This window comes from Rhinoderma darwinii, chromosome 3, assembly GCF_050947455.1.
Source record: "Rhinoderma darwinii isolate aRhiDar2 chromosome 3, aRhiDar2.hap1, whole genome shotgun sequence".
In the NCBI taxonomy this organism is placed as follows: Eukaryota; Metazoa; Chordata; class Amphibia; order Anura; family Rhinodermatidae; genus Rhinoderma; species Rhinoderma darwinii.
This window is the reverse complement of record NC_134689.1, coordinates 256,302,992-256,570,102: the sequence shown is the minus strand read 5'-3', so window position 1 is coordinate 256,570,102 and position 267,111 is coordinate 256,302,992. Positions and strand designations below refer to the sequence as shown.

Sequence of the window (267,111 nt, the reverse complement as noted above, 5' to 3'; positions counted from 1 at the left end):
TCCTTTAAAAAAAAAAAAAAGATTGTACTTACCTTGCCCCGTTCCCACGACACACTGCCTCTACGGCAGGACGCATGCGCAGACTGGCGTGATATGATGTCATCATGCCAGCCTGCGTGACTCCCAGCACCTTATAGGCTGCAGGCTTAACGTGGCCTGCAGCCTAAAGTATTCATTTGTATGTGCGTCTAGAGGACACACATACAAGTGAATGTGGCTGTCGCTAGCACCGGAACCCCCTTCGGCGCTAGCAATGCCAATGTGCGGGCTTGAAACTTTAGTTAGTGGGCAGACTGTGGAAGGTGCGCAGCCACGCACCTCATAGGGAACACTGTCCCTAACATTGTTGCATGCATAAATGCATTAAGAAGCGTTTCTTATTACTAAGTAAACTACCATGTTACCCATAAATGTATCTTCCTCTTTGAAACAGTCCATTTCTACTCTGTTTCCCTTTAGCTGGTCTGATGGAAACAAACCCTATTTAGGTATTAAAGAGGCTCTGTCACCACATTATAAGTGGCCTATCTTGTACATATTGTGATCAGCGCTGTAATGTAGATTACAGCAGTGTTTTTTTATTTAGAAAAACGATCATTTTTAACGGAGTTACGACCTATTTTAGCTTTATGCTAATTACTTTCTTAATGGACAACTGGGCTTGTTTTACTTTTTGACCAAGTGGGCATTGTGAAGAGAAGTGTATGACGCTGACCAATCAGTGACCAATCAGCATCATACACTTCTCTCCATTCATTTACACAGCAATAGTGATCTAGCTAGATCACTATGTGCAGCCACATACACACACACACACACACACACACACACATTAACGTTACTCAAGTGTCCTGACAGTGAATAGGTAAAAAGTAAAACACGCCCAGTTGTCCATTAAGAAAGTCATTAGCATAAAGCTAAAATAGGTCATAACTCCGTCAAAAATGATTGTTTTTCTAAATAAAAACTACTGTTATAATCTACATTACAGCACCGATCATATTATGTACAATATAGGCCACTTATAATGTGGTGACAGAGCCTCTTTAAATTGACGGCGGATCCGTCTCAAACTGTCAGTTTGAACTTTAAGGAATTAGTATCCACTCTCAAGGCTCAGATAATACAAGTTGGAGATGCTATAATCTCTTGGATCGGCAGGATTAATTTAACCAAAATGTGGCTCATGCCCAAAATACTTTAATATCTACGCACTATTCCTTTACAAGTGCCATTGGCAACTATAACGGACATCCTTCTACATTGAAAAGGGTGACATTCGCAGTAAACATCAAGAACAGAATGCATGCTCTAATCCGCTGCAGTCTTTCTGCAAGGAAAAAATCGGACATATTTCTGTCCCCCGTGAATTCAGCAGAAGTGGTGCTTCTCTGTGTACTTGCTTCTGTGTTCTGCTATCTCAGTATTATCATATGGACTCCATTGCTGTATGATAACTGACTGCAGCATGAGAGCTGTATGCAATAGAAGACTATACACAGTTAGGTCCAGAATTATTTGAACAGTGACACAAGTTTTGGGATTTTAGCGGTTTACCAAAACATATTGAATATACAGTTATATAATCAATATGGGCTTAAAGTGCAGACTCTCAGCTTTAGGCCGGATTCACACGAGCGTGTGCGTTTTGCGCGCGCAAAAGGCACTTAACAGCTCCGTGTGTCATCAGCATATGATGCGCGGTTTCATGATTTTCGTGCAGCCGCCATCATTATGACACTCTGTTTGTATGTTTGTAAACAGAAAACCACGTGGTGCTTTTCCGTTTTCAATCATACTTTTTACTGCTGTGCGCGAATCACGCGCGTCACACGGAAGTGCTTCCATGTGGGGAGCGTGATTTTCACGCACCCATTGACTTCAATGGGTGCATGATGCGCGAAAAATGCACAAATATAGGATATGTCGTGAGTTTTATGCAGCGGACTCACGCTGCTCAAAAATCACTGACTGTCTGCACAGCCCCATAGACTAACATAGGTCCGTGCGAGGCGCGTGAAAACCACGCGCGTTGCACGGACGTATATCACGTTTGTCTGAATAAGCCCTTAATTTGAGGTTATTCACATCCTAGTTTGAGGAAGGATTTAGGAATTACAGCTCTTTAATATGTAGCTGCCTCTTTTTCAAGGGACCAAAAAGGTAATTGGACAATTATCTCAAAAACAATTTAATGGAATGCATGGGCTCTTCCCTCGTTAATCCATCATCAATTAAGCAGGTAAAAGGTCTAGAGTTGATTCCAGGTGTGGCATTTGCATTTGGAAGCTGTTGTGGTGAACCCACAACATGAGTTCAAAGGAGCTTTCAATGCAAGTGAAACAGACCATCGTTAGACTGAAAAAAAAAATGAAGAAATCCATCAGAGAGATAGCACAAATGTTAGGAGTGGCCACATCAACAGTTTGGTACATTCGTTAAAAACAAAAAAGCGCACTGGTGATCTCATGAACTTCAAAAGGCCTGGACGTCCACAGAAGACAACAGTGGTGGATGATCGCAGAATCCTTTCCATGATGAAGAAAAAAAACATTCACAACAGCTACCCAAATGAAGAACTCTCTCCTAGAAGTAGGTGTATCAGTATCTAAGTCTTCCATAAAGAGAAGACTTCATGAGAGCAAATACTGAGGGTTGACGACAATGTGCAAACCATTAATCATCCTCAAAAACAGAAAGGCCAGATTAGACTTTGACAAACAACATGTAAAGAAGCCGCCCAGTTCTGGAACAGCATTCTTTGGACAGATGAAACGAAGATCAACCTTATCAGAATGATGGGAGGAAGAAAGTATGGAGAAGGCTTGGAACTGCTCATGCTCCAAAGCACACCACATCCTCTGTAAAACATGGTAGGGGCAGTGTGATGGCATGGGCATGCATGGCTGCCAAAGGCACTGGGTCACTAGTGTTTATTGATGACTGAAGACAGAAGCAGCCGGATGAATTCTGAAGTGTTGAGGAATATACTTTCTACTCAGATTCAACCAAATGCAGCAAGGTTGATTGGACGTCGCTTCACAGTACAGATGGACAATGACCCAAAACATGCTGCGAAAGCAACCCAGGAGTGTAAGGCAAACAAGTGGAATATTCTGCAATGGCCAAGTCAATCACCAGATCTCAACCCGATCGAGCTGCATTTCACTTGCTTAAGAGAAAACTTAAGGCAGAAAGACCCACAAACAAGCAACAACTGAAGACGCTGCAGTAAAGGCCTGGCAAAGCATCACAAAGGAGGAAACCCAGCGTTTGGGGATGTCTATGGGTTCCAGACTTCAGGCAGTCATTGCCTGCAAAGGATTCTCTACAAAGTATTAAAAATACATTTTATTTCTGGTAATGTTAATTTGTCCAATTACTTTTGAGCCCCTGAAATGAGGAGGCTGTGTAGAAAAATGGTTGCAATTCCTAAACATTTCACAGGATATTTTTGTTCAACCCCTTGAGTTAAAGAGGCTCTGTCACCAGATTATAAGTGCCGTATCTCCTACATAATCTGATTGGCGCTGTAATGTAGAGAACAGCAGTGGTTTTTATTTTGAAAAACGATCATTTTTGACCAAGTTATAAACAATTTTAGATTTATGCTAAGAACTTTCCTAATAGACAACTGGGCGTGTTTTTACTTTTTACCAACTGGGCGTTGTGGAGAGAAGTGTATGACGCTGACCAATCAGCGTCATACACTTCTCATTGTTCCAGCCCATTGTTAGGGCTGATTCAGACAAACGTGACATTTTTGTGCGTCCAAAATACGCTGCGTTTTGCTCGCTCAAAAGGCACTTGACAGCTCCGTGTGCCCTGTTCATATGGATGCGCGGCTGCGTGCTTTTCGGGCAGACGCCATCATTAGGACACTGCGTTTGGATGTTTGTAAACAGAAAAGCACGTGGTGTTGCGCGAATAACACTTCCGTGCTTCCGTGGGGCATGCGTGATTTTCACACACCCATTGACTTCAATGGGTGCCTGATGCGCGAAAAACTCAGAAATATAAATCATGTCGCGAGTTTTACGCAGCAGACTCACGCTGCGCAAAACTAACGGACAGTCTGCACTGCCCCATAGACTTGCATAGGTCCGTGCGACCCGCGTGAAAACCATGCGGGCTGCACAGACGCAAATCACGTTCGTGTGTATCCGCCCTTACAGTGTGATTGTGCAGTGAAAGAAGCGGGGCTGGAAAAATGAGAAGTGTATGACGCCGATTGGTCAGTGTCATACATTTCTCTCCACAACGCCCAGTTGGTAAAATGTAAAAACACGCCCAGTTGTCCATTAGGAAATTAAATTAGCATAAATCTAAAATTGTTTATAACTTGGTCAAAAATGATCGTTTTTCAAAATAAAAACCACTGTTGTTATCTACATTACAGCGCCGATCAGATTATGTTGGAGACAGGGCATTTATAATCTGGTGACAGAGCCTCTTTAAACCTGAAAGTCTACACTTCAATTGCATCTCAGTTTCATTTCAAATCCAATGTGGCGGCATGCGGAGCCCAAATCATGAAGATTGTGTCACCGTCCAAATAATTCTGTACCTACCTGTATAGGAGAGAAATAAATGCACCTTTTGGGGCCTGAAAATTCCAGTTTCCACATGAACACCAGGGTCACACAGTGAAGTGGGTTTATTTTGTTCTTCCGCCTAGGCTGGATTCACACGTGGTGTATTTTTACGACACGGATTTAGCCTGCAGCAGAGGTCATGCAGATTTTGTTGCGCGTTTGCTGTGGAGTTCACCCTTTGCATTTTGAGAAATAAGCACTAGTCAGTAGAAGGGTATGTTCGTTCACACCGCTTATTTTCTGGCATATTTTGGAGCATAAAAAGCTTGTATTGTGCTCCAAAATACGCATGAAATATTCCTGCAAACATTCCTATTCATTTCCATGGGTAATAAACTGTGTGGTTCATATGAGGCATATTTTTACGCTGCTGAATTAAAAAAAAATAAAAAAATAAAAAGCCTTGTAAAATAAAAGTGACATGTCACTTCTTGAAGCGTTTTACAAGCTGATTTTTCTATTGACCCTACAAAAGCCACTTTGAGAATACGCCTCAAAATATGCCTGGATTCACAGGCCTTTTTATCTTGAAATTAGCCTAGTACTTCTCTGGCTCAAACATATGCCATGCGAACATAGCCTTACATACACTGTGTATTACGTGCAGATTTTCCAACAGCAAATTCGCTGCGTAATACAGTACCAGAAAACGAAATGAGATGTCAAGTTATCTTATCTAAAGGACCACCAAAAGCCATAGCAGAAAATGTGCACCTGTTTCTGCATAAAAAAAAAAATCAATACAACATTGAAGAGGAACTATCAAGTTGAACTGATCTGAATAGCGCGGTCTCCCTGATACCAGTGTTTTGTTCAACTAGACCCCCCCCATTCCAGAGGTATTGCCCGCTGTTGTGTTGGCTCCCTATATGTTAATTTGCTGTATAGCCAATGGGGTGGAGCTAGCTTCCCTGCCTCTGATGTTGACCAATCAGCACAATGCAGCTTGAGGGCTGTTCACGCCCTGTACAGCAAATTAGTATATAGGGAGCCAACACAACAGTGAGCTATATCTCTGGAACTGGGAATTATTGATCAGCTAGTAGCTTTGATAACTTGATTTCGCCATTACATAATTTACAAGTACACACAGTATGCTTTGTTCTAAAGAACACACATATATATATATATATATATATATATATACACACACATACATACATACATACATACACACACACACACACATATTTTTTTTACAGAGTGTGAGGAGAACCTATTTTAATGAAAGCACAAAGTACATAAAACAAAGTGTTTATTAAAGATACAATCTCCGAAAACATTGAGCTGAAAATAACTATTAGCGTGGTTTGAGAATGGTGTCCTTTCGGCCAGGATCACACACACAGTTTTGATGCAGTTTTTGCTGTAGTTTATAGGGCGATTTTTTTATTTTTTAAATCAAACACAGAAGTGAACACAAAAGAAAGGAGATGCATCAGTCTTTTCTTTATACCTTTCCTTCCTTTTGGATCCAGTTTTGGCTTTGACAAAAAAACAGTGTGAGTGTAAGTGTGTGTGTATGTGTATGTGTATGTGTATGTGTATGTGTATGTGTATGTGTGTGTGTGTGTGTTTTTTCCTGGCCTAAATGATAGTTCTTGCTTGTTTTGCGGAGTACTTTTGCCAAACACAGATGAAAGTAACACTTCTGAGTATTACATTAAAAGCTTGTTTCAGTTTTACGGAAGTGTCATTTTGCATTATGTAAACATTTGCATCCACCCCACTTGCATTTTCTCAATATAATGTGATGTGGACATTTCCTAAACCTGTTTAAGAAGGAACCTCAGAAAGATGAGGCTGGCTGGCGTCAATTCCCTCACTGTCCATATTCAGTAACTCCGTTGTATTGACCAGTTTTGTTATGTAAAATCTCTACAATGTAACAGTGGAGTTCCAGGTAACAGGACAGAAGAATATTAGTAGTGGAGTTACATGGTAACGGACATAGCCTGCAGCCATACAAATTGATCCAACAGAATACAAGATGAAATTTGTCAGTAAAGGGAGTAATGCGGATATCCTGTGTCTTTGGAATCCGTTCTAGCAGGCTTTCTTCTGATGGACCGGCGTGCCATCCTAAAAGCACCATAGGTGACGTCTTTAGAAATGATTGTCATGTCACAAGGAAAATAGCAGTTTCTTCAATTTCACTTCAAGCTGGAGCCTCTGGCCATATATACATAAAGTGAATGTAACAAAGCCAGGCTTCATCCTGCCATACATCTCTCGAATGCCGCATGTAGATCATCTATCCACACAAGCCAGTTCTATAGCTCCTCTGATCAGTGACCTCCTAGGATCAGAAAAAGCAGAGGTGGCAACTAGTAGATGACAGTAGGGACAATGCATACATTTTCCCATAACTGATCACTGGATGCAGCACGACCAGGATTCCCCCAAACAGCATGGAAAGTAGAAAGACCGTATAGGCTTGGGGGGAATCAAGTCTAGATCCTCATCGTCTGGAATCTCATCTAAATGGTAGCCATCCTGGAGAAGTTGCCTGTTAAGGTCTTGTGAGACTTGCTATAAAAAAACAAACAAAATTATAACCTAGATCAAAATGTATTTCTATTTCCGAAACGAAAGACCGTAATCCTTATTAGCAAATCATCATTATATCTAAAAGTCAGTCAGCACAAGTCGAAGGGTTCTGATGGAAGACCCGGGAAGCCACGGTGAAATCAACTTCCCCCTGGCTTCCCTGCCAGTCTGATGGTTGTACAACAGAATCCATGACAGATTCACAGGGCTCTGTGGCGATTTCAACCACTGGAATATATGTGAAGGAATTGCAGATAATGCAATGCCCCAATATAGAAGCATGGGTTCACCCAGTCTGTTATAATATGTAGGTAAAATAATGCAGAAAACCCCATTGTGGATTTCAATTTGGGCAGTAAACAGATAAAAATAGAATGCCCCGACTACTCTTTTGGGTACACTGGCTGATAAGATTTGTGGTGCAGTTGTCAGAAATATATCATTTTTCCAGCTTATTGAAATTAAAGTGAAGCTCCGCCTGTAATGAATATTGGCCATCTGTTAGAATATATCTGCTTTACCCTTTTTGCCATTTTTACTTATTATTCAGCTCATATTTATTCTGTGCAGTGTGGAAAGAATCCATTGCTTCCTGCAAACTGTTAATCTAAGGTGGAGCTTCAGTTTAAGACACAAAATATTAAAGAGATGGTTTTTCATACCTCTGCCGATGAATATCCAGAGGAGCATCTAGATTCCAGCTCCACATCACTACAACAGGAAGCAGGAAGGAAATCAGGCCAGGAAGCAGCAGTCAAAGTCAACAGGGCGGTGAGCGCAAGAGAAAAGAAAAATACATTTGGTTTAGTGGTCTCTCCATGTCAAACATACCATGAACTGTTGCACAGAATAAGATAAACTCACAACAAATGGGTGTAAGGTTCGGCAAATGGAAATTTCAGAGAAGCTCAGTGGCTAGTGCGGTCATTTCAGCACGAGCCAGAGGTCACTTCTGCATGGCATGGGCTATTCCTAAGTACTTTGGTTCCTGCCCACACTCCAAAAACAAGTTGATAGGTTAATTGGCTTTCTATGACGTGGCCATGCTTTCTATGTGTGTGCTTGATATAAGGAAATGTAGTTTTAAGCTACACTGGGGACAGGAAGAATAAAAGTCATTACCGTAGGTGTCCAGCTCTGTGGAATATGTTGGCGCTAAACTACACTGTACATTGTACGGACAGATGTTATTTTAACCCCTTCCCGCCACTGCCATTTTTCAGATTTTAATTTTTTTCCTCCCCACCTTCCAAAAGGAAAAAAAAATAATTAAGATTTCCGTCTATATAGCAGCATGAGGACTTGATTTTTGCGGGACAAATGTTTGTTTTTCATGGCACCCTTTAATGTACTGGGAAACTGTAGAAAAATTATTTGCGGGGTAGAATAGGAAGGAAGAAAAATAAAAAAATAAATAAAAAAAAGGATTCCTCGTTTTGGGGGTGGCGATTTCATTTTTATACAGCGTTCAGCAAAAACGACATGTTAACTTTATTCTGCGGGTCAATATAATTACGGCGATACCAAAATTAACGAATTGTTAAAAATAAAATTTGTTCTATGTCGCCATATTATGAGAGCCATTTCTTTTCTATTTTTCCGGCGATTGAGTGGTTTGAAGGCCTGTTTTTTGCAGGGCGAGCTGTAGTTTTGGGGTACATGAGAGTTTTTGATCACTTTTTATTCCATTTTTTTGTGGGAGATGGTGACCAAAAAACAGTTCACAGCAAAAATGCATTTTTACCACAACGTGTGAACACAGCCTAAAGGACAGATGCCACTTCTCTCCTTATTTGAATTCACTCCTGGCTTTAGCTGCAAAAACTGTATGAAAAAACCTAAATCAAAACCGGTTAAAAAAACAAAAACCTGCACATGTGAATACACCCTTTATTCAAAACACAATACAGTCCAGCACTAGCATTTTGTAAATCTCAACTGTACTAAAGGTCTTAGGCCTCATGCACACTTCCGTGTGCCGTTGTACGGCCGTTAATGACGGTCCCGTCACACGGATGGCTTCCGTGTGCAGCCCTTTGTTTCACGGACCAAATTCAATGCAAAGGCCGAGACTGTTCCGTCAAAAACGGGCAGGAGTAGTACCTGCACAACTTTTGACGGAACGGCCGCACGTTTCCGTTAAAACAACGGAAGTGTGCATGGCCGCATTGAGATGTATGGGTTCAGGGTGCTATCCGTGACAACGGATAGCACCCTGAAGGAAAAAACTGAAGTGGGAATGAGACCTTAAGCCAAAAAAACAAGTGCAACCGTAAGCAAATGAAAGCTTTAAAGAGGCTCTGTCACCAGATTATCAAACCCCTATCTCCTATTGAATGTGATCGGCGCTGCAATGTAGATTACAGTAACGTTTTGTTTTTTTTGAAAAACGATCTTTTGCCCAAGTTATGAGCAATTTTATATTTATGCAAATGAGCTTTTCAATGGACAACTGGGCGTGTATTGTGTTTTTAGCAAACTCCCTAGAGACGAGCATATTAACCTTTTGGACGCCTGCAGCCGATGTATCTTCTTTGTCCGACGACAAGGTTGAAGGACCTGTGGGTGATGTCACGCTGTGTCTGCTGTGAAAGAAGCTGGGTGGGAACGATGAGAAGTGCATGACGCGGATTTGTCAGCGTCATACATTTTTATTCACAACGCCCAGTTGGTAAAAACACAATACACGCCCAGTTGTCCATTGAAAAGCTCATTTGCATAAATATAAAATTGCTCATAACTTGGGCAAAAATGATCGTTTTTCAAAAAAATCAAAACTTTGCTGTTATCTACATTGCAGTGCCGATCACATTCAATAGGCATTTGATAATCTGGTGACAGAGCCTCTTTAAATAAACAAACTTTTTTTTAACTTTCCCTAACTCACCCCACCCTGCAATGTTTGTCTACAATCAATCATTGACAGGATTACAAGGAACCCCTGTACAGAACGCAATATCTTATAGATCATCTCGCATATCAAAATTCCATCGAAAACTAAAAACTAGATTAACAAGTGAAACTACTTTTTAACCACTTCCTGGCCAGGCTCATTTTCACATTTTAGCCATGTGCCAATTTAAAATAAGATTGTTCTTCTAATTACTCTTTCAACCTACATGTATTTGGTCTTGTTTTTTCTCTCATATTGGGCTTCCATATTCTTTAAAAAAATAATAATAAATAACTGATTTAACACTTTATTTTTTGAGGAGGGAAGGGGGATCACTTCAAACACTTCAAACAGCCATATCTCTGGCTAATCTTTCAATTAACGACACATACAGAGATGGAATACGGCACATACATCCCCATAGAGAATGCGAACGGGAGCCGTTCCATTCACTATAGCGTACGCAGTCTGTGTGGGAACGGCGCATGCGCTGCTCCCACACAGACCAAAAGGAAGGTCTTCGGCAGAGCGAAATCCAGGGCCATTTTCATGTGGACCGGAAGCCGCGGCCGGACAGTAAGAGGACGACTTTCAGTCATATGTTCAAGGAAGCGAAGACGCAAGGAATAGGAGCGGAGGCGGCAGGTAAGTTATGTTTGTGTATGTGATGTGTTTTACGTTCGTGTATGTTTGTGTTATACTGTCTGATTACCACTGTATCTAATCCTCCTACACTGTGCATTCGCTCAGAAAATGGCGGCACACAGTGTAGGAGGTTTGAACATTCAACCCCCTCCTTCTCCTGGCACTAGCCAGGATAAGGAAGGGGGGATTGTGTGAGGACACTAGAGCGAGTGTGTCTACCCCAAATTTGCAGCATAAAGCAATGAGGTTGCTTTACCACATTGCCAATGCTGTAATTTTGGGAATTGCTCCCTCTAGTGACCAGCACATGGAAATGTTATAAATTAGAATGTAATTTATAATATTTCCTGACTTGTGAAAAAATTAAAACAATGTCTAATCACTTATATACTAACTGAAAAAAAATTAAACATTTTCTAGCGACACATTCCCTTTAAAGAGTGTTCAAAAAATGATGCCAATCTAAAGTAGACATATGGGAAATGTAAACTAGTAACTATTTTGGGTGGTATAACCATCTCTTTTACAAGAATAAACACTGAATATATCGACCAAATTTTACCACGAACATAAAGCCCAATGTGTCACGAGAAAACAATCTCCTAATCGCTTGGATAGGTTTAAGCATTCCGACGTTATTACCACATAAAGTGAAATATGTCAGATTTGAAAAATGGGCTCTGAGCCTTAAGGCCCAAACTAGGCTGCGTACTTAAAGAGGCTCTGTCACCACATTATAAGTGCCCGATCTCCTACATAAGGAGATCGGCACTATAATGTAGGTGACAGTAATGCTTTTTATTTAAAAAAAACGATCTATTTTCACCACTTCATTAGCGATTTTAGATTTATGCTAATGAGTTTCTTAATGCCCAAGTGGGCGTATTTTTACTTTAGACCAAGTGGGCATTGTACAGGGGAGTGTATGACGCTGACCAATCAGCGTCATACACTTCTCTCCATTCATTTCTTCAGCTCATAGGGATCCTGTCTTATACTAACACATTAACAATACTGAAGTGTTTCGACAGTGAATAGACATTCCACAGGATGCCTATTCACAATCCCTGCACTTAGTTACGGTTTCTATGGTAGTTACAGCAGAGCAAGCGTAATCTCTCGAGATTACAACGAGATTACGCTTGCTCTGCTGTAACTACCACAGAAACAGTAACGAAGTGCAGGGATTGTGAATAGACATCCCGTGGAATGTCTGTTCACTGTCTAAACACTTCAGTATAAGACAGCACATAAGGATCTAGCAGGATCCCTATGCGCTGTGTAAATGAATGGAGAGGAGTGCATGACGCTGATTGGTCAGCATCATACACTCCTCTGTACAACGCCCACTTGGTCTAAAGTAAAAACACGCCCACTTGGGCATTAAGAAACTCATTAGCATAAATCTAAAATCGCTAATAAAGTGGTGAAAATAGATCGTTTTTTTAAATAAAAAGCATTACTGTCACCTACATTATAGCGCCGATCTTATGTAGGAGATAGGGCACTTATAATGTGGTGACAGAGCCTCTTTAAGTACGCAGCCTAGTTTGGGCCTTAAGTCTCAGAGCCCATTTTTCACTTTATGTGGTAATAACGTCGGAATGCTTAAACCTATCCAAGCGATTCTGAGATTGTTTTCTCGTGACACATTGGGCTTTATGTTAGTGGTAAAATTTGGTCTATATATTCAGTGTTTATTCTTAATTTAAATGCATCGGCTTGTAAAACAGATGGTTATACCACCCAAAATAGTTACTAGTTCACATTTCCCATATGTCTACTTTAGATTGGCATCATTTTTTGAACACTCTTATTTTTCTTGGACGTTATAAGACTTAGAACATAAACAGCAATTTCTCATATTAAGACAAATTTCAAAAGCCTGTTCAGTTCTGAAGTGGCTTTGAGGGGCCTATGTATTAGAAAACCCCATAAAACACCCCATTTTAAAAACTAGACCCCTCAAAGTAGCAGCATTTAGAAGTTTTTTTTAACCCTTTAGGCATTTCACAGGAATTTCAGCAAAGTGGAGGTGACATTTGCAAATTTCATTTTTCTTGCTGAATTTAAATTTTATTAAAAAATTTTCTGTAACACAGAAGGTTTTACCAGAGAAACACTACTAAATATGTATTGTCCAGATTCTGAAGTTTTTAGAAATGTCCCACATGTGGCTCTAGTGCGCTCATGGACAAAAACACAAGCCCCAGTAGTAGAGAAGCACCTAGTGCATTTTGGGGCCCCTTTTTTATTAGAATATATTTTAGGCAGCATGCCAGGTTTGAAGAGGTGCCAAAACAGTAGGAATCCCCCAAAAGTGACCCTATTTTGGAAACTGCACCTCTCAAGGAATTCATTTATGGGTGTTGTGACTATTTAGAATCCAAAGTTTTTTCACAGAATTTATTTGAATTTGGCTGTGAATTTAAAAAAAATGAAATTTTTTCCAATAAGATGTAGTTTTGGCTCAAAATGTCTTATTTTCACAAGGAATAAAATACCCGATTTTGTTGCCAAATTTGTCCTGAGTGCGGCAATACCCCATTTGTGGTGATAAACTGCCGTTTGGGCCCATGATAGGGCTCAGAAGGAAAGGACCACCATCTGGCCTACTGGGGATTTTCTGGTGCCAAGTCATGTATGCAGAAGCCCCTGAGGTACCAGTACAGTTGAAACCCCCGAGAAGTGACCCCGTTTTAAAAACTACACCCCTTAAGGCATTCATCTAGAGGTGTAGTGAGCATTTTGACCCCACAGGTATTGTGTAAAAGATAATGCACAGCAGATGGTGCAGAGTGAGATTTGCAATTTTCTATACATATATGCCATTTCATTGTCCGATATATTGTGCCCTGCATGCGCCACCGGAGATATACACTCCATTAACTGTAATGTGGGTTCTCCCGGGTACAGCAATACCCTAGATGTGGCTGTTAGCTGCCTGGGCACACAGCAGGGCCCAGAGGGGAAAGATGAGGGGGATAAGCTGTGCGGAGTGCATCAGGGCAAGTAAAACTGGGGTAGATTGAAAATCAAGGGATGTAGGATACATTTTAAAACACTCTTTCATACAGAGCCCTGGTTTTTTGGGACACGTTTCACATTGATACATTGTGTCATCCCTTATCGCCCTCTTATAGCAGACTTTGCACCTCTTTTGACTTTTTCCCTTCTTGCAGGTTTGGGGAACTTCTCCTGGAAAGTGTTGCCCTTGTACGATACGTGTGGCCTCACTTCCAGAAGTACTGGGTGCCCCCCCTTCTTGGTCCCTAAAAATTAGGTTCTTGATAACCACTTCTTGAAATTCCAGGAAAGTTTCCCTCTGGCCTGTACATCGATGTAAAACGTACACATTGTACAATGCCATCTGTATGATGTGCACGGCCAGCTGCTTATACCACACCGCATGGCGCTGTAGGGCTTCAGGACTTGATCTGACAAGTCCACCCCTCCCATGTACCTATTGTAGTCTGGTTTGGGGGGCTCTGTACTGGTACAGGTACATGGGTACTGGTTTGGCCATGTATTGTTGTAAATACAAGGACATCTCTCTTGTCCTTGTACTTGACACACAATATGTTGCTGCTAGATTGTGCCCTGCTCTCACCCCTACTGAGTGTTTGCCCAAGCAGAGTCTTAGGGAGGCCTCTCAGATTTCTGCTAGCAGTGCCGCATGACTTCTGGAAGCGAGGCAGTTGAAGAGTGGGACGCTGGTATAAAAATTATCCAGGTAGAGGTGGTGACCCTGGTCCAGCAGTGGGTGCACCAAATCCCACACAATTTTTGCATTATCTCCAGTAAGGGTGGGCATTCTGGGGGCTGAATACTGGTGTCCTTCGCTTCATATATCCTAAATTTGTAGGTATACCCGGATGCACTCTCGCACAGCTTATACATCTTCACGCCATACCTTGCCCTCTTACTCGGCAGGTACTGGCGGAATTGAACCCTCCCTTTAAAATGTACCAGGGACTCATCTATAGAAATACACTTCTCGGGGAGGGGGGGAAAGCTTTGGAAACCCGGGCACTGAAATGGTCCAACAGGGGTCTCAGTTTATACAAATGGTCAAAACTAGGGTCATCTCGGGGTGGGCACTGCTCATTATCAGTATAATGTAAGAAGTGAAGTATTGCCTCATTTTTTTTTTTTTTTAGGTTCCAGTTCAGTTCTGAAGTAGCTTTGAGGGACCTATATATTAGAAACACCTACCAAAAAACACCCCGTTTTAGAAACTAGGCCCCTCAAAGTATTCACAACAGCATTTAGAAAGTTTATTAACCCTTTAGGTGCTTCACAGGAATTTAAAGCAAAGTAGATGTGAAATTTACATATTTAATTTTTTTTGTCAGAAAATCCTTTTAATTCAATTTTTTTTCTGTAAAACAGAAGGTTTTAACCGAGAAACGCAACTTAATACTTATTGCCCAGATTATGCAGTTTTGAGAAATATCCCACATGTGGCCCTAGTGCGGTAATGGACTGAAGCACCGGCCTCCGAAGCAAAGGAGCACCTAGTGGATTATGAGGGCTCTTTTTTATTAGGCACCATGTCCGGTTTGAAGAGGTCTTGTGGTGCCAAAACAGTGGAAACACCCAAAAAGTGATCCCATTTTGGAAACTAGACCCCTTGAGGAATTCATTGTAGTTTTCATGGGGTGCATGTGACTTTTTGTTCAATTTTTAGGAGGCTGGGAGACTAAAAGACAGCAATCCTACTATTGTTTTTTATTCAATTTTTTTTACAGCGTTCACCGTGCGCTATAAATGACATTCAGTTTATTCTGCGGGGCGATACGATTACATATGTTTATAGTTGTTTTTTTTATGGCGTTTGCACAATAAAATACTTTTTATTAAAAATAATTTACTTTTTGTGTTGCCATAATCTAGGAGCCATAACGTTTGTTTCTTTTTCCATGCCGTGCAAGGACTGTTTTTTTGCGTAACGAACTGTAGTTTCGATCAGAACCCTTTTTAGATGCATCCAACTTTTTGATCTCTTTTTATTCCATTTTTTGGGAAGTGAAGTGACCAAAAAAAAAATAATTGAGATTCTAGTATGGTTTATTATTATTTTCTCTTACGGTGTTCACCGCGCGGGATAAATAACAAAATAGTTTTGTAGATCAGGCCGTTAAGGACGCGGTGATACCAATTACGTATAGTTTGTTTATTTATTTTTATTAATAATAAAAGCACGGATAAAGGGAAAAAGGGGGACTTTTTATTTTTTGTTACTTTTAATTTTCTTATTTTTACACAACATTTTTTTAACTTTATTACTTTGTCCCACTAGGGGACTTGAGGGCAGGAGGCCCTGATCGCTATTCTAATACACTACACGCGTAGTGCAGTGTATTAGAGCTGTCAGCAAGAATAGTGGCTCCTGACTTAGTCAGGACCCACTAGGCTTCCGTAGATGGCATAGCTCGACGCCATTGTTAGGCGTCCGGTTGCCATAGTCACCATCGCCGGCCGCTATCATGTAGCGGGCTGACGATGGTAGCTTAGCCCTTAAGAAGCCGCTATTGAACGCGGCTTCCAAGGGGTTAATCAGCGGGGACACAGCGATCGGTCCCCGCTGAAGGAGCTGCGGCAACTGCTGTTCGAGACAGCAGCTCTCACAGCTCCTGTATGTGTCAGGAAAACGGCCGAAATGGCCGTTCCTCCCGCGACGTACTATTCCGGCGCGGAGCGCGAACGATGCACTTAGCACAACGGAATAGTACGTCCAGGAGCGGGAAGGGGTTTAAAGATTTGCTAAAAATATCCAAGTTGTAAAACTTTGTCCCAATTCTAGTAAGGGTTTTTATATGTTTTCTCGTGAGAATTCTCACCTGTAACAAGGTCACTGCTGTCTCTCCTAGGTTTCTAAATACTAAAAATCAGGAAGAATGTGCATTACAACAATCTAGGAATGCACTAAGTGACAACTGAAGATCTACATAACCCTGTGTGTTCTGCTTCGGTTACTGACTTCAGGCTGCTTACTGGATGATGTATGACTATTGCCAACCAGACATCTCTGCCCCTCTGTGCAGTGGGCTGGTATTTGTACACTTACAGTGACATGCTGCTTGCTGCTGCACAGAATACAGTCAGCAGCCTCTCCTGTGCCTTAGACCTGATTCTGGGGCTCTCCAGCATCCGGTTCATCTATGATCCACATACAGTGAAGGAAATAAGTATTTGATCCCTCGCTGATTTTGTAAGTTTGCCCACTGTCAAAGTCATGAACAGTCTAGAATTTTTAGGCTAGGTTAATTTTACCAGTGAGAGATAGATTATATAAAAAAAAAACAGAAAATCACATTGTCAAAATTATATATATTTATTTGCATTGTGCACAGAGAAATAAGTATTTGATCCCCTACCAACCATTAAGAGTTCAGCCTCCTCCAGACCAGTTACACGCTCCAAATCAACTTGGTGCCTGCATTAAAGACAGCTGTCTTACATGGTCACCTGTATAAAAGACTCCTGTCCACAGACTCAATTAATCAGTCGGACTCTAACCTCTACAACATGGGCAAGGCCAAAGAGCTTTCTAAGGATGTCAGGGACATCGATCTGGGGCTCCATGCAAAATCTCACCTCGTGGGGTATCCTTGATCCTGAGGAAGGTGGGAGCTCAGCCGAAAACTACACAGGGGGGAACTTGTTCATGATCTCAAGGCAGCTGGGACCACAGTCACCAAGAAACCATTGGTAACACATTACGCCGTAATGGATTAAAATCCTGCAGTGCCCGCAAGGTCCCCCTGCTCAAGAAGGCACATGTACAGGCCCGTCTGAAGTTTGCAAATGAACATCTGGATGATTCTGAGAGTGATTGGGAGAAGGTGCTATGGTCAGATGAGACTGAAATTGAGCTCTTTGGCATTAACTCAACTCGCCATGTTTGGAGGAAGAGAAATGCTGCCTATGACCCAAAGAACACCGTCCCCACTGTCAAGCATGGAGGTGGAAACATTATGTTTTGGGGGTGTTTCTCTGCTAAGGCCACAGGACTACTTCACCGCATCAATGGGAGAATGGATGGAGCCATGTACCGTCAAATCCTGAGTGACAACCTCCTTCCCTCCACCAGGACATTAAAAATGGCTCGTGGCTGGGTCTTCCAGCACGACAATGACCAGAAACATATAGCCAAGGCAACAAAGGAGTGGCTCAAAAAGAAGCACATTAAGGTCATGGAGTGGCCTAGCCAGTCTCCAGACCTTAATCCCATTGAAAACTTATGGAGGGAGCTGAAGATCCGAGTTGCCAAGCGACAGCCTCGAAATCTTAATGATTTACAGATGATCTGCAAAGAGGAGTGGGCCAAAATTCCATCTAACATGTGTGCAAACCTCATCATCAACTACAAAAAACGTCTGACTGCTGTGCTTGCCAACAAAGGTTTTGCCACCAAGTATTAAGTCTTGTTTGCCAAAGGGATCAAATACTTATTTCTCTGTGCAAAATGCAAATAAATATATATAATTTTGACAATGTGATTTTCTGTTTTTTTTTTTATGCAATCTATTTCTCACTGGTAAAATTTACCTAGCCTAAAAATTCTAGACTGTTCATGTCTTTGACAGTGGGCAAACTTACAAAATCAACAAGGGGTCAAATACTTATTTCCTTCACTGTAAGTTCACTCGTAGAATAAATACTGCAGAAATTTCTCAGAGTATTACAGCTGCAGCAAAGTGGAGATTTGAACAAAACTCGTCAACACACTGCAGAAATAAATAAATCACACGAAAGACGTACCGATCCTGACCTGCGGTGTGGATTCTTTATCTGCAGAATGTAAATTTCTATTGCGAAAATGCTGCAGAAACGCTGAACGGAAATTCCTCAGTATTTACCCTAAGTGTTAATTTGGCTTAAAGGGGTTTTCCGAGTTAAAATGGCTATGTGTTAATGCTTGTAATTTATTAATGTGAATACATTTGTAATAGACTTACATTTGGCCCGTTTCCAGATGCTGCCGTGGGGTACTTGATGGGTGATGTCACTCTCGGGCCTCTGGGTTGATCTTTAATTCTCTTCCGGGTAAACGACACGTCACTTGTGACTTGCCGTGCATGGGCTGTTCTGTTGTAACGCGCATGCGCGGTCCCTGCTGTTCTCGAGATAACAGCAGGGACCGCGCATGAGCGTTACGGGCTGTACAACAGAACAGCCCATAAACGGCACAAGCGATGTGTCCTTTACCCGGAAGAGAATTGAAGATCAACACAGCGGCCAGAGAGTATCACCCGTCAAGTACCCCACGGCAGCATCTGGAAATGGGGCTAATTCGGAAAATGTAAGTCTATTACAAATGTATTTACATTAATAAATTACAAACATTAACAGTCATTTTAACTCGGAAAACCCCTTTAACTGTAGCTTCTGCTAGATGTAATTTGGCTGCACCTTCCTTTGCGATGTCTGGACAACGCATGAGACATGCAATTACCAGAATTTCTGCCTGCAGACAGCGATGTGTACAATTAGAACAGGGGACAGAAGGTGGAATATTGTCTTTCAAAACGCAAGTCAAAGGTTGATTGGGAAAAAAATACAAGAACACGGTTATAATATGGGTTAGGCGGTAGCTGAAATTATTTCACTTCTCTGCTGGAATTGTTCTTTAATTCTGCCTTTTAGCGTGTTTAAAGTGGAGTCACCTGTCAGAATCCAGGTACACTAGGGCTTCGTCAGATGCCTGGGTGAGGGCTGCATATCCCTTGTTAAACTTTACTGACCTACAATAAGGAAGAGATATTATTACACATATAAATGACAGACAGAGCTCTATGTACTAACTTATTGTCCACCAAGCCCTACCTTTTAGGTGCAGCCTTTATTTTCCCTGTTCCTCCAAGTATTCCTTTTTTCCTGAGAGCTGCCCGTGCCAAGTCTCGCTGCCTTTCTGAAAGGAGAGAAGCTTGGTTTTAGGTCCTGCATACAAGTAGTTCCTGTAATGCCCATTCAATCCTAAAATATAACGTCTGCTCTTTTGCTTTGAGCCCTCTCCTTGCATAAGAGCAACCAGCCTAAGGCTGCCAAAGTGTAATCCCTGAAAGACCAGTTCCTATAACCTGTCTGACAGTCAGGGCTAGAAAAAAAGAACAACCCTTAGCATTCTCATATGGGTGTTAAGATTAGGTGCTATGGAAACCCAAGTTCCATGTCCTTACTACAAGCACATGATCCCAAACCCATGTAATATTGCAGGTTTCTAAACCAGGGAGTTGTCAGCTGATAAGCTAATGTTTATGGGGATTGGAAGAGCAGGACATATGTATTTACATGGGGATCATGGCTGATGGCTGTCAGTATATCACCAGCTTTAGAGTTATATTTCACTACAGCAGGATGAAGCATTAGCAACGGACACGCTCATTTCACTATTACCAATATATGGTCGCTTAACATTGTAATGGAAACGTATGATGTCCTTTGCCCATATACAGGGCATTCGGAAAGACTTGAGAACTTTAACACATTTTGTTATGTTGAGGCCTTGTGGGAAAATAAAAATTAAGTTTTTCCCCAATCATTCTGCACTCAATACCCCATAATGAAAAAATTAAAACAGCATTAGAAATTTTTGCAAAATGTATTAAAAACTCACATTTCGCATGGACATAAGCATTCCGACCCTTTGAAATGACACTTGAAATTTTTCTACACCTTGATGACAATGCATATCAGAGCCAAAACTAAGCCATGAAGAGGAAATAGCTGCACTGAAAGTTCCCAAGAGCACAGTGGCCTCCATAATTCTTAAATGGAAGACGTTTGGCAGCTCCAGGAATCTTCCTAGAGCTGGCCATCCCTTCAAACTAGGTAATCAGGGTAGAAGGGCCTTGGTAAGAAAGGGGACAAGAACCCAATGGTCACTCTGGCTGAGCGCCAAAGATCATGTGTGCAGATGGGAGAAGCTTCCAGAAGGTCAACCATCACTGCAGCACTCCACCAATCTGGGCTTTATGGCAGAGTGGCCAGAAAGAAACCTCTCCTCAGTTAACGACACATGAAAGCCCTTCTGGAGTTTGCAAAAAAAAAACAGAAAACAACGCCTAAAGGACTCTCAGACTGTGAGAAACAAGATTCTGTGGTCTGATGGAACCAAGATTAAACTTTTTGGCCCCAATTCTAAGGGTTATGTTTGGGGGAAACCAGACACTGCACATCACCTGCCCAATACCACCCCCACATTGAAGAATGGGGTGGCAGCATCATGTGTTGGGGTGTTTTTCAAATTCCAACAAGACAATGACCCTAAGCACACAGCCAAGACAACACTACCACCTTGAGACTGCGTCTCCTTTCCATTTTAATATGATTCTTCTATCAATAAAAGTGGGAACGTAGTATCCCTTTTACCCTGACACAGCGCTGGATCATTCCTCTCTTCTCTTCAACATAGGAGTGACTTAGGGACAACTCTGTGAATGTCCTTGAGTGGCCCAGCCAGAGCCCTGACTCGAACCCAATTGAACATCTCTGGAGAGACCTGAAAACGTCTGTCCACCGACAGTCCCCACCCAACCTGACAGAGCTCGAGAGGATCTGCAGAGAAGAATGGCAGGAAATCCCCAAACACTGTGGCATCATACCCAGGAAGACTGGAGGCTGTTATCACTGCCAAAGGGGCTTCCACTAAGTTTAGAGGGTCTGAATACTTATGTCAATGCAATATTTTAATTTTTCCTTTCTAATAAATTAGCAGAGATTACTAACATTCTGTTTTCACTTTGTCATTATGGGGTAGAGAGCAGAATGATGGGGAAAAACTTGTTTTATTTATTTTAGCACAAGTCCTCAACATAACAAAATGTGGAAAAATGCAAAGGGTCTGAAGACTTTCCGAATGCTTTGAAAATGTGCCCTTGCAGTGTCATTAATATCTCTTGAGGAATGCACGCTACGCACAGGGTGCAGTGTGTAAGGGAGAGGCACCTGCCTGCTAGACATTGGGATTACAAATACACACAAGGTTACAGCCATTTGAATACATACATTTAACAACCCGTTTTACATTATAGGTGAGCACAATGTAGAAATACTTATACAATATAAAGTAAAATGTTTGAACATTGACAAGTTTTTCAATAGAACATTCACAAAAAAAAAAATGGACCATACTGTAAACCATGAATAGTGACCAGCAGTGTTTGCACCTCTTGGGCCTAGTTCACATCGCGTTTTAGCCCTACAACTAGCGTGTATAGCGTGTACGATGGGAAAGCTTGCGACGTACACTATAAACATAGGGCTCCATTAGCCTGATGGGAGACCAAAAGAGTATTCCTTTGGCCTTGTCGGGCTAGTATACATCGGTAAACCTTTTTTATGGAGGATGAAATATCATAGTAGACTACGCTATTCCATCCTGAGGGATCCTGCAAAAAAAACAAAAAACTTCTACTGCACACGTTATTTTTTCCCCAAGGAAGTCTATGTGTGACGGTTTGGCATCGGTTAGATGTATTCATTAAATGTCAGCTCGGAGAGCTCACCCAGGGCCGGAGTCCACGGGAAGGGCATCAGGTCACACTCAGCCCGGGGATTACGGACCTGGGGAAGTCCCTGACAAAACTTTCTATAGATCAACAGTGACGTCAAGGGCATTCTAATATACAGCATCCCTGGTCACAGCATCGGAAGCTCAACTATGGATCTGGAGAAGCCCCTGTGGATGTCGCTGTCCACATATGGACAATGATATCTGGGGCTTTCAACTACGGTGTCCCCAGCCAGGGCATCGGAATTGCTAGCTAACAATAACGTTCTATAGTTATTTATTAATGTCTATGGGAGCCGGCTTCAGCCTAACCAGGAGCGCGGATCACAGCGCTCAGCTAAATGCTTTTACCCCTTCGTTTCAGCAATGGTGGGGGTCTAAGCATCTGGACTCCACCAATCAAAACTTCTGATGTGTCTCTAGGACATATCAAAAGTTTTGTGAAGGTGCAGTAACTATTTAAAGAGGCTCTGTCACCAGATTTTGCAACCCCTATCTGCTATTGCAGCAGATCGGCACTGCAATGTAGATTACAGTAACGTTTTGATTTTTTAAAAACGAGCATTTTTGGCCAAGTTATGACCATTTTTGTATTTATGCAAATGAGGCTTGCAAAAGTCCAAGTGGGCGTGTATTATGTGCGTACATCGGGGCGTGTATTATGTGCGTACATCGGGGCGTTTTTACTACTTTTACTAGCTGGGCGTTCTGACGAGAAGTATCATCCACTTCTCTTCAGAACGCCCAGCTTCTGGCAGTGCAGACACAGCGTGTTCTCGAGAGATCACGCTGTGACGTCACTCACTTCCTGCCCCAGGTCCTGCATCGTGTCGGCCACATCGGCACCAGAGGCTACAGTTGATTCTGCAGCAGCATCAGCGTTTGCAGGTAAGTAGCTACATCGACTTACCTGCAAACGCTGATGCTGCAGCAGAATCAACTGTAGCCTCTGGTGCCGATGTGTCCTCGCTCGTCCGACACGATGCAGGACCTGGGGCAGGAAGTGAGTGACGTCACAGCGTGATCTCTCGAGAACACGCTGTGTCTGCACTGCCCGAAGCTGGGCGTTCTGAAGAGAAGTGGATGATACTTCTATACACAACGCCCAGCTAGTAAAAGAAGTAAAAACGCCCCGATGTACGCACATAATACACGCCCACTTGGACTTTTACTTTAAACACGCCCACTTGGACTTTTGCAAGCCTCATTTGCATAACTACAAAAATGGTCATAACTTGGCCAAAAATGCTTGTTTTTAAAAAATAAAAACGTTACTGTAATCTACATTGCAGCGCCTATCTGCTGCAATAGTAGATAGGGGTTGCAAAATCTGGTGACAGAGCCTCTTTAAAGGAAATCTGTCAGCAGTTTTGAGGCCCCAGAACTGCTGACAGCGCTATCTATATAGGGGGGTGCATTCTAACGATATCCGTTGTCTTGGTCATACAAGTTGTGTGACCAAGAAGTTTACTTTTAAGTCCCCCGGCACCACAGTAGCAAGTGCCACTATCTGCTCTAAATTATGATTCTAGCGTCCAATCAGGAGACAGCTAGAGCCCTCAGAGCAGTGGGGAGGGGCTGACAGCAAATTCTAATGAGAAGATTCAGGTTTGCAACATGCCCACAAAGCGACATCTTGTTTTCATGTATAGAGGTATATTCAGACACTGCGGTCATATCATGATTAATTACAGCAAAACGCTGCGATTTTTTGGGAGAAAATGTGGCATATTGACACAATTTCATGCCAATAAACCGTGTTGTGACCGCACCATCTAATTATACCCTATTTGTAAATCCTACCAGTCACACAAGTGCCAAATTGTTATTTGTGGGAAACGCTTTCAGTCCATCAGTACTCGCCGTGAATACTTACGTAACTTGGCTTGGATTGTAGGACCCTTGCTCATCAGATATGGTCCTTTTTTTTCCACACCAGATCCCTTGGACTCCATAGTCCATCCCTGTCACGTGGATAAAGAGGATTATTACAATGTAATGACTTAATCTTATTAGTAGTACGTAACGCACAAAAGAGTAGAGACAAACGTTTCTTTTACAAAACTAAGAGTCGGACATGAAAAATCCCTAGTAAAAAGTAAATACAATGCAGTTGTATATTGTATGTAAATCTATTAGCTTTTGTATTCAGTTATAAGCCACTTTAGGACCCCTGCAGGCTGCGAATACACCATTTGTCAGGGAACCTGATATGCAACAGGTAAAGTCATCTCTATGATAACCAAGTCTCTCCACTGGTGATAAGATACAGGGAGATCACCATGAAGAACGACATACAGGGAAAGAATGACTTTTCTAATTTAATACTTGCATCGCCTAAATGGCAAAATTCTCAGACAACCACGACTGTAGTCATTAAACTAGTGACAATCAATAGTGGATCCTTGCTTCAACATTAGTCACATCTGCCATAATTGGCGCATCTATAGTCTCCATTGGAGAGCGTAGTTTTCCTGCTGACCCCATTAAAAAAATAATAATAAAACAGTCCTTGAATGGTTCTCCATCACCCCATACAGAAGTGACAGCTTACAGCTCATATAGGGGGGGGGGGGGGGGGGGGGAATTTACCATTCAGAAGACTGGAAAAGCTGGGTGATCACCCTTGTAAGAGCTGTAATGGCAGCTGGTGAATTATAGATATAATTAGAAGATACAGAGTAGAATTTACCACCCGAATAGCTGAAGAACTTATATTTACTGTTGATTATTGTAATGCATATACAAAATATCTCCTCTCAGGTGAAAGGGTCATTACAGCAGGTGGAGGAAAAGAAACAAGAACATTCAGTGCTAACGTAACAAGAATAGATCGTGTAAATAACAAGAGGCAGAGGAAGTGACTCAGACAGAACTGACAGCCCTGCCATGAAATGGACCGAATTCTATCCGCCGGGTCTTGATGCCAAAGATGTACACCGGGCAGTGGCAGATCCACAGGAGATACACCTCAGAACAGGGTACCGGGTGCTGTACATCAGTTCACACCCAATATACAAGAGCGGCTCTGACATTAGTCACTAGAGCTCAGCAGACACCCGCCGTACAGCTCCTAACGTAATATTTACCGGTACCAGACCCATTCCCGGTGTTACCTGCGCGCTGTCCCCAGCAGAGGAGCGGTGTCCGGTGACACTCCGACTACCAGGCTCCATCTGACTGTCTCAGGCCGGCGGCTTACACCACCCAAGGCTCAACACTTCTGGACCAACGGAAACCAGCGGCTCTGATCACATGACTTGTAGCTCCGCCTTCTGAAGATGACAGTAGTAGACATTTTGGAAGCTGTTAGCGGGTCACGTGTCGTTCTGCGCTGATTCTGAGTTTGTTACACTAGGGAAGGTAGCTATAGTGATAACTTGTACTGCCGCGTACTCCGGGGTAATGGCGACAACAGGGTCAGACTGGGACTAGAAATCTGCCCTGGCACACACACCGCACCAGCCCACGTACAATATCGCACCCTAAATATCGCAGAAAAATACCAGAGTATTGCGGAAAGATTTGCGTTACTTGGTCGTTCTCCTCACCACGGTACGTCCACACATGAACGGATTTGTCATGCGGAAATTCTGCAACGTTTTCGCAATAGAACCTGACATGCTTTATATTGAGAATCTGCACCCCAATCAATTTCCGTGCTTTTCTGCGTATTTTTTTTTTTTGCAGCCATCCGAAAATTACGCACCGCAGGTCAATTTTTGCACAGAATTTTTACACAGCGTGTGGATGAGATTTCTTAAATCTAATCAACTATGCTGCTACTGTATTCTGCTGCGTATTTTCTATCCACAATTCTGCAGCGTGTGGACGAGCATTAATCCGTTTCAGAAAACCCGCAACTGATCCACCCCTGTGTGCGCATACCCTAAGGCCTTATGCACATGACAGTGAAAAACGGGTGTTCTTTTAACGGCCGTTTTCAGAACAATGATATTCTATGGGTGTATTCACACGGCCGTTTTTTTAACGACCCATGAATAATGGCCGTAAAAAAATAGGACATGTCCTATTTTTGGCAGTTTTCACGGCCTGACGGCCCCCATAGAAGTCATTGGATCCGTTTTTAACAACTGTCAATACATGTAACAACCGTTAAAAACGGATCTGTGACATGGGGATTGGCAAGGGAACTACTAGTTCCCTTGCTGGCTATCGGCGGCTCGATGACACTCACCAACGCAGCGCCGACCTCTTCACGTGTGGTCTCTCGTCTTCACGGGTTCTGCGATGGCGACGCGATTACATCATCGCGCCGCCTTTGCAGAACCTGTGAAGACGAGAGACCGCGCGTGAAGACGAGAGACGACACGTGAAGACGAGCTGCATCGGTGAGTGTCATCGCGTCGCCGCAGATCCCGTGAAGACGAGAGACCTTACCTGAAGACAGAGCTGCATCGGTGAGTATGTAGGGTATTCATGTCGGGCTGTGTGGCATCATATACAGGGAGGCTGTGTGACATACAGGGAGGTGTGCGGCATATACAGGGAGGTTGTGTGACATATACAGGGAGGTTGTGTGACATATACAGGGAGGCTGTGTGGCATATACAGGGAGGCTGTGTGGTATATACAGGGAGGCTGTGTGACATATACAGGGAGGCTGTGTGACATATACAGGGAGGCTGTGTGGAATATACAGGGATGCTGTTTGGCATCATATACAGGGGAGTGTGGCATCATATACACGGAGGTGTGTGGCATCATATACAGGGAGGTGTGTGGCATGATATACCGGGAGGTGTGTGGCATCATATACAGGAGGTGTGTGGCATCATATACAGGGAGGTGTGTGGCATCATATACCGGGAGGTGTGTGGCATCATATACCGGGAGGTGTGTGGCATCATATACAGGAGGTGTGTGGCATCATATACAGGGAGGTGTGTGGCATCATATACAGGAGGTGTGTGGCATCATATACAGGGAGGTGTGTGGCATCATATACAGGAGGTGTGTGGCATCATATACAGGAGGTGTGTGGCATCATATACCGGGAGGTGTGTGGCATGATATACCGGGAGGTGTGTGGCATCATATACAGGAGGTGTGTGGCATCATATACCGGGAGGTGTGTGGCATCATATACAGGGAGGTGTGTGGCATCATATACAAGGAGGTGTGTGTGGCATCATATACAGGAGGTGTGTGGCATCATATACCGGGAGGTGTGTGGCATCATATACCGGGAGGTGTGTGGCATCATATACCGGGAGGTGTGTGGCATCATATACCGGGAGGTGTGTGTCATCATATACCGGGAGGTGTGTGTCATCATATACCGGGAGGTGTGTGGCATCATATACAGGGAGGTGTGTGGCATCATATACAGGAGGTGTGTGGCATCATATACCGGGAGGTGTGTGGCATCATATACCGGGAGGTGTGTGGCATCATATACCGGGAGGTGTGTGTCATCATATACCGGGAGGTGTGTGTCATCATATACCGGGAGGTGTGTGGCATCATATACAGGGAGGTGTGTGGCATCATATACAGGGAGGTGTGTGGCATCATATACCGGGAGGTGTGTGGCATCATATACCGGGAGGTGTGTGGCATCATATACAGGGAGGTGTGTGGCATCATATACCGGGAGGTGTGTGGCATCATATACAGGAGGTGTGTGGCATCATATACAGGGAGGTGTGTGGCATCATATACAGGAGGTGTGTGGCATCATATACAGGAGGTGTGTGGCATCATATACCGGGAGGTGTGTGGCATGATATACCGGGAGGTGTGTGGCATCATATACAGGAGGTGTGTGGCATCATATACAGGGAGGTGTGTGGCATCATATACAAGGAGGTGTGTGTGGCATCATATACAGGAGGTGTGTGGCATCATATACCGGGAGGTGTGTGGCATCATATACCGGGAGGTGTGTAGCATCATATACCGGGAGGTGTGTGTCATCATATACCGGGAGGTGTGTGGCATCATATACAGGGAGGTGTGTGGCATCATATACAGGGAGGTGTGTGGCATCATATACCGGGAGGTGTGTGGCATCATATACCGGGAGGTGTGTGGCATCATATACAGGGAGGTGTGTGGCATCATATACAGGGAGGTGTGTGGCATGATATACCGGGAGGTGTGTGGCATCATATACAGGAGGTGTGTGGCATCATATACAGGGAGGTGTGTGGCATCATATACAGGAGGTGTGTGGCATCATATACAGGAGGTGTGTGGCATCATATACCGGGAGGTGTGTGGCATGATATACCGGGAGGTGTGTGGCATCATATACAGGAGGTGTGTGGCATCATATACCGGGAGGTGTGTGGCATCATATACAGGGAGGTGTGTGGCATCATATACAAGGAGGTGTGTGTGGCATCATATACAGGAGTTGTGTGGCATCATATACCGGGAGGTGTGTGGCATCATATACCGGGAGGTGTGTGGCATCATATACCGGGAGGTGTGTGTCATCATATACCGGGAGGTGTGTGTCATCATATACCGGGAGGTGTGTGGCATCATATACAGGGAGGTGTGTGGCATCATATACAGGGAGGTGTGTGGCATCATATACCGGGAGGTGTGTGGCATCATATACCGGGAGGTGTGTGGCATCATATACCGGGAGGTGTGTGGCATCATATACAGGGAGGTGTGTGGCATCATATACCGGGAGGTGTGTGGCATATACCGGGAGGTGTGTGGCATCATATACAGGGAGGTGTGTGGCATCATATACAGGGAGGTGTGTGGCATCATATACAGGGAGGTGTGTGGCATCATATACAGGGAGGTGTGTGGCATCATATACAGGGAGGTGTGTGGCATCATATACAGGGAGGTGTGTGGCATCATATACAGGGAGGCTGTAAATCGTGTCTAGGTGAACATGTGACCTTCCTTTGAGTGTTTTCAGGGGGCTGGGACAAAAAAAAGCCTGACCAATGAAATTCATCAGTTTTTTTAACGGCCATGAAAAACTGATGCAAAACGGATGTCAAACGGCCATTAAAGAGGCTCTGTCACCAGATTTTGCAGCCCCTATCTGCTATTGCAGCAGATAGGCGCTGCAATGTAGATTACAGTAACGTTTTTATTTTTAAAAAACGAGCATTTTTGGCCAAGTTATGACCATTTTTGTATTTATGCAAATGAGGCTTGCAAAAGTACAACTGGGCGTGTTGAAAAGTAAAAGTACAACTGGGCGTGTATTATGTGCGTACATCGGGGCGTTTTTACTTCTTTTACTAGCTGGGCGTTCTGACGAGAAGTATCATCCACTTCTCTTCAGAACGCCCAGCTTCTGCCAGATCACGCTGTGACGTCGCTCACAGGTCCTGCATCGTGTCAGACGAGCGAGGACACATCGGCACCAGAGGCTACAGTTGATTCTGCAGCAGCATCAGCGTTTGCAGGTAAGTAGCTACATCGACTTACCTGCAAACGCCGATGCTGCTGCAGAATCATCTGTAGCCTCTGGTGCCGATGTGTCCTCGCTCGTCCGACACGATGCAGGACCTGGGGAAGGAAGTGAGTGACGACACAGCGTGATCTCTCGAGAACATGCTGTGGCTGCACTGCCAGAAGCTGGGCGTTGTGAAGAGAAGTGGATGATACTTCTTGTCAGAACGCCCAGCTAGTAAAAGAAGTAAAAACGCCCCAATGTACGCACATAATACACGCCCACTTGTACTTTTACTTTTCAACACGCCCAGTTGTACTTTTACTGTTAAACACGCCCATTTGTACTTTTGCAAGCCTCATTTGCATAAATACAAAAATGGTCATAACTTGGCCAAAAATGCTCGTTTTTTTAAAATAAAAACGTTAATGTAATCTACATTGCAGCGCCGATCTGCTGCAATAGCAGATAGGGGTTGCAAAATCTGGTGACAGAGCCTCTTTAAATAAGGACTGGAGATGTATGAAAATTTAGAGACACACTCATGCAAAACGGCCATGAAAAACTGACAGTTGATGAGTTTTTAATGGGCATTTTTTTTTCATTGTCGTGTGAACATAGCCTGAATATGTAAACTGCATCACCCGTACAAGAAGGAAAATTTAAGTGGAAGATAGAAACACCAGATCAATGGTCAGGAACAGGCGTCGCTTCTTCAACAGTACGCTACTACTATGCAAGCACCAAAATAACCACTTAGGGGACAAACATAGGTGACGTCTTCTCTCTGGTCGTATATTTAATTTTCTTCTCCATCCGGCCCAGACCACCATGAACGCTTCTTCCATCTCATCTCTGCAGAGTTTACTGCTGAGACAACGTTGGACCCTCAATTCTGCAACCATCCCCAGCGTCTGTAAGCACCACAAATAAAATTCAGACCCAAAAAGTTATCTAAAATAAATAATAGTGCACAACACAGTAAAAGGTGCATCTCTTCTACCCCGATACAGCAAGGGCTCATGCAAACAAAAGTTAAATTCTTCAGTGTGGTATAGGTGTTTGCTGATATGTCTTGCCCATTCTAGTGAATGGTCCGTTAAAAAAACGTCTGTGTAAAAGGACAAGGATGTGTTCATGAGCCCTAATACTGATCTCGTCAGTTCCCCCAAACAATAATATTGCTTAATTTAGACCCAAAACTGTAATAGTGTTTCTGTTAGTGCCCCCTTTGTGCTCCCACACAGCAGTAATGACCCTTTTGTGCCCCCACATACTAATGCCTGTGTCACGATGCGGAGTGTGGACCCATGTAGCGGGATGGCAGCTGGCCAAACAGGTAAAGTACAGAGTCTATAGTCCAGAGAGGATACCTGAGGCAATGTAGACAGTAGCCAGGCTAGGACCAGGCGGCAGGTAGACGTCAGGCGTGGCGTAGCAGAACAGGCGTGGAATGCAGCACAACACGACAACAGCTCAGCACGTCACTAGATATGGATAGTACGGGAACAGGATACAGGAACAGGGAACACTAGGAAACTGGAAGACACTAGGGGACCATTAGCAAGACAAACTTTGGGCAACGAACAACACTCAGGCAAAGAACAAGAGGGCAGAGCCCCTTTTATAGCCCAGAGCATTCGGGACTAGATTACAGACTTCCTGCAATTACGTGCGCACTGGTCCTTTAAGACCGTACACGCGCGGGCGCGCTCACCCTCAGGAGACAGTCTCGACACCCGGAAGTGAGTGCCAGCGCCTCACAGGAGGATGACGCTGCAAGGAACTCGGATGTCCATGGCCACGGCCGTCGAGGGCTAAGTCAGAACGACGGGCCGTAGCCATAGACGTTACAGCCTGTAATGTGCTCTCTAGACAGTAATAATTTCCCTTTCCTGCCTATACACATTAATAATGCCCCCATTTGTTCCCACCACAGTAAAAATGCCCCATTTGTGCCCCTGGAAAGTAAAAATGTCCCATGTTTGCCCCATAGAAGTAATAATGCCCCCTGTGTGCCCCTAAAAAGTAATAATTCCCCTTAAAAAGTAATAACGTCCCTTGTATGCCCCTTTAGAATAATAATAATGACCCCTGTGTGCCCCAAAACAGTAATGTGTGCCACATAATAAAAATTACAACCTCTATACCCACTCATAGTGTCACCTTCCCCAGAAAAAAAATAAAACTCATACTCACCCAACACGGCTGATCCCACGATGACTTGAACGGGTGAGACCTCTTCCGCCGTCGACACCTGTGCGAGGTTCTGGCGAATTGTAGGACACAGGCCTACAGCAGCCTAGGGCCTACAAGACCGCAAATGGCAGCCCGTGCTACCATGCCTCTGTGCCGTCTAGAGTTGAAGTCGAGCAGTGTCTTCCGCTGCATCTGCTGTGTTACACCCACCGGGTGCTTGTCTGCTGCCGGAGCCTTATCTTAAGCCTGAATCACCGCTACTGTCTACATTGCCACAGGTACCCTTTCTGGACTATAGACTTTGTCTTGTACCTGGTTGGCCAGCTGCCTATCCACTATGCGGTACGGCCCAGTGGGTCCACACCCCGCACCGTGACAGTCGGGCACTGAGGCAGCCGCAGGCTGGTATTATGAGGCTGGAAAGGGCCAAAAACCATGGCCCTTCCCACCCTGATAATGCTAGCCTGCTTCTATGTTTTATCTGGCTGGTTATGAAAATGGGGGGACCAAACGTCGTTTTTTGTTTTTTTTTAAATGACATGAGTCCCCCCAATTTTTTATAACCAGCCAGATACAACACAGCAGCAGCAGGCTAGGATTACCAGGGTGAAGTGAATAGCATTGATTATCTTGTTACAATGGAGACTGTCAAGGGGTGGGGATATATTAGGCAGCAAGTGAACAGTCAGTTCTTGAAGTTGATGTGTTGGATGCAGGAAAAATGTGTGTAAGGATCTGAGTGACATTGACAAGGGCCCAAATTGTAATGGCCAGAGCATCTTCAAAACGGTAGGTCTTGTGGGGTCAGTACCTACTAAATGGGTCCAAGAAAGAACAATTGGTTAACCAGCGACAGGGTCATGGGGGCCCAAGGCTCATTGATGCGCGTGAGAAGCAAAGGGTAGCCCGTCTGGTCTGATCGCGCAGAAGAGCTACTGTTTCACAAATTTATTGTTAATTTTATATATTTGTATAGCGCTAAATTATTCCACAATGCCGCATAAAGATTGTCATCACTTACCTCTGTCTCTTTCCTTATTGGGGCTCCCAATCTATATTCCAAGTGAACCTGTCAGTGTGTTTTTTGGAGTATGAGAGGAAATCGAAGTACAAAAACGGGGAGAACATACGAACTCCATGCAGATCTAGTCCTTATTCAGATTCAAAGTCAGTGCTGCAAGGAAACAGTTCTTACTGAAAAAAGTTATTGCTGGCTATGATAGAAAGGTGTGAGAACACACAGTGCATCGCAGCTTGCTGCACCAGGAATGGTTTGAGGAACATGACAATGAGTTCAAGATGTTGACTTGGCCTCCAAATTCGAAGATACATGGAGGCCCCACCTCTGAACTTTCCCTGATCTTCTGCTAACATCTTGGTTCCAGATGCCACAGGACTCCTTAAGTGGTGTAATCCATGACTCGACGGGTTACAGCTGTACAGGTGGTACAAAGGGAGAAGTTCACAAAATTAGACAGGTGGTTTTAATGTTATTGCTAATGGTGTATGTATGTATGTATGTATATATATACATATATATATATATATATATATATATATACAGTTAGGTCCAGAATATTTTGGACAGTGACACAAGTTTTGGCATTTTAGCTGTTTACCAAAACATATTGAATTTACAGTTATATAATCAATATGGGCTTAAAGAGCAGACTCTCCGCTTTAATTTGAGGGTATTCACATCCGAATTTGAGGAAGGATTTAGGAATTACAGCTCTTTAATATGTAGCTACCTCTTTTTCAAGGGACCAAAGTTAATTGGACAACTATCTCAAAAGCTATTTAATGGGCTGCATGGGCTATTCCCTCATTAATCCATCATCAATTAAGCAGGTAAAATGTCTGGAGTTGATTCCAGGTGTGGCATTTGCATTTGGAAGCTGTTGCTGTGAACCCACAACATGAGGTCAAGGAGCTTTCAATGCAAGTGAAACAGACCATCGAAGGCTGAAAAAAATTAAGAAATCCATCAGAGAGAAAGCACAAAAGTTAGGAGTGGCCAAATCAAACGTTTGGTATAGTCTTGAAAAAAAAGAGCGCACTGGTGATCTCCTGAACTCCAAAAGGCCTGGACATCCACGGAAGACAACAGTGGTGGATGATCGCAGAATCCTTCCCATGGTGAAGAAAAACCCCTTCACAACATCTACCCAAGTGAAGAACACTCCCCTTGAAGTAGGTGTATCAGTATCTAAGTCTACCATAAAGAGAAGACTTCATGAGAGCAAATACAGAGGGTTGACCACAATGTGCAAACCATTAATCAGCCTCAAAAATAGAAAGGCCAGATTAGACATTGCCAAACAACATCTAAAAAAGCCAGCCCAAATTTTGTTGTGGAAACCCACTCCAGATTTTACCCCTAAGAAGCATTGTCTACCCACCTTGCTGATTACAGCGGCTAAATTGCTCATACCAGCGTTGTGGAGATCCACAGTAAGTCCACAAATGCTTCAGTGGGAGTCTAAAGTATCGGAACTGGGTCGGTTAGAGGAATTGGCGCATTGGGAATTGTTGACTAGGCAAAAATATCTTCGGATATGGTTTCCATGGATGGAACATGATCTTCAACATTCTACTCCAGTTGTCTTACTTTAGGTTTTCATTATGCTCATATGTTGCATCATTCAGTGATGTTCGCAGTTGCAAATCTCAGCGGATACCACTTGACTGAGATTTGCACTTTTGCCACGATCAATGTGGAGATGTAATTTGTTGAGTGCCTACTATTGTACTTGGAGTATTTTGCGCACTATTGCAATGTTTACAATATGTTTGTACTTATTATAACCAGATGTATTGGTAACTAGCTGACCAGACTCTAGAACCTACTACCTTCCCTTCCTTACTTTTCCTTACCCATGTACCTTGTTCCCCATTTGAACAAAGAAGTTATGTAAATTTGTGCTTGTTCCAAATTCTTTACTTACCATAATGATCATTGATTTATGTAATTCTTCTTTACGCTTTCTCGCCTTGACTTCAGGTTTGGAGAATGTATTGATGTAACATCTATTCATTTATACGATGTATGACCTTTATGTAACATGTAGCATATGTTTGGCATGTATTTATATGCTTTTGGAAAATCTTTAATAAAAACAAATTTGAAATAAAGAAGCCAGCCCAGTTCTGGAACAGCATTCTTTGGACAGATGAAACGAAGATCAACCTGTACCAGAATGATGGGAGGAAGAAAGTATGGAGAGGGCTTGGAACGGCTCATGATCCAAAGCACACCACATCCTCTGTAAAACATGGTGGAGGCAGTGTGATGGCATGGGCATGCATGACTGCCAAAGGCACTGGGTCACTAGTGTTTATTGATATGACTGAAGTCAGAAGCAGCCGGATTAATTCTGAAGTGTTCAGATTTAACCAAATGCAGCAAGGTTGATTGGACGTTGCTTCACAGTACAGATGGACAATGACCCAAAACATACTGCGAAAGCAAACCCAGGAGTTTTTTAACCCCTATCCGCACGAGTAAGTAACTGTATGTCGTTGAGGGAGGTTACTTCCCGCACGAGGACATACAGTTACTGAGTTTTTAACGGTGCACACTGTCGGCGACAGTGTGCACCAGGAACAGGGAGGTCAGCTGTTGCCGACAGCTGACACTCCACTCTTGCCGGCCAGCGGTCCTTTGCCGCTGATTTAGACGAATTAACCCCTTAAATTCAGCGATCGGTTGCAATCTACAAATTTTAGGGGTTTCTAGCATATCGGCAGACCCCGGTCCGAAATCGCAGGGTTTGACGATAGTATGGCAAACGGAAGCCAAACAATAGCTTCCGGGTCTGCCATGGACGGAAGCCCATCAGGACCAACCTTCGGCTGGTCCTGATAGGCTTCCTGTCAGAGTGACAGGAAGTCACTGTGTTGTTCCCGATGCACACTGTCGGCGACAAGGTGTGCATCGGGAACTGGGAGATCAGCTGTCCCCGGCAGCTGACACTCCAGTGTTGCCGATCAGCGGCTCATCGCCGCTGATTTCGGCAATTAACCCATTACATGCGGGGCTCGATTTCGATCTCCGCATGTAGGGGGTTTGTAGCACATCAGCAGCCCCCATGGGGGCTGATGATGCTTGTGATGGCATCTGGAGGCCAGGCAACGACCTCCGGGTCTGCCATGTATGGAAGCCTATGAGGACCAGCCTCTGGCTGATCCTCGTAGACTAACTGTCAGAGTGACTGTGACGTCACACTGACAGTTGGATTACGTTACACTACCGATGTAGTGTGATGTCTTCTAGCAGCGATCAGAGCTGCAGGTCAAAAAAAGAAAGTGTAAAAAGTAAAAAAAAAGTTAATAGAAAGGTTTTATAAAAGTGTAAAAATAAAAGTTTTTGTTTTCCTATAAGTCATTTATTATAGGGAAAAAATTAAACCGTTAAAAAAAAGTACACATATTTGGTATCACCGTGTTCGTAACGACCCAAACTATGAAACTATACTGTTAATTTTTCCGCACGGTGAACGCCACAAACAAAATAAACTTAAAACTATGTTAGCATCGCTATTTTTTGGTCACCACCCCTCCCAAGATATAGAATAAAAAGTGATCAAAAAGTCGCATTTACCCCAAAATAGTACCAATAAAAACTACAACCTGTCCCGCAAAAAACAAGACCTCCCATAGCTTTTTTGACGAAAAAATAAAAAAGTTACGGCTCAGAATGTGGGGTCTCAGAAAATAAATTATTTTATAGAAACGTAATTTTTGTTGTGCAAACGCTGCAAAACGTAAAAAAAACTATACACATATGGTATCGCTGTAATCGTACCGACCCGCAGAATAAAGTAAAACGTAATTTATTGCGCACGGTGAACGCTGTAAGAAATAAAGAATTTAAAGCGCCAAAATCGCTGTTTTTTTGGTCACCTTAGCTCTAAAAAAGATCCTGTGGGGTCAAAATGCTCACTATACCCCTAGAAAAATTCCTTGAGAGGTGCAGTTTCCAAAATGGGGTCACTTTTGTGGGGTTTCCACTGTTTTGGTCCCTCTGGGGCGTTGCAAACCCGACATGGCACTGAAAACCAATCCAGCAAAATCTGCGCTCCAAAATCCAAAAGGCGCTCCTTCCCTCCTGAGCCCTGCTGTGGGTCCAAACATACGTTTTTGACCACATGTGGGGTATTGACGTAATCGGGTGAAATTGCTTTACAAATGTTGGGGTGCTTTTTCTCCTTTATTCCTTGTAAAAATGAAAACATTCTATGTTTCCACAGAAAAAAAGGTGTTTTTCATCTTCACAGACCTAAACCCCAAAGAATCTATGGGATATTGTCAAGAGGAAGATGACACCAGACCCAACAATGCAGATGAGCTGAAGGCCGCTATCAAAGCAACCTGGGCTTCCATAACACCTCAGCAGTGCCACAGGCTGATCGCTTCCATGCCACGCTGCATTGGATGCAGTAACTCATGCAAAAGGAGCCCGACCAAGTATTGAGTGCACATATTGGACATAGTTTTCAGTAGACCAACATTTCCGTATTAAAAATCATTTTTGAAATTGTGCTTATTTCATATTCTAATTTTCTGAGATACTAAATTTTGGGTTTTTATTAACAGTTAACCATGTTAATGGTCTAAATTACCCCACAAAAGAGATTTCTCGCATGGAAAGAGGCAATAAAGGCAGAATGTGACATCGCTCTTTCAAGAAACACCTTCTGAAAAAGACAACTTTAGATTTGCTCATAATAGCTATTCTATTATATATTTTGCAAATGCCGAAGGGATAAATGCTGGGGTGGCATTTGCATTTAGGTACAACCTTCAAATTAACCCCTTCACGACCACCCCACGTAGATTAACGGGTTGCAAAGCTGGTCGTTGTGCCTGCAGCCCGTTAATCCACGTGTGCTCCTAACAGAGCACACAGACGCTCCCCGCAGCCCGGCATCTCCCAGTACAGGCTGCTACTAGCAGCCTTAGTACTGGGGGAAAACATCGGGTCGGATCACAGCGGTGATCCGAACCGATTAACCCCTTAATTGCGGCAGTCAATAGTGACCGCCGCATTTAAGTTCTTATAGCAACATCGGCACCCCGCTACGCGATTGCGGGGGCCGATTGTTGCGGGGGGGCGATTGCTATGGCAAATGGAAGCCTAACAAAGGCTTCCTATCTGCCATTACGTTAGCCGATTAGGCCCCGCCTGGAGGCGGAGCCTAATCGGCTTGCTGTCAGTGAACAACTGACAGTTCTAATACATTGCACTACATGGGTAGTGCAATGTATTAGAACATCAAACAAACAGTTGGACCTTCAAGTCCCCTAGTGGGACTAAAGAAAATTGTAAAAAAAAAGTGTAAAAAAAGTTAAAATAAAAGTTGTAAAAATACAATAAAAGTTTCAAATAATAACACAAAACACAATCGCCCTTTTTCCTTTATCAAGTCATTTATTATTGAAAAAAATAATAAAGCCATACATATTTGGTATCGCTGCGACCGTAACGACCGTAACTATAAAAATATAATGTTATTTATTCCGCACAGTGAACGCCGTAAAAAAAAAAACTAAAAAATACTGACATAATTGCTATTTTTTGGTCACTTTGTCTTCCAAAAATTGAAATAAAAAGTGATCAAAAAGTCGCATGTACCCAAAAATGGTACCTATAAAAACTATAACTCGTCTCGCTAAAAATAAGCCCTCATACAGCTCGGTCAACGAAAAAATTAAAACCGTTATGGCTCTCACAACTTGGCGACAGAAAAAATCCATTCTCTTTACAAAGGTTATTTTATTGTGCAAAAAGTTGTAAAACATAAAAAAGTTCTATAAATTAGGTATCACCGGAATCGGACTGACCATCAGAATAAAGGTAACATGTAATTTATAACGCATGGTGAACGCTGTATAAAAAGAATTAAAAAAATAATGTCAGAATTGCTGTTTTTTGGTCACCTTGCCTCCCAAAAAAAAAGGATAACATGTGATCAAAAAGTTGCATGTACCCCAAAATGGTACCAATAAAAGCTACAGCTCGTCCCGCAAAAAAAAACAGCCCTCATACCACTACGTCTATGAAAAAATAAAATTAGTTAAGGCTCCAATAAGCCAGGAAATAAAAATATGCAGTTGTGCCGGCCCGAGAGAAACATTTCTTCTGTTTCAAGTGGCGATTTATCAAGGCCCCTAAAATTAGGGAACCAGGAAGGGGAGGGCCCAAACATATCTGCTGAAAGCGAGGGTGCCCGTATTATACCAGGACAACACTTCTCAGCAAAATTCCTCAAACTGCAAAGATCCCGAGTGTGGACCAAAAGGGGAATAAGTAAAGACCATTTATTAGTGCGACACCGGCCTGTGCAGAAAGGATTGTGTCACAGCGTAACACACATCTATGGATTATTTTATTGTTTTTGTTTACCCCATTATTATACCACCTGACTATGCCCCTTATATACTCCGCCCGGCTTACATGTACCCCCACATTATAAACGGAAACACCAGTAAGACTCAATACAAGACTACTACAAGCAAAATCCACACTCCAAAAGCCAAATGGCGCTACCTCCCTTCTGAACCCTACAGTGTGCCCAAACAGCAGTTTGCTTCCACATATATGGCATCGCCATACCCGGGAGAACCCTTTTAACAATTTTTGGGGTGTGTGTCTCCAGTGGCACAAGCTGGGCTCCACATATTGGCATATCTATAGAAAAAAATCCCATTTTCACTCTGCAACATCGAGTGCACACCAGTTTCTGCCAATCACCTGTGGTGTTAATATGCTCACTACACCCCTAAGTGAATACCTTGAGGGGTGTAGTTTCCAAAATGCGGTCACTTCTGGGGGGGATCCACTGTTTTGGTCCCACAGGGACTTTGCAAATGCGACATAGCGCCCAGAAACCAATCCAGCAAAATCTGTACTCCAAAAGCCAAATGGCGCTCCTTCCCTTCTGAGCCCTACTGTGTGCCCAAACAGCAGTTTATGACCACATATGTGGTATTGCCGTACACAGGAGAAGTTGCTTTACAAGTGTTGTGGTGCTTTTTTTCATTTATTTGTTGAGAAAATGAAACATTTTCAGCTAAAACTACGTCTTATTGAAGAAAAAGGTTTTTTTTTAATTTTTACTGCCCAATTCTAATAAAATCTATGAAACACCTGTGGGGTCAAAATGCTCACTACACCCCTAGATGAATTCCTCAAGGGGTGTAGTTTTGTGAATGGAATCACTTTTGGGGAGTTTTCACTGTACTGACACCTTAGGAGCTTTGCAATAGTGACATGGTGTCAAGAAACCAATCCAGCAAAATCTGTGCTCCAAAAGCCGAATGGCGCTCCTTCTCTTCAGATCCTTGCCATGTGCCCAAACAGCAGTTTATGACCACAAATGGGGTATTGCCGTACTCCAGAGAAGTTGCTTTACAAATGTTGTTTTTTTTAAATTCCTTTATTTGTTGAGAAAATGAAAAATTTTGAGCTAAAGCTACGCCTTATTGGAAAAAAAGTTTTTTTTTTATCTTCACTGCCCAATTCTAATAAAATCTATGAAACCCCTGTGGGTTCAAAATGCTCACTATACCCCTAGATGGATTCTTCAAGGGGTGTAGTTTCCTAAATGGAGTCACTTTTTTGGTGTTTTCACTGTTTTGGTCCCTTAGGGGCTTTGCAAATGTGACGTGGTCTCCGCAAACCATTCCTGCTAAATTTGAGCTGCAAAAACCAAATGTCACTCTTTCCCTTCTAAGTCCTGCCGTGTGTCCAAACAACCGTTTATTACCACATGTGGGGTATTGTTTTACTCGGGAGAAATTGCTTTACAAATGTAGTGGTGCATTTTCTCCTTTTAGCCCTTGTGGAAATTAGAAAAAATTAGCTAAACCTACATTTTCTTTGAAAGAATGGAGATTTTCATTTTCACGGCCTACTTCCAATAATTTCTCCAAAAAACCTGCGGGGTCAAAATGCACACTATACCCCTAGATAATTTCCTCAAGGGGTATAGTTTCCAAAATGGGGTCACTTTTGGGGGATTTCCCCTGTTTTGGCGCCGCAAGAGCCTTTCAGACCCGACATGGTGCCTAAAATATTTTCTAATAAAAAAGGAGGCCCCAAAATCCTCTAGGTGCTCCTTTGCTTCTGAGGCTGGTGCTGCAGTCAATAAGTGCACTAGGGCCACATGTGGGGTACTTCTAAAAACTTCAGAATCTGGGCAATAGATATTGAGTTGCATTTCTCTGGTAAAACTTTCTGTTACAAAAAAAATAGATGAAAAATTAATTTCTTCAAAAAAAAAAAGAAATTTGAAAATTTCACATCTACTTTGCCTTAATTCCTGTGAAACATCTAAAGGGTTAAGAAACTTTCTAAATGCTGTTTTGAATACTTTGAGGGGTGAAGTTTTTAAAATGGGGTGACTTATCGAGGGTTTCTAATATATAAGGCCCTAAAATCCACTTCACAACTGAACTGGCCCCTGTAAAAATAGCCTTTTGAAATTTTCTTGAAAATGTGAGAAATTGCTGCTTAAGTTCTATGCCTTGTGATGTCATAGAAAAATAAAAGGATGTTCAAAAAACAATGCCAATCTAAAGTAGACATGTGGGGGATGTTAATTAGCAACAATTTTGTGTGGTATTACCATCTGTCTTACAAGCAGATACATATAAATTTAGAAAAATGCTAATTTTTGCAATTTTTCGCTAAATTTTGGTGTTTTTCACAATTAAATACTTAATGTATCGAGCAAATTTTGCCAGTAACATAAAGTCGAATGTGTCACGAGAAAACAATCTCAGAATCGCTTGGATAGGTAAAAGCATTCCGAAGTTATTACCACATAAAGTGAAACATGTCAGATTTGAAAAAATTGGCTGCGTCCTGAAGGCCAAAACAGGCTGCGTCCTGAAGGGGTTAAAGGAAAGGTGTCACGATTTTTTTATATATATAAATCAGCTTTTAGTACGTTATTAAAATAAATTTTATTTATTTGTGTTTTTGTGTTCTACTTTCTTTTTTATTACTTTTACTTCACTTTGGGGGCTGCCATTTTTTTCATCTCTATGTGTCGATTAACGACACATACAGAGATGGTATACGGCACATACATCCCCATAGAGAATGAGAACGGGAGCCGTTCCATTCACTATAGCGTACACCGTCGGTGTGGGAACGGCGCATGCGCCGCTCCCACACAGTCCAAAAGGAAGGTCTTCGGCCGAGCGACATCCATCGCCATTTTCTTGTGGACCGGGAGCCGCGGCCAGACAGTAAGATGACTACTTCCGGTCGCGGCTTCCGGACTTATGTACCAGGCAGCAAAGACGCGAGGAGTAGGATCAGAGGCAACAGCGGCGGAGGGAGCAGGTAAGTTATGTTTGTGTATGTGGTGTGTGTATTATGTTTGTGTTATACTGTCTGATTACCACTGTATGTAATCCTCCTACACTGTGTGCCGCCATTTTCTGATCGAATGCACTGTGTAGGAGTATTAGAAGATTCAACCACCTCCTTCTCCTGGCACTAGCCAGGATAAGGGAGGGGGGATTCTGTGAGCTCACTAGAGGGTGTGTGTCTACACCAAATTTGCAGCATAAAGCAATGAGGTTGATTTACCACATTGCAACGCTGCAATTTTGGGAATTGCTCCCTCTAGTGACCAGCACATGAAAATGTTATAAAAATTAGAATGTAATATATGTAATGTAATATTTCCTGACTTGTGAAAAAATTAAAACAATGTTTAATCACTTAAATACGAACGGTTTAACTGAAAAAAAAAAAAGAAAATAAATTTCTAGCGACACATTCCCTTTAACAGCCAGCAGGTCATTACAGACCCTAAAGAAAAATATATACTCATTAAATGCGTGATAGAACAACAAACATATTAAATTCTTTAAAAATATATTAAAACTATTGGGGGATAGGTTTACAACCAGTCTCATTATTGCAGGGGATTTCAATATGATTATCGATGCTAAATTAGATCACTCAAGAGTAGTACATACACGTAAATAGTTGAAACACCTTGCTAGGAGCCACAATTTACATGATAAATGGAGATACGGGCATGGTTCTGAAAGGGATTACACTTTCTACTCAGGACGGCATAGCACGCACTCACAAATAGATTATTTTCTTATAAATTCTGTATTGTTGCATAGTAATTGTAACTCACAGATACTGAACAAGGTGTGGTCAGACAATGCGCCAATAATTCGGACATGGGAGAGTGGTATGAGGGTCAATCCTAGATCACAATGGAGAATGAAATTTGACTTGCTAGCCCAAGAGGCGGTCCAGGAAAGTGTTGATAAATGCCTGCAGGAGTATTTTAATATTAACGATAGGGAAGAGACATCAGAACATATTTTGTGGTGTGCACACAAAACAGTAATCAGAGGGCATTGTATTGGTCTTGCTCATCAGCTTAGGAAAAAAAAAAGACAGGCAAAATTTAAGGAGTTAAGTGTTGAACTGTAGAAACTGGAAAAAAACTGAGAACTCTCAGCCAGATATTCAAATGGATATTATTATTTTTACAAGAATATAACTTTGCTCCTTAGACGGATCTGGTTAAAATGTACCACATGCAAGACAAAGTGGGGAAAGTCCTGAGTAACAATTGAAACTTGAGGAATAGGATAGACAAGGGGTCTCAAACTCGGCAGGGTAAGTGGGCCGCATATAGAAAGAATGGGAAGATGACAGACCGCATTACTTTCAAATTTGCTACAATACAAAATTATTGTTAATAAATTACTTATTTGAACTACTATAACACTATATTACTATAATACTACATTACTATAAAATTAATACTACATTACTATAATAATAGCGCTAGGTTTAAAATTAGATATTTCTCCACATGATTATTTCAACAATCCAGTTTTCCAGTTTAAGTGTCGCTAAATGCAGTCCGGCGGCTCAGTAAGCAGCGTTTGGCAGACACACATGTCAAGATTGGGCAGCCCCTCCGCAGATGCTGCCGCAGAGTCCCCCGCAGTGATGTCAGGGGCTTGCCCAGTGCTGGAGCCCCAGAGCAGAGCCGCTTCTGACATCACTGTCCATATATGGGCAGAGATGTCAGGGGCAACCCCAGAGCTGGAGTCCGGGCAGAGCGCTAGTAGGCTCTTCCTGGGACTCCAGCTGTGGTCCTGACATCACTGGGACTCCTGCTCTGGGGAAGCCCCTGACATCATTGTCGATGTATGGACAGTGATATCAAGGTATTCCACAGAGTCCCAGAGTAGAACCTATACAAGCGCTCTGCCCGAGACTCTGCCCTGGGGAAGACCCTGCACACTGCCCATATATGGACAGCCATGTCAGGGATTTCCAGAGAGTCCCGGAGCAGAGCCTGTACTAGCGCTCTGCTCGAGACTCCGCTCTGGGGAAGACCCTGACACACTGTCCATATATGAACAGCGATGTTAGGGAATTCCACAGAGTCCCGGAGCAGAGCCGATACTAGCGCTCTGCACGTGACTCCGTCTCTGGGGAAGCCCCAGACATCGCTGTTCACATGTGGACAGCGATGTCGGGGAATTCCAAAGTCTCGGAGCAGAGCCGATACTAGCGGCTCTGTGTCCCGCGGGCCGCAGGCTTGAGACCCCTGGGATAGACTATGTCGAAGATCCTAATGGAGGAAAAAAAAATATCTCTCCACAAAATATTGCAGACACCCTCCCGGCATATTATCAAAGGTTGTATAACCGGAGTGGAGATGAAACCGTGATTAAAGAGGCTCTGTCACCACATTATAAGTGTCCTATCTCCTATATAAGGAGATGGGCGCTATAATGTAGGTGACAGTAATGCTTTTTATTTAAAAAAACGATTTTCACAACATTAGGAGCGATTTTGGTTTATGCTAATGAGTTGCTTAATGCCCAAGTGGGCGTATTTGTACTTTCGACCAAGTGGGCATTGTACAGGGGAGTGTATGACGCTGACCAATCGGCATCATGCACTCCTCTCCATTCATTTAGACAGCAGAATCGCGTTCTTACTAGAACATGATCTGCAGCCACATACACAGCGATTCTGCTTGATTAACATTAATCCAGTGTCCTGATAATGAATACACATGATCATCCAGCCTGGAAGTCTTGTATATTCAGAATCCTGACACTTCTGAATCTTTTCTGTGAGCTTTACAGCAAGGGAAACGAAATCTCGTTTAACTCCGTAATCTCACGAGATTTCGTATCCGTGGCTGGAATCTCACAGAAAAGATTCAGAAGTGTCAGGATTCTGAATACACATGACGTCCAGGCTGGATGGTCATGTATATTCATTATCAGGACACTGGATTAATGTTAATCAAGCAGAATCGCTGTGTATGTGGCTGCAGATCATGTTCTAGTAAGAACGCGATTCTGCTGTCTAAATGAATGGAGAGGAGTGCATGATGCCGATTGGTCAGCGTCATACACTCCCCTGTACAACGCCCACTTGGTCGAAAGTAAAAATACGCCCACTTGGGCATTAAGCAACTCATTAGCATAAACCAAAATCGCTCCTAACGTTGTGAAAATAGATTGTTTTTTTTAAATAAAAAGCATTACTGTCACCTACATTATAGCGCCCATCTCCTTATGTAGGAGATAGGACACTTATAATGTGGTGACAGAGCCTCTTTAATCCTTCGGAAGAGGAGATAAATATATTCTAAGACTGTTGTACTTAAACGTCTGACACAAGAAGAGTTAAACATTTGAGCCTGCCAATCCCTTTGGAAGAGGTCAAAAAGGGTATTACTACCTTAAAAAGGGGCAAAGCGCCAGGCCCTGAAGAGTTGATTTGTGTAAAAAAAAAATTATATATATATATATATATATATATATATATATGCCATATTTACTTAAAGTATACAACATAGTTGGCAACCAGACCCCAATTTCCAAATGATATGTTGGAGGGCTCAATTGTGACGATACAAAAAGTCGGAAAAAAGGCAACCATCCAGGTGATTTTAGGCCCATATGACTGTTTAATAGCGACTTGAAAATATTTTCTAATATTTTAGCCGGATGATTGAGGAAAGTAGTCTGCACATAGGTATCAATACATCAGATAAGGCTTCATTCCAGGCAGGCAAACAAGAGACGCTATCCGAAGGGTGAATAGGGTGATCCAGATTGTAAAGCAGAGGGGCTGCCCCAGTGCACTACCGTCACTTGATGCAGAGAAAGCGTTAGACAGGCTGCACTGGGATTTTCTCAAAGCTGTTCTGAGAAAATTGGTATTTTTCAGGTATGTCCCACAGAAACTTTACCGAAGTGTCGGAAGTGTGAATAGACATCACATCCTGGCTGGAGGCGATGTCTATTCACTTTCAAGACACTTCGGTAAAGTTACCGGGGGAGTAGGTGACAACACAGCTAAACATGAATGAAGAGAAGTGTATGATGCGGATTGGTCAGCGTCATACACTTCTCTTTACAACGCTCAGTTGGTCATTAAGAAACAAATTAGAAATCTAAAATTGTTCATAACTTGCTCAAAAATTATCGCTTTTTAAAATAAAAACCACATCTCATTACAGCGCCGATCAGAGTAGCTAGGAGATAGAGCCTCTTTAAGGCTCCCTCCCAAACCATCAAATATATGAGAGAAACAAGAAAGGTTTGTCCCCGATTTATAGAAGATCTCATCTCTTCAAGAGACAGAGGTAAAATTAAAACACATGCCAGAGTGGGGAAAAAGATCTTGAACCCAAATTTTCGATGGCTCAGTGGGAAAAGGCAATAAAATGGCCTTTAATACAGGATGAGCGTTCAGGCTACAATTCCATCCAAAGATAGCAGAAGTAGAGTAGAAACGTTTTTTGTAAAAAAATTCCCAATTTTTGGCAGTTAATACATAAACGAAAACAATCGGCGAGTTATCCTCAGATAAAGTGAAATACCAGATTTAAAAAATCTGGCTTCATCCTAAAGCTCTAAAATGGCTGAGTCCTAAAGAGGCTCAGGGTAAAATTGTAATGACTGCTTTGCTGAGCTATTAGACTAAACAAAAATATCACATAACTTGGGTAATAGCAGCTAGGAATACAGAGAACAAGCTTAGGATTTTAGCATGTCTAGTCATATCTCCCAGGGAGCAAAACGACCCAGTAATGCCTTGTACAAGCTCATCCCGTTCTCCCTATGGCAACACATGCACCCTCAGCTGATCCAAACACGCATGTATATTGGAGAGTTGATAGAAGATAACTGATTGTAGGAGTAAAAAAAATATATATTTTTTTAATAAAATCTAAATATGCATGTTTTTATAACCACCGTTACCAGAACAAAAACAAATTGTCGCAAAAAGAAACCAGTAACTCAACAATGAGATCAAACAACATCGGTTTATTAGGTCCAACATAATATTACACAGATTGGGACTCAAAAAAACAGTGTTGCATTTTTCCCAAATAAAAAGTAATATGTTAACATCTTTGTATTTCTGGATGGCTGTGTACAATCAAGTAGCATTGATAAAATATCTGGATGGATAATCTGTGGGGAAAAAAAGAAAAATATTATTTTCTACAATTTTATCATTCAAACCAAATGCAGTGACAAAACTGATGAATTTCAGAGAATAACTTCTATATCAAACGCCACAAAGCTAACATAGGTGCAAAGCTGAATGATGACGTTTCCTAACATACATAGGCCATATGCTGACACTTTCCATGTTGGAATCTGCACTAAACGCCTCTAGTTTGCCACCTATAGTATGGAATGGGAATCAGCACTGTCGTTGATACAAGATTTTTTTTTTAGTGCGCTGAAACTAAATCAGCTGTGCTTGAAAAAGTGCTGATTTTAATGTTCAAAGTCAAAACATCCAGTGAGCGTTTTTAAAAAAAAAAAAAAATCCCTGCTGAAAACTAGTTTAAAAAAACCAAAAAACAACTTTACATTTTTAAATCAGCAGGCAAAATCAGCCTGGAAAATGCACTGATTTTGGAGGCTCTGTGTGATTTTTCAGCCTCCATTTAATACGGTGTGAACTTAAAGGGGTAGTCTAGTCACAATGAATATACCTCACATGCTTCCTCACGGTCCCATAATAATTTAATAATAGACAATGGATTATGGATAATCTTTTGTTTGCATTTGTTGCTATTTGAGCCATCCACCAGTGGTGAAGAGAGAAGGACACAGCCATCCTGCTACAGGTCCTCTCTGAATTGCAGTACAGCCGTGCTGCAGCGATTATGATGTGCACAATAACCTGCATTCCTGGTGCCTTATCAGTAGCCCCTCTCTATCAGCACTTGCCACTAGTAAGGCTTTTCGTTCACATCTGCGCTATGGCTAGCCCTGACAGACACCATAGGTTTCCGTTGCCATTGATTTCAATGGTGACGGATCCGGTGCCAATGGTTTCCGTTTGTCTCCGTTGTGCAAGGGTTCCATCGTTTTGAAAGGAATCAATAGCGTAGTAGACAACAGTATTGATTCTGTCAAAACTACTGAACCCTTGCACAACAGAGACAAACAGAAACCATTGGCACCGGATCCATCGCCATTGAAATCAATCCGACAAAGCTCAGACAGAACGGAGCCCTAGCGCAGAAGTGAACGAAGCCTAAGATAGTTGGAATTGCCTAGCAGCGCAGAGACCTTATTTCAGAGATCTTTTGTTTCCCCTAATGTAAGTTATGTTTTATTATCTATTTTTAACATTCGCTGAGGACCTACCAGTGGTCACATGGGGTATAGCATTAACCCACCCCCAAACCAGGAAGTCTAACAGAGCGCATCAGGATTTTGAGGGAGGAAACTACTAAACTAAACTTTTTTACCCATTACTTTTTTTAAAGGCTGCTGGCAAAAAAAATAAAAAATAAAAATAGTTATTTTGGCATGGTAGTCACAGCTGATGTGACATTTAGGTCTTCAGACCAGATTTATGCTGCAACAGTTGTGTAGAAAAAGCTGGTTACAGAGAAGGATTGCCATCTGTTGCAAAGTTGGTTGTACCCAGTCTAGTGTAACTGGCTTGAAACAAGTGATTTTTAATTTGGGGGACATACAATGCATTTGGAAAGTCTTCAGACCCTTTACATTTTTTCACATTTGGTTATGTTGAGGCCTTGTGCTAAAAATAAACAAAACAAGTTCTTCCCCATCATTCTGCATTCAATACCCCATGATGACAAAAGTAAAAACAATGTTAATCTTTGCAAATTTATTGAAAAGGAAAAACTATTGCATTGACATAAGTATTCAGACCATTTACTCTGTACTTTGTTGAAGCCCCTTTGGCAGTGATAACAGCCTCCAGTCTTCTTGGGTATGATGCCACAGTGTTTGGGGATTTCCTGCCATTCTTCTCTGCAGATCCTCTCGAGCTCTGTCAGCTTGGATGGGGACCGTCGGTGGACAGACATTTTCAGGTCTCTCCAGAGATGTTCGATTGGGATCAAGTCAGGGCTCTGGCTGGGCAACTCAAGGACATTCAGAGTTGTCCCTAAGCCACTCCTGTGTTGTCTTGGCTGTGTGCTTATGGTCATTGTCTTGTTGGAAGGTAAACATCTCTGTACATTGCTCCATTCATCTTTCCCTCAACCCTGACCAGTGTCCCTGTCTCAGCCACTGAAAAACACCCCCAGATCATGATGGTGCCACCACCATGCTTCACCATAGGGATGGTATTGGGCAGGTGATGAGCAGTGCCTGGTTTCCTCCAGACATGACACTTAGAATTGAGGCCAAAAAGCTCAATCTTGGTTTCATCAGACCACAGAACCTTATTTCTCGGTCTGAGTCCTTTAGATGCTTTTTTGTAAACTCCAGGCGGCTTTCATGTGTTTTTTTTTTTTTTTTTAACTGGAGGAGAGGATTCTTTCTGGCCACTCTGCCAAAAATCCCAGATTGGTGGAGTGCTGCAGTAATGGTTGACCTTCTAGAAGTTTCTCCCATCTGCACACTGGCTGAGCTCCAAAGACCCTGAGTGACTATTGGGTTCTTCGTCACCTCTCTTACCAAGGCCCCTCTCCCCCGATTACTTAGTTTGGTGGGGCAACCAGCTCTAGGAAGAGTCCTGCTTGTTCCAAACTTTTTCAATTTAAGAATTATGGAGGCCATGGTCTCTTGGGAACTTTCAGTGCAGTAGTTTTTTTTTGTACCCTTCTCCAAATCTGTGCCTCCACACAATCCTGTGTCTGAGCTCTACAAGCAGTTCTTTCCTCCTCATGGCTTAGTTTTGGCTCTGATATGCATTGTCAGCCATGAGACCTTATACAGACAGGGGTGTGTCTTTGGGAATCCTGTCCAATCAAATGAATTTACCACAGGTGGACTCCAATCAAGGTGTACAAACATTTCAAAAATGTTCTAGAGAAACGGGATAACCATCTGAATACTTATGTCCATGTGAAATTTGAGTTTTTCATTGTTTTCTCAAAATTTGCAAAAATTGTTTTCACTTTGTCATTATGGGTTATGGAGTGCAGAATAAGGAAAAACTGTTTTTTGTTTTAGCACAAGGCCTCATAATAACAGTGTGAAAAAAAGTGAAAGGATCTGAAGACTTTACAAACGCACTGTAAATATAATTTGGCTCCTAAATTTTCAAACTTGTGACAAAGGCACCCAAATTTTTTGTAATTTTTATCCTGGAGCCCTGACTGGATATATTTATAAGTTACCTCAAATTGTAAGCATAGAACAGCTCTACAGTACAGAGTTTGCTACTTTCTAGAACTATGTATGGCAGATTTCACCCTCCAGAAAGGAAAAGTTGGATTCTGGTTATTTTAAAGGTTGCCTGTAAAAACTCCTGTTGGAAGGGTACAGTCAGGAGCAGACATACCACATGTGCAAACCATGCAGCTGCATAGGGGCCCAGTACATTGCATGTAAGAGACAGTGGCTCAGTGTTACTGGCGTATTGTTGGAGAGAGACAATAGGGTGTGCCATAATACACTATTGGAGAGCATGTGGGCCCATATACAGTGAAGGAAATAAGTATTTGATCCCTTGCTGATTTTGTAAGTTTGCCCACTGTCAAAGACATGAACAGTCTAGAATTTTTAGGCTAGGTTCATTTTACCGGTGAGAGATAGATTATATTTAAAAAAAAAACAGAAAATCACATTGTCAAAATTATATATATTTATTTGCATTGTGCACAGAGAAATAAGTATTTGATCCCTTTGGCAAACAAGGCTTAATACTTGGTGGCAAAACCCTTGTTGGCAAGCACAGCAGACAGACATTTTTTGTAGTTGATGATGAGGTTTGCTAGTTAGATGGAATTTTGGCCCACTCCTCTTTGCAGATGATCTGTAAATCATTAAGATTTCGAGGCTGTCGCTTGGCAACTCGGATCTTCAGCTCCCTCCATAAGTTCTCGATGGGATTAAGGTCTGGAGACTGGCTAGGCCACTCCATGACCTTAATGTGCTTCTTTTTGAGCCACTCCTTTGTTGCCTTGGCTGTATGTTTCGGGTCATTGTCGTGCTGGAAGACCCAGCCACGAGCCATTATTAATGTCCTGGTGGAGGGAAGGAGGTTGTCACTCAGGATTTGACGCTACATGGCTCCATCCATTCTCCCATTGATGCGGTGAAGTAGTCCAGTGCCCTTAGCAGAGAAACACCCCCAAAACATAATGTTTCCACCTCCATGCTTGACAGTGGGGACGGTGTTCTTTGGGTCATAGGCAGCATTTTTCTTCCTCCAAAACACAGAGAGTTGAGTTAATGCCAAAGAGCTAAATTTTAGTCTCATCTGACCACAGCACCTTCTCCCAATCACTCTTAGAATCATCCAGATGTTCATTTGCAAACTTCAGACGGGCCTGTACATGTGCCTTCTTGAGCAGGGGGACCTTACGGGCACTGCAGGATTTTAATCCATTACGGCGTAATGTGTTACCAATGGTTTTCTTGGTGACTGTGGTCCCAGCTGCCTTGAGATCATTAACAAGTTCCCCCCGTGTAGTTTTCGGTTGAGCTCTCACCTTCCTCAGGATCAAGAATACCCCACGAGGTGAGATTTTGCATAGAGCCCCAGATCGATGTCGATTGACATTCATTTTGTATGTCTTCCATTTTCTTACTATTGCACCAACAGTTGTCTCCTTCTCACCCAGCGTCTTACTTATGGTTTTGTAGCCCATTCCAGCCTTGTGCAGGTCTATGATCTTGTCCCTGACATTCTTAGAAAGCTCTTTGGTCTTGCCCATGTTGTAGAGGTTAGAGTCAGACTGATTAATTGAGTCTGTGGACAGGAGTCTTTTATACAGGTGACCATGTCAGACAGCTGTCTTTAATGCAGGCACCAAGTTGATTTGGAGCGTGTAACTGGTCTGGAGGCTGAACTCTTAATGGTTGGTAGGGGGATCAAATACTTATTTCTCTGTGCACAATGCAAATAAATATATATAATTTTGACAGATTTTCTTTTTTTTATATAATCTATCTCTCACTGGTAAAATGAACCTAGCCTAAAAATTCTAGACTGTTCATGACTTTGACAGTGGGCAAGCTTACAAAATCAGGAAGGGATCAAATACTTATTTCCTTCACTGTATCCCTCTTGAGCAGGGGCTCTCCACCGTCTGTGTCCGCTCCTGGGTACAATAGACCAATACGATGCAACTGGGCCGAACTAAAATGTGCATTTTGCAAAACCTCATTTCCTGATGGTTAACAGGACACTGCCAAAATGACTCATTTATAGGGACGATTCACATTTAACTGGTGGTAGGAATGAATGTGTCTCAGGGCACAGATTCAGAGACCATCCACTCTGCTCCTCATGTGCAACGCTTCTTTAGAAAGCAGCCCACATTTGATCTCTGTTGAGCCGATAGATTGCTATGTGCAAAAAGGCTGCTTCTAAGAGAATTTTGATGTAAGGCTCAACTGGGCAGATGCTAGACACTTCTCTTCCCTATACTAACTCTTGGTTGGCTTAGTTTACACTAGTTTTCTGCCCTAAAATGTGTGCACGCACGGTGGTTCATTTTAAGCCATACACCTTTTTGAGTGAAGCGCAAAAATGTACGCTAGAATTATGGCACATTTTTAATAGTAAATCTGTCCCATTGTGTTGCAACTTGCCTTTTCATGCTTTATCCAAGCCCAGCTCTTCTGGGGTGGAAATACCAAGCTCATCTAAGGTCGGTCTGAGTTCCTGAATAACGTAGGGATAGATTTCCTTATGGGGTCCAGCTTTATCCTGGAAAAAAAAAAAAAAGCAAAATCACAAAAGCCATCTTCGCCTATAGTTCAAGAATGAAGCGGAGATCATAACAATCATAGTTATGTGGAAAGTACTATGTTAGCACTCACATTACCAACTGGTTTCTTTTTTTTTTAAACTTCTTTTTATTGAACATTTTTTCCAAACAATTAAGTTTGTGGGGAAAACAGAAGGAAAGAAGGGAGGGAGGGGGAACAATGTAATACAATCAGCAGTCCAGAGGATGTTAGATTTCTAGTAAGCACAAATTACACATCAAGAAATTGACGTAACTGACCAATCAGGATAAATAGAGAGAGTGTGTGCGTGGGGGGGGAATGGGCGGGGAAGGGAAAGAAAGGAAAACAAAATAACTTTCAATTTTTTACCTCGCTGTGCTTCTGAAGGAAACAATGCAGATGCAACACTCACATTTGCTGTAAGCTGTAAGCAATTCCCCACCCCAATGAACCCGAAAAAGACAAACATAAATCAGGGATGGAGGCGTCCGCGGGAACGAGCTCACCGCACACATCCACCCCAACAGAACCCATCATATCTATGCGGGGACAGGGGAGTAATAGTAAGGACATGGAGCACGGCTCTCGTCCACACCAGAAAACCACATCTTACACGGGTGCATTCCCCAGGAGCACCTGTTCGTGGAACCAGACCGTTGGTTCAAAGCATTTCCGTATTTGTATTTTAACCGCTTCCCGACCGCCCACTGTATATTCACGTCGGCACTTGCTGGGCTCTGTGCAGTGCCGACGTGAATTCACGGTGGGTGTTAAAAGCACGATCCGGGTGTCTCAGAGTAGCGCTGACACCCGGATCGCGCTGTTATCACCTGCCTCTGGTCCCGGAGATATGATCGGGACCTGATTAGTTCAGGTCCCGGTCATGTGATCGCAGGGAAAGTGTGTTGTAGCAACGAACTGGAAAGTTTGTTGCTATAACAAACTGGAAAGTTTGTTGCTGCAACAAACTTTCCCGGGGACCAATTGCTGGTGCTGCAGTCGGTTAGAAGGCAGAACCGGGGGCCATATAACAGCCCCCGGGTCTGCCATGCACAGCAGCCTATAAGAACCAGCCGGAGGCAGGTCCTCATAAGCTTCCTGTCAGTGTGACTCTCAGAGTCACACTGACAGTTTATAATACGTTACACTACCTAGGTTGTGTAATGTATTATAGCAGCGATCAGTGCTGCCAGGCTTCAAGTAAAAAGTAAAGTAAAAGTGTAAAAACAAGTTATAAAAGTTACAAAAAAAAATAATGCTTTTTTTCCTATAATAAGTCTTTTATTATAGGAAAAAAATTAAAATGTTAAAAAAAGTACACATATTTGGTATCACCGCGTTCGTAACGACCCAAACTATAAAACTATAATATTTTTCCCGCACGGTGAACACCGCAAAAAAACAATGTCAGAATCACTTTTTTTTGGTCATCAACCCTCCCAAAATATAGAATAAAAAGTGATCAAAAAGTCGCATGTACCCCAAAATAATACCAATAAAAACTACAACCCGTCCCACAAAAAACAAGCCCTTACACCGCTTTTTTGACGGAAAAATATAAAATTATGACTCTCAGAATATGGTGACACAAAAAAATAATTTTATCAAAGTGATTTTATTGCGCAATCGCCACAAAACATAAAAAAACCTATATACATATGGTATCGCCGTAATCGTACCGACCCGCAGAATAAGGTAAAATGTAATTTATAGCCCACGGAGAAAAGTGTAAAAATAAAATACAAAAAACATTGTCAGAATTTATGTTTCTTTGTCACTTTGCTTCCAAAAAAATCTAATAAAAAGTGATAAAAAAAAAAATAAAAAAAAAAAAAAAAAAAAAAAAAAAAATCACATGTACCCTAAAATGGTACCAATGAAAAGTACAGATTGTCCCGCAACAAATAAGCCCTCACACGGCTCCGTTGGAGAAAAAATAAAAAAGTTCTGGCTCTCAGAATATGGCGATGCAAAATTTGCAGAGTGTTCCAAAAGCAGATGAGATCGGGCGACCATTTATCAGTGCGACACCTGCCACATATCTGCGGATTATTATTTATGTACCCCATTATTATACCCTCTTATTATATCCTGATGTTCTCCGCACAGGTTACATACACCCCCACATTATAAACTGAAATACCAGCAAAACCCCAAACAGAACTACTACCAAGCAAAATGTGCGCTCCAAAAGCCAAATGGCGTTCCCTCTCTTCTGAGCCCCACAGCGTGCCCAAACACCAGCTTACGTCCACATATATGATATTTTATATCCGGGAGAACCCAACATTGTATGAGGTATTTGTCTTTAGTGGCACAAACTGGGCACAACGTATTGTGCATTAAAATGGCATATCAGTGGAAAATTTTAATTTTCAATTTGCACCATCCGCTGCGCATTAACGCCTTCGCGCACCACGACTTAATAGCATGTCGTGGTGCGAGGGGTTATATATGGAGCGGACTCACACGCTGCGCCCGCTCCATATTCTGCAGGTGTCAGCTGTGTATTACAGCTGACACCCGGGACTAACGGACAGGAACAGCGATCGCGCTGTTACAGGAGCCTGTAAAATGACATTATACTGCAATACATTAGTATTGCAGTGCATTGTACCAGCGACCTAATGATGGCTCGTTCCAGTCCCCTAAAGGGACTTTTGGGAGGTTTCCACTGTTTTGGTACCTCAGGGGCTTTGCAAATGCGACATGACACCCGAAAACCATTCCAGCTAAATTTGAGCTCCAAAAACCAAATATTGTTCCTTCCCTTCTGAGTCCTGCCGTGTGTCCAAACAGCAGTTTATTACCACATATGGTGTATTGCTGAAAATCAGGACAAATTGCTTTACAAATTTTGGGGTGATTTTTCTACTTTATTCATTGTAAAAATTAAACATTTCTATGTTTTTTTCAGAAAAAAGTAGATTTTCATTTTCATGGCCTAATTCCACTAAATTCAGCAAAAAACCTGTGGGGTCAAAATGCTAACTATATCCCTAGAAAAATTCCTTGAGGGGTGTAGTCTTCAAAAGAGGGTCAGTTTTGGGGGGATTCCACCGTTTTGCTCCCTCCAGGGCGTTGCAAACGCGACATGGCACTGAAAACCAATCCAGCAAAATCTGCACTTCAAAATCCAAATGGCGCTCCTTCCCTTCTGAGCTCTGCTGTGGGTCCAAACAGCAGTTTAGTACCACATATGGGGTATTGGCGTAATCGGGAGAAGTAGCTTTACAAGTTTTGGGGTGCTTTTTAATCTTTATTCCTTGCAAATATTTTTTTTATATTTTTTCAGAAAGAAAAGTATATTTTCACTTTCAGACTTACTCCAATAAATATAGCAAAAGAACTGTGGGGTCAAGATGCTAACTATACCCCTGGATAAATTCCTTGAGCTGTGTAGTTTCCAAAACCGTCTCACTTTTGGGGGATTTCCACTGTTTTGGCACCACAAGACCTCTTCAAACCGGACATGGTGCCTAAAATATATTCTAAAAAAAGGAGGCCCCAAAATCCACTAGGTGCTCCTTTGCTTCTGAGGCCGGTGTTTCAGTAAATTAGCGCACTACGGCCACATGTGGGATATTTCTAAAAACTGCAGAATCTGGGCAATAAATATTGAGTTGCATTTCTCGGGTAAAACCTTCTGTGTCACAGAAAAAAATCTATTACAAATGAATTTCAGCAAAAAAAATAACATTTGTAAATTTCACCTGTACTTTTGCTTTAATTCCTGTGAAGCGCCTAAAGGGTTAAGAAACTTTCTGAATGCTGTTTTGAATACTTTGAGGGGTGCAGTTTTTAATATGGGGTGATTTATGGGGTCTATCTAGTACATAAGGCCCTCAAAGCCACTTCAGAACTGAACTGGCCCCTGTAAAAATAGCCTTTTGAAATTTTCTTGAAAATGTGAGAAATTGCTGCTAAAGTACTAAGCCGTGTAACGTCCTAGAAAAATAAAATAATGTTCAAAAAACAATGAAAATATAAAGTAGACATATGGAATATGTAAAATAGTAACTATTTTGTGTGGTATTACTATCTGTTTTACAAGCAGATACATTTAAAATAAGAAAAATCATAATTTCTGCAAATTCTCTCAAAATTTTGGTGTTTTTCACAAATAAGCAATGAATTTATTGATCACATTTTTCCACTAACATAAAGTACAATATGTCAAAAAAACAATCTCAGAATCGCTTGGATAGGCAAAAGCATGCCAGAGTTATTAACACATAAATGGACACGTCAGATTTGAGAAAATGGGGCTGGTCATGAAGGTCAAAATGAGCTCGGTCTTGAAAGGGTTAATGTTTTGTTGGAGTAATGCAATGAATGTTTCCCATGTTTCAAAAAAACTGTTGGGCCTACAATTCCTTATGAAGAGAGGCCTCTACCCAGTCCATTTTCAAGAGATAGGATAATTTATCCAAGAATAATTTGAAAGGTGGGGGCTGATTAGCAAGCCAAGTTTGTAATATGGCTTTCGTCCCCGCCGCCGCCATGTAGTGCAACAATTTGTGTGCCCCGGGGGAACACCTGTGAACTTCAGGGTCCGTGTACCCAAACACCACCCACATTATCGTATCAGGGACAAAATTGGTGAGGTGGGTAGTAGTGAATGTTCGTATGCGAGACCAAAATGTACGAATGTGCGGGCACGACCACAAACAATGGTAGAGATTGGCTGCAGGTGCCTGACATTTGAAGCAACACGATGGTGTAGATACCAATCTTGTACCCCACACTTGGAGTCAAATACGATCTATTGGCAATCTTAAAATCGCATTTCCAGAAAACGAGCAGAGGGAAGAAGTTTATGTGCCTGCTCTACAGCCGCCAGTATCATGGTAGGAGTTAGAGTTTGATCGTCACCCCGCCATTTAGTTAGAGTCTGGGATTGTGAGTAATCAAGGGGAACATGCAGGAATTGGTAGTTTCTAGCTATGTGGCCCTTCGGGGAGTTGGGACTGGAGAATTTTAGAAGCAAATATGGATTCCATTCCAAGTCTGGCAGTTGCGGTAAAACCTTTTTTATATAACTGTCAACTTGAAGAAAACTAAAGTGATCTACGGGTAACTCGGGATATTTAGAGCGGAGTTCTAAAAGTGTAAGCCCTACGTTCGTCCTTATGTACAAGCTGTTTTAGGGAGGTGATTCCTAACATGTGCCACGTGTGGAAAATTGCCCGCGGATTACCATCCTGAAAATGATTATTGCAGATTAGTGGCAAGTGGAGAGATAACAGAGGAGAAAGCTGGTGATGTCGACAGATTTTCTGCCATGCTTTCCAAGTGGCAAAATGTAGCGGGTTAGCTCTCGTCTCTACAGATAATCCCTCATATGGGAGGCGCAGGAGTCCCGACAAAGCCCGTCCAGAAAATAATCTGGAATCCAGATTGTACGAAGTATAATGAGAGGTGCTCCCAAGCCACTCCGAGACATAAACCAACTGTTTTTATATATGGCTACTTCTTTGTAAAATCAACAATGCTTAAATATTGATTGTTTTCACGTTACAAAACGTACCAGCCGTATCTAAACATGCCATTACCAGTTAGCCACATTAGTGGCAAAAGGAAATCAGCAGGAAAGAACGCAATAACTTTTATTAACCATACACCGCATGCAAGCCATTTCCCTTAAAGAAACATTTATGCCGTTTTATGCCTGGTGCAGGGGGAACACAGGGCACAGGAATTCAAAGAATGCCAGTCAACACGTCAGGTGCTTTCCCCTAAGGTCCAGCAGTAGGCATAATAGCATATTAGTTTTGCATTAAGCAGTTGCAGACCACCCAATACACTAAACATCCAGGCGGTCCACGCTTAAAACTGCAAGGGCATTCCAGAACGTGCTGCAGTTAGGTGGTAGGCCGTTACAGAACGTGCTGCAGTTAGGTGGTAGGCCGTTCCCCAGCTGCATTTAGCTCTGTGATCACGGAGATTCAACCGGAGACCACTCAGTGTGCTCTCCAGTCATGGGATCTTTGTAACAACGATTACATTGCTCCTCACAGTGGCGCTTATGCGTCAACAGAAGCTCCGTAATACAGGTAGAGACAGACATCCGTATCACGGATCAACAGTTGCATCATCCTCTGGGGCAGGCTGCCAGAGAGGGAGAAGTTGTTTAAAAAAAAAAAAAAAAAGAAAAAAAAATGTTGTTTTTTTTTCCGATAAAGATATTTTTTCTATATATTGATCTGTCTATATCTGATGCATGGTGAATTTGGACGCACGCAACACAGGTCGCCCGACCAAAGAACGCTACACGTCCAGTAGCCTACATTGCAAGTAATAAAGGTCAATGTGGTTGTGTCGCATCACGCAAGTTGTCGCAATATCACGGTTGCAAGAAATCCAAACTGTCGCGCCGCAGATTACAGTGTAGACTATGGGACATAGCGATCTTTGGCTGTGCAATCTGTGTTTTGGCCAAAGTCACCACGTAGACCTTGGGGTGATTTTACGTGTGGCGGAGTCTATGCAGATTTTACCTGGGGATTTGCGCAGGTAAAGTCTGCAGAGGATTACAGTACAAGGCAAATAGATGAGATTTTACAAATCTCATCCACATGCTGCACATTTTACCCGGCAGACTTTCAAATATATGATATGTCGTTAAAAGAATACCTTGTGGGGGAGCAGTTAAATTCCATAAGAGTCTTTTTGGGGGGTCTTAAAGAGGCTTTCAGTCCCCAAAAGTTGATGGCCTATCCTCAGGTTAGGCCATCAATATCTGAACGTTAAGGGCCCGAATCCTGGCACTCACGCTGAACTTTTTTGTAGGGACCGCAGCACTTGTACGAGCACTGGCTTCCTCTTCATTTCCATTGCTGCTCACACTGTGAATCGTCGACCCACTTGTAGCAGAAGTTCACAGTATTACAGTCTGTCCACTTCAATGGGAGAAGGCTGTAATACTTTGAACCGCCGCTACAAGTGTGTCTACAATTTACAGTGTGAGCAGTAAAGGAAATGGAGGCAAAGCAGCGCTCGTATGAGCAATGAAGCCCCTTTTAAACAGCGGATTGGCAGGGGTGCTGGGTGTTTACCCAGTGGCATGTACCAGATGGAAAAAAAATAAATAAGCTTTCCGTCGGAACAGAGCCCCGTAGTAGACTACGTTATTGATTCAGTCAAAACGATGGAACCCTTACACAACAAGAGACAGACAGAAACCATTGGCACCGGATCGGTCACCACTGAAATCAATGGTGATGGAAACTGAAACCTTTGGCTTCCATTTGTGTCACTCAGTGTCCCATTCGACGGAAAGCTCAGATGGAACGGGACCCTGGCGCAGACGTGAACGAAGCCTAATAGGACAATTAGCTTTTAAATTAGCACATGGCTAAAACTTAAAAATAGGCCTGGTCAGGAAGGGGGGGGGGGGGGGGGTAAAGCTTCTGGTCAGGAAGTGGTTAAGAATTTCTTTAACTACCACATGCATGCAAAAAAAATTGCCTTTCCATTCTAATAGCTTCCACAACATGTAAAAAGCAATACATTTACACATTAAACATTACATATGACCTTATAAGAAAAGGAAACACTCAATCCAAGCATAAGCACCCACATGATAATATGAGGTTATCCCACTCACCTTCACCGCTTCCAAAATGCGGACAGTACTTGCAAAGTCATTTAACCGTCTGCAAGCACGCAAGGCAGCATCGAGGATTTTTGGTTCTGGAACTAAATCATAACCGATGAGAGTGTTCACACCTGGTTAAAAAAGAAGGGAAAGAAAAATCTTAAAATATGCAAGACTAATGACAATTTTTAAATGCCATAATAGTGTAAAACCAGGGGGTCCACAACCTTTAAATATATCATTATAGAGATAGATATATATATATATTCAGCGAGTATTACCTTAGTTATTCCTTTCTACCTGAATTCTCCTCTTCAGTTGGGTCATGTGACCTCGGTCTGACCTGATAAAATCTACAGCAGTTAATGTAATTGGGTATCGGCCTCTTCACGTCCGATTTATGGACTGTACCAAACAGATTCGCCACAGAGGGGATACAGAAATGACGGTCACTAAGGCCCCATGTGCATGACCGTAAAACCGCAGACCGTAGTATGGTCCACGGTTTTACAGACCCATTCGGTTCTATTGGCCGTGGACAGCTTTCCGTAGCGCTGCGGATGGGTGTCCGTGCCGTAGAACCGTGCCTGGAATTACGGAGCAGGTCCTATTTTTCGTATTGTACGGGATGTGCTCCCATACTTTGTATGGGAGCACTGCTCAAAAATGCGGGCGGCCGTGCCCGCAATCGCAGGCTGTGACTATGCGCACGGCTGTGTGCATGGGGCCCAAATACTAATGAGCAGACACATAACTATCATACAGTTATAAAGAAGGAGGTCGCAGCTCAACCTCCTGACTTATACAATGTGACCGTTATGTGTCTGGTCATTAGAAGTTAGTGTCATTAGTTTCTGTATCCCCTCTGTGGCGAACTGGTTTGGTATAGTCCATAAATCAGGAAATGAAGAGGATGACTCAATTACATTAACTGCTGTAGATTTCATCATGCCAGAGTGAGGTTACATGACCCAGGTGAAGAGAAGAAATCAGATCGAAATAACTAAATAAGGACCCACTCGCTGGAGATTATATATATATATATATATATATATATATAATCGAATAGGGAAAAAAACAAAAAACTGGAGTACATCTTTAACTTGTAAGCTACATTGTTAGGAACTTTAAATAGATTTTAATTAAAAAAGCCTGGTCATTTACGAGTTCTAAACCTACTAATCACCATGGCCCCACTCTCGGAAGTCTCCGGTCAATCATACATTCCTCCTGCCAAAGATGGTACGTGGGGGAGTTTCTTCTCTGAGCAGCGTCCTCCAGTGCTTCGCGCATGCTCAGACTGCAGTTTTAGGACTAATCATCGAGATGTCCGCTTACTGCGCATGCTCGGCAGCAGCCATACTTTTATAGGCTCCACTAAATTCAACAGAGTCCATAGAAGTCTATGGATGCAGCAGATCATGCACAGTAAGAATGAGCACATCTTGACAAATAGTCCTTAAACTGCAGTGTGAGCATGCGCAAAGCGCTGCTCAGAGAAGGAGAGGGAAACTCTGTATATTCGGCCATGTATCATCTTTGGCATATCGAAATTATGATTGTCAAGCCACTTCCGAGAGTAGGGCAACGGGAGAGAAGTAGGTGAATAACTCAAATGGCCAGGCTTTTTTAATTAAAATATATTAGAAAGTAACCTGGATTTTAATATAGCGTTTTAGGAGTGGCAAATTGCTTTATGGGAAAGCTCCTTTGATGCCCACATTAGAATACAGGGTGAGCAACCTCCATCTTGATTTTAGTAGGGCATAGCGAGTTCTGGTAACAGAAACTCTTTAATACCTGCTTACTTAAATGTTCTATTTAGATAACAGAGCAATTTAACCCCAATGATCTCCCCGTTAAAGAATTACAATATTTCGGTTTAACATTCCTCTTAGAATTTCAAAAAGATCTAAAGGTAAAATGCAGGTAGCAGGCGTTAGCTGGAGGAGCCATAGTGAATACATTTCACAGGCCTAACAGAGGTCAGTAGTAGTAAATACTTGCATTCCCAATAAACAATTATTGAGGATCTTTTCTTAGAACTCTGTTGTGCCATTCCGGTTATTCTGCCTGGAAATATATGAATAAATTGACAACTAAGTGTTAGAATTTTCCTCATAATAAAGGTGTATCGATACAGTCAAAGTACGTGTGTAGAGAGATGCCCCACTGACATGCATACGTTTCCAGGAGAAATAACTGAGGAATGGCAGAACACAAATTTTAAGAGAAGATGCTCAAACATGTTATGGGGAATACAAGCATTTACTCATACCTTCCGTGATTATATCAAATGGAGCATTTACCTTTTCGCAGCTCCCAGGCATCAATATCTGGCTTGTTGAAATAAGTCACCCAACGAGCATCAAACTCTTCATCTGACTCATGTTTGGCATGAGAATAGCAGCGGACAGCAACTGCAACTATAAGAATGAGAACATTTAAAAAAATAAAAATAAATACACAAGTCCAATTTTATTTTTTTATAGATACATAGTTACATAGTTAGTACGGCTGAAAAGAGACACATGTCCATCAAGTTCAACCAAGGGATGAGAAAAGGGAAGGGAAACATTTCTACACATAAGAGCTAATATTTTTTTGTTCTAGGAAATTATCTAAGCCTTTTTTAAAGCCATCTACTGTCCCTGCTGTGACCAGCTCCTGCGGTAGGCTATTCCATAGATTCACAGTTCTCACAGTAAAGAAGCCTTGTCGCCTCTGCAGGTTGAACCTTTTTTTCTCCAGACGGAGGGAGTGCCCCCTTGTTTTTTGAGGGGGTTTTACAAGGAACAGGATTTCACCATATTTTTTGTATGTGCCATTAATATATTTATATAAGTTAATCATGTCCCCCCTTAGTCGTCTTTTTTCAAGGCTAAATAGGTTTAATTCTTTCAATCTTTACCTTGATTTACTAATGTCATCTAGTACCAAAATATTGAAGCGTACCTCCAATTATACCGACATTTGGAAAACGGATTATAATGCAGGAGTGTGCAGAACCGTTTCTCTAAATAATAGCTCCGATATCCAAAATGGCCGCCAGCGCTATAGAATGCAATGTGATCTTACAACGCTGGAGGCCGTTCAGGAGATGGGAGCCTATACACAGCTATTTTGCTTCTAGCAGCAGCACGGACTAAAACAAGTGATTTAGAAAAACGATTCCTGTACTATAAATTGGTTTTCTAAATAATGTCTGTATAATAGGAAGGCATACTTTAAATGTCCATGCCAGATATTTCCCCTGACCGTGAGACATTGCCTGTGCATGGAATTGCATAATTTTTGTAACAGTATACAGGACTACAATAAAAGGGTAAAATAGATTAAACTTAGGACCCCTGCGCCCCCTATTTATGCCCTACGTTTAGCGTGTGCATCAGGAAAGCTCCAGTCATACGCGTTTAAAGAGGCTCTGTCACCACATTATAAGTGCCCTATCTCCTATATAAAGGAGATCGGCGCTGTAATGTAGGTGACAGTAATGCTTTTTATTTAGAAAAACGATCTATTTTTACCACATTGAGCGATTTTTTGCATTATGCTAATGAGTTTCTTAATGCCCAAGTGGGCGTGTTTTTACTTTAGACCAAGTGGGCGTTGTACAGAGGAGTGTATGATGCTGACCAATCAGTGACCAATCAGCGTCATGCACTTCTCTGCATTCGTTTACACTGCACTAGCGATATAGTTATATCGTTATGTGCAGCTACATACACAAACACTAACATTACTGTAAATGAATGGAGAGAAGTGTATGACGCTGATTGGTCAGCATCATACACTCCTCTATACAACGCCCACTTGGTCTAAAGTAAAAACACGCCCACTTGGGCATTAAGCAACTCATTAGCATAAAGCTAAAAATCGCTCGTAAAGTGGTAAAAATAGATTGTTTTTCTAAATAAAAAGCATTACTGTCACCTACATTATAGCGCCGATCTCCTTATATAGGAAATAGGGCACTTATGTTGTGACAGAGCCTCTTTAACATGTCCATAGAGCTCCATTACCCGGAGGCAAAAATAGCATCCCTTTGGCCTCCGTCAGTATAACCTTTTTTCTTGAAGGATGGAATAGTATAGTAAAAACTGAACAGAAAGAAAATCAACATCTACAAAAGTTACCTTGATCATCCCCATCACAAATAAAGAGTACGAAATACTACTGCAAGTTATCCAAAGAAAAATCCTGTGTATATCCGCAATATGAATATGACAGTAAGCAAGCTTCTATTAGATGCATTAAGACTTCATATGGGATCTGTATGATAGTTCCTGAATAAGGTCACATGCATGAAACCTTAATGTCAAAATGGAATTAATGGACAGACAGGCTGGATCCAGAGTGAGATTCACGCTTTGTAAGCAGTTTTCTGTTCTTAGACCCCCCCCCCACGACATATGGAAAGGGGTTTTCTTCATGAGACGTCACTAAACACCCTAAGGGCCCCTTTACATGGGCAGATTTTCTGTTTGGTAAACAAGTGCTAAACGACAATACAGCATGTGAACTAGCGCTCGATCGCTCTATTTAAACAGAGCAATGATCGGAACGTTTGGGGATGATCGATAGTCCCCAAAAATTAGCGTCTTGTTGGCAGCACATCCCCTATTTATACAGAGACAAGCAACCATTTTTTGGGCCGCATAAAATTTCTTGGCAGCCACAAACAAGTTTCTGCTCGGTTACCGGCAGATAGCTACCGGCGTTCGTCCGATCATTAGTCCATGTAAAACGGCCTTTAAGGCACCATGACTTATATGTACATCATGGAAATTGAAAAGGTACAGGAGATGTGGCTGTGCAATCAACACCAAAGAGCTGGTTGCTTATCAACAGCACATCTCACTGTGTAAAAAGGAGGTGTGCTTCTGAAAAAAATGCATATAATTAAGAGCCCTGTGGGCGGTCTTACTTGACAGCTTTCACTGTATGTTCGTAAATACAGAGATAGCGGTCAGGGGTTAGGACCGCCCACTGAACTCCAGAATGAGTAGAAGTGTAAATGAAGAAATTACAAGTTATACTAAAAATTATCGCACAAAACTATATATCAAACTGCTCAGCTCCTCCTGTCCTACAACATGCAGCCTGCAGATTGGACTCAATTTTCAACGAGAGGTTCCATTTAAGGAGTTAATGAATATGTAAACAGAGGAAAGCATAAGGTTGTTTATAGTGTCTGGTTATAGAATATACATTAAAACCAAAGATGTCATGGTATCTAGCTTACTAGGTCATTAGCTACAAGGCTGCATGTGCTGGAGTTTGTTGGTTAAACTAAAAGATTTATGAGAAACCCCATCCCCCAAAACAATGTCATTTTTAGTTTGTACCTAGGTAAATCAAAAGATCAATGCCAATAATCAATCATCAGCTACATATACATTTCCACAAGGTTTAATGATGTGCCAGAACACAGCTAGACGCTAGCTTCCTTTCACTGAGGTTTTAAGGGCCACTAAACAAAGCTCGCTCGTATGGGAATGTTCCTAGCAAACCTTAAAAACACAGATGTAAGGCTAGATTCACACGAGCGTGCAGAAACTCCGACGAGAAGAAGGTGACGTTTTTCACGTCCGAGGTGCCCCTGTGAAAAACTTGAGCCTATGGAGGGATCCATGAAAACAGAAGACAACAGGACAGGTTCTATTTTTCAACACACCTTTCACACGGTCCGATGAAACAGCCATGTGAACGGCCCCCTTGAAATACATGCATACGGACGTATTTAACGCTCGTGTAAATAAGGCCTAAACGTCTCAAGAACTCAGATTGTGGGGAAAACAATTCCATGTGGACAACAGACTTCCTGTTCATGAGTCTTACTAAAGGGAACAGCAATCAGGCCCCTTGCCAGTATGAAAATAGGGGGCAACTAATGTTAATATGGCAGTTAAATGGCAAGGGAAAACAAAAAGTGAACGTACATCACTGATGGAAGAGAAGACTATCAACATGTGTGAGCGCAAACGTGCAAGCCAATATACAACCTGACACCATACAAGTAAAGAGAGGATCAGGTAGGAGTGTCAGTGAGATATATATATATATATAAATCAGTTATGAAGTCTGCTTTTATTGCTGCACATAAATGTCATCTCAATAAGGAGATCTGGGAAATAATCCAAAAAAATTGATCATCCTGGGCACCAGCTTCTTTGTTGGCTTCAGACAGGGCTTGCCTGTGCAGGACCTTGTCATACCCTGGGTCCATGTGAAGATTCAGTGGTGGTCCAGCCAGATCTTGTTCACACTACAGAAAATCTGCAGCAGATAATGAAATGAATACAAGTTCCTGAATGAGGGCGATCACCGTCAGCGCTGCCTCCATACACACAAGTCAATGTGACCTTCCTTCCGGGATGTACGGGCCCATCAGCTGCTCTCCTGCGCTCACGTCCCAATGTGTGAAGGGGAAATAAACTAGTTCCGGTTACACACAATACACATCACGGTGACACCGACTAGACATGGACTTTCCATTATCAGGACAATTACTATAATACAGGATCGTTTCATGTAACTGCACACGACTTGATCTACTGAAATTCCACGATCTGTATTTAAAGCGTTTACATATGATAAAGCATGGCAATGACAAGACCTTTCCGCCCTGCAGGACATTTGGAGATGAATGGGGCCTCAATGAGTTCGATCAGTACAGACAGATCGGTATTGGAGGTGACCTTATGCAGCGCATAAAACAGGCCCCTGCGCCAGTTCTGCCGGGAGACAGTGCTTCTTCTTTTCTAAGTCCACCGCAGATAGCAGGCCTATGCCGGGTCATCACAAGGGCATAACCCCGGGCACCAGCGACAAGGACAGCGAGTTGCCATAGCGGCGATACAGAGCTGGGTCACCTGGTACAAAAACAGCTCATTCCAACCCGGCGTTACACCATGCCGCATAGAGCCCCCCCTAGCAGGAAACTCACAAGGAGCCGGCTATGACAGTAGACTCACCGCTCCTGTCCCGCTATCTCACACGTCAAGGACACAATGGCGAGACGTTTGAAACCTCACCTTGGGAGCAGGCTGGTTGAGGCTGTGGGCGGCAGCGAGGAAGACTGCGAAGGCCAGAAGACAAGCAGCGCCGGAGAGCAGTTCCCAACATGGCGGCAACCGAGCGGTGCGTGTGAGGAGACGGGCAAAGTGGTGGCGGCCGATCCGAACCGGAAGAAAGAGGCACGCGCACACGACACGCTCAATCAGGGGCCGGCACAAGTAGTACGGACACACAAGGGTAAAAGGGGGCGTGTTCTGAAACGTCACCATACCATAGAGATGCAATTGTGAGGTAAACCGAGCGCCCCCGCTTGATGAGAATCCACATGTACATTTTATATTATCGTTATGTAAGCGCTCTGCCCTTATACAGACAACATGGAAGCGTTTATGTATGGGAATGACGCGTACTGACTGCTTGTATCTGTGCAGTCTTGTGTCTTGGGTTTTAGAGTGCCCTATGCAGAGTTGTATTTTTTCCACCACCATAAATGTATATATATATATATTTTTAATATAAGTTGTAGTACTGCATATATTTTACCACAAATTGTCAACGTTTTGCATTGCGTTTATTGGCTGCATTGTTTTGACAGGTAGAACACATTTTTAAATATGTTTGACCTGTAACGCACGGCCAATTACTGCATTGCAAAACTGCAGTAATTTACGGTAAAACGTAAGCAGTTTTGCAGTGCGGTTTTTGGCTTTTCGGCACACTACCGCAATGTGTAAACAAAGCCTAAAACCACTGACAGGTGAAGTTAACCCCTTCAGGACCCAGCCTGTTTTGGCCTTCAGGACGCAGCCGATTTTATCAAATCTGACGTGTTACTTTATTTGGTAATAACTCCGGAATGCTTTTACCTATCCAAGCGATTCTGAGATTTGTTTTCTCGTGACATGTTTTACTTTATGTTAGTGAAAAAATTTGGTCGATAAATTCAGTATTTATTTTTGAAAAACACCAAAATTTGGAGAAAATTTGCAAAAATTTGCATTTTCTAAATTTAAACATATCTGTTTGTAAAACAGATAGTAATACCACACAAAATATTAACTTGTTAACATTTCCCATACGTCTACTTTACATTTGCATCGTTTTTTGAACATCCTTTTATTTTTCTAGGACGTTACAAGGCTTAGAACTTTAGCAACAATTTCTCATTTTAAAGAAAATTTCAAAACGCTATTTTTTCAGGGACCAGTTCAGTTCTGAAGTGGCTTTGAGGGCCTTATATATTAGAATCCCCCATAAATCACCCCATTTTGAAAACTGCACCCCTCAAGGTATTCGAATCAGCATTCACAAAGTGTTTGAACCCTTTAGGCGTTTCACAGGAATTACAGCAAAGTAGAGGTCAAATTTATAAATGTTATTTTTTTTGCCAAAATTCATTTTTAATACATTTTTTTTTTGTAACACAGAAGGTTTTACCCAAGAAATGAAACTCAATATTTATTGTCCAGATTCTACAGTTTTTAGAAATATCCCACATGTGGCCCTAGTGTGATAATGGACTGAAGCACCAGCCTCAGAAGCAAAGGAGCACCCAGTGGATTTTGGGCCCCTTTTTTTTTAGAATATATTTTAGGCACTTTGTCAGGGTTGAAGAGGTCTTGTGGTACCAATACAGTGGAAACACCCCAAAAGTGACCCCATTTTGGAAACTACACCCCTCAAGGAATTTATCTAGGGGTATAGTTAGCATTTTGACCACACAGGTTTTTCGCTAAAAATATTGGAATTAGGCTGGATTCACACGAACGCGGCGTTTTGCGCGTGCAAAAACCACTTGACAGCTCCGTGTGTCATCAGTGTATGATGCGCGGCTGCGTGATTTTCGCGCAGCCGCCATCATAGAGATGAGGCTAGTCGACGTCAGTAAATAGTCACTGTCCAGGGTGCTGAAAGAGTTAACTGATTGGCAGTAACTCTTTCAGCACCCTCGACAGTGAATTCCGATCACAATATCGAGCAACCTGTTAAAAAAAAAAAGACGTTCGTACTTACCGAGAACTTCCCTCCCGGCCGTTGCCTTGGTGACGCGTCCCTCTCTTGACATCCGGCTCCACCTCCCTGGATGACGCGGCAGTCCATGTGACCGCTGCAGCCTGTGCTTGGCCTGTGATTGGCTGGAGCTGTCACTTGGACTGAATTGTCATCCCGGGAGGTCAGACTGGAGGAAGAAGCCGGGAGTTATCGGTAAGTCAGAACTTCTTTTTTTTTTACACGTTCATGTATATTGTGATCGGAAGTCACTGTCCAGGGTGCTGAAACAGTTTCACTCTTTCAGCACCCTGGACAGTGACTATCTCCTGACGTCGTGTACCGGAATTTTTTTTGCCGGGTTTGGTCAAAACGAGTTCGGCCAAACCCGGTGAAGTTCGGTTCGGTTGTCCGGGTTCGCTCATCTCAAAGACACTCCGTTTGGATGTTTGTAAACAGAAAAGCACGTGGTGCTTTTCTGTTTACATTCAAAGTTTGACAGCTCTTGCGCGAATCACGCAGTTCGCACGGAAATGCTTCCGTGTGGCATGCGTGGTTTTCACGCACCCATTGACCTCAATGGGTGCGTGATGCGCGAAAAACGCAGAAAGAACGGACATGTCGTGACTTTTTTTCAGCGGACTCACGCTGAGGAAAAATCACGGACATGTCAGCACGGCCCCATAGACAAATATAGGTCCGCGCAACGCGCGTGCAAATCACGCGCATTGCACGGACGTTTTTCACGTTCGTCTGAATAAAGCCTTAGTCTGTAAAAATGAAAATCTACTTTTTTTCTGAAAAAAAGGAATAAAGGAAAAAAAAGAACCACAACATTTATAAAGCATCTTCTCCCGATTACAGAAATACCCCATATGTGGTAATAAACTGCTGATTGGACCCACAGCAGGGCTCAGAAGGGAAGGAGCGCCATTTGAATTTTGGAGCACAGATTTTGCTGGATTGGTTTTCGGTGCCATGTCGCGTTTGCAATGCACTGGAGGGACCAAAACGCCCCAAAAGTGACCCCATTTTGGAAAAACCCTCAAGGAATTTTTTTCTAGGGGTATAGTGAGCATTTAGACCCCATGGGTCTTTTGGAGAAATTATTAGAATTAGGCCACGAAAATGAATATCAAAATTTTTTCCACTAAAATGTTGCATTTTCTCATTTTCACAGGGAGTAAAAGGAGAAAAAAAACAAGCATTTTTTATAAAACAATTTCTCCCGAGTACGGAAATACCCCACATGTGGTCATACATTTTTTTCATTAGAAATGAATTAAGCCTGAACTGAATTAAGCCAGAACTGATCCATGTTTTGCTTTCTTATTTTCGTTTTTCACTCCCCGCCTTCCAAGAGCCATAACTTTTATATTTTTCCGTCAGTAGAGTGGTGCGAGGGCTTATTTCTTGCAGGAGGAGCTGTAGCTTCTATTGACGCCATTTAAAGTGCCATAAAATGTACTGGGAAACTGAAAAAAAATTATTTGCGGGTTGAAATTGGAAAAGAATCTGATTCAATTTAGTGGGGGTTTAATTTTGATAGCTTTCGCCGTGCGATAAAAACGAAAACTTTACTTTATTCTGCGGCTCAATACAATTACGGTGATACCAAATTGATATAGTTTTTTTTTATATTTTACTACTTTTACAAAGAAAAATCTATTAGTTAAAATAAAAATAGTTTTGTTTCACCACACCCTGAGAGCCGTAACTTTTTTATTTTTCGGTTGATTGAGCGGTGGGAGGTCTTATTTTTTGTGGGACGAGCTATAGTTTTTATTGGTACCGTTTTTTGGTACATAAAAAGTGATTAAAAAGTTGTATTCATTTTTTTTTGAGAGCTAAGGGGACAAAAAAATTAAATTATTAAATGTTTTTATGGTGTTCACCGTGAAAATTACACAATGGTATATTGAAATAGTTCGGACTTTTACGGACGTAGCGATACCGCTTTTGTTCCTTTTTTTTAAAATTACTTTAGAAGAAAAATGAGAAAAGTTTTTTTTTCTTCTAACTTTGAATTTTTTTTTTCTCACTACTAATAACTTTAATTCTTCTACACGTTTTATTAGTCCCCTTAGGGAACTTGAACCAACGATCATTGAATACAATATACTGCAATACTAATGTGAGCTGGCACAATACATCAACCTCCGCACCATGACGTGCTATTAAGTCATAGTGTGCAAAGGGGTTAATGCACAGCGGATGGTTCAAAGTGAAAATTAAAATTTTCCACTGATATGAAATTTTAGTGCATAATATGTTGCGCCCAGTTTGTGCCACTGAAGACAAATACCTCATAAAACGTTAAGAGGGTTCTCCCCGGTATGGCGATGCCATATATGTGGGTGCAAACTGCCGTTTGGGCACGCTGCAGGGCTCAGAAGGGAGGGAGCTGCATTTTGCTTTTGGAGCGTAGATTTTGCTTTGTAGTAGTTCTGTTTGGGGTATTGCTGGTATTTCAGTTTATAATGTGGGGGCGTATGTAAGCTGGGCAGAGTACATCAGGGCATAATAAGGGGGTATAATCATGCGGTAAATAGATAATAATTCATAGATATGTGGCCGGTGTCACACTAATAAATGGAGCTTTTCGAACACTGCACATTTTGCATCGCCATATTCTGAAAGCCAGAACTTTTTTATTTTTTCACCACCGGAGCTGGGTGAGGGCTTATTTGTTGCGGGTCAATCTGTAGTTTTCATTGGTACCATTTTGGGATACATGCGATTTTTTTGATCACTTTTTATTCCATTTTTTTGCAATCCTGATCAAAAACCAGGAATTCTGATAATGTTTTTAAATAAATGTTTTTGCGGCGATCACCGTACGCTATAAATTACATTGTTACTTTATTCTGCGGGTCGGTACGATTACGGCGATACCACATGTATAAACGTTTTTTTATGTTTTGCAGCGTTTGCACAATAAAATCACTTATTTATAAAAAAATATATTTTCTGTGTTGCCATATTCTGAGAGTCGTAACTTTTTCATTTTTTAGTCAAAAAAGCTGTGTAAGGGCTTGTTTTTTGCGGGACGGATTTTAGTTTTTATTGGTACTATTTTTGGGTACATGTGACTTTTTGATCACTTTTTATTTATTTTGGGAGGGGTGGTGATCAAAAAATAGCGATTCTGGCGTAGTCTTTGATTTTAATTTTTTTTCGGGTGTTCATCATGCAGGAAAAATAACATTATAGTTTTATAGTTTGGTTCGTTACGAACCCGGCGATACCAAATATGTGTACTTTTTTTAACCTGTTCATTTTTTTCCTATAATAAAAGTCTTATTATAGGGAAAAAAAAGCATTTTTTGTTTATGTAACTTCTAACTTATTTTTACACTTTTTTGAAAACATTTTTATTACCCTTTTTTTTTTTTACTTTCTTTACTTGTCCCACTAGGGGACTATAGGACTTGCAGCTTTGATCGCTGCTAGAGTACATTACACTACCTACGTAGTGTAATGTATTCTAACGGTCATTGTGACGTGACAGTCACACTGACAGGAAGCCTCGGAGGACCAGCCTCCGGCTGCTCCTACTAGGCTTCTGTACATGGCAACCCGGAGGCCATTTGTGGCCTCCGATTGCCACAACAAGCATCGGCAGCCCCCACAATCACTTAGTGGGGGCTGCCGATGTGCTTCAAACCCATTAAATGGGTTTGCAATCACAATCGTTCGCCGCATTTAAGGGGTTAATTGCCGAAAGCATCGGCGATGGTCCGCTGACCGGCAAGACTGTTGACTGTTGACACAAGACTGTCTGGGACAGCTGGCAGCGTGGTCTTATCACAGAGTGACAGTTTGAAATAGTGACGAAAATGAACGTCCTGGTGCGGGAACTAATACCCGATCATGACGTTCATTTTCGTCATAGGTCGGGAAAGGGTTAAAGGACTTGTCCGGTCCCAAAAAATATTATGTAAACCGGTTTATATGTTCATTGTGACTGTGGTTTTACTTAAAGAGAACATTCCACCTCCCCATACATGTGCAGCATGTAATGGGGAGGGCTGCACAAACTCTGGGGCACTTTACATATTTTTTCCTACCTCCCTCCATTATTTAGATATTGGTGCCATTATATTTGGCGCCCGATATTTAAATAACCCTGTGAACAGTCAACGGGGCGTGTACTGTCAAGGGGGCATCTTACTATGGTTATGACACTGTCCAATAAGATATGGACAGTGTTACATCAAAAGCGTGGAGAGTGTGCGCACACGCTCTCTCACTCTTCAGCTTTGAAGATCAGTCTTCTGCCAAACTGGCAAGGGGGCGTGTCACTGCTACGGACACTGTAAAGAGCTGTGGGAGCTCTTACACTGTCCGTAGCAGAGACACGCCCCCTTGCCAGTTCGGCAGAAGACTGATCTTCAAAGCTGAAGAGTGGGAGAGCGTGCGCGCGGGTGCGCACACTCTCTCTCTCCTCGCTGTTGATGTAACACTGTCCATATCTGATTGGACAGTGTCACAGCCATAGTAACACGCCCCCTTGCCAGTACACGCCCCGTTGACTGTTTTCTTTTTTTTTTCTTATTTTCGATGGAATTGATGCGTAAATCATGCACAGGACACGGATGTGCATCCGTGTCCTGTGCGTGATTTTCACGCACCCATCGACTTCAATGGGCGATAGGTGCGTGAAAAATGCACCAATATAGGACATGCAGTGAGTTTTACGCAACGGACACGCTGCGTGAAAACTGCATGTGTGAATGGCCCCATTGAAATCAATGTGTCAGTGTGCTGTGCGTGATTTTCACGCACAGCATACGGACGAGTTTTACGCTCGTCTGAATGTGCCCTTAGGCCATGTTCACAGAGGGTGGATACGCTGCGTAACAGCACACCCGTAAGGAATTCCCCCTGAAAAACAGCTTTGGAAAACAATGGTTGAAAAAAAAAGTTTATATTTATCACGGTCTCACAGTCTTTACTCTGTTCTCGTCTAGGCCACTGTAACGTCTGTGGTCGAAGACCACGAACTCCTTCCATCCAGTCGACGCCCTACTCTCCAGAGATGTCTGCACATCCGGCCGTCCTGTACCACAGTGACCACCAGGGTGCGCTCGCGAGCTCAATTCAGCCTTGAAGGGAATGTGTCATAATATTTTTTTTTTTATCATATTGCTTTTAATATATTCTTAACATAAATGTTATTTATTTGTGTTCTCGTGTTCTACTTTTTACTTTGTTCTTACTTTTACTTCTCTATGTTGGCTGCCATTTTTTTTCATCTCTGTATGTGTCGATTAACGACACAGAGATGGAATATGGCACATACAACCCCATAGAGAATGCGAACGGGAGCCGTTCCATTCTCTGCAGCGTACGCCGTCTGTGTGGGAACGGCGCATGCGCCGCTCCCACACAGACCAAAACGAAGCTCGTTCGCAGAGCGAAATCCGGCACCGTTTTCATGTGGACCGGAAGCCGCTGCTGGACAGTAAGATGACGACTTCCGGCCGCAGCTTCCGGACATATGTTCAAAGAAGCGAAGGCACAAGGAATAGGAGCGGAGGCGGCAGCGGCGACAGTGGCGGCAGGAGCAGTTAATTTATGTTCATGTATGTGATGTGTGTATTATGTTCGTGTATGTTTGTGTTATACTGTCTGCTGAGCACTGCTCAGAAAATGACGGCACACAGTGTAGGAGGTTTGAAGATTCAAACCCCTCCTTCTCCTGGCTCTAGTGTGAGGACACTAGAGAGAGTGTGTCTACCCCAAATTTGCAGCATAAAGCAATGAGGTTGCTTTACCACATTGACCATGCTGCAATTTTGGGAACTGCTCCCTCTAGTGGCCAGCACATGGAAATGTTATAAATTATAATCTAATTTATAATATTTCCTGACTTGTGAAAAAATTAAAAAAATGTGTAATCGCTTAAATAATAATTGTTTAACTAAAAAAAATAAAAAAATTCTAATGACACATTCCCTTTAAGGAGCCAGAGTGCACACATGTGTGAGTTAAGTGCCAAATTAGCCCATGAGCACCTTGGACTATAAGTAGGGCCCAGCCCCTTCCTGCCTTGCCTGAGCTTTGTTCTCGTAACCTTAGTTTGTCTCTGCAAATGGTCCCCTAGTGTCTTCCAGTTCCCAGTGTTTCCCGTTTCTGCTACCTTTATCCTGTATCCCGTGCTATCCTGGTCAAGTGCCGCATCGAGTTGGAGTTGTTCTGCGCCATATACCACGCCTGTCCTGTTACACCACGCCTGCTGGCAAAGTCCCTTCCGATCCTGCCTTGACACTGTCCGAAGCTACCTCAGGTCAGGGGCGTAGCTAGGGGGGGCAGGCGGGGCATGTGCCTTGGGCGCAACTAAGAGAGAAGGCGGGGGGGGGGGGGGGGCGCTGGGCCAGGTGCACATACCACGTGTCAGGTTGAGCTGCTGGCTTCAGGCGGCAGCTTTCAGCATTGTGTGGGGGCAGCAAACGAGAGGCCACCACACAGATGCTGTAAACATTGGACCAGTGTGCTGGTTAAAACCTCTCGTTACGCAGGACTTGTTTCTCCACCCTGCAGGTCCCTTCTCTGCTCCAGCTGTTCTATCATTAGCTGTCAGCAGTCGGGAACGAGCAGGAGAGAGGGGGAGGAAGTCTGCAGGGACAGTACAGGCAGAGAGCAGGTCACAGAAGTCCACATAAGGCTCTCCTCATATCGGACCTAAGCAGTGATAACAGCTGGAAGCTAATAACAGAGCCTGGTGTGCACTCTTCCTGACCTCTAGGGGCAGCACTGGAGGCTCTCTTCCCCTCCTCCTCCTGACCACTGAACTCCAGGCAACCATCACTGCTGACCTATTAAGAGGCTCCAAGTTGTTGACCAGACTGCATGTGAAAAGTCCAGCTACCTACAAAAGGTAAGTGTAATTGTGTGTGTGTATTCTATCTATCTATCTATCTATCTATCTATCTATCTATCTATCTATCCATCTATCCATCTATCCATCCATCCATCCATCCATCCATCCATCCATCCATCCATCCATCCATCCATCCATCTAGAAGTAAAAAAATGCGCAGCAACTCCAATGGTAAGGGTGAAAAAGGTGGGTACTTTTATTGCCCGTGCAACGTTTCAGCTCCGTTCACTGGAGCCTTTCTCAAGCAAATGACAGTGTAGGATCACACAATATAACAGGAGGCTAATCAAGCAGTGATATGGAGATCCTTTCGTTACAAAACATCAGTGTAAATAAAAAGGCCCAATTAATGTCAAATCACATTTCTGATAATAAAAGTGAAAAACTGACAGGCAAGTTAAAGTGTATGTTCACAAATGGCAGAAGTCTAGCAAGCAAAATGGGGGAGCTGGAGGCCTTGATACTGGAAGAAAATATAGATATAGTTGGTGTTGCTGAAACATGGCTGGACTCTTCACATGACTGGGCTGTAAGGGTATGTGCACACACACTAATTACGTCCGTAATTTACGGACGTATTTCGGCCGCAAGTTCCGGACCGAACTCAGTGCAGGGAGCCGGGCTCCTAGCATCATAGTTATGTACGATGCTAGGAGTCCCTGCCTCTCCGTGGAACTACTGTCCCGTACTGAAAACATGATTACAGTACGGGTCAGTTGTCCTGCAGCGAGGCAGGGACTCCTAGCATCGTACATAAGTATGATGCTAGGAGCCCGGCTCCCTGCACTGTGTTCGGTCCGGTACTTGCGGCCGAAATACGTCCGTCAAATACGGACGTAATTAGTGTGTGTGCACATACCCTGAATCTACAGGGTTTTACACTTTTTCGGAAAGACAGGACAAATAGGAAAGGTGGTGGTGTATGTCTGTATGTGAGAAATGATATGAAGGCGAGTCTGAAAGAGACAATAGTGGGTGAATACTGTGAGGAGGTTGAAACCTTGTGGGTGGAACTAGAAAGGGAGGTAAACACTGAAAAAATTACTTTTGGTGTAATCTATAGACCCCCCAATATAACTGAGGAGATGGAAGTTCAGCTATATAAACAGATGGAGCGGGCTGCACAGGCGGGTACTGTAGTGATAATGGGAGATTTTAATTTCCGGGATATTAATTGGTGTCATGGTTCAGCTTCAACTGCAAAGGGTAGAGATTTCCTCAACCTGTTGCAGGAAAATTTTATGGGCCAGTTTGTGCAAGACCCGACTAGAGGTGAAGCTCTGTTGGATCTGGTCATTTCTAATAATGCAGATCTTGTTGGGAATGTCAATGTTCGTGAAAACCTCGGTAACAGTGATCATAATATAGTTACATTTTACCTATACTGTAAAAAACAAACGCAGGCTGGGAGGGCAAAAACATTTAATTTTAAGAAAGCCAATTTCCCCAGGATGAGGGCTGCAATTCAGGATATGGACTGGGAAGAACTAATGTCAAATCTACTTTGAGTTATTATAGTGCAAAATTTATTCCTATAGGTAACAAGTATAAACGACTCAAATTAAACCCCACATGGCTTACACCTTCTGTGAAAGGGGCAATACACGACAAAAAAAGGGCATTTAAAAAATACAAATCTGAGGGTACATCTGCAGCCTTTGTAAAATATAAAGAGCTTAATAAAATCTGTAAAAATGTAATAAAATTAGCAAAAATACAAAATGAAAGGCAGGTGGCCAAGGATAGTAAAACAAATCCCCAAAAATTCTTCAAGTATATAAATGCTAAAAAGCCAAGGTCTGAACATGTAGGACCCCTAGATAATGGTAATGGAGAGTTGATCACAGGGGATCAAGAGAAGGCAGAGTTACTAAATGGGTTCTTTAGCTCTGTATATACAACAGAAGAAAGAGCAGCTGATGTAGCCGGTGCCAGTGCTGTTAATATATCAGTTGATATACTGAATTGGATGAATGTAGATATGGTCCAAGTTAAATTAAATAAAATACATGTGCACAAGGCCCCGGGACCAGATGGGTCACACCCTAGAATTCTTAAAGAGCTTAGTTCAGTTATTTCTGTCCCCCTTTTCATAATATTCAGAGAATCTCTAGTGACTGGTATAGTGCCAAGGGACTGGCGCAGCGCAAATGTGGTGCCTATTTTCAAAAAGGGCTCTAGGTCTTCCCCGGGTAATTATAGACCAGTAAGCTTAACATCCATCGTGGGGAAAATGTTTGAGGGGCTATTGAGGGACTATATACAGGATTATGTGACAATAAATAGCATTATAAGTGACAGCCAGCACGGTTTTACTAAGGACAGAAGTTGTCAAACTAACCTAATCTGTTTTTATGAAGAGGTGAGCAGAAGTCTAGACAGAGGGGGCCGCTGTGGATTTAGTGTTTTTGGACTTTGCAAAGGCATTTGACACTGTCCCCCATAGACGCCTAATGGGTAAATTAAGGACTATAGGTTTAGAAAATATAGTGGGTAATTGGATTGAGAATTGGCTCAAGGACCGTATCCAGAGAGTTGTGGTCAATGATTCCTACTCTGAATGGTCCCCGGTAATAAGTGGTGTACCCCAGGGTTCAGTGCTGGGACCACTATTATTCAACTTATTTATTAATGATATAGAAGTTGGGATTAATAGCACTATTTCTATTTTTGCAGATGACACCAAGCTATGTAATATAGTTCAGTCTATGGAAGATGTTCATGAATTGCAGGCAGATTTAAACAAACTAAGTGTTTGGGCGTCCACTTGGCAGATGAAGTTTAATGTAGATAAATGTAAAGTTATGCATCTGGGTACCAATAATCTGCATGCATCATATGTCCTAGGGGGAGCTACACTGGCGGATTCACTTGTTGAGAAGGATCTGGGTGTTCTTGTAAATCATAAACTAAATAACTGCTTGCAATGTCAAACAGCTGCTTCTAAGGCCAGCAAGATATTGTCGTGTATTAAAAGAGGCATGGACTCGCGGGACAGGGATGTAATATTACCACCTTACAAAGCATTAGTGAGGCCTCATCTAGAATATGCAGTTCAGTTCTGGGCTCCAGTTCATAGAAAGGATGCCCTGGAGTTGGAAAAAATACAAAGAAGAGCAACAAAGCTAATAAGGGGCGTGGAGAATCTAAGTTATGAGGAAAGATTAAAATAATAAAACCTATTTAGCCTTGAAAAAAGACAACTTAAGGGGGGACATGATTAATTTATATAAATATATTAATGGCACATACAAAAAATATGGTGAAATCCTGTTCCATGTAAAACCCCCTCAAAAACAAGGGGGCACTCCCTCCGTCTGGAGAAAAAAAGGTTCAACCTGCAGAGGCGACAAGGCTTCTTTATCGTGAGAACTGTGAATCTATGGAATAGCCTACCGCAGGAGCCGTCACAGCAGGGACAGTAGATGGCTTTATAAAAGGGTTAGATCATTTCCTAGAACAAAAAAATATAAGCTCTTATGTGTAGAAATTTCTACCTTCCCTTTTCCCGTCCCTTGGTTGAACTTGATGGACATGTGTATTTTTTCAGCCGTACTAACTATGTAACTATGTAACGCCAGGCCGCATGTTGCTCATGCTACTGTGAGCAGCCTGTGTGACCTAAATGTGCTACCATGGCCTGCAGCATCTCCGGACGTGTCGCCCATCGAGCACATCTGGGACGTCATTGGTCGGCAATTGGAAAGGGAGCTGCCAGCAGCCAATTTGAATGATTTGCGTGCCCAAGTGCATTCAGCGTGGCATAACATTCCTTAGACAGCGATTAATACCCTCATTGATAGAATGCCAAGGCATGTAAGTGCGTGTAGTTCTGTGCATGGTGCTCATACTCTATACTGAATAAATCAAGATGTTTGGAATATTTTGTTTCCATTTCTTTTATCATTTGCATATCATTAACATCTCTATCAAACCTGTGATTTCCACTATTCCAAAACTTTTCCTTCATGGTGTTTCAATTTCAATGTTAAGAAGTGTATAAGAGGGGTAGAAAAAATAAAAAGCCTGGAAAACCCCTTTCATTTTAATACAAGATCACTAATATTATCCAAGAATTCTGACAATAAAAAGGGTTAATTTGATCCTTAAGCATTCTGCCTACAATTATTGGAAGTTCTGAAGGAATTCCAATATAATCTGTGTTATGCAGCTTCTTCTATCTTCATTCTTCTAAACCATTGAGGTATTGTATGCCGGCAATGTCCTTCGGGGCTTGGCACACAATAAAACGCAGGGGCTGATCAGGAATCGGATTAAAATCTCTATCCTCCTATCTCTGTATTGCAGCTGTGAACTGGGAAACCTTCTCCAATAGGCAATTGTCTTGTGGTGTAATAGTCAGACTTGCTGCATCCGGTCCTTGTAATCTCTTATCTTTATTTCCTGAAAAATGCACTTCTTACAGTTTTATGACAGAAGAAGGAAAAAAAAAAGAATGATTTTGCAGTAAAGCTACACAGAGGTGGGATTCACGAAACATGGTGTATTTAATATGGATGGCTCTTATCTTTTTCTACAATCTCAGTCCATGTCTACATATTCAGTCTTTCAGTCACCGTAAACCGGTATTTGAATAATTGGAAGATGACGGAACGGTGATTGTTCTTTTGTTTTCATATGCACTGAATCAGCTAAAGCAAAAATAACTTGGAGAATAAACACTTTCCGTCGTGCCATCTTCTAGCTTTCATTACATAGGCAAATACTGACATTTAAAATGCTTGAACGGATTTCTGTCTATAAAGGACAATAACTTCCACTTAGAGGTTATTTGCTTATTAAAAAACAGCATGTATTAACCCTAAGGGCCTCTTGCTCAATTCATGTCTTCTCAGGTACAAGTTTAATGGCTACACGGCATACACTCCAGCTTTTACAATGGAGTTTAACCCCTTAAGGACATGACTACTTTTGGCATTCAGAATGCAGTGGATTTGCCTCACCACATTAAGGCTATGTTCAGCCATGGCGATTTTTTTACAGATTTTGGCGCAGATTTTGAAGTACAAAACCAAAGCCAGAAGTGGTTTAAAAGGAATGGTAAATATAAAGGAAGAATTTATACTGCTCCTTCCTCCTGGATCGACTTCTGGCTTTGGCTCAAAAAGCTGCAACAAAGTCTGCAACAAATTGCAATGTGTAAACATAGCCTCTGAGAGCCATAACTTTTTATCGATGTAGGTGTGCATTTATGGTGCAGAGTGGGGAGATGTTAAATAACGTAATGAAAAACTCACGAGTGTGAACCTACCCTGAGCTATGTGCAGGACTCTGGATAATGGCACACCATGTTCCTGCAGCTCTGTAGTACAAAGATGTAGGGACTCTGTGTGCCTCCATTTGGGACTCTGTGCGGTGCCGTACTACAGAGATATTCTCAAATAGAAGCAATAGTTCTAGGGGATAAAAATTCTGTGTTACGCATTCAATGGAGCATGCCAATTTTTCTTTTCTGTTGGATTCATACAGAATCAGATGAAATAAAACCTCTGTATGCCTCTGTGTATAATCGGAGGCATACAGAGGCACAGTAAGTCCCTTACAGTAATAGGTGCCCTGAGATCTTCTATAAAGATGAAAACCACTATCTACGCACATGCGACAACTATATTTGAATTAACTCCTTACAATCTGGTGCACTCCATATTTGCTTTCAGTATAGACACATCTCTGAGAACTGCACCATTTCCATTGCCAAATTCATAGCAGCAAACCAATTTTCCATTGTGGCTTTTCTGAAACTATTGTAAATAAGTCTGCTTCATTTATAAGAAATGATTTATGAACCTGTTTACACACAAAGCCCAAGTACGAGGGTTAACCATAAATGTAGTTGGTGGCCAGAGGGCAAGTTTAGCGAGAAAATCTGCGAGACAGAGCTCAACTAACACTACCATCAATAACGCTGACAGAAGCTCTGTCACTATGCTGGAAGTCACAGCTTCAGTAATAAAGTACTGCAGGCCACAGGCTCTTAGTGAACTCAAGCGTCTAATTCCTTGCACAGTTGTAATGATTGTAGCCTGAAAAGTACTTTTCCACTCTGAAATAAACCTTTCCAGCAACTGAAAAAGGTCAAGCTCGAATAGGATTCTGACAGTTATAGTAGTCTCTCAATTTATTCTTGTTCCTATCCACTCAATGTCCAAGATATTTAGTGGTGTTTCATTCAGGTAAATTGACTGAAAAGGGTTTTCCCATCCGATAAATTGTTAAGATGTCATCACTTTTTGATCAAAAGGGGTGTCGACTGCTGGGACCTCCACGATTCTGATAAATCAAGGGGTCGCAGCACTGCGCCATTTCAGTGTTTTCTCCTACACCGTGGCGCTCCAGGCCACCCACTGTGCCGGGAAATTCAGCATAGCTTCATGCACTTGAATTGAGCTGTGTTGCAGTTCACTGCACAACAGGTGGTCGGGAGCACCGCGGTGCAGGGAAAAACAGTGAAGGGACCGCAGTGCTAAACTAGCACGGCAGCCCCTTCATCCTCAGGATTTGTGGTGGTACTGCCTGTTGGACCCCTACCGATCAGAAAGTGATGTCATATCTTAGCAATATGCCATCACTTCATGGAATGGGAAAACCCCTTTAAAGTGTACCTATTGTTACAGATAAAATTCACAATCACTTGTTATACAGTTGTGTATTACTTGTCGTGCAGTCAGAAATGCTTGGTCTAGCCTGTATATTTTGGGGCTTTTCTGTCCCTTCTGCATCATTTCAGTAGATTTTTCATTTTCTCTCTATAACTGTTCTGAGTGAGAGGTTCTTCATGGTGTGGCGCTGTGTGTTCTTACCAATCAGATGTATGTACTCTGCTGCCTCCCCTCCTATAAACAGGCTTAGGCACAGACACTGCAGTATCACCCCCTTCCTCCCTCTCCTCTAATCTGCATTTTCAGTTACTGAGGTACTGAAGACATATTTTTTAGCGATTGAGGAGGTTTTGATAATTTACAGATAGGTAAAGGGGGAATACAGATTGTGTCACTTTCCACGATAAGAAGTATCACAAAGTTTCATACATTCACATGTACTACTGATTAATGACAAAAACAGTACATTTATATTAGAGTACAAAATGTACTTTCCAAGTGGATTCTCTATATTAACCACCTTTCTAAAGTTTACAAGAGTTCTTATCATCTGTACAAGCTAAAATGTATCATTACCAATACTGATTTATTTCTGGTTGTACAATTCAGTAAATATGTAACCTAGCCTAAAAATTCTAGACTGTTCATGTCTTTGACAGTGGGCAAAGTTAGAAAATCAGCAAGGGATCAAATACTTATTTCCTTCACTGTATATATATATATATGTATATATATATATGTATATATATATATATAAAATGAGTAGTGCCAGTAGGTTGACCTGCAAAATCTAGGACTATGCTCACAAGGCTAAAGTGGCATTTTAGTTTACACATTGGCACAGTATGAATATGGCCCCTATTCTGCATGTCTACTTTCTTTACAGTCCTTAGTGGGCAAGTTGGTTGTTATGTGGGTGACTAAGAGTCTGGCAAAGATGTTTGTTCCATCCTCCTACCCGTTTGGTGCTCAGCAAATTTAAGAATATTTAAGGCAACTATTTTGAGGTGGCCTGTAAGTATTCCTACGGGTTTTTTTTTACTATAGTTAATATAGTTAAAAATGTTGTTAACCAACATTTGGCCCTTCAGGTCCTTTCTATATAGCTAACTAGCAGTTGACAGCTGGGGCACCAGGGATGTCATGACGTTGTTGAATCCTTGGTAAATGTAGCTATCTGAATTTTTTCAGTAGTCATGTTGATGCAGTCGCCATGGACAAGGAGCCTCAGAGTTTATTTCTCATACTACACTAGTTTGGGTATAATACCATTAGATAATCTATCTTGCAGTATTGTGTTCTACATACTGTACTATTGCATGCATAGTTAGGTTGATGTAAATAGCAGACTATACATTGTATTTCATATTTACAACATGTCATATTATATTTTATTAAAATAAGGGATTACGTTTCTACAATTGCAATTTGCCAATCTGCAAATTTATTTCAGAGATCTTTAATGAATGTAAATTATAATTTACGGTTATTTAGTATTGTCAACAATAACATTCTAGGTAGGATTGCAATGTAATCTAGATTAAGATTGGTATTTTGTAACAATTGCAGAGTAAAATCTAGAATGACATCAAGCAATAAAAATAACCATGGTGGATACCAGAGAAGTTACCAAAGTTTTTTTGTTTCTAGGACCATTGCATTGCATATAACCCAGTATTGTTTGTTGTAAAATGTAATAGTCGCTGAGACAGCTCAGAACAGTCCATTCTTTCAATGCAGTTCAATCTGTATATGCAGCATAGAACCTGCAAGTTTCATCAACTTTCACATTCAGTGTTCTCATGTCTTTCTTTTTTTTGGATCTGATGAACTGTGTGATTCAAGTGTCCTCTTTCCAATTTCTCCTATAGGAAGAGTCTGAGGTGGTTGGTAACCATCTTCTTGTGGATCCAAGGGATACTTGGACAGTAGTATATAGATGGAAGGGCAATTTTTGTAAACAGTGAAACATGGAACTGGGTTCTTAATGACTGGTCCTTTCTGCTCCCACACTTCCTGCAAGGTTTTGTACTGTATTTTGGTAATTTGGTGTAGACCACCTACTTGCCTCTTCAGTATTTCTGCACAGGTAATGGCTTTAGTAACAGCCCGACCATAGGCTCCAAAGATTATCTGTACAGTTCCCTCTGACTCCATATAAGATAATGCATATCCAACTAAATTACGGATTTTACTGCCCTCTTTTACTTTCATGTGTGCCACATGTGGATGGAGGTCCTTGAATGGTAGAGATTTCCCTTCATCTTCAACCATAATTCGCACCCGGTGTAAGTTTTCCATTCTAAACAAAGTGACAGGATACATTCTATAAATCATTCCTGGACACAGAAATAATTTGCTTTAAAACAAAGAGGTCACCTTTTTACTAAATAGCTACCTCAGCTGGAGGATGAATGACAGCTGATAAGAAAGCTCAGTGGGAATGTGAACCTTTATCTACGAATGACAACACATGAATGCTAACCATTTTAGGCAGATATATGCATCATGTTCGAATAGACAACACAACACATGTCCAGCCAAGTAAAAGATGACTATTAAGAACATGCACAAATGCAAAACCAAGACAAGTGGATGTTGTATAGTACTAATAATAATGATCATAATAACTATCAAGAGCATGCACATGCAGAACTAAGACAAAGGGATATTATATAGTGATAATAATAATGATCATAATAACTATCAAGAGCATGCACATGCAACACTAAGACAAAGGGATATTATATAGTGATAATTTTAATAATGATTCGAGCGGAAATAAGATGAATAAATGGATTTCCATAACCACCACTTATATTTCTATATTCAGTGTTTAACTTTGACATGCCCTATTTCTACATGGATTCATGAAAAAATATGAATATGATGCAGGTTCATCTTCAAAACAAAATGTGTTCTTGTGGTGTGTTTGTTATTACCAGATTAAATTACTTCTAGACCATCAATATATAGGAAGTTATTTATGGTATATTTCTATATGATTGGTGGCTGAGTGGTTAATACTGTCACTATGCAGCACTGGGGTTCTGGGTTGGAATCTGACGAGGGCAACAGCTTCATGGAGTGCCCGTGTTTGCATGGGTTTTCTCTAGTTTCTTCTTCCGCTCCAAAAATATACTGATTTGGCTTCCTATGAAATTGACACTAGTGTGTGTATGGTAGCTTTTCTTGTGTCCCACCGGGGAAATGTACTGATGTGAGTGCATTCTCTGTACAGCACTGCAGAATATCTACAATGGATGATTAATAATAAAATAAGAACTTACTCTGCTCTTTTGGCTCCTTACGTTCCTCAGAAAAGATCTCCTAAAATGCCTCTTTCTGTGAATTTCTGGCTGACAGGAGAATGTGGAGGGATAAACGACTTTTCAGAAAGTTGCCTGGAGCTGTTCGAGTATTCAGAGCATTTTAGCCCTTTAGTTTCTTAACTTCTGTTTTTCCTTAATGACTTCTCTGTGCATCCCCTTACCATTTTCTATTGTCTAGCCCCTACTGAGCTGAGGGATTTGTGGTCTTTCTACTATCCTCTAGCATTATCAGCAAATGGGAGGTGTTGAGCTCCTGTCACTTCTCCCTCTGTGCTCCTCGCTCTGTGAACCACACTGCTGTGTCTGGTGCACTTAGTGAGACCCTCCTCCCTCTTCTTTCCTATACTGTTCTCTACAATAGTAGCCGTGAGGGGAAGAAACATCAGGGCTGTTACTTCAATTCAACCACTTTGCTAGTGGAATGGAAGAGCATCGAGATTATTATCTTTAATTATACCCCTAGTAAGCTTAGCCAAGCTGTATAATCATCTTGTCTAAGTTGCATTTTCACTCTCTTACCTTCTTTTCAACATCGCTGCTTGCCTATTTTATATTCTCAAACCTGCCTGTTCTTAAATCCGCTCTTCCATCTAATAGCTAAATGACTCTCCTCTAAAGCTTCCTTCGACATAAATAAATATATATATATATATATATATATATATGACTTTCATCACTTTCTTGCCCATATCGCCCACTGTTCTATTCCTTCTATATAATGTATTTTCTCTTTCTTATTTCTATTTTCATTATAGTAAACATAAAACTTTATATTTGTAGCTTAACACTTACATGTTATTTCTGACAGATTACTGGAGACGTATTTGTTATTATTTTTCTGCCTAGCTAGGGCTCATTCGCATATCCCTAATACTCCGGCTAAGTCCCCTTGATCAGTTGTTTTCAATTGGAATCAGTTGTGCCCTCTTTTACCAAAAAAGTGTCAGGTATCAAAACCACCCAGTCAGCCTGAAAGAAACATTGCATGCTATATTCCTATCAGGTGGGCCATTAGGCCATTGGTTTTAATCTCCTGCTGGACAGGAACGATGGGTACCACACAACGTTTTGTTGTGAAAATCCCTACCAAGGCGTAGGGAAATTATCCCCCACCTTAAATATATATGAATGTGCTCTTACTGGAAAGTAATATTGCTACCACTGCAGGTTGCATGAGGGTGCATGAGAGAAGTTGAAGACAAAAAGAGCAAGAAATGCAGAGGGTCTTTGATAGGGATTTAATAAGGGCCATTTTTTATTTTACTCAATCTCACATTTAAATTCTATATAAACCTTTGTATACTTTTTTATGAAATGTATGTGTTTATATAAATTTTTAAAATGTACATTTATTAAAAATGTTATTTATTTTTCGCACTGCAGCTTCTATGTATGCTCTATACACAGAAGCTGCACACCGCCGCTGTAAGATGAATCCGTCAGCCTGCTGGACTGGCAGCTCGGCTGATAGTGGCTCCTGTGTCCTTGAAGTTAAATGTGATCGGTATTAGGGTGATCCTGTGTGTTAGAGGCACATATGAGCTGCTGATGAATACCTATACGAGTATAGACCATTGGCATACGCCAAACAATAATGCGTCCACACAAATCATAAAGCAAATATCAATACCTATACCAGACTGTGAAGACTACTAGTATATCCAGAAAATGAAACACATATAGCACAAGTCATGTACCATGACAATATAAAATAAACTTTATTGAAATATACATAACATATTGGCCATCAAAATATAAAAACAATATAGCACACAGTTAAAAAGGAGAGTATGGAGGAGCTGCATGAATAATCCAATATATATGCTACCATACTATAAACATCCTGTGATGTGGTAACAAATGCAGATATCTATAGAAAAGATGATCATATAGATCAAGTATTTGGACAACAGAAGCACATAAATATATTTAGCACCTGACAGAAGAGCACACAATTGTGCATGCATATAAAAGTATACAGCTAGAGCTCCAAGTTGCACCCAAAACAAAGACCATGCTTTATAAATAAAGGATATTGCACAAACCCATGGACTGCATGATAGGAAGCACGCAGGAACACTCCACACTGACCGCCCCCGACGCACGTTTCGCCGTCAGCTTTCTCAAGGGGTACTGACTGATGGGATAGTGGTTGTTTTAAATATAAAATGCAGAGGGAGGGGACTACACGAATAGCCAAACACTAAGCAGTGTTCACAGCATATGGAGATCTGCAATCACAGATCAAATTACACCTACCATGCTGCAGGCACCATTAGGCTATGTTCACACAGGGCACTTTGCAGGAGGAACATCCGCCTCAAAATTCTGTTTGGAAGTCCGAGGCAGATATTCCTCTCCCTGCACGCCGATTTACGCTGCAATTCTCGCGCCGCTCTGCGCCCATTGAGCGCCGCGGGCAAAAAACAGCGCGAGACACGCTTTCTCCTGCCTCCCATTGAAGTCAATGGGAGGTCAGAGGCGGAAGCGCCCGAGGATAGGGCATGTCGCTTCCACTTCCCGCGAGGCAGTTTCACTGCTCGCGGGAAAAAGACCCCGACGCCTCCCATTGAAATAAATGGGAGGCGTTTTCGGGCCGTTTTTGCCGAGTCTTGCGACGCGGTTTCCGCGTCAAAAGAACTCGCCAAAATACTCTGTGCGAATACAGCCTCAATGTGCACGGACGACGGAAGCCACATTCGTCTCTGCGGACGCCATCATACCTGCTTGGCGCATGCGCACCGGCACTGATCCGGATGTCGGAAACTGTGCCATGGACTTAAACTACAAACTGCGCATGCACACTGCAAAAAGACTAAAGGGAGGGGCTGGCATTATACAGGGAAGGGTTAGTGGCCATTTAAGAGCCTGGCAGTTAAGCCAGAAACCCAAACACGAGATAAAGGTCATATACTGACCAGGAGTGCCGTATATAGCACTAAAACAATCTACCCCGGGAAAACATATAAATAGTGAAAGCATAGTTAATACATTAGTCGGTACTTCCGAGTACCTGGGTATCTCACAAGGTAGTTGAGACATTATCACTGGACAGCTGGAGCACGCACATAAAAATCCCATATAGATAGACGTGAATGAATATACATGCATACATAAATACACAACAATATCAATATTCTACACATATTAGTACATCACTGTAAATAGCACCATACAATTAAAAATTCCACTTTATTTTACAATAAATACCATCGTAAAAAAAAAATGAATAATTTTTAGACATATATAAATATACAATGTACCCCCATATAAACAAATAATAGTAAATAGTGTAAATAAAGTGCAAGGGGAGTGAGGAGAGGTGAGTGAACACACGTGCTCGTGATAGTGAAAAGAAGTGAGGAAAATAAATAAATAAAATAGTTAGATTATGTGAAGGAGTAAAAAAAGGGGACTGCACCTGAAAAATATATAGCCATTATTAAACATGCAGAAATATAAACATATTCAATATGAATCATTATATAATGTATTGTATAAATGACAAAAATATGAAAACCTATATAAAAATATGAAAATGATGCGACTCAATATGAGCGTGTTAGAGACCATAAAAATAATCAATGCATCATGACTGAAAGTCATCAAAATGTAAGTGATCTAATAAATATAACTGAACACATGTATACAATTAAAATCCATACATGTGCAAAAAATATATATATATTCAAAAAAATGTGTAGTGAGTATACGTGGATATAATATAATGGATAAGAAACATGAAACAATATATATAGATTCATGCATGATATATAAAAAGTGATAACGTGTATAGACTTAGGTATATAAATATGTTAATTAATTAGTGTATATAAAGTAGTAAAAATATACAAATATATAAAGTTGGTACACTAAAAGTGTATACATAATATGTGCATGTAGTAAACATGATATCATACAAGAAATACAATAACAACAATATGTAAATTCATATAAACATGTGTCAGTAAGAGAGAGAAATATGGATAAGGTACGTGTACCAGTACCAATACCTACCCCTTGAGAAAGCTGAGAACATCCCAAAATACCAAACATATACAAAAAAGGGTATAAATGTACAGCAATGTATACATGAAATGACATTCCCATGCATACACTAAGCCCACATATGATAATAGCACGCAGAAGAAAGCGGGAACGGGCACAATTTGGGCATCATAAAGCACCTCCGCTAAGTGTGGAGTGTTCCTGCGTGCTTCCTATCATGCAGTCCATGGGTTTGTGCAATATCCTTTATTTATAAAGCATGGTCTTTGTTTTGGGTGCAACTTGGAGCTCTAGCTGTATACTTTTATATGCATGCACAATTGTGTGCTCTTCTGTCAGGTGCTAAATATATTTATGTGCTTCTGTTGTCCAAATACTTGATCTATATGATCATCTTTTCTATAGATATCTGCATTTGTTACCACATCACAGGATGTTTATAGTATGGTAGCATATATATTGGATTATTCATGCAGCTCCTCCATACTCTCCTTTTTAACTGTGTGCTATATTGTTTTTATATTTTGATGGCCAATATGTTATGTATATTTCAATAAAGTTTATTTTATATTTTCATGGTACATGACTTGTGCTATATGTGTTTCATTTTCTGGATATACTAGTAGTCTTCACAGTCTGGTATAGGTATTGACATATGAGCTGCTGTCAGCTGAGCCGTCAGTCTAGCTGACTGAAAGTTTCTGCTTACAGCAGTGCTATGCAGCTTCTATGTATAATGAATACATAGTTGCTGCAGTGCAAAAAGTAAATATTTTTTTTTCATAAATGTCAATTTAAGATATGTATATAAACACATACATTTCATTTAAAAAAAAAAAGGCTGCAAATGTTTACATGGCCTTTAATGTTTTTGAGAATCTATTGAAATTGTCCATAAACTCATTGGTTATTTTCTGTTGCACAACTTTCTGTGACACGAATGTTGTTTTTCAATTCTGCTATGCTGTGTTGCTATACACATCTCCATCTGTATAGAGTTGCCTCAAATATATATATACTAGACCCATGGGGTTGGATGATAAAGGAACAGCACTATTTCAAGCGGGTCCAAAACGCAGACACAGTATTAGTCTCCAACTCTGTCTCTTTCCTCCTCTTGCATTCACTCAAGGACACCCACTTTCTATTAAGCCTGCTGTATCAGCACAGCTATCTGACACAGCCCAGTAATTCTGCCTGTCCTGGCCCAGCAGAAGGCAATTTATTATACTGTCAGAACTCCTCCAAGCCTCTGTACACAGATTGTCACATATCCTAGTCTTGAGATGACACAATGTATTTTGTTGTTCGTTTTTCTAACATCCAATATGTAGGTGAAATATTCCATTATTTTATACAAATTAACCAATTCAAAAAACATCAAGTGGGGAGCGGGGTAAACCCCAGGATTTAAACTCACATCATGTAAATTAGTAAAATTCCCAGATACAAAACAATGGGCTGGTTCCCGTTATTCCTTCCAGTTTTTCAAATTGTATTACTATAAGGAAGGAATAATTATAAAATGTAGCCTTTAATCAGCTGATAAAACGTGGATACAGACATCTACTTAATTTTTTTTTTTTAAACAGACATACATAACATAAATGTATTTTTTGATCAATGAAATATAGTTCCCTTAGATAAACTGCTGATTATAGGATCAGTATATGATCAGCAAATTCTATGAGGATCGCACAGTGGTGCTATATCTGTCTCCTATAACTAAACGGAACTAGCCCTGTATTGGGTAATACTGCTGGGCACTCGTTCTGAAAAGAACAACCCTATTAGCGCCGGAACCTGTCCCTTACGTCTTCTTCTATTGTTTCCCTAACACTGTGACTCTTGCTACTACACGTTTCACCAATATATTTTGGCTCATCAGGGAGACATGCCAAATTACGGTTTAACAATTTTAGTGTTTGGCAGTGGCAGTGAGTGCAAAAATCTTGCATATTTTGTATGCCTCAAGAACCCACCCATTCCGGGGGCTCGACCATGCCAATCAGCGGAGAGGCATGTATGAGTCATCCTCCCGCCGTCATTTACAGTCCTTCATTGGGCTGAGTCTTCAATTATCATGGGGATTTTTTGTGTATTCCCTATTGGCTCATTCTTCTGTCACTCACAGTGATCCGAAATTACAGTTATCCTGAGTATCGTAACAGTTCTTTTCTTATCTCAAAGATTGTTTCCTTTTATTTGCGTCCCAATAGTTATTGTTTCTAACGTGTTCATTTATCCCTTGGCAACATAATTTATACAGGGATATCTTCAAGTAGTCACTTAAGTGCGGTTGATTGTCATGGAGTATTGCATTGCTATTTACAGTGGTCACTGGAGGGGTGCGGGGTTTTATTCATATTATTCTGGTTTGCTTTTAGTTAAGAAATCCCTTTGGGCACAATTTTTCCTTACATCACATATCTGTATTGTGTTTAAATTATATACATTATCAGTATACAGTGAGTTGACTGTTCTCTCACTGCAATATATTAACCAGAAATAAATGACAATTTATTAACTTGGATAAAATTGGAGATTATATTACAAAAGATTTTTAATACTCTACTAGACAAAAAATAAAATTGCAACGTTCAGTGTCAAGAGCAAATTATACCCATCAGGGCGGATTTACACGAGCGTGTGCGTTTTTGCGCACGCAAAAAACGCTGCGTTTTGTGTGTGCAAAAGGCACTTAACAGCTCCGTGAGTCATCACATAGAATGCGCGGCTGCGTGATTTTCGCGCAGCCGCCATCATTATGACACGATGTTTGTAAACAGAAAAGCACGTGGTGCTTTTCTGTTTGCAAACATACTTTTGACTGCTGTTGCGCGAATCACGCGCGTCCCACGGAAGTGCTTCCGTGTGGTGCGCGTGATTTTCACGCACCCATTGACTTCAATGGGTGCGTGATGCGCGAAAAACGTAGAAATATAGGACCTGTCGTGAGTTTTACGCAGCGGACACACGCTGCGCAAAAATCACTGACAGTCTGCACTGCCCCATAGACTAGCATAGGTCCATGCGACGCGCGTGAAAAACACGCGCGTTGCACAGACGTATTACACGTTCGTGTAAATCCGCCCTTATGCTGTGAGAGGGGCAGAGTTGCAAATGTAATATTTAACTCAATTCCGAGAATGATTGAATAAATGTTATATTTTTTAAATGCAGCTATAAAAGGACACTATAAACAGATGTGTCCACCCTTAAGTTTTCTTGAATTGCGTTAAGAAATACCATTTGTCATGATACTGTTCAACACAATCTCGCGTTATCCAGTGAAAAAATGATACGTTAAATGGACACGGACTGTTCAAAGAACTTATACTAATATAGAGGTATACCTGATAGATATAAACGTTATTATTTACTTACTGTTAAAATGTTGTTGTTTTATCCATGCAAATTCTGTGGGAAGTTACTGCCGCTGGGTGTCTCAATTCCTGTAATCTGCTGTCAACCCTCTGTTGTCAAGCAAAATCTGTCCCTAGTTACAGAGCAGAGGAGATGAACTGCAGGAAGTGGGGATGTGTCTCTTCACTGCCTGCCAATAGACGTCTATGGAGAGGGAAGGGGGAGAAGAGTGAGAAAGACAGACATGCTGACCATAGAAGTCTATGGAAAGGGGATGGGGAGCAAAGTGCAAAAGAAATACACAGATGTGCAGCAGTTTCTGCTAAGTGTTATTACACTAGTGCTAGATTCTCAGCTGCCCACATATACATACACTGCCGGTAAAAAAAATTTAGGACACCTCAATTTTTCCAGTAATTTTTGACATTATCACAGTTCTAGTACAGCAAATAAAGTGAAATGGTTCAAAAGTAAGTTGAAAACAGAAAAATAATATTAATTTTTAACCTCAAACAAAACAGTCCGAATTTCTGATTTTAACCCCTTAATGACCAGGCCTTTTTGCACGTTAATGACCAAGGTTTCTTTGTTGTTTTTTCATTGTTGCATTCCAAGAGCCGCAACTTTTTTTTAAAATTCTGTTGACATAGCCATATAAGGGCTTGTTTTTTGAGGGACGAGTTGTATTTTTCAATTGCACCATTTTTGGATGCATATAAAATATTTGATAAACTTTTATAAACTTTAATTTAGGAGAGAATTGAAAATAAACAGCTATTTCAGTATTGATTTTTGCGTTATAAATTTATGCCGTTCACTATGCGACATAAATAACATGTTACCTTTATTCTATAGGTCGACACGTGGAAACCGCACCGCAAAACTCGTCAAAAACGGCCCAAAAATACCTCCCATTGATTTCAATGTTTTCAATGGGAGGCGGAGACGTCGGCGTCTTTTTCCCGCGAGCGTCGAAACCGTCTCGCGGGAGAAAGAAGGGACATGCCCTATCTTCACGCGTTTACGCCTCTGACCTCCCATTGACATCAATGGGAGGCAGAGAAAGCGTATTTCGCGGCGTTTTATGCCCGCGGCGCTCAATGGCTGCGGGCGAAAATTGGCGTGCAGGGAGAGGAAAATCTGCCTCAAACTCCCAAACGGAATTTTGAGGCAGAAATTCCGCTTACAAAAAACTCTGTGTGAACATAGCCTTAAGGCGATACCAAATATATAAAGGTTTTATGTTTTCCTACGTTTGCAAAATAAAAACCCTTTTTTTTAAACAAAACAAAAAACAACAACTTGTTTTTGCATTGCCGCAATCCAAGATTCATAACTTTTCTATATTTTTCCGTTGATGTAGCCATATGTGAGATTGTTTTTTGCAGGACAAGGTATAGCTTTAATTGGTAGTATTTTGGGGTACATTGGACTTATTGATTAAATTGTATTTTAATTTTTAATGAGTGGAATGGGAGAAAAAAAATGAATTTTGCCGTTGTTTTTTGCATTTTTTTTGGACGCTGTTTACCTAGCGGTTTAATTAATGTGTTAACTTTATTGTTTATATCATTATGATTGCGGCGATACCATATATGTGTGTGTTTTTTTATTTTGTTTTGACACTTTTACTGCGGAAAAAAATTATTTAATTTTTACTGTAATCTTTATTTTTTATTTTTTCCATAAACTTTATCTAACTTTTTTTTTTTGTCCCACTAGGGGACTTCACTTTGCGATCTTCTGATCACAGATATAATGCTTTGTATACTTAGTATACCAAACAGGGCCGGCTCCAGGTTTATGTGGGGCCTTGCGCGACACAGACTTGGTAGGCCACTTTGCGGGGGAACTCACGGCGGCAATAAAATGGCAGAAAACGTCACTTTTTGCCCCCATATAGACGTTTGGCCCTGTTTATGCCCCCATATAGAAGATAGGCCCCCAGTTTGTACCCCCATAAATTTGGTACCCTCTGTAGATAGTGCCACACAGCCCTCCCAGGTAATGCCACACAGCCCCCCCTTCCTGGTAGCGCCACACAGCCCCCCTCCCTGGTAGTGCCACACAGCCCCTGTCCCTGGTAGTGCCACAAAGCCCCTGTCCCTGGTAGTGCCACGCAGCCCCCTTCCCTGGTAGTGCCACATGGCCCCTCTCCCTGTAGGTGGTGCCTTTGTAGTTCCCTCTGGAAGTGGAATCCCCAGCCAGAGCATTGCCAACGCTCTGGCTGGGGATTCCGCTTCAGGGGAAGCCCCCCGACGTTACTGTCCATATATGGACAGTGTTATCAGTGGCAGCTACAGAGCCATAGTCCCGGGAAGAGTGCTACTAGCACTGCCTGGGACCAGGGGAGTAGCTAAAGGCTCATGGGCCCTGGTGCAAGAATTCAACTAAGGCCCCCTACCCTCCCCAACACCACCAGAAACCTGTTCACGCCTATGACAGACCCCATGAATGCCCCCTATAGTATAATGCCCCCATAGCTGCCCCCACAGTATAATTCCACTATACCGTATAATGCCCCCCATAGCTGCCCCACACAGTATAATGCCCCCATAGCTGACCACAACACAGTATAATGCCCCCATAGCTGACCAACACAGTATAATGCCTACATAGCTGCCCCCCACAGTATAATCCCCCCATAGCTGCCCCCACAGTATAATGCCCCCATAGCTGCCCCCACAGTATAATTCCCCCTAGCTGCCCCCCCAAAGAATAATGCCCCTATAGCTGCCCCCCACAGTATATTGCCACCTATAGCTGCCACATACAGTATAATGCGCCATACAGTATAATGCCCCCAATGGCTGCCCCATATAGTATAATGCCCCGCATAGCTGCCCCATACAGTATAATGCCCCACACAGTATAATGCCCCCCATAGCTGCCCCATACAGTATGCCACCATACAGTATAATGACCCCATAGCTGCCCCATACAGTATAATGCCCTCCATAGCTGCCCCATACAGTATAATGCTCCCCATCGCTGCCACATACAGCGTAATGCCCCCCATACAGTATAATGAACCCATAGCTGCCGCATATAGTATAATGCCCCACGCAGTATAATGCCCCCCATACAGCATAATGCCCTCCATAGCTGCCATATACAGTATAATGCCCCCCATATCTGCACCATACAGTATAACGCCCCATGCAGTATAAGGCCCCCTTAGCTGCCCCATACAGTATAATGCCACCATACAGTATAATGCCCCCCATAGCTGCCACATACAGTATAATGCCCCACACAGTATAATGCCCCCATATCTGCCCCATACAGCATAATGCCCGCATACAGTATAATGCTCCCCATAGCTGCCCCATACAGTATAATGCCCCCATACAGTATTATGCCCCCATATCTGTCCCATACAGTATAATGCCCCCATACAGTATAATACCCCCTCAACAGCTACCATATGAGCCCCCCATCCCATACCCAGTATAATGCCCCCATATGTATGTACCTAATAGAAAAATAATAACATAATTACTTACCTATCCGCGTTCCCACGACAGGTGGAGGAGATCCTTCTCCTCCTCTGCACTGTGCTGTGAGTGACTCGGCGAAGACAGGCGCGATGACGTCACTATATACAATATAGTGGAATGGATATTGTGGGCTTGGGAACTGTCCTCTCTTAGGTCTTACATTCCCCTGTGGATTATATTTGGCGCATATTAGACAGGTTAAACACATTTTTTAGAGTAGTTAGTAAAGCCATATGCCGTGAACACTTTAGATATGATTTCTACCATCCCCCCTGTTGAGACATGGCTTGTCCCATGGCTCAATATGACTGCATATCTGAATAAGTTGCTGGGTAGGATTTATTTGTTCTCTGTGTATATATATATAGCCCATTTTGAATGGTGGCTCTTTTACTTGTCCATTTATTTTGTTCTGACTTAGGTGAGGACTGTTGCATGTTTTGTAGTATTTGGAGATCTATAATTTGGTGTGGCTGTTGTATGAGTAGATGATCTTGTCCTGTAGCTACATGTTTTGCTGCTATTTCAGCTTTTTCATTTCCTTTTGAAATGGGGTCATCTTTCCTTGTGTGTGTGCACTACATTTACATATTGCCACCGCTTTTGGTAGCTGAACAGCCTCCAAGATTTGCAATATAAAATCTTTGTGATTAATATCTTTACCTGTAGACGTTACCATGCCTCTATTTTTCCATTGTTGGGCAAACACATGGATAATTGTAAATGCATATTGACGATCAGTATAGACCAGGGGTCTCAAGCACGCGGCCCGCGGGCCGCATGCGGCCCCTGGGGCTGTCATCTGCGGCCCGCGGGACACAGAGCCGCTAGTATTGGCTCTGCTCCGAGACTCTGGAATTCCCTGACATCGCTGTCCACATATGAACAGCGATGTCTGGGGCTTCCCCAGAGCCGGAGTCCCGAACAGAGCGCTGGTGTCGGCTCTGCTCCTGGACTCTGTGGAATTCCCTGACATCGCTGTCCACATATGAACAGCGATGTCTGGGGCTTCCCCAGAGCCGGAGTCCCGAGCAGAGCGCTGGTGTCGGCTCTGCTCCGGAACTCTGTGGAATTCCCTGACATCGCTGTCCACATATGAACAGCGATGTCTGGGGCTTCCCCAGAGCCGGAGTCCTGAGCAGAGCGCTGGTGTCGGCTCTGCTCCGGGACTCTGTGGAATTCCCTGACATCGCTGCCCATATATGGACAGTGTGTCAGGGTCTTGCCCAGAGCGGAGCAGAGCGCTGGTGTCGGCTCTGCTCCTGGACTCTGTGGAATTCCCTGACATCGCTGTCCACATATGAACAGCGATGTCTGGGGCTTCCCCAGAGCTGGAGTCCCGAGCAGAGCGCTGGTGTCGGCTCTGCTCCGGGACTCTGTGGAATTCCCTGACATCGCTGCCCATATATGGACAATGTGTCAGGGTCTTCCCCAGAGCGGAGTCCCGGGCAGAGCGCTATTATCGGCTCTGCTCCGGGACTCTGGGGAAGCCTCTGACATCGCTGTCCATACATCGACAATGATGTCAGGGGCTTCCCCAGAGCAGGAGTCCCAGTGATGTCAGGAGCACAGCTGGAGTCCCAGGAAGAGCCTACTAGCGCTCTGCCTGGGACTCCAGCTCTGGGCAAGCCCCTGACATCACTGGGGCAGCCTCTACAGAGGGCACTGGGGCAGCCTCTACAGAGGGCACTGGGGCAGCCTCTACAGAGGGCACTGTGGCAGCCTCTACAGAGGGCACTGTGGCAGCCTCTACAGAGGGCACTGTGGCAGCCTCTACAGAGGGCACTGTGGCAGCCTCTACAGAGGGCACTGTGGCAGCCTCTACAGAGGGCACTGTGGCGTTATCTACAAGTGGGTGTGTGACAGTATCTGAAGAGGACACTGGCATTATCTAGGGGTGTGTTGCATTATCTACAGAGGGCACCGTGGCCTTATCTACAGAGGGCATCGTGGCCTTATCTACAGAGGGCACCGTGGCCTTATCTACAGAGGGCACTGTGGCCTTATCTAGGGGTGTGTTGCATTATCCACAGAGGGCACTGCGGCAGCATCCACAGAGGGCACTGCGGCAGCATCCACAGAGGGCACTGCGGCAGCATCCACAGAGGGCACTGCGGCACTATCTAAAAAGGGGCTGCCCAATCTTGACATGTGTGCTAACTGAGCCGCTGGACTGCATTTAGCGACACTTAAACTGGAAAGCTGGATTGTTGAAATAAGCACGTGCAGAAATATCTCAAATTTTAAACCTAGCGCTATTATTATAGTAATGTAGTATTATTATTCTAGTAATATAGTGTTATAGTAGTTCAAATAACTAATTGATTAACAATAATTTTGTATTGCATCAAATTTGAAAGTAATGCAGCCCGTCAACTTCCCATTTTTTCTATATGCGGCCCACTTACCCGGCCGAGTTTGAGACCCCTGGTATAGACCGTCAACGTTTTACCTTTTGCAATTTTACATGCTTCAGTTAATGCTATTAATTCAGCTGCTTGTGCTGACGAGTGTTTAGGTAAAGCCTTAGCTAGTAATGTTTCCTATTGTGTGACCACTGCAAACCCTGTGGCATTTGTTGCCATCCTGATTTTTCTTACAAGATCCATCTACAAACAGTATGAGATCACTATTTCGTAGTGGAGTATCTTTGAAATCTGATCTGGTTCCACTCTTTCTGCTATGGAGGATAGGCAATCATGTGGTTCACCATCCTCAGCAGTAAGCATCAAGGTTGAAGGATTTAAAGTGGTACATCTTTCTATCATCAAATGTGGTTGTGAAAGTAACAATGTCATGCATGACGTGTCTTACAGCTACTGCGTGTCGTACTTTAAGAGTTAATGGATGAAATAACACTAATGTAGCGGAAGCTCCTATAGCTTTTGCGGTGGCTACAACTGATTGAATACAGGGAGGTAAGGCTCTTGCTACTGGGTCAAGTTTTGATGAGTAGTAAGCTAGAGGTCTATCCTTTCCCCCATACTCCTATGTTAACACTGAAGTCATGTATCGATTTTTACAACCTACAGTTTGAATAAAGGGTTTTGAATAATCAGGTAGTCCAAGCACTGAAGATCCTACAAGAACCTGTTTTATCTGAAAAAAATGTCTCTTCAGCTTCAGGAGTCCATTTAATGGAATCCTGGGCTGCAAGGGGTTCCTCATAAATCAAAGACATTAATGGTCCTGTAATAGCAGCATAATTGGCTATCCAACTTCTGCAGAAGTTAGTCATACCAAAAAGGACATCATTTGTCTTTTTGTCAGAGGTTTCGGTGCTTGGAGCATTACTGACTTTCTTCCTTCATCTAGATGTTTACCGTCTTGGGCAATATGGTGTATGGAATGCCGAGGCTAGAAAGTATATGCCCTAGTACTTCCCCTGGGAAGTGGGTTCCTCTATCACTCTCAATTACTTTAGGGACCCCATATCGGCATACTACTTAAAGGAACAGTGTCATCACAAATATTTTATTAATATGTTAAAGATGTTAGTGCCTTAATATAAACGTTTATTTTCATTTGTGTGTTTGTGTTTTACTGTTTCTTTTTTTCACACTTTTTTTTCCCTATGGGGGCTGCCATTTTTTGTTCCATTTCTGTGTGTGTCGATTAACGACACACACAGACATGGAATACGGCAGCCACAGTCCCATAGGGACTGCGAACGGCTCCCGTCCCATTGACTGCCGTGTACGGCGTCTGTGTGGGAACTGCGCATGCGCCGCTCCCACACAGTCCTATTCGAAATTGGCGCCGTCCGGCGCCATTTTCCTGTGGACCGGAAGTCGCGGCCGGACAGTAATATTACTACTTCCGGTCGCGGCTTCCGGACAAGTGCACATGGAACAGCGGCAGCAAAGGGAGCGGACGGGCCGCGGCGGCAGGAGCAGGTAAGCGATTTCAATGTATGTTAGTGTTTGTGTGTGTTTACTACTGCATGTAAACCTACTACACTGTGGGTTACCTCAAAAAATGGCGACGCACAGTGTAGCAGGTTAAACCTTTCAAACCCCTCGTTTATCCCGGCACTAGCCAGGATAAAGGAGGGGGGGATGCTGAGCGCTCACTAGAGCGATAGCTTTTAACCCAATGTTGCAATGCTGCAATTTTGGGAACTAGCTCCAAACAGCTCCATCTAGTGACCAAAAATGGGTAGTATTATAAATTTGAAAAAATTTATAATATTTCCTGACTCGCGAAAAAAATAAAAAAAATTTGAACAATGTTTTATCACCCACACACTAAATGTTTAAATTTAAAAAAAAAAACATGTTTTTGGGGCGACACCATGCCTTTAACTGAGTATTTTCCTAGCAGTGTTTTTAGCTGTGGCTTTGGTTACTGGCCATGCCTCAGGCCAGTTTGAAAACAAGTCTGCACATACGAGGACATATTCATATACACCTACCTTGGGTAGCTGTATGTAGTCCACCTGCAGTCACTGGAAGGGGTAATCAGGGCGAGGCATGTGCTTACCGGGTGCTTTTGTTATTTGACCGGGGTTGTGTCAGGCAACCCTCTACATGTCGAGCAGCTGCGTTCTGAAATACAGGCACAAACCAGTGATGTAACACTGTGCTACTCATGGCTCCTTTTGAGTTGTAAACTGGGGAATGCGCTATGACGCACATCATTGAGAAAAGACTACGTGGTAAGCACGTTTTACCCTTTACACGCCATGGCTCTCCTTCGCCTCTGACAGCTCCTACCTCCTGCCACAATTTCTGTTCAGGGGGCGGCGCTTGGGTCTGGAAGGCACACAGCAATTCCTTCGTGACTGGGCCCACTTCTTGGACTACCAACACAGGGAGGGTTGCAGCTGCTTTTGCTGCTTGGTTAGCCCGTGCATTCCCTTCCGCTTCAGGGGTGTATAGTCTTGTGTGCGGTTGCACTTTAATTATGGCTACTTTTGCTGCTTGGTTAGCCGGTGCATTCCCTTCCGCTTCAGGGGTGTCTAGTCTTGTGTGTGATTGCACTTTAATTATGGCTACTTCTGTAAGTAATGCTAAAGCCTCAAATAGTTATTGTACTGCATCAGCATTTTCGATTGGTTTGCCTTCTGAAATCAGAAAGCCTCCTGCTCGCCATATTGTGCCATAATTGTGTGCAACTCCAAAGGTGTACCTTGAGTCTGTATAGACATTCACCCTTTTACCTGTGCCCAACTTACATGCTTCTGCGAGTGCCATGAGTTCTGCCTCTTGGGCAGAGCTGCTGGAGGGCAGTGACTTTTGCTGCACGGTCTTACCTTTCTGGACTACTGCATACCCGGTGGTGAAATGTCCTGTCTGCTCATTCCAGTATCTAGATCAGTCTACAAAATACTGAACATCATAGTTAGTCAAAGGTACATCAGTGACACCTGGTAACCCTTGGGCTCGAAGTTGCATTACACTGGGACAATCAGGCTCATGTTCCATATCAAACAAGACATTGTCATTTGCAAGTTCGTACATTAAGGGCCTGGCATCTCCCCCTTCCCCTCCTTTCTCTACAACCATAGGCATAGTGATGGTTGTGTGGGACTGGGTGGTCTTCGATAGCAGTAAACCTATATGGGAAAATTACAACAATAATTAGACTGTTTCCTGAGCACATATATCAACAGAGATAAAACACAAAATTAGCAACATATTGCAATAGACAAGTGGTGGAGTGTTTGGGGGACCACTTATCCAACAGCTCTTTGATTGCACGGATGACAATATCAGGGGAATTTGCTGCACCCTGGGGAAACACCATCCAGGCATACTGTTTGCCTTTGTGTGTAAAGGCAAAATATTAGTAATAATTTGGAGACAGAAGGATAGAGAAAAACTCGGTAATATGGGGAGACACAATGGGAGTTATCAGTTTATTACCTGATAACTTAGCAATCTATCATTTATGCAGACCGTGCTTGATAAATATTTCAATAGAGAGAGAGAGAGCAGCAGTATTTTACATTCCTTCTAACATGCTCATACACTGCATTCAGCTGCGGCCCCCACCCTTTTCATTTAGCACTATAAACTTCAGCGGGCCAAAATGCTTAAAGGAAACTAAATTTTTGCTATATTCATAACTCTAAAACCTGACTGTACACAGATAACTTTAATTATTTAAACCTTATAGATATGGTACATAAAAAACAACAACAAAACAGTCTTTTTACACAACCTTATACTTCAGTTTATTAGCCATATTAACAAATGAAAACCTATATAGCCAAGTATGCAAAACAAAATAATTTGGAACACAGTTTGAAGTATACTCATCAGCCATCTTGCTATTCCCTTAAATCAATTAGCTGGGTTTAAGAAAGAAAAGGTATTATCCCACCATGAGTCTTTGTTAACCTCTTGTTCTTGTAGGTACTTTTCTCTGAAATCAGCTATTTTTGTTAGACTAGCTTTAACACGTAGGTTACCCACAGGATGAATATAATGGCAACAGTTTATTATTATTATTATTTTTATTATTATTATTCCCTTTCTCTTTGTTTCTTCAACTCCAAAAATTTTGTACAAGTTCAAGGCTTTCTATAATCACCTAGACTTAATCACATTGGAGATATATACATTAGTGTAACCATCAGTCATCAAACCTTCTTTTGCTTGCTGTAACTCACTAACTATATTCCCCTGTTCTAGGCTTTGGCATTCTGCTTATCATGGTTAATAGATCATCATCATCATCATTATCATCATCATCATGTTAGGTGACATACAATACATTGTTGAAGCATGTGGGGTTATAATTGCTGTAAGAGCATCACTCCAATAGTAGAAAATGCTTATAACCCCGACAGAAAAGATGCATAACTTATATATAAAAAAAAGTGATACATACACTTCTATCTTACTTTTCTCAATTGTTAACTCGCTAATTCACTCCTGACCATGTGGGCAATAATAGTCACAACGTGGACATGCAAGAGTGCTATCCAGATTCGCGGACGGGAGTGGTTACCCGCCACTTCACACACGGATTTTATAATAAAGTGTCTCAACTTAGACCCAGATTGTGGTGGATAAGTCTATAAAACACAGAGGGACTATACCCAGTGGCAGATTATCATTAGGGCGGTTCGGGCGGCCCCCCGGGGCCCAAGGCTCCCGGGGGGACCATGGCCGGCCGATCCGCACAAGATTGCATGGGCCCCATCATGCCCGGTGGTGTTGCTAGCACTGGAGGGGACCCCGGTGCTAGCGGCAGCCACATTAATTTGTATCTGAGTCCTCAGGACTTAAATACAATTGAATACTATAGACTGCAGCCGGTCACGTTCGGCTTGCAGCCTATAAGGCGCTGGGAAGACTCCCTGCGCAGGTATCACGCCGGTCTGCGCATGCGTCTAGTCCGGAGAATCCACACACGCCCAGCTGGAGCGGCCGCCATGGGGTAAGGTAAGTAAACTGTATATATTTTTTTAGGTGGGGACTATCGCTGTGTATATATTCAAGGAGGAGGGATTGCTCTGTTACACTATATACAAGGGGCTGTGCTGGGTGGCACTATATACAAGGGGGAGGGTAGCGCTTTGTGGACCTGTATACGAAGGGGGGGGGGGCTCTGTGTCACTATATACAAGGGGGGGTGCTATGTGGCCCTATATGCAAGGGGGAGCGCTATGTGGCCCTATATACAAAGGGGGAGCGCTGTGTGACACTATATACAAAGGGGTGAGCGCTGTGTGACACTATTTACAAGGGGGAGCACTGTGTGACACTATGTACAAAGGGGGAGGGCTGTGTAGCACTGTATACAAGGGGGGCTGTGTGGCGCTATCCACAGCGGTATGTGTGTGGCGCTCTTTATAAGGGGGGCTTTTTGGTGCTATTTACAAGAGGGGAGGGCTATGTGGCGCTCTCTACAGGGGGGCTATATGTCACGATCTATAGGGGGCTGTGTGTAACGCTCTCTACGGGGGGATGTGTGATATCTACAGGGGGCTGTGTGTGGCGCTATCTATGGGGGTGTGTAAGATCTACAAGGGCTGAGTGTAATGCTCTCTATGGGGGGATGTGTGATATCTACAGAGGGCTGTGTGTGGCGCTATCTATTGGGGTGTGTAATATCTACAGGGGGCTGTGTGTGGCACTACGTACAGGGGGCTGTGTGTGGCACTATGTACAGGGGGCTGTGTGTATGTGGTGTTTTACAGTGTGTGGTATTATTATATTCAGGCGCGCAGTGTTTGGTGCTATTATATTTAGGGGCACAGTATGTGGCACCATGATAACTTTATTTTCGTTTATAGGTGTGAAAATGTTGGAAAAGTGAGGAGCCGAAGACATCGGAGTGGCAAATTCTGCAGAAATGAGTCATGGCCGGGAGAAGTCATCATGAGCTCTGGACCGGATGGAGGAGAAAAGAGGAAAAAAAAGTACTAGAATCTGAGACGTAGTCACCTGTGAGTCACTAGATTTATAGAGAATCTGTCACCTCTCCTGACATGTTTATTGTAGGAAATCCTTGTATTTCACAAAAAGTCTTTCTGCAGTCCAGGACGGATAGACAATTCCCCTTGTCAGGAGGACGTGTCCGTGCACAGTGTGATACTGTCAGTATGTAGGGACACAGCCCTGTGACAAGGGGAATCGTAACACCCATTTGTTAATGCTTGCCCAAAAAGGTAGTGCTAAAAATAGTTACGGCGCGGCAGGGCGGTGCTGCGGAAGGCGGGCCCAAGTTTGGGTAACAGCCCAGGGCTCATGGTCTACTTAATCCGCCACTGACTATACCATATACTTCTGTTCGATCAAACAGCAAACATACAGTAAGTATAACATATTTTACAATATTACACATATTCTGCAATCTATAATATAAACCAAAATCTTCCTATGGAGATTGGACATCAAATCATTAAATACAGCAGTTTATATAGCCAATGTGACGCATGCACACCAGGAGATAGAGAGTGCTAGTGTACAATACCATTGGCACATGTCTATACAATATAATGCGGTAAAGATAATGGTTAATTTATACAATGGTTAGTTGAACAGATGAAATTCCTGTGACTCCCTGTCTGGTAACTCACAAAATAGAATCAGTACAACTTCTGTTCTCCCACAAGACACGTCATTATTCTTCATGTTAATACATTAGTAAAAAGTTTAATTTCTTATTTTTTTTCTATCACACTCACACCAATATTTACAAGTATTATGCTGATCAGTCATATACTTAATGTACCTGGGTGTTTTAACATTATTTTTTTCTACGAATTTATCCTGGTAACAATTTTACCTAGGACCATACCTAATTGGACTCCCTTATACACCCAGGGTTTTATTTATTTAACCCCCATACATTCATTCTTCACAATCAAGGAGTCTCATATATGATTCATATCATACATTTACAGAAGCATAAACCTATACACATAATTACCTTACACAGCACAATTCAGACACTTACAAAGGCAAACAGCTGTTCCCCTCATATCTCAATCATTTAATGCTTTTAACCACAATATTGAACTTTAAACAACAAATAATCCTAATACTCTATAATCCTTAAAGGGAATGTGTTGCCAGAAAAACATGTTTTTTTTTTAAAAATTAAACATTTAGTGTGTGGGTGATTAAACATTGTTCAAATTTTTTTTATTTTTTTGCACGAGTCCAGGAAATATTATAAATTATTTCTAATTTATAATGCTACTTTTGGTCACTAGATGGAGCTGTTCCCAAAATTGCAGCATTGCAACATTGGGTTAAAAGCCCTCGCTCTAGTGAGCTCTCAGCATCCCCCCCTCCTTTATCCTGGCTAGTGCCGGGATAAACGAGGGGTTTGAACGATGTAACCTCCTACACTGTGTGTCGCCATTTTTTGAGCTAACCCACAGTGTAGTAGGTTTACATACAGTAGTAAACACACACAAACACGAACATACATTGAAATCTCTTACCTGCTCCTGCCGCCGCGGCTCCCTCCGGCCCGTCCGCTCCGTTTGCTGCCGCTGGTGCAAGTGCACAAATCCGGAAGCCGCGACCGGAAGTAGTAATATTACTGTCCGGCCGCGACTTCCGGTCCACAGGAAAATGGCGCCGGACGGCGCCAATTTCGAATAGGACTGTGTGGGAGCGGCGCATGCGCAGTTCCCACACAGACGCCGTACACTGCAGTCAATGGGACGGGAGCCGTTCGCAGTCCCTATGGGACTGTGGCTGCCGTATTCCATGTCTGTATGTGTCGTTAATCGACACACACAGAAATGGAACAAAAAATGGCAGTCCCCATAGGGAAGAAAAAGTGTAAAAATAAGAAAAAGTAAAACACAAACACACAAATGAATATAAACGTTTTTAATAAAGCACTAACATCTTTAACATATAAAAAAATAATTTGTGATGACACTGTTCCTTTAATCTATAGGAGATCCTCCAAATCTCCAAGTACTTTATCTTTAACATGCTGTACTGAGTTATTTATTACCTGTAGCCTTCTCACACAGGCTATGGACTTCTAACCTCGAGAATCGTTATTCCCTGGTTTTTATATTAAGACCTGTGCTTAATATAACTAAGACTCAGTCTTAGTTCCTAAGATCCAACTTAGGTTTTTATCACATAACTTTATAACATCTAAATATGAAAAATAATAAAAACATATGTATACAAAATTATATTACCTTTATCCAGATGAAAACGTAAATACTTAATTCTTCTCTATACGCTCTTTTAGAATCCTTCACCCTACCCCGTCCGTCCCATCAGACTGGCCTCTGTTTGACAGCAATTCAGCTGGAGGTCTTTAGATTTAGTGAGTTCATTGAATAACTGACCCGTGCACAGTATACAGTCCTCGGGTGGACGAGGGGTCAGGAGATGTTGGATTCCTGGCTCAAAAGGACCAATTGTTAGAAGAATTGGTGCGCTTATCAAAGAGATTCAAGGAGTCACCCAAATAAATTTAAATATTGCGGCCTTTTATTCTCGTTAACGAGGAGACAAAACAACAGCAGATTAAGTCATCTTTCAGCTTTTGTCTGCGGCTACCTTGAGTATCATGGCTTTTATACATGGGATAAACCTAGTTCAAACCAGTTCTTAAACAGCTTTGTTATTTCTTTACTTGACCTTGAAACTTGAATGCTTCAATTCTCCCTATAAAGGAATTCAGCTGCCCACCCCCTCACACTTGATAGCATATTTAACACTTTGTCAGCCAAAAACCTTTGCAGAGAAACGTCTATATCTTCTATACCTTAGTTTCCGATACATAAATTTAAAACAAAACTTTCCTAACAGGGCCATACAGCGCATTCAGCACTTCTCCTCACTGACATCTCCTATCTCTAAGCTCACCAAGAAGGGCATGAACACCAAGGTGTGGACTCCTGTGGCAGAGTCCGCATTCAATAGCCTGAAGAGTGCCTTCACGTCAGCCTCTATCCTCCATCATCCAGATGTTTCTCTACAGTTCTCATTGGAGGTGGACGTCTCCTCTGTCCGTGCTGGTGCACTCCTGTTCCAGAGAGGTTCCAAGGGCAAGTCAATGGTATGTGGATATTTCTCTATGCTCTTCTCTTCCGCAGAACGCAACTATTCGAATGGGGATCGGGAGTTGCTGGCAATCAAATTGGCTCTGGAGGAGTGGAGACATCCCATCCTCATTTTTACGGACCACAAGAATCTCACCTATCTCCATACGGTCCAATGGCTGAATTCTCGTCAGGCTAGGTGGTCGCTGTTCTTTACTGGGTTCCAGTTTGAGCTCCATTATAGCCCGGCTGACAAAAATGTGAGGGCCGATGCCTTGTCCAGGTCTTTCGAGACAGAAGGCACCATGGACTTTATCACTGACCTGCCTCTCTCTGCTGGATGCAGTACGGTCTGGGTGGTGGTGGATCGATTTTCGATCACCTCGAAGTTCTGGAGAGCCCTCTGCGGACTCCTAGGTGTAAAGTTGGACTTTTCCCCAGCCTACCATCCTCAGTTCAATGGTCAGGTCGAGAGGATCAATCAGATCTTGGAGAACTACCTACGCCACTTGATCTCCAAGCAGCATGATGACTGGGTGCAGTTGCTCCCATGGGCTGAATTCTCATACAATAATCACACCAGCGAGTCCACAAGGAATACACCGTTCTTTATTGTCTATGGCCAACACCCACAAGTTCCTCTCCCGGTGCCTGATACATCCGAGGTACCAGCTGCTGACACTGCTTTTAGGGACTTTCTGCAGATCTGGCAGCAGACTCAATCCTCCATCCTGCTGGCAGTCGACCGCATGAAATGGAAGGCGGACACAAGGAGAAAGGAACCTCCTCATTTTCTTCCTGGCACTAAGGTCTTGCTGTCCTCCAGGAATATTCGACTGAGGGTGCCATCATACAAATTTGCTCCCAGGTTCCTCGGACCCTTCGAGATTCTAGAGCAGATCAACCCTGTCGCCTACAAGCTTCGGCTGCCTCCTACCCTCAACTCCTTCCATGTCTCCCTCCTGAAACCGGTGGTTCTCAACCGCTTTACCAAGACTCCTAGCCCTGCGGTTGCCTCCAGCGGTCCTTCAAACACCTTCAAGGTTAAGGAGCTCTTGGACACCAAGAAAGTAAGAGGAAATACTTTTTATTTGGTGGATTGGAGGGGGTTTGGTCCTGAAGAGAGGTCCTGGGAGCCAGAGGAGAACCTCAATGCTTCTACCCTTCTGAAGAAGTTACTCTTTCGCTCTGGCCCCAAGAAGAGGGGGCGTAAGAGGGGGATATTGTCATGTCCATGGTCGCGGGCCGACAGGCTCACTCACCTCCCGATGGCCGCAGCCATTGTTCTGCGAGCGCTGGCCCCAGTCTCCTCCTCAGGAGAAGCAAGCGCTTGCTTCTGCTCACCTCGGCCGGGTCCCGTAGGGTGCGCGCGCACACGCTTGTGCCCGCTCTCAAATGGCAACCGGACATTAATGTAAAAGTAGCCCATGAGTACCCTGGACTATAAGAAGGGCCCAACCCCTTCCTCCCATGCCTGAGCGTTGTTGTCGTACCCAAAGTTTGTTTATGCAAATGGTCTCCTAGTGTTTTCCACACTCTGCCTGCTGCCTTGTCCCAGCCGAGTCTGCCTTGCTACTGTCCGAGCTGCCACAGGTACACTATACGAACTATAGACTGTTACCTGCACCTTGTTGGCCAGCTGCCATACCGTCAAGGCGGTATGGCCCAGTGGGTCCATGAACCCAACGTGACTATTTGCACTTACCTCCTCATAGAAACCGAGCATGTAAGTTAGGCACGACCTGTTTTACAAGAATCCATGCTCGTTAGCATTTATTAGACTTTTCTACGCTGTATACTTTTGCAGTTACATAGTTAGTACAGCTGAAAAAAGACATATGTCCATCAAGTTCAACCAAGGGATGGGAAAAAGCGAAGGAATGAAACAAAAATTCTACACATTGACGTAGGAGCTGATATTTTTTCGTACTAGAAAATTATCTAAGCCTTTTTTAAAAGTCATCTACTGTATCTACTGTGACCAGCTCCTGCGGTAGGCTATACCACAGATTCCCAGTTCTCACAGTAAAGAAATCTTGTCGCCTCTGGAGATTGAACCTTTATTTCTCCAGATGGAGGGAGTGCCCCCTTGCATTTTGAGGAGGTTTTACATGGAACAGGTTTTCACTATATTTCTTGTATGTGCCATTCATATATTTATATAAGTTAATCATGTCCCTCCTTAGTCCCCCCATTTTCAAGGCTAAATAGGTTTAATTATTTTAATCCTTCCTCATAACTTATATTCTCCATGCCCCTTATTAGTTTAGTTGCTGTTCTTTGTATTTTTTCCAACTCCAGGGCATCCTTTCTATGAACTGGGGCCCAGAACTGAAATGCATATTCTAGATGAGGCCGCACTAATGCTTTGTAAAGTGGTAATATTATATCCCTGTCCCGTGACTCCATGCCTCTTTTAATACACAACAATACACAGCCGTTTTTTTTAACGGCCCATGAAAACTGTTTGTCAAAAAATAGGACATGTCCTATTTTTGACCGTTTTCACGGCTAGACAGCCCCCATAAAACTCAATGGATCACTTTTTAACTGCCGTTTTTCAGGAATCAATGCTTGTGACGACCATTAAAACCTGATCCAGGCCAAGAGGACTCCTAGGGCAGAACGCTACTTTAAGCGCTGAATCCGAGGAAGATCTTGACGTCACTGACGGAATTCCCGGCCAGGGTGTCGGCAATGCTCTGGCTACGGATTGCGCTCCTAGAGAGAGCCCCTCACGTCACTGACCCTATATTGACAGTGACGTCATCGGATCTTCCTGGAGCGGAATCCCTGGCCGGAGCATTGCCAATGCTCTGGCCGGGGATTCCGCTCTTGGAGGAGCCCCTGGGTTCACTATGCATATATGGACAGTGATGTCAGGAGATCCTCCTGGAGCGGAATTCCTGGTCAGAGCATTGCTTACGCTCTGTCCAGGGATTTCGCTCCTCTAGAGAGCCTGTCACATCATTTTCCCTATATTGACAGTGACATCAGGGGATCTTCCTGGAGCAGAATCCCCAGCCAGAGCTTTGCCAATGCTCTGGCTATGTGATTCCACTCCTACAGAGAGACCCTCACATTATAGTTCCTATATAGGCAGTGACATCAGAGATATAGATAGCACCAAACACCCCTCCTGTAGATAGCGCCAGACACCCCCCCACCATTGGGGCTACCTCTAGGAGCGGAATCCCGAGTCAATCTGGCTGGGGATGCCACTTCTGGATGAGCCCCTGGCGTCACTATCCATATATGGACAGTGAGGTCAGGGGATCCTTGTGAAGCTGAATCCCCGGCCAAAGCGGTGCCAACTCTCTGGCTGGGGATTCCGCTCCTAGAGCGAGCCCCAATGGTGGGGTGGGGGGTGTCTGGCGCTATCTTTAGGGGGGTGTCTAGCGCTATATACAGGGGGGTGTTTGGCACTATCTACAGGGGGGTGTCTGGCGCTATCTACAAGGGGGGGATTCTGGCGCTATCTACAAGGGGTATCTGGTGCTATCTACTAGTGGGTGTCTGGGGTTATATACAAGGGGGTGTCGTGTGGCGCTATAAATGGGGGGCGTCGTGTGGCGCTATCTACAGGGGGTGTCATGTGGGGCTATATACAGGGGGTGTCATGTGGCGCTATCTATGGGGTGTGTTGTGTGGTGCTATCTACAGAGGGTGTGTGGCACTATCTTCAAGGGTGTGTGGCACAATCTACATGGGCACTGTGGCACTATATGGGCACGATCTGGAGGGAACACTGGTGCTATCTACATGGGCACATTGTGTGGCACTATCTACATGGGCACTGCGACACTATCTATGTGCATACTATGGCACTATCTGCAGTGGGCACTGGCACTATCTACAGTGGGCACTGTATCGCTATCTATAGTGGGCAATGTGGCACTATGTGAGCACTGGCACTATGTGGACACTATCTACAGTGGGCACTGAGACCCTATCAACAGGGGCATTGCAGCAATATCTACATGGGCATTCTGGTGTTTTATGGGAGTTTAGACAAAAAAAAAATCCCTGACAAATTAAATCCATCAGTTTTTTAACGGCCATGAAAAACGGATGGCAAATGGATGACAAACGGCCATTAAAAATGGACAAACGGACTGGAAATGAATGAAAATTTGGCACGCTGATGCAAAACGGCCATGTAAAACTGAAATTTGATCAGGTTTTAATGGCCATTTTTTTCCCCACTGTCGTGTGAATGTATCCTATACTTTTTTGTCTTTTTTGACACTAAAGTATTTAACATTGTATATGCATGGAAATTATTGTAAGAAAGTGTGTATGGCAAAAGTTTATGGTGTTACATATGTTTAATGATTTCAGACAATAGAATGCATATAATGGGTTATGGCTATAAACACTCAAACATCTGGCTCATGTATAGAAACAGACCATGCAAAGTTAGTTGTTAAATGAACATAAAGTACAAACCATAATGTGTCCCTAAGATTAAATTTGGAAAGAAACGTGTTGTGTCTCACTAGCTATATCAACCAGCAAATAAACAGCTATTGAATACCACTGAGAGAGCAAACCTGTGCAGCATGTAACATTGATTTGATGTCAAGAGTGTCAGTTTTATGCAGTGTCAATGAGAAAAACTTAATAGGGTCCTATGCAACAAAGCTATATCGCTGTCATTATGACACTTACAATATTGGCACTATTAGGCACTGTTGTAGTTTTAACCATTTTCTCCATTCGCCTTAAAGATCACCAGCCTGACGGTCTCTGCCTGGTCCGTTCCTTGCTAGCATTATTGAAGTATGTACACTACCGTTCAAAAGTTTAGGGTCACTTAGAAATTTCCTTATTTTTGAAAGAAAAGCACAGTTTTTTTCAATGAAGATAACATTAAATGAATCAGAAATACTCTCTATACATTGTTAATGTGCTATATGACTATTCTAGCTGCAAACGTCTGGTTTTTAATGCAATATCTACATAGGTGTATAGAGACCCATTTCCAGCAACCATCACTCCAGTGTTCTAATGGTACATTGTGTTTGCTAACTGTGTTAGAAGGCTAATGGATGATTAGAAAACACTTGAAAACCCTTGTGCAATTATGTTAGCACGGCTGTAAACAGTTTTGCTGTTTAGAGGAGCTATAAAACTGACTTTCCTACTACTTGGCAGGCCAATTAAGATATATTAAGGCATGGGTGGCTGAGGAACCAATGCCTAATGCAGAACTCCACTTGGCCCACTTTCTTAGGATCCCCTCTTTGTGGCCCATACTTGAGCCACATGGATATAGCCCTAGGCATTCCTTGCCAATACTTAAACTAGCCAGGCAGGTCTGGTCACATATTAAGAAAGTTCTGGAATGGGAGGACATAGTTGCAGAGCTGCCACTTTGGTCTCATCAGGGTCTGTCTCATTTTAGGGGGATGCAGGATTCTGAATTTTGGATTGAAGTAGGTATAACGCAGGTGCAAAACCTGATAGATGACGGGGGACATATGATATCCGCCAGAGAGATACAGGATACATTGCGGGTACCTGAGAGAGATGCATTCCGTTGTGTGCAGATTAGGCATGCTTTACAATCCCAGTTCAGGGAAGATCAGAGATCCATTTCTTCACTTCCACTCATTGGTATTCTGAGAACACAGGGCCCAAGGGGGATGGTATCTTCCCTTTATACTTACCTTCTGTCGCAGAGGGTCGCTCACGCTGAGATGTCGGTTGAGGTTGGATGGAGGGGTCTTATTCCCACACTATCCAGTGAGGACTGGGGAGAGGCCATGGGGTCAAATCTCTTGGTCTCACCTGCAGCGAACAATAAATTGACGCAACTGTACATCATACACAGATGTTATATCACCCCTATCAGATTATATCGGATGGGAAGGGTGCCTAGCACACGATGCCCTAGATGCTCTCAAGACCAGGCTGGCTTTGATCACATGATGTGGTTATGTCCAGTCATAGCCAACTTCTGGAAAGAAGTGACGCAAATACTATCCTCAATTATGACCAACCCAATTCCATGTGAACCAGGTCTCTGCTTATTGGGGCTGTTGGGAGAGAGTACGCGGACACACTACGAGGGTATCTTCCTGCGAGAAGCCCTGTTCTTAGCCAGGAAAGCGATTGCCATCCGATGTATGGGGGACACTTTTCCGGATACTTCACAATGGAAAAGCCTGGTCAATGCTATTCTCCCATATGAAAATATAGTATATAAACATAGAGGATGTCAGTATAAATTCTTGAAAATCTGGGGAGAGTGGTGCTCCTCACCTCTTGCCTCCTTCAGCGTGGGCGACCTTAGAGAATCCTTACCACTTCACGTAGGAAGGATTTGAGATCTACTTGACCAGGTATTAAATACCCTAGGTGTGAGAATGGAGCATGGATCTGGTAAATAACTGCGACCTGTATGTCTGCAGAATCACAAATAAGTGGGACACTGACCTGCCTGCGTGCAGTGAGTCTCCTGTGACTCACCGTCATGTATAAATGTTAATTGCAAACTCTTGTTTCTAATGTGTATTCATGGTATGCAGGAACGTTAATGTTAATGTTACTATTTTGTTTTCAATTGCTGATGATTCTTGTATGTACTTTTACAATAAACCGAGTTAAAAAATAACAAACTGACTTTCCTTTGAGCTAGTTGGGAATCTGGAGCATTACATTTGTGGGTTCGATTAAACTCTCAAAATGGCTAGAAAAAGAGAGCTTTCATGTGAAACTCGACAGTCTATTCTTGTTCTTAGAAATGAAGGCTATTCCATGCGAGAAGTTGCCAAGAAACTGAAGATTTCCTACAACGGTGTGTACTACTCCCTTCAGAAGACAGCACACACAGGCTCTAACCAGAGTAGAAAGAGAAGTGGGAGGCCCCGCTGCACAACTGAGCAACAAGACAAGTACATTAGAGTCTCTAGTTTGAGAAATAGACGCCTCATAGGTCCTCAACTGGGAGCTTCATTAAATAGTACCCGCAAAACGCCAGTGTCAACGTCTACAGTGAAGAGGCGACTCCGGGATGCTGGCCTTCAGGGCAGAGTGGCAAAGAAAAAGCCATATCTGAGACTGGCTAATAAAAGGAAAAGATTAATATGGGAAAAAGCACACAGACATTGGACAGAGGAAGATTGGAAAAAAGTGTTATGGACAGACGAAACAAAGTTTGAGGTGTTTGGATCACACAGAAGAACATTTGTGAGACGCAGAACAACTGAAAAGATGCTGGAAGAGTGCCTGATGCCATCTGTCAAGCATGGCGGAGGTAATGTAATGGTCTGGGGTTGCTTTGGTGCTGGTAAAGTGGGAGATTTGTACAAGGTAAAAGGGATTTTGAATAAGGAAGGCCATCACTCCATTTTGCAACGCCATGCCATACCCTGTGGACAGCGCTTGATTGGAGCCAATTTCATCCTACAACAGGACAATGACCCAAAGCACACCTCCAAATTATGCAAGAACTATTTAGGGAAGAAGCAGGCAGCTGGTATTCTATCTGTAATGGAGTGGCCAGTGCAGCCACCAGATCTCAACCCCATAGAGCTGTTGTGGGAGCAGCTTGACTGTATGGTACGCAAGAAGTGCCCATCAAGCCAATCCAACTTGTGGGAGGGGCTTCTGGAAGCATTGGGTGAAATTTCTCCCGATTACCTCAGCAAATTAACAGCTAGAATGCCAAAGGTCTGCAATGCCGTAATTGCTGCAAATGGAGCATTCTTTGACGAAAGCAAAGTTTGAAGGAGAAAATTATTATTTGAAATAAAAATCATTATTTCTAACCTTGTCAATGTCTTGACTATATTTTCTAGTCATTTTGCAACTCATTTGATAAATATTAGTGTGAGTTTTCATGGAAAACACAAAATTGTCAGGGTGACCCCAAACTTTTGAACGGTAGTGTATGTGTATATATGGTTAGTATATTGTGGTGGCTACTACCACTCGTAGCATTCCATACATTAGAGATGCCGTCCATAATCCTGTACTGTATTATAAATGAATATTCACTGTAAATACTAATGTCACGTTCCGTTTAATTATAGTCGTATAACCTATCACAGCATGATAGAACGATTAAAATATACCTTTATTGAATTATTGATACTAAAACAGGCTTATTAGCCAAAGAAACCAAAAACCTACACAGGCATAGGCAGGAGATCAGAAAGGGGAGATGCGTCTTAGGGTAATAGGAAATGCATCCACCCGCAGACTACAGTCTCACCTGGTTATATTATACTACTCTGAGCACCTGACACAATTAGGTAACCCTATGCATTTCAGTACCCCCTATATTGTGGGATACATAATTAGGGGTCACAATATCATTCAGCCGGTTAGCACTGTTTTTGTGCTCAGTGGTCTCCCGGCGTGTGCACGACTCTAATGCATTGGCCGCACATGCGCCGTGGAGACGCCGGATATTTAAATACTAAAGCCCTCCTACCAGTTGACGTCATTCTCGCAGTACACCTATCCGAGTACAGATCGTCATTATTGATGTCCCGGAAGGTGGCGAGCCTCCGTTTTGACAGCCAATCCAGGCTTCATGACGACAAAATGTCCCTAGTATCCTGGGGAGCTCCAGCCTCCAGATGGTTTATAAATAACGCATCATTGTTAACATAGCAGTGGAAACAAACTATGCAATCGATTCATTTAACCCTTGACACGGGAGATATACAGCATTAACCATAAAACATAAGAATTAAAGAGCACATATAGTCACTAGGGAGAATAGTGTGCAAGGTGAGGGAACCAAATCGTGATCCCCCAACCACACTATAGTGGATACCCATGTAGATATAAATTCTAAAGGGAAAACAAAGAAATATAAAAGTAGGGGGAGAATATACCATATGGTGTAGGTCACCTATCACACCCATGTACGGTGGTCAGATATCGTGAGGGATTATAAAAAGCAAGTCTAAGATAATTGTTAACCAAAGGAACAGTGTCACGAACAATTTTTTTTTTACATCAGTTTGATTTTAGTGTTTTATTAAAAATGTTTATATTTGGGGGGCGTGGCCAGCTACTGATGTGAGAGGACGTGTGTGGCGATAGCTCCGGGCCGGCATCCTGCATTATATCCTCCTGACGGTACTGTAATCCGTGAAAGTTGCCAAAATTCCTTACCAGCTACGTCGGAAGGGAAGGACATCTCCCAAAAAAAAGATGAGCCCGCCTAAAGCGATGGATGCGGCGGAAAAACTGAAATCCTATGCCCGCGTGGTGATCCAAGATGGCGCTGGCGGGTGCTCTGCTGGGCAGGCCGCGGCAATGGCAGGGACATCCACATTAGCTCCCCCGGAACAGGATGCGGGACTCACGTTGCAGGAGGCATCGGATAAGCTGCTGACAGCCATCCTTGAGACACGTACGACACTCACGGCCAAGATAGATGAGGTGAGAGTGGACGTGGGCCTATTGAGGCAAGACCTGCAGAATGTGCGGGAAAGAGTGACGGAGACGGAGGGCAGGATTTCGGCCTTGGAAGATCTCACTGCTAATATGCCTGCGGCTATACAAGACCTGCACCGTAAAGTGGATTTGTGGCGCCAGAAAGCCGACGATCTGGAAAATAGATCGCGCCGTAATAATCTCCGCATTGTGGGGCTGCCAGAGAGGGCAGAGGGGCAGAGATCGGGAGAGTTTGTGGAGAAATGGCTGAAGGAGACCTTCCCAGATGCGCCATTCTCGTTGGCGTATGCGGTAGAAAGGGCGCACAGGGTTCCAGCACGATTACCGCCTCCGGGTGCTCCCCCAAGACCTCTGCTTGCTCGGATGCTGAACTGCAAAGATCGGGATACGGTTCTGCTGGAAGCTCGGAAAGCCGGAGGGATTCGATTTGGGAATGCTTCTGTGTCCATATATCCGGATTTTTCTCCTGATTTGCAGAGACAAAGGGCGTCTTATGTCCCTATCAAGCGCCGACTACGGGACCTGCAGATTCCTTATTCGATGGCATATCCGGCTAGATTGCGGGTTGTGGATGGAGACAGAGCCATATTCTTTACGAATCCAACTGAGGCGGAAGAATGGATTACAAGAAAGCATAGGCAATCTCCCCGAAGATGAGAGCTGTGGTTATGCAGGATGGAAGTTATATCTGACATATGGAACTCATGGATACCCCATATTGCTTATAGCACGGACGTTCCAGCTTAAAGTATCCTTCTAAGATAATGATGTGATGATGTACCGTATTATCTGCAACTTGTTATGGGGGGCATGAGGCCCATGTTATAAGGTGGGCAGTTTAAGGCCCATAGTAACATCCTTATATGTTCTAAATTGAAGGTATGGGGGACCGATATTATACGTCAGGTATTAAAATGTCTTTAAAAGGGCCTGGGGATGCTGGCTCGGGGGTGTGCTACACTTATACAGACAGTGTATTTACGTCAGAAGCATGCTAGCCGTAGAAACTACCCCCTAGAGCAGGGGTCAGGAACCTTTTTGGCTAAGAGAGCCGTAAACGCCACATATTTTGAAATATAATTCCGCGAGAGCCGTACAATATGTTTAAAGGGCCATTGACAGATCAATCGCTCCAATGTTCACTTAGTACAGCAAGGAATGCTCCTCCCTGCTGTATAAAGCCACAACTGGACTGAAACAATGGTAATTAGCAGTAAAAAAATTAAATAAATAACTTACATTGTGAGCTTGCGATGCATGACATCAGTCCAGCAGTCTGGCTTCTTCTTTTTCCTGCGCATGACTGGAAGCTGGCATTCTTCCCACCTGATGTTGATAGAATGCCAGCTTTGAGGCATTCGCAGAAGAAAGAATGCCGCTTCACTAGGGGACGCAGGTGCGTGCTTGCAGACGGCGCGGCTATGCAGGGAGTTATGGGAAATGTAGTCCATGCTCCCTGCCGCTCACCACTGCCGCCAATGCTTATCAGGCCATCAAAGAACTACCAATATCAGCGTGCACTGCGGCCTGATGGAGCGCGGTGCACGGGCTGATGGAGCGCGGTGCATGCATCCTTCCCATAGACAGGTAGGAGCAGTGGCGGATTAAGTAGACCATGGGCCCTGGGCTGTTACCCAAACTTGGGCCCCCCTTCCTCACCGTAACTATTTTTAACACTACCTTTTTGGGCAAGCATTAACAGTGTTACGATTCCCCTTGTCACAGCGCGGTGTCCCTACATACTGACAGGATCACACTGTGCAGGGACACAACCTCCTGACAAGGGGAATTGTCTATCAGTCCTGGACCGCAGAAAGACTTTTTGTGAAATACAAGGATTTCCTATAATAAACATGCCAGGAGAGGTGACAGATTCTCTATAAATCTAGTGACTCACAGGTGACGACGTCTCAGATTCTAGTAGTTTTTTTCCTCTTTTCTTCTCCATCCGGTCCAGCGCTCATGACGACTTCTCCCGGCCATGACTCATTTCTGCAGAATTTGCCACTTAGACGTCTCCTCACTTTTCCAACATTTCCACACCTATAAACGAAAATAAAGTTATCATGGTGCCACATAGTGTACCCCTAAATATAATAGCACCAAACACTGCGCGCCTGAATATAATACCACACACTGTAAAACACCATACACACAGCCCCCTGTACATAGTGCCACACACAGCCCCTGTAGATATTACACACCCCCATAGATATCGCCATACACAGCCCCCTCTATATATCACACATCCCCCTCGTAGAGAGCGTTACACACAGCCCCCTATAGATAGTGCCATACAGCCCCCCTGTAGAGAGCGCCACACAGCCCTCCCCCTCTTGTAAATAGCACCAAAAAGCCCCCCCTATAAAGAGCGCCACACACATACCACGGTGGATAGCACTACACAGCCCCCCCTTGCCTCACAGCGCTCCCCCTTGTATATAGTGCCTCACAGCGCTCCCCCTTGTATATAGTGCCTCACAGCGCTCCCCCTTGTATATAGTGCCTCACAGCGCTCCCCCTTGTATATAGTGCCTCACAGCGCTCCCCCTTGTATATAGTGCCTCACAGCGCTCCCCCTTGTATATAGTGCCACACAGAGCTCCCCCTTGTATATAGTGCCACACAGCGCTCCCCCTTGTATATAGTGCCTCACAGCGCTCCCCCTTGTATATAGTGCCTCACAGCGCTCCCCCTTGTATATAGTGCCTCACAGCGCTCCCCCTTGTATATAGTGTCACACAGCGCTCCCCCTTGTATATAGTGCCACACAGAGCTCCCCCTTGTATATAGTGCCACACAGCGCTCCCCCTTGTATTTTTTTTTGGTAATAACATTGTTTTACCCTAAAATAGACCTTTTATTTGTGATCGTCATTGTCTACCGTAAATTTTAATATATTACATGTCTATATTAGGGTAATTGGGTCAGCGCTAGCGTTACAACAATGATTGGCGGGGGGAACGTTTTTTTTGGGGTGGGTATTTTATGTGTATTTATTATTATATTTTTTTTTTGCACTTTACTATTTTTTATTACTATGTTCTGATCCTCAAAGGTCAAAAAAGACCTTTGGGGAACTTTATATCTACTTTCTCTTTGTTTTACACCATGTTTTTCCACTGTAACTGGAGCTGCACAGCAGCCCCAGTTACAGGGCAAATCAGCCCTCTCACAGTGACGATTGTCACTAATAGGGCTGTGCTGGGTCTAGTAAGACCCAGCAACAGTCTGCCACTAACGGCACCCGGCGATCATGTGACCTGTCACATGATCACCGGGAGGAATAGAGACAGCGCCGCTGCTGCTGTCTCTATTCCTGTACACAGCGTTCATTGAACGCTGTGTAAGAAGACATCGGAGAAGAAAGAAGCAGCGAAAGCTGCTTCTGTCTTCTCCTCAGGGTCCCCGGCAGTCACTGACAGCCGGAGACCCGACATTCAGCTGCCCGATCGCGCGGGCAGCAAGTTAAAACCCGAGCCGTAGAAAGTCTATGGCTCGGGTTTTAAGCACCCGTCCCTGACCGCTGGCCGTAAAAATACAGCCAGCGGTCGGGAACCAGTTGGGCAGGAGGATAATCCTGTACGGACCTCAGCGCCGGTGACCGCCCGCCGGCTCTTCTCTTGCTGCTTTGGAGTAACAGAACAGCCGTCCGTCGCTGTTCTGTTACTCAATGGCGGCGGCCCGCACTGTCAGGGAGGCGTGTCCTACCCCTGGATACCGGCGAATTCCCTGCTCCTCCCCATCTTCGGCCGTTAGCAGCGCTAGCGCGCTGAATAGATTTAGGAGATAATGTGCGTTTCGGGCTGCCGTGGGCCCCCTGGGAGCCTCGGGCGGCCGCCCGAAACGCCCATATGATAATCCGCCACTGGGTAGGAGCCCTGTCTGCGAGCCAGATACGGCCATCAAAAGAGCCATATCTGGCTCGCGAGCCATAGGTTCCCGACCCCAGCCCTAGAGTATAGGCTACAAAGGTTAGCTCCTGTTGAGCAATGTTGGTTTTTGAAGTTGTTATGAAGGATATTGAGTCAATTCACATTACAGCAGAACACGGCTTAGATATTGCATACCTACGAGTCATGGAGGGCAATGCATATGGGAATGGGATAATTGTTACTCAGGGGCTGGGGGATAGGTTTCAGGGCAGTGGTGCTCCAATGTGTGTTAACAGTATGAAATGGCAGGATTACGGTTAATGTCCTGGAATGTCCGGGGAATGGGGTCTCCTGAAAAGAGGCATATGATATTTGCTACTGTGCGGGGACAGCGTCCACATATAACGTGTCTACAAGAAACACACATGACACCGGACACTGTGTCGATTCTGAATAAGCCCTGGGTACAGTGGGTGGGACATGCTTCGCACACTTCGTACTCCAGAGGGGTGGCCATGTTAGTACACGCAGAGCTTCGTTGGAAATTGCTACAATCTAGTGTAGACCCGGAGGGGCGGTACATTTTTTTACACGCGGTTCTAGATGATTGCCCATATGTGATCATGGGGGTGTATAATCCTCCACCAGCCTCATTGGCAGTAATTCAGGAAGCCGTCCGATTTGTGGCAGCATACCCCGGGGTTCGAGTGATCATGATGGGGGATCTCATCTTGGTTATGAACCCAGGTATGGATAGACTGCCGGGGAATGGGAGTAGAGGCCCTGGTAGTCCCACTCAGTTGAGCATGTTGGTAAAGGAAATGGGATGGATAGATTTTTGGAGGGTGATACATGAAGGGATCAGAGAATTTACATGTCACACCTTGCAGTACAACGCGCTGTCCAGAATTGATTATATATTTGGATCACATGCGGTTTTCCAGGAGATAGAATCAGTGGATCATTTACCGAGGGGGATCTCGGATCATAGCCCGATATTATTGACATTAAAAAGGCCACAGGTAGGCAGAAGGGGGATGGGTAAAATACATCCGTTTTGGCTTCAGCTCATCCAACAGAACGATCGCATACCGGATCAGTTGTCAATTTTTATAGAAGCGCATGCTCAGATGGAAAATCGGTCACTGGTGTGGGATACCCTCAAGGCCTATTTAAGGGGGTGTCTCCGATCCTCCATATCCTATGTAAAACGAGCATCCGCCCTGCAGGAGGAGGACATAGCATATCAATGTTCACAGGCGGAAGGGGCATTTGTTCAAGATCCCACACCAGTTAACCGGAATGCATGGCTGGATTTGGGTAGACAGTATTTGCAGATCCTGAGGGATAAGACATCGCGTAGCTTATTCTTTAGCAAACAATCCCATTTTGAACTGGGCAACCAATCGGGTAAAATTCTGGCACAAATGGTACGGAACAGCTCTAGATCCCCCCCGGTGATGGGCATAGCGGGGCCTGGAGATGAGATCTACACCTCCCCGGGAGAGATTCTCGAGCAATTTACACAGTTTTATGATCAGCTGTATGCATCAAAAGTTGATTATAGGATGGAGGAGATGGAGAGCTACTTGGATGGAATATCGTTTCCTTCGTTGACAGCGGAGGGGGTGGCATCGCTTGAGGCTCCATTTACGCTAGATGAGGTTTTGGAGGGAATGGCGTCATTGGCTAAGGGGAAGGCTTCAGGGCCGGATGGTATTCCTCTGGAGGTATATTTACAATATGGAGAGCTGCTGGCCCCCCAATTGCTGGCCCTGTTTGAACACAGCTATCGGAATTCCGCTCTTCCGGAATCCATGTGTGAAGCCACCATAATTGTGTTGCTGAAGCCAGACAAAAAACCAGAAGAATGTGGTTCATATAGACCGATCTCATTGCTGACAGTGGATTACAAAATCTTGACTAAGATGTTAGCTAGTAGGCTCTGCAGAGTAATAAAAGAGATCATCCATTCAGACCAATGTGGCTTTATACCTGGCAAGTCCACCTCAGAAAATATTAGGCGGGTACAGGTGGTGACACAGATCGGATGGGAGGAGCAGCAGGACTGGGCAGTGGCATCTTTGGACGCGGCAAAGGCATTTGACTCGGTAGAATGGCCTTATCTGCTGGCAGTACTGCGAAGATTTGGGTTTGGGGAGAGATTTATCAATTGGGTTTCCTTGTTATATAAATCTCCACGAGCGCAGGTGTTGGTGAATGGGGCCCTGTCCCCTTCCTTTGGCCTCCATAGGGGCACGAGGCAGGGGTGCCCTCTTTCGCCACTTCTCTTCGCTTTAGCCATTGAACCACTGGCTCTTAAAATTAGGAAGGATCCTGCATATATGGGAATTAGAATAGGAGACAGAGAGGACCGGATAGGATTATATGCGGACGACATGGCGTTGTTTATGGCGAACCCCAATGCCACCCTCCCCAGAGCTATTTCCCTTATTAACGATTTTGGAAGATACTCAGGGTTACTAATTAATTGGTCTAAATCGTATCTGATGCCGTTGAGACAAGATAATTGTGGATGGGGCACCCAGTTTAGCGGACTGCCGGTAAGATCAGAGTTCAAGTACCTGGGGATTAATATTGCTAGGGATAGCACTAGATCGTATGGGTTAAATGTAGCGCCCTTGGTCACGTATCTAAGGGACAAAATACAGGTGTGGAAGGGCCTGCCTTTGTCAGTAGCAGGACGTGTCAATCTATTAAAAATGATAGTAATGCCAAAGTTCTTGTATGTGTTGGAGCACATGGATGTGTTGGTGCCTAAAAGGTTCTTTAAAATAATAAACTCGTTGTTCGCGCCGTTTGTGTGGGGGGGGGAGATCTAAACTCAAGTTGTCGATTCTACAAAGACCTAAAGATGAGGCTGGGGCTGCGTTACCGGATGTTTTTCTATATTATTTGGCGGGGCAGCTAAGGTACTTGATTTCTTGGGTCTCCCCCCCCCTAAAGACTAATGCTGAGAATCATCTAGCCCGAGTACTGGGCTTAAAAACTCTATGACCGATACTGGAGCCGCATGATTTTAGACACCGCTCCCTGTTACCCTTACATAAGCTGGCGAGACGAGTCTGGCAACAGGCTAAAGATGTACTGGGATGTGTGGGGGTGGTGGCGGAGAGTCCGCTGTGGGATAACCCGAGCTTTTCTCATTTGCATGGGTTGGTGGGGAAACGTTACTGGTCATCTAGAGAGGTAGTTACTGTATCACAACTGCTAACGGAAGAAGGGTCGGTGATGACGGTGAGCGAGATTCGGGCAGCATTCAATATACCGCCAGGGGATGAATTATATTGCATACAGCTTCATCATGCTCTAGTAGCACAATTCCCATTGAACTCCGTGACATATTCTAGCTGTGACTTGGTGGTGAGGCTGTGCACGCCGTTTACAAGGGGTGCTATCTCCCAAATTTATTCTTATCTAATGGAGGCTAAAATGCAAATGGAGCCCCTGGGAGTGGAGGATAGGTGGCGTGCATTAATCCCACAACTCACAGCAGAGGAATGGAGGGAGGCACAGGGCTCCCATCTGCTGGTTTCACCAGCTGCAAATAATAAACTTGTGCAACTGTTCATCATCCACCAATGTTATTTAACGCCCGTAAAGTTACATCGTATGGGAAGATTGGAGTCCTCACAATGTCATAGGTGTGGAGAGATGAGGGCAGACTTTATACACCTAATGTGGGGTTGTCACCGGATTCTTCGTTTTTGGGAGGAGGTGGTTGCATTATTAACGGCAGTGATGGGGAGGACGATAACTTGCAGGCCGGAGGTGTGTTTATTGGGACTGCTAAATGAGGAGCAATGGTCAGTATATGAGAAGATCTTTCTCAGAGAAACACTGTTTATGGCAAGAAAGGCGGTGGCCATGAGATGGATGGCGGATAGGACCCCGACAGTAGCGCAATGGCGCAAAATGGTCAATGACATGCTTCCATTTGAGAAAATAGTGTATAAACACCGGGGAAAGCCAGCTAAATTTGATCTGATCTGGGATGGGTGGTGCTCATCGAGCCTTACTCATTGTACAGTCCAAGGGCTGACAGCTGCTCTGGCGCAAGCTGGGGGTGGGAGAGGGTAAAAGACTAGGGAGGATGACATGTCCAGGTGCTCCAGGGTATGATGTACAAGAGGATTGGGGCGGGGTGATAGAATATTGAAATGTGGGAGTATTCCTATTCTCATGATGTAATGTAATAAAAGTCGGGGTGGAATGCATTGAGAATCCTGTATTATGTGTGTGTGGTCTGCGAACCACAGGTTATTATGATGGATATCTGCGAGTAACCCCTTTGTATATATTGCATCTTCTGACATATGCACTATTGAATGTATAATGTCCTCCTGATGTATGTGATGGATTGACTCTGACAGTTACTTTTAATAAAACGAGTTTAAAAAAAAAAAAATGTTTATATTTATTTGGGTTTGTGTTTTACTTTTTTTATTTTTGAACTTTTTCTTCCCTATGGGGGCTGCCATTTTTTTTTCCATTTCTGTATGTGTCGATTAACGACACATACAGACATGGAATACGGCAGCTACAGTCCCATAGTGAATGCGAACGGGGCCCGTTCCATTCACTATGCTGTACGCCGTCTGTGTGGGAACGGCGCATGCGCCGCTCCCACACAGTCCAAGTTGAACTGTGCGCCGTCCGGCGCCATTTTCCTGTAGACTGGAAGTCGCGGCCGGACAGTAAGATTACTACTTTCGGTCGCGGCTTCCGGACTTGTGCACTTGGAGCGGCGGTAGCAGACGGAGCGGACGGACCGGAGGGAGCGGCGGCGACTGGAGCAGGTAAGTTATTTCTATGTATGTTCGTGTTTTACTGTGTGTTTACTAGTGTATGTTAACCTACTACACTGTGTGTTAGCTCAAAAAATGGCGACACACAGTGTAGGAGGTTTGACCGTTCAATCCCCTCGTTTCTCCCGGCACTAGCCAGGATAAAGGAGGGGGGGATTCTGAGAGCTCACTAGAGCGAGTGAGTTTTCCCAAATTTTGCAGCATAAAGCAATGTGGTTGCTTTACCACATGCAATGCTGCAATTTTGGGAATTGCTCCATCTAGTGACCAGCACTGGGAAGTGTTATAAATTAGAATCTAATTTATAATATTTCCTGACTAGTGAAAAAAGTAAATAATTAGAACAATGTTTAATCATTTTTACACTAACTGTTCAATTTAAAAAAAAAAAAAAACTCGTAACACATTCCCTTTAAGGCCAGGTCGATTAATAGTCCGCATGCGAAAAATTGATTGCGCTTCTTCCTGCCAGATTATCTTGTCCAGATTTCCACCTCTCACTGATGATCTAATTTGCTCAATCCCTTAAAATTTGAGGGTCGTTGCATCCCCCCTGTCGCATTCCCATACGTGACGTGACACCGGGATGTCATCTTTTCTCCTGACATCTCCTATATGGTTCAGAATTCTTCTCCTGAATTCACTACTTGTCTTCCCAATGTATTGTAGCTGACATCCACATGTAATCAAGTACACAATTCCCTTTGTTTTACAGTTAATGTATGGCCTGTTGTTAACGGTCTCACCAGTACTATTACTCTTGAAATTTTTGGTACACAAAATGGAGTCGCAGGCTCTGCAGGAGCCGCATCTGAAAGTACGTATACATCCACTATTTAATCAAGTGGTAGATTTGGTCTGTGGATTAACCCTTTCAGGACCGAGCTCATTTTGAACTTCAGGACCAGACCCATTTTTTCAAATCTGACATGTGTCAATTTATGCGGTAATAACTCTGGAATGCTTTTGCCTATCCAAGCGATTCCGAGATTGTTTTCTCGTGACATATTGTACTTTATGTTAGGGGAAAATTTGGTCAATAAATTCATTGCTTATTTGTGAAAAACACCAAAATTTTGAGAAAATTTGCAAAAAGTATGATTTTTCTAATTTTAAATGTATCTGCTTGTAAAACAGATAGTAATACCACACAAAATAGTTACTATTTAACATATTCCATATGTCTACTTTATATTTGCATTGTTTTTTGAACATTATTTTATTTTTCTAGAATGTTACAAGGCTTAGAACTTTAGCAGCAATTTCTCACATTTTCAAGAAAATTTCAAAAGGCTATTTTTCAAGGACCAGTTCAGTTCTGAAGTGGCTTTGAGGGCCTTATGTACTAGATAGACCCCTTAAATCATCCCATATTAAAAACTGCACCCCTCAATGTATTCACAACAGCATTTAGAAAGTTTCTTAACCCTTTAGGCGCTACACAGGAATTAAAGCAAAGTAGAGGGGAAATTTACATATTTTTTTTGCTGAAATTCATTTGTAATACATTTTCTTCTATAACACAGAAGGTTTTTACCAGAGAAACGCAACTCAATATTTATTGCTCAGATTCTGCAGTTTTTAGAAATATCTCACATGTGGCTCTAGTGTGGTAATGGACTGAAACATAGGCCTCAAATGCAAAGGAGTACCTAGTGGATTTTGGGGCCTCCTTTATTTTAGAATATATTTTAGGCACCATGTCAGGTTTGAAGAGGTCTTGTGGGGCCAAAACAGTGGAAATCCCCCAAAAATGACACAGTTTTGGAAACGACATACCTCAAGGAATTTATCTAGGGGTATAGTTAGCATCTTGACCCCACAGGTCTTTTGCTATATTTATTGGAGTTTGTCTGTGAAACTGAAAATCTACTTTTTTTCTGAAAAAAAATAAAAATAATAATATTTGCAAGGAATAAAGAATAAAAAGCACCCCAAAACTTGTAAAGCTACTTCTTCCGACTATGGCAATATGTGGTACTAAACTGCTGTTTGGACCCACGGCAGAGCTCAGAAGGGAAGGAGCACCATTTGGATTTTGGAGCGTAGATTTTGCTGGATTGGTTTTCAGTGCCATGTCGCGTTTGCAACACCCTGGAGGGACCAAAACAGTGGAAACCCCCTTAAAGTGACCCCATTTTTGAGACTACACCCCTAAATAAATTTTTCTAGGGGTATAGTTAGCATATTGACTCCAGTTTTATTGCTGAATTTAGTGGAATTAGACAGTGAAAATAAAAATCGACTTTTTTCTGAAAAAACATAGAACTGTTTAATTTTTACAATGAATAACGGAGAAAAATCACCCCAACATTTGTAAAGCAATTTCTCCTGATTACAGCAATACCCCATATGTGGTAATAAACGGATGTTTGGACCCACGGCAGGACTCAGAACGGAAGCAACAATATTTGGCTTTTGGAGCTCAAATTTAGCTGGAATGGCTTTCAGGTGTCATGTCGCATTTGCAAAGCCCATGAGGTACCAAAACAGTGGAAACACCCCAAAACTGACCCCATTTGGCAAACTACACCCCTTAAGGAATCTATCTAGGGGTATAGTGAGCATTTAGACCCCACAGGTCTTTTGCAAAATTAATTAGAATTAGACCGTGAAAATGAATATCAACATTTTTTCCACAAAAATGTTGAATTTTTTCATTTTCACAATGGATAAAGGAGAAAAAGCACCCCAATATTTGTAAAGCAATTTCTCCCAAGTACGGCAATACCCCACGTGGTCATAAATGCTTTTTCTGTACATATTAATTAACCCTTTCAGGAGTAATCCATTTTTTGCTTTTACATTTTAGTTTTTCCCTCCTCGCTTTCCAAGAGCCATAACTTTTTTATTTTTCCATCAATAGAGTTGTGTGAGGGCTTATTTTTTGCAAGAGGAGTTGTAGATTCTAGTGACATCATTTAAAGTACCATTTAATGTACTGGGAAACTGAAAACCAAAACTATTTGCAGGCTGAAATTGTTTTTTGGGTTTTGTTTTTACGGCTTTCACCGTGCGGTAAAAACAACAACTTACATTTTTTCTGAGACTAAGGCCTTATTCACACGAACGTGTTTTACGTCCGTGATACGCGCGTGAAAATCACGCGTGTCGCACGGACCTATGTTAATGAATGGGGCCGTTCAGACAGTACGTGATTTTCACGCAGCGTATGTCCGCTGCATAAAACTAACGACATGTCCTATACTTGGCGGTTTTTCGCGCATCACGCACCCATTGAAGCCAATGGGTGCATGAAAATCGCACACGACACACGGAAGAACTTCCATGTGACGCACGTGATTCGCGCAACAGTAGATAAAGAAATGAAGGAAAAAATAAAAGCACTTCCTTCATTTCATTTCTTTTTCTAAACTTCAAAACCGCGTGTCATAAGCATGCCATATGCGTGAAAATCACGCAACCACCTGCACATACCGATGACACACGCAACTGCAACGCGCAAAAAACGCCGATTTTTTTGCGCGCGCAAAACGCACACGTTCGTGTGAATAAGGCTTTAATACAATTACGGTGATACCAAATTTATACAGTTTTTTTTATATTTTACTACTTTTACAAAGTATAAACTGTTAGTTAAAAAAACTAAACGTTTTTTTTTTTATCTTTAAGTTTTTTATTGAATTTTTTTTTTTACGTTACAAATACCAGACAGAGTTCTGTCAACCAAGGAGAACTACAAATAGCAAACAGATATTGCATCAGAACAATATAAACAACACCTCACATTACGGAGAATACAATAATAAGAAATACCTTCACATGAAATACGTAGAAGAGATCCAAGTGGACAACAGCTTTCTAGTGCGATCTTGAGATTTAATATCAAAGATCAAGGAGGATTCATGAGAGCTTTGACAATTAACCCTTCTTGTAATGTCAGATAAGGAAGGAGATATGGGAGACTTCCATGACTGCGCAATAGTTAGTCTAGTAGCAAGTAAAATGTGGTGTATAATAACTCTGGAGGATGAAGGGATCTGGTCTAAGCATATATCTAAAATTGCAAGAGCAGGATGTCTGTCTAAAGGCTCGTTGGAAAATTCAGACATTAAAGCATACACATCTTCCCATAACTTAGTTATCAACGGACATGACCACCACATATGTAAGGTAGAACCTATTCGGCCGCACCCTCTCCAACAAGAATTAGAATCTTTTGCAAACATATGTGCTATTCTGGATGGAGTTACATACCATCTAAGATAAATTTTCCGCATTAATTCTATGTGATTCACACATTTAGAGTGTTTAGAAGGCCAATTAGAGGCCAGTAGCCACTGCTCCTCTGAATAGGATACTCCCATCTCTCCCTCTCACCTTTCCATATATTTGGCTCTTCCTCTCATATCTGCATCAAGTATCAAATCATAACTACAAGCTAGGCTTTTTCTATGACCCTGCCAATTACCAATAAATTTATGAAAAGTGGTAAAGCAATCTGGAGCTGCTGGAAAGTTTATCTTCTGCAGTAAATGCCTCACCTGAAGAAATTGTAAGAATAGCTTGTTCGAAATACCAAATAAATGTGTGAGATTTGCAAAGGACTGAAATGTGTCGTTTACATAAAAATCAGAAATAATTTTAATACCTGCATCAAGCCAAGGTGTTATTCAAATATGGGGAATAAGAATTCCTATGACTTGTATCGGAATAAGATTCAGAGAAATGTGGATCTAATTATATTTGCAAATATATAATTTCCAAACCTTCATGGAATCAGACATCGACCGCAGAGGCACAACTGGTATTTTCGCACCAAGATACTCCGCTGCAAGAAAATGTCTAAACAAAAATCCAGGAACTATATCATCCTCTATTTGTGCCCATAAAGTCGATCCTGTAGAGGACCAACTTGAATGCATTTGATCCATGATCGCCGCTATATTGTAAGCTGCTAAATTTGGGACCCCCAGGCCTCCGTTTTTAAGTCTGCGAAATAAAAGGTGTTTAGATACTCTCGCTCTCTTTTTATTCCATATAAATCTAAGAAATAGAGATTGGATTTGTGACAATAAAGAAGATGGAATAAGGTACGGAATAGTCCTACATAGGTAGAGAAACTTTGGTAAAAGTAACATCTTAACTAAATTTATTCTGGCTATCAAGGACAATTGAAAGGATTCTAGTCGACCACATTGTTTCAGTGACACCAAAAGATCTGAATAATTTAAGGTAACTATTTGAGATGGATGAGGTGTCAATGTAATACCCAGATATGGAAGACCTTTATCTGCCCACGTAAAATTAAAACTAGAAAGAAGTGATTTTAGAATATCCGGGACATGAATAGGCATTAGTTGAGACTTAGCGATATTTAATTTATAATAGGATACTTTAGAATATTCCGCAATTACTTTGGCAATCTCTGTTAAAGAGGTAAAGGGAGAAGTGCAGACGAGAACCACATCATCCGCATACAATCCTATTTTATGTTCTTTATCACCTATAATCTAGAATAGACTGGACTTCTGAACTGAATGCCTTAGCTACCGAAGAAAATTTGCATGATGTGTGGAGCTACCATCATGCTTCTGAGAGGGATTATACCTATTTTTCCTCCCCACACAAAGTTTACTACAGAATGGACATGTTTTTGCTAGATAGGGAGGTTTTATTGAATGCATCTGAGTCTGGAGTGGGGTCTATCGCTTGGTCTGATCATGCTCCTGTATATCTGACCTTGTTGGATGGACATAGTTGGGCACCTAGGCCGCCGTGGAAATTGAATACACACCTTCTGAAATCCCCTCATACGAGGTCTACTATTAGTTCGGCTTTTGAAGAATTTTTTAGCATAAATTCTCCCTCGTCCTCATCTCCAGAGTTATTATGGTGTACTCATAAAGCTTATTTGAGAGGATTATTCTAGAGTGCATTACAACATTGAAATCCCCACAAATAAGTAAACCACCTTGTTGCATAGACTTAGCTTTAGAAATAACTATACTGTAGATAAAAATGGTAATTGTCTAGAATTCGGTGCATACAGAGAGACAATAGAATAGGGAACCAAATTTAACTTACATACCACAATTACAAATTTACCCCTAGGATCAGAATATGTGTGAACATTTTCATAAATAACAGAATTCTTGACTGCAATAATGAATGAAATTTAGAATGCTTGAGAAGATGTACATCTTTGTGACACAAATGTGATTCCTGTATACATAACAAATGATTGAATGGAGAGTTTAAGCCATGGACATTGACAAATAAGAATTTAAGACCCATCATAGATCATGTGAACAATGTTAAGAAAATCCAATACTCTCAACTGACATGAGGTGGAGAAAAAATAACATATATAAATCAAATTAACAAGTAACAACATGGCACTCCTACAAAGGGAAGGAGCACTTGATATCCCTCTTTCAGGGAAAATGGGGGACGGCCCAACGTTAAAGGATTGTAAATCCTACAAGTAGACAATCGGACAACATCTACAGTCCCAGCTGAAGCTGAAGCATTACAGAAAAAAAAAACCAGAAACTTGATCACGAAGTGAAGGTCAGTTCCCAGATCTTGGTTTGGTGCGAGTGGCTTTCTCCGACCACAAAGGAGTGACGACTTCCGGACGGGATTCATTCCTACGAGGAGGACTGCCAAAGGGAGACGGAAGGAGGCCCCAGTCGTGAAGTAGATCTCTAGCTGCATCCGGAGACGTATAGACTTGATGACCACCATTTCTAGAAATTATAAGCTTTACTGGAAATCCCCATTTATATAGTATGCCTTTTTCTCTCAAGATCTTAGTAGCAGGTAAAAATTCTCTACGATGCATCATTGTGGCTGCAGACAAATCTGGGTATAAGGCAAGATCTTTAAATCTGTCTGGAAGAGCAGGAGATGTTTTAAGTACTTTTACATGGTAGAAATGGATGCGAGCTATAGTGTCTCTAGGAAGATGAGCTGCAATATGCAGAGGCTTTGGAATGCGATGGATTAGATCAATCGTGAGATCCAAAGTAGACTTTTCAGGGAGCAGCAGAGCCATCAGATCAGTAAGATATTGTAAGAGTAAGTCAGGCAAAACCGATTCCGGAATCCCTCTAATTCTCACATTATTGCGCCGAGATCTATCTTCCAGATCAAGGACTTTGTTAGACAATCTGTGAACGTCTTCTTCCAACGTTGAGTTAGCATCAATTAACAGGTTGTGTGATTTGGCAAAGGCTTCCATTTTATGTTCAATATGGTCAGTACGTGATGCTATAGCCAGTATAACTAATTTCAGGTCACCCATTATTTGCTTTAAATCTGAGTGTAGGGAGTCTCTCAGAGAATTAAGCAATTTTTTGATTGCTGCTTCCGACACAGGATGGGAGTCCAGGTGATCTCCCATTTCTATATCAAGAGATTTCGCTCTAGAAGATGGGTTAGGAGACGAGGGGGGCATAGACAAGCGTCTCTGAGCTGCCAGCTGTTGAGACGGTGAATTATTGAAGAACTCTGTGAGTTTAGTGGGCTTTGATTTGGTATCCTTTTTTCTCGTGGTACCTCCCATCTTAGATCTTTAGAATATATACCTGTACTATTGTTGTTACAAACAGGTGTTTGTTTTTATTTTTTTTTATAGTTTTGTATTGTCCTTTCTCCCCTCTCACACAATCGTATGTTCCCTCTCCTCTTTTGGGATAGCTCACTCTCCCTGGAAGCTCTGACTAATCGGAGCCACTCCACAGAAATGCACTGCAAGCAATATAGCAGATATATGAGGCTATATCAGACCCACAACAAGGGGTAGAAAATGGCGGCTTTTCCCGTCAACTGTAACGGCCAGTGACACTGATGTAGCAGAAGGTGCTTTATGGCAGCAGCAGTCCAGCCAGATGAGCAAAAGGAGGCACCCGAGCAATACACAGATGTCCCGTGTACCTGCTGGGTTTGTGGTCGTCACTGCTGCAGAGGAGCGAGAACGGCGTCCTCACTGCTCCGGCGCGTGTCTCACTGCCGGTGGTCTCCTATGTCTCAGGAGAAAATGGAGAGTCAGGCCGCAGAGCTTGTGTTCCCTCACCGAAACCGGAATCGGCAAATGTCCTGGGATGCTGCAAGACGAACCACCGGGTCACACCAGGTATGATTGTGGAATAGTAGGAACTTAGATCTCGTAAAGAGGGTTTAGTTGTGCCGTGTTAAGCTTCAGCAAGCAGGAGCTCCCGTTCACAGGTCTGATCCCATGCAGATCCAAGCCACGCCCCATTACTTTTTTTTTTACTTCAAGACTTGCAGCACTGATAGCTTCCATAATACATTACACTACCTAGGTAGTGTAACGTATTATAAAAGATCAGTGTGACGCTGAGAGTCACACTGACAGGAAGCAAATGAGGAACAGACTCCGGCTTGTACTCATAGGCTGCCGTGTATGGCAGACCCGCAGGATGTTGTATGGCCTCCGGTTATGCCATGCAACCGACTGCAGCACCCACAATCGGTCCCCGGGAAAGTTGCTACAACAAAATTTCCCTGCGATCACATGATCGGGACCTGAACCAATCAGGTCCCAATCATGTCTCCGAGACCAGAGGCAGGGGTTAATAGTGCGATCCGGGCTTTAGCGTTACTCTGAGACACCTGGATCGTGCTTTTTATACTCACCGTGAATTCACGTTGGCGCTGCACAGATCCCAGCAAGTGCCGACGTGAATTTTCTGTGGGAAGCGGTTAAAGTGGCTATCTACCAAACAATCCCTGATGTTCCGTCACCTCCTGTATGTAATCAAGGGAGATTCCCCTACAAGACCACCTATATTGGGGTCAGCTCTCAATATACCCCAAAATTGTTGTAGGATTTCCTTGATCTCACCATTCGCCGAGTCATATTACCATATGAAGCAGATACAGTCATCATCTGGTTTCTTCAATTTCGGATTGAGTAATTTCGATTTCGTCCAAGGGAATTTTGGTACGCCATCTTCAGGACCCCATGAGGATAACCCCTCATGGCTTGAACCTATCTCTAAGTTCCTGTGCAGAGGTCTTGAAATCAGATATGGTGGTGCATTTTCTACGTGACCCGAGGTATTGACACTTGGGTATACGTCGCCTCAGAGTAATCGGGTGCCAACTTTCCCACCTTAACTACTGTTGGTCGCTGTACTTTTCCTGTATATGTTAGTTTAAATAGCCCCTGTATCGGTCTTCGAGATACTGACATCAAGGAATATAATCCAATTTTCATGGATTGTGGATGTGAAAAAGAGCCCCATCTCATTGAAATTGAGAGTGGCCACAAATTCATTAAATTCCTCCCTCGTTTCTGTCCATAGGATCAGAACGTCATCTATGAATATGATTCACAGGAGGATACAGGACGTCCATTTTTGCATTCTTTCACTGAAGACAACCTCTTTTTTCCCCCAGCCCAGGAGTCGATTGGCATAGGTAGGTGCGCATGGACTCCCCATTGCCACACCCCTGAGCTGGTGGAAAATCTTCTGGTCAAAAAGGAAGAAGTTATGTTCCAAAACAAACTTCGGCAGGTCAATCACAACCTCGTTATGGGCCTGGTATTGTATTCCTCGCCCATTAAGGAAATATTCAACAGCTCTACACCCCTGTTCATGAGGGATGGAGCTATATAGCGCCTCAACATCCAGTGAAGCCAATGAAACATCAGCGTCACACCGCATATGCTCGTTTCCTCAGAACATCCATTGTATGCCTCACGTAAGTCGGGAGGGAAGTTACAAATGGTCTGAGAATTTGGTCAAGATACAGACTTGGATTTTGTGACAGGCTGTCTATTCCCGGGACAATTGGGTGGCCTTTTAATGGGGGTTACCCCTTGCGTACTTTGGGTAGGCCATAGAACGTTGCGCATTGTGGGTGGTCAATGAGCATGAAGGTAATTTATTTTTCACTTATCAAATTTAGGGATTTGGCAGGATTTAGGATACACTTTAATTTATTTCCGAATATAGGAGTTGTGTCACATGTAAGTAATCTGTAACAGTCTTGGTCACCCAATATTTGATTACACATTCTGCTGTATTTGATGCGATCCATCACCACGATGTTTCTGCCTTTATCTGAAGGCTTAATTATAATTGTGTTCATCCTCTCCAATGATTGTAAACCTGCCATTTCCCCCTTTGTGATGTTAAAGCTAGCCCCACTGTGCCTATCCAGTCCTCTAAGTTGGTCCTCAACCACCTTCACAAATACATCAATGAGAGTGTTGTCACTCATAGGTAAATTTTTTATGGAGGACACCTTCAAATCTGTGAAGGGGCCCTCTCCTGCATCCCTCTGACCCTCTAACCAGAGACCTGTTTGCGGGAACAAATGACAGACGTTTTTTCAAAACATGAATTTCTTCAGTAGTCAAAATCTGTGTAGATCGAATCATTATTTGTAAATCATCCTCATGATATGAGAATCTTGAACCTAGTTATCCTTCCTGTCTTGTAGAAGATAATCTGAGATGGGATGATTTTTGGCTAAAAAATCGCCACTATTATAGGACCCTTGCTCCTTTCTCTCCCTCTCTGATTCATAATTTTTTTTAGCTGATTCTATACCCTCCTTGAGATCTTGCGGACTACGAGCCAATAAGTTTGTTTCTTCCTCTAGTAAAATCCCCATAAATCTTAAAGAGGCTCTGTCACCAGATTTTGCAGCCCCTATCTGCTATTGCAGCAGATAGGCGCTGCAATGTAGATTACAGTAACGTTTTTATTTTTAAAAAACGAGCATTTTTGGCCAAGTTATGAACATTTTCGTATTTATGCAAATGAGGCTTGCAAAAGTCCAAGTGGGTGTGTTTAAAAGTAAAAGTCCAAGTGGGCGTGTATTATGTGCGTAAATCGGGGCGTTTTTAATACTTTTACTAGCTGGGCGCTCTGATGAGAAGTATTATCCACTTCTCTTCAGAACGCCCAGCTTCTGGCAGTGCAGACACAGCCGTGTTCTCGAGAGATCACGCTGTGACGTCACTCACAGGTCCTGCATCGTGTCAGACGAGCGAGGACACATCGGCACCAGAGGCTACAGTTGATTCTGCAGCAGCATCAGCGTTTGCAGGTAAGTAGCTACATCGACTTACCTGCAAACGCAGAATCAACTGTAGCCTCTGGTGCCGATGTGGCCGACACGATGCAGGACCTGTGAGTGACGTCACAGATCTGCACTGCCAGAAGCTGGGCGTTCTGAAGAGAAGTGGATGATACTTCTCATCAGAACGCCCAGCTAGTAAAAGTAGTAAACACGCCCCGATGTACGCACATAATACACGCCCAGTTGTACTTTTACTTTTAAACACACCCACTTGGACTTTTGCAAGCCTCATTTGCATAAATACGAAAATGGTCATAACTTGGCCAAAAATGCTCGTTTTTTAAAAATAAAAACGTTACTGTAATCTACATTGCAGCGCCTATCTGCTGCAATAGCAGATAGGGGCTGCAAAATCTGGTGACAGAGCCTCTTTAATGAAGAGTCTATAGATTTTTTCCCATTTTTTTTAAAAGTCTTCAGTGCCACTGCGAGTCTGGCTCTTAGCACAGCCAGCCTTGCTGAATTACCCAGGGTACCCCCTGCTTTCCGACCCGTGCCATTAGTTGCATCCACAGCTGCACCCCCCCTGATAACGCTCAGCAGGGCACGGTGGGGGGCCCATGGCACAATTTATCCCCACCTCCCCTAGAGGATGGTCCCCTGCTCTCCCTATATGACAGTGGAGATGATCTATTCCCTGCTGAACAGGGCCAATCCTCCATTCCCCGTGGCTCCAGCTGCATTTACTCCTCCTGTGTTAGTTCATAAGGAGTTGGGCCCGTCATATATTATGGCTATCGACCACTCCGGCTCCCAGTCGTCACACTCACGGCAAGGGTCCGCTAGTCATAGGTCCAGGTCATAGCATAGACGATCCACGCGTTGTCGTGGATCACGTCGTTCTCAACGTCACTCTAGGTGGAGGAGGACTTCATCGTCTAGCAGTTCCTTGCAGGCCTCTTCCAGACATTCTCGCGGTCATTCCTCAAACTGTGGCACTTCTACACGTGGCCACGCATAATTGAGGCGAGATCGCAGATCCGCTAGGACTTCTCAGCCAGTGGCACCAACTGTCACAGTTCCAACAGCATCGTTACCTGGGACACCTGTACTTCTACCGCCGACATTGAACACCGCTTCTGGCACTGGGTGAGTCTGACTGCCTTCGGGCATGGTGTACTGCTAATTCTTCTAAAACTGAATTTTTGTCTGCTTTGAGGTCTCTGTTGACGGGCGCCCCTGAGGTCCAGTTCGGGCCTGTGGCTGCGCCTGTAGTGGGGAAGTCTCTGGTTGAGGCCTATACCTCTACTTCTACCCCTGTGCTGCCCGTCTTTAGGGATACCTATTTTTGCGGTATAGCTCCTCTCAGTGTTCATTTGTCTGACGATGCCAAGGAAAAAATATGCAAAAATTAGTATGTGGATATTTGGCCCCTGGTGTCGGTGGATTCTGGGACCATCAATAAGGAGTGGCCTTTTGAGAAGGGGGTACAAATGAAGCCAAAAGTAGCTCGGACTTTTAACAATTGAATACAGGCATTCGCGATATTGGGCTGTGTAGTTCCTCAAAGATTTCTGGAAAAATCCTTTTAGCTATTTGTGTACCTGGATACGATTTTCAGCGCATACAGGATACATGGTGGCACAGCGTGGTGGTGTTGTGACGAGTTTAGGAGGAGAATGTCGCAACGTCTCGAGGTAGGTTGGGATATGAAGGTGACCGATGTATGGTTGCAACTTAGGAGGTTGCAACGCCACTCTCAGCCCACCGCCCCCTCCTCTGTGTCCTTTACTAGTTCCTCTCCTGGGGTTTGGGGCTGCACCCGTCTGGATCCTAGTGGCTCTTCAACTAAGGGCATAGCAAGTTCTATGGCTCTTGCAAATTCAAACGGTGCTCGCGTAGTTCTCCCCTACTGGCTCGTACACCGAACGTTAGTAGACTCGAGGACCCCGGTTCGCGTCAGCACCATGTGGCAGTGGCTAAAGTGGTACCCCATGATGGGGGAAGCTGCCCTACTTAGAACTGGTTTTATGTTCGGTTCTTTCATACCCTTCATTTATAGCCCCACGCCATTGTTTTCATAAAACTTAAAATCAACCAGGAAATCCCCATCTGTTATAAAGAAAAAAATTATGAAGGAGGTTAGCATGGCTGGCCCTTTTCCTATGTTACCTTTCCCTAACCTTCGTATTTCCCCACTCCGAGTAGCTCCTTAAGCCCCTGAACCCCTGAGGACGCTGTCTAGCACAGCGAAACATGTCGGGGGGGGGGGGGGGGGGGGGGCTTTGATACTCTCATTTTAATCTAATATACCTCCGTTGCTCCTCACTAGTGTCAGTTGTTGGACTCGTTGGTCTGCAGCCACATGCACCATTGAATGTAATACACACATACTTGGTCAGGTTTGCACAGCTCTTATACTTTGAACGGAGGTGATGTTACTCTTTTAACCATTTAGTGTAGTTAGTCTTTTTTGCTCATAGAAGCACAATAAAAATGTATTTATTTATTTAGTCACTAATTATTCAGTGGCAGTTGGACCTAAGGGAATTTCTCTGCTGGTAACAGCTTTTTGTAAATACATTGTCCGTGATTCCTACCAGCTGCTGGGGTCCTCTTTTTCTTTCATGTGTTATAGATGGTTTTGGACACTGCCCCTTTATATATTCTGTATGTGATTGGTTGTTTTGTGCACATAGCGGTTCCTATCTTGCCGGGCAGGGGCCTGTTATGGTGTACCGTGTCACTTGGCACATTCGTCCCTCATAAGGATTGATGGAGCTAAAGAGACGTTGTACAACCAGTCACTGAAAAAAACAAAACCTTGTCATGGCAGCCCTGCAGGTGTTCTTGTATCTAGTGAACAGACTCGAGTTTGCAACATAGTTGGATACATTTTCCTCCATTTGTTTGAAGATATTGCCCGTCACTCCAGTACAGTTTATTTTTTCTTCTCTGACTGATTTTATATTAGGACAGAATTCTGTACACAATGACATCATAATGGCACAAACTGCTTCTTCAGCAAGACATAGTCATAAGTACAGGCAAATACGTCTATAGCAACATGTATCCGTTATGAATACACGGCTTCACTTCTCTTCTTTATGCCGCACAAATTTATTAATGTGGCATATTTCTAACAAAATAACCTTCTACCACGTCTCCTCTATTTCATGTGGAAACGTAATAAGAATTTGAACAAAACATTATATACCCATAGTGTCTGAAATGGTACCCATTATTTCCTCCTTTAAAAATTTTAGGTCCGCATGCTCACTACACCACTAGATGAATACCTTTTAGGGGTTTAGTTTAGTTTTTAAAATGGGGTCATTTCTGCATGTTTTTTTTTTTTGTTCAGGCAGCTCAATGCCTCTAAATGCATGATATGGGGCCTAGAATTTATTCAATTGTGCCAGGAAAGCCAAAGGGTGATTCCTCTCTTTTTGGCCCAGACACACGTCTAATAAGCAGATTGGGGCAACAATGGGAATATTTTTGAAAACAGGAGAAACCGGGTGATAGATTTTGGGGTGTGTTTCTTCATTCTCATGGTCGCTTTACAAAGAAATCGGTCTTCAAACTGAGACTTTTATGAAAAAAGTGAAATGTAATTTTTTTTCACCTATTTATTACATTTAGCAAAAAACTGTGGGGTCAAAATACTTACTATACCCCTAGATAAATACCTTAAGGGGTCTAGTTTTCTAAATGGGGTCATTTATGGGGAGTTTCTATCGTTCTGGCAGCTCAAAACCTCTTCAAATGTACAGTGGGGCCTAAAACATCTTCAAGCAAAATATGAGTCCTGAAAGCCTCCGGGTGCTCCCTCCCTTTTGGGCCCTGCCGTGTGTCCAGGCAACGCATTAGGGTCACAATGTGGGCATTTTTGAAAACAGGAGAAACAGGGTGATAGATTTTGGGGTGTGTTTCTTCATTCTCATGGTTGCTTTACAAAGAAATCGGTCTTCAAAGTGATACTTTTATATAAAAAGTGATTCTTTTTATAATTTCACCTGCTATTTATTACATTTAGCAAAAAACTGTGGGGTCAAAATACTTACTATACCCCTAGATAAATACCTTAAGGGGTCTAGTTTTCTAAATGGGGTCATTTATGGGGAGTTTCTATCGTTCTGGCAGCTCAAAACCTCTTCAAATGTACAGTGGGGCCTAAAACATTTTCAAGCAAAATATGAGTCCTGAAAGCCTCCGGGTGCTCCCTCCCTTTCGGGCCCTGCTGTGTGTCCAGGCAACGCATTAGGGTCACAATGGGGGCATTTTTGAAAACAGGAGAAACAAGGTGATAGATTTTGGGGTGTGTTTCTTCATTCTCATGGTCGCTTTACAAAGAAATCGGTCTTCAAAGTGATACTTTTATGAAAAAAGTGAAATTATATTTTTTTATGCCTGCTTTGCATGAATTCTTACAAAAAAACTGTGGGGTCAAAATACTTACAACACCCCTTAATAAATACCTTAAGGGGTGTAGTTTTCAAAATGGGGTCACTTGTGGGGGTTTCCACCATTCTGACACCTATGAGCCTCTGAAAACTTGGCTTGGTGCAGGAAAACAAAATGTACTTCAAAATTTATAAAATGATTACTAAACTTGTAAGTCTTCTAAATTGCTCAAAATTTTTTGCAGTTAAAAATAGGGAAAAATGATAATTTTTACAAAATTTCTTCAATTTTTCTATTTTTTAATTAATTTCCGCAAATCATATCAGTCTACTTTTACCACTAAAATAAAGTACAACATGTGACGAAAAAACAATGTCAGAATTACTTGGATATTCAAAACTTTCACAGAGTTATTCTCTGATAAAGTCACACATACAAGATTTGACAAATTTGGCTTGGTCACTAAGGTCCAAACAAGCTTGGTCACTAAGGGGTTAAACATTGTTTTTCGTTTGCCCGTCGAAAAATCGAAAAATTGCAATTGCTTCTAGTTTTGGCCTTATCAGTAAAAAAAAAATGCAATTCAGACAGATCCAATCGCTGTCAAGTTTGTTAGTTATTGCTAGCAGGGTGATGCCTATGGGTAGGATTTTTTCCCGCCGTTTGTCCATGGCTACGGCGGGAATCTTTTTACCTACTCTTCTAGTTCGTATTACGTCTGATATTAAATCTGATTTGAGAATCTGGCATATCTTTTTGCAGGACTACAATGGGCGGACATGTTGGAGGTCTCCAGCCCTGATTTCAAACTGTTTAACGATGCATTGGGTAGCTTGGGTTTTGGGGCTCTCTTCGGTACGGCATGGTGTGCGACCCGCTGGCCTGATGCTTGGCGATGCAGAGGATGGTGTGGAAATTTGGCTCTCCTTGAAATGTTTCCTATCATTGTGTCTGTGGAATTGTGGTTGTTGACAATAGGCTGGCTGCTTCTCTTTCTCGCTTTAATTTTCAGGTGTTTCGTTCTCTTTGCCCGCAGGCAGATCTGAAGGGGATGGAGTGCCCAGATTCGCTATGGAGGCTGTTGGATCCCAATTAGTGCCCTTCGTCAGGCCTTCCCTTCCCCCGTCTACATGGACAGCGTTTGGTAATGCTTGGAATGAATGGCTAAATGTGGTCGGCGTACTGTTTATTGGTCCGCCAAAGCATCCAAAGCATCCTCGCTTGCGAGACTTGTTAGTTTGGCCCTTTTATTTAAACTTCATGGGTGGCCTGATGTCACAAAATGAATTTTTTATTTTACAGGCGATTAAGGGTTGGAAAAGTTTGCAGTTTCCAGGCGTCTAATTTCATTTTCCATTCTTCTGAAATTATTGCATTGTTTGCCTTCAGTATGTTCCTCCCCCTTTGAGTCGTCTCGTTTTACGGCGGCTTTTTCTCTTTCCCTTTTTGAATTAGTCTCCCTTAGTGCGTCCCGACCTAGTGGCCTCTTATTCGAAGATGTTAGCCTGTCTTCTACGGGCATGCGTTTTTGTTACCGGCCATCCGTCTGGTAATTGGGCCACTCCCAGGTTTTCTGGGCAGAGCGGAAAGTGGCTATAAGGCCCAGGGCCTGATTCTGGGTTTTCATGACGCGAAAGTGTATTGGAGAAACCTGAGGGGCCTGAGATGGTTACAGGCACTGCCGGAAGTAGTGGAAATCAGCTGGTGCTGACAGTATTGGTCTTTCACATTGGGGCAAGTGTAGGGGCACCATGCCATCTGAGCAAAATGGCTGGATGCCAAAGACGGAGGGAAAAGGGGAAATAGGAGCAGCGAGAAGGGTTGCATGGCAGAGCAGAAAACCGCATGATAACTACAGCACAAAACTGACCCCGACTCCATGACTCCGACCCTACAGCCCTGTTTGTGTCAGTAGGCTGATATATGCTCCATTTGCAGAATGTATACATGTGAGCATTTGCATAGAAGAAGTGTTATACATATGCAGGGCTGGATGATTCCCACGGAAAATATACCCAACGTGAGTTGTTTTGTATTGATGTCTAAAAAAAGTTATTTTAATAGACTACAGTGAAACCCCTCAAAGAAGAGGCCACTATATACAGTAAATGAATTGAAAATATATCACAGAAAAATATGGTCTTTTGGTGTATTTTTGAAGAGGTTTCAATGTACTAAGAGAATCAAATTGGTTACTGGAGTAGTGTATCTGAATCCTAAATGCCTAAATTCAACAGCATTTTTTATTTATCTATCTCTATCTATCTATCTGCCACAATTTGATCAAAATGTGCACTAAGAACCTCACTATTGTAAGAAGATTCAACAGCAATGCATATTTATTTATTTAGTGTTTAGGTGCTATTGGTGTTCGCAGAGTGCTGTCACCATTTTCTTGTGTACTGTGTTGTTTTGCAGTCACAGGTTTTCTTGCACCTGTATACACATATTATTTCATTTTACTGGAATGTGTTGATCAAACTCTCTTGTCTCTTATGTATTGCATACATGTGGGGTTAGTGACTGCCTCCATTTTTTGATCTTGCACTCCTCCCATTTTGCCCTGGTTGATGTTAATTAGCTTAATGCTGGTTCCTACCATCCCCAAGTATATGTAGGTTTAGTCCCAGAACTGGGTGTATGAGCCGCGTAGGGACCCACCTCAAAGGTCCTTGTTGTAGCATCCATGGCCGCGGGCCGTCGGGTTTACTCACCTCCCGACGCCCCCAGCCATGGATCAGTGAGCGCTGGCTCGCATTGCCTTCCTAGGAGACGCCAGCGCTCACTTCCGCTCTGATCCGCTGTGACCCATAGGGTGCGCGCGCACGCTCGTGCCCGGTCTTAAAGTGCCAGCGTGCACATGTGAACAATCATTATCATCAACTACACATTATTTCCTGGACTATAAGAAGGGCCCTGCCCGTCTTATCCTTGCCTGAGCGTTGTTAGTGTATCCCATGTCAGTCTTGCAAATGGTCCCTTAGTGTTTTCCCGTTCCAGTTGTTACCCGTGCCGTTACCTGGATCCTGTATCCCGTGCTGTGTTCTAGTTTCTGAGCCTCTTACTGTTGGAGCCGTGCCCTACTGCACCTGCTGTCGTTTGCCACGTCCAGTGTTGTTTGCCACATCCAGTGTCTTCTGCCACGTCCAATGTCGTCTGCCACGTCTAGTACTGTCTGCCACGTCTGGTGCAACCTGCTGCACCTACCTCCATCCGTGCTAAAGTCACAGCCACTGTCTGGACTAGTTCAGGTACCTGTGTGTTACGAACTGCTATAGACTTTTGTATAGACTGTGACTAGGCCAGCTGCCTCTCCGCTATGGCGGAGCGGCCTAGTGGGTCCACGTACCCTGAGATCGTGACACTTGTCGTGGTGGGCGGGCTCACACAATTTGATCAAAATGTGCGATAAGAACCTCACTCTTGTAAATAGAGTCAGCAGCAATGCATATTTATTTATTTATAGTGTTTAGGTGCCATTGATGTTCGCAGAGTGCTGTCTCCATTTTCTTGTGTACTCTATCTATCTATCTAATTTGAATTAAAGAAAATACTTATACAAGCGTGATTCTTGAGATTTGAGTGCAGTAAATTAAAAAATCACTAAAACCTAGGGAAAAAAGGGAAAAATGGTCACAGAACGAAGGGATTAACCAGTTGTTTCCCCTGTTTTGGCTGTTTGTCAGCTGAGCTACAGGGCTTATCTAAAGAGGCAGGCTTGCTTTGATGGTGCCCCGGGAAAAATGGCAGCACATTTTTTAACATTTCTATTTGATTTGAGACAGGACAGGGTCAAGGAAAAATTGAATATCATGGGTCTCTGCATTTGCAACTTTTGATGGTCTTGATTTGCAATTAATGGTATTGGTAAATTTCCTCTTCCATTGCACTTTCCTGCTCCAAGGGAGGAAAGTTGCTACTTTTGTTGATGTTATATAGGAATATCTAGAAAATGTACACTATCATGGGTCCCTGGTGATAATGTTTGTCGTTTTTTGCCCATGGGTACAACAGATGTACATTGCAACAGCTGTGGTGAATTCATTCGGAACAAAAAGACAACAAACAGCAGAATAAAATCCCGCAGGCAATGAGAAGCAGCAAGAGAATAATGAATTTATGCACATAGTATCCTTAAATACTAAGCACTTCTTTTTGATGCATACAATCTGTTTTGTCTTTGTTGACAGGAATAAGAAGTCATTCTCCATCTAGGCAAGAGATTGCAAATCCAGCTACGAAGGAAAATGTCGGATTTGGATTTTTTATAAGATTATCTGAACAAATAAAATTTACATAGATATAAAATGTGTTTGCCAATGTGGCTTGCAAACATAAAAAGTATCTGCTGCAATGGAGTCACCATTTGGTAAAGCAGTGTGCATATTATATCAAGATACATGTATTCATGCATAAATTGAATAAATTATTGCAAAAAAATAACAACTGTAAGAAATTCTAAATAAATTTAGAAAAAGACATAAAAAATGTGAATGTTCAATGTGTTTCAGAACTGTGCATATCCGCAAAAGAGTGGGCAGGTTGTAGCTTTATCTCATATATGGCTCTTTCCCAAAATTTAGTTTGCATATAGGCAATTCCATGATTATTGTTTTGTTTTAAAAATGGGAACTCAGCACTCCAAGGTATTATACAATAAGTGAAATTTTATTTCGCATATAGCGAAAAGCCATTACCTAACAGCGACCGAGGTCACAAGCGCCGCATATCCATATCTCTGTACTATCTGTTCATATATTTGTACAACGTAAGTAATGAAATCGCACCAAAGTAATTTTTTCCTAAGCGGAATAACCTTGATAACTACTGCAATCCCCCCAACCCCATTCCCCTAATTACCTTGGTCGTCCTCTTTTGTACCTACTCTAGTTCAGATATGTCCGTCTTATACACAGGTGCCCAATATTATAGAGGCAAAACTATCTTAACATAAGCACATCTGCTTTTTATGCATCCCATTATTTTATTTGCTTTGACAGCAGCTGCCTGGCACTGATTGCAAAAGTTGTTTACTGTCCACCAATATTCCCCAAGTATTTTTCAGTGGTAGCTTTACCCAGTGTTTTACTATTTAGTAAATAATTGTAGAATTAGTTTCCTCGGCACAAGTGTATAATCTTACATTTATTCACTTTAAACTTCATTTGTTATTTCTCCACTCACACCACCGGAATCCCCCCGACGCCTCCAGATCTGCCCCCCCACGCCTCCAGCTTCCCCAGGCATTATATTTATACTATGTTTTACGGAGAAAATATTTTCAGTTATGAGGTATGAGAAAAGTTATTATCCATTACACATTGCATTAATCAAATAATTTAGTCGGCGCTTCAGAAAATCATTAGGGCATATAAAAGACTGTGTCCTGTCTGTTTAACAGTTGTAGGAGAAGTAATTGCTTCCACAAACCTAAATGACAACGTCTGTAAGGTCATTAGACTCATTAGAATAATTCATGTTATCTGAATATACAAGGTATTGACATTTGTAATAATATATTAAAGGTGATCAGAATGGACCCTCTGCAGTACAAATACCTTACATGGTAGAAGATAATTATTGTTTTAAGCAGACCGTTCTATGTAATTCCATTGACACTTGGATGTTGTGAAATATATTAATACGTATTTAGTGTTATAGGTCAGATTTTGTACACTGAACCCGGGCTCTACATTTATATGTATTATGTAAATATAATGTATATATGTATATATGGACCTTATATATGGACCTTAATGTTTAGTAAGTTATTATAGTGTGTATGGAGAATGACATATGATAGGTTGATGATAAAGTGATGCAGACATCATCTAAGAATGTTATACATAACCATTGTATTACTACAGGTACCAATTCTCTATTCTGCAAAAGTTAGGGAGACTTATGGGTTATGGCAATGCTCCTTAGCTCTTCTCCCACTTAGAGAAAGGTATAAACTAGAGAACCTGAAAGAGAGTATTAAGCGAGATGCTTTCATTTAAGGGTATTGCAGATGGAAATACAAGTCAGTGAAGGGATCTGTGTAGCTGACGTACAGATGAGGTCAGATAAATTAATCTGGCAGAAGCAATTAGTGTGACATGAAGGGGGATAGACAGCTAAATGTCATGCCAGCTTGAAAGGGGCATACATTAAAGAAGTGATTTGAAAGTACTGTAGGCCTCCAATTACTATTAATTTGTAGTTAGACATACTTCTAGGAAGCAGAGCAGGACGGAAAACATGACTGAAATCTGCATATTTTTCTATTAATAACTCTATATGAGAAAGCTTTAAAGCATGTTGGCGTTCATTGCAGTTAGACTTAGTGTATGGGAATCACATTATCACACATTTAACTTGCTGTCTGAATCAGTGATTGTCATCTTTACATATTGCAGGGGCCTCAGATGCAGATTTTGACTCCATCAAAGAACTCGAGGAAGGTAGATGAACCATATAAATTTACCTTTCCTTGGTGCATGGGAGAGAAAAAAACCAAAACAGTGTTTCAGGATTTCACTGCTGTATTCCTGATACTGCCAATGCAAACCTGAAATATATCTTCAGTGAATCTGTCTATCTATCTATCTATCTATCTATCTATCTATCTATCTATCTATCTATCTATCTATCTATCTATCTATCTATCTATCTATCTATCTATCTCTCTCACATCCATGATCTGTCTGTCTGTCTGTCTGTCTGTCTGTCTGTCTGTCTGTCTGTCTGTCTGTCTGTCTGTCTGTCTGTCTGTCTGTCTGTCTATCTATCTAGCAGCACACAAGACATTGGCGACAGTACTCTGCGAACACTAATGCCACCTACGCCACGAAATATAAATAAATATGCATTACTGCTAAATCTACTTACAATAGGTAGGTCCTTAGCGCACATTTTGATCAAATTGTGTGAGCCCACCTGCCACGACAATGTGACCTCTATGAGGTGGGAACCTACGCTGCACATATACCCAGAACTGGGACTAAGCCTACATATACTTGGGGATGGTAGGAACCAGCATTAAACTAATTAAAATCACCCAGTGCAGAATGAGAGGAGTGCAAGATCAAAAAATGGAGGCAGTCACAAATCACAAACAACACAAAAATTTGAACAGCACATTCCAACAAAATGAAACAAAACGTGTATACAGGTACAAGAATGCCTGTGACTGAAAATTTATACAGCACACAAGAAAATGGCGACAGCACACTGCAAACACTAATGCCCCCTAAGCCACTAAATATACATAAATATGCATTATTCCTAAATCTACTTACAATGGGGAGGTTCTTAGTGCACATTTTGATCCCCCACCTGCTTTGACAAGGCGACCTCTATGAGGTGGGAACCTACGCTGCACATACACTCAGAACTGGGACTAAGCCTACATATACTTGGGAATGGAAGGGAACCAGCATTCTATCTCTCTATCTATCTATCTATCTATCTATCTATCTATCTCTCTATCTATCTATCTATCTATCTATCTATCTCTCTATCTATCTATCTATCTATCTATCTATCTATCTATCTATCTATCTATCTATCTATCTTCTAAAGTATTTTTTATATTGTCTACAGTAAGCAAGCAACCAACGTGGACACTAAGGGTATATTCACATGGAGGTGATTTTGCGGCGGAAAATTCTGCCTCCTATTAATTTCAATGGGAGTCGGACGCTGCTTTTGAAAAGTAGCGTCCTGCTCGATTTTTAGTCGAATTCCGCCCGAACCTTTCATTGATGTCAATGGGAGGGAGGAATACTTCCACGGCGGCTTTTGCGGCGGGACCCACCACGCAAAATCCAGTATGTGAACTAGCCCCTAGGCCCAGCACAGGAAAGGAAAAACGAGGAACATTTAGTAGTATCTTGTTTTGTGAGGACTTAAATTTCAATTCTTCTTTCAACTTTATATTTTTGAATATTTTCTATCTATACCTCATCATCATTAATAATATCCATGAAGGGTTTGTCAGAACAGCTCTCATATCCAACATCCTACCCCCTGTCATTCCTGTGTTTTTGAAGGGCTTTTTCAGTCCCCCATCCCTCCGCTCCACTGACTTGATCTCTGTCTCTGCAGTTGCGCTTGTAATAGATTTCATTATTAGCATCTCTATTGCTAATTACCATCCAGAGCTATTCGTTAAGCTGTCAGATTTTTAGCTAGAGGAAATCATACAACACTGTCTGAATGCGCTTAACCACTTCATTACATCATGATTGCTTTTTTATGCAATATTCGTTCAGATCAGCACAACATAGGAATGAAATATTTTCTTGAGTGATCCCAATTTTTAAAATCAATAGTGCAGATTTACTATTGTTACTGCAGTTGGTTTTTTGTCATATATTGCACTCAAATGTGGCCCATTTTTGATAAACAATGTGGCATTTTGTTTTAGACGTATTTACATTAAGAATGCGTTTTGAAGAACATATGTTTGTGCCTCACTGGACACTTTCAAAGGGTCTAGAAAAGAGGGTTTAACTTTGCAGAAAGGGGTGTGGTTTAAATTGCGCCAACATTCGCCAGCAATGCAAAATTTGGTGCAAAGTTTGGTGCAAACAAAACCTGTAATAATCTAAGCTGAAAAATAGGTAAAGAAAAATAAAGTGTCTAACATATCTAGCAAGATGCGACAAATTTTTCATACAGCTTGCACCGCTGTAATAAATTTGTCGCATATTCTGAATGTCTGATTTAAGTTTACGCTGTGTAAATCTTAGACAGCATTAGTAAATCAGACTACAGGTACCAATAATGATCACTGAGGAACCAATAACAAATATTAAATTAGGACACTCAGACATTTATTGTGGGTAAAAGTGGGGGTAGGCCATAGCTTTTATTAACCCCTTCGCGCTCAGGTCAGTACTATTACGTCCTGCTGAGCGCATCGTTCACGCTCAGCTCAGTAATAGTACTGACCTGAGTTAACACGGCGCCATCTTTCCCCGGCGCGTGTTTGAGCTGTGATACCTGCTGTTTCCGACAGCAGGCTATCACAGCTCAGTGTGCAGGGACCGATCGCGGCGGTCCTCGTCGATTAACCCCTTAGAAGCCGCGTTCAATAGCGATCGCGGCTTCTTAGGGGTTAAGCTGCCATCGCCGGCCTGCTACACGATAGCGGGCCGCGATGGCTACTATGGCAACCAGAATCCTAACAATGGACTCTGGCTACGCCATCGACGGAAGCCTAGTGGGTCCTGACAAAGTCAGGACCCACTATGCTTGCTGTCAGCGAACAGCTGACAGCTCTAATACACTGCACTACGCATGTAGTGCAGTGTATTAGAATAGCGATCAGAGCCTCCTACCCTCATGTCCCCTAGTGGGACAAAGTAAAAAAAAGTGTAAAAAAGTAAAAAAAAGTTGTGTAAAAATAAGAAAATAAAAGTTTTAAAAGTGCTAAAAGTAAAAATCCCCCTTTTTCCCTCATCAGTCCTTTATTATTAATAAAAATATATAAATAAACAAATAAACTATACATAATTGGTATCGCCGCGTCCGTAACGTCCTGAACTATAAAACGATGGCGTTATTTATCCCGCACAGTGAACTGCGTAAAATAAAATAATAATAAACCGTACCACAATCATAATTGTTTGGTCACTTCATCTCCCAAAAAATGGAATAAAAAGAGATCAAAAAGTCGCATGTACCTAAAAATGGTACTGATCAAAACTACAGTTCATTATGCAAAAAATAAGTCCTTGCACGGCTTTCCTGATGGAAAAATAAAACAGTTATGGCTTTTAGAATAAGGTAACCCAAAAAGTAAATTATATTTTACAAAATGTATTTTATTGTGCAAACGCCATAAGACATAAAATAAAACTATAAACATCTGGTATCGCCGTAATCGTATCGCCCCGCAGAATAAAGTGAATATGTCATTTATAGCGCACGTGAACGCTGTAAAAAAAATTGAATAAGAAATAATATTAAAATTGCTGTTTTTTAGTCACCATGCCAATTAAAAATAGAATAAAAACTGATCAAAAAGTCGCATGCACCCCAAGAAAACTACAATGGATTCCTCAAGGTCTCTAGTTTCCAAAAAGGGGTCACTTTTGGGGGGTTTCCACTGTTTTAGCACCAAAAGACCTCTTCAAACCTGACATGGTGCCTAATAAATTAAATTAATTAAATGTCACCTCTACTTTGCTCTAAATTCCTGTGAAACACCTAAAGGGTTAATAAACTTTCTAAACGCTGTTGTGAATACTTTGAGGGGTCTAGTTTCTAAAATGGGGTGTTTGATAAGGGTTTCTAATATATGGGCCCCTCAAAGCAACTTCAGAACTGAGCTGGAAACTAAAAATGAGGCAATACTTCGCTTCTTGCATTATACTGATAATGAGCCGTGCCAACCCCGAGATGACCCCAGTTTTGACCGTTTGTATAAACGGAGACCCCTATTAGACAATTCCAGTGCCCGGTTTTCCCAAGCATTCACCCCCGAGAAGTGTATTTCCATTGATGAGTCCTTGGTACATTTTAAAGGGAGGCTTCAATTCTACCAGTACCTGCCGGGTACGAAGGCAAGGTATGGCGTGAAGATGTATAAACTGTGTGAGAGTGCATCAGGGTATACCTACAGGTTTAGGATATATGAAGGGAAGGACAGCGGTATTCAGCCCCCAGAATGCCCCCCTTACTGGGAGTGAATACAAAAATTGTGTGGGATTTGGTGCATCCACTGCTGGACCAGGGTTACCACCTCTACCTGGATAATTTTTATACCAGCGTCCCACTGTTCAACTGCCTCGCTTCCAGAAGTCCTGCGGCATGCGGCACTGCTAGAAGAAATCTGAGAGGCCTCCCTAAGACTCTGCTTGGGCAAACAAGAAGGGGTGAGAGCAGGGCACAATCTAGCAGCAACATATTGTGTGTCACGTACAAGACAAGGGAGATGCCACACCAGTACCCATGTACCTGTACGAGGTACCAGTACAGAGATCCCCAAACCAGACTGCATCCTAGACTACAATAGGTACATGGGAGAGGTGGACTTGTCAGATCAAGTCCTGAAGCCCTACAGTACTTCTGGAAGCGAGGCCACACGCATCGTACCAGGGCAACACTTTTTAGGAGAAGTTCCCCAAACTGGCAAGAAGGGAAAAGGTCAAAAGAGGTGCAAAGTCTGCTATAAGAGGGGGATAAGGAAGGACACAATATATCAATGTGACGCGTGTCCCGAAAAACCAGAGCTCTGTATGAATGAGTGTTTTAAAATTTATCATCCATCCCTTTATTTTTAATTTACCCCAGTTTTACTCGCTCTGATGCACTTCGTACAGCTTATCCCTCCTCATCTTTCCCCTCTGAGCCCTGCTGCGTGCCCAGGCAGCTGATAACAGCCACATGTAGGGTATTGCTGTACCCGGGAGAACCCACATTACAGTTTATGGGGTGTATGTCTCCGGTGGCACATGCTGGGCACAATAAATCGGTCACTGACATGGCATATATATAGAAAATTGCAAATCTCACTCTGCACCATCTGTTGCGCATTATCTTTTACACAATACCTGTGGGGTCAAAATGCTCACTACACCTCTAGATGAATTCCTTAAGGGGTGTCGTTTTTAAAACGGGGTCACTTCTCGGGGGTTTCAACTGTACTGATACCTCAGGGGCTTCTGCACACATGACTTAGCACCAGAAAATTCCCAGTAGGCCACATGGTGGTCCTTTCCTTCTGAGCCCTCCCATGGGCCCAAACGGCAGTTTATCACCACAAATAGGGTATTGCCACACTCAGGACAAATTGGGCAACAAAATGGGGTATTTTATTCCTTGTGAAAATAAGAAATTTTGAGCTAAAACTACCTCTTATTGGAAAAAATTTTTTTTTTTTTAATTCACAGCCCAATTCAAATAAATTCTGTGAAAAAACTGTGGAGTCTAAATGGTCACAACACCCATAAATGAATTCCTTGAGGGGTTTAGTTTCCAAAATGGGGTCACTTCTGGTGGGTTTCCATTGCTTTGATACCTTTGGGGCTCTGCAAATGCGACATGGCACCCGAAAACCAATCCAGCAAAATCTGGGCTCCAAAGAACACATAGCGCTCCTTTCCTTCTGAGTCCTCCCATGGGCCCAAACGGCAGTTTATCACCACAAATGGGGTATTGCCGCACTCAGGACAAATTGGGCAACAAAATGGGGCATTTTGTTCCCTGTGAAAATAAGAAATTCTGATCAAAAATGACATCTTATTGGAAAAATTTTCATTCTTTTAATTTCACAGCCCAATTCAAATACGCGCTGTGAAAAAACTACGGGGTTAAAATGGTAACAATAACCATAAATGAATTCCTTGAGGGGTGCAGTTTCCAAAATGGGGTCAGTTTTGGGGGATTCCTACTGTTTTGGCACCTCAACACCTCTCCAAACCTGGCAAGCTGCCTAAAATATATTCTAATAAAAAAGAGGCCTCAAAATGCACTAGGTGCTTCTTTGCTTCTGAGGCCTGTGTTTTAGTCCACGAGCGCAGTAGAGCCACATGTGAGACATTTCTAAAAACTGCAGAATCTGGACAATACATATTTAGTAGTGTTTCTCTGGTAAAACCTTCTTTGTTACAGAAAAAAAATATAATAAAATTGAAATTCAGCAAGAAAAATGAAATTTGCAAATTTCACCTCCACTTTGCTTTAATTCCTGTGAAATGCCTGAAGGGTTAAAAAACTTTCTAAATGCTATTTTGAATACTTTGAGGGGTCTAGTTTTTAAAATGGGGTATTTTATGGGGGTGTCTAATACATAGGCCCCTCAAAGCCCCTTCAGAACTGAAGAGGTACCTTAAAAAAAAGGCTTTTGAAATTTTCTTAAAAATATGAGAAATTGCTGTTTATGTTCTAAGCCTTGTAACGTCCAAGAAAAAGAAAATAATGCTCTAAAAACTATGCAGATCTAAAGTAGACTTATGGGAAATGTGAACTAGTAACTATTTTGGTTGGTATAACCATCTGTTTTACAAGCACATGCATTAAAAATTTGGAAAAACGCTATTTTTTCAAATTTTTCTCAAAATTTTGCAATTTTTCACAAATAAACACTGAATATATCGACCAAATTTTACCACTAACATAAAGCCCAATGTCTCATGAGAAAACAATCTCAGAATCGCTTGGATAGGTTTAAGCATTCCGACGTTATTACCACATAAAGTGAAATATGTCAGATTTAAAAAATGGGGTCTGAGCCTTAAGGCCCAAACTAGGTTAAAGTATGGAGAACCTTGTCTGTCAAATATTTATTGACATTAATATTTGTAAATATCCCCTCGCATGCCGTGCCACTGCAGCCGTGGTGGGCATGTCTTGTTGGTTTGTCAGGTGACTTGTGATAACCGAGAGGAACAAGGTTCTTCCAATACTGCCAACGGAGCCAGGTGTATCCCAACACCGAGCTCCGACTCCCCCTAAAAGAACGAACAGAGCTCGCTCCTGCAATCCCGACAAGAAAATATCCAAGCCGATGTCATTTAAATGTACACCGTCTTGTAGCATCAACTGCTTGTTATCTCCTCACCACACCTTCTTTTGATCTAACATGCCTGGGCACCCTCATATTGAGCAAATGCTGTGTTCTTTCCAATGATGCATGGTTCCTGGTTCCATTCCATAAAACCTGTGGAACCACCTCTGACCACACAACTACAAGGTCAGAAAAAAGGCTACAAAGCGAAAAAAAACAGAGCGAATAACTGATATTAATTCAACATGTTAGTAAATGGGGCGAATATAACGTCTAAAACAATCAGATTTCCATCTACCCAACCTTTTAACATCGCTCTCGGATATGCCTGCCGCATTCACCATAGTCTCTGCGCCAATTCTAAAAGAATGTGTAACAAAATCCGACTAGGGGACTCAGACTGTAAGCAATTTTTGAACACGGATGTGAACTGATATTTTGATAATGAAGATCCATCGAGATGTAACAAAAAACATGGGCCCGGGGGCGTGGCTAGGCGCACTGGCGAGCGGACGCACCTAGAGTGAGCTCCAGACCAGGTTCGTGAATACCGGGAGATAACACCACTAAAATGGGGAATGCAAAGACCCATAGCTCTCTTAAATGCCCGCAGACACCGGGAACATCTGACGTACCCATCCGGAACTTTTTTCAAGCGGCACCAAGAGCAGGCAGATCCGGACGAAGAAGGCGCCGGGTTCGTAGGCCTGCAGGCGCCATCTTGCTCGGACCATGAGGCAGAGGCGCCTTGTCCGGAACTGGAGCCGGAACCAGAGACAACCTCGGTGGAGGGTTAGTCGGCCCAAGAAACCTGCCCCGACACACAGCTCTCAGACACAGGGGAATTAGAGCTGGGTCAGCATCATCACCAGCCCATGGGACATTAAGGTTGGGCGGCGGCGGATGCAGCTCCCCAGCCGCCGGAGCACGTGGCCACCTCCCCTGCACTCTCCTCTGTGCAGTATGTGTCGCCTTCTCCTCCTGTTAGTCCGCTACACTCCCCGATGCACCCAGGAGGTGCCGACAGGGGCCTGAGCCCCCCAGCGAAGAAATCGCTGTATACACTTCAGCCGAGCTGCCTGCCATCTGATGTGGATGCAGCCCCCTTACCTGTTCGGGAATCGGGCCGTGATCCCCGTTGCCGCTGGCTACCTAGAGAGGATATGGGAATGAGATCCTTGCAGGGGTTGCCCCCTCCTGATGAGGCAGCTATTACCCTGAGGGGACATCCGGAGCTACAAGCACTACTTGCCCTCCTGCCTACAAAGAATGACATGTCTCTCTTAGCTGCAGACCTCAAAGCAGCTTGGCGTCAAGATCTTCAAAGAGTATAAGGTGAGGTCACGGCGTTGCATGCCCGGGTTGAAGAATTGGAGGAGTTTAAAAGCCACATCTCACAATCCGTACAGGAGTTGGAAAGAGTTACTGAGACCCAAGCGGCGCAACAACGATATCTGGCATTACAGCAAGACGACCTGGAGAATAGAAATAGAAGGAATAACATCCGAGTTCGCGGCTTCCCTGAAGCTACACGCACGGCTGACCTACTTCCCACCCATAGAGGAATTTTCAATGGCCTCATGAAGAAACCTGTAGAGTCCCACATCGAAATTGACCGAGCCCATTGAGCGCTCAGAGCCCGTAGTAATGATCCAAGCAGACCCCGGGACGTAATTTGCCGGATCCACTACTTCGCAGTCAAGGAAGAGATTATGCAACAAGCAAGGGCTCTTCCGACCATTGATTTAGATGGAGCAACGATGTCGCTGTTTCCAGATCTTTCGCGGCGAACCCTGCGACAAAGAGCACTTTTGAAACCACTATTATCGGTCCTCCAGTCTCGGAACATTCCATACAGATGGGGATTTCCTTTTGCCCTCCACGTAAAATGGGGTAACACGATGGCAAGCCTTGCTGTACCGGAGGAGCTTCCTACTTTTTTACAAAAGTTGGATCTGCCGCGGATGTCCCTTCCTGCCTGGGAAGGTTTCCTCCGAGAGCCCTCGGGCTCACCGTCATCTGCCGCCTCTTGGGACCTGAGGATTGCTCCTGAACGGCCATCCTCTACGAGGCCACAACGCCTGGGTCGCAGACCCACCACATCGCCGAGACGACCCCGTGATCGCTGACTTTTCACTTAAGCGTCTCTAACTACATCCAGTTGGTGAATATGCGGCTGTTGTTGATGTGTTTCATATCTATACCAATGCTTTTCTTTCTCCTTGATATGTCATTTGCATTCTCCTGTTTAATACGTTACTGTTTGATATATGGGATTGGACCTGGTCCCTCAGAGGGGGTAGCTGCTCTCTGGTCTAGTCTTCCGTGACCCCCCCATAGGGTTAAACTAGTTTACTAGTAATGAATTAGCGCGAGCACGCTTCACTGTTAGATTACTCTGCTGACAGTATCTACTGTCGTCTGATTTTTTTATTTTTCTTTCACGCTCCTTTTCCTTTTTCCTTCTTGTCCACAAACTTTACTTTACTTTATTTATTGTTTTTAAATATCTCTGAAGTGAGAGACGTGGCATAGGTTGATCGCCTCTTGACAGGATGACTGATATAACTGTAGCCTCATTCAATGTGCAGGGCTTTAATTTTCCCCAGAAGAGGTCCCAAGTCCTTTATGCAATGCCTAAACAGAAAGCATATATTGTTTGCTTACAAGAAACTCACTTCCACACAGACCACTTCCCTGACCTGAAGAACAGATATTACACGTCCATGTACCATAGTTCCAATCCAGAGGGCAAAACGAAAGGGGTCTCCATTTTTATCCACAAGTCTCTCCCCCACAAAGTCCTTCAGGTCCAAGCGGACCCCGACGCACGTTTCCTCTTCATTACATGTGAGATAGGGGAGCAAATATACACGATCGCGAGTTTATATGCCCCTAATATAAATCAGGTTGCATTTTTAATTAAGACGCTAGAGGTACTGCAAGTGTTCAAGAGAGGCAGCTTGCTCTTATGCGGCGATTTTAACATACCCCTTAACACATCTTGGGATACCTCCTCTGGGAGTAGCATTGCACATAACAAACTGAATAAGATTAAGAAACTCTTCCATGAGATGCAGCTCTGCGACGTATGGAGGTTGGCGCACCCGTCGGATAGGGACTACACCTTCTTCTCCCATGTGCATCACTCCTATGGTAGGATTGACTACATCTTTTCAAATCATAGTTTGCTTTCCCAAATCACCTCATTGCGTATTGGGAATATTTTGTTATCGGACCATGCACCTGTCTTCTGTGCGATCACTTTACTCCCCAAACCGAGGGGCTCTTTCACATGGAGGCTCAATGAATCCCTCCTGCAAGATTCCTTATGTAAGCTTGATCTTGAGAGAGCTGTGACGCACTTTGAACAGGACCATGCCAACGATTCCACCTCTGCGCCGATTAAATGGGAAGCACTCAAATGCGTGTTGAGAGGGATCCTTATAAAGCATGGGGCCCGACTTAAAAAAAAGGCGAGCGCTAAACTCAGCTCCCTGCTTGCTGAACTGCATGCGCAGGAAACCCAACATAAACGCACATTGCAGGCAGACTCACTACAAAAGCAACTCCTAAAAAGACAGGAAATTCAGCACATACTCAATAAAAAATATGCCCGCTTGTGTCAAATATTTTCCCGCTCCATGTACGAATGGGGAAATAAACCCGGCAGAACATTGGCCCTGGCGCTTAAAAACCGGAGGTCAGCCTCCTATATCCCTTCGATTAAAGACAAAATAGCGGAGGCTTTCTTGCAATATTATGGAACGTTGTACAATCTCCCCGCTCATATGGAAAATCAGAGCCCGGGTGGGGAACCTTGTTCACTGACAAAATATGTCTTAGATACAGCTCTACCCACGTTAGCCACCGCAGATATTGAACAGTTAGAGTCCCCCTTCACCTTAGAGGAGTTAACGAATGTGATTAACTCCTTAACGCCGAAGGACGGATATATCCGTCCTCTGCAGCTGCTAGTTCGCGCAGGAGGACGGATATAGCTGTCCTGTGATCGCGCGGGTACTGAGACTGTACCCACGCGATCAGCGGCAGGAGCACGGCTGTTATACACAGCCTGGCTCCTGCTGCAACTGCCGGAATCGAAGCGCGCGACGATTCCGGCAGTTTAACCCATTAAATGCCGCTGTCAATAGTGACAGCGGCATTTAATGTGTTTGACAGAGGGGGGAGCTCCCTCTGTCACCCGATCGGCGCCCCCGCAAACAAATCGCGGGTCGCCGTCGGGTTTCCATGACAGCCGGGGGTCTAACAAAGACCCCCAGGTCTGTCTTCAGCATCTGCCTGTTAGGCGATGCCGGAGGCATGACCTGTCAGTTTTACACTGACAGGCAATAATGCTTCGGTATACGAAGTATACCAAAGCATTATATATGCGATCAGCAGATCGCATAGTGAAGTCCCCTGGTGGGACAAAAAAAAAAAAATGTAAAACAGTTAAAGTTTGAAAAAAATTAAAAAATAATTACAGTCAAAGTCAAAACTACTTTTTTGGCCCAAAAAGTGGTTTTATTTAGTAAAACGGTCAAAACAAAATCACACATACACATATATATAGTATCCCCGCAATCATAACAACTTGACCAATAAAATGAACATATTAATTAAACCGCCGGATGAACGGCATCCAAAGAAAACGCAAAAAACAACGTCAAAATTCTCTTTTCTCCCATTCCCCCCATAAAAAATAAAATAAAAGTTAATCTATAAGTCCCATGTACCCCAAAATAGTACTAATGAAAACTACACATTGTCCCGCAAAAATCAAGCCCACATACGGCCACATCGACGGAAAAATAAAAACGCTATGGCTCTTGGAACGCGGCGATGCAAAAACAAGTAATTTTTTTCTAAAAGGCTTTTTATTGTGCAAACGTAGAAAAAACATATAAAACCTTTACATATTTGGTATCCCTGTAATCGTGCGGACCCATAGAATAAAGTGAACATGTTATTTACGCTGCATAGTAAACGGCGTAAATATATAACGTGAAAATTAATGTTGGAATAGCTGCTTATTTTCAATTCTCTCCTAAAATAAAGTTAATAAAAGTTAATCAATATGTTATAAGCATCTAAAAATTGTACAATTACAAAATACAACTCGTCCCGCAAAAAACAAGCCCTTATACGGCTATGTCGACGGAATAAAAAAAGAGTTACGACTCTTGGAATGCGACCGTGGAAAAACAAAAAATAATCCTTGGTCATTAACGTGCAAAATGGCCCGGTCATTAAGGGGTTAAACAACTGCCAGCGGGTAAGAGCCCTGGCCCAGATGGGTTTACAGCAGCCTTTTATAAGTCTCTATCCGACGGAATTTCTCCAATATTGTTGAGTGCCTTACAGGCACTGTCCGGAGGGGCACCAACGCCCCCTGAATTTTTGCTACCACATATCACTGTTATTCCCAAAGAGACTAGACAAAGAGAAAAAACACACGGCGCCACATAGTGCAATTATCCAAAGGTCATGAAAACAACAATGCTAGGGCAATTGCACTCACCTAGACGGGTTATGCTGACAAGGCACAACACTGTTGAACGGTATAGAACGATCTCCAGACAACACACCGCTGTGGAGATACGTGAAGAGGAGACACACCCAAGGTGTGTACAGCCGGATCCGAGGTGTAGCTGCTGCCAGGGTCCAAAAGCCGGTGAACGGGAGTTCACCGTCAATGAAGAGGTAAGAGAATAGAAAAAAAGGGACCAATGGAAGGCGCTGCTATACCAATATAGGTTTTTATTATTTATATGATTATTAACAGGCTACGTGTTTCAACGCAGGACATGCGTCTTCATCAGGCCATGGACATACAATTCCCAAAGAGGGCAAGGACCCACAATTGTGCACTAGCTATCGACCCATCTCCTTGATAAACACAGATGCAAAAATATACACAAAACTTTTGGCGAATAGATTGGGAGGCCTGCTTGGATCCCTAGTCCACCCGGATCAGGTTGGCTTTGTTCCCACCAGAGAGGCCCGAGACAATACTCTGAAATCCTTTTCTCTTATAGAATATGCAAAGCGTACTTCCCTCCCCTGCATGCTGCTCTCGCTTGATGCTAAGAAGGCTTTTGACCGGGTGGACTGGGGATTTATGTGGAAGACTCTGGAGCAGATTGGAATAGGTCCATCCATGCTGCAGAGTATAAAAGCGCTATATGCGGGCCCACAAGCTAGGGTTAGGATAAACGGACAGCTATCATCCACCTTTAAAATAAACAATGGTACCAGACAAGGCTGCCCCTTGTCCCCCCTACTCTACGCCTTAACTATGGAACATCTTCTACAGGCGATAAGACGCAACCCTGATATTAGCGGTGTACAAGTCGGGACACATCACGTTAATTGCTCTGCTTTTGCAGACGATGTACTATTGTACATTACACAACCTTGTATCTCCCTGCCGGTTCTGATGTCCACTGTTGATGAATATAGCCGACATAGTAATTTTAAGATCAACCTCACTAAGAGCACGGCGTTGAACGTATCTATCGATAACAGCACTTTACAAGCCTTGCAGTCCTCTTTTGGCTTTACCTGGCAACCTAGGGCGATCAAATATCTAGGTTTAATGATACCCTCGGACATAACGCAAATCTATGCCATGAATTATATTCCCCTCTTACAAACCACAAGACGAGATTTAAACAATTGGGAGGGAAAGTGTTTGTCCTGGCTAGGGAGAATCAATGTCCTGAAAATGAATGTACTACCCCGCTTACTGTACTTATACCAAACGTTACCCTGTAGTACCCCTAGGACACTATTCTGAGAGTTAAATGTTTGCTTTAAGAAATTTGTCTGGGCATCGAGAGGGCCAAGGGTGGCACGCCATATTTTGGTACAACGGAAAAATAATGGGGGATTGGCCTTACCGGATTGCTTCCTATATTACATGGCTGCATCCTTGGCAAGGTTATTTGACATCGCTCATACCCCTTCGGAAAAGAGGTGGATACAGTTAGAAGCAGCTCAGGCGAAGTTACCATTGATCTCCCTCCCTTGGGTGCCTAGGCCACCAGGAAATATGTTGGCATCCAAGTCCTTACCCATGGTGGTAGGGGAGCTATTGAGGACCCTGGACAGGTACCTCTCTAGGATTAGCTTATTCTCTAGAAGCGGGCCGTTGACGCCAGTAGTAGGAAATAAGGATTTCGCCCCAGGATTCCAGCCCTCCTTTCTGGGTAGATTGGGCCGCGATACGGACATGGGGGTCCCGTTTAAAAACGTTATGGTTTCGAGTCAGTTAAGACAGTATGAAGACTTGGTCCCAGTCGACGCCCGGTCCTTACAGTCGAAGTGGGACTATCTCCAGTTACAACACTATTTTAACAAAAATAAACACTCCCTACAATTGCTTAGGGAATTGACCCCCTTCGAGTGCCTGATCTCCTCGCCCTCCGCAACGTTGAGACCGATAGCGCTGGTTTATGCTCTCTTACTGGAGGAGAAGAGGGTATCAAAACCCTCATATGCCCTAAGTTGGGAAAAAGAACTGGGGGCATCTATTCCACCCGCAGACTGGTCTAAAGCATTCACTTTATGCCATAGATTTTCAATCTCATGCAAGGCGCAAGAAACTAATTTTAAAATCTTGTCTCGGTGGTATAAGGTGCCGGCAGTCCTGCATAGGATATACCCGTCTACATCGGATCGGTGTTGGCGTTGTGGACAGGCGTGGGGAACGATGACCCATGTATGGTGGGGATGCCCTATCCTTCGCCCATTCTGGGGCTCGATACTATCTTTGATCAAGAACATCCTTGACATAACCTTAGAGGACTGCCCAAAAGTATTACTCCTATCCATAATACCGGGGGAGACCAAGGGCTGGTCCCGCACGTTATTGGGCTACATACTGGTTGCAGCCAGGACGGTGATTCCCAGACATTGGAAAAGTAATGTCATTCCCACGGTGCCGGAATGGATTAGGAAAATGTCACACATACACGACATGGAAGAGTCGACAGCTATAGTCCACCAGCGCTCCGTGTCTCACTTTCGGACTTGGCAGAAGTGGCATGATTTCTGTAACACCCCAGAGTTCGAAGCGCTTAAAATTCTTAGAAATAGGTGATTGATGAGGATTGGGAGGTGACGCAGGGCGGATCGGAGTTCGGTCACGGGCACCGGCATTAACATTGAACCGTTTGTCCTTTCTTTTTCTGTCTTTCCCTTGCCACTTGGTGCCTACCCCTTCCTAACCACTAGTCCCATGAATGGTAGGTACCTGGATTACTCCTGGTAGTAATTGCTGATAGCTTCCTTGCAGGTAATCTGTGATGTTAGGATGTTGGTTTTCAGCGAAAAAACAACCCATCAGATGTAATGTTAGGCATTTTCTTTGTGAACGCATAATATTGGTTATGTATGTGCCTGTGTACTCTTGATAAATTGTATCATGGTATGACGAATTTGAGTTATGTATCTACCCCCTTCATGTATATTCCCTTTTTTTTTTCCTTTCTGTACCCCCTTTCAACCTGCGCAACTAAACCTCTAGCATATTTCCGGTACATTGATGACCTGCTGATAATCTGAAGGAAAAAAATGAGTACACAGCGCCACATGGTGCAAGATAAACCTGATGGAAAAGGTTGAAAAATGTAAAAGTAGGTGATCGCGCTCACCTTAACAGGTTGTACAATTCAGGTACAACACTGATGTGAGCATGTAAGAAACGAAACAAATAGCTGCTGCTCCCCAATCCAGATGCCGGTATCATGGAAGTGTGGTACCGCAATGTAATAGTAAAATAGGAAAAAAATGTATGGATATACAGGGGAGCGCTACTAATAAGTAAACGGGTAACAGTGGTAAATTCCTTGATTTATTAAATATAGGCAACGCGTTTCAACACAGGACATGTGTCTTCGTCAGGCCAAGGAAGAACAAACAGTGCAAAGAGACATCTTAAATAATAAGCCAAACATGATTAAAAAATCCACAACAGCCTGAAAAAACCGCGAAAGCAAAGCTCATGGAGAGAGCTGTCAGTGACGTCATATAAACAGATGTTAAATGCGGGACTCGCAATCCAGCCAAAAAACAACAAACAACATCACTAAGTGATCCTGCAATTAATACTGCATCATTTTGTTGATGCATGTGAAATGTCAGAACAATGTAAAGTCAAAATAAAACGGGATACGCAATATTACATTATGCGCTGTGAAAATAAAAAAGCAGAGGAACACATTTAAAAGACAGCAGGAGAAACAATAAAGAGTTAAAATAACTCTGTAATATCTACGTGTGTCCTGGCTGAGTCCACAGGAGAAGCGCAGGCAGTGGAGGAATAAATCAAGATGTTAGCGAACGGCACGAAAGAGTTCCCTGTAGTTATGGCAACGGAGCAGAGACGGAGGCCGCAGAGGGCCAAAAAGAGAAAAAGAGCAAAACAAGGTAAACAGAACAAGATCTCCAGAGGGAGAAAAAGGACATCTGAGGTGCATGTGTTGCACCAATATCACACATGGTTGCAAAACCTTTATGTCCTCCACAACTAGTGAATCCTTCCCAATAAAATCATTCATCAACTGTAGCAATAATTTTGTAATATACTTGCTAAAATGTCCTTGCAATCTTCAATATGTGGGAAGAACCACACAACAACTAAGATGTAGGATCAATAAACATAGATCTAATGTGAAAATTGGATTTATGAAACATAGTGTGTCTCGTCACTACATCACAGTGCACAATAGTGATTTCAGCAATATCCTAGTCACCCCAATAGAATATATCCCCCCCTCATATGGCGATAGATTTACTAGATTGAAACAGAGAAAATTTCTGGATATTCAAGCTCTCCTGTTTACAACCCAGTGGCCTCAATGATTTATCTGAATCCTCACTGGATTAAACCCACTACACATCATTTTGTTCTGTTTACATATGTTGAAGGATTTTTACTTCCCTATGTAATTTTTTGGCATTTTATGTAATATTTATGAACTATGTATTATTAATGCATTATTATTATTATCATCAATTTATATATTTTTTTTAAATTTATTAATTGCACATTTTTTTATTTATTCATTAATTGAACTAAATGTTTTTGTTTTTTTTTTTCATTCTGTGTTTCATTCCTAAATTTTATTTAATTTATTCTGCCATATTTTATAACTTATCAGCCTTTTACAATATCCTTGCGACTGTTTTATTCAACTATTTAATCCTTTTTTAATATGTGTTCTTATCTATTTACATGGTATCTGTAACTCCCCTATATGTCCTTGCTCACTCACCCATCCTTTTCCCGTCCCTCCTTGTGCACTGTGATGTAGTGACGAGACACACTATGTTTCATAAATCCAATTTTCACATTAGATCTATGTTTATTGATCCTACATCTTAGTTGTTGTGTGGTTCTTCCCACATATTGAAGATTGCAAGGACATTTTAGCAAGTATATTACAAAATTATTGCTACAGTTGATGAATGATTTTATTGGGAAGGATTCACTAGTTGTGGAGGACATAAAGGTTTTGCAACCATGTGTGATATTGGTGCAACACATGCACCTCAGATGTCCTTTTTCTCCCTCTGGAGATCTTGTTCTGTTTACCTCGTTTTGCTCTTTTTCTCTTTTTGGCCCTCTGCGGCCTCCGTCTCTGCTCCGTTGCCATAACTACAGGGAACTCTTTCGTGCCGTTCGCTAACAGCTTGATTTATTCCTCCACTGCCTGCGCTTCTCCTGTGGACTCAGCCAGGACACACGTAGATATTACAGAGTTATTTTAACTCTTTATTGTTTCTCCTGCTGTCTTTTAAATGTGTTCCTCTGCTTTTTTATTTTCACAGCACATAATGTAATATTGCGTATCCCGTTTTATTTTGACTTTACATTGTTCTGACATTTCACATGCATCAACAAAATGATGCAGTATTAATTGCAGGATCACTTAGTGATGTTGTTTGTTGTTTTTTGGCTGGATTGCGAGTCCCGCATTTAACATCTGTTTATATGACGTCACTGACAGCTCTCTCCATGAGCTTTGCTTTCGCGGTTTTTTCAGGCTGTTGTGGATTTTTTAATCAGGTTTGGCTTATTATTTAAGATGTCTCTTTGCACTGTTTGTTCTTCCTTGGCCTGACGAAGACACATGTCCTGTGTTGAAACGCGTTGCCTATATTTAATAAATCAAGGAATTTACCACTGTTACCCGTTTACTTATTAGTAGCGCTCCCCTGTATATCCATACATTTTTTTCCTATTTTACTACTACTGCTGATAATCTGGACAGGCTCTGAACATGAACTGCTTTCTTTCCATAAAAACTTCAACAAGTTCCATCCTACCATCAAACTCACTCTCAACTACTCTACATCTCAAATACATTTTCTGGACATGACCATATACATGAGAGACAATACCATACAAACAACAATCTACCATAAACCTACAGGCCGTCCAGCATATCTGAGATGGAACAGCTTCCATCCGAGACACATAAAGAAATCCATCATCTACAGCCAGGCTCTGCGATACATACGGATCTGTTCAGACTGTGAAGACACAAAACAACACCTGCTATCACTGAGGAATACATTCTTACAACAGGGATACCATCCAAGGATTATAGATGATCAGATCTACAGAGCAACAAGAATTCCAAGGAGCAATCTTCTGGAGTACAAAAAGAAGGAAGACAACAGCAGGGTTCCCCTAGTGGTCATATACAACCCCCAAATGAACATCTTGAGGAAAATTGCTGCTGATCTCCAACCTATATTTAACAAAGACAATAAACTGAAGGAAATATTCCCAGATTTACCACTCCTTGCCTACAAACAGCCACCAAACCTAAGGAATCTCCTGGTTAGAAGTGCCCTCTCACCACCATCAGAGACTGGCACTTTTCCTTGCAACAGTAGAAAATGCAAGACCTGTACCAACATCTGGTCATCAAACACCATCCAGATACCAAACACGCAGCAGGACTATAAAATCACTGGCTCATTCTCCTGTACATCCTCCAATGTAGTTTACATGATCCTGTGTACAAGGTGCATAGATAAAGGAATCTACATTGGAGAAACAATACAAAAACTACAAACCAGGATGAATCTTCACAGACATACAATAAAACAGGAGGTGGATACACCCGTGGGAAAACACTTCTCTGGACCAGACCACAGTTTGGCAGATTTAAAGGTACTCATTCTGAAGGGTCATTTTAAAAACAACAGAGAAAGAAAAATTTGGGAATTCAAGATGATGGTAAAATTCCAGTCATTGACACAAGGCCTCAATCTAGCACCAGGATTTATGAGCCACTACATGGACACACGTCACGTCCCCCATCAGACTGACTCCAGATGCCTTAAAGAGGCTCTGTCACCAGATTTTGCAACCCCCTATCTGCTATTGCAGCAGATAGGCGCTGCAATGTAGATTACAGTAACGTTTTTATTTTTAAAAAACGAGCATTTTTGGCCAAGTTATGGCCATTTTTGTATTTATGCAAATGAGGCTTGCAAAAGTACAACTGGGCGTGTTGAAAAGTAAAAGTACAACTGGGCGTGTATTATGTGTGTACATCGGGGCGTGTTTACTACTTTTACTAGCTGGGCTTTCTGACGAGAAGTATCATCCACTTCTCTTCAGAACGCCCAGCTTCTGGCAGTGCAGACACAGCCGTGTTCTCGAGAGATCACGCTGTGACGTCACTTCCCCAGGTCCTGCATCGTGTCAGACGAGCGAGGACACATCGGCACCAGAGGCTACAGATGATTCTGCAGCAGCATCGGCGTTTGCAGGTAAATCGATGTAGCTACTTACCTGCAAACGCTGATGCTGCTGCAGAATCAACTGTAGCCTCTGGTGCCGATGTGGCCGACACGATGCAGGACCTGTGAGTGACATCACAGATCTGCACTGCCAGAAGCTGGGCGTTCTGAAGAGAAGTGGATGATACTTCTCATCAGAACGCCCAGCTAGTAAAAGTAGTAAACACGCCCCGATGTACGCACATAATACACGCCCAGTTGTACTTTTACTTTTCAACACGCCCAGTTGTACTTTTGCAAGCCTCATTTGCATAAATACAAAAATGGCCATAACTTGGCCAAAAATGCTCGTTTTTTTAAAAATAAAAACGTTACTGTAATCTACATTGCAGCGCCTATCTGCTGCAATAGCAGATAGGGGTTGCAAAATCTGGTGACAGAGCCTCTTTAACTCCTAAGTCATCACCCCTATAACCTCAGTTTTATTGCCCCGGCTTATCTTAATTATGTATCACCTCATGTACTAATTGTCTTTGTGTAACATCTAAATGTTGTGCTTTTTTCTAAGTCATTCATTTGTAAACTGCCTGAAGAAGGGGCCTCTGTGCTCTGAAAGCTTGCATATAGAACTTTTATGGTTAGCCAATAAAGGTATCATACCTATTATACTTTTGTCTGTTTTGACACAAAAGTATTTAACATTTCATATATGTTATGAAAAACGTCAAAATAAAGAATTTATAAAAAAAAAAAAACATGGGCCCAGGGGACGAATTGAAATATAAGATTTGATAATCTAAACCGGGAGAAAGACGTGTCCAATTTAAAAATGGACAACCACACACCATCACCATAAACGTCCGTCTTAGACCGACATATTCGCACTCTGGCAGAATCTTTCAATGCAACTGTATCCTCGAACAACAAACCCGAGGGGCGAGCACGAGATTCTGATACCAACTCGCTTATACGCAGAGCGCCGAAAAAGGCTAATGAGAAGCAAATAGTGACGACTCAAAGCTGGAATCGCAAACAGAGGGGGTGATCCCGATCAAATGCCGAAGTAAAAAATAAGACATCGACCTACGAACATCTATAGACCTTTTTTTTTTTCCAACCTTTCAGAATCTGACTAAAAACAAAATGTTTAGTAACATCTTCCAAACCCAATAATTTTAATGTGAAGGCTATACTATTTAAATGCTTGCGAATACCCACGGCTGATATAATCCGATTTCTAAGAGTACCTAAATAAGACATATAATATAACAAGTGTCAGAGGACAGGACAGTCACGAGAGGGCCGCAATAGAGCCATTCGGCCAAGGCCTTACCATGACAGTTCCGAGTTGAAGGTGTGATCGATTTCTGCAACAAAGAAATCAACTGTTCACCTGGAGGTCCCACAGGGAAGGAGGGCATGGTTAGCTGTCCAAGTCTGCCAGAGGATGCAATTCCCTGAACCAAAGCCACTGGAACCAAGAAAGAGCATCAGCCACATCATTAAATACACCTGGAAGATGACATGCTCTGAAAACCAAATTAACTGTTAAACATTTCAAAACTAAACGTCTAAGCAGCCCCAAAACTGGGAAAGAACTAGAGATGAATTTATTAATAGCCAGTACTGTACTCCGGTTGTCCGACCAGAAAAAAATTAGTTTGTTTGCCATTTCGGGACCCCATAGTTCCACTGACACCATAATTGGGAACAACTCCAGTAGTGTTACATTATTTGTAAGACCCAGGTCAACCTAGCCAACTTGCCACGCCTCGGTCTACGATTTGTTCTCAAATATAGCCCTATAACCATGGGCCCCAGTGGCATCTGTATGCAGTTGTAAATTGTTATTACCAATTTCAGGATAACATGAAATACCTTCGTAAGACAAAAGGAAAACTTGCCACATCTTCAGATCAGCTTTCAAGACCTTTGTCAATCTAATGAAATGATGTGGTTTTCGGACACCAGCCGTCGCCATTGCTAAACGACGAGAAAAAACCCTCCCCATAGGGAAAATACGGCAGGCAAATGCTAATTGGCCCAATAACGACTGTAGATCCTTTAGTGTAATCTTCATAGATTTTATACCACCTTCGACTGCCAATCGTAATCTATCGAGCTTATCAGTAGGTAGACTGAGCACCATTTTTACAGTATCAATTTTTACACCCAGAAATTACAAGAATTCTATGGGACCTTTGGTCTTGTCTACTGCTAATGGAACCCCGAAAAGAAACATGAAACAAATAAACGAATACAATGTCTATTGACACAAAGAGGAATTTTGTTGACCGACGAATAGAAAATCATCCAAATAATGAATGATCGATGAATTGCCAGTCTCCGACCTAACTACCCATTCTAAAAAAACAGCTAAACATCTCAAAGTAGCAGCAGGAGATCAAGCAATAATATAGACCATTCAATTGACAACCCAGAAGATGACAACATGCAGGATGGACCGGGAGGAGGCGGAAGGCTAACTCGATATCCAACTTTGCTAGAAGCGAAGACGGACCAGCCTTGGAAACCAACTGTATAGCACGATCAAAAGATATGTAAGACACAACCGCCTCATCCCGGGGGAATGCCATCGTTGACTGAATCACCAAAAGGGAAAGACAAGTGATGAATAAGCCTATTGTAAAGGATTTGCCTGACACAGCTTCTGTGTCGACGCCCGTGGTTAATCAGTCTGCATCTGTTCCTAGGGCTACTAGAGTGATAAAAATATTATCACTAAAAAAATCATGGATGGGCTTACTGTGAAGTTTCCTATCACTCCCACACTATACCTCTTACCAAAGGTACACAAAGATCAGAAGAAGCCACCTGGTCGGCCTATTGTGTCAGGATGTGGGAGTCTGTGTGAATCTATTTGTCGTTTCTTGGACTTCTATCTCCGCCCTTGTGTCGAGAATTTACAATCGTATGTGAAAGACTCCACGGACGTGTTGAAACGCCTAGATGGGGTGACCATTGAGCAGGATATGTATTTGGTATCCTGTGACGTGGAATCCCTATATACCTGTATTGACCATGAGGTTGGGCTGAGAGCCATTCAATATTTTCTAGACTCATGTGATCATGATCCCGAATTGGTCCAATTTTTGATCCTTCTGGTGCGGTTTGTCCTTGAGCATAATTATTTTGTGTTCAGGGACAAACACTATTTACAACTCCGGGGAACGGCAATGGGTGCCACTTGCACACCTTCATATGCAAATTTATTTTTGGAATATTGGGAACGCGAAATTGTACAGGAGGCCATGGATATGGTGTCTGGAAATGTTGTTGGGTGGATGCGTTTCATCGATGACATCCTGTTTATTTGGCAGGGCACGCGGGGAGACCTTCATCAATTTATGTCTACTTTGAACAAGAATACACAGAATATCAAATTAACAAGTAGGATCAGCCAAACGAACATGGATTTTCTTGACATCAAAATGATGGTACAAGACTCAGGTAAGCTCAGCACTACTATTTTTCGGAAGGAAACTTCTGTTAATTCTCTCTTGCATGCATCGTCATTTCATCCCTCTCATGTTATACGGGCTATTCCTACGGGGCAATTTCTGAGAGCCAGACGGGTATGTGACTCTGACTCCAATTTTGAAAGGGAGTCACAATGTTTGAGGACCCGTTTCATACAACGTGGATATCCCAAGAAAGATATTGAAAGGGGATACCATAGGGCTTGTCATAGCAACAGAGATAACTTGCTTACTCAACAAAAACGTAAGAAGAAGGATGATATAGTAAGACTCATCACCCCATACAACTCACAATGGATCGGGATGAGAAATATTGTGAGTCGTTTTTGGCCAATCCTGCTCACTGATCCTGACCTGAAAAAACATCTACCCTTGAAGCCCCAACTTACAGCTAAAAGAAGCAAAACTTTGAGTGATCATCTAGTCCGGAGCCATTATGGTGCTCCTGGTCCCAAAACCTAGCTTTTTGGCTCGAAAGGGCCAGTATGGGGATCTTTCTCTTGTGGTCATTGTTCCATATGCAAATTGATCGTGAAAACAGATACCTTCACAGACTCTGAGAAGATAAAGAGTTTCAAAATCGTACATTTTATCAATTGTAGCACCACTGGTGTGGTATATATGGCCACATGTCCATGTGGCTTGTCGTATGTTGGCATGACCACCAGAGAATTAAAAACGCGAATTCAGGAACATGTGAGGGACATTAAAAAGGCAGGAACAATAGAGGATCACAACTGGGAAGAACTCAATAAATTGAAAACTATTCCTCGACATTTCCGGGATTTCCATAATAATAGGTGGCAGGATCTGAGGGTTCATGGCATCGACAAAATTATTGTTGGATCACGTGGAGGAGATACTTTCCGCAAATTAGAACGGATTGAATGCAAATGGATCACTAAACTGAAGACCAGCTCGCCTCTGGGGCTCAATGAGAAAATGTCCTTTGCTTCCTTCCTTTAACTATAAAAATAAAAATTATTTTTGGTCCTATAGCATCATATATCTTTAAACTTTTTAATCTGCATACATTTTGCTAGGTTGTTTGATCACGTTGTCTAGGGAACATCTGGTCGGTGTTTGGCTCAAACACTTGTTGTTTGGCTGCATTTATATCTGGTGGTATTTTATAATATCATTACTACTATTATTTTTTGTCTTCCTATAGGGGCTACATGTATGTTCGTTTTGAGGTGTAATTGCTGGGCAGAATTGAACACAGAGGATCACATACTATACTCCAGAATTAATCTTTTGGTTGACCTCTTTCATCATTATGTTTTGAATTTGTTCAAACTCTTTTGGTCCGGTGGCTTTTTCATGGGGTTCTCACCTGTATATATGTCTCCGGCACATACTGAACATCTAAGTATATATATATTTATTATATATATATAGATACTGTGTACATCTATATATATATATTTTTTTTTTCAAATTTATTAGCACATTCGGCACATTAGATTTATTTATTTTCATATTGATTTTTATTATACACATTTTTATATTCTTATATTTATCTATATCTATTTCCTCACATTTAAGCCTACACATTATATTTATTATTTTTACACATATATTCTTTTTATACTATTTGCCGCTCACACATTAAACATTAAAACATAATATGGATTCATATATTTTTGTCACTATATTTTGGATACATATTGTATATCTATTCAATTGCTGTATGTATTATAATCCACTAAAACAAATAACAAAATGTACATTTTTAAATGTGTAATTTGTCACGTGTTTTTTATTTTATTCATTTATTTATTTATATTATTTATTTATTTATTCACTTCACTTTGCACTTTTTTTGCACACACATTTTTTCACTCGGTGTTATTTATTATTTTATTTTATTTATTTATTATCTTTTATAATATTAAAGATTACTTATTGTTTATATTATGTGCTATTTATATAATGTATGTACAATGTTTAACATGTGGTCCTCTTAACCCCTACCCGCACCAGGACGTAACTGTCCGTCGTTGCGGGAAGTTACTTCCCGCACGAGGACGTACAGTTACTGAGTTACTCCCGGTGCACACTGTCGGCAATTATTCTCCAATGTCAGTGATTTCTGTCTTTATAGCCACAATACAACTTATTATACAATTTTCTGATAATTAATTAGTTTTTACTCACCCCTGTGGTAACCCAAATTCATATCATTCTCAAATAATATATGTAAGCTTTAAATAAATCATTCAAGGGGCGTGGCTTGCAGTGGACCGGAGCGGACGCATCTCTGCAGAGCTCCTGATTAAGCCGAGTGCAGACCGGGGATTACCCTCCTCTGACCGCGGACAGCGGCTCTCCGGTAGGTGTATCGACACCCCCGCACGGCCACGCTCAGGTTCAGACCTCCCCGGCCTCACTGGGCCGCCGGACATCTTGCGGCCTAGCGACACGAGTGAAGCCGCGGCCTCGATTACTAGAGGCGCGGCGGCCGCGCATCAGAGATCCCCACCCGGAGCACTCACCGGAGCCCCTCTGGGTCTGCCTGTCAGCCCTCCGCCCTCGTCCTGGTGTGGAGGACTTGGAGAAGGCTGCTTTGCCGACCTTGTTTCGGCCGTGTCCCGCCGCTGGACTTGCGGCCTACCGCGGGAGGAGAAGCCGCGGCCTTGATTTGGGCCTCCCCGCTCACGGACGAGCCCCCCCCCAGTCCCCAGATAACGGACATCCCGCTGGAGGCCTCACAGGGGGAATCCTGGGCACCTGTGGCTGAGCTGACCTGGAGGTGAGAGGGAGAGGGGGCCAGAACTAACCACCACCCTTCTGGCCTACTTATACCCTGCACCTGGCTGAGGGGGTCAGCCGCTGTAGCCAGCGTGCCCACACATATCAGGCCCTTAACTGCCATACCTGGGCCAGACCGGGAAACACAAGGGGCACCCTACGCATCTGCACCCTGCTCCACCTATATTGCACTGGAATATCCCTGCAGCTCCCCAGCACATTGCCATCTGGAACCATACTGTTATTGTCACTATACTATTATATGGATGGTACTAATTTCTGAGGAAGCCCTCTTGCCCACAGATTTGCACCTCTTGAGTAGGGGACATACCACCGTATCTATGCTGCATTAACTTGTCCACTCTTCTCGGATCGGCATCCAAAAAGCTTTACCATCAGCAATGAAACCTCCATAACCTTACACATGGTCTAACTACCTGATTCTACCTACCCGCAGACCTAGCTGCTTGTATGATGGTCAAGATTGGGCAACAAAAAGCAAGAGACGCTTCTGTACAGTCTAAAGCAACAAGTCTGGATAACTTCGTTAAAAAGCCTCAACTTCCAAATGCCAGAGATCACCTCTCCATTACCGCTGGACACGAGAAAGTCATGTCTGTTAAGGCCCAGGCTGCAAACGTAGCAGATGCTGACAGCGACATAGATGACACCGCGTCTACCAGGGACTTGCCCGTCTCCAGATCTTTTATTAGCAGGGTTCTGAACAAGGCACTAGAACCGGTCGTCAAAGAGCTAGGTGACATCAAACAAGAAGTCCGCCAGATTGGCAACAGAGTCGAGCAATTGGAGTCTACACAGGCCCACCTAATCCACCACGCAGAAGCTTCCACGTCCTCTTTTACCGCCTGTCAGACCCTCCTGAACTCGGTCATGGACTGGCTGGAAGACCAAGACAACAGAGGGCGCCGTAATAACTTGCGCTTGAAGGGCGTATCTGAATCAATTCCGGACGAATCCTTGTATACCTCGATCAAACAAATTTTCGTTAAAATACTTGGCGACAGCTACCGGGATGAAATCAACATGGAAAGGGTTCACAGGGCTCTACGAGCCAGACCTAAGCCCCAAGAGCCTCCACGTGACGTTATTTGCCGCCTTTTTAGCTCAAAAGTCCGAGATGACATCTTGAAGCATTCGAGACTTTGTGATTCCCTCTTGTGGGAGGGTTCGAGGATCTCCGTCTACCAAGATCTGTCAAGAACCACGTTATCCAAACGTCAAATTCTGAAACCCTTCACGGAGGTCCTCCGACGCAACAACATCGCATACAGATGGCTTTTCCCCTTCGGCATCTCCTTCATGATTGAAGGTAAAAGATTCACAGTTCGGAAGCATGCGGACCTAGAGGTCGCACTGGTGGCCCTGAAAATTCCTGACCTGGAGGTTCCGGACTGGGCGGTGGTTCAGAACCTGTCCGACCTGCCGCCGTTGCCCCCTCACACACCCTGGGAAACCGCCAACCCACGCAAGACGAACAGGAATCGCAAAAGATCTGGGAAGCCGGCGCCAGAAAGAGTCTCCATGGACACTACTTGAAGGATCTGGGAAATCGGCGCCTGACAGAGTCTCCATGGACACTACTTGAACCCCTCGATTTCCAGGAGCACCAGCGGCTCCATGTATCCTTTTTCGTCCTTTTTCATAATACTCGTAATATAACCTCGTTATATGCAACCTGCGGGCTCACGCCCTTTCCAGAGTGATTTACAATGTTAGACCATTACATACTTAGCTTTAATGTTATTTTGAATGTTATCATTGCATAGCACTATCCCAAACCTACTATTTTGGTTTACCGATCTGAAATGTACTGTTATTATGGTACATACTTTGCCTAACTCCAGGCTTTTGTTTTGTTTTGTTATATCATTTTGTTTTGTGATACCAGTTTTAACCCTGTCTCTCCAAATTTTCGAGATGTTATTTGTACCCGCTGAGATACTGAAACTTCCATACAAGAAGGTGATGCCTCTATTTACTGTCCTCCAACTGTCTATTTCTCACCGCTACGTCACTTGGCCACCTGGTGGCGCTCTCCCTCTGTCTCCACCACTTATGCTTATCTATGACTAGTTCAGATATTTGTGTAACCTCCCTCAACACCAAAGGCCTGAATGGCCCCAGGAAAAGGAGTCAAATTTTAGCGCTCCTGAAAAAGGAGAGGGCTGACGTCATTCTTCTACAGGAAACCCACTTTAAACCCCAAAAGCTACCCACGCTCACACACTACCACTACACAACCTGGTTCCATAGCACCCATCCTTCCTCCTCCTCCAAAGGGGTTAGCATAGCTTTTAAGAAGAATGTACCCTACATCCACTCAGTGTCTAAATCTGACCCAGAAGGTAGATTCCTTTTCATTAAAGGAACTCTTGCTGGCTCGCCCGTCTCCTTTGCGAATCTATATGCTCCTAATCAGGGTCAGACCCAATGGTTAATTAAAACATTAAAGTTATTTAAAGAATTTGCAGAGGGACTTATGGTGGTGGGGGGAGATTTTAATGTTTCACTAGATCCCCTACTAGATACGTCCTCTGCCAGGTCACCCATTGCGCATTCTTCCCTCAAAAGAATTAGAAGCTGCCTCCAGCACCTGAACCTGATAGATGTCTGGCGACTACATTTCCCTACTACTAAAGATTACTCCTTTTATTCCCATGTCCATGGGTCCCACCATAGGATCGATTATCTCTTTATCTCCAGTAGACATCTACCTATGGCAACTGCCCCTCGCATAGGCTCGATAACCCTATCTGACCACGCCCCCATCTCCCTTAACCTCAAAATGGAGAACCTGCCCCCCAAGGCGTGGACTTGGTCCTTGAATGAAACCCTTTTAGATGACCCCCGCAATGTAACTTCCCTATCTGCCCATCTTGTCGACTTCTTTCAGAGAAACGAAACTCCTGACATCTCAATGCCAATTGTGTGGGAAACGCACAAAGCCTTCACCAGAGGGGAGCTCATTGCCCTTGGTGCTTATTTAAAAAAACAAAGAGGGAAAGAGCTCGACTCCATACTCTCGCAGATTTCTGCTCTTGAGAGAGTGGGTAAACGCTCACAAGCGCTTGAGATACAGGGGAATTTGAGTGACTTACGGAAGAAGTTGAAGGATTTACTTAATATTAAGTCAGCAAAAATTTATCAGCGCTGCTCTTTCAAATTTTATGCGCACGGGGATAGAGGCTCCAAAGTCATGACCAAACTTCTTAAAAAACGTACGGAGCTGTCCTTTATCAAAGACATCAAGACCTCCTCTGGTTCTCTATCTTCTGATACTGGAGATATAACAAGGGAGTTCTTGCAATACTATACATCCTTATACAACTTGCCCGAACCGTCGGACTCGCACGCTCTCACGGAACAATTTCTCCAGCATATAAATCTTCCCTCCCTCACGGACGTAGATAGAGACGCTCTCACTCAGCCCTTTACATTAGACGAACTGTCCAAAGTTCTTTCATCCATACCCAATGGTAAAAGTCCTGGACCTGATGGCTTCCCCATTAGCTACTATAAAAAGTTTAAACAGGTATTGTTACCCAAATTCCTTAATGTATGCAATAGCCTTTTGGAGGGCTCTACGCTACCGCCACAGGCTTTGGAAGCACATATTACCCTGATACATAAAGAGGGTAAGGATAGTGCTGAATGTGGAAGCTATCGACCCATCTCCCTCCTTAACACGGATCTCAAGTGGTGGGCAAAACTTCTGGCCAACAGACTCAATCCTCTCCTCTCCCGCTTAATCAACCCCGAACAAGTGGGGTTTGTGCCCGAGAGAGAAGGCAAGCATAACACCACCAGACTTATTAACATAATTCATCATGCTACACAGAAGGGGATCCCTTTAGTCTTACTAGGGACCGATGCCGAGAAGGCTTTTGATAGGGTCAGGTGGTCCTTCATGCTTGCCACTCTACATAAATTTGGCTTTCCTGACAAGTTTATATCTGCGATTTTCTCTCTATATACTACGCCCAAGGCTAACTTACGCTTGAATGGCACAATTTCACCCTCCTTTAGCATAAATAACGGAACAAGGCAGGGCTGCCCCCTTTCCCCAGCCTTATTCATCCTCACCTTAGAAACACTCATTCAGAAACTCATACAGACTACTGATATCTCAGGCATACAACTGGGGAACCACATCCACAAGACAGCTGCTTTTGCAGATGACCTCCTGCTGCTGGTCACTAACCCTAAACAAGCATTCCCCTTAATACTGCAAGCCTTTAACTCCTTCGGTTATGTTTCAAACTTCAAAATAAATTATTCCAAATCAGAAGTCCTTAATGTTTCAGCGCCACTGGCGGATATATGTGATGTACAAAAGCTAGCCCCGTTCCAATGGCCGCAACATAGCATCAAATATCTGGGCGTTAAGCTTACTAAAAAATCCTCCCAACTCTATGCCGCAAATTTCGTCCCCTTGCTAAATAAGATTAAAACCCAGTTACATTCCCTGCGGATCCCCTTCCTATCTTGGGTGGGCAGGAAAAACTACCTGAAGACTTACATTCTTCCCCAAATCCTATACGTGCTTCAAGCCATGCCCATTCACCTACCTAATACTTTCTTTAGCTCCATCAAGTCTCTATTCTCCAAATTTCTCTGGAATTCTAAAAAGCCACGACTAGCACATAGACACCTGATTCTCAAATCCAGCTCTGGGGGTATGGGCCTTCCGGACATTCTCACCTATTTTAAAGCCGTACACCTGGGTAGGTGGGTTTCCTTGAACAGGACCAGAGACATGTCTCCAGTCCTAGCTGCGGAAAGAGCTCTTCTTTCTCCAGGTCTACAAGCTCGACTCTGGTGCCCTTTTTTAAAAACGGGACTTACAAACTCCATAAGTCCCACAATTAAAGGCACCGTTTTAGTATCCCAGAAATTTTTCTGCGACTGCACTCCGGTGAAAAAAACACTACCACTTACACCGCTCCACCTACTCCCGATACTCACTAATTGCACAGCTGTCCCTGATACCTACTGGTCCTCTTTAAAATACAATACTGTAGTCGATGTTTTTGGTGAGGGGCAAGTTCCCACCTTACAATCCCTTTTGCCTGTAGATACTCATCCACCCATCCCCTTCTTACACTCCTTAGGTTTCAAAGAAACAAGCAGCCTCTTCCTGAAGATGTTTCCGGATATCTCAGAGCCCTCCTGGTTGGAGACATATTTGCTGCTACCTGCTCTTCCTAGGGGCCTAGTCTCTAAAATATACTCTGGCTTGGTTTTAGATGGCTCTCCTGCCAAACCCAGCTTTCTTCTGGCCTGGGAGAAGGAACTGGAGGTTATCTTCAGCAGGGAAGATACGTCTTTTATTCTAAAGCACGTATTTGGCTTCTCTAGATGCGTTAAAATTCAGGAGAACTCCTTTAAAACCACAACCAGGTGGTACAGAACTCCAGATTTTTTGTACAAAATCAATCTGATTCCAACCAACCAGTGTTGGAGGTGCAATGTGGGCGTGGGTAGCATATCGCATATTTGGTGGGACTGCCCCTCGATCAAGCCCTTCTGGGATAAAGTGTCTGACACAATCCAGAAAGTAACGAAACAAGCGCTCCCCCTCGGGGCTCCTCTAGTCCTCCTATGGGCTCCATCTCAAAACTTCCGCCCGAAGCGTAATGATCTGATAACTCAAATGATTACAGTGGCTAAACTACTGATTCCACTCCACTGGAAATCATCCGCACCCCCGACTTTCCGTGAGTGGTTAGACAAGATGGACTCTGTTGGCAGAATGGAGGAGCTCTTGAGCTGGGAACTCAGAAAGCATGAAGACTATCTGAAGGTGTGGTCTCCGTGGCTGACTTTTCGGGCCTCTCGTCCCCTCCCAAACTGAGCTTTCCCTAGCCCCTTAGGATCTATGGGAGGTGGCTGGTGTAGTTGCTCTTAAGATTGTACAGACCTCCTCCACATGGGGAAACCGTAACAATACCCCTTCCCTCTCAAACCTTGCAAGACATTGGTTTTCTCTCTCTGTATCTCTTTCGTATCTCATTTTCCAGTTTATTGTTACTAACGTTACTTCTTTATTGTTTATTGTTTCTCTGCCTGCATGATCATTATTGAACAGAACTTCGGCCTGCGTGCCGTGAGATTTATCTGCGATTTCCCGTGATCTATGTGCGGATGCTTTTCTTTTATACTGTTCATCTTGTTGTATATTTTCAATAAAACAAAGATTTGATAAAAAAAAAAAAAAAATCATTCAAATTATAGTGACACGCAGCCACAATTTTGTGTGGCTAATAACAACTATTATTCTCTCAGGAATATCGAGAACCCTCTTCACACTATGCGATTTATAGCAGCATTGCTGCGTTTGACCTTGAGTTTTCATACCCGATATATTCTCTTTTCAATGATCTACATTCTACATGCATCTCATACTAGACAAATACCTAATATCATGATATATTAGCAGATCCATGCCTTATGTTCTTGACTTATTATACACTGCTGTGCTCTATATTGTATATGCATTATGTGTGGCTAAATAACAACTATTACTCTCTTAGGAATATCGAGAATTCTCTTTACATTATGCGATTTACAGCAGCATCGCAGCATTCTCACACAATATATGTAAGCTTCAAATAAATCAATCAAATTATAGTGACACGCAGCCACAATTTTGTGTGGCTAATAACAACTATTATTCTCGTAGGAATATCAAGAACCCTCTTCACACTATGCGATTTATAGCAGCATTGCTGCGTTTGACCTTGAGTTCTCATACCCGATATATTATCTTTTCAATGATCTACATTTTACATGCATCTCATGCCAGACAAATACTTAATATCATGATATATTAGCAGATCCATGCCTTATGTTCCTGACTTATTATACGTTGCTACGCTCTATATTATATATGCATTTTGCGATAAATTACACCTCAAGAACAACATATAAATTCTATCTTATATATTCAAATAAGAGTTCCCCCATCTCTATATAGTTTACAAGTGCACCTGCTTGCTGTATTTCATTGATTTCGTGTCCCATTATGCGGCACATACTCATATTATAGCTCCCTTTTTTAAATCTATATCCTATATGGTTCACAACCAATTTAAATTTACATTCTCCAAGCATAATTGTGTATAAAGGATACCTCTAAAAAATTCATTCATCTATACACTAATGCTTTACACCAAATAGTCCAATGGACATGCTAATATATGTTATAATTATTCATGTATAGTGTCTCAAATACCTTCTCCCGTGTATACATTAATTGTTTATTCTTTAGGCATATATCGTGATTCTGTCATATGCAGTTTTTCAAATATTTGACATTATGATATATGGTTATATCTTTTTCAATTGCTTCTCTTTTAACAACATTTAACTATCTGTTTAATGTTTTTAATTTTTGACTTCATATTTTGTTGTACTTTGTTTATTTTCGAGTAAATAAAATACAAATTTATTTCTTTGATCGTGTGTCCCGGTTTCCTCCACTATATGCCAAAACTTAATATTTAATTTGAATTTGTTTATTATAATATTGCACACATATTTATTTATTTACTTATTTAGTTAAAATAACTACATCGTTCAAAATATACAAATTCAAATAAATTCTTTTATTTATTCCCCGCATTGCCACTCCGTTATTCGTTATTCATTAATTGACTTTTTTCTCTGTCTCACTCGGAGCTAATTACTGGCATTTGCATACTAATTTCAACAGCTGATATCCTGTGCATATAGTGGAGTCCCAGACACACGTTCAACACCTTCCTGCCATGACTAAGAACGCAGACCGCGTTCGAAACGCGTAGGCTTTGGGTATCTACCCACACATCTCCTACCTTTGCCTTGGGACTGCGTCTCCTTTCCAATTTTAATTTTTTCTACAATAAACATGGGACGTGTTTTTCCCTTTTAAACCAATATCAGCGCTGGATCAATCTCTTCTCTTCTCTACTACCACATACCGCGGGCCGTCGCGGGGATCCGACTGACGCTATCTGAAGACGCAGACCGGTGAGCTGGAGGTTTCTCCTTGTTTCTATAAAGTAGACATATGGGGGATGTTAACTAGTAACTATTTTGTGTGGTATTACTATCTGTTTCACAAGCAAATACATTTAAATTTAGAAAAATGCTAATTTTTGCAAATTTTTGCTAAAATTTGAAGTTTTTCACAAATAAATATTGAATTTATAGACCAAATTTTTTCACTAACATAAAGTACAATATGTCACGAGAAAACAGTCTCAGAATCGCTTGGATAGGTAAAAGCATTCTGGAGTTATTACCACATAAATTGACACGTCAGATTTGAAAAAATAGGCTGTGTCCGCAAGGCCAAAACAGGCTGCGTCCTAAAGGGGTTAATATTCTAGATGTATGAACTGTTATTGTGTGTATTATTGTCCATTTATAACTGTGGATCCTATAGTCTCACTATATTCTCATGCTAAATCTGGTCTTGCTCTTTAAATTGGACCTCTAACTGCTATTGTTTACGTTTATAATGGTTACCATGGTACAACACGTCATACATATCTGTTCTGACATCTGCTCTCGGCGTTTGGTGCGTACGCGCAAGCGCACTCCTCATTTCTGTTCGTGCCCATATCTAAGATGGCCACTATTGAATGATTCGTCATCTATACGCGATGACTTTCTGTCTTGGATTGCGCCTCTGATTGACGCGTACGCGCATGCGCGCATCTCACTCCTCGTACGTACTTGTCATCATAAGTGGTGCCGGTTCGCTGCCCACTGATCGGGAGCTTGTGGGAGCTATGTGCCGGCCTCTTTTTTTGATTCACCAATGCATGACACCTGATATGCTTCAGGTGTTTTGTGTTGGTGATCTGTGCTACCATTCGCTATTTTTCAACACACCTTCCTTGCAACTCAGTATAGATACAACGGAGGTCACCTCACTAGCTAGTACCCCTTGAAAAAGCTACCGCGAAACGCGCGTCGGGGCTCCTGCTGTGGACATTCATTTTCATTGATCTGGCATGCAATATATTGGTTGGTATGGCTTCTGGGACTTATTATGACTTTAGGTGATTTCCTGGTTTCTATACCTACATACTCACACTGACTACTCAGTGTTGGCTACTTAGTCCTTTTTGCATGTCATTTTTGACCAGGGTCTATATTATACTGTTCAGTCTTTGCATATATTTCTGGAGATACAGCTCCAGGCTTCTGCTATATATTTATTTGATTATACACATTTATGGCATGACTGTCAGTATGACTCTTGTTTGGCATTTTCTGATTTATTGTATATATGCCATTTGTCAATAAATCTCATGTTGTCCACTGTGCATATTTTATTGTTTGTGGTTTTTAGGTCTTGATGGCCAACATGTTCTTGTATTTATTGTAATAAAGGATTATATATTTTTTGCAAATTCTTTGGTTGTACTTGGTTTTATATTTTTTCCTTAGGGGTGCTAATATCTGTCCTCACATACAGTTATAGGTATTTATTATTTGCTCTTCTTTGATATGTGTGGACGTTTACCATAACGTTTATTGTTAGGTCTGGTTCTATATAGGTATTTATTACTAGAGTGACTCGATCTGCTACCAATCAGGCTGGTAGGCTGAGAAGTGGGAGAGCCTATCGCAGCCTGGCCAGATGGTTCTAGCTCCCGCCCTTGGTCTACTTATACCTTCATTTGCTGCTTGTCCTTTGCCTGGGAACACTCATGTTTGAATTTGCATGAATCAAAAAATCTACAATACCCCTGGTTGAAGAGCCAGCATGCCCCTGGGCGTGGGCCTGCTGCTGCTGGCTGAGAGCCTGCGGCGGTGGATGGCAGAAAGGAATTCGATGGTCTTTGGGACAGCATAAGCGGAATCCAAACATCTGTAGCCTTTGAAGACCAACCAATGTCAGGCCTTAGGGCCAAACGACGTCTGAATTCCTCGTCATACCTCCACCAGGCCTTGCCCCCGTGTAGTTTATAAGTGGAATATATTGTGTCTAAATATGTGAACAACTCAAAAGCTCTCTCAGGCTTTTTTTTGACTAATTATACTAGCCATTATTGAAAAGGCCTGAAGCCAATTCCCAAAAGTCTTTACAACTTTCGGTTTCTTATCCTCCATTTTTTCAAATTGTCTCTCTTTATCTATCATTAATTGCTCGGGGGAAACCAAGGTCCAAATAGCAACAAATTCGCATTTTATTATTTTTTCTTTAATTTCAGGCGCAATATGTGTACCCAAAGATGCTACCCCACAAAAATATGAATCCCGGAGCAACATTCCTGAATTATCAATAACTGGCTCAGGCAGCGCAGATACCACTGCTGGAGTGGGTATCGGGACCCCCTTATTACTTAACTTTGCCAACATACTTTTCAACATATCAAAAACTTCATCCCCGCCACTTGTGGCGTCTTTTTGCCAAGTTTGGAAACAAGACAACTCACCCGTAGGCTGGGATGGAAGCTGTACATCAGGAGCCGGTATAGCAGGCAGCGGAGGCGAATCTCGTGGACTCCGACCGGCCGATCTGATTCTCCCCCCGCGTCTCCGACTCCCATGTGCATGTGTATTGTGATGATCATGTGAACCGATGAAGAAGAAGAGGCGCGATGTACCGACCGGCCCCTATGTGAGCCACGGGATCGCCTTCTATTATTTCTATGTCTAGAATTGTGTCTATATTCTGAGGAACGGTCCCGAGTACGAGACCGCCTATGAGAACAACAATGATTTCTATAACGGTCTCTCATGGACAGGTCGGACCCGGATTTTGATGGAGTATTTTGTCTCCCATAATTGGGCCCGCATCCACGGGATCTGCCACGCTCCAAACTGTGTTGCCTATGTAAAGGCAAAGAAGGTGCATTCCGGGATGTACCTGGAACACACTCAGAAAGTTCTTCGACACTATCAATGTCCTGCTGATCCTCCTCAACACCACTAGGGGGAGCTGGGGTTTTATTTAACAAAGGTGTATTGGAGCTTGATGGGGGAGGGGGAGCTCCCCTGCCGAACCAGTGTTCAAACCTGCCTGGAGGCTTAGGAGCAGGCTGGTCCACCACAGTACTGTGAACTGTTTGACTCGGCTGTGTATTAACAGCAAGTCCTGCACCCATGGCAGGGGGAGGGGAACTTGACGCCGTACGCTGAGCTGGCCGGGAGCTCACTAAAGGGGATATGCGGCCAGGGAGCCATCAAAAACCCTGCGCCATCCCAGTCGGGAGGTGGGAGGAAGCCGCTCTGGACGGCGCTATGCCTCTCTTTAGTTTTTTTGTAGGAGGAAAATTCTGCCTCAAAATTCCGTTTGGAATTTTGAGGCAGATTTTCATCTGCCTGCACGCCATTTGCCGCATTTTTCACTGCGTTTCTCGCTCGCGCCCATTGAGTGCCACGGGCAAAAACGCTGCGAAATACGTTTTCTCTGCCTTCCATTGATGTCAATGGGAGGTCAGAGGCGTAAACGCCCGAAGATAGGGCATGTCGCTTCTTTTTACCACGAGCGTCTTTTACCGCCGCCCAGTTGCAGGCTAGGCTCAGAGAGAGAGAGCCAGCAGCCTGCTCAGACGTACCTTGCAGGAGCGGGGTAAACCAGGCAGAGCCGTCTTTTGCCAGCTTGTCCCTCAGGAGTGCTAATAAAGTTTGGTCCGCCATCAGTATCAGGGGGAACCACTCTGTTACTACTGCCTAGTATAGAGGTTACACTTCCAAGAGCTGGGGAGCAGGAAAGAGGACAAGGAGGGGGGATCATTGGTTTTATTAGATGTAGGACCACCCCTTCACGCGCTGCTCCCCAGCCAATTACTTTAAAACTCCCTCAGAGCCTTGCAACTTTTAGTTTATGAGAAGCACGTTGTATTGGCTCAGGCTGTGACTGCCTGGTGACTCTTTACATCTCAGTGATGGAGTTGATCAATTTGATAAGTCGTTGGTTTAACCGGTTCAGGACCGGGCACCGTTTAGCAATTTTTAGCACGTGTTAGTTAAACGGCTATAACTTTTTTATTTGTTGGGCTAGCGACGTGATTTTTGTGATGTTTTTTTCCGTAGACAATGCAGGTTTCTTTTTTTTTTTAATCATTTTTATACATACCTTTTTTGCTATTTTAGAATTTTTAGGCTTATAGTTTGAAAATAATAGTAAATAAATAAGATTTTTTTTACATTTCAGCTATTTTTTTCTGGTAATAACATAGTTTTACCCTAAAATAGACCATTTATTTGTGATCGTCCTGGTCTACCCTAAATTTTAATATATTATATGTCTATATTAGGGTAATTGGGTCAGGGCTAGTATTACAACAATGATTGGCGGGGGGAACGTTTTTTTTGGGGGTAGGTATTTTATGTGTATTTATTATTAATTTTTTTTGCACTTTGTTTTACTTTTATTTTTTTATTATTATGGTCTGTCCCTTAACCCCTTCCCGCATTTGGGCGTAACTGTACGTCCGAAAACCAAGTGATTTCCCGCATTCGGGCGTACAGTTACGCCCTGCAGATAAAGCGAGCACAGGAGCTGTGCGCGCTTTATCTTCAGCGGCTGTCAGCTGACATGCCGCTGCAATGGCTGTTACCGCCGATCGCAGCCATTTAACCCCTTCAATGCGGCTGTCAATGATGTCCGCCGCATTGAAGTGGTTTACAGAGGGAGGGAGCTCCCTCTGTAACCCCCGGGATCGCGGGTGGCGATTGTTGCTATGGCAACCAGGAAGCCGTTACTAGGCTTCCTGGTTGCCCAGGTACGGTAGCCTATTAGGTCCTGCCCGAGGCAGGACCTAATACGCTAACTGTCAAATGAAAAATGACAGTTACGATGCACTGCACTACATAAGTAGTGCAGTGTATCGCAGCGGGGATCAGAAGACCAGATCTTCATGTCCCCAGGTCAGTGTAAAAGAAAAAGTAAAAAATGTGAAACAAAATGTGAAAGAAAAATAAATATATAAAAGTTAATAAATAATAAATAAATAATAAAAACAACAGTTTGTCCTGTTTCCCTGATCAACTCCTTTATTAGAAAAAAAATGAAAATATGAAAAAAAACTATACATAATAGGTATTGCCGTTCGGAACGGCCTGATCTCTAAAAATATCACATTATTTTTACCGCACGGTGAACACCGTAAATTTTTTTAATAAAAAACAATGACAGCATTTTATTTTTTGGTCGTCTTGTCTCAAAAAATTTTTAATAAAAAGTGATCAAAAAGTTGCAAGTAACGCAAAATGGTACCAATAGAAAGTACAGTTTGTCACGCATAAAACAAGCCGTCCCGCAGCGATATCAACGAAAAAAGAAATGGCTGTCAGAAAATGGCGACACTAAAACATGATTTTTTTAGAAAAGAGTATTTCTATTGTGGGAACGTAGTGAAACGTAAAAAAAACGATATAAATTTGATGTCGCTGTAATCGTCTCGCCCCGCAGAATAAAGTTAACATGTTGTTTATACGGCATGGTGAACACTGTAAAAAAAAAAAAAAACAACCCACGTGCTGGAATGGCTGTTTTTTGATTTCCTCATCTCCCAAAAAATGGAATAAATAGTGATAAAAAAATCGCATGTACCCCAAAATGGAACCAATAAAAATTACATCTCGTTCCACAAAAAACACGCCCTCACACGGCTCCGTCACCGGAAAAATAACATGTTATGACTCTCAAAACGCAATGATGCAAAATGATTCTAAATGACGGCCCAGACTCATTTTTAGGTCGAGTAGAATTTCACTAAATACCCCACATTGTCATTTGCTGGACCCCCCAGGTGGACCCCATGGACACAGCGGTGATGAGGAAACTTTAGGGCCTTGTGCGACTTATAGGGCTAGTGAAGAAGTCAAATATAAGGCACCACTGGAGCGCAGATATTTTATATAATACCCCATAAACCCGGCCTGTGTATAAAGGATTGGTTCAAAGCGACCACACCAATCCATGGATTATTCATTCTCCCCATTATTACATCATCCTATTATGATCTGTTGCACTCCGCCAAGCTTACATATACCCTGATGTACTCCGCCTAGCTTACATATACCCTGATGTACTCCGCCAAGCTTACATATACCCTGATGTACTTCGCACAGCTTACATATGCCTTGATGCACTCCGCCCATCTTACATATAGCCTGATGTACCCGCACATATTACATATACTCTGATGTACTCCGCCCAGCTTACATATACCCTGATGTACTCCGCACAGCTTACATATACCCTGATGTTCTCCGCACATATTACATATACCCTGATGTACTTCGCACAGCTTACATATACCCTGATGTACTCCTCACATGTTACATATACCCTGATGTTCTCCGCACAGATTACATATACCCTGATGTACTCCGCACAGCTTACATATACCCTGATGTACTCCTCACATATTACATATACCCTGATGTAGTCCGCACAGCTTACATATACCCTGATGTTCTCCGCACATATTACATATACCCTGATGTACTCCTCACAGCTTACATATACCCTGATGTACTCCGCCCAGCTTACATATACCCTGATGTACTCCTCACATATTACATATACCCTGATGTACTTCGCACAGCTTACATATACCCTGATGTACTCCTCACATGTTACATATACCCTGATGTTCTCCGCACAGATTACATATACCATGATGTACTCCGCACAGCTTACATATACTCTGATGTACTCCTCACATATTACATATACCCTGATGTACTCCGCACAGCTTACATATACCTTGATGTTCTCCGCACATATTACATATACCCTGATGTACTCCTCACAGCTTACATATACCCTGATGTATTCCGCCCAGCTTACATATACCCTGATGTACTCCTCACATATTACATATACCCTGATGTACTTCGCACAGCTTACATATACCCTGATGTACTCCTCACATGTTACATATACCCTGATGTTCTCCGCACAGTTTACATATACCCTGATGTTCTCCGCACATATTACATATACCCTGATGTACTCCTCACAGTTTACATATACCCTGATGTACTCCGCACAGCTTACATATACCCTGATGTACTCCTCACAGCTTACATATACCCTGATGTACTCCGCACAGATTAGATATACCCTGATGTACTCCGCACAGCTTACATATATTCTGATGTACTCCACAGTTTACATATATCCTGATGTACTCCGCCCAGCTTACATATATCCTGATGTACCCGCACATATTACATATACCCTGATGTACTCCTCACAGATTACATATACCCTGATGTACCCCTCACATATTACATATATCCTGATTTACTCCTCACAGCTTACATATATCCTGATGTACTCCGCACAGCTTACATATATCCTGATGTACCCGCACATATTACATATACCCTGATGTACTCCTCACAGATTACATATACCCTGATGTACTCCGCACAGATTACATATACACTGATGTACTCCTCACAGATTACATATACCCTGATGTACCCGCACATATTACATATATCCTGATTTACTCCTCACAGCTTACATATGCCCTGGTACCACATATGGGGTATTCTGGAGAACCCGCTTAACAATTTATGGGATGTGTGTCTACGATGGTACAAGCTGGGCACAACTCATTGGCCACTGAAATGGCATATCTGTGGAAAACAGCAATTTTCAATCTGCAACATCTATTGTTTACTCATTTTTGCAAAACACTTGTGCGGTCAAAATGCTCACTACACCCCTAGATCAATTCTTTGAGGGATCTAGTTTCCAAAATGGGGTAATTTTTCGGGGGGTACCACTGTACTGGTACAATAGCTCAATGCAACATGGTGTCAAAAAACGAATCTTATAATAATAATTATCAGGAATTAATAATAATATTAATTACCAGTCATTTGATTCCTCTATTGCCGCTGTCTGGAGGATTCCATATCTTGCTTCTCTTCACTTTCAAATAGACACCTAAAAAAAAAATCAAGAAAGAGGTGTGATAATACATTCCTGGTATATGCTATAGATGTATTGGAAACAGTAAAGAGATTTTAGTGTGCCTAGTTTCTAATGAAACCCCCAAATATTTTAAGGGCCAATTAAACCCTTTCTGTTATACATTCTGAGGAGCCAAATTAGAGATCCAACCTCAAGTCTTCCTATCCAAGAGTATGCACAAACCACCCCATCTTGACTAGAAGCTATAAGTAGGATATAATCAACTCTGATCACAACCCCAAAATTAGTCACCAATCACATCAAAGATCAGATGTCTAGAAGAAATCGCACTCTCCTCCACATCTGTATAAAACAGAAAACCATTCTACAATCTATTCAGTGGACCATTTACAACTCATATATGACATGGGCCTAAATGTGACCTAGAGAGGACACAATATAGCTATTATCAGTCATCATGAAGAATATCACACATTCAACAAAGACCTCACATGCGCCAGGTTAAGACACAAAGTGATATCACTAGTAGCGAAAATAGCTAGATGCTGACTTGCAACTTGTGGCCAAATCACTAGAGAGGCAAAGAAAATTAGACACATCAACTATACTGTGCCACTCATAGTAAAAAAAGAAACATCGTCCACGCAAACCCTAAATCAAAAAGCCACGACAGTCACAATTTTCCAATAACAGCCAAAATGCACCTATGACAGCTACATTGTCCCACCACATCTAAATGGCTCCAATGACAGCCACAAAGTCCTCAGTGCCAGCCACATTTCCCGCACATGACAACCACAAAGTCATCAATGCCCCCTATGCAAATCACCATGCCTTTAATACCTGCTAAGCCAACCAAAATTCCCACATGACAACCGTAGTGCCTGCCGTGCCAGCTACAAGACCTTAAAAAAAGCCACAATGCTTTTCAGGTTAGCCACAATGCACTCACAACACCCACAATGTACCTTATTCCAGCTACAATGCGCCATGCCAGCCACAAGGTTCTTATAATAGCCACATTATGCCCCATGTCATTTACATGGTCTCCTAAGTCACTAAAACCCCATGACACCCCCATTGATCCCATGACACACGCAATCTACGTTATCTCCACAAAAATGCCTTAATGGCAGCAACCACGCTGTCAGTGGCCACTATGCCAGCCACAAAGTCCCCATGCCAGCTACAGTGTACTTTATCCCAGCAGCAATGCCGGTGATACCCCTTATCCAAGCTACAATGACCACCCAAATGTCCTTTATTCAACACACTGGCCTCAGTATATATATGCAAACTACAATTAACCACATGACAGCCACAAAGCTCCCATGTAAGGCACAATGCGCCAATGACAATGACATTGCGCTCAATGACACCAAGGCATTTACAATGCCCAATGCTGGCAATAATGCTCCTATAAGAGTGACTATGCCCTTATGAAACCCACAATGTCATTTATAAGGGACACAATGCCACTATGACAGTCAAATGCCCTCCATGACAGCCACAAAGCCACCAGAAAATCAACAATCATGCGACCACAATGTACTTTATCCATGCAACAATGCTGTCAATGCCCCTTCTGCCAGCCCGAAGGCCAAAATGGAAACCACCAAATGTCAATGCTCCTTTGCAAGCCACTATGCCTTTATTAAAGCCACAATGAACTCACTTTCCCCTTTGCTAACCAAGACATGACAGACACAAGTCCCCGTGCCAGCCATAATGACACCTGCAAGCCACAATATCCTCATGACACTCGCTATGTCCCATATCCCAGTCATAATATCCTCAATGTTAGCCACAACTTCCTCCCTGCCAGCCAACCACAAAGCCCCCATTACATCCAATACCACGTGACAGCCATAATGCTTCTAACCAATATCCCATATGGCAGCTAAAATGTCCCCATGACAGATACAAAGTCCAGTGTCCCTTATTCCTTTCACAATGCCCCTTATCCAAACCACATTGCTCTCAATGCCGCCTAAGTTAACTGCAATACAACCATGACAGCCACAATGGCTTCAATAGCCCTATGACAACTACAATGCCCCATGACAGTCATTATGCCAGGAGCCACAATGCCACTATGCGAGCCACAATGTACTTTAGCGCAGACACAGTGCTGCCAATGCCTCTTATGCCAGCCCCAATGCCCCCACGATCGTAAATTGTCCTCCATGCCAGCCACTGTGCTCTAAATTCCAGCTAAATTGCCCCCATGAAATCAACAATGTCCCATTTCCCAGTCAAAATGCAGCCATGACATCTGCAAGGTCCACAATATCCCTTATCCCAGCCACTATGCTCCATGATAATCTAATGCTCTCAATGCCAGCCATATTGTCCTCAAGGCTCCCTAAGCCAACATCAATAGAACCAGGACAACTAAAATGCCCCATGACAACCACTATGTCCTCATTGTCTACTTTACCAGACACAATGCTTACCTAAAATCCACAATGCCCCCCCATGACAGCCACTATCCCCAAATTACTCATATGCGAGCCACAATGCCCTAAGTGCCAATTACAAATTTATCGAACAACCAGAAAGCCCTCAATTCTATCTATGCCAGCATCAATGCCCCCACAAACGCCACATTGCACTCCATATCAGCCACAATGGCCTGAATGCCTTTTTTGCATACCTCAATGCTCCCATGACAACTACAAAGTCCCTATGTCAACCACAATTCCTCCTATGGCAGCAATGCCCACGTGCCAGCCACAGTGTTCCTCTGGAGCCATTATGCCCACATGTCTGCCACACTGTCCCTGAGCCCAGGCACAATATCTCCATTACAGCCACAATGTTCTCAATTCCCCTTTTGCCAACAAAAATGAAGAAATGGCACAATGCCCTCCATGCCTTTCACAATGCCATTAATAGCCCTATTCCAACTAGATTGCCCCCATTCTACGCACAATGCCCCTAATGCAAGAAGCAATGCCCACAGAACACCCACTATATATCTTATCCAAATAGCCAAATATCAGTCACAATGGCTCCCATTCAAGCAACAATGCACTCATAAGAGCCACTATGCCCCCATGACATCCACAATCTCCCTTATCCCAGCTACAATAGCTCTATTACAGCCACAAGTCCCACAATGCCAGCCACATTATCCTTAATGCCCCCTTAGCCGTCCCACAATGCCAGCCACATTATCCTTAATGCCCCCTTAGCCATTCGGAATACAACCATGACAACCACAATTCACTTATTGCCTCTTAAGAGAACCATAATGCCCCAAGACAAACAAAATGATTTCATGACAACTACCACTTTCCCAAACACAATGCCCATTTTAATACCACATCTCCAACTAAGTCACAATGCCATCTAATGACAGCAACAATGCCTTCAATGCTAATTACAATTCCGCGAGGACAGTTACAATGTCCACATGACACCGGCTATATGTCTTATCCAAATAGCCAAATACCAGCCAAAATGGCTCCCATTCATGTAACAATGAACTCATGAGAGCCACTATGCCACATGACATCCACAATGTCCCTTATCCCAGCCACATTACTCTCCATGCCCTCTTAGCCATTCGGAATACAACCATGGCAACCACAATTCACTTATTGCCTCTTAATAATGCCCCAAGACAAACAAAATGCTCTCATGACAACTACCACATTCCCAAACACAATGCCCATTTTAATACCACATCTCCAACTAAGTCACAATGCCCTCATTGTTCACTTTACCAGTCACAATCCCAACACAAATATCACAATGCCTCCAAAAAAGTCACAATGTCCTCATGACAGCCACACTATCCCTAATTCCCAGTCACGATGTTACCATAAAAGCCACAATGTCCTCTGACAACAACAATCACGGAATGCATCGTATTACAGCAACAATGTCTTCAATGCTAATTACAATTCCGCGAGGACAGACCCTATGCCCTCAATTCTCCCTATGCCAGCCACAATACCCTCCATACCAGCCAAAAATTTCCCATTGGGGAAGTGGAGATGGTGATGAATGTGTATGTTGGAATGTAAATGCAGTGCACCCATGTGTAGAACACAAAGGCATTTACAATGCCCTTAAATATCTATAGCCAATATATGTACTACTAGACATATATCCTTATATACCGGGAAGGTATTACCACACCTCTGAAAGTCCAGAGCTAGAAACTAGCCTGATAATTATCAGTAATTAATAATAATATTAATTACCAGTCATTTGATTCCTCTATTGCCGCTGTCTGGAGGATTCCATATCTTGCTTCTCTTCACTTTCAAATAGACAACTAGAAAAAAAAAATCAAGAAAGAGGTGTGATAATACATTCCTGGTATATGCTATAGATGTATTGGAAAGAGTAAAGAGATTTTAGTGTGCCTAGTTTCTAATGAAACCCCCAAATATTTTAAGGGCCAATTAAACCCTTTCTGTGATACATTCTGAGGAGCCAAATTAGAGATCCAACCTCAAGTCTTCCTATCCAAGAGTATGCACAAACCACCCCATCTTGACTAGAAGCTATAAGTAGGATATAATCAACTCTGATCACAACCCCAAAATTAGTCACCAATCACATCAAAGATCAGATGTCTAGAAGAAATAGCACTCTCCTCCACATCTGTATAAAACAGAAAACCATTCTACAATCTATTCAGTGGACCATTTACAACTCATATATGACATGGGCCTAAATGTGACCTAGAGAGGACACAATATAGCTATTATCAGTCATCATGAAGAATATCACACATTCAACAAAGACCTCACATGCGCCAGGTTAAGACACAAAGTGATATCACTAGTAGCGAAAATAGCTAGATGCTGACTTGCAACTTGTGGCCAAATCACTAGAGGCAAAGAAAATTAGACACATCAACTATACTGTGCCACTCATAGTAAAAAAAGAAACATCAACCACGCAAACCCTAAATCTAAAAGCCACGACAGTCACAATTTTCCAATGACAGCCAAAATGCACCTATGACAGCTACATTGTCCCACCACATCTAAATGGCTCCAATGACAGCCACAAAGTCCTCAGTGCCAGCCACATTTCCCGCACATGACAACCACAAAGTCATCAATGCCCCCTATGCAAATCACCATGCCTTTAATACCTGCTAAGCCAACCAAAATTCCCACATGACAACCGTAGTGCCTGCCGTGCCAGCTACAAGACCTTAAAAAAAGCCACAATGCTTTTCAGGTTAGCCACAATGCACTCACAACACCCACAATGTACCTTATTCCAGCTACAATGCGCCATGCCAGCCACAAGGTTCTTATAATAGCCACATTATGCCCCATGTCATTTACATGGTCTCCTAAGTCACTAAAACCCCATGACACCCCCATTGATCCCATGACACACGCAATCTACGTTATCTCCACAAAAATGCCTTAATGGCAGCAACCACGCTGTCAGTGGCCACTATGCCAGCCACAAAGTCCCCATGCCAGCTACAGTGTACTTTATCCCAGCAGCAATGCCGGTGATACCCCTTATCCAAGCTACAATGACCACCCAAATGTCCTTTATTCAACACACTGGCCTCAGTATATATATGAAAACTACAATTAACCACATGACAGCCACAAAGCTCCCATGTAAGGCACAATGCGCCAATGACAATGACATTGCGCTCAATGACACCAAGGCATTTACAATGCCCAATGCTGGCAATAATGCTCCTATAAGAGTGACTATGCCCTTATGAAACCCACAATGTCATTTATAAGGGACACAATGCCACTATGACAGTCAAATGCCCTCCATGACAGCCACAAAGCCACCAGAAAATCAACAATCATGCGACCACAATGTACTTTATCCATGCAACAATGCTGTCAATGCCCCTTATGCCAGCCCGAAGGCCAAAATGGAAACCACCAAATGTCAATGCTCCTTTGCAAGCCACTATGCCTTTATTAAAGCCACAATGAACTCACTTTCCCCTTTGCTAACCAAGACATGACAGACACAAGTCCCCGTGCCAGCCATAATGACACCTGCAAGCCACAATATCCTCATGACACTCGCTATGTCCCATATCCCAGTCATAATATCCTCAATGTTAGCCACAACTTCCTCCCTGCCAGCCAACCACAAAGCCCCCATTACATCCAATACCACGTGACAGCCATAATGCTTCTAACCAATATCCCATATGGCAGCTAAAATGTCCCCATGACAGATACAAAGTCCAGTGTCCCTTATTCCTTTCACAATGCCCCTTATCCAAACCACATTGCTCTCAATGCCGCCTAAGTTAACTGCAATACAACCATGACAGCCACAATGGCTTCAATAGCCCTATGACAACTACAATGCCCCATGACAGTCATTATGCCAGGAGCCACAATGCCACTATGCGAGCCACAATGTACTTTAGCGCAGACACAGTGCTGCCAATGCCTCTTATGCCAGCCCCAATGCCCCCACGATCGTAAATTGTCCTCCATGCCAGCCACTGTGCTCTAAATTCCAGCTAAATTGCCCCCATGAAATCAACAATGTCCCATTTCCCAGTCAAAATGCAGCCATGACATCTGCAAGGTCCACAATATCCCTTATCCCAGCCACTATGCTCCATGATAATCTAATGCTCTCAATGCCAGCCATATTGTCCTCAAGGCTCCCTAAGCCAACATCAATAGAACCAGGACAACTAAAATGCCCCATGACAACCACTATGTCCTCATTGTCTACTTTACCAGACACAATGCTTACCTAAAATCCACAATGCCCCCCCATGACAGCCACTATCCCCAAATTACTCATATGCGAGCCACAATGCCCTAAGTGCCAATTACAAATTTATCGAACAACCAGAAAGCCCTCAATTCTATCTATGCCAGCATCAATGCCCCCACAAACGCCACATTGCACTCCATATCAGCCACAATGGCCTGAATGCCTTTTTTGCATACCTCAATGCTCCCATGACAACTACAAAGTCCCTATGTCAACCACAATTCCTCCTATGGCAGCAATGCCCACGTGCCAGCCACAGTGTTCCTCTGGAGCCATTATGCCCACATGTCTGCCACACTGTCCCTGAGCCCAGGCACAATATCTCCATTACAGCCACAATGTTCTCAATTCCCCTTTTGCCAACAAAAATGAAGAAATGGCACAATGCCCTCCATGCCTTTCACAATGCCATTAATAGCCCTATTCCAACTAGATTGCCCCCATTCTACGCACAATGCCCCTAATGCAAGAAGCAATGCCCACAGAACACCCACTATATATCTTATCCAAATAGCCAAATATCAGTCACAATGGCTCCCATTCAAGCAACAATGCACTCATAAGAGCCACTATGCCCCCATGACATCCACAATCTCCCTTATCCCAGCTACAATAGCTCTATTACAGCCACAAGTCCCACAATGCCAGCCACATTATCCTTAATGCCCCCTTAGCCGTCCCACAATGCCAGCCACATTATCCTTAATGCCCCCTTAGCCATTCGGAATACAACCATGACAACCACAATTCACTTATTGCCTCTTAAGAGAACCATAATGCCCCAAGACAAACAAAATGATTTCATGACAACTACCACTTTCCCAAACACAATGCCCATTTTAATACCACATCTCCAACTAAGTCACAATGCCATCTAATGACAGCAACAATGCCTTCAATGCTAATTACAATTCCGCGAGGACAGTTACAATGTCCACATGACACCGGCTATATGTCTTATCCAAATAGCCAAATACCAGCCAAAATGGCTCCCATTCATGTAACAATGAACTCATGAGAGCCACTATGCCACATGACATCCACAATGTCCCTTATCCCAGCCACATTACTCTCCATGCCCTCTTAGCCATTCGGAATACAACCATGGCAACCACAATTCACTTATTGCCTCTTAATAATGCCCCAAGACAAACAAAATGCTCTCATGACAACTACCACATTCCCAAACACAATGCCCATTTTAATACCACATCTCCAACTAAGTCACAATGCCCTCATTGTTCACTTTACCAGTCACAATCCCAACACAAATATCACAATGCCTCCAAAAAAGTCACAATGTCCTCATGACAGCCACACTATCCCTAATTCCCAGTCACGATGTTACCATAAAAGCCACAATGTCCTCTGACAACAACAATCACGGAATGCATCGTATTACAGCAACAATGTCTTCAATGCTAATTACAATTCCGCGAGGACAGACCCTATGCCCTCAATTCTCCCTATGCCAGCCACAATACCCTCCATACCAGCCAAAAATTTCCCATTGGGGAAGTGGAGATGGTGATGAATGTGTATGTTGGAATGTAAATGCAGTGCGCCCATGTGTAGAACACAAAGGCATTTACAATGCCCTTAACCCCTTCCCTCTTTGGCCACTTTTGACCTTCCTGACAGAGCCTCATTTTTCAAATCTGACATGTTTCAATTTATGTGGTAATAACTCCGGAATGCTTTTACCTATCCAAGCGATTCTGAGATTGTTTTCTCGTGACACATTGGACTTTATGTTACTGGCAAAATTTGCCCGATACATTCAGTATTTATTGTGAAAAACACCAAAATTTAGCGAAAAATTGCAAAAATTAACATTTTTCTCAATTTAAATGCATCTGCTTGTAAGACAGGCAGTTATACCACACAAAAATGTTGCTAACTAACATCCCCCATATGTCTACTTTAGATTGGCATCGTTTTTTGATCATCATTTTATTTTTCTAGGACGTTACAAGGCTTAGAACTTTAGCCTCAATTTCTCACATTTTCAAGAAAATTTCAAAATGCTATTTTTACAGGGGCCAGTTCAGTTGTGAAGTGGCTTTGAGGTCCTTAGATATTAGAAACCGCCAATAAGTCACCCCATTTTAAAAACTGCACCCCTCAAAGTATTCAAAACAGCATTTAGAAAGTTTCTTAACCCTTTAGACATTGCGCAGGAATTAAGGCAAAGTAGAGGTGAAATTTACAAAGTTCATTATTTTTTTCCAGAAATTCATTTTGAATCCATTTTTTTTGTACCACAGAAGGTTTTACCCAAGAAATGCAACTCAATATTTATTGCCCAGGTTCTGCAGTTTTAGGAAATATCCCACATGTGGCCGTAGCGTGCTACTGGACTGAAGCACCGGCCTCAGAAGCAAAGGAGCGCCTAGAGGATTTTGGGCCTCCTTTTTATTAGAATATATTTTAGGCACCATGTCAGCTTTGAACAGGTCTAGTGGAACTAAAACAGTCGAAACCCCCCAAAAGTGACCCCATTTGGGAAACTACACCCCTCGAAGAATTTATCTAGGGGTGTAGCAAGCATTTTGACCGGCCAGTTTTTTTGCAAAAATTTTTGGAACTAGGTCATGAAAATGATAATCTACATTTTTTCAAATAAAATGTAGGTTTAGCTAATTTTTTTTCATTTCCAAGAGAACTAAAGTAGAAAAAGCACCACAACATTTGTAGAGCAATTTCTCCCGAGTAAAACAATACCCCACATGTGGTAATAAACAGTTGTTTGGACACACGGCAGGGCTTAGAAGGGAAAGAGCGCCATTTGGCTCTTGGAGCTCAAATTTAGCAGGAATGGTTTGCGGAGGCCATGTCGCATTTGCAAAGCCCCAGAGGTGACAAAACAGTGGAAACCCCCAACAAGTGACCCCATTTTGGAAACTATACCCTTTGAGGAAATTATCTAGGGTATAGTGAGCATTTTGACCCCACGGGTTTTTTGCAGAAATTTTTGCAAGTAGGCTGTGAAAATGAAAATCTACATTTTTTCAAATAAAATGTAGGTTTAGCTAATTTTTTTTCATTTCCACAAGGACTAAAGGAGAAAAAGCACCATAAAATTAGTAAAGAAATTTCTCCCGAGTAAAACAATACCCCACATGTGGTAATAAACGGCTGTTTGGACACACGGCGAGGCTGAGAAGGGAAAGTGCGCCATTTGGCTTTTGGAACTCAAATTTAGCAGGAATGGTTTGCGGAGGCCATGTCGCATTTGCAAAGCTCCTGAGGGGACAAAACAGTGGAAACCCCCAACAAGTGACCCCATTTTGGAAACTACACCCCATGAGGGAATTATCTAGGGGTAGAGTGAGCAGTTTTACCCCACAGGTTTTTTACAGAACTTATTGTAACTAGGCCGTAAAAATGAAAATCTACATTTTTTCAAAGAAAATGTAGGTTTAGGTATTTTTTTTTCATTTCCACAAGGACTGAAGGAGAAAAAGCACCACAACATTTGTAAAGCAACTTCTCCCGAGTAAAACAATACCCCACATGTGGTCACAAACATCTGTTTGGACACACGGTAGGGCTCAGAATGGAAGGGGCACCATTTGGATTTTGGAATGGTTTCTGGGTGTCATGTCATATTTGCTGAGCCCCTGTAGTACTAGTACAGTGGAAACACCCCAAAAGTGACACCATTTGGGAAACTGCACCCCCTGAGGAATCATCTAGGGGTATAGTGAAAATTTTGATCTCAAAGGTTTTTTGCTTAATTAATTAGAATTAAGCCATGAAAATGAAAAATATTTTTTTTTCCAACAAGATGTAGTTTTAGATACACATTTTTCATTTTTACAAGGAATAGAGAAGAAAAAGCACCCCAACATTTGTAAAGTAATTTCTCCCGAGTACGGTAACACCACATATGTGGTTATAATCGACTGTTTACATATATGGGAGCATTCAGAAGAAAAGGAGCGGTATTTATCTTTTGGAGCGTAGATTTTGCTGGAATGGGTTGCGGATGCCATGTTGCATTTGCAAAACCCCTGATGTACCAAACAAAAGTGACCCCGTTTTAGAAACTACACCCCTAAAGGCATTTATCAAGGGATGTAGTGACAATTTAGACTCCACAGGTGTTTTTCAGAAATGAATACGCAGTGGATGGTGCAAAGTGAAAATTACAATTTCTCCACTGATCTGCCCATTCACCGCACAAGATGTTGTGCCCCTAGAGAATCTTACCCCATAAATTGTTAAGCGGGTTCTCCCAGGTATGGTAATGCCTTACTTGTGGCCATAAATTGCTGTTTGGGCACACTGTAGGGCTAAGAAGGGAAAGACCGCCATTTTGAGCATGGATTTTGCTTGGTAATAGTTCTGTTTGGGGTTTTGCTGGTATTTCAGCTTATAATGTGGTGGCATATGTAATCTGTGCGGAGTATATCAGGGCATAATAGGAGGGTATAATAATGGGGTAAATAATACAATTATCCATAGATGTGTGTTACGCTGTGAAGCGATCCGTTATGCACAGGCCGGCGTCACACTGATAAACGGTTTTCTTTCTTATCCCTCCTTTGTAACACTCTGCACCTTTTGGGGACATTTTCTCCTTCGTAGTTTGGGAAATATTGCTGGGAAAGTTTTGCGCTGGTATAATACGGGCGCCCTCGCTTCCAGCGGATGTGCTATGTCCATTCCCTTTCCTAGTTCCTAAATACTAGGGCCCTAAAACTGCAGGAATGTGCCCCTCCGGCCTGCGCATTGAGATGTTTTTTCATCACCGCATTACTAGTGCCGTAACTTTTTTATTTTTCAGTTGATTGAGCGGTGTGCGGGCTTGTTTTTTGCGAGACGGGCTGTAGATTTTATTGGTACCATTTTAGAACACATACGACTTTTTGATCACTTTTTATTTCATTTTTTGGTAAAGGAAATTACCAAAAACAAGCAATTCTGGAATAGTTTTTTATTGTTTTTTTTTCTCTGCATCCACAGTGCGCCCTAGATTACATGTTAGCTTTATTCTGCGGGTCGATACGATTACGGCGATACCAAATTTATATAGTTTTTTTTATGTATTGCAGCTTTTGCACAATAAAATCACTTTTTTTATAAAATCATTTGTTTTCTCTGTCGACATTCTAAGACCCATAACTTTATTATTTTTGCGTGCACAAAGCGGTGTCAGGGATTATTTTTTGCGGCACGGATTGGCGTTTTTTATTAGTACTATTTTGGAGTAAATGTGACTTTTTGATCACTTTTTATAGCATTTTTTGGAAGGAGATGTGACCTAAAAACAAAGATTCTGGCGCTGTTTTTCATGTTTTTTTTTTACCGCGTTCACCGTGCGGGATAAATTACATAATAGTTTTGTAGTTTGGGTCGTTACGGACGCGGCGATACCAATTATGTATAGTTTTTTTTATTTTTACGGTTTTTCCCATAATAAAATACTTACTATGGGAAAAAAGTCAGTTTAGCTTTATTTTTATTTGAAATGTGTGTGTTTTTATTGTTTTACCACATTTTTATTTACTTTTTTTTACTTTTTTTACTTGTCCCACTAGGGGACATGAGGGCCTGATGCCCCGATCGCTACTCTAATACACTGCACTACATACGTAGTGCAGTGTATTAGCGCTGTCAGTTATTCACTGACAGCAAGCCTATGAGGACTCGCCGCAGGCGGGTCCTCATCGGCTCCCGTACAAGGCAGACTCGGACGCCATTTTCTGGCGTCCGATTGCCACAGCAACCCAGCGATTGCATCACTGGGTTGCCGATCGGGTGAAAACCTATCAGATGCTGCGCTCTATTGAGCGCAGCATCTGAGGGGTTAATCTGCCGGATCGGAGAGTAGCTCCGGTCCTGGCAGTTACAGGAGGGTGCCAGCTGTATAATACAGCTGTCACCCCGCGGTGATGGTGCCGGCTCTGCTTCTGAGCCCGCACCATCACTGCGCCGTATATATACGGCGCTTTGCGGGAACCACCTCCCGACAGCGCCGTATATATACGGCGTATGTCGGGAAGGGGTTAAATATCTATAGCCAATATATGTACTACTAGACATATATCCTTATATACCGGGAAGGTATTACCACACCTCTGAAAGTCCAGAGCTAGAAACTAGCCTGATAATTATCAGTAATTAATAATAATATTAATTACCAGTCATTTGATTCCTCTATTGCCGCTGTCTGGAGGATTCCATATCTTGCTTCTCTTCACTTTCAAATAGACACCTAGAAAAAAAAAATCAAAAAAGAGGTGTGATAATACATTCCTGGTATATGCTATAGATGTATTGGAAACAGTAAAGAGATTTTAGTGTGCCTAGTTTCTAATGAAACCCCCAAATATTTTAAGGGCCAATTAAACCCTTTCTGTGATACATTCTGAGGAGCCAAATTAGAGATCCAACCTCAAGTCTTCCTATCCAAGAGTATGCACAAACCACCCCATCTTGACTAGAAGCTATAAGTAGGATATAATCAACTCTGATCACAACCCCAAAATTAGTCACCAATCACATCAAAGATCAGATGTCTAGAAGAAATAGCACTCTCCTCCACATCTGTATAAAACAGAAAACCATTCTACAATCTATTCAGTGGACCATTTACAACTCACATATGACATGGGCCTAAATGTGACCTAGAGAGGACACAATATAGCTATTATCAGTCATCATGAAGAATATCACACATTCAACAAAGACCTCACATGCGCCAGGTTAAGACACAAAGTGATATCACTAGTAGCGAAAATAGCTAGATGCTGACTTGCAACTTGTGGCCAAATCACTAGAGAGGGAAAGAAAATTAGACACATCAACTATACTGTGCCACTCATAGTAAAAAAAGAAACATCGTCCACGCAAACCCTAAATCAAAAAGCCACGACAGTCACAATTTTCCAATGACAGCCAAAATGCACCTATGACAGCTACATTGTCCCACCACATCTAAATGGCTCCAATAACAGCCACAAAGTCCTCAGTGCCAGCCACATTTCCCGCACATGACAACCACAAAGTCATCAATGCCCCCTATGCAAATCACCATGCCTTCAATACCTGCTAAGCCAACCAAAATTCCCACATGACAACTGTAGTGCCTGCCGTGCCAGCTACAAGACCTTAAAAAAAGCCACAATGCTTTTCAGGTTAGCCACAATGCACTCACAACACCCACAATGTACCTTATTCCAGCTACAATGCGCCATGCCAGCCACAAGGTTCTTATAATAGCCACATTATGCCCCATGTCATTTACATGGTCTCCTAAGTCACTAAAACCCCATGACACCCCCATTGATCCCATGACACACGCAATCTACGTTATCTCCACAAAAATGCCTTAATGGCAGCAACCACGCTGTCAGTGGCCACTATGCCAGCCACAAAGTCCCCATGCCAGCTACAGTGTACTTTATCCCAGCAGCAATGCCGGTGATACCCCTTATCCAAGCTACAATGACCACCCAAATGTCCTTTATTCAACACACTGGCCTCAGTATCTATATGCAAACTACAATTAACCACATGACAGCCACAAAGCTCCCATGTAAGGCACAATGCGCCAATGACATTGCGCTCAATGACACCAAGGCATTTACAATGCCTAATGCTGGCAATAATGCTCCTATAAGAGTGACTATGCCCTCATGAAACCCACAATGTTATTTAAAAGGGACACAATGCCACTATGACAGTCAAATGCCCTCCATGACAGCCACAAAGCCACCAGAAAATCAACAATCATGCGACCACAATGTACTTTATCCATGCAATAATGCTGTCAATGCCCCTTATGCCAGCCCGAAGGCCAAAATGGAAACCACCAAATGTCAATGCTCCTTTGAAAGCCACTATGCCTTTATTAAAGCCACAATGAACTCACTTTCCCCTTTGCTAACCAAGACATGACAGACACAAGTCCCCGTGCCAGCCATAATGACACCTGCAAGCCACAATATCCTCATGACACTCGCTATGTCCCATATCCCAGTCATAATATCCTCAATGTTAGCCACAACTTCCTCCCTGCCAGCCAACCACAAAGCCCCCATTACATCCAATACCACGTGACAGCCATAATGCTTCTAACCAATATCCCATATGGCAGCTAAAATGTCCCCATGACAGATACAAAGTCCAGTGTCCCTTATTCCTTTCACAATGCCCCTTATCCAAACCACATTGCTCTCAATGCCGCCTAAGTTAACTGCAATACAACCATGACAGCCACAATGGCTTCAATAGCCCTATGACAAATACAATGCCCCATGACAGTCATTATGCCAGGAGCCACAATGCCACTATGCGAGCCACAATGTACTTTAGCGCAGACACAGTGCTGCCAATGCCTCTTATGCCAGCCCCAATGCCCCCACGATCGTAAATTGTCCTCCATGCCAGCCACTCTGCTCTAAATGCCAGCTAAATTGCCCCCATGAAATCAACAATGTCTCATTTCCCAGTCAAAATGCAGCCATGACATCTGCAAGGTCCACAATATCCCTTATCCCAGCCACTATGCTCCATGATAATCTAATGCTCTCAATGCCAGCCATATTGTCCTCAATGCTCCCTAAGCCAACATCAATAGAACCAGGACAACTAAAATGCCCCATGACAACCACTATGTCCTCATTGTCTACTTTACCAGACACAATGCTTACCTAAAATCCACAATGCCCCCCCATGACAGCCACTATCCCCAAATTACTCATATGCGAGCCACAATGCCCTAAGTGCCAATTACAAATTTATCGAACAACCAGAAAGCCCTCAATTCTATCTATGCCAACATCAATGCCCCCACAAACGCCACATTGCACTCCATATCAGCCACAATGGCCTGAATGCCTTTTTTTGCATACCTCAATGCTCCTATGACAACTACAAAGTCCCTATGTCAACCACAATTCCTCCTATGGCAGCAATGCCCACGTGCCAGCCACAGTGTTCCTCTGGAGCCATTATGCCCACATGTCTGCCACACTGTCCCTGAGCCCAGGCACAATATCTCCATTACAGTCACAATGTTCTCAATTCCCCTTTTGCCAACGAAAATGAAGAAATGGCACAATGCCCCCCTTGCCTTTCACAATGCCATTAATAGCCCTATTCCAACTAGATTGCCCCCATTCTACGCACAATGCCCCTAATGCAAGAAGCAATGCCCACAGAACACCCACTATATATCTTATCCAAATAGCCAAATACCAGCCACAATGGCTCCCATTCAAGCAACAATGCACTCATAAGAGCCACTATGCCCCCATGACATCCACAATGTCCCTTATCCCAGCTACAATAGCTCTATTACAGCCACAAGTCCCACAATGCCAGCCACATTATCCTTAATGCCCCCTTAGCCGTCCCACAATGCCAGCCACATTATCCTTAATGCCCCCTTAGCCATTCGGAATACAACCATGACAACCACAATTCACTTATTGCCTCTTAAGAGAACCATAATGCCCCAAGACAAACAAAATGATTTCATGACAACTACCACTTTCCCAAACACAATGCCCATTTTAATACCACATCTCCAACTAAGTCACAATGCCATCTAATGACAGCAACAATGCCTTCAATGCTAATTACAATTCCGCGAGGACAGTTACAATGTCCACATGACACCGGCTATATGTCTTATCCAAATAGCCAAATACCAGCCAAAATGGCTCCCAGTCATGTAACAATGCACTCATGAGAGCCACTATGCCACATGACATCCACAATGTCCCTTATCCCAGCCACATTACTCTCCATGCCCTCTTAGCCATTCGGAATACAACCATGGCAACCACAATTCACTTATTGCCTCTTAATAATGCCCCAAGACAAACAAAATGCTCTCATGACAACTACCACATTCCCAAACACAATGCCCATTTTAATACCACATCTCCAACTAAGTCACAATGCCCTCATTGTTAACTTTACCAGTCACAATCCCACCACAAATATCACAATGCCTCCAAAAAAGTCACAATGTCCTCATGACAGCCACACTATCCCTAATTCCCAGTCACGATGTTACCATAAAAGCCACAATGTCCTCTGACAACAACAATCACGGAATGCATCGTATTACAGCAACAATGTCTTCAATGCTAATTACAATTCCGCGAGGACAGACCCTATGCCCTCAATTCTCCCTATGCCAGCCACAATACCCTCCATACCAGCCAAAAATTTCCCATTGGGGAAGTGGAGATGGTGATGAATGTGTATGTTGGAATGTAAATGCAGTGCACCCATGTGTAGAACACAAAGGCATTTACAATGCCCTTAAATATCTATAGCCAATATATGTACTACTAGACATATATCCTTATATACCGGGAAGGTATTACCACACCTCTGAAAGTCCAGAGCTAGAAACTAGCCTGATAATTATCAGTAATTAATAATAATATTAATTACCAGTCATTTGATTCCTCTATTGCCGCTGTCTGGAGGATTCCATATCTTGCTTCTCTTCACTTTCAAATAGACACCTAGAAAAAAAAATCAAGAAAGAGGTGTGATAATACATTCCTGGTATATGCTATAGATGTATTGGTAACAGTAAAGAGATTTTAGTGTGCCTAGTTTCTAATGAAACCCCCAAATATTTTAAGGGCCAATTAAACCCTTTCTGTGATACATTCTGAGGAGCCAAATTAGAGATCCAACCTCAAGTCTTCCTATCCAAGAGTTTGCACAAACCACCCCATCTTGACTAGAAGCTATAAGTAGGATATAATCAACTCTGATCACAACCCCAAAATTAGTCACCAATCACATCAAAGATCAGATGTCTAGAAGAAATAGCACTCTCCTCCACATCTGTATAAAACAGAAAACCATTCTACAATCTATTCAGTGGACCATTTACAACTCATATATGACATGGGCCTAAATGTGACCTAGAGAGGACACAATATAGCTATTATCAGTCATCATGAAGAATATCACACATTCAACAAAGACCTCACATGCGCCAGGTTAAGACACAAAGTGATATCACTAGTAGCGAAAATAGCTAGATGCTGACTTGCAACTTGTGGCCAAATCACTAGAGAGGCAAAGAAAATTAGACACATCAACTATACTGTGCCACTCATAGTAAAAAAAGAAACATCGTCCACGCAAACCCTAAATCAAAAAGCCACGACAGTCACAATTTTCCAATGACAGCCAAAATGCACCTATGACAGCTACATTGTCCCACCACATCTAAATGGCTCCAATGACAGCCACAAAGTCCTCAGTGCCAGCCACATTTCCCGCACATGACAACCACAAAGTCATCAATGCCCCCTATGCAAATCACCATGCCTTCAATACCTGCTAAGCCAACCAAAATTCCCACATGACAACCGTAGTGCCTGCCGTGCCAGCTACAAGACCTTAAAAAAAGCCACAATGCTTTTCAGGTTAGCCACAATGCACTCACAACACCCACAATGTACCTTATTCCAGCTACAATGCGCCATGCCAGCCACAAGGTTCTTATAATAGCCACATTATGCCCCATGTCATTTACATGGTCTCCTAAGTCACTAAAACCCCATGACACCCCCATTGATCCCATGACACACGCAATCTACGTTATCTCCACAAAAATGCCTTAATGGCAGCAACCACGCTGTCAGTGGCCACTATGCCAGCCACAAAGTCCCCATGCCAGCTACAGTGTACTTTATCCCAGCAGCAATGCCGGTGATACCCCTTATCCAAGCTACAATGACCACCCAAATGTCCTTTATTCAACACACTGGCAACTCAGTATCTATATGCAAACTACAATTAACCACATGACAGCCACAAAGCTCCCATGTAAGGCACAATGCGCCAATGACAATGACATTGCGCTCAATGACACCAAGGCATTTACAATGCCCAATGCTGGCAATAATGCTCCTATAAGAGTGACTATGCCCTCATGAAACCCACAATGTCATTTATAAGGGACACAATGCCACTATGACAGTCAAATGCCCTCCATGACAGCCACAAAGCCACCAGAAAATCAACAATCATGCGACCACAATGTACTTTATCCATGCAACAATGCTGTCAATGCCCCTTATGCCAGCCCGAAGGCCAAAATGGAAACCACCAAATGTCAACGCTCCTTTGCAAGCCACTATGCCTTTATTAAAGCCACAATGAACTCACTTTCCCCTTTGCTAACCAAGACATGACAGACACAAGTCCCCGTGCCAGCCATAATGACACCTGCAAGCCACAATATCCTCATGACACTTGCTATGTCCCATATCCCAGTCATATTATCCTCAATGTTAGCCACAACTTCCTCCCTGCCAGCCAACCACAAAGCCCCCATTACATCCAATACCACGTGACAGCCATAATGCTTCTAACCAATATCCCATATGGCAGCTAAAATGTCCCCATGACAGATACAAAGTCCAGTGTCCCTTATTCCTTTCACAATGCCCCTTATCCAAACCACATTGCTCTCAATGCCGCCTAAGTTAACTGCAATACAACCATGACAGCCACAATGGCTTCAATAGCCCTATGACAACTATGCTGGTATAGCAGGAAAAGGAGTCACCACGGGCGCTGCTGGTAACGGATGGTAGAAGGCAATAAAGGATAAAGGTACAGCTGCTGCCAGGACTCGGGACCGGTGATTCAAATGAACGACCGCGAAGTTTATGCTGGTTTCTAAACCCAACACCTTTGATCTTTTCATGGACCTCAATCGTTTTGTCAGAAAGCTCACCCTGACTAGGCATTTTTCTATGACCAAATTGATCCCCATTTCTCCAGTACCAACTCCTGTTTCAGAACCCTCTATCACAACGGTTCCCCCTGTAATCATTACCACTGATTTAAAGCCTAAATCAAGCTTTTATCCTCTACATCACCAAGGTTCTTTTTTAGAAACATTTTCTGCTCTCGTAGGGAATGAATTTAGATCCCTTGACAAACCCATTAACACACCTGACAATCTGACTTATCAGGAAAGAAATTCCCTCAAGACACTCGCCAAAAATAATAATATAGTTATCCGTTCCGCTGATAAGGGAGGGGGTATTGTAATTATGGACAAAGACAAATATTTGGGCGAATCCTATAGAATATTGGATGATAATAGTTTTTATGTCAGATTAGAAACTAACCCCTTACCCACTCATATACCCAAATACACTCACCTAATAGACACAGCCTTTCATGAAGGAGTTATTACCAAGAAGGAAAGAGGTTTTCTCAATGTGCTCTTTCCGAATATGCCATTTCTATATCATCTCCCCAAGATACATAAGTCCATCACTAATCCCCCTGGACGTCCTATCATATCGGGCATTGGGTCCCTAACCAGTAATCTCTCACACTTCATTGATATTCATCTTCAACCTCTAGTAACCAGCCTACCTTCATATCTCAGAGATTCCACCCAAATAATAAGAGAACTTCACTCAATAAATGTCACTAACTCTATGTACCCCATCAATTTTCTCACTGCTGATGTAACGGCCCTTTATAGTAACATTCCCCATGCCAAAGGTCTCGAGGTCATTAGGACGACACTTTCCACCAAAACCTGTATGTCTGGGAAACAAACCGAATTTTTAATCAAATGTGTTGATTTCATCTTAAATCATAACTCATTTAGCTTTGATAACAAATTTTATAGTCAAATTAAAGGATGCGCCATGGGCTCGAGGTTCGCACCATCCTATGCCAACCTTTATATGGGACATTTCGAAGACCAGTATATTTATCATGATCACCCCTTCAGAAGCAAAATTTTATTCTATAAGCGTTACATAGACGACCTTCTTTTCATCTGGTTGGGCAATGAGACTGAGGCTATATCCTTTATTGAGTCCCTTAATACGAATAGTTTAGGATTATCCTTTACACATACCTTTTCTACAATGTCCATTGATTTCCTAGATCTGACTATTGCTTTTGATACCAGTATTAACAAATTTACTACAAGGACTCACTTCAAAACTGTCGACGTCAACAGCTATTTAAACTTCAACAGCGCCCATTATCCCCCATGGATAAAAAATGTCCCATTTGGTCAATTTAGAAGGGTGAGAAAGAATTGTACAACAGACTCTGACTTCATAGAGGAATGCAATATATTAGAAAAAAGGTTCAGGGAAAAGAACTTTCCTTTGAGTCTCATTAAAGGGGCACGTCGGAAAGCTGCTCTACTCTCGCAAGATTCATGCGTCCGACATGAGAAGGTAATGAAAAATAAACAAAATTTTAGTAACAATTTCATCACATCATTTAATAGTGGAAGTAAAAAAATCCGTGAGGTTCTTGACAAACACTGGCATATTCTGAAAAATGATCCTTTCTTAAAAACAGAATTACCCGATAGACCTATCATCACTTATAGACGATCCAAATCCCTCAAAAACATTTTAGCACCCAGTAAAATAAAAAATTCCATGGCACTCTGCACCACCTTGCTCCCTAGGACTCTTGGTTCTTACAAATGTGGTCGACAGCGTTGCATGTGTTGTACCAATATAACCCACAAAACATCTACCTACACATCTGCAGTAACTAAAGAATCTTTTAATATTAATGGCTTTCTCAACTGTGGAAGTTCGTTTGTTATCTATATGTTGGAGTGTCCATGTCATCTCCAATACATCGGTCGCACTACACAGCAAACATAGAATGGTGACAGCACCCTGCGACACTAATGCCACCTAAACCACTAAATATAAATAAATATGCACTAAAGCTAAATCTACTTACAAATAGGGAGGTTCTTAGTGCACATTTTGATCAAAAAGTGTTAGCCCACCTGCCACGACAAGGCGACCTCTGTAAGGTGGGAACCTACGCTGCACATACACCCAGAACTGGGACTAAGCCTACATATATACCTGGGGATGGTAGGATCCAGCATTGAACTGATTAAAATCACCCAGGGCAGAATGGGAGGAGTGCAAGAACAACAAGTGGAGGCAGTCACTAACCCCACATATATGGATCACATAAACACAACAAAAAGTTGAACAGCACATTCCAACTAAATGATACAAAATGTATGCAGGTGCAAGAACACCCATGACTGCAGATATACAGCAAACATAGAATGGTGACAGCACCCTGCGACACTAATGCCACCTAAACCACTAAATATAAATAAATATGCACTAAAGCTAAATCTACTTACAAATAGGGAGGTTCTTAGTGCACATTTTGATCAAAAAGTGTTAGCCCACCTGCCACGACAAGGCGACCTCTGTAAGGTGGGAACCTACGCTGCACATACACCCAGAACTGGGACTAAGCCTACATATATACCTGGGGATGGTAGGATCCAGCATTGAACTGATTAAAATCACCCAGGGCAGAATGGGAGGAGTGCAAGAACAACAAGTGGAGGCAGTCACTAACCCCACATATATGGATCACATAAACACAACAAAAAGTTGAACAGCACATTCCAACTAAATGATACAAAATGTATGCAGGTGCAAGAACACCCATGACTGCAGATATACAGCAAACATAGAATGGTGACAGCACCCTGCGACACTAATGCCACCTAAACCACTAAATATAAATAAATATGCACTAAAGCTAAATCTACTTACAAATAGGGAGGTTCTTAGTGCACATTTTGATCAAAAAGTGTTAGCCCACCTGCCACGACAAGGCGACCTCTGTAAGGTGGGAACCTACGCTGCACATACACCCAGAACTGGGACTAAGCCTACATATATACCTGGGGATGGTAGGATCCAGCATTGAACTGATTAAAATCACCCAGGGCAGAATGGGAGGAGTGCAAGAACAACAAGTGGAGGCAGTCACTAACCCCACATATATGGATCACATAAACACAACAAAAAGTTGAACAGCACATTCCAACTAAATGATACAAAATGTATGCAGGTGCAAGAACACCCATGACTGCAGATATACAGCAAACATAGAATGGTGACAGCACCCTGCGACACTAATGCCACCTAAACCACTAAATATAAATAAATATGCACTAAAGCTAAATCTACTTACAAATAGGGAGGTTCTTAGTGCACATTTTGATCAAAAAGTGTTAGCCCACCTGCCACGACAAGGCGACCTCTGTAAGGTGGGAACCTACGCTGCACATACACCCAGAACTGGGACTAAGCCTACATATATACCTGGGGATGGTAGGATCCAGCATTGAACTGATTAAAATCACCCAGGGCAGAATGGGAGGAGTGCAAGAACAACAAGTGGAGGCAGTCACTAACCCCACATATATGGATCACATAAACACAACAAAAAGTTGAACAGCACATTCCAACTAAATGATACAAAATGTATGCAGGTGCAAGAACACCCATGACTGCAGATATACAGCAAACATAGAATGGTGACAGCACCCTGCGACACTAATGCCACCTAAACCACTAAATATAAATAAATATGCACTAAAGCTAAATCTACTTACAAATAGGGAGGTTCTTAGTGCACATTTTGATCAAAAAGTGTTAGCCCACCTGCCACGACAAGGCGACCTCTGTAAGGTGGGAACCTACGCTGCACATACACCCAGAACTGGGACTAAGCCTACATATATACCTGGGGATGGTAGGATCCAGCATTGAACTGATTAAAATCACCCAGGGCAGAATGGGAGGAGTGCAAGAACAACAAGTGGAGGCAGTCACTAACCCCACATATATGGATCACATAAACACAACAAAAAGTTGAACAGCACATTCCAACTAAATGATACAAAATGTATGCAGGTGCAAGAACACCCATGACTGCAGATATACAGCAAACATAGAATGGTGACAGCACCCTGCGACACTAATGCCACCTAAACCACTAAATATAAATAAATATGCACTAAAGCTAAATCTACTTACAAATAGGGAGGTTCTTAGTGCACATTTTGATCAAAAAGTGTTAGCCCACCTGCCACGACAAGGCGACCTCTGTAAGGTGGGAACCTACGCTGCACATACACCCAGAACTGGGACTAAGCCTACATATATACCTGGGGATGGTAGGATCCAGCATTGAACTGATTAAAATCACCCAGGGCAGAATGGGAGGAGTGCAAGAACAACAAGTGGAGGCAGTCACTAACCCCACATATATGGATCACATAAACACAACAAAAAGTTGAACAGCACATTCCAACTAAATGATACAAAATGTATGCAGGTGCAAGAACACCCATGACTGCAGATATACAGCAAACATAGAATGGTGACAGCACCCTGCGACACTAATGCCACCTAAACCACTAAATATAAATAAATATGCACTAAAGCTAAATCTACTTACAAATAGGGAGGTTCTTAGTGCACATTTTGATCAAAAAGTGTTAGCCCACCTGCCACGACAAGGCGACCTCTGTAAGGTGGGAACCTACGCTGCACATACACCCAGAACTGGGACTAAGCCTACATATATACCTGGGGATGGTAGGATCCAGCATTGAACTGATTAAAATCACCCAGGGCAGAATGGGAGGAGTGCAAGAACAACAAGTGGAGGCAGTCACTAACCCCACATATATGGATCACATAAACACAACAAAAAGTTGAACAGCACTACACAATGTTTACGTACAAGGATCAACAATCACAGATTCAATATAAACACTGGTTTTTTGAAACATAGTGTCTCTCGACATTTTTCCATCATGCACAACAGCCAGTTTAGTAGTATACGTATCACGCCTATAGAACAAATTCCACTTAACATCAACAATCGGTTTAGTAAGCTTAAGCAGCGCGAAAATTACTGGATCTTTAAAATGAAGACCCTCCAACAAGATGGCCTTAATGATATATCCGAATCCACTCTTGATTAGTATATCACTTTATTATTTATCATTTAACTTTGTGTTTTCAGCGGGTAAAACATCATTGATTATCAACTTATCATTATATTATTGTGTTTACGAAGGTATATTACTCTTATTCTGGTGATTTTCTTGTACATTATGATGATACTTCTTCTGTCATATTTTTTTTTTTTTGTTTTTGTTTTGTTTTCTTTAAATTCACTATTATTGTCAATTATATTTATATTTTTTCGTTTTTCACAGTTACATTATATATATTTTTTTAATTTTTTTTTTTTTTTTTTTTTGTACATTATGATGCTACTTTCCGGTTATTTTTTTTTTTTTATTAATAATTTTTTTTTTTTAATTATTTATTTATTATTATTTTATTATATATTTTTTTTTTTTAATTTTATTATTATTATTTTATATTTCAATCTATTTATTCATTTTCCATTATCATTATTACCATTTTTGTCTTTATGCCTCTACTTATTAATGATCATAAATTCTTGTACCTATGATATCGATTTCACTGTATCACCTAATACATTTTAGCCCTGCCGACTTTACATTTCAGTGTATCTCATATATATCACTTTTATACATAACCCGTTTACCATGTTACCAGTTAATTTCGTATACATTCTTGATGCTCCCCCCCTCAGATATATTATTCATTATGTTCCCTTTTTGAATTTCATTCATGACACATTGCTTTCTCCTTATTTCGTTTTGTCATCTATTACAATTTATCGGCTTTGCCGACTTTGTTTTAATTTATAAGACCATTACCTCTCTGTCATTTTCCGACAGTTCTGTTAATTTTTGTAATTTTTTCTACTGTTGTATTATTCATATGGACATTTCTTTCTATGAAAATAATTATTTATTATAATCTTTTTTCCTATTGCCGATGTATTACCACCTTTACCTTTTATATATATATATATATTATTTATATATATATATATATATATATATATATATATATATATATATATATATTATATATAATGTTTTATATTCTAATTTAATATACAATTTTGGTTATTTAATATTTCTGAAATTTAGCCTGCCTCAACTAGTGGGTTGTTCTATTCCCATTTTTTTATATGTATATCGCCGCTTTGAATCATTGCCGACATTATGGTTATCATTCTGTTAATTATATAAATTCTGGTACATAAAGGTTAGTACCTTTGTACTATACACTGGATTTTGTAGCACATACCTATATTTTCAATTACTTACATTTTTATTCTATATTATCGGGTAGCAATTTTTCCAGTGTCGCTTCGGCACACATTACGTACTACATTTCAAACCTTCTCAATTACATGGTTTTCATTATGTTCTCTTTTCATACATTTTAAACTCTTCTTTCTCTATTCATTTTTTATTGTTTTTATTATATGACATAATTTTACTGTTTTTGTGTGTTTCTCCGGTCCTGTGTATTTTGAACTTTGAACTGTGACGTCACTTAAACACCTTGACCCCGTTCACATTGGCGGGTTTTTCAACATCAACATGGCTATTTAAACAGTGACTTTTTGTTTTTTCATCCATGACCTGATGAAGATGCCAGTACGGCATTGAAACGCGTAGTCCTATTATTAATAAATTCCATTTATTCTTACAATCCTCCGTACATTATTACCAACGATCTGAACCTTCCAAGCATTTTGGTTCCATTGAAGTGCAGCAGCGCCCGTGGTGACTCCTTTTCCTGCTATACCAGCCTATGACAACTACAATGCCCCATGACAGTCATTATGCCAGGAGCCACAATGCCACTATGCGAGCCACAATGTACTTTAGCGCAGACACAGTGCTGCCAATGCCTCTTATGCCAGCCCCAATGCCCCCACGATCGTAAATTGTCCTCCATGCCAGCCACTGTGCTCTAAATGCCAGCTAAATTGCCCCCATGAAATCAACAATGTCCCATTTCCCAGTCAAAATGCAGCCATGACATCTGCAAGGTCCACAATATCCCTTATCCCAGCCACTATGCTCCATGATAATCTAATGCTCTCAATGCCAGCCATATTGTCCTCAATGCTCCCTAAACCAACATCAATAGAACCAGGACAACTAAAATGCCCCATGACAACCACTATGTCCTCATTGTCTACTTTACCAGACACAATGCTTACCTAAAATCCACAATGCCCAGCCATGACAACCACTATCCCCAAATTACTCATATGCGAGCCACAATGCCCTAAGTGCCAATTACAAATTTATCGAACAACCAGAAAGCCCTCAATTCTATCTATGCCAGCATCAATGCCACCACAAACGCCACATTGCACTCCATATCAGCCACAATGGCCTGAATGCCTTTTTTGCATACCTCAATGCTCCCATGACAACTACAAAGTCCCTATGTCAACCACAATTCCTCCTATGGCAGCAATGCCCACGTGCCAGCCACAGTGTTCCTCTGGAGCCATTATGCCCACATGTCTGCCACACTGTCCCTGAACCCAGGCACAATATCTCCATTACAGCCACAATGTTCTCAATTCCCCTTTTGCCAACGAAAATGAAGAAATGGCACAATGCCCTCCATGCCTTTCACAATGCCATTAATAGCCCTATTCCAACTAGATTGCCCCCATTCTACACACAATGCCCCTAATGCAAGAAGCAATGCCCACAGAACACCCACTATTTATCTTATCCAAATAGCCAAATACCAGTCACAATGGCTCCCATCAAAGCAACAATGCACTCATAAGAGCCACTATGCCCCCATGACATCCGCAATGTACCTTATCCCAGCTACAATAGCTCTATTACAGCCACAAGTCCCACAATGCCAGCCACATTATCCTTAATGCCCCCTTAGCCGTCCCACAATGCCAGCCACATTATCCTTAATGCCCCCTTAGCCATTTGTAATACAACCATGACAACCACAATTCACTTATTGCCTCTTAAGAGAACCATAATGCCCCAAGACAAACAAAATGATTTCATGACAACTACCACTTTCCCAAACACAATGCCCATTTTAATACCACATCTCCAACTAAGTCACAATGCCATCTAATGACAGCAACAATGCCTTCAATGCTAATTACAATTCCGCGAGGACAGTTACAATGTCCACATGACACCGGCTATATGTCTTATCCAAATAGCCAAATACCAGCCAAAATGGCTCCCATTCATGTAACAATGCACTCATGAGAGCCACTATGCCACATGACATCCACAATGTCCCTTATCCCAGCCACATTGCTCTCCATGCCCTCTTAGCCATTCGGAATACAACCATGGCAATCACAATTCACTTATTGCCTCTTAATAATGCCCCAAGACAAACAAAATGCTCTCATGACAACTACCACATTCCCAAACACAATGCCCATTTTAATACCACATCTCCAACTAAGTCACAATGCCCTCATTGTTCACTTTACCAGTCACAATCCCACCACAAATATCACAATGCCTCCAAAAAAGTCACAATGTCCTCATGACAGCCACACTATCCCTAATTCCCAGTCACGATGTTACCATAAAAGCCACAATGTCCTCTGACAACAACAATCACGGAATGCATCGTATTACAGCAACAATGTCTTCAATGCTAATTACAATTCCGCGAGGACAGACCCTATGCCCTCAATTCTCCCTATGCCAGCCACAATACCCTCCATACCAGCCAAAAATTTCCCATTGGGGAAGTGGAGATGGTGATGAATGTGTATGTTGGAATGTAAATGCAGTGCACCCATGTGTAGAACACAAAGGCATTTACAATGCCCTTAAATATCTATAGCCAATATATGTACTACTAGACATATATCCTTATATACCGGGAAGGTATTACCACACCTCTGAAAGTCCAGAGCTAGAAACTAGCCTGATAATTATCAGTAATTAATAATAATATTAATTACCAGTCATTTGATTCCTCTATTGCCGCTGTCTGGAGGATTCCATATCTTGCTTCTCTTCACTTTAAAATAGACACCTAGAAAAAAAAATCAAGAAAGAGGTGTGATAATACATTCCTGGTATATGCTATAGATGTATTGGAAACAGTAAAGAGATTTTAGTGTGCCTAGTTTCTAATGAAACCCCCAAATATTTTAAGGGCCAATTAAACCCTTTCTGTGATACATTCTGAGGAGCCAAATTAGAGATCCAACCTCAAGTCTTCCTATCCAAGAGTATGCACAAACCACCCCATCTTGACTAGAAGCTATAAGTAGGATATAATCAACTCTGATCACAACCCCAAAATTAGTCACCAATCACATCAAAGATCAGATGTCTAGAAGAAATAGCACTCTCCTCCACATCTGTATAAAACAGAAAACCATTCTACAATCTATTCAGTGGACCATTTACAACTCATATATGACATGGGCCTAAATGTGACCTAGAGAGGACACAATATAGCTATTATCAGTCATCATGAAGAATATCACACATTCAACAAAGACCTCACATGCGCCAGGTTAAGACACAAAGTGATATCACTAGTAGCGAAAATAGCTAGATGCTGACTTGCAACTTGTGGCCAAATCACTAGAGAGGCAAAGAAAATTAGACACATCAACTATACTGTGCCACTCATAGTAAAAAAAGAAACATCGTCCACGCAAACCCTAAATCAAAAAGCCACGACAGTCACAATTTTCCAATGACAGCCAAAATGCACCTATGACAGCTACATTGTCCCACCACATCTAAATGGCTCCAATGACAGCCACAAAGTCCTCAGTGCCAGCCACATTTCCCACACATGACAACCACAAAGTCATCAATGCCCCCTATGCAAATCACCATGCCTTCAATACCTGCTAAGCCAACCAAAATTCCCACATGTCAACCGTAGTGCCTGCCGTGCCAGCTACAAGACCTTAAAAAAAGCCACAATGCTTTTCAGGTTAGCCACAATGCACTCACAACACCCACAATGTACCTTATTGCAGCTACAATGCGCCATGCCAGCCACAAGGTTCTTATAATAGCCACATTATGCCCCATGTCATTAACATGGTCTCCTAAGTCACTAAAACCCCATGACACCCCCATTGATCCCATGACACACGCAATCTACGTTATCTCCACAAAAATGCCTTAATGGCAGCAACCACGCTGTCAGTGGCCACTATGCCAGCCACAAAGTCCCCATGCCAGCTACAGTGTACTTTATCCCAGCAGCAATGCCGGTGATACCCCTTATCCAAGCTACAATGACCACCCAAATGTCCTTTATTCAACACACTGGCCTCAGTATCTATATGCAAACTACAATTAACCACATGACAGCCACAAAGCTCCCATGTAAGGCACAATGCGCCAATGACATTGCGCTCAATGACACCAAGGCATTTACAATGCCTAATGCTGGCAATAATGCTCCTATAAGAGTGACTATGCCCTCATGAAACCCACAATGTCATTTAAAAGGGACACAATGCCACTATGACAGTCAAATGCCCTCCATGACAGCCACAAAGCCACCAGAAAATCAACAATCATGCGACCACAATGTACTTTATCCATGCAATAATGCTGTCAATGCCCCTTATGCCAGCCCGAAGGCCAAAATGGAAACCACCAAATGTCAATGCTCCTTTGAAAGCCACTATGCCTTTATTAAAGCCACAATGAACTCACTTTCCCCTTTGCTAACCAAGACATGACAGACACAAGTCCCCGTGCCAGCCATAATGACACCTGCAAGCCACAATATCCTCATGACACTCGCTATGTCCCATATCCCAGTCATAATATCCTCAATGTTAGCCACAACTTCCTCCCTGCCAGCCAACCACAAAGCCCCCATTACATCCAATACCACGTGACAGCCATAATGCTTCTAACCAATATCCCATATGGCAGCTAAAATGTCCCCATGACAGATACAAAGTCCAGTGTCCCTTATTCCTTTCACAATGCCCCTTATCCAAACCACATTGCTCTCAATGCCGCCTAAGTTAACTGCAATACAACCATGACAGCCACAATGGCTTCAATAGCCCTATGACAACTACAATGCCCCATGACAGTCATTATGCCAGGAGCCACAATGCCACTATGCGAGCCACAGTGTACTTTAGCGCAGACACAGTGCTGCCAATGCCTCTTATGCCAGCCCCAATGCCCCCACGATCGTAAATTGTCCTCCATGCCAGCCACTGTGCTCTAAATGCCAGCTAAATTGCCCCCATGAAATCAACAATGTCCCATTTCCCAGTCAAAATGCAGCCATGACATCTGCAAGGTCCACAATATCCCTTATCCCAGCCACTATGCTCCATGATAATCTAATGCTCTCAATGCCAGCCATATTGTCCTCAATGCTCCCTAAGCCAACATCAATAGAACCAGGACAACTAAAATGCCCCATGACAACCACTATGTCCTCATTGTCTACTTTACCAGACACAATGCTTACCTAAAATCCACAATGCCCCCCCATGACAGCCACTATCCCCAAATTACTCATATGCGAGCCACAATGCCCTAAGTGCCAATTACAAATTTATCGAACAACCAGAAAGCCCTCAATTCTATCTATGCCAACATCAATGCCCCCACAAACGCCACATTGCACTCCATATCAGCCACAATGGCCTGAATGCCTTTTTTTGCATACCTCAATGCTCCTATGACAACTACAAAGTCCCTATGTCAACCACAATTCCTCCTATGGCAGCAATGCCCACGTGCCAGCCACAGTGTTCCTCTGGAGCCATTATGCCCACATGTCTGCCACACTGTCCCTGAGCCCAGGCACAATATCTCCATTACAGTCACAATGTTCTCAATTCCCCTTTTGCCAACGAAAATGAAGAAATGGCACAATGCCCTCCATGCCTTTCACAATGCCATTAATAGCCCTATTCCAACTAGATTGCCCCCATTCTACGCACAATGCCCCTAATGCAAGAAGCAATGCCCACAGAACACCCACTATATATCTTATCCAAATAGCCAAATACCAGTCACAATGGCTCCCATTCAAGCAACAATGCACTCATAAGAGCCACTATGCCCCCATGACATCCACAATGTCCCTTATCCCAGCTACAATAGCTCTATTACAGCCACAAGTCCCACAATGCCAGCCACATTATCCTTAATGCCCCCTTAGCCGTCCCACAATGCCAGCCACATTATCCTTAATGCCCCCTTAGCCATTCGGAATACAACCATGACAACCACAATTCACTTATTGCCTCTTAAGAGAACCATAATGCCCCAAGACAAACAAAATGATTTCATGACAACTACCACTTTCCCAAACACAATGCCCATTTTAATACCACATCTCCAACTAAGTCACAATGCCATCTAATGACAGCAACAATGCCTTCAATGCTAATTACAATTCCGCGAGGACAGTTACAATGTCCACATGACACCGGCTATATGTCTTATCCAAATAGCCAAATACCAGCCAAAATGGCTCCCATTCATGTAACAATGCACTCATGAGAGCCACTATGCCACATGACATCCACAATGTCCCTTATCCCAGCCACATTACTCTCCATGCCCTCTTAGCCATTCGGAATACAACCATGGCAACCACAATTCACTTATTGCCTCTTAATAATGCCCCAAGACAAACAAAATGCTCTCGTGACAACTACCACATTCCCAAACACAATGCCCATTTTAATACCACATCTCCAACTAAGTCACAATGCCCTCATTGTTCACTTTACCAGTCACAATCCCAACACAAATATCACAATGCCTCCAAAAAAGTCACAATGTCCTCATGACAGCCACACTATCCCTAATTCCCAGTCACGATGTTACCATAAAAGCCACAATGTCCTCTAACAACAACAATCACGGAATGCATCGTATTACAGCAACAATGTCTTCAATGCTAATTACAATTCCGCGAGGACAGACCCTATGCCCTCAATTCTCCCTATGCCAGCCACAATACCCTCCATACCAGCCAAAAATTTCCCATTGGGGAAGTGGTGATGGTGATGAATGTGTATGTTGGAATGTAAATGCAGTGCACCCATGTGTAGAACACAAAGGCATTTACAATGCCCTTAAATATCTATAGCCAATATATGTACTACTAGACATATATCCTTATATACCGGGAAGGTATTACCACACCTCTGAAAGTCCAGAGCTAGAAACTAGCCTGATAATTATCAGTAATTAATAATAATATTAATTACCAGTCATTTGATTCCTCTATTGCCGCTGTCTGGAGGATTCCATATCTTGCTTCTCTTCACTTTCAAATAGACACCTAGAAAAAAAAATCAAAAAAGAGGTGTGATAATACATTCCTGGTATATGCTATAGATGTATTGGAAATAGTAAAGAGATTTTAGTGTGCCTAGTTTCTAATGAAACCCCCAAATATTTTAAGGGCCAATTAAACCCTTTCTGTGATACATTCTGAGGAGCCAAATTAGAGATCCAACCTCAAGTCTTCCTATCCAAGAGTTTGCACAAACCACCCCATCTTGACTAGAAGCTATAAGTAGGATATAATCAACTCTGATCACAACCCCAAAATTAGTCACCAATCACATCAAAGATCAGATGTCTAGAAGAAATAGCACTCTCCTCCACATCTGTATAAAACAGAAAACCATTCTACAATCTATTCAGTGGACCATTTACAACTCATATATGACATGGGCCTAAATGTGACCTAGAGAGGACACAATATAGCTATTATCAGTCATCATGAAGAATATCACACATTCAACAAAGACCTCACATGCGCCAGGTTAAGACACAAAGTGATATCACTAGTAGCGAAAATAGCTAGATGCTGACTTGCAACTTGTGGCCAAATCACTAGAGAGGCAAAGAAAATTAGACACATCAACTATACTGTGCCACTCATAGTAAAAAAAGAAACATCGTCCACGCAAACCCTAAATCAAAAAGCCACGACAGTCACAATTTTCCAATGACAGCCAAAATGCACCTATGACAGCTACATTGTCCCACCACATCTAAATGGCTCCAATGACAGCCACAAAGTCCTCAGTGCCAGCCACATTTCCCGCACATGACAACCACAAAGTCATCAATGCCCCCTATGCAAATCACCATGCCTTCAATACCTGCTAAGCCAACCAAAATTCCCACATGACAACCGTAGTGTAGTGCCTGCCGTGCCAGCTACAAGACCTTAAAAAAAGCCACAATGCTTTTCAGGTTAGCCACAATGCACTCACAACACCCACAATGTACCTTATTCCAGCTACAATGCGCCATGCCAGCCACAAGGTTCTTATAATAGCCACATTATGCCCCATGTCATTTACATGGTCTCCTAAGTCACTAAAACCCCATGACACCCCCATTGATCCCATGACACACGCAATCTACGTTATCTCCACAAAAATGCCTTAATGGCAGCAACCACGCTGTCAGTGGCCACTATGCCAGCCACAAAGTCCCCATGCCAGCTACAGTGTACTTTATCCCAGCAGCAATGCCGGTGATACCCCTTATCCAAGCTACAATGACCACCCAAATGTCCTTTATTCAACACACTGGCCTCAGTATCTATATGCAAACTACAATTAACCACATGACAGCCACAAAGCTCCCATGTAAGGCACAATGCGCCAATGACAATGACATTGCGCTCAATGACACCAAGGCATTTACAATGCCCAATGCTGGCAATAATGCTCCTATAAGAGTGACTATGCCCTCATGAAACCCACAATGTCATTTAAAAAGGGACACAATGCCACTATGACAGTCAAATGCCCTCCATGACAGCCACAAAGCCACCAGAAAATCAACAATCATGCGACCACAATGTATTTTATCCATGCAACAATGCTGTCAATGCCCCTTATGCCAGCCCGAAGGCCAAAATGGAAACCACCAAATGTCAATGCTCCTTTGCAAGCCACTATGCCTTCATTAAAGCCACAATGAACTCACTTTCCCCTTTGCTAACCAAGACATGACAGACACAAGTCCCCGTGCCAGCCATAATGACACCTGCACGCCACAATATCCTCATGACACTCGCTATGTCCCATATCCCAGTCATAATATCCTCAATGTTAGCCACAACTTCCTCCCTGCCAGCCAACCACAAAGCCCCCATTACATCCAATACCACGTGACAGCCATAATGCTTCTAACCAATATCCCATATGGCAGCTAAAATGTCCCCATGACAGATACAAAGTCCAGTGTCCCTTATTCCTTTCACAATGCCCCTTATCCAAACCACATTGCTCTCAATGCCGCCTAAGTTAACTGCAATACAACCATGACAGCCACAATGGCTTCAATAGCCCTATGACAACTACAATGCCCCATGACAGTCATTATGCCAGGAGCCACAATGCTACTATGCGAGCCACAATGTACTTTAGCGCAGACACAGTGCTGCCAATGCCTCTTATGCCAGCCCCAATGCCCCCACGATCGTAAATTGTCCTCCATGCCAGCCACTGTGCTCTCAATGCCAGCCATATTGTCCTCAATGCTCCCTAAGCCAACATCAATAGAACCAGGACAACTAAATTGCCCCATGACAACCACTATGTCCTCATTGTCTACTTTACCAGACACAATGCTTACCTAAAATCCACAATGCCCCCCCATGACAGCCACTATCCCCAAATTACTCATATGCGAGCCACAATGCCCTAAGTGCCAATTACAAATTTATCGAACAACCAGAAAGCCCTCAATTCTATCTATGCCAGCATCAATGCCACCACAAACGCCACATTGCACTCCATATCAGCCACAATGGCCTGAATGCCTTTTTTGCATACCTCAATGCTCCCATGACAACTACAAAGTCCCTATGTCAACCACAATTCCTCCTATGGCAGCAATGCCCACGTGCCAGCCACAGTGTTCCTCTGGAGCCATTATGCCCACATGTCTGCCACACTGTCCCTGAGCCCAGGCACAATATCTCCATTACAGCCACAATGTTCTCAATTCCCCTTTTGCCAACGAAAATGAAGAAATGGCACAATGCCCTCCTTGCCTTTCACAATGCCATTAATAGCCCTATTCCAACTAGATTGCCCCCATTCTACGCACAATGCCCCTAATGCAAGAAGCAATGCCCACAGAACACCCACTATATATCTTATCCAAATAGTCAAATACCAGTCACAATGGCTCCCATTCAAGCAACAATGCACTCATAAGAGCCACTATGCCCCCATGACATCCACAATGTCCCTTATCCCAGCTACAATAGCTCTATTACAGCCACAAGTCCCACAATGCCAGCCACATTATCCTTAATGCCCCCTTAGCCGTCCCACAATGCCAGCCACATTATCCTTAATGCCCCCTTAGCCATTCGGAATACAACCATGACAACCACAATTCACTTATTGCCTCTTAAGAGAACCATAATGCCCCAAGACAAACAAAATGATTTCATGACAACTACCACTTTCCCAAACACAATGCCCATTTTAATACCACATCTCCAACTAAGTCACAATGCCATCTAATGACAGCAACAATGCCTTCAATGCTAATTACAATTCCGCGAGGACAGTTACAATGTCCACATGACACCGGCTATATGTCTTATCCAAATAGCCAAATACCAGCCCAAATGGCTCCCATTCATGTAACAATGCACTCATGAGAGCCACTATGCCACATGACATCCACAATGTCCCTTATCCCAGCCACATTACTCTCCATGCCCTCTTAGCCATTCGGAATACAACCATGGCAACCACAATTCACTTATTGCCTCTTAATAATGCCCCAAGACAAACAAAATGCTCTCATGACAACTACCACATTCCCAAACACAATGCCCATTTTAATACCACATCTCCAACTAAGTCACAATGCCCTCATTGTTCACTTTACCAGTCACAATCCCAACACAAATATCACAATGCCTCCAAAAAAGTCACAATGTCCTCATGACAGCCACACTATCCCTAATTTCCAGTCACGATGTTACCATAAAAGCCACAATGTCCTCTGACAACAACAATAACGGAATGCATCGTATTACAGCAACAATGTCTTCAATGCTAATTACAATTCCGCGAGGACAGACCCTATGCCCTCAATTCTCCCTATGCCAGCCACAATACCCTCCATACCAGCCAAAAATTTCCCATTGGGGAAGTGGAGATGGTGATGAATGTGTATGTTGGAATGTAAATGCAGTGCACCCATGTGTAGAACACAAAGGCATTTACAATGCCCTTAAATATCTATAGCCAATATATGTACTACTAGACATATATCCTTATATACCGGGAAGGTATTACCACACCTCTGAAAGTCCAGAGCAAGAAACTAGCCTGATAATTATCAGTAATTAATAATAATATTAATTACCAGTCATTTGATTCCTCTATTGCCGCTGTCTGGAGGATTCCATATCTTGCTTCTCTTCACTTTCAAATAGACACCTAGAAAAAAAAAAAAAAAAGAGGTGTGATAATACATTCCTGGTATATGCTATAGATGTATTGGAAATAGTAAAGAGATTTTAGTGTGCCTAGTTTCTAATGAAACCCCCAAATATTTTAAGGGCCAATTAAACCCTTTCTGTGATACATTCTGAATAGCCAAATTAGAGATCCAACCTCAAGTCTTCCTATCCAAGAGTAGGCACAAACCACCCCATCTTGACTAGAAGCTATAAGTAGGATATAATCAACTCTGATCACAACCCCAAAATTAGTCACCAGTCACATCAAAGATCAGATGTCTAGAAGAAATAGCACTCTCCTCCACATCTGTATAAAACAGAAAACCATTCTACAACCTATTCAGTGGACCATTTACAACTCATATATGACATGGGCCTAAATGTGACCTAGAGAGGACACAATATAGCTATTATCAGTCATCATGAAGAATATCACACATTCAACAAAGACCTCACATGCGCCAGGTTAAGACACAAAGTGATATCACTAGTAGCGAAAATAGCTAGATGCTGACTTGCAACTTGTGGCCAAATCACTAGAGAGGCAAAGAAAATTAGACACATCAACTATACTGTGCCACTCATAGTAAAAAAAGAAACATCGTCCACGCAAACCCTAAATCAAAAAGCCACGACAGTCACAATTTTCCAATGACAGCCAAAATGCACCTATGACAGCTACATTGTCCCACCACATCTAAATGGCTCCAATGACAGCCACAAAGTCCTCAGTGCCAGCCACATTTCCCGCACATGACAACCACAAAGTCATCAATGCCCCCTATGCAAATCACCATGCCTTCAATACCTGCTAAGCCAACCAAAATTCCCACATGACAACCGTAGTGCCTGCCGTGCCAGCTACAAGACCTTAAAAAAAGCCACAATGCTTTTCAGGTTAGCCACAATGCACTCACAACACCCACAATGTACCTTATTCCAGCTACAATGCGCCATGCCAGCCACAAGGTTCTTATAATAGCCACATTATGCCCCATGTCATTTACATGGTCTCCTAAGTCACTAAAACCCCATGACACCCCCATTGATCCCATGACACACGCAATCTACGTTATCTCCACAAAAATGCCTTAATGGCAGCAACCACGCTGTCAGTGGCCACTATGCCAGCCACAAAGTCCCCATGCCAGCTACAGTGTACTTTATCCCAGCAGCAATGCCGGTGATACCCCTTATCCAAGCTACAATGACCACCCAAATGTCCTTTATTCAACACACTGGCCTCAGTATCTATATGCAAACTACAATTAACCACATGACAGCCACAAAGCTCCCATGTAAGGCACAATGCGCCAATGACAATGACATTGCGCTCAATGACACCAAGGCATTTACAATGCCCAATGCTGGCAATAATGCTCCTATAAGAGTGACTATGCCCTCATCAAACCCACAATGTCATTTAAAAAGGGACACAATGCCACTATGACAGTCAAATGCCCTCCATGACAGCCACAAAGCCACCAGAAAATCAACAATCATGCGACCACAATGTACTTTATCCATGCAACAATGCTGTCAATGCCCCTTATGCCAGCCCGAAGGCCAAAATGGAAACCACCAAATGTCAATGCTACTTTGCAAGCCACTATGCCTTTATTAAAGCCACAATGAACTCTCTTTCCCCTTTGCTAACCAAGACATGACAGACACAAGTCCCCGTGCCAGCCATAATGACACCTGCAAGCCACAATATCCTCATGACACTCGCTATGTCCCATATCCCAGTCATAATATCCTCAATGTTAGCCACAACTTCCTCCCTGCCAGCCAACCACAAAGCCCCCATTACATCCAATACCACGTGACAGCCATAATGCTTCTAACAAATATCCCATATGGCAGCTAAAATGTCCCCATGACAGATACAAACTCCAGTGTCCCTTATTCCTTTCACAATGCCCCTTATCCAAACCACATTGCTCTCAATGCCGCCTAAGTTAACTGCAATACAACCATGACAGCCACAATGGCTTCAATAGCCCTATGACAACTACAATGCCCCATGACAGTCATTATGCCAGGAGCCACAATGCCACTATGCGAGCCACAATGTACTTTAGCGCAGACACAGTGCTGGCAATGCCTCTTATGCCAGCCCCAATGCCCCCACGATCGTAAATTGTCCTCCATGCCAGCCACTGTGCTCTAAATGCCAGCTAAATTGCCCCCATAAGATCAACAATGTCCCATTTCCCAGTCAAAATGCAGCCATGACATCTGCAAGGTCCACAATATCCCTTATCCCAGCCACTATGCTCCATGATAATCTAATGCTCTCAATGCCAGCCATATTGTCCTCAATGCTCCCTAAGCCAACATCAATAGAACCAGGACAACTAAAATGCCCCATGACAACCACTATGTCCTCATTGTCTACTTTACCAGACACAATGCTTACCTAAAATCCACAATGCCCCCCCATGACAGCCACTATCCCCAAATGACTCATATGCGAGCCACAATGCCCTAAGTGCCAATTACAAATTTATCGAACAACCAGAAAGCCCTCAATTCTATCTATGCCAGCATCAATGCCACCACAAACGCCACATTGCACTCCATATCAGCCACAATGGCCTGAATGCCTTTTTTGCATACCTCAATGCTCCCATGACAACTACAAAGTCCCTATGTCAACCACAATTCCTCCTATGGCAGCAATGCCCACGTGCCAGCCACAGTGTTCCTCTGGAGCCATTATGCCCACATGTCTGCCACACTGTCCCTGAGCCCAGGCACAATATCTCCATTACAGCCACAATGTTCTCAATTCCCCTTTTGCCAACGAAAATGAAGAAATGGCACAATGCCCTCCTTGCCTTTCACAATGCCATTAATAGCCCTATTCCAACTAGATTGCCCCCATTCTACGCACAATGCCCCTAATGCAAGAAGCAATGCCCACAGAACACCCACTATATATCTTATCCAAATAGCCAAATACCAGTCACAATGGCTCCCATTCAAGCAACAATGCACTCATAAGAGCCACTATGCCCCCATGACATCCACAATGTCCCTTATCCCAGCTACAATAGCTCTATTACAGCCACAAGTCCCACAATGCCAGCCACATTATCCTTAATGCCCCCTTAGCCGTCCCACAATGCCAGCCACATTATCCTTAATGCCCCCTTAGCCATTCGGAATACAACCATGACAACCACAATTCACTTATTGCCTCTTAAGAGAACCATAATGCCCCAAGACAAACAAAATGATTTCATGACAACTACCACTTTCCCAAACACAATGCCCATTTTAATACCACATCTCCAACTAAGTCACAATGCCATCTAATGACAGCAACAATGCCTTCAATGCTAATTACAATTCCGCGAGTACAGTTACAATGTCCACATGACACCGGCTATATGTCTTATCCAAATAGCCAAATACCAGCCAAAATGGCTCCCATTCATGTAACAATGCACTCATGAGAGCCACTATGCCACATGACATCCACAATGTCCCTTATCCCAGCCACATTACTCTCCATGCCCTCTTAGCCATTCGGAATACAACCATGGCAACCACAATTCACTTATTGCCTCTTAATAATGCCCCAAGACAAACAAAATGCTCTCATGACAACTACCACATTCCCAAACACAATGCCCATTTTAATACCACATCTCCAACTAAGTCACAATGCCCTCATTGTTCACTTTACCAGTCACAATCCCAACACAAATATCACAATGCCTCCAAAAAAGTCACAATGTCCTCATGACAGCCACACTATCCCTAATTTCCAGTCACGATGTTACCATAAAAGCCACAATGTCCTCTGACAACAACAATCACGGAATGCATCGTATTACAGCAACAATGTCTTCAATGCTAATTACAATTCCGCGAGGACAGACCCTATGCCCTCAATTCTCCCTATGCCAGCCACAATACCCTCCATACCAGCCAAAAATTTCCCATTGGGGAAGTGGAGATGGTGATGAATGTGTATGTTGGAATGTAAATGCAGTGCACCCATGTGTAGAACACAAAGGCATTTACAATGCCCTTAAATATCTATAGCCAATATATGTACTACTAGACATATATCCTTATATACCGGGAAGGTATTACCACACCTCTGAAAGTCCAGAGCTAGAAACTAGCCTGATAATTATCAGTAATTAATAATAATATTAATTACCAGTCATTTGATTCCTCTATTGCCGCTGTCTGGAGGATTCCATATCTTGCTTCTCTTCACTTTCAAATAGACACCTAGAAAAAAAAAAAAAAAAAGAGGTGTGATAATACATTCCTGGTATATGCTATAGATGTATTGGAAATAGTAAAGAGATTTTAGTGTGCCTAGTTTCTAATGAAACCCCCAAATATTTTAAGGGCCAATTAAACCCTTTCTGTGATACATTCTGAGGAGCCAAATTAGAGATCCAACCTCAAGTCTTCCTATCCAAGAGTAGGCACAAACCACCCCATCTTGACTAGAAGCTATAAGTAGGATATAATCAACTCTGATCACAACCCCAAAATTAGTCACCAATCACATCAAAGATCAGATGTCTAGAAGAAATAGCACTCTCCTCCACATCTGTATAAAACAGAAAACCATTCTACAATCTATTCAGTGGACCATTTACAACTCATATATGACATGGGCCTAAATGTGACCTAGAGAGGACACAATATAGCTATTATCAGTCATCATGAAGAATATCACACATTCAACAAAGACCTCACATGCGCCAGGTTAAGACACAAAGTGATATCACTAGTAGCGAAAATAGCTAGATGCTGACTTGCAACTTGTGGCCAAATCACTAGAGAGGCAAAGAAAATTAGACACATCAACTATACTGTGCCACTCATAGTAAAATAAGAAACATCGTCCACGCAAACCCTAAATCAAAAAGCCACGACAGTCACAATTTTCCAATGACAGCCAAAATGCACCTATGACAGCTACATTGTCCCACCACATCTAAATGGCTCCAATGACAGCCACAAAGTCCTCAGTGCCAGCCACATTTCCCGCACATGACAACCACAAAGTCATCAATGCCCCCTATGCAAATCACCATGCCTTCAATACCTGCTAAGCCAACCAAAATTCCCACATGACAACCGTAGTGCCTGCCGTGCCAGCTACAAGACCTTAAAAAAAGCCACAATGCTTTTCAGGTTAGCCACAATGCACTCACAACACCCACAATGTACCTTATTCCAGCTACAATGCGCCATGCCAGCCACAAGGTTCTTATAATAGCCACATTATGCCCCATGTCATTTACATGGTCTCCTAAGTCACTAAAACCCCATGACACCCCCATTGATCCCATGACACACGCAATCTACGTTATCTCCACAAAAATGCCTTAATGGCAGCAACCACGCTGTCAGTGGCCACTATGCCAGCCACAAAGTCCCCATGCCAGCTACAGTGTACTTTATCCCAGCAGCAATGCCGGTGATACCCCTTATCCAAGCTACAATGACCACCCAAATGTCCTTTATTCAACACACTGGCCTCAGTATCTATATGCAAACTACAATTAACCACATGACAGCCACAAAGCTCCCATGTAAGGCACAATGCGCCAATGACAATGACATTGCGCTCAATGACACCAAGGCATTTACAATGCCCAATGCTGGCAATAATGCTCCTATAAGAGTGACTATGCCCTCATCAAACCCACAATGTCATTTAAAAAGGGACACAATGCCACTATGACAGTCAAATGCCCTCCATGACAGCCACAAAGCCACCAGAAAATCAACAATCATGCGACCACAATGTACTTTATCCATGCAACAATGCTGTCAATGCCCCTTATGCCAGCCCGAAGGCCAAAATGGAAACCACCAAATGTCAATGCTACTTTGCAAGCCACTATGCCTTTATTAAAGCCACAATGAACTCACTTTCCCCTTTGCTAACCAAGACATGACAGACACAAGTCCCCGTGCCAGCCATAATGACACCTGCAAGCCACAATATCCTCATGACACTCGCTATGTCCCATATCCCAGTCATAATATCCTCAATGTTAGCCACAACTTCCTCCCTGCCAGCCAACCACAAAGCCCCCATTACATCCAATACCACGTGACAGCCATAATGCTTCTAACAAATATCCCATATGGCAGCTAAAATGTCCCCATGACAGATACAAAGTCCAGTGTCCCTTATTCCTTTCACAATGCCCCTTATCCAAACCACATTGCTCTCAATGCCGCCTAAGTTAACTGCAATACAACCATGACAGCCACAATGGCTTCAATAGCCCTATGACAACTACAATGCCCCATGACAGTCATTATGCCAGGAGCCACAATGCCACTATGCGAGCCACAATGTACTTTAGCGCAGACACAGTGCTGGCAATGCCTCTTATGCCAGCCCCAATGCCCCCACGATCGAAATTGTCCTCCATGCCAGCCACTGTGCTCTAAATGCCAGCTAAATTGCCCCCATAAGATCAACAATGTCCCATTTCCCAGTCAAAATGCAGCCATGACATCTGCAAGGTCCACAATATCCCTTATCCCAGCCACTATGCTCCATGATAATCTAATGCTCTCAATGCCAGCCATATTGTCCTCAATGCTCCCTAAGCCAACATCAATAGAACCAGGACAACTAAAATGCCCCATGACAACCACTATGTCCTCATTGTCTACTTTACCAGACACAATGCTTACCTAAAATCCACAATGCCCCCCCATGACAGCCACTATCCCCAAATGACTCATATGCGAGCCACAATGCCCTAAGTGCCAATTACAAATTTATCGAACAACCAGAAAGCCCTCAATTCTATCTATGCCAGCATCAATGCCACCACAAATGCCACATTGCACTCCATATCAGCCACAATGGCCTGAATGCCTTTTTTGCATACCTCAATGCTCCCATGACAACTACAAAGTCCCTATGTCAACCACAATTCCTCCTATGGCAGCAATGCCCACGTGCCAGCCACAGTGTTCCTCTGGAGCCATTATGCCCACATGTCTGCCACACTGTCCCTGAGCCCAGGCACAATATCTCCATTACAGCCACAATGTTCTCAATTCCCCTTTTGCCAACGAAAATGAAGAAATGGCACAATGCCCTCCTTGCCTTTCACAATGCCATTAATAGCCCTATTCCAACTAGATTGCCCCCATTCTACGCACAATGCCCCTAATGCAAGAAGCAATGCCCACAGAACACCCACTATATATCTTATCCAAATAGCCAAATACCAGTCACAATGGCTCCCATTCAAGCAACAATGCACTCATAAGAGCCACTATGCCCCCATGACATCCACAATGTCCCTTATCCCAGCTACAATAGCTCTATTACAGCCACAAGTCCCACAATGCCAGCCACATTATCCTTAATGCCCCCTTAGCCGTCCCACAATGCCAGCCACATTATCCTTAATGCCCCCTTAGCCATTCGGAATACAACCATGACAACCACAATTCACTTATTGCCTCTTAAGAGAACCATAATGCCCCAAGACAAACAAAATGATTTCATGACAACTACCACTTTCCCAAACACAATGCCCATTTTAATACCACATCTCCAACTAAGTCACAATGCCATCTAATGACAGCAACAATGCCTTCAATGCTAATTACAATTCCGCGAGGACAGTTACAATGTCCACATGACACCGGCTATATGTCTTATCCAAATAGCCAAATACCAGCCAAAATGGCTCCCATTCATGTAACAATGCACTCATGAGAGCCACTATGCCACATGACATCCACAATGTCCCTTATCCCAGCCACATTACTCTCCATGCCCTCTTAGCCATTCGGAATACAACCATGGCAACCACAATTCACTTATTGCCTCTTAATAATGCCCCAAGACAAACAAAATGCTCTCATGACAACTACCACATTCCCAAACACAATGCCCATTTTAATACCACATCTCCAACTAAGTCACAATGCCCTCATTGTTCACTTTACCAGTCACAATCCCAACACAAATATCACAATGCCTCCAAAAAAGTCACAATGTCCTCATGACAGCCACACTATCCCTAATTTCCAGTCACGATGTTACCATAAAAGCCACAATATCCTCTGACAACAACAATCACGGAATGCATCGTATTACAGCAACAATGTCTTCAATGCTAATTACAATTCCGCGAGGACAGACCCTATGCCCTCAATTCTCCCTATGCCAGCCACAATACCCTCCATACCAGCCAAAAATTTCCCATTGGGGAAGTGGAGATGGTGATGAATGTGTATGTTGGAATGTAAATGCAGTGCACCCATGTGTAGAACACAAAGGCATTTACAATGCCCTTAAATATCTATAGCCAATATATGTACTACTAGACATATATCCTTATATACCGGGAAGGTATTACCACACCTCTGAAAGTCCAGAGCTAGAAACTAGCCTGATAATTATCAGTAATTAATAATAATATTAATTACCAGTCATTTGATTCCTCTATTGCCGCTGTCTGGAGGATTCCATATCTTGCTTCTCTTCACTTTCAAATAGACACCTAGAAAAAAAAAAAAAAAAAGAGGTGTGATAATACATTCCTGGTATATGCTATAGATGTATTGGAAATAGTAAAGAGATTTTAGTGTGCCTAGTTTCTAATGAAACCCCCAAATATTTTAAGGGCCAATTAAACCCTTTCTGTGATACATTCTGAGGAGCCAAATTAGAGATCCAACCTCAAGTCTTCCTATCCAAGAGTAGGCACAAACCACCCCATCTTGACTAGAAGCTATAAGTAGGATATAATCAACTCTGATCACAACTCCAAAATTAGTCACCAATCACATCAAAGATCAGATGTCTAGAAGAAATAGCACTCTCCTCCACATCTGTATAAAACAGAAAACCATTCTACAATCTATTCAGTGGACCATTTACAACTCATATATGACATGGGCCTAAATGTGACCTAGAGAGGACACAATATAGCTATTATCAGTCATCATGAAGAATATCACACATTCAACAAAGACCTCACATGCGCCAGGTTAAGACACAAAGTGATATCACTAGTAGCGAAAATAGCTAGATCAGGGGTCAGGAACCTTTTTGGCTAAGAGAGCCGTAAACGCCACATATTTTGAAATATAATTCCGCGAGAGCCGTACAATATGTTTAAAGGGCCATTGACAGATCAATCGCTTCAATGTTCACTTAGTACAGCAAGGAATGCTCCTCCCTGCTGTATAAAGCCACAACTGGACTGAAACAATGGTAATTAGCAGTAAAAAAATTAAATAAATAACTTACATTGTGAGCTTGCGATGCATGACATCAGTCCAGCAGTCTGGCTTCTTCTTTTTCCTGCGCATGACTGGAAGCTGGCATTCTTCCCACCTGATGTTGAGAGAATGCCAGCTTTGAGGCATTCGCAGAAGAAAGAAGCTGGAATGTTGGACATGTCACACAACGCATTGTCAGTTATGTCAATTATCTATTTTATTATTTTACAGCGAATTATTGTTTAGGTCCAGCGGTGGCTTAGTGCAGCAGAGAGGAACACTCCTTTGTGTACTAAGTGACCGCTGGAGCAATTGTATCTGTCAGTGGCCCTTTTAAAAGTGTTGGTCTTACAGAAAATGAACAAAAAAGAGAGGCTCAGACCCATAGGGAACTAAAGCATTTACTACTTAAAGTGGTACATACAAGCAGGCACACCCAGCGTAATAAATAATTGAACTTTATTAAATAGTCTCACTGTACATAAAGTGCACACATTGACTTGTATTTAATTTTAAAGCACAAGGGCTGTGTATACTGCCCAATTTCAGTCCAGAAATGCTGCAGCATTCCTCCTGCCACTGAGCTCCTATTGACATAAAGACCCTGACAATAAATGTTGCAGGTCTGCGCTGACCTCCTGTTATGCTCAAGAGGAGCTCAATGGGAGCCCACAGGACTCGCAGAAGCATTTCTGCACTCAAATTGGGCAGTATACACAGCCCATGTTCATCGCGCCAACACTGAAGAATGAAGTACAATTTTCAGTGCTTCATTCCTCAGTGTGAATAGGAGCCTAAGTGTGCCAAAAATCTAGTTTCTCTGAGAATAAGACAGTCTTATATTACTGTCACCCAAAAACGTGGGGTGTCTTAGAAAACACCTGGTGGAAGCGGTGGGCTTCTAACAGTAGAGGACCACCACTAATGTCACAGTCCCATCACTGCTATCCGCTGCCTGTATACCGCTGCCTGGAATAGTGGAGGCTGCAGCGCTGGCTGTGATAGGATTGTGCAAGATGTCACATCCTATCACCTCCACCGCAATCCTGGAAAGGACCGGGGTGTCACTGCCTTAAGTGCTGTATACAGGCATCAGTTAGCGGTGATTGGCCTGTGACACTATTAGGCTGCTTTCACACTGCAGATTTTTTTTTTAAATATGCGCTGATTTTATCTGCTATCCATAGAAGTCTATGGAGACTTGCGGATTCTGCATCCATGCCACAGTTGCAGAATCTGCTGCGATTCAACCTATTGCAGTGTCCTATATTTGGCGGAACTCCCATAGACTTCTACGGGGCTGCAGATTGCATTCCCGTAAATATAAATAAGCATCAGCATAATGCAGTGAAATCTGCATAGAGAAAATTTTGATTACGGCAGATGTTATCTGCCGCTGATTCAGCGACAGATAAAATCTGTTCTACAGTGTGAACATAGCCATTTCCCCAAATAAAACCTCTCCCTCAGGACTCCCCTGGAATTAAAGGACTTCTGCCACCTATATTTCATGCTTGGGGGCTTTTAAATCATCTCTTGGGGGTATAAGAAACTGATTTAAAGCCCCCCAAGAGTGAACTAGCAGCGATCGGTACCTGCCGAATATGTAGTTATATTCGTTGTGCTCTGCAGCTCCGACTACCGGGTTGATCCCTGCATCTTACGTCACGCTGCTCCCTCTCTCTCCATAGAGGTAAATGGAATCTGCTGGCAGCGTATGCGCACCAGTGGCAGCACGACGTAAGATGCACGGTTCAACGCGGAAGTAAGAGCTGCGGAGCACAACGAATATAAATGGAGGGGGTTATGAAGCTCATGTCTGCGAGCCAGATACGGCCATCAAAAGAGCCATATCTGGCTCGCGAGCCATAGGTTCCCGACCCCTGAGCTAGATGCTGACTTGCAACTTGTGGCCAAATCACTAGAGAGGCAAAGAAAATTAGACACATCAACTATACTGTGCCACTCATAGTAAAAAAAGAAACATCGTCCACGCAAACCCTAAATCAAAAAGCCACGACAGTCACAATTTTCCAATGACAGCCAAAATGCACCTATGACAGCTACATTGTCCCACCACATCTAAATGGCTCCAATGACAGCCACAAAGTCCTCAGTGCCAGCCACATTTCCCGCACATGACAACCACAAAGTCATCAATGCCCCCTATGCAAATCACCATGCCTTCAATACCTGCTAAGCCAACCAAAATTCCCACATGACAACCGTAGTGCCTGCCGTGCCAGCTACAAGACCTTAAAAAAAGCCACAATGCTTTTCAGGTTAGCCACAATGCACTCACAACACCCACAATGTACCTTATTCCAGCTACAATGCGCCATGCCAGCCACAAGGTTCTTATAATAGCCACATTATGCCCCATGTCATTTACATGGTCTCCTAAGTCACTAAAACCCCATGACACCCCCATTGATCCCATGACACACGCAATCTACGTTATCTCCACAAAAATGCCTTAATGGCAGCAACCACGCTGTCAGTGGCCACTATGCCAGCCACAAAGTCCCCATGCCAGCTACAGTGTACTTTATCCCAGCAGCAATGCCGGTGATACCCCTTATCCAAGCTACAATGACCACCCAAATGTCCTTTATTCAACACACTGGCCTCAGTATCTATATGCAAACTACAATTAACCACATGACAGCCACAAAGCTCCCATGTAAGGCACAATGCGCCAATGACAATGACATTGCGCTCAATGACACCAAGGCATTTACAATGCCCAATGCTGGCAATAATGCTCCTATAAGAGTGACTATGCCCTCATCAAACCCACAATGTCATTTAAAAAGGGACACAATGCCACTATGACAGTCAAATGCCCTCCATGACAGCCACAAAGCCACCAGAAAATCAACAATCATGCGACCACAATGTACTTTATCCATGCAACAATGCTGTCAATGCCCCTTATGCCAGCCCGAAGGCCAAAATGGAAACCACCAAATGTCAATGCTACTTTGCAAGCCACTATGCCTTTATTAAAGCCACAATGAACTCTCTTTCCCCTTTGCTAACCAAGACATGACAGACACAAGTCCCCGTGCCAGCCATAATGACACCTGCAAGCCACAATATCCTCATGACACTCGCTATGTCCCATATCCCAGTCATAATATCCTCAATGTTAGCCACAACTTCCTCCCTGCCAGCCAACCACAAAGCCCCCATTACATCCAATACCACGTGACAGCCATAATGCTTCTAACAAATATCCCATATGGCAGCTAAAATGTCCCCATGACAGATACAAAGTCCAGTGTCCCTTATTCCTTTCACAATGCCCCTTATCCAAACCACATTGCTCTCAATGCCGCCTAAGTTAACTGCAATACAACCATGACAGCCACAATGGCTTCAATAGCCCTATGACAACTACAATGCCCCATGACAGTCATTATGCCAGGAGCCACAATGCCACTATGCGAGCCACAATGTACTTTAGCGCAGACACAGTGCTGGCAATGCCTCTTATGCCAGCCCCAATGCCCCCACGATCGAAATTGTCCTCCATGCCAGCCACTGTGCTCTAAATGCCAGCTAAATTGCCCCCATAAGATCAACAATGTCCCATTTCCCAGTCAAAATGCAGCCATGACATCTGCAAGGTCCACAATATCCCTTATCCCAGCCACTATGCTCCATGATAATCTAATGCTCTCAATGCCAGCCATATTGTCCTCAATGCTCCCTAAGCCAACATCAATAGAACCAGGACAACTAAAATGCCCCATGACAACCACTATGTCCTCATTGTCTACTTTACCAGACACAATGCTTACCTAAAATCCACAATGCCCCCCCATGACAGCCACTATCCCCAAATGACTCATATGCGAGCCACAATGCCCTAAGTGCCAATTACAAATTTATCGAACAACCAGAAAGCCCTCAATTCTATCTATGCCAGCATCAATGCCACCACAAATGCCACATTGCACTCCATATCAGCCACAATGGCCTGAATGCCTTTTTTGCATACCTCAATGCTCCCATGACAACTACAAAGTCCCTATGTCAACCACAATTCCTCCTATGGCAGCAATGCCCACGTGCCAGCCACAGTGTTCCTCTGGAGCCATTATGCCCACATGTCTGCCGCACTGTCCCTGAGCCCAGGCACAATATCTCCATTACAGCCACAATGTTCTCAATTCCCCTTTTGCCAACGAAAATGAAGAAATGGCACAATGCCCTCCTTGCCTTTCACAATGCCATTAATAGCCCTATTCCAACTAGATTGCCCCCATTCTACGCACAATGCCCCTAATGCAAGAAGCAATGCCCACAGAACACCCACTATATATCTTATCCAAATAGCCAAATACCAGTCACAATGGCTCCCATTCAAGCAACAATGCACTCATAAGAGCCACTATGCCCCCATGACATCCACAATGTCCCTTATCCCAGCTACAATAGCTCTATTACAGCCACAAGTCCCACAATGCCAGCCACATTATCCTTAATGCCCCCTTAGCCGTCCCACAATGCCAGCCACATTATCCTTAATGCCCCCTTAGCCATTCGGAATACAACCATGACAACCACAATTCACTTATTGCCTCTTAAGAGAACCATAATGCCCCAAGACAAACAAAATTATTTCATGACAACTACCACTTTCCCAAACACAATGCCCATTTTAATACCACATCTCCAACTAAGTCACAATGCCATCTAATGACAGCAACAATGCCTTCAATGCTAATTACAATTCCGCGAGGACAGTTACAATGTCCACATGACACCGGCTATATGTCTTATCCAAATAGCCAAATACCAGCCAAAATGGCTCCCATTCATGTAACAATGCACTCATGAGAGCCACTATGCCACATGACATCCACAATGTCCCTTATCCCAGCCACATTACTCTCCATGCCCTCTTAGCCATTCGGAATACAACCATGGCAACCACAATTCACTTATTGCCTCTTAATAATGCCCCAAGACAAACAAAATGCTCTCATGACAACTACCACATTCCCAAACACAATGCCCATTTTAATACCACATCTCCAACTAAGTCACAATGCCCTCATTGTTCACTTTACCAGTCACAATCCCAACACAAATATCACAATGCCTCCAAAAAAGTCACAATGTCCTCATGACAGCCACACTATCCCTAATTTCCAGTCACGATGTTACCATAAAAGCCACAATATCCTCTGACAACAACAATCACGGAATGCATCGTATTACAGCAACAATGTCTTCAATGCTAATTACAATTCCGCGAGGACAGACCCTATGCCCTCAATTCTCCCTATGCCAGCCACAATACCCTCCATACCAGCCAAAAATTTCCCATTGGGGAAGTGGAGATGGTGATGAATGTGTATGTTGGAATGTAAATGCAGTGCACCCATGTGTAGAACACAAAGGCATTTACAATGCCCTTAAATATCTATAGCCAATATATGTACTACTAGACATATATCCTTATATACCGGGAAGGTATTACCACACCTCTGAAAGTCCAGAGCTAGAAACTAGCCTGATAATTATCAGTAATTAATAATAATATTAATTACCAGTCATTTGATTCCTCTATTGCCGCTGTCTGGAGGATTCCATATCTTGCTTCTCTTCACTTTCAAATAGACACCTAGAAAAAAAAAAAAAAAAAGAGGTGTGATAATACATTCCTGGTATATGCTATAGATGTATTGGAAATAGTAAAGAGATTTTAGTGTGCCTAGTTTCTAATGAAACCCCCAAATATTTTAAGGGCCAATTAAACCCTTTCTGTGATACATTCTGAGGAGCCAAATTAGAGATCCAACCTCAAGTCTTCCTATCCAAGAGTAGGCACAAACCACCCCATCTTGACTAGAAGCTATAAGTAGGATATAATCAACTCTGATCACAACTCCAAAATTAGTCACCAATCACATCAAAGATCAGATGTCTAGAAGAAATAGCACTCTCCTCCACATCTGTATAAAACAGAAAACCATTCTACAATCTATTCAGTGGACCATTTACAACTCATATATGACATGGGCCTAAATGTGACCTAGAGAGGACACAATATAGCTATTATCAGTCATCATGAAGAATATCACACATTCAACAAAGACCTCACATGCGCCAGGTTAAGACACAAAGTGATATCACTAGTAGCGAAAATAGCTAGATCAGGGGTCAGGAACCTTTTTGGCTAAGAGAGCCGTAAACGCCACATATTTTGAAATATAATTCCGCGAGAGCCGTACAATATGTTTAAAGGGCCATTGACAGATCAATCGCTTCAATGTTCACTTAGTACAGCCAGGAATGCTCCTCCCTGCTGTATAAAGCCACAACTGGACTGAAACAATGGTAATTAGCAGTAAAAAAATTAAATAAATAACTTACATTGTGAGCTTGCGATGCATGACATCAGTCCAGCAGTCTGGCTTCTTCTTTTTCCTGCGCATGACTGGAAGCTGGCATTCTTCCCACCTGATGTTGAGAGAATGCCAGCTTTGAGGCATTCGCAGAAGAAAGAAGCTGGAATGTTGGACATGTCACACAACGCATTGTCAGTTATGTCAATTATCTATTTTATTATTTTACAGCGAATTATTGTTTAGGTCCAGCGGTGGCTTAGTGCAGCAGAGAGGAACACTCCTTTGTGTACTAAGTGACCGCTGGAGCAATTGTATCTGTCAGTGGCCCTTTTAAAAGTGTTGGTCTTACAGAAAATGAACAAAAAAGAGAGGCTCAGACCCATAGGGAACTAAAGCATTTACTACTTAAAGTGGTACATACAAGCAGGCACACCCAGCGTAATAAATAATTGAACTTTATTAAATAGTCTCACTGTACATAAAGTGCACACATTGACTTGTATTTAATTTTAAAGCACAAGGGCTGTGTATACTGCCCAATTTCAGTCCAGAAATGCTGCAGCATTCCTCCTGCCACTGAGCTCCTATTGACATAAAGACCCTGACAATAAATGTTGCAGGTCTGCGCTGACCTCCTGTTATGCTCAAGAGGAGCTCAATGGGAGCCCACAGGACTCGCAGAAGCATTTCTGCACTCAAATTGGGCAGTATACACAGCCCATGTTCATCGCGCCAACACTGAAGAATGAAGTACAATTTTCAGTGCTTCATTCCTCAGTGTGAATAGGAGCCTAAGTGTGCCAAAAATCTAGTTTCTCTGAGAATAAGACAGTCTTATATTACTGTCACCCAAAAACGTGGGGTGTCTTAGAAAACACCTGGTGGAAGCGGTGGGCTTCTAACAGTAGAGGACCACCACTAATGTCACAGTCCCATCACTGCTATCCGCTGCCTGTATACCGCTGCCTGGAATAGTGGAGGCTGCAGCGCTGGCTGTGATAGGATTGTGCAAGATGTCACATCCTATCACCTCCACCGCAATCCTGGAAAGGACCGGGGTGTCACTGCCTTAAGTGCTGTATACAGGCATCAGTTAGCGGTGATTGGCCTGTGACACTATTAGGCTGCTTTCACACTGCAGATTTTTTTTTTAAATATGCGCTGATTTTATCTGCTATCCATAGAAGTCTATGGAGACTTGCGGATTCTGCATCCATGCCACAGTTGCAGAATCTGCTGCGATTCAACCTATTGCAGTGTCCTATATTTGGCGGAACTCCCATAGACTTCTACGGGGCTGCAGATTGCATTCCCGTAAATATAAATAAGCATCAGCATAATGCAGTGAAATCTGCATAGAGAAAATTTTGATTACGGCAGATGTTATCTGCCGCTGATTCAGCGACAGATAAAATCTGTTCTACAGTGTGAACATAGCCATTTCCCCAAATAAAACCTCTCCCTCAGGACTCCCCTGGAATTAAAGGACTTCTGCCACCTATATTTCATGCTTGGGGGCTTTTAAATCATCTCTTGGGGGTATAAGAAACTGATTTAAAGCCCCCCAAGAGTGAACTAGCAGCGATCGGTACCTGCCGAATATGTAGTTATATTCGTTGTGCTCTGCAGCTCCGACTACCGGGTTGATCCCTGCATCTTACGTCACGCTGCTCCCTCTCTCTCCATAGAGGTAAATGGAATCTGCTGGCAGCGTATGCGCACCAGTGGCAGCACGACGTAAGATGCACGGTTCAACGCGGAAGTAAGAGCTGCGGAGCACAACGAATATAAATGGAGGGGGTTATGAAGCTCATGTCTGCGAGCCAGATACGGCCATCAAAAGAGCCATATCTGGCTCGCGAGCCATAGGTTCCCGACCCCTGAGCTAGATGCTGACTTGCAACTTGTGGCCAAATCACTAGAGAGGCAAAGAAAATTAGACACATCAACTATACTGTGCCACTCATAGTAAAAAAAGAAACATCGTCCACGCAAACCCTAAATCAAAAAGCCACGACAGTCACAATTTTCCAATGACAGCCAAAATGCACCTATGACAGCTACATTGTCCCACCACATCTAAATGGCTCCAATGACAGCCACAAAGTCCTCAGTGCCAGCCACATTTCCCGCACATGACAACCACAAAGTCATCAATGCCCCCTATGCAAATCACCATGCCTTCAATACCTGCTAAGCCAACCAAAATTCCCACATGACAACCGTAGTGCCTGCCGTGCCAGCTACAAGACCTTAAAAAAAGCCACAATGCTTTTCAGGTTAGCCACAATGCACTCACAACACCCACAATGTACCTTATTCCAGCTACAATGCGCCATGCCAGCCACAAGGTTCTTATAATAGCCACATTATGCCCCATGTCATTTACATGGTCTCCTAAGTCACTAAAACCCCATGACACCCCCATTGATCCCATGACACACGCAATCTACGTTATCTCCACAAAAATGCCTTAATGGCAGCAACCACGCTGTCAGTGGCCACTATGCCAGCCACAAAGTCCCCATGCCAGCTACAGTGTACTTTATCCCAGCAGCAATGCCGGTGATACCCCTTATCCAAGCTACAATGACCACCCAAATGTCCTTTATTCAACACACTGGCCTCAGTATCTATATGCAAACTACAATTAACCACATGACAGCCACAAAGCTCCCATGTAAGGCACAATGCGCCAATGACAATGACATTGCGCTCAATGACACCAAGGCATTTACAATGCCCAATGCTGGCAATAATGCTCCTATAAGAGTGACTATGCCCTCATCAAACCCACAATGTCATTTAAAAAGGGACACAATGCCACTATGACAGTCAAATGCCCTCCATGACAGCCACAAAGCCACCAGAAAATCAACAATCATGCGACCACAATGTACTTTATCCATGCAACAATGCTGTCAATGCCCCTTATGCCAGCCCGAAGGCCAAAATGGAAACCACCAAATGTCAATGCTACTTTGCAAGCCACTATGCCTTTATTAAAGCCACAATGAACTCTCTTTCCCCTTTGCTAACCAAGACATGACAGACACAAGTCCCCGTGCCAGCCATAATGACACCTGCAAGCCACAATATCCTCATGACACTCGCTATGTCCCATATCCCAGTCATAATATCCTCAATGTTAGCCACAACTTCCTCCCTGCCAGCCAACCACAAAGCCCCCATTACATCCAATACCACGTGACAGCCATAATGCTTCTAACAAATATCCCATATGGCAGCTAAAATGTCCCCATGACAGATACAAAGTCCAGTGTCCCTTATTCCTTTCACAATGCCCCTTATCCAAACCACATTGCTCTCAATGCCGCCTAAGTTAACTGCAATACAACCATGACAGCCACAATGGCTTCAATAGCCCTATGACAACTACAATGCCCCATGACAGTCATTATGCCAGGAGCCACAATGCCACTATGCGAGCCACAATGTACTTTAGCGCAGACACAGTGCTGGCAATGCCTCTTATGCCAGCCCCAATGCCCCCACGATCGAAATTGTCCTCCATGCCAGCCACTGTGCTCTAAATGCCAGCTAAATTGCCCCCATAAGATCAACAATGTCCCATTTCCCAGTCAAAATGCAGCCATGACATCTGCAAGGTCCACAATATCCCTTATCCCAGCCACTATGCTCCATGATAATCTAATGCTCTCAATGCCAGCCATATTGTCCTCAATGCTCCCTAAGCCAACATCAATAGAACCAGGACAACTAAAATGCCCCATGACAACCACTATGTCCTCATTGTCTACTTTACCAGACACAATGCTTACCTAAAATCCACAATGCCCCCCCATGACAGCCACTATCCCCAAATGACTCATATGCGAGCCACAATGCCCTAAGTGCCAATTACAAATTTATCGAACAACCAGAAAGCCCTCAATTCTATCTATGCCAGCATCAATGCCACCACAAATGCCACATTGCACTCCATATCAGCCACAATGGCCTGAATGCCTTTTTTGCATACCTCAATGCTCCCATGACAACTACAAAGTCCCTATGTCAACCACAATTCCTCCTATGGCAGCAATGCCCACGTGCCAGCCACAGTGTTCCTCTGGAGCCATTATGCCCACATGTCTGCCACACTGTCCCTGAGCCCAGGCACAATATCTCCATTACAGCCACAATGTTCTCAATTCCCCTTTTGCCAACGAAAATGAAGAAATGGCACAATGCCCTCCTTGCCTTTCACAATGCCATTAATAGCCCTATTCCAACTAGATTGCCCCCATTCTACGCACAATGCCCCTAATGCAAGAAGCAATGCCCACAGAACACCCACTATATATCTTATCCAAATAGCCAAATACCAGTCACAATGGCTCCCATTCAAGCAACAATGCACTCATAAGAGCCACTATGCCCCCATGACATCCACAATGTCCCTTATCCCAGCTACAATAGCTCTATTACAGCCACAAGTCCCACAATGCCAGCCACATTATCCTTAATGCCCCCTTAGCCGTCCCACAATGCCAGCCACATTATCCTTAATGCCCCCTTAGCCATTCGGAATACAACCATGACAACCACAATTCACTTATTGCCTCTTAAGAGAACCATAATGCCCCAAGACAAACAAAATGATTTCATGACAACTACCACTTTCCCAAACACAATGCCCATTTTAATACCACATCTCCAACTAAGTCACAATGCCATCTAATGACAGCAACAATGCCTTCAATGCTAATTACAATTCCGCGAGGACAGTTACAATGTCCACATGACACCGGCTATATGTCTTATCCAAATAGCCAAATACCAGCCAAAATGGCTCCCATTCATGTAACAATGCACTCATGAGAGCCACTATGCCACATGACATCCACAATGTCCCTTATCCCAGCCACATTACTCTCCATGCCCTCTTAGCCATTCGGAATACAACCATGGCAACCACAATTCACTTATTGCCTCTTAATAATGCCCCAAGACAAACAAAATGCTCTCATGACAACTACCACATTCCCAAACACAATGCCCATTTTAATACCACATCTCCAACTAAGTCACAATGCCCTCATTGTTCACTTTACCAGTCACAATCCCAACACAAATATCACAATGCCTCCAAAAAAGTCACAATGTCCTCATGACAGCCACACTATCCCTAATTTCCAGTCACGATGTTACCATAAAAGCCACAATGTCCTCTGACAACAACAATCACGGAATGCATCGTATTACAGCAACAATGTCTTCAATGCTAATTACAATTCCGCGAGGACAGACCCTATGCCCTCAATTCTCCCTATTCCAGCCACAATACCCTCCATACCAGCCAAAAATTTCCCATTGGGGAAGTGGAGATGGTGATGAATGTGTATGTTGGAATGTAAATGCAGTGCACCCATGTGTAGAACACAAAGGCATTTACAATGCCCTTAAATATCTATAGCCAATATATGTACTACTAGACATATATCCTTATATACCGGGAAGGTATTACCACACCTCTGAAAGTCCAGAGCTAGAAACTAGCCTGATAATTATCAGTAATTAATAATAATATTAATTACCAGTCATTTGATTCCTCTATTGCCAATGTCTGGAGGATTCCATATCTTGCTTCTCTTCACTTTCAAATAGACACCTAGAAAAAAAAATCAAAAAAGAGGTGTGATAATACATTCCTGGTATATGCTATAGATGTATTGGAAATAGTAAAGAGATTTTAGTGTGCCTAGTTTCTAATGAAACCCCCAAATATTTTAAGGGCCAATTAAACCCTTTCTGTGATACATTCTGAGGAGCCAAATTAGAGATCCAACCTCAAGTCTTCCTATCCAAGAGTTTGCACAAACCACCCCATCTTGACTAGAAGCTATAAGTAGGATATAATCAACTCTGATCACAACCCCAAAATTAGTCACCAATCACATCAAAGATCAGATGTCTAGAAGAAATAGCACTCTCCTCCACATCTGTATAAAACAGAAAACCATTCTACAATCTATTCAGTGGACCATTTACAACTCATATATGACATGGGCCTAAATGTGACCTAGAGAGGACACAATATAGCTATTATCAGTCATCATGAAGAATATCACACATTCAACAAAGACCTCACATGCGCCAGGTTAAGACACAAAGTGATATCACTAGTAGCGAAAATAGCTAGATGCTGACTTGCAACTTGTGGCCAAATCACTAGAGAGGCAAAGAAAATTAGACACATCAACTATACTGTGCCACTCATAGTAAAAAAAGAAACATCGTCCACGCAAACCCTAAATCAAAAAGCCACGACAGTCACAATTTTCCAATGACAGCCAAAATGCACCTATGACAGCTACATTGTCCCACCACATCTAAATGGCTCCAATGACAGCCACAAAGTCCTCAGTGCCAGCCACATTTCCCGCACATGACAACCACAAAGTCATCAATGCCCCCTATGCAAATCACCATGCCTTCAATACCTGCTAAGCCAACCAAAATTCCCACATGACAACCGTAGTGCCTGCCGTGCCAGCTACAAGACCTTAAAAAAAGCCACAATGCTTTTCAGGTTAGCCACAATGCACTCACAACACCCACAATGTACCTTATTCCAGCTACAATGCGCCATGCCAGCCACAAGGTTCTTATAATAGCCACATTATGCCCCATGTCATTTACATGGTCTCCTAAGTCACTAAAACCCCATGACACCCCCATTGATCCCATGACACACGCAATCTACGTTATCTCCACAAAAATGCCTTAATGGCAGCAACCACGCTGTCAGTGGCCACTATGCCAGCCACAAAGTCCCCATGCCAGCTACAGTGTACTTTATCCCAGCAGCAATGCCGGTGATACCCCTTATCCAAGCTACAATGACCACCCAAATGTCCTTTATTCAACACACTGGCCTCAGTATCTATATGCAAACTACAATTAACCACATGACAGCCACAAAGCTCCCATGTAAGGCACAATGCGCCAATGACAATGACATTGCGCTCAATGACACCAAGGCATTTACAATGCCCAATGCTGGCAATAATGCTCCTATAAGAGTGACTATGCCCTCATCAAACCCACAATGTCATTTAAAAAGGGACACAATGCCACTATGACAGTCAAATGCCCTCCATGACAGCCACAAAGCCACCAGAAAATCAACAATCATGCGACCACAATGTACTTTATCCATGCAACAATGCTGTCAATGCCCCTTATGCCAGCCCGAAGGCCAAAATGGAAACCACCAAATGTCAATGCTACTTTGCAAGCCACTATGCCTTTATTAAAGCCACAATGAACTCTCTTTCCCCTTTGCTAACCAAGACATGACAGACACAAGTCCCCGTGCCAGCCATAATGACACCTGCAAGCCACAATATCCTCATGACACTCGCTATGTCCCATATCCCAGTCATAATATCCTCAATGTTAGCCACAACTTCCTCCCTGCCAGCCAACCACAAAGCCCCCATTACATCCAATACCACGTGACAGCCATAATGCTTCTAACAAATATCCCATATGGCAGCTAAAATGTCCCCATGACAGATACAAACTCCAGTGTCCCTTATTCCTTTCACAATGCCCCTTATCCAAACCACATTGCTCTCAATGCCGCCTAAGTTAACTGCAATACAACCATGACAGCCACAATGGCTTCAATAGCCCTATGACAACTACAATGCCCCATGACAGTCATTATGCCAGGAGCCACAATGCCACTATGCGAGCCACAATGTACTTTAGCGCAGACACAGTGCTGGCAATGCCTCTTATGCCAGCCCCAATGCCCCCACGATCGTAAATTGTCCTCCATGCCAGCCACTGTGCTCTAAATGCCAGCTAAATTGCCCCCATAAGATCAACAATGTCCCATTTCCCAGTCAAAATGCAGCCATGACATCTGCAAGGTCCACAATATCCCTTATCCCAGCCACTATGCTCCATGATAATCTAATGCTCTCAATGCCAGCCATATTGTCCTCAATGCTCCCTAAGCCAACATCAATAGAACCAGGACAACTAAAATGCCCCATGACAACCACTATGTCCTCATTGTCTACTTTACCAGACACAATGCTTACCTAAAATCCACAATGCCCCCCCATGACAGCCACTATCCCCAAATGACTCATATGCGAGCCACAATGCCCTAAGTGCCAATTACAAATTTATCGAACAACCAGAAAGCCCTCAATTCTATCTATGCCAGCAACAATGCCACCACAAACGCCACATTGCACTCCATATCAGCCACAATGGCCTGAATGCCTTTTTTGCATACCTCAATGCTCCCATGACAACTACAAAGTCCCTATGTCAACCACAATTCCTCCTATGGCAGCAATGCCCACGTGCCAGCCACAGTGTTCCTCTGGAGCCATTATGCCCACATGTCTGCCACACTGTCCCTGAGCCCAGGCACAATATCTCCATTACAGCCACAATGTTCTCAATTCCCCTTTTGCCAACGAAAATGAAGAAATGGCACAATGCCCTCCTTGCCTTTCACAATGCCATTAATAGCCCTATTCCAACTAGATTGCCCCCATTCTACGCACAATGCCCCTAATGCAAGAAGCAATGCCCACAGAACACCCACTATATATCTTATCCAAATAGCCAAATACCAGTCACAATGGCTCCCATTCAAGCAACAATGCACTCATAAGAGCCACTATGCCCCCATGACATCCACAATGTCCCTTATCCCAGCTACAATAGCTCTATTACAGCCACAAGTCCCGCAATGCCAGACACATTATCCTTAATGCCCCCTTAGCCGTCCCACAATGCCAGCCACATTATCCTTAATGCCCCCTTAGCCATTCGGAATACAACCATGACAACCACAATTCACTTATTGCCTCTTAAGAGAACCATAATGCCCCAAGACAAACAAAATGATTTCATGACAACTACCACTTTCCCAAACACAATGCCCATTTTAATACCACATCTCCAACTAAGTCACAATGCCATCTAATGACAGCAACAATGCCTTCAATGCTAATTACAATTCCGCGAGGACAGTTACAATGTCCACATGACACCGGCTATATGTCTTATCCAAATAGCCAAATACCAGCCAAAATGGCTCCCATTCATGTAACAATGCACTCATGAGAGCCACTATGCCACATGACATCCACAATGTCCCTTATCCCAGCCACATTACTCTCCATGCCCTCTTAGCCATTCGGAATACAACCATGGCAACCACAATTCACTTATTGCCTCTTAATAATGCCCCAAGACAAACAAAATGCTCTCATGACAACTACCACATTCCCAAACACAATGCCCATTTTAATACCACATCTCCAACTAAGTCACAATGCCCTCATTGTTCACTTTACCAGTCACAATCCCAACACAAATATCACAATGCCTCCAAAAAAGTCACAATGTCCTCATGACAGCCACACTATCCCTAATTTCCAGTCACGATGTTACCATAAAAGCCACAATGTCCTCTGACAACAACAATCACGGAATGCATCGTATTACAGCAACAATGTCTTCAATGCTAATTACAATTCCGCGAGGACAGACCCTATGCCCTCAATTCTCCCTATGCCAGCCACAATACCCTCCATACCAGCCAAAAATTTCCCATTGGGGAAGTGGAGATGGTGATGAATGTGTATGTTGGAATGTAAATGCAGTGCACCCATGTGTAGAACACAAAGGCATTTACAATGCCCTTAAATATCTATAGCCAATATATGTACTACTAGACATATATCCTTATATACCGGGAAGGTATTACCACACCTCTGAAAGTCCAGAGCTAGAAACTAGCCTGATAATTATCAGTAATTAATAATAATATTAATTACCAGTCATTTGATTCCTCTATTGCCGCTGTCTGGAGGATTCCATATCTTGCTTCTCTTCACTTTCAAATAGACACCTAGAAAAAAAAATCAAAAAAGAGGTGTGATAATACATTCCTGGTATATGCTATAGATGTATTGGAAATAGTAAAGAGATTTTAGTGTGCCTAGTTTCTAATGAAACCCCCAAATATTTTAAGGGCCAATTAAACCCTTTCTGTGATACATTCTGAGGAGCCAAATTAGAGATCCAACCTCAAGTCTTCCTATCCAAGAGTTTGCACAAACCACCCCATCTTGACTAGAAGCTATAAGTAGGATATAATCAACTCTGATCACAACCCCAAAATTAGTCACCAATCACATCAAAGATCAGATGTCTAGAAGAAATAGCACTCTCCTCCACATCTGTATAAAACAGAAAACCATTCTACAATCTATTCAGTGGACCATTTACAACTCATATATGACATGGGCCTAAATGTGACCTAGAGAGGACACAATATAGCTATTATCAGTCATCATGAAGAATATCACACATTCAACAAAGACCTCACATGCGCCAGGTTAAGACACAAAGTGATATCACTAGTAGCGAAAATAGCTAGATGCTGACTTGCAACTTGTGGCCAAATCACTAGAGAGGCAAAGAAAATTAGACACATCAACTATACTGTGCCACTCATAGTAAAAAAAGAAACATCGTCCACGCAAACCCTAAATCAAAAAGCCACGACAGTCACAATTTTCCAATGACAGCCAAAATGCACCTATGACAGCTACATTGTCCCACCACATCTAAATGGCTCCAATGACAGCCACAAAGTCCTCAGTGCCCCCTATGCAAATCACCATGCCTTCAATACCTGCTAAGCCAACCAAAATTCCCACATGACAACCGTAGTGCCTGCCGTGCCAGCTACAAGACCTTAAAAAAAGCCACAATGCTTTTCAGGTTAGCCACAATGCACTCACAACACCCACAATGTACCTTATTCCAGCTACAATGCGCCATGCCAGCCACAAGGTTATTATAATAGCCACATTATGCCCCATGTCATTTACATGGTCTCCTAAGTCACTAAAACCCCATGACACCCCCATTGATCCCATGACACACGCAATCTACGTTATCTCCACAAAAATGCCTTAATGGCAGCAACCACGCTGTCAGTGGCCACTATGCCAGCCACAAAGTCCCCATGCCAGCTACAGTGTACTTTATCCCAGCAGCAATGCCGGTGATACCCCTTATCCAAGCTACAATGACCACCCAAATGTCCTTTATTCAACACACTGGCCTCAGTATCTATATGCAAACTACAATTAACCACATGACAGCCACAAAGCTCCCATGTAAGGCACAATGCGCCAATGACAATGACATTGCGCTCAATGACACCAAGGCATTTACAATGCCCAATGCTGGCAATAATGCTCCTATAAGAGTGACTATGCCCTCATCAAACCCACAATGTCATTTAAAAAGGGACACAATGCCACTATGACAGTCAAATGCCCTCCATGACAGCCACAAAGCCACCAGAAAATCAACAATCATGCGACCACAATGTACTTTATCCATGCAACAATGCTGTCAATGCCCCTTATGCCAGCCCGAAGGCCAAAATGGAAACCACCAAATGTCAATGCTACTTTGCAAGCCACTATGCCTTTATTAAAGCCACAATGAACTCTCTTTCCCCTTTGCTAACCAAGACATGACAGACACAAGTCCCCGTGCGAGCCATAATGACACCTGCAAGCCACAATATCCTCATGACACTCGCTATGTCCCATATCCCAGTCATAATATCCTCAATGTTAGCCACAACTTCCTCCCTGCCAGCCAACCACAAAGCCCCCATTACATCCAATACCACGTGACAGCCATAATGCTTCTAACAAATATCCCATATGGCAGCTAAAATGTCCCCATGACAGATACAAAGTCCAGTGTCCCTTATTCCTTTCACAATGCCCCTTATCCAAACCACATTGCTCTCAATGCCGCCTAAGTTAACTGCAATACAACCATGACAGCCACAATGGCTTCAATAGCCCTATGACAACTACAATGCCCCATGACAGTCATTATGCCAGGAGCCACAATGCCACTATGCGAGCCACAATGTACTTTAGCGCAGACACAGTGCTGGCAATGCCTCTTATGCCAGCCCCAATGCCCCCACGATCGTAAATTGTCCTCCATGCCAGCCACTGTGCTCTAAATGCCAGCTAAATTGCCCCCATAAGATCAACAATGTCCCATTTCCCAGTCAAAATGCAGCCATGACATCTGCAAGGTCCACAATATCCCTTATCCCAGCCACTATGCTCCATGATAATCTAATGCTCTCAATGCCAGCCATATTGTCCTCAATGCTCCCTAAGCCAACATCAATAGAACCAGGACAACTAAAATGCCCCATGACAACCACTATGTCCTCATTGTCTACTTTACCAGACACAATGCTTACCTAAAATCCACAATGCCCCCCCATGACAGCCACTATCCCCAAATGACTCATATGCGAGCCACAATGCCCTAAGTGCCAATTACAAATTTATCGAACAACCAGAAAGCCCTCAATTCTATCTATGCCAGCATCAATGCCACCACAAACGCCACATTGCACTCCATATCAGCCACAATGGCCTGAATGCCTTTTTTGCATACCTCAATGCTCCCATGACAACTACAAAGTCCCTATGTCAACCACAATTCCTCCTATGGCAGCAATGCCCACGTGCCAGCCACAGTGTTCCTCTGGAGCCATTATGCCCACATGTCTGCCACACTGTCCCTGAGCCCAGGCACAATATCTCCATTACAGCCACAATGTTCTCAATTCCCCTTTTGCCAACGAAAATGAAGAAATGGCACAATGCCCTCCTTGCCTTTCACAATGCCATTAATAGCCCTATTCCAACTAGATTGCCCCCATTCTACGCACAATGCCCCTAATGCAAGAAGCAATGCCCACAGAACACCCACTATATATCTTATCCAAATAGTCAAATACCAGTCACAATGGCTCCCATTCAAGCAACAATGCACTCATAAGAGCCACTATGCCCCCATGACATCCACAATGTCCCTTATCCCAGCTACAATAGCTCTATTACAGCCACAAGTCCCACAATGCCAGCCACATTATCCTTAATGCCCCCTTAGCCGTCCCACAATGCCAGCCACATTATCCTTAATGCCCCCTTAGCCATTCGGAATACAACCATGACAACCACAATTCACTTATTGCCTCTTAAGAGAACCATAATGCCCCAAGACAAACAAAATGATTTCATGACAACTACCACTTTCCCAAACACAATGCCCATTTTAATACCACATCTCCAACTAAGTCACAATGCCATCTAATGACAGCAACAATGCCTTCAATGCTAATTACAATTCCGCGAGGACAGTTACAATGTCCACATGACACCGGCTATATGTCTTATCCAAATAGCCAAATACCAGCCCAAATGGCTCCCATTCATGTAACAATGCACTCATGAGAGCCACTATGCCACATGACATCCACAATGTCCCTTATCCCAGCCACATTACTCTCCATGCCCTCTTAGCCATTCGGAATACAACCATGGCAACCACAATTCACTTATTGCCTCTTAATAATGCCCCAAGACAAACAAAATGCTCTCATGACAACTACCACATTCCCAAACACAATGGCCATTTTAATACCACATCTCCAACTAAGTCACAATGCCCTCATTGTTCACTTTACCAGTCACAATCCCAACACAAATATCACAATGCCTCCAAAAAAGTCACAATGTCCTCATGACAGCCACACTATCCCTAATTTCCAGTCACGATGTTACCATAAAAGCCACAATGTCCTCTGACAACAACAATCACGGAATGCATCGTATTACAGCAACAATGTCTTCAATGCTAATTACAATTCCGCGAGGACAGACCCTATGCCCTCAATTCTCCCTATGCCAGCCACAATACCCTCCATACCAGCCAAAAATTTCCCATTGGGGAAGTGGAGATGGTGATGAATGTGTATGTTGGAATGTAAATGCAGTGCACCCATGTGTAGAACACAAAGGCATTTACAATGCCCTTAAATATCTATAGCCAATATATGTACTACTAGACATATATCCTTATATACCGGGAAGGTATTACCACACCTCTGAAAGTCCAGAGCTAGAAACTAGCCTGATAATTATCAGTAATTAATAATAATATTAATTACCAGTCATTTGATTCCTCTATTGCCAATGTCTGGAGGATTCCATATCTTGCTTCTCTTCACTTTCAAATAGACACCTAGAAAAAAAAAAAAAAAAGAGGTGTGATAATACATTCCTGGTATATGCTATAGATGTATTGGAAATAGTAAAGAGATTTTAGTGTGCCTAGTTTCTAATGAAACCCCCAAATATTTTAAGGGCCAATTAAACCCTTTCTGTGATACATTCTGAGGAGCCAAATTAGAGATCCAACCTCAAGTCTTCCTATCCAAGAGTAGGCACAAACCACCCCATCTTGACTAGAAGCTATAAGTAGGATATAATCAACTCTGATCACAACCCCAAAATTAGTCACCAATCACATCAAAGATCAGATGTCTAGAAGAAATAGCACTCTCCTCCACATCTGTATAAAACAGAAAACCATTCTACAATCTATTCAGTGGACCATTTACAACTCATATATGACATGGGCCTAAATGTGACCTAGAGAGGACACAATATAGCTATTATCAGTCATCATGAAGAATATCACACATTCAACAAAGACCTCACATGCGCCAGGTTAAGACACAAAGTGATATCACTAGTAGCGAAAATAGCTAGATGCTGACTTGCAACTTGTGGCCAAATCACTAGAGAGGCAAAGAAAATTAGACACATCAACTATACTGTGCCACTCATAGTAAAAAAAGAAACATCGTCCACGCAAACCCTAAATCAAAAAGCCACGACAGTCACAATTTTCCAATGACAGCCAAAATGCACCTATGACAGCTACATTGTCCCACCACATCTAAATGGCTCCAATGACAGCCACAAAGTCCTCAGTGCCAGCCACATTTCCCGCACATGACAACCACAAAGTCATCAATGCCCCCTATGCAAATCACCATGCCTTCAATACCTGCTAAGCCAACCAAAATTCCCACATGACAACCGTAGTGCCTGCCGTGCCAGCTACAAGACCTTAAAAAAAGCCACAATGCTTTTCAGGTTAGCCACAATGCACTCACAACACCCACAATGTACCTTATTCCAGCTACAATGCGCCATGCCAGCCACAAGGTTCTTATAATAGCCACATTATGCCCCATGTCATTTACATGGTCTCCTAAGTCACTAAAACCCCATGACACCCCCATTGATCCCATGACACACGCAATCTACGTTATCTCCACAAAAATGCCTTAATGGCAGCAACCACGCTGTCAGTGGCCACTATGCCAGCCACAAAGTCCCCATGCCAGCTACAGTGTACTTTATCCCAGCAGCAATGCCGGTGATACCCCTTATCCAAGCTACAATGACCACCCAAATGTCCTTTATTCAACACACTGGCCTCAGTATCTATATGCAAACTACAATTAACCACATGACAGCCACAAAGCTCCCATGTAAGGCACAATGCGCCAATGACAATGACATTGCGCTCAATGACACCAAGGCATTTACAATGCCCAATGCTGGCAATAATGCTCCTATAAGAGTGACTATGCCCTCATCAAACCCACAATGTCATTTAAAAAGGGACACAATGCCACTATGACAGTCAAATGCCCTCCATGACAGCCACAAAGCCACCAGAAAATCAACAATCATGCGACCACAATGTACTTTATCCATGCAACAATGCTGTCAATGCCCCTTATGCCAGCCCGAAGGCCAAAATGGAAACCACCAAATATCAATGCTACTTTGCAAGCCACTATGCCTTTATTAAAGCCACAATGAACTCTCTTTCCCCTTTGCTAATCAAGACATGACAGACACAAGTCCCCGTGCCAGCCATAATGACACCTGCAAGCCACAATATCCTCATGACACTCGCTATGTCCCATATCCCAGTCATAATATCCTCAATGTTAGCCACAACTTCCTCCCTGCCAGCCAACCACAAAGCCCCCATTACATCCAATACCACGTGACAGCCATAATGCTTCTAACAAATATCCCATATGGCAGCTAAAATGTCCCCATGACAGATACAAACTCCAGTGTCCCTTATTCCTTTCACAATGCCCCTTATCCAAACCACATTGCTCTCAATGCCGCCTAAGTTAACTGCAATACAACCATGACAGCCACAATGGCTTCAATAGCCCTATGACAACTACAATGCCCCATGACAGTCATTATGCCAGGAGCCACAATGCCACTATGCGAGCCACAATGTACTTTAGCGCAGACACAGTGCTGGCAATGCCTCTTATGCCAGCCCCAATGCCCCCACGATCGTAAATTGTCCTCCATGCCAGCCACTGTGCTCTAAATGCCAGCTAAATTGCCCCCATAAGATCAACAATGTCCCATTTCCCAGTCAAAATGCAGCCATGACATCTGCAAGGTCCACAATATCCCTTATCCCAGCCACTATGCTCCATGATAATCTAATGCTCTCAATGCCAGCCATATTGTCCTCAATGCTCCCTAAGCCAACATCAATAGAACCAGGACAACTAAAATGCCCCATGACAACCACTATGTCCTCATTGTCTACTTTACCAGACACAATGCTTACCTAAAATCCACAATGCCCCCCCATGACAGCCACTATCCCCAAATGACTCATATGCGAGCCACAATGCCCTAAGTGCCAATTACAAATTTATCGAACAACCAGAAAGCCCTCAATTCTATCTATGCCAGCATCAATGCCACCACAAACGCCACATTGCACTCCATATCAGCCACAATGGCCTGAATGCCTTTTTTGCATACCTCAATGCTCCCATGACAACTACAAAGTCCCTATGTCAACCACAATTCCTCCTATGGCAGCAATGCCCACGTGCCAGCCACAGTGTTCCTCTGGAGCCATTATGCCCACATGTCTGCCACACTGTCCCTGAGCCCAGGCACAATATCTCCATTACAGCCACAATGTTCTCAATTCCCCTTTTGCCAACGAAAATGAAGAAATGGCACAATGCCCTCCTTGCCTTTCACAATGCCATTAATAGCCCTATTCCAACTAGATTGCCCCCATTCTACGCACAATGCCCCTAATGCAAGAAGCAATGCCCACAGAACACCCACTATATATCTTATCCAAATAGCCAAATACCAGTCACAATGGCTCCCATTCAAGCAACAATGCACTCATAAGAGCCACTATGCCCCCATGACATCCACAATGTCCCTTATCCCAGCTACAATAGCTCTATTACAGCCACAAGTCCCACAATGCCAGCCACATTATCCTTAATGCCCCCTTAGCCGTCCCACAATGCCAGCCACATTATCCTTAATGCCCCCTTAGCCATTCGGAATACAACCATGACAACCACAATTCAATTATTGCCTCTTAAGAGAACCATAATGCCCCAAGACAAACAAAATGATTTCATGACAACTACCAATTTCCCAAACACAATGCCCATTTTAATACCACATCTCCAACTAAGTCACAATGCCATCTAATGACAGCAACAATGCCTTCAATGCTAATTACAATTCCGCGAGGACAGTTACAATGTCCACATGACACCGGCTATATGTCTTATCCAAATAGCCAAATACCAGCCAAAATGGCTCCCATTCATGTAACAATGCACTCATGAGAGCCACTATGCCACATGACATCCACAATGTCCCTTATCCCAGCCACATTACTCTCCATGCCCTCTTAGCCATTCGGAATACAACCATGGCAACCACAATTCACTTATTGCCTCTTAATAATGCCCCAAGACAAACAAAATGCTCTCATGACAACTACCACATTCCCAAACACAATGGCCATTTTAATACCACATCTCCAACTAAGTCACAATGCCCTCATTGTTCACTTTACCAGTCACAATCCCAACACAAATATCACAATGCCTCCAAAAAAGTCACAATGTCCTCATGACAGCCACACTATCCCTAATTTCCAGTCACGATGTTACCATAAAAGCCACAATGTCCTCTGACAACAACAATCACGGAATGCATCGTATTACAGCAACAATGTCTTCAATGCTAATTACAATTCCGCGAGGACAGACCCTATGCCCTCAATTCTCCCTATGCCAGCCACAATACCCTCCATACCAGCCAAAAATTTCCCATTGGGGAAGTGGAGATGGTGATGAATGTGTATGTTGGAATGTAAATGCAGTGCACCCATGTGTAGAACACAAAGGCATTTACAATGCCCTTAAATATCTATAGCCAATATATGTACTACTAGACATATATCCTTATATACCGGGAAGGTATTACCACACCTCTGAAAGTCCAGAGCTAGAAACTAGCCTGATAATTATCAGTAATTAATAATAATATTAATTACCAGTCATTTGATTCCTCTATTGCCAATGTCTGGAGGATTCCATATCTTGCTTCTCTTCACTTTCAAATAGACACCTAGAAAAAAAAAAAAAAAAAGAGGTGTGATAATACATTCCTGGTATATGCTATAGATGTATTGGAAATAGTAAAGAGATTTTAGTGTGCCTAGTTTCTAATGAAACCCCCAAATATTTTAAGGGCTAATTAAACCCTTTCTGTGATACATTCTGAGGAGCCAAATTAGAGATCCAACCTCAAGTCTTCCTATCCAAGAGTAGGCACAAACCACCCCATCTTGACTAGAAGCTATAAGTAGGATATAATCAACTCTGATCACAACCCCAAAATTAGTCACCAATCACATCAAAGATCAGATGTCTAGAAGAAATAGCACTCTCCTCCACATCTGTATAAAACAGAAAACCATTCTACAATCTATTCAGTGGACCATTTACAACTCATATATGACATGGGCCTAAATGTGACCTAGAGAGGACACAATATAGCTATTATCAGTCATCATGAAGAATATCACACATTCAACAAAGACCTCACATGCGCCAGGTTAAGACACAAAGTGATATCACTAGTAGCGAAAATAGCTAGATGCTGACTTGCAACTTGTGGCCAAATCACTAGAGAGGCAAAGAAAATTAGACACATCAACTATACTGTGCCACTCATAGTAAAAAAAGAAACATCGTCCACGCAAACCCTAAATCAAAAAGCCACGACAGTCACAATTTTCCAATGACAGCCAAAATGCACCTATGACAGCTACATTGTCCCACCACATCTAAATGGCTCCAATGACAGCCACAAAGTCCTCAGTGCCAGCCACATTTCCCGCACATGACAACCACAAAGTCATCAATGCCCCCTATGCAAATCACCATGCCTTCAATACCTGCTAAGCCAACCAAAATTCCCACATGACAACCGTAGTGCCTGCCGTGCCAGCTACAAGACCTTAACAAAAAGCCACAATGCTTTTCAGGTTAGCCACAATGCACTCACAACACCCACAATGTACCTTATTCCAGCTACAATGCGCCATGCCAGCCACAAGGTTCTTATAATAGCCACATTATGCCCCATGTCATTTACATGGTCTCCTAAGTCACTAAAACCCCATGACACCCCCATTGATCCCATGACACACGCAATCTACGTTATCTCCACAAAAATGCCTTAATGGCAGCAACCACGCTGTCAGTGGCCACTATGCCAGCCACAAAGTCCCCATGCCAGCTACAGTGTAGTTTTTGTTCGTAGCCCCTGTGCTTCGATTTTAACCAAGATCAATTAAACTTGGAAATTTGATTTCCGTTTTAAAAAAACTACACTCTCAGCGCTGGTTCCAACTCCCCTGGTTCTGCAGCTACAGTGTACTTTATCCCAGCAGCAATGCCGGTGATACCCCTTATCCAAGCTACAATGACCACCCAAATGTCCTTTATTCAACACACTGGCCTCAGTATCTATATGCAAACTACAATTAACCACATGACAGCCACAAAGCTCCCATGTAAGGCACAATGCGCCAATGACAATGACATTGCGCTCAATGACACCAAGGCATTTACAATGCCCAATGCTGGCAATAATGCTCCTATAAGAGTGACTATGCCCTCATGAAACCCACAATGTCATTTAAAAAGGGACACAATGCCACTATGACAGTCAAATGCCCTCCATGACAGCCACAAAGCCACCAGAAAATCAACAATCATGCGACCACAATGTACTTTATCCATGCAACAATGCTGTCAATGCCCCTTATGCCAGCCCGAAGGCCAAAATGGAAACCACCAAATGTCAATGCTCCTTTGCAAGCCACTATGCCTTTATTAAAGCCACAATGAACTCACTTTCCCCTTTGCTAACCCCCAAAAAAAAAACAGACACAAGTCCCTGTGCCAGCCATAATGACACCTGCAAGCCACAATATCCTCATGACACTCGCTATGTCCCATATCCCAGTCATAATATCCTCAATGTTAGCCACAACTTCCTCCCTGCCAGCCAACCACAAAGCCCCCATTACATCCAATACCACGTGACAGCCATAATGCTTCTAACAAATATCCCATATGGCAGCTAAAATGTCCCCATGACAGATACAAAGTCCAGTGTCCCTTATTCCTTTCACAATGCCCCTTATCCAAACCACATTGCTCTCAATGCCGCCTAAGTTAACTGCAATACAACCATGACAGCCACAATGGCTTCAATAGCCCTATGACAACTACAATGCCCCATGACAGTCATTATGCCAGGAGCCACAATGCCACTATGCGAGCCACAATGTACTTTAGCGCAGACACAGTGCTGGCAATGCCTCTTATGCCAGCCCCAATGCCCCCACGATCGTAAATTGTCCTCCATGCCAGCCACTGTGCTCTAAATGCCAGCTAAATTGCCCCCATAAGATCAACAATGTCCCATTTCCCAGTCAAAATGCAGCCATGACATCTGCAAGGTCCACAATATCCCTTATCCCAGCCACTATGCTCCATGATAATCTAATGCTCTCAATGCCAGCCATATTGTCCTCAATGCTCCCTAAGCCAACATCAATAGAACCAGGACAACTAAAATGCCCCATGACAACCACTATGTCCTCATTGTCTACTTTACCAGACACAATGCTTACCTAAAATCCACAATGCCCCCCCATGACAGCCACTATCCCCAAATGACTCATATGCGAGCCACAATGCCCTAAGTGCCAATTACAAATTTATCGAACAACCAGAAAGCCCTCAATTCTATCTATGCCAGCATCAATGCCACCACAAACGCCACATTGCACTCCATATCAGCCACAATGGCCTGAATGCCTTTTTTGCATACCTCAATGCTCCCATGACAACTACAAAGTCCCTATGTCAACCACAATTCCTCCTATGGCAGCAATGCCCACGTGCCAGCCACAGTGTTCCTCTGGAGCCATTATGCCCACATGTCTGCCACACTGTCCCTGAGCCCAGGCACAATATCTCCATTACAGCCACAATGTTCTCAATTCCCCTTTTGCCAACGAAAATGAAGAAATGGCACAATGCCCTCCTTGCCTTTCACAATGCCATTAATAGCCCTATTCCAACTAGATTGCCCCCATTCTACGCACAATGCCCCTAATGCAAGAAGCAATGCCCACAGAACACCCACTATATATCTTATCCAAATAGCCAAATACCAGTCACAATGGCTCCCATTCAAGCAACAATGCACTCATAAGAGCCACTATGCCCCCATGACATCCACAATGTCCCTTATCCCAGCTACAATAGCTCTATTACAGCCACAAGTCCCACAATGCCAGCCACATTATCCTTAATGCCCCCTTAGCCGTCCCACAATGCCAGCCACATTATCCTTAATGCCCCCTTAGCCATTCGGAATACAACCATGACAACCACAATTCACTTATTGCCTATTAAGAGAACCATAATGCCCCAAGACAAACAAAATGATTTCATGACAACTACCACTTTCCCAAACACAATGCCCATTTTAATACCACATCTCCAACTAAGTCACAATGCCATCTAATGACAGCAACAATGCCTTCAATGCTAATTACAATTCCGCGAGGACAGTTACAATGTCCACATGACACCGGCTATATGTCTTATCCAAATAGCCAAATACCAGCCAAAATGGCTCCCATTCATGTAACAATGCACTCATGAGAGCCACTATGCCACATGACATCCACAATGTCCCTTATCCCAGCCACATTACTCTCCATGCCCTCTTAGCCATTCGGAATACAACCATGGCAACCACAATTCACTTATTGCCTCTTAATAATGCCCCAAGACAAACAAAATGCTCTCATGACAACTACCACATTCCCAAACACAATGCCCATTTTAATACCACATCTCCAACTAAGTCACAATGCCCTCATTGTTCACTTTACCAGTCACAATCCCAACACAAATATCACAATGCCTCCAAAAAAGTCACAATGTCCTCATGACAGCCACACTATCCCTAATTCCCAGTCACGATGTTACCATAAAAGCCACAATGTCCTCTGACAACAACAATCACGGAATGCATCGTATTACAGCAACAATGTCTTCAATGCTAATTACAATTCCGCGAGGACAGACCCTATGCCCTCAATTCTCCCTATGCCAGCCACAATACCCTCCATACCAGCCAAAAATTTCCCATTGGGGAAGTGGAGATGGTGATGAATGTGTATGTTGGAATGTAAATGCAGTGCACCCATGTGTAGAACACAAATGCATTTACAATGCCCTTAAATATCTATAGCCAATATATGTACTACTAGACATATATCCTTATATACCGGGAAGGTATTACCACACCTCTGAAAGCCCAGAGCTAGAAACTAGCCTGATAATTATCAGTAATTAATAATAATATTAATTACCAGTCATTTGATTCCTCTATTGCCGCTGTCTGGAGGATTCCATATCTTGCTTCTCTTCACTTTCAAATAGACACCTAGAAAAAAAAATCAAAAAAGAGGTGTGATAATACATTCCTGGTATATGCTATAGATGTATTGGAAATAGTAAAGAGATTTTAGTGTGCCTAGTTTCTAATGAAACCCCCAAATATTTTAAGGGCCAATTAAACCCTTTCTGTGATACATTCTGAGGAGCCAAATTAGAGATCCAACCTCAAGTCTTCCTATCCAAGAGTTTGCACAAACCACCCCATCTTGACTAGAAGCTATAAGTAGGATATAATCAACTCTGATCACAACCCCAAAATTAGTCACCAATCACATCAAAGATCAGATGACTAGAAGAAATAGCACTCTCCTCCACATCTGTATAAAACAGAAAACCATTCTACAATCTATTCAGTGGACCATTTACAACTCATATATGACATGGGCCTAAATGTGACCTAGAGAGGACACAATATAGCTATTATCAGTCATCATGAAGAATATCACACATTCAACAAAGACCTCACATGCGCCAGGTTAAGACACAAAGTGATATCACTAGTAGCGAAAATAGCTAGATGCTGACTTGCAACTTGTGGCCAAATCACTAGAGAGGCAAAGAAAATTAGACACATCAACTATACTGTGCCACTCATAGTAAAAAAAGAAACATCGTCCACGCAAACCCTAAATCAAAAAGCCACGACAGTCACAATTTTCCAATGACAGCCAAAATGCACCTATGACAGCTACATTGTCCCACCACATCTAAATGGCTCCAATGACAGCCACAAAGTCCTCAGTGCCAGCCACATTTCCCGCACATGACAACCACAAAGTCATCAATGCCCCCTATGCAAATCACCATGCCTTCAATACCTGCTAAGCC

General features: G+C 42.8%; 3 protein-coding genes across 6 annotated transcripts; all 3 read right to left on the bottom strand.

The window, feature by feature from the left end:
* Nucleotides 1–5,833: 5,833 nt before the first annotated feature.
* On the bottom strand, nt 5,834–25,484 carry FAM219B (family with sequence similarity 219 member B). The gene is made up of 6 exons (XM_075857797.1): nt 25,318–25,484; nt 24,078–24,165; nt 19,516–19,600; nt 19,356–19,433; nt 7,808–7,856; nt 5,834–7,127 (listed from the first exon to the last, which is right to left on the bottom strand). The coding sequence occupies exons 1-6, from the start codon at nt 25,375–25,377 to the stop codon at nt 6,969–6,971; spliced, it is 519 nt and encodes a 172-aa protein (XP_075713912.1). The 5' UTR covers nt 25,378–25,484; the 3' UTR covers nt 5,834–6,968.
* Nucleotides 25,485–47,138: 21,654 nt separating this feature from the next.
* On the bottom strand, nt 47,139–67,878 carry COX5A (cytochrome c oxidase subunit 5A). The gene is made up of 5 exons (XM_075855157.1): nt 67,650–67,878; nt 62,922–63,038; nt 60,622–60,743; nt 52,872–52,989; nt 47,139–47,303 (listed from the first exon to the last, which is right to left on the bottom strand). Exons 1-4 carry the CDS (start codon nt 67,738–67,740, stop codon nt 52,876–52,878), a joined length of 444 nt encoding a protein of 147 aa, XP_075711272.1. The 5' UTR covers nt 67,741–67,878; the 3' UTR covers nt 47,139–47,303; nt 52,872–52,875.
* Nucleotides 67,879–83,900: 16,022 nt separating this feature from the next.
* On the bottom strand, nt 83,901–182,945 carry RPP25 (ribonuclease P/MRP subunit p25). 4 transcript variants are annotated; one of them, XM_075857795.1, is made up of 5 exons: nt 182,751–182,945; nt 102,794–102,890; nt 101,748–101,880; nt 93,855–94,037; nt 83,901–85,429 (listed from the first exon to the last, which is right to left on the bottom strand). In XM_075857795.1, exon 5 carries the CDS (start codon nt 85,426–85,428, stop codon nt 84,928–84,930), a length of 501 nt encoding a protein of 166 aa, XP_075713910.1. In that variant the 5' UTR covers nt 85,429; nt 93,855–94,037; nt 101,748–101,880; nt 102,794–102,890; nt 182,751–182,945; the 3' UTR covers nt 83,901–84,927. The 4 variants fall into 4 exon arrangements, 3 of the variants coding, with proteins under 3 accessions (XP_075713910.1, XP_075713909.1, XP_075713911.1); XM_075857794.1 differs by having other exon boundaries at nt 101,748–102,890; XR_012882429.1 differs by lacking the exon at nt 83,901–85,429 and adding an exon at nt 91,661–91,968 and having other exon boundaries at nt 101,748–102,890.
* Between the last annotated feature and the right edge of the window lie 84,166 nt (nt 182,946–267,111).

Bases quoted from the DNA above. Each gene is read 5' to 3' on its own strand.
- FAM219B (XM_075857797.1), bottom strand. From the start codon at position 25,377: ATGGAGCCTGGTAGTCGGAGTGTCACCGGACACCGCTCCTCTGCTGGG. The intron at 19,434-19,515 runs GTAGGGCTTGGT...TCCTTATTGTAG, and splicing joins ATAAAGGCTGCACCTAAAAG to GTCAGTAAAGTTTAACAAGG. The intron at 7,857-19,355 runs GTGACTCCACTT...TTCCTGTTGTAG, and splicing joins GTGTACCTGGATTCTGACAG to TGATGTGGAGCTGGAATCTA.
- COX5A (XM_075855157.1), bottom strand. From the start codon at position 67,740: ATGTTGGGAACTGCTCTCCGGCGCTGCTTGTCTTCTGGCCTTCGCAGT. The intron at 63,039-67,649 runs GTGAGGTTTCAA...TCATTCTTATAG, and splicing joins TCAACCAGCCTGCTCCCAAG to TTGCAGTTGCTGTCCGCTGC. The intron at 52,990-60,621 runs GTGAGTGGGATA...TTTTTTTTCCAG, and splicing joins GCATTTTGGAAGCGGTGAAG to GATAAAGCTGGACCCCATAA.
- RPP25 (XM_075857794.1), bottom strand. From the start codon at position 85,428: ATGGAAAACTTACACCGGGTGCGAATTATGGTTGAAGATGAAGGGAAA.